At 45.4% G+C, this 286,404-nt stretch overlaps 6 protein-coding genes and 3 pseudogenes across 13 annotated transcripts; 1 reads left to right on the top strand and 8 right to left on the bottom strand.

Moving 5' to 3' along the window:
• Window positions 1-37,226: 37,226 nt before the first annotated feature.
• On the bottom strand, window positions 37,227-67,149 carry MYH3 (myosin heavy chain 3). The gene is made up of 41 exons (XM_030800523.1): window positions 67,135-67,149; window positions 65,899-65,957; window positions 64,669-64,880; window positions 62,169-62,312; window positions 61,245-61,401; window positions 59,784-59,811; window positions 58,985-59,093; window positions 57,622-57,714; window positions 56,434-56,497; window positions 56,254-56,352; window positions 55,005-55,108; window positions 54,783-54,921; window positions 53,661-53,779; window positions 53,428-53,577; window positions 51,919-52,089; window positions 51,510-51,816; window positions 51,333-51,403; window positions 50,356-50,443; window positions 50,155-50,272; window positions 49,634-49,757; window positions 49,403-49,539; window positions 49,066-49,321; window positions 48,635-48,877; window positions 48,373-48,549; window positions 48,119-48,264; window positions 47,948-48,038; window positions 47,123-47,512; window positions 46,890-47,016; window positions 44,424-44,542; window positions 44,057-44,253; window positions 43,530-43,713; window positions 42,708-42,873; window positions 42,284-42,408; window positions 41,158-41,466; window positions 40,502-40,705; window positions 40,300-40,425; window positions 38,980-39,150; window positions 38,785-38,889; window positions 38,535-38,630; window positions 38,290-38,427; window positions 37,227-37,374 (listed from the first exon to the last, which is right to left on the bottom strand). Exons 3-41 carry the CDS (start codon window positions 64,870-64,872, stop codon window positions 37,348-37,350), a joined length of 5,823 nt encoding a protein of 1,940 aa, XP_030656383.1. The 5' UTR covers window positions 64,873-64,880; window positions 65,899-65,957; window positions 67,135-67,149; the 3' UTR covers window positions 37,227-37,347.
• A 22,333-nt stretch (window positions 67,150-89,482) lies between these two features.
• Window positions 89,483-106,370, bottom strand: LOC100601318 (protein SCO1 homolog, mitochondrial). Of its 2 annotated transcripts, none has more exons than XM_003274688.4 (6): window positions 106,046-106,370; window positions 104,543-104,633; window positions 101,613-101,810; window positions 100,721-100,813; window positions 95,888-96,003; window positions 89,483-90,388 (listed from the first exon to the last, which is right to left on the bottom strand). In XM_003274688.4, the coding sequence occupies exons 1-6, from the start codon at window positions 106,316-106,318 to the stop codon at window positions 90,254-90,256; spliced, it is 906 nt and encodes a 301-aa protein (XP_003274736.3). In that variant the 5' UTR covers window positions 106,319-106,370; the 3' UTR covers window positions 89,483-90,253. The 2 variants fall into 2 exon arrangements, with proteins under 2 accessions (XP_003274736.3, XP_030655319.1); XM_030799459.1 differs by having other exon boundaries at window positions 104,543-104,636; window positions 106,046-106,343.
• A 10-nt stretch (window positions 106,371-106,380) lies between these two features.
• ADPRM (ADP-ribose/CDP-alcohol diphosphatase, manganese dependent) lies at window positions 106,381-250,337 on the top strand. 6 transcript variants are annotated; one of them, XR_004026942.1, is made up of 6 exons: window positions 106,381-106,476; window positions 113,916-114,533; window positions 115,439-115,555; window positions 141,284-141,396; window positions 163,368-163,501; window positions 250,122-250,337. XR_004026942.1 is itself a non-coding variant. In XM_030799458.1 (5 exons), the coding sequence occupies exons 2-4, from the start codon at window positions 113,933-113,935 to the stop codon at window positions 141,394-141,396; spliced, it is 831 nt and encodes a 276-aa protein (XP_030655318.1). In that variant the 5' UTR covers window positions 106,381-106,476; window positions 113,916-113,932; the 3' UTR covers window positions 163,368-163,777. The 6 variants fall into 6 exon arrangements, 4 of the variants coding, with proteins under 4 accessions (XP_030655318.1, XP_030655316.1, XP_003274737.1 ...); XR_004026941.1 differs by lacking the exons at window positions 141,284-141,396; window positions 163,368-163,501; window positions 250,122-250,337 and adding exons at window positions 119,811-120,481; window positions 121,047-121,912; XM_030799458.1 differs by lacking the exon at window positions 250,122-250,337 and having other exon boundaries at window positions 163,368-163,777.
• TMEM220 (transmembrane protein 220) lies at window positions 122,513-138,948 on the bottom strand. 2 transcript variants are annotated; one of them, XM_003274690.4, is made up of 6 exons: window positions 138,736-138,929; window positions 137,989-138,018; window positions 135,189-135,249; window positions 133,995-134,118; window positions 132,254-132,313; window positions 122,513-124,531 (listed from the first exon to the last, which is right to left on the bottom strand). In XM_003274690.4, exons 1-6 carry the CDS (start codon window positions 138,805-138,807, stop codon window positions 124,396-124,398), a joined length of 483 nt encoding a protein of 160 aa, XP_003274738.1. In that variant the 5' UTR covers window positions 138,808-138,929; the 3' UTR covers window positions 122,513-124,395. The 2 variants fall into 2 exon arrangements, with proteins under 2 accessions (XP_003274738.1, XP_012356989.1); XM_012501535.2 differs by lacking the exon at window positions 137,989-138,018 and having other exon boundaries at window positions 138,736-138,948.
• Window positions 124,893-126,816, bottom strand: LOC115831455 (annotated as a pseudogene).
• LOC115831494 lies at window positions 154,616-155,570 on the bottom strand (annotated as a pseudogene).
• Window positions 205,353-214,491, bottom strand: LOC100603014. Its single transcript, XM_003274692.4, has 2 exons — window positions 213,998-214,491; window positions 205,353-206,390 (listed from the first exon to the last, which is right to left on the bottom strand). Exons 1-2 carry the CDS (start codon window positions 214,106-214,108, stop codon window positions 206,142-206,144), a joined length of 360 nt encoding a protein of 119 aa, XP_003274740.1. The 5' UTR covers window positions 214,109-214,491; the 3' UTR covers window positions 205,353-206,141.
• On the bottom strand, window positions 232,192-250,622 carry PIRT (phosphoinositide interacting regulator of transient receptor potential channels). The gene is made up of 2 exons (XM_003274693.4): window positions 250,480-250,622; window positions 232,192-236,095 (listed from the first exon to the last, which is right to left on the bottom strand). The coding sequence occupies exon 2, from the start codon at window positions 235,955-235,957 to the stop codon at window positions 235,544-235,546; it is 414 nt and encodes a 137-aa protein (XP_003274741.1). The 5' UTR covers window positions 235,958-236,095; window positions 250,480-250,622; the 3' UTR covers window positions 232,192-235,543.
• A 19,424-nt stretch (window positions 250,623-270,046) lies between these two features.
• LOC100587450 lies at window positions 270,047-271,179 on the bottom strand (annotated as a pseudogene).
• Between the last annotated feature and the right edge of the window lie 15,225 nt (window positions 271,180-286,404).

Here is a 286,404-nt window from a genome sequence, read left to right as displayed (position 1 = left end):
AAACACCCATTTTCTGTTTCCAGGATGCCAACAGATGTCGTTTTGTAAGAAAAGCTCCCCAAAATTCTGTGCATCAGACTCATTTATGCAATCTCTGCCTACTTCGGGACCCCACTGAAGCCACAACCCCTAAGGCAGGGCTGGAATGCCCTGCAGGTCTCTGAAGTCCAAATCTCTCTCAATTGTGATTTGCATTATACATTTATAGGCAGATAATTAGCTACATTGCAATATCTTTCATATATATATATGATATATATTGAGATATATATATTGAGATGGAGTCTCATTCTATTGCCCAGGCTGGAGTGCAGTGGCGTGATCTTGGCTCACTGAAAGCTCCGCCTCCCAGGTTCACGCCATTCTCCTGCCTCAGCCTCCCGAGTAGCTGGGACTACAGGCGCCCGCCACCATGCTGGGTAATTTTTTGTATTTTTAGTAGAGATGGGTTTTCACCGTGTTAGCCAGGATGGTCTCAATCTCCTGACCTTGTGATCTGCCCACCTTGACCTCCCAAAGTGTTGGGATTACAGGTGTGAGCCACCGCACCTGGCATCACATATGTATTTATATAGATATTTCAATGCCCCCCTTCAGAGACTTATGTCCTGAGGTACATGTTTGGCAAATATCAACATTCTGTAGGAAATTTCAACTGGACCTATTTACAGATTAAAAAAGACATTAACCTAAAAACAGAATAACAGTCCCTAATTGCTGACCAGTCACCAATTGACCTTTTCTTTCTTTCTTTCTTTCTTTCTTTCTTTCTTTTTTTTTTTTTTTTGACAGAGTTTCGCTCTTGCTGCCCCAGGCTGGGGTGCAGTGGTGCAATCTCAGCTCACTGCAACGTCCGCCTCCTGAGTTCAAGCAATTCTTCTGCCTCAGCCTCCCAAGTAGCTGGGATTACAGGTGCCTGCTACCACGCCCAGCTAATTTTTGTATTTTCAGTAGAGATGGGGTTTTGCCATGTTGGCCAGGCTGGTCTCGAACTCCTGACTTCAGGTGATCCACCCACCTCGTCCTCCCAAAGTGTCAAGATTACAGGCATGAGCCACCACGCCTAGCCCACCAATTGACTTTTGAAATAATTGTTGGTATTATGAACTATTCGTACATACCAAAGAACATATATAGAATATATGTGTTGTTTAAATCATAATAACATAAACACGTGGTATCCTCCAGCTAGTTTAAGAAACACCCAGCAAAGGTATTTGCCCTCAAAGAGTCCTGTGTGCCCCGTCCTGCTATCTCTTCCAAGTTTTTCTCCCCTTAGAGCTGAGGTCTTTCAGAATGTAGAGGGACCTCATACGCTTCACACTGGGACCTACAGAGGCTACCTGACTCTCCAAGTGACCTAGAGACACAGAATGGTACCTGGTTCTAATTCCTGCTCCAGTGAGTTTTTCACTACATCAAATTTTTGGCATTTGTTTTGAACAAGGAACATTTTTCAGGTCAAAATAGGTACCTAATGGGCCGGGAGCAGCGGCTCACACCTGTAATCCCGCACTTTGGGAGGCTGAGGTGAGCGGCTCACCTGAGGTCAGGGGTTCGAGACCAGCCTGACCAACATGGTGAAACCTTGTCTCTATTTAAAAATACAAAAATTAGCCAGGAGTGGTTGGCGGGCACCTGTAATCCCAGCTACTTGGGAGGCTGAGGCAGGAGAATTGCTTGAACCTGGGAGGTGGAGGTTACAGTGAGCTGAGATCGTACCACTGCACTCCAGCCTGGGTGACAGAGTGAGACTCTGCCTCAAAAAAAATAAAAATAAAAAAAGTAGCTAATGATTATTATCTATAAACATCCTCTATTCCTTTTCAACCCATATAAATGTTTCTTTTTTCTAGATCCTCAAAGGAGCAAAGACTCAAGATTTCTATCTCATCACGTAATGAAAAAAATGAGGGAATGGAAGTGATTTATAAATACCAGAGACTATGACTCTGTGGCTATAAAACAGTAACAAATTCTGACAAAGTGCTACTTAGAATCCTCTACCATCTGGCGGTACTCAGAGGTCCTTGGGCCAGCAGCATCAGCACCATCTGGGAGTTTATTAGAAATGCAGAATTTTTGGCCATGCCGCAGGCTACTGAATCAAAATCTGCATTTAACAAGGTCCCCAGGTGATTCATATCACGACATAGCATGCTTCCTAGTCCAATGTCCAAGGTACATAGTTAAATGTTCACTTAATTCACATTTAAGGCAGAGAAAATTATTTTTAAAACTCTGGGAATTTCTCATAAGAAAATAAGAATAGTGTTTTCTAGAATGGTTTTATCTCCTAATATGTTATTTCTTCTGTAAGCACTAGTAATGCATCCTTTTAAGTAAGTAGTCAATCGTGGTATCTTTATCACTTAGACATTTGACGCTGTCCTAAGGTAAATACTTGTGTGGAAAAAAAAAAAAAGCAGTCTTATCTCTTACTTCTGCTGGTCTAGAGGGGGGATCAGTAGCATGCATGTGAAGTTTCAGATTGCATTAAATGAGCACATGTCAACTTCATTCAGTATCATTGTTAGTGACAGTTTTGAGGACACGGTGATAAAATAAGGAAATCTATTGAGTCAGCAGTGCAAGCCTGAAAAGTGAAATGCAGAAAGTGTACAGAAAGTGTGAATCCGGAAACTTAATTCCTGTGTAAGTGTGTTGTGATTGCCATTCATACGTGAAACCCTGAACTATAAGTCGTGAGTTACATAAATAATGACCTCTCAGCAGGTTTTCTAGAAGTAACAATTGAAATATATTTCAATATATTTTAAATACATTTTGAACAAGAAGCCCTGGAAGAGGAAGATCAAAGCTACTTTGTTTACTCTGCCTCTTCCAGGGCTTCTCAACCTTGGTACTATTGGCAAGTTGTTGTAGGAGGTGGACCTGTGCATTGTAGGATGTTAGTAGCATCCCTGGCCTTTCTTCTCAGTGGCACCCCCCTCCCCTGGGATGTGACAATCAAACATATCTCCAGACATTGCAGAATGTCCCCTGGAGGGGCAGGAGGGTGGAATTGTCCCAAGTTGAGTATTTCTGCCCTATGCAGCGCCCATCATGGCCCCTGCCTCCCATCCTGGCAGTACAGCCACTCTTCCTGGCGACCCAACGGCAGAACCAATGTCATTGTCCTCCTTTCCAGAGCTCTGTGCTTCAAGGGTGGGGTGTGCTCCTACCCATGTCCCTTCACCCTCATCATGCTTATCATCCACCTTTCTTAATCGTAACCTTCATCATTTATGTGAAACTGGGGACAAATGATCGCTTTTGAATGACTGGCATATAGAGTTGATCCTCATCATTTGAGGATTTCATATTTGTGAATTCATCTAGTTGCCAGAATTTATTCATAACCTCCAAATCAATACTCACACACTTCTGTGATCATCTGAGGACATGTGCAAGATGGAGAAGAATTTGAGTGAACAAACTTGCATGTTCTCATCTTAGGTCAAAAAAGGCGGCGTTTGGCCTTATTGTTTTGGCTCTCATGGTATAAACAAGTGTCCTTTTTGTGGTCTATTTAGTACTATTTTTTTTTTTTTTTTTGCATTTTTGTGCATGTTGTTGGTGACTTACAAATGGCTCCCAAGTGTAGTGCTGAAGCTCTGCCCAGTGTTCCTAAGTGCAAGAAGGCTGTGATGTGTCTTGTGGAGGAGATACATATGTTAGACAAGCTTCATTCAGGCATGTGTTACAGTGCTGTTGGCCACGAGTTCAATGTTAATAAATAAACAATATATAACTGTCTTTAAATAATCAGGTGTCTTTAAATAGAAACACACATGAAACAAAGTTATGTATTGGTCAGGTGATGAAAATGTGGCTCACAGGATGAGGCTCACAGGAACCGAACCCTGTATTTCCCCTAGGAGCAATGGCTCTGTATTCACTAATTCAGCATCCACAGTAATTTTATAGAACTACTGCAAATAATGAGAATTGACTGTATTCATGTGGGAAAGCCCACTTGAAGGATGTATAAAAAGCTGGTAACACCAGTGACTCCAAAAAATAGAATTAGGTGGCTGAGGGACAGGGTGGGAGGAGACTCTACTATAATTCCTTTTTTGTTTTGGGCTACACAAGTGTAGCCATCAAAAAATTAAACTTAAAAAACAAATGCAAGTAAAATATAAAAAAACAATTTAATCATGTTTGTCTTTAATCTCAGGAAAACAAAGTAACTCCTATCAAAAATCCAATGTATCAAATGACACCCAAATGCCCTCCCTGGTCTTCTAGACCTTCCACAAGCTGTCCTCATGCTCTATCTGCTCAGCTCTGCTTCTCACCACCCCCTTCATGAGTGTATCTGGTTATCCCTCTGGATTACCCCTTGCCCTGCAAAGTACTCAGTAACTCAGTTACTTTGGTGTTGATTGCTCCACATTTCTCAACAGAACACCTTTCTTCTCTCTACCTAGCAACATTCTGCTTTTTCTTCAAAATCTTTAAATATTTTCCTGACCGTCCCACTCTAAGGGACCTTTCTCTTTGGCTTGCTGGAACTCATTAGAGTTTGTTATATCTTACCATTGTAGCCAACTGATTTTGTCAGTTGTATTTAAGTTGTGAGTCTCCCTGAATTCATTACAAGTTATTGAGGATGGGATTGGTATCCTTCTTGGAACCCCTTCAGAGCCTTGCATGTAATAGAAACTCAATAATGTTGATTAATTATCCTTTATCATTCCATACCACAATTTTTTTTTGAGACAGAGTCTCACTCTGTTGCCCAGGCTGGAGTGCAGTGGCACAATCTCAGCTCACTGCAACCTCCGCCTCCTGGGTTCAGGCGATTCTCCTGCCTCAGCCTCCCGAGTAGCTGGGACTACAGGTGCCCACCACCACACCTGGCTAATTTTTGTATTTTTAGTAGAGACGGGATTTCACCATATTGGCCAGGCTGGTCTTGAACTCCTGACCTTGTGATCTGCCCACTTCGGCCTCCCAAAGTGCCGGGATTACAGGCATGAGCCCATCATTCACAGCCTGCAGCCTGTCTTTCTAAGTGTATTCTTGTCCAGTTAGGTAAAAGTGAAGCTGCCTAGGTAATTATGTTTTAAGAATAGTATGAAGATGTTGGTTGGAGATCTGAAAAAGACTTGCAATTGCTCTTCAAGATGAGCAAAAGTAGAATTGTGCCATTTGTGAGGAGGCGATCCAGAAACCAGATTTTTATCTCAAACAAGTCACAAAATGGTAAGGGATCCAAGTGTCGATTTGTTGAATTCCTGCTGGGCTACACACTGTCTGTAGCACCTAGTATACCTCATTTTATTTACATGAGCCTTTAATGAATTCTATTTTATAGGTGAACAAATGGAAGCTTAGTCACTAGCATATGTGTTATGCAGCTGATAATTTCAGAATCAGGATAAGAGGCCAGGTCTAAAGGCCTATCATATTGGGTTGTCCCCAAACAGAATACACAATAAACATTTTGAACAAATATAAGTTATTTGCTGTAAATTCACAGGATTACACCTCTGGGTAAAATACAGGGCAAGAATGTTTTGAGATGGCCCCAGCCAAGCATTGTACATCTATGATATGCTGCAAGGGAGGAGGAAACAGAACGAAGAAATTTGCCCTCCTTCAAGGCAACTAGTATCAGCTGGTGATAGTTCTCAGTCCTGGCTGAACATTGATTCCACCTGGGGAGCTTAAAAAACTATGGCAGGCTTTGGAAGGCTGAGGCAGGGGGGATTACCTGAGGTCAGGAGTTCGAGACCAGCCTGGCCAACATGGTGAAACCCTGTCTCTACTAAAAATACAAAATTAGCCAGGCATGGTGGTGGACACCTATAATCCTAGCTACTTGGGAAGCTGAGGCAGGAGAATTGCTTGGATCTGCCTGGAGTTTGCAGTGAGCCGAGATTGTGTCATTGCACTCCAGCCTGGGTGACAGTGTGAGACTCCATCTCAAAAACAAACAAACAAACAAACAAACAATGGACGGGAAGGGCATTGGACATAATTAGTTTTGGGTGGGACTCAGGCATCAGTACTATTATAAAGCTTTCCAGGTGATTCTAATGTGCAACCAGGGTTGAGAACCACTGAGCTAAAACCACAAAGAGGTACACGAATCAGGTGGTTTCTTTAGTTCAGTGGTTTTTAAGTCTGGTTCGTGGACCACCAGCATTAGTATCACTCGCAAACACAATAGAAATGAAAACTCATGCACCTCACCCAAGACTCACTGAATCAGAAACCCTAAAAGTGGGGCCCAGAAACTCTGTCTTAAACTCTCTGGATGATTTTGATGTACAGTAAGGTTCGAGAACCACTGCTTTCAGGACAGGCAATTCATTGAAAAGGAAAAACAAATAGCCAATAAACATATGCAAAGATGTTCAACCACTTTTAGGGAAATACAATGGAAAGTAACAATGAGGGCCAGTGCAGTGCTCATGCCTGTAATCCTGGCGCTTTGGGAGGCCGAGGCAGGCAGATTACCTGAGGTCGGGAGTTTGAGACCAGCCTGACCAATATGGTGAAACCCCTTCTCTACTAAAAATAGAAAAAATTAGCCAGGCGTGGTGGCGGGTACCTATATTCTCAGCTACTTGGGAGGCTGAGGCAGGAGAATGGTTTGAACCTGGGAGGCAGAGCTTGCAGTAAGCCGAGATAGCACTACTGCACTCCAGCCTGGGCAACAGAGGGAGACTCCGTCTCAAAAAAAAACAAAAATTAGCCAGGCATGGTGGTGCATGCCTGTAATCCCAGCTACTCAGGAGGCTGAGGCAGGAGAATCGCTTAAACCTGGGAGGAGGAGATTGCAGTGAGCTGAGGTCTTGCCACGGCACTCCATCTTAGGCGACAGAGTGAGACTCTGTCTCAAAAAAAAAAAAGTAACAATGAGATACACTTTTTAATCTTTCAGACTGGCAAAACTTGAAATGATCGATAATATCCAGTGTGACAGTAGGAGACAGGAAAACATTTTATATACGACTAGTGGAGGGGTAAACCACCACCACTGTAACAACCTTAGAGAGAATTTGTCAGTTGAATTACAGATTACACATATGTATATCCCAGGACCAGGCAATTCCCTCCTTGGCCTCCCTGCTAAAGAAACACTTGTACCACCCATAATCCCAAGACTTTGGGAGATTGAGGCGGGCAGATCACTTGAGGTCAGGAGTTCCAGACCAGCCCGGCCAACACGGTGAAACCCTGTCTCTACCAAAAAATACAGAAATTAGCCAAGTGTGGTGGCACGCACCTATAGTCCCAGCTACTTGGGAGGCTGAGGTGGGAGAATTGCTTGAACTTGGCAGGCAGAGGTTGCAGTGAGCCGAGATCGTGCCACCGCACTCCAACCTAGACCACAGAGTGAGATGCTATCTCAAAAACAACAACAACAAAACAAACAAAAACCACACGCACGCATACACTTGTACTAGTGCATAAAATGATGAATAAAAGATATTCATATGCATCATGCTGTATTTGCAATGGGAAACAGCCCAAGTGTCCATCACTAGAGGAATGCCTGAGTACACAGAGGCCAGACTTACTATAGAGTCTAAGCAGCAAGTGACAAGGATGAGGTGGCTCTACATGTGCACATGTAGAACTGCCCCCAAGACATCCTAAATGCAAAGGCAAGTTGCACACACACAGATCAAATACGGTTTATGGTCTACGTGAAATGTGATGGGGAAAACATCCGGAATGGAGGTGTGGACAAAGAGACTTATCTATAATTTAAAAATTTCTTATGTATCCAAGAATTTTTTGAGCAATAAAAAATAATTTTGGGGTGTGAAAAAAATATCTGTGGAAATAATATACTAGATTGATGATATATTATGGTATACTTAATAACTTTTGGTCATGAAGCTCTGAGAATCTGACAAAAGTTTCCCCTCCCCCACAAAGGCACAAACATTTTTGTTCAATTTGAGGGAATTTCCAGATACCCTGAAGCCCACTCATAGACCCCTTAGGGCTTCCTGACCCCAGGTTGAGAGCTTCTGGGCTGCTCAGCCTTTAAGGGTTCTAAGTGGTTTTACTCTTTTGTCCTGGGCTCTATGACCCCTTCGTCGTACGTGTCTCAGAGGAGTCATAACATCTGACAGCTATTTTTATGAGCATCAGCAGCTCTTCTCCTGCAGATTAAATTTCAACAGAAGGTAGATTTTCGCTGACATCTTAATACTTGGAAAGGTGCAGATGATCCTTGAGGAGTGAGTGAATATAGCATATGGTTTGCTGAGCTGCAAACAGAAGCTGATCTATGTCAAGGAAGCTTCAAGTGTTACACATGTGCTCTTAAGCATCATCACGTTCTGTTTTTAAGTTCTGCAGTGTCATTCTCCCCATGCACACAGACCCTTTTCAGTGTTTTCCACTTGGCTTATATATTAAAAGAAGAAGAAAATAGCAAGAAAAGATTATGTTTCCACTGCTAGATTTTTAGTTGATATTCTGTTATTCCAAAATGGTGGCAGAACAAAGGTTTTTATTTGCCTTATTTTCATCTACTTTAAACTGTCTTAATGGCAAAGCCAGTTCTCATAAAAGTGAAACTCCTTGGTAATCTACTTTTTATTAAGTCCCAGAGCTGCCAATAGATTTATGGTTCTTAGGTAGTAAGTCTGATTAAATGTGATGTGCCTGCCATTTCCATGGATGCCTTGCACACACTGTCTCTCTGTGCCCACCCAGGACCTCATTGCTGCTCACCCTGAAGCAGGTTTGAGAGAGCTCTGGACAAGTTGACTACAGGTGGATTTATTTCTCCTTTCTCTAGCCTCCCATGGATGCACTTACATTCTAAGTAGGAAAAGACAGGTCTAAATATTATGTGATGTTATCTAAGAAATACGGATGGTCATTCCTTTAAAAAAAAACACTATGGATTTTATTCAGTAGGGATGCAACTGGATATTCTTGAGTCTTTTCCCATCTGGAATAATAATTTCTGCAGCTAGCATTGAAGCCTGCCCCTTCATGAGCTGGTCCAACCTCTCTTTGCAGGTTCATTTCTCATTGCTTTCTCCCATGAACTATTGCTCCCAGCCACATTGGTATCCTTTCCCTTATTAAAATCCCTTTCTTCTTCTGAGTCTTTACTCATGCTCTGCTAACTTGCCCTCATATGGCCCCTACCAGTTCATTTATTTTCTTCACTATCATCCAGATCCAAATCTAGATTTTTCAGAAAATTCAGAAATTTCTGAAAAATCTAGATTTTCATTCGCCAATCAACCCCATCAACAGTGCCAAGTCTCCTTTGCGTGTTTGCACAACCTTGTCTCTTGTGCTCATAAGGTACTTCTCTATGAAAGGTGGTATTGTACCTGCCCTCAGTAAATGTATGTTGAGCACTTACTATATTCCAGGCACTCTTCAGGTTCTGGTGATATGAACAAGTTTTGTTCTCGTGGAGCTTGTCTTCAAATACGTAAGACAGGATAAATAAGTACTGTACACAAATTCAATGATTCCAAAGAGTGAAGAAAATGAAGCAAGATGATGTGATAAAGTGACTAAGGGAGAGAGAGGCTGCTCAGTGAAGATCTTTTGAGAAGAACACATTTGACTTGAAATGTGTATGATAGAATGTGCTAGTCATGCAAAAATGAGGGGAAAGAGCCTTCCAGGCAGAAGGAACAGCAAGTGCAAAGGCCCTGGGGTAGGAAGGATCTTGGCATGTGGGTGATCATAGGTTTCCTAGATGGCAGAGGATTTTTTTAAAAGATGTCTGTATTTCTCCTACATCATCTAGCACATAATAAAGCAATCAGCTGCAAGACTCTTAGCTCCCTAAGGATAGCTTTCATGCCTGTCTTCCTTCCGTGACCCGGCCCAGTAATGGCACTTATAGGCACTCAAATTGATGAATGTGTGGATGGATTTTCATTGAGTAACTGAATGCCTTATCTCTGATCTGACAGCAGTTTTTCAGCAGAACCAGAATGGACAAAATAACTCCATCATCTCCTAGATGCTAGTCTGTGCTGAGCCAGCTTCTGTCAAATCTCTGTCTCCATGGTTTGGCGTCACCATTCGTTGAATGAAGTAAGAACAGGGCACTTCCTTTCCGGAGGAACGTCGTACAGTTAAGTGCAGTCGCATATAGGAAATGTTTGGAACTTTTGGAAGCAGCTCAGTAAATTCAGACAATTCCTACAGCATGGCTCAGCAGGCAGGAAGCCAGAAGTCACTGTATGTTAAACTTTACCCATGCAACAGTGGGAATGCAGTGTGACCAGTCCCTGTCCTCACCACTGTGGGATTTCCAAGGCTGGCACCTCTTTTAAGCTTTTGGAATGTAGATAAAGCATTCCATCATGTTAGCGGGCCCTCTTTTACCTCCCCTGCTGCCGAGTTTATTGTTGTACTAATTCCAGGGCTCCCATCTGGCTCTTCTCTTGCATTCTCCCATGGAGAAGCCTGTGTTAAACTCATTCAAAGTAATCCCTACTGGCACAGTGTTTTTAGCGTATGGAAGAGACTGTCCATTCATAGAAGCAGTAATGTGGTAAGATCACTTTTCAAAAGCATCAGGTTTAATAAAGAATAGAATCAAAAGGTTTCTTAAAGTCATGAACCTCCACAAAACCTCCCCGCCCCCTCAAAACAACAATAAGAGTTGAAACTGCAGGCCTACTTTGGTTTTCAGTGGCAATGAAAGAAGCTTAAAACTACTGTAGGCCAAGCGTGGTGGCTCATGCCTGTAATCCCAGTACTTTGGAAGGCCAAGGCAGGTGGATCACCTGAGGTCAGGAGTTTGAGGCCAGCTTGGCCAACATGGCGAAATCCCGTCTCTACTAAAAATTCAAAAATTAGCTGGGCGTGGTGGCAGGTGCCTGTAATCCCAGCTACTCAGGAGGATGAGGCAGGAGAATCGCTTGAACCCAAGAGGCAGAGGTTGCAGTGAGCCAAGATCCTGCCATTGCACTCCAGCCTGGGCAACAAGAGCAAAACTCCGTCTCAAAACAAAAAACAAAAAAAACTATACATTTTTGAAATGTTCAACTTCTTCTTTCAGTGCTATGGCAGTGGATTAGAATATGGAATTATAAAATAGTAAAGACAGGGACCATTTTGTTCAAATAGAGAAACTGAGGCCAATATGGAAAAAGCACTGCGATGCTCTCCTTCCAACGAAACCAAGACAAACGAGTTCACCCTACGAAGAGGCCAAATTTTTCCTAAACAGCAAAAAGTAGATGCTTTACAAGTGATAGTTCCTAAAAAGGATCCTCATTCTCAGCACTCTGCTGCTGTTAGCACTGCTGATGGCAGTCCAGAGCTGAATACATGTGCAGAGAACTTCCATTTGTTAACAACCAGTCAGGGAACTCAGGAGCCATCCTAACTTCAGAGCTAAGTTTTATTTTTGCCCAACAGCATTTATTAACACAACCCTGTTGTTTTTACCAATTGAATTTAAGTGTCAGGTCCATCCATGACCTCGTGGTGGCCAGAGTTTCATATTGTGTGTACAATAATATGTAGCTGATGAAGGTGGGAAGAAGAGTTGGGATGAAATGGTAGGGTCCACACCTTCTGGCTTATCCTGTTACCACCTCACAATTACTATCTGAGTGGGCAATGCTTCAGATAGAGTTTGAGCTTACACAGACACGTTAGTGATGGACCTAATCATTTGACACACCTGTTTGCCAACTGAATTGGAGTCCAGTTTGGGGGCTAAATTCCCCAAACATTTCCTGCTTCACAAGTCACACCCCCAAAGCACTGGCCAGTCGGTAACAACAGAGGGTCTCCTACATCCCAGGACCCATGGTCCAGATGGCTTCTATGCCAGGCAACCAGTGGACCGTTGTGCAAACACAGTCTGTGGTTTCTCTGGCTGGTGTAGAATCCAGTCTGGAATGAACTGGGAAGTCTCACAGAGCTACCTGGGGGCACATTAGGAAGGAGTATTATTTGCCAAGCAGTTAAAATAGAACTCATTGCTATTTGGTTTCTACTAATTTCCAGAATAAGCGATATCCTATCTTTTTCACGTGGTCCCAAAAAGAAATATTTGACTATTGGAAGTCAATAGATGGGGCAAGTCTCTTTAAATCCTTCTGAATAAAAATCTTCCTATTAAACCCTACGTGTCACCATAGCCAGTTTTCACGACAAACCTTCCATCTTGGACCACATAAAAATTCACAATTAGGAGGTTCCAATCTAATGCTAAATGTTTGTTCAATGCACTGACACTGGTTTTAATTTAGCTTTCCCCGTTTATTATTTCATGCTTTGGGTAGTGTGACTCTGAGCCAATTGCTGTGAGCCATAGACTCTGCAAATGCAAACTAAATCCTATGCTACCATTCATCTCGAAAGTCCTAATTATACTTCCTAATTAAAGCTCATTTTACACATTCGCTCATACAATAGATAGGACAATAGATATTTTGAGCCTCCAAGATGCATTTAGTATGATAGGACTGGTACTTACTCACTATGAAAGTGAGTAAGATAAGGTAGACAGCTGTCGCCCCCACAGAGTCTAGTGGGACGGACTCACGAATAAAAAAAGCAGCAAACGGCAATATGTTAGGAGCTAGATTTGAGAGTGTCTCACAGTGTGGCAAGAACACAGTGGGGACACGAAAAGTAATTCTTGCAGGGGTAGGAAAGGCTTTCCTGAAGAGGAGACAACATTGCAATTTATTCTTGAAAGAGGGATTTGTGGACAGGGAATGGAGAAAGAGCATTCCTAGAAGGTAGAACCACATGAGCACCAGATACCACATGGAGTGGTAGGAAAGCTTGATAAGTCTGGAGAAGAGTCAGTGGTCCAGGGTGGCTGCTGTATAGGGTAGGGCAGGGAGAGTGAACCCAGAAGAATCTGGAGAGATAGGTAGAGGTGGGAGTCAAAGGGTCTTTGGCTAATCCAGTTGTGGACACTATGAAACAGATGCAACTGACTAGTAAAACCCAAATGGCTCTCCCTCCCACTCATTGTTACGGCTATAACAACATTGAAACCCCAAGAGAGGGATGTAGGAAGGAAGAGTGTGGACCTTGGTGCATGGAAGACTTGAGTGGCTTTGTGAGCTCCAAACCTTAATATTTGTGGTTTTAGCAAATTATTTACTCTCTCCAAACCTCAGTCCTCACTCAGGCTCATTATCTGTTAAATAGGGATAAGTATGGCACCTGTGTCTTAAGTAGGAGCAAAAGGAGCAAGTAAAAGAATGTATGTGAAGGACTCAGTATTGTGACTGGCCCACGGTAAGTAATCAACAGATGCTGAGTTTGTAATAATACATGATTGATAATATCTGATGAATAACGTATGATTGATAATAACATTACCTTTGTCAGGGTCAGTAGAGAAACCCGGCATATCAGGTAGATCAGCTGAGGTCAGGTTTCCTCATCACTTGGTTTCTGAGAATAGCCCCGGAGGGATTTGCAAGTTCAGCCCCATCCCTCGGCCAGATTTACAATGTCAGGAGGACATGGCTGGCAGGCTCGTTCTGTCCTCAGATTTCTTACCCCATGGGGATCAAGGAGGGGGAGCCCAAGCCTTGGATTATAAAGACATTCTTGCATCTCCCTGTGTAAAATGATAATGCCAAAGGATCCTGGCACCAGGCAAGGGCATGTGGCCCCCAGCCAAGGCTCCTTGTCCCCACATCGATTACTAGGTGCCTACTGATATTAGACCCTGGAGACTGTCTTGAAAGTCCTTGTTTCTTTCCCCCTTAATGTCTTTGTTTATTTAATAGCTGCATTGTACAAGTGGGAACGGTGTGTATTTCTGTCTCCTGGCAGTGGTTGTTGACTTTAAAAAAAATGTTTTAATCCCAGCACTCTGGGAGGCCAAGGTGGGAGGATCGCTTGAGGCCAGGAGTCCAAGAGCAACCTAGGCAACATGGTGAGATCCCATCTCTACAAAAAATTTTTTTGAAATTTAAAAATATTTTAATGCACTTTATTTTTTAGAGCAACTTTAGATTTATAGCAAAACTTAGTGGAAAGCACAGAGATTTCCCATATACTCCCTGCCTTCATGCACAGCATAGCCTCCCCAACTATCAACATCCCACACCAGGTGGTACATTTGTTATAGTCCATTGACGCATCATTATCGCCCTTTGTCCACAGTGTACACTAGGGTTCACTCTTGGTGTTGCACTTTCTATGGGAGTTGTTGACGTTTTACACCAGTAGTTGTCCTGGGGAAGCCTATCCAAATAGCTTGGGGCAAGGCTGGTGATGCTAATTTATTTCCAAATAACCTGTTTTGGAGAAGGGGTTTAAGATTGAGAAGAAGTGCAAAAGAAAGAAATAAAAGCATGGAGGAAAGAAGGAAAGAGAGAGAAGAGAAAAGGCCATCCACTCACCCAGGCCAGTCCCACCCCCAGTCTCTGAAGCTCTTGGCAGGTGAAGGCTAACGCAGTTCTTGCCTAAGATGTTCACACTCTTCTCCTGTTCCCTAAATCTGCCTTACAACCCTCTTTCTGGAGTTAATAGTGCTGCCTTTTCATCTTTTCCTTGCAGCTTTCTCTCTGCTCACCCTCCAGGGCTGCATGGTGAGTGCCCACCCCCACCCCCAAACTGGTATAGGGTGAAGTTTTATTTTGAGATGGAAGTCTCAGGAAGGGACTGAGGCTCCTCTGGACAGATCTTTTTTCATCACCTAAGATAACTTATTTTAATTGCTCTTGCAGTGTTCTTGTAAGGAATTCTAAGTAAGCACCTGCTCTGACAGATGAAGCCTTCTGGGAGGTTGGCTGTCCCGGGAGCCCTGGGTGATGCTGAGATGTCCTTCCAAACAGGGACCCAAACAGCTGAAGGGCTCCAGTTACCCTAGAGGGGAGTGACACAGACACTTCCTTTGCCAGTTGGAGAAAGAGAAGGAGGAGGGGGAGGGAGGTGGTGAAGAGAAGAACAGGACAGTGACAGGAGGGTGGGGGGGAGTAAGGAAAACCGAAGGGGGACATGAAGAGCCACAGCAGTCCCGCAGCCTGCTGGAAGGGAGTGGAACATCCTTTCTCGGCCTGCACCCTCTGCTGTACTCTAGGGGACCAGGACGGCACCCTTCTTTAAACCTCAGAGTATGAGTAGTGATTTACCAACACAAATTACACCCCTCCTAAAGTGGCGCCATTCTGTCTGACTCCCCTGGGGGATCATTAAGCGACTGCTGTAAATGAAGCTAGCCACCTGTATGCTAGCAAGTGGCATTTGTCCTAAGTCTTTGATTCAGAATTTAAATATGTATTTTACCCAAGCCATGAATTAAAAGGCATGCCCATTTACATATTTTTATTTTACCTTGGTTTTACTCACTTGGATTTTCTATATATTTCTATAACAACTATGGATTGCTTTGGTCATGAAAAAATAATGATTTTTAATTATAAAAATTGAATTGGCCAGGTGCAGTGGCTCACGCCTGTAATCTCAGCACTTTGGGAGGCCAAGATGGGAAGATCACTTGAGGCCAGGAGTTGGAGGCCAGCCTGGGCAACATAGCAAGACTCTATCTCTATAAAAAGCAGAAAAAAGTTAGCCAGGCATGGTGCCTCGTGCCTTTAATCCCAACTACTCAGGAGGCCGAGGCAGGAGGATCACTTGATCCCAGGAGGTTGAGACTGCAGGGAACCCTGAATGCACCATCGCACTCCAGCCTGGATGAGAGAGTGAGACCGTGTCTAAAAAATAATAATTAATTAATAATTAATTATTATCAATTAATAATTATTAATAATTAATTATTATCAATTAATAATTATTAATAGTTAATTATTATCAATTAATAATTATTAATAATTAAATATTTAACATCTAATAAAAAATTGAATCGGTTTGAAAAATTTCACAAAACTATTTTAGACGTTTTTATAGAGAAAGGGACAAAAGGATACATGTCCAATTGTTAACCTAGGTTAACTTGGGAGTTGGGGTTGGAATTGAAAAGAGAGATGAGATATAGTCTTCTTTAACTGTCTCTGTATTGCCTGACTTGTTAAATGAATACCTGTTACTTTTTTAACTTTTTAAGCAAATTCAAGAAAGAAAGACAGTTAAAAGAATTATTTTGCCATGTGTTTTTAAAAAGCAAGGCTGTTTCATTAAGTGAAATACTTTTATCTCACTATTTTTTAAATTATATAAAATTTTAGTTTAACTTTAAAAAAAAAAAAAAAGACAAGGTCTCGCTCTGTCACCCAGACTGGAGTGCAGTGGTGAGATCATAGCTCACTGCAGCCTCGAACTCCTGAGCTCAAGCGATCCTCCCAGCTTGGCATCCCAAAGTGCTGGGATTACAGGCATGAGCCATTGTATTTGGCCCTTGGGCTTTATTTTATTAACCCCTTAGCAAATTCCTTCTGCCAATTTTCTTTGTGTCCGCATCCCTAAGAAACATTGAGTTTTGCATTTGTTTCTCAATAGGACAATGCAGGCTTTTCTGTCATAATCAGATATTTCTACCCAAGGAATTCATGTATATATTTTTGACTCAGAGGCTTCAATGGCTTAAATAACTTTTTCAACTATGACGTTTCAAACTGACAGAAAAGTTTGAAAACATAATTTAATAAGTCTCCATGACCCACCATCTAGATTTAACAAATGTCATTTTTTCATATTTGCGTCAGATCTTTAAAATAATTGCAATAATAAAATACTGTACTTATCTCCTGCCTTCATCCAGGAGCAACTGTTTCCCTAAAGTTGGTGTGTATCTTCCTGCCCAATGCTTTACACTTTTATTATATGTGTTTATATCCATAAGCACTAGGCACTATTGTTTTATATTTTAAAACTATACCAAAATAGTATGGCACTATATATATATATATTTTTTTGCTGTTTTTCATCAACTTTTGAGACATATGTAACTCTTATTCGTTCATTTTCATGGCTGTATAACATTTCATATATGACTCTACCACAATGTATCTATCCTGTTTATCCAGTTGATGGACATTCAACGTACTTCTAATTTTCCTCTATTATAAAAAATTAAGCATTGAACATCTGTCTTTATGTCTTCTTGTGCACTTGAATCAGAATCCATCCAAGGGACTTTCCTAGGAGTGGAATTGCTAGGAAATTAGTTGGCTGAACAGTCTTTTTAAATATAAAAGTGAGAGAGAAAAAGAGAAATGAACAAAGTCTTAGGTTTTCTTTAGATTGGTTGGTTTAGATAAGGATTCCAGGTCATCTCATTTTACCTGAGTATAAATTCTCCAATTCCTTTCATCGCTCTTCTCCCAAATTTAAAAACTGGGAAACCTCTTAATTAAAGCCCTGATTATGGAGAATTTGTTCAAACTCATAGAACTAACTTATCTTGAAGCTGAACTGAGACAGGTGAATACGTTGTTTTTTTCTCTCCTTTCTCTCAGAATATTGAGTATCACTTTAGAATATATTAAACAACCTATCAAGATTAATGAGCTTATTCAGAAAAGAAAATAAGTCCTGGTAAGTAGAATAATAAATTTAAAATTCTAAATCTTTAAACCCAGGCTGAAAGATGGCCTGTAGTGTAAGCTGCATCCCTGCGCTGTGACTTTATGAGCCTTCTGTAATGGTATTTTTCCCCTCCTGCTAGATCAATTTCAGCGTGTTTGTACCAGCAGATTCCAGATGATGGATAGGCAGCTTCATTTTAATAGTCTGTTGGTACAGGGTGACCTGTAGCCTTTCCAGAAGAGGTAAAATGAATCCTCCAGTTGTCACCCCCTCCTTCCTCGCTCCAATTCCATCATTAAACCCCCCTGTTCGAGGATGTGAGTGCTGCCGAGGACTGACAGACTCCATGAGGGTCAGCTGCTGCCTGGTACCTGTGGTCACCTGCAGCTTCTTCAGCCCCACATGCGAGTAACTCAGGACAAAGGTCTACAACACCTGCCCTAAACCTTCCCAAGTCTTCCCAGAACTCCCAGTACCTCAGTCTTCTGTGTTTCAAAGTGTGATACATGCACAAGGCGTGATGTACAGCAGGAGCTAAGGTGGTCAACTGTGAAGTCCATCGCATCTTAATTGTTCTTAATTTTAAGGTGTATTTTACAGATTTTATTGCTGAAGACGAGGCCAAACAGCATTACATTTTAAAAATCATTTTTTAAAAAAAGTACATAGAGGCCGGGCATGGTGGCTCACACTTGTAATCCCAGCACTTTGGGAGGCCAAGGTGGGTAGATCACTTGAGGTCAGGAATTCAAGAACAGCCTGGCCGACATGGTGAAACCCCATCTCCACTAAAAATACAAAAATTAGCCGGGCGTGGTGGCGCATGCCTGTAATGCCAGCTACTCAGGAGGCTGAGGCAGGAGAATCACTTGAACCCCAGAGGTGGAGGTTGCAGTGAGCTGAGATCACGCCACTGCACTCCAGCCTGGGTGACAGAGTGAGACTCTGTCTCAAAATAAGTAAATAAATAAATTAATTAAAAAGTACATAGAGATGCATGTGGCTGTGACAGTGTTGTGAAGATTGTATTCAAATGACTAGATCTGGGACACATTGACTGAAGCAAAGCACGCTCTGACTTAGGGTCCTAGATAAGTCCCTGAATGTATGTGAGTGAATGTTGTCTGGGCACATTCTTTCAGTTCCTTGGGTCTCAGTTTAGCCCCTGGAAAATGCAGGCGTTGGACTAGATCAGGGATTCTCAGCCCTGCCTTCACCTTTGAATCACCTGGACAAATAATGAAAAATGCTGGCATCTGGGGGCCCTCTTCAAATCAATTTCATTAACAACTTGGGGTAGGGACAGGGTTAGGCCAGGCATCAGTATTTATTTATTTATTTATTTTTTGAGACAGCGTTTCGCTCTTGTTGCCCAGGCTGAAGTGCAATGGTGTGGTCTTGGCTCACCACAGCCTCCACCTCCCGGGTTCAAGTGATTCTCCTGTCTCAGCCTCTAGAGTAGCTGGGATTACAGGCATGCGCCACTACACCCAGCTAATTTTGTATTTTTAGTAGAGACAGGGTTTCTCCATGTTCGTCAGGCTGGTCTTGAACTCCCGACCTCAGGTGATCCACCCTCCTCGGCCTCCCAAAGTGCTGGGATTACAGGCGTGAACCACCGTGCCCGGCCAGCATCCGTATTTTTTAAAAGCTCTTCCAGTGATTGTCATGTGTAGGTAGCATTGAGAGTCACTAAGTAAGGTGATGTCTGAGGTTCCTTTCAGATCTAAGGTTGACTGATTTTCTGATCCCATGGATAGACTGTAAATGCAAAGTAAGTTCTGATTCAGTAACAGTGGAGGAGGCTCATTGTCCCTTTCAGGCTCAGCCATAACAAGCATGATGTTTACTCACACTCCAGGATTGGGTCAACACTGGTCTGGAAGCTCCCTGAGGGCAGAGGCTGTGTCCTTTATCTGGCTTTTACCAGTTCCTACCACAGTGCTTGGTAGACAGTAGCTGCTCAATAAATGTTAGATGAAAGAATGACAGGTTGGAGTTCAGGAATGTGATTTATTAGGGCATCTGGAACTAATCAAGTGGTCAGAAATTGGTCCATACTAACCAAACTCACAAGGCACTGAGTTTTCTACCAGAATTCCAGTTGATTATTAGCTTATTAAGGGAAATATTCTGGGTCCAGGAAGTGAAACCAAACTCTGTTCCAGAACATTCTCTTTGTTCTCTTTGTGGTAAACAATATCAGAAGGTCACTTGGTGAGCACAGAACAAAAGTTGGATTTTTTTTTTTTGAGATGGAGTCTCGCTCTGTCACCCAGGCTGGAGTGCAGTGGCTCGGCTCACAGCAACCTCCGCCTCCCGGGTTCGTGCAATTCTCTTGCCTCAGCCTCCCCAGTAGCTAGGATTACAGGCACCCGCCATCATGCCCAGCTAATTTTTGTATTTTTGTAGAGATGGGGTTTCACCATGTTGGCTAGGCTGGTCTCGAACTCCTGACCTCAGATGATCCTCCCACCTTGGTCTCCCAACGTGCTGGGATTACAGGCATGAGCCACCGCGCCCAGCCAAAAGTTGGAGCTCCTTATATGCAATTTCTATCAAGCTCTGAAGGTCTGATGGCTGGACCTCCTTCTCTGTAAGCCTGTTTTTATGTAAAGTGTCAGGATCGGTCATCCAGAATCGTAATGGGTGTTGGACCTCCTGGTGACACGCTGATAGATTTTCATTTTCCAACTTCCCCTTTGCAAATATTCATACGACCACTACCTTGCAGTCTGCACTCTTGTTACCACAACACAGAGTTTCCTAAGTGTTGGATTGTTTCACCTCTTGCTAATGACATACTCAAGAGAAACACTTTAATCTTCTCTGCAAGGTCACTCCAAATCACTCTGCAAGACAGGTTACTTCTGGAAAGCTGCCCTGTAGACAGCTAATCCCATCCTTCTTGCAGGCTTGACTTACAGAGATGGCATTTGCTGACCTTACATTTTTAAAAGCCATCTTATTTTGAGGGCTGTAGCACTTTGCCCACCATCTACAATTACCACGACTAAAAATACCTCGGAGGGTGAAGAATCTTCAAGGGGACTTTGCAAGTTGGAGACCGTATTCCATCTATTTCGGTACCATATTTCAAGGCAATAGCCTTGTTTTTGCGTTGAGCTACACATTACCTGCCAGACGAATATTTCACTTTATAGTTGATTGGAAGCAAATCTTGAAGCGGAACCTTGTGATGATGTCACCCCTGCCCCCTCGAATGTACCCAACAGTGATTTTCTTGACAGTGCCTTTACTGCTTAGCCACCGTACGCAGATTGAGCCACCTTCCCTGTGCACCTTGCCAGGGCTGCATTTTCCCCCATGAAAATGGAAGCTTCCATCCGTGCATGTTGGCTGCAATCCTCCACATACCATCTCTGTCTTCCATCTCCCCATGGTACAACTTGAGGGCTTCCACATAAACCTAGGATAGAAGAACCAGAGATGTATTTTGTTGCCTAGAAGCTGGTGTTTGTCTGGAGAAAAGTGTGGAAGGTGCCGCTGCAGGTTCAAACAGAGCTGTGCGCATGGCACATCTTTTTAGGCCATTGACTCGAGCAGTGGTATGTCACTCAGAGTCATTCATGTGCAAATAGGTTGCCAACCTCTGATTGCAGGCATAAACATGTGAGGCTCCACCACTCCCTGCCCATTTCTGAGTGTGTTTAAATAAAAGGAAGTGCTTCTACCATGTAAAAATGTTGGAGTATTGGGAGGCCGAGGCAGGCGGATCACGAGGTCAGGAGATCGAGACCATCCTGGCTAACACGATGAAAGCCCGTCTCTACTAAAAATTTAAAAATTAGCCGGGCGTGGTGGCGGGCACCTGTAGTCCCAGCTGCCCGGGAGGCTGAGGCAGCAGAATGGCGTGAACCTGGGAGGTGGAGCTTGCAGTGAGCCGAGATCGTGCCACTGCACTCTAGCCTGGGTAACAGAGCGAGACTCCGTCTCAAAAAAAAAAAAAAAAAAAAAAAAAAATGTTAGAGTAACTCTGAGGACTTGCTCATGTATTCAGGAAGCTCTTCTTTGAAATTAATTTATATTTTTTTCTCCTACACCTTCAGTCTGACTGGACTGTAGGGGAAGTGTGTGTGTGTGTGTGTGTGTGTGTGTGTGTGTGTGTAGGTACCTGTATGTGAATAGAACATTCATGGAAGGGCATACAAGAAACTGTAAACAGTGCTTACTTTAGGGATGGGCATGGATGAACTGGGATACAAAAGAGACTGTTTTTATTTTCAGATATTTTGTGCTGTTTTAGACTGCTCTTTCTTCTGTTAAATAACAGATTAGATCTGAAGGGCCGTATCATTCTTCTGAGTCCCATCTGTAAGAATCTGCATTTCCACGGAATCGGGGGTACGTTTTATATTTTCTTTCTCTAATCTTTTTATTTTACTGAATTCAACTCTGATGATTATATAGAAACACCTAATTTTTCTAGCATTACCTGACAATGAAATTTCCCACGTTGGGAATTCTCCAGGTAAATGAATCTAATCCCTTTATGTTGTTGAGGTTTGAAGTAATTTCTAATGGGATATTTAGAAGCTGTATTACATACCCCACTCTCCTCTTTATTTTACAGCTTGAGGAGACACGTTTCACATGCTATTAACACTCACCTATTAAAAGTTCAGTGGTTTTTAGCACAGTATATTCACTGAGATGTGCAATCATCACCATAAGCTAATTTTAGGGCATTTCAACACCCCCAAAAGAAACTCCATACTCATTAAGCACTCACTCCCCATTCTCCCCATCTCTCACCTTCTGGAAACCACTCATCTATTTCTTTCTCTGTGGATTTGCCTGTTCTGAGCATTTCACATAGACTCATACAATGCAGGGTCTTTTGTGTTTCCTACCCTCTTAAACAGAGTGCAGTTAGTAGCATGTTACTTTTTCTTTACGACTTACGATTATTATGTTTGGCATTGTGCCAAGCTCATGGCAACCTCAAGAAATATTTAGATAGGGCCCCTGTTTGCCTCTTATAGATTCCATGGCCCATTAATGTGCACGTGGCTCCCTCTGGGCTCTGTGGCTGGGCCACCAGGTGACTGCTGGACACTTTGTCTTCTGATTCTGAACTCTCATGTTAACCATTATTTCCTTTCCAGTCCCCCCATTTCTGCAAAGTTGGTCATAGGTACATAAATGAGATCAGGCCTCAGCCCTCACGCCTTGGCTTGACCCAGCCTCATAAGGTCACTCCACTGCGAGCCTCTCTGGTGTGTTTCTGCCTTTCTCCTGGAGTGATGAAACAGGCTGAAATCTTTTCTTCTTGCATTGCTATCTTCAGCATCTTATATCATTCAGTCAGCTAAATTCCATCTTCGTGATAAATCCCCCACAAATATTTTGTGATCTCTCTGATCTAAGCAGTGTTAAACCTTCTGATTCCTTGTATCCTTCCTCTCCCCTTTCTTAAAATAGTCTGTAGCGCTCATGTCAGGGACCTGCTCAGCTTCCCTTTCTCTAAAATTGCATAATCCTACAAGAATATTTTCCCTTCTTTTCCTTGAGGAGCAAACATTCTCAAAACATTCTTAAATGCAAACCCGCAGGCACAGCATGTGTCTGTCAACTCCAAAAGCATTTGGATGTTCGAAGGGAGAGGATGTTTGACATCTAACCCATCGTGGGAAGAGGAGTCTCTGTGAGTATTTCTTTACTTCTTGGTAGGAATAGGGTGAAGGAAGAAGAGTCTGATTTAGGGTATTGTCACAGCTCTGGGTCAGACTCTTATGGGGGTTATTTGAGGTTAGATGAGTCAACTTGGCAGGGAAGGAGTGGTTACTGTGCTGAATTTGGCTAAGGGAGCGTGGCAGGGTCCAACTACAGTATAGTATGGGAATTTCAGGTTGGGGGACTTCTCATCTTATGCCTGTTGTCAGGGTAAGCCCATAAGTGTGGGGGCACCCTTGCAGAGAGTAGCCCAGGTTCATTCTGAATTTGGAGAGACCAAGAAATTTCAGTCTGTGTCAGAGAAACCGACCCTTGGTTGGGCCTGACTTGGGCTGGGGAAGGGATGTCAAGTAGAACAGTGCTTGGCACATAGAGGTACCAGAAATATCTGCTGAATGACGGTGCCTCTGATGTCACTGAGTGGTCGGTAGCCAAGGTCTGGCATGAGACGCTGAGTAAGATTCTCTGGCCAGGCTTGGCGGGAAATGCTGTAATTTACGAATGCTCTGCCACAGGTGCAGGTGAGTGAGTGGAAGGGGCGCGATGCAGGTGCAGGACCTGTGGTGGGACGTCAGAACTGGAGTCTGAAGATGTTGCAGTGACACTCCATTGCAGATGGGAACCAGGGAAGAGTCTGGGCACATCCACTTTTGGATAACCTGACACTAAGGGACTCTGCTGAGCTCAGACCTGGGCAGATTAGCAGACAGGACACCCCCAGGTTCAACCCAAGGTGTTTAGAATTGAGGCAGCCTCCACCGCAGCTACCCTGGTGGGCCTGCATTTGACAGACCATGAAGTGATTCCGCTCATAAGTGACCCGGCCCCGCCCTCTGGTGGTCATTCCCATCAACTGCACCTCGGTTTAAAAGGACTGGTGTTGGGAGCTCCTTTTCCTCACCACTTAGTGGATCTCCTCAGCATTGGGGCTTCAGGACTAATTTTACTAACCCACATGAACCCAGTTCTGCTGTGATGTGAGTGTAATAAGCAGGAAAAGTCAATGTACTTCAAGACTCCATCTGGTTCCACCCATTGTCTGAGACAATTCAGTTATAGTTATAACATGTGACAGGCATCATGCAGGGCCTTGTATTTGCTTCATAGCAGAAATCTTTTAGGGCAGGTACTATAATTATGCACATGTTACAGAGGATGAAACTGAGGCTCAGAGAGGAACTCTCACTCCTGCTGCAAGAATATGACATTCAGCTGGGCACGATGGCTCACACCTGTAATCCCAGCACTTTGGGAAGCTGACAGGGCAGGATTTCTGGAGCCCAGGAGTTTGAGACCAGCCTGGGCAACATAGTGATACCCTGTCCATACAAAAAATTTTTTTAATTATCCAGATGTGGTGGTGAGTGCCTGTGGTCCCAGCTACTGGGGAGGCCGAAGCAGGAGGAACGCTTGAGCCAGGAAGGTCTAGGCTGCAGTGAGCTGAGATGGCGCCACTGCACCACTGCACTCCAGCCTGGGTGAGAGAGTGAGACCTTGTCTCAGATAGATGGATAGGTAGGTAGATGATAGATAGATAGAATAGGACATTCAGTTCTGGGTGCCACCAACCTGTTAACAGTGGTACCTCCTCACCTTACTCCAGCCCATCCTTCAGACAGTGGAATTGAGGAGAATGGACAGGGAGGGGCACTTTCTATTTTATGTTTTACAAATGTATTTTTGTTATGAGCATATATTATCTCTATAATTCTTTTTTAAATTGTAGACTAAATTCTGGGTGTCATCCCTGGTGAAGGGATCTTGCCAGCCAGGGAAAGAGGAGGCAGGATACAGGAACTGGAGCTCCTTCACCTTGAGAGAACAGGGGTTCATAGGAACATGGTGGCTGTCTAACGACCCTGGAAGATCCAAGAGAGCAGATTTATTCTGTGTGTGTCTCCAGTGCCCAGCCCCAGCGCCAGGAGGTGTTCTCAAAACGGGAGTTCAGCTGTGTGACAAAGCATCTTGGTAGCCAGGAGGGGCTGCCCTCTGCTGGAAAAAGTGGGATAACTTTGAAAGAGCTTGGGCTGGAAGTTACTGGGATGTTTACACAGGAGAGTCAGTGGTGGGGAGAAGATTGGGTTTTAAAGTATTAAAGCTATGGCAGGGTGCTGTGGCTCACACCTGTAATCCCAGCACTTTGGGAGGCTTGAGGCTGGAGTGATCGTTTGGGCCCAGGAGTTCAAGACCAGCCTGGGCAACGCAGTGAAACTCTGACTCTACAAAAAAATTTTAAAAAGCATAGTGGTGTGCGGCCGAGGGCAGTGGCTCACGCCTGTAATCCCAGCACTTTGGGAGGCCAAGGCGGGCGGATCACGAGGTCAGGAGATCGAGACCATCCTGGCTAACACGGTGAAACCCCATCTCTACTAAAAATACAAAAAAATATTAACCAGGCGTGGTTGCGAGCGCCTGTAGTCCCAGTTACTTGGGAGGCTGAGGCAAGAGAATGGCGTGAACCCGGGAGGCGGAGCTTGCAGTGAGCCGAGATCGCACCACTGCACTCCAGCCTGGGCAGCAGAGAGAGACTCGGTCTCAAAAAAAAAAAAAAAAAACACACACACACAAAGCAGAACAAACAAACAAACAACAAAAGCATGGTGGCGTGCGCCTGTAGTCCCAGAGGCTGAGGCAGGAGGATAGTTTGAACCTGGGAGGTTGAGGCTGCTGCGGGTCGTAATTGCGACCTACACTCCAGCAAAGCCTTTGATGTTCGGGTCCCCCAGTCTGTGATTTTACCAGTGGGATGCAGTACCCACTCCTGCCTCTAGGTGACAGCCTTGGCTCTGTAAAACCCAGACCTGTTTTTGGTGCCCTCGTTCCCACCCTTGGCTGGGTATTGTTTTCATCTGGAGATTTAGGGTGTGGCAATCTACTGATGCCTGGGGCTGCACCTCCGGATATTCTGATTTAATTGGTTTTGGGTGGGACCTGGGAATTGGGAATTTTGAAAGCTCCTCAGGTGGCTCTAAGCCAAGGTTCGGAGTGACTGAGTGCTTAGACCTTGCCATTTCTGTGGGTTCAGTGGGCAGATTGTTTCATTTTATTTTCTTTCACTGTACTCTGCAGGGCGAGACTGGACCCATGGAGAGAAAGTAGGAGCATTAAAAGAGATGTCACCAGAAGCTACAAAACATACCAGCTCATTAAGATAGAGACAATAAAATAGGTCCCTCTAAAAACAAGAGGGAGAGAAGAAACAGGAACTTAAACAGTACCCATGAAGGAGTTACAGGCCTTTAACTCCCCCAGGAAGTGAATTTACTCCAGCCATGCAGAGGGCAGGGGAATGTTCCAGAAGGCAGGGTGACATGCTGGCTGGGGGCCAGAGACCTCTCTCTTTCAATAGCAGTGGCTTTAGCATGCAGCCAGGCAGTGGCAGTTCTGGAATTCAGGACTCTCTGGGGACCTGCGGGTATAGGCTGGCAGAAGGGGCTTCACAGGGAGAATAAGGGGCCTGCGGGGAATTGGCTCCAGCCAGTGACAGTGAACTGACCCAGCCCAACGCCTCTGTCCCTAGGCATGGTGGCTGCCCTCATATCTGCCCCAGCCCAGCACTGGGATCTCACAGAGAAAAAGGGCCTTCTGTAAGGGCAGAAAATAGCTATTGCCATAACTCTTCAAGATACTGGGCCACAAACCACATTGCTGCGGCCCGAGCCAGGACTAGAGGGAGGCAAGTGAGGCACCCTCTTCGGTCACAAAATCTAAGGGGACTGCAAAAAACCCTCAGTAATCAAGGCCAGGTGCGGTGGCCCATGCTGTAATCCTAGCACTTTGTGAGGTCGAGGCGGGTGGATCAGCTGAGGTCAGGAGTTCAAGACCAGCCTGCCCAAAATGGTGAAACCCAGTCTCTACTAAAAATACAAAAATTAGCCGGGCGTGGTGCTGCGCGCCTGTAATCCCAGCTACTAGGGAGGCTGAGGCAGGAGAATTGCTTGAACCCGGGAGGCGGAGCTTGCAGTGAGCCGAGATCGTGCCACTGCACTCCAGCCTGGGCGACAAAGAGAGACTCTGTCTCAAAAAAAAAAAAAAAAACTCAGTAATCAAAATTAATCATATTGTATTGCAATATTTTTAAAATCAAGGTTAGTGCAAAAAACAACCCATGATGAACAAAATTTTAAATGAAGATGGGATGGGTGTTCTTGCCTTTATGAGCCTCAGTGGCTTCTCTTGCCTTTACTCCGCTGTGGCATAGCATGGCTCTGGACTTCTGTAAGGGAGTCTTCTATTTTTCACCCACACCTTGCAGGAGCCACCAGTCAGCTTTGGCACCTCAAGAACTTTAGCACTCAGGGTGAGGCCGGGCTAGAGACCCTGATGCCTGGCAGAGCAGCAGTGCCACCTAGTGGCTCACGCCTATAATCCCAGCACTTTGGGAGGCTCCAGTGCCAAGGCATGAAGGGCGATGCCAGACAGAGCAACAGAGACGGCCAGGAGCTGTCCTGTCCGGAAGAGAGGGTTTTACAGAGCACAGGAGCACGGGAGCCTCTGCATGGGCAGCTGCGTGGGCGGAGCTGAGGTGGGGCAGCAGGGAGGCTGCATGAACAGATGAGGCAGGAGCAGGGAAGTGAGAGTCAGTGTTGCTGAGACTGATTTTTCCTGCAGGCAGAAAATTCCCATGCACAGTCTTAGCACTGCCACAGGCAGATGGGGTGACCTGGAAGCAGTCGCCCCTCCTTGTCCTCATCTATGAAACAGGAGGGTCAGCACCGTCTGTCTCTGTGGCTTGCCTACTCTTCAGAACTTGTGCCCAAGTTTCCAGTTCCAGGGACGGGTGTGAGAAATCAGCTTCCGAGCGACAAAACAGCCTCAGGCCACCTTTTTTTTTTTTTTTTTTATTGAGACAGAGTCTCGCTCTGGCGCCCAGGCTGGAGTGCAGTGGCGCGATCTCGGCTCACTGCAAGCTCCGCCTCCCAGGTTCACGCCATTCTCCTGCCTCAGCCTCCCGGTAGCTGGGACTACAGGCGCCCGCCACCGCGCCCGGCTAACTTTTTCTATTTTTAGTAGAGATGGGGTTTCACCATGTTAGCCAGGATGGTCTCGATCTCCTGACCTCGTGATCTGCCCTCCTCGGCCTCCCAAAGTGCTGGGATTACAGGCATGAGCCACCACACCCGGCCCAGGTCACTTTTTTTTTTTTTTTGAGGCAGAGTCTTGCTCTGTCACGAGGCAGGAGTGCAGTGGCACCATCTGGGCTCACTGCAACCTCCGCCTCCTGGGTTCAAGCGATTTTCCTGCCTTGGCCTCCTGAGTAGCTGGAACTACAGGCTCATACCACCATGCCCAGCTAATTTTTGTATTTTTAGTAGAGATGGGGTTTCACCATGTTGGTCAAGATGGTCTCGGTCTCTTGACCTCGTGATCTGCCCACCTCAGCCTCCCAAAGTGCTGGGATTACAGGCATGAGCCACCGACCCCTGCCAAGATTGGGTTTTAAAGTCTTAAATCTATGGCAGGGTGCCGCGGATCACCTTCCTTCTTTCATTTTCTCTCTCTCTCCTTACTTCCCTCCCTCCCTGCCTTCTTTTCTTTCTTCTTTCTTTCCTTTCTCAGACAGAGTCTCACTCTGTCACCCAGGCTGGAGTGCAATGGCATGATCTTGGCTCAGTGCAACTTTCTCCTCCCGGGTTCGAGTGATTCTCCTGCCTCAGCCTCCCTAGTAGCTGGGATTACAGGCACGCAGCACCATGCCCAGCTAATTTTTGTATTTTTAGTAGAGACTGGGTTTCACCATGTTGACCAGGCTGGTCTCGAGCTCCTGATCTTACGTGATCCACCCACCTCGGCCTCCCAAAGTGCTGGGATTACAGGCGTGAGCTGCTGCGCCTGGCCTCCAGGCCAATTTTGACATGACAGTTCCAGGAGCAGCATCACCAGCCACCACATATCCAATCCAAGGGAGAGGAAGAAGGAAAGGACTTCTCCATGTGGATGTCCTCACCCAGCCTCGAGATTGTGACTTTCTGGAAACTTTAATAACAAGTGCTGTCTGTGCCAACAGCTTAGCACTTGGTTTACTGTTAATTAATTCCCAGAATCTTAGACACTAGGGTGGCGAATAGGATTTTATGAGTGCCTGAGTGCCAGAGTAGATTAGCAAGAGAAAAAAAAAAAAAAAAAAACAGAATGGAGAGGTTTCACTCTTGGACATGGAGTTTTGAGAAATCCTCCAGGGCCTGGTTCTCAAAGGGTGGTCCCTGGACCACCAGCATCAGTATCATCAGGGAACTTGCTAGAACCGTAAAACCTTGAGTCCCACTCCAGACCTGAGAATCAGAACCTGGAAGGTGGGGTCTGGTGAGGTGGGTTTCAGCCAACAAGCCATGCAGAGCATTCCGAGGCATGTTCAAGTTTGAGAATCACTGATTTAGAGCCATGCTTCTCAAACCCCGCTGTGCCTGCCGGTCATGCAGGGATCTCGTTAGAATGCAGATTCTGATCCAGTCGCCTAGGGAGGGTTCTAAGACTCCATGGTTCTGACAAGCTCCCAGGTGACACGGTACTGCTGGTCTTTGGAAAACTTTGTGTAGCAGAGATCTAGGCCTGCATTTCCCAGACAAGCCTTATGATGAAAGTCACCTGGGTGCTTATTAACTATACAAGTTACCAGGTCTCTCCCCTGGAAATTCCTGTTTTGTGGACCTGGCTTCGGGCCCAGGAATCTGCTTTTTAAAACAACCGCTCTAAGAGTTTACCCTTAGGCAGATCATTAGAATCAGCAGGGAGCGTTTAATGCAGATTCCCAAGCTCCAACCCAACCTACTGACTCAGAATCTCTGATGGTGCAGCCCTAAATTCTGAATTTTTTTTTTAAAAAGTAAACCAGGCGGCCAGGCATGGTGGCTCACGCCTATAATCCCAGCACTTTGGGAGGCCGAAGCAAGTGGATAACAAGGTCAGGAATTTGAGATCAGCCTGGCCAATATGGTGAAACCCTGTCTCTGCTAAAAACACAAAAATTAGCTGGGTATGGTGGTGGCGCCTGTAGTCCCAGCTACTTAGGAGGCTGAGGCAGGAGAATCGCTTGAATCCGGGAGGCGGAGGTTGCAGTGAGCCGAGATTACGCCACTGCACTCCAGCCTGGGCGACAGGGTGAGACTCTATCTCAAAAAAAAAAAAAAAAAAAAAAAAAACCAGGCAATGCTGATGCCCAGCTAGGTTTAGAAACCCTTGGATAGTTCAGACCTCTCGTTTCTCAAGTAAGGAACCGGAAACCTGGAGAGTGAGATGCCAAAGATTATGAAAGAAACTGGAAGGAAAGTGAAGACTGGAACAGAGACTTTCTCATTCCTACTTGAGTGTTCTTCCAGTGACTGTGTGTGTGTAGCTTTGAAAATACAAAGTATTGGGAATAGGAACTGTGATACAAACAAAGGTAAGTAGGACAGTGTAAGTCATGACTGCTACTCAGGGAGAGCAGAGGGAGTTTTAAAAAATGCCCCTAAAAAGGTGCACAAAGGATAGGGGTGTAGCCACTGGTGGGTGGGGAGGACCAAGACAGCCTGAGGTGTGTTAAGATTTCAAGGGGAGGTGGCCGGGCGGGAGTAGCGAAGGGGAGCCATGTCTGCGGGCACACATGGAAGGACAGGTTGAGAATCCATCTGAGGCGGCCGGGCTTGGTGGCTCACGCCTGTATTCCCAGCACTTTGGGAGGCTGAGGCGGGCAGATCACAAGGTCAGGAGTTCAAGACCAGCCTGGCCAATATGGTGAAACTCCATCTCCACTAAAAATACAAAAATTAGCTGGATGTGGCGGTGGGCCCCTGCAGTCCCGGCTACTTGGGAGGCTGAGGCAGGAGAATCGCTTGAACCCGGGAGGCGGAGGTTGCACTGAGCGGAGATAGCACCACTGCACTCCAGACTGGGTGACAAAGCGAGACTCTATCACACACACACAAAAAAAGTATCCATCTGAGGCAAGTGTACTAAACTGATGGGCCGGGTGGGGGCATTCACAGTGTCTGGGCAGAGCATTGATAGGTCAGAGTTGTGTTTCAAATAGGCCTAAGGAGGACTAAGTTGTATTAACTAACTTGAACGGACTCAGCTGTAACATTGTCTGTCTTGAACACTACACACTTTGGGGTCAAATGGCTAGTGAACCATGTGTACCCCAGATCACCAGCTCTTCATATCACCAGCCTTTAAAAGCCAAAAAGTGATTTGAATTGAGCCATGACATGCAGGAAGAGACTGCCCAAAATTGCTTCTTCCTTTTTCTGTAACACTTAATATTCAAACTGTCTTTTTAACTCAGCAACACAGGATGATTTAGACTATAGACCTAGTATTAATATTACCTTACAGAGGTGGCAACAGCCACCGAAACAAACAAACAAAAAAGCTCATGTTCCTCTCCACCCCCATATTTCAGACAGTGACATGAAGGCAATGGATTCTCAGCATTACAAGGCAAGACAGAACTTGAAGGAAGAAGGCTGAGAGGACACCAAGGTTGAATGAACACTGTGCTCAGCCCTGAGGAAGCGGTGGAAATGCCCCTGGGCTTTGAGCCAGGAATTCAAATCCCAGCTTGTAGAGCTGTTCTGGGGATTAGAAGTTTGGGGTCCCTCGTTGCTGCACTCATTCCAGGTTTGGGGCTGGCGCTGCCCTTCTGACCCCTCCCTAAGGTGGACACAGGAGAAGGAGCGGGGAGAAGAAACAGGTGGCCAGAAGACACCCCGTTGAGGGCTCCCTCTGCTTGCAACAGGACCTGCTGAGGTTGCAGCTGAAGTGCTGGTCTTCCCAGAGAAAATAACCCCTCATTCTCAAAGGATGAGAGTGAGCCCCACGGGGCTGCGTGCTCTTGGCCATGGGAGCTCAACTGTGGTCACATCGAGTGTAATCAGTGTGTATTTATGGATCACTCACTACATGCAAGACCGGGACACGGCCAGGATTTACTGTGGGGCTGAAAGCAAGTCACTTAAAAAGGTAAAAATTCATGTCCTTTTAATCTACTTTTCAACAGGGAACATCACGTGTGAATGCTCGCGGCCTCTGCCTGCCTCGTGGGACGGTGCTGGAAATTATACTCGTGTTTAGATAGCATTCTCTGCAAGTGGCTGCTGTTGTCCTTCTGTCATCAGCACAGACAAGTGCTGGGAGTACCCACCTTGGGGTGGGGTGGCAAGAGAGGGCCAGCTTGTATCCGCCCTGTTGTCTTCCTTCCTTCCTGACTTGACTCTCTCCTCTGTGGCCTTCTCAGGAGGGGAATGTGATTGTGAGGAGAATGTGTACTTTACCCCTCACCAGTCCAGAGGGGCACATAGCCCAAACCTCTCCCCTTCCCAGAAACCTACAAGTCCCCCTGGGTGCGCCTGTGTGATGAGGCAGGCTCCGAGAGCCACAGGCTGGTGGGCCACTAGGGAAGCAGTAAAGGAAGACAGTTTATGATTCTAACTGGAGATAATGAATTGAAAAGCTGGTCTTTGTTTCTGGAAATGATGCCAGGAGGCCCTCAAAATAAACGCCCACCTGTCCTTCAGGTCTCAACACCTGTTGCTCTTGGGACAAAGACCCCAGGCCCAAAATAGGCACAGCTGCTGTGGATGCTCGTCTTGCCCTCCTGGAGCTGAGACTGGACCATGTTTGGAAATATGTCTCCCTCCATCCCCTCCTCCCATCCTCATTCAGAGCCTTAGGGCTTTAAGATGTGAGCTCTTTCCTCACTCCCTCTCCCCAGTCTTTCTTGGGTATCTCTGCTTCTCCCATCCCCTGTTCCTGGGCATGTCATAGGCAGTTGGTAAATGACAGATGAATGAATACATGTATAAGGAAACACAGACCTGAAATTTCTAGCAGCAAAGTTTGGAGCAGGAAGCTCTGGCTGGCCCTGGGCTTTTTGCTAAGGGTGTCCTGGCTTTGCATGGCAGCACCCCTCCCTGCTGGGCCTTTGCCAGGACGCTCGATCCTCCCTTCGGGCTTTTGAGCAAGGTGAATTGCCAACAGCCATGCCCACTCCCCAGGCCAAGAAAACCAAGTTCATGGCCAGGATTGCTCACAAAAAAAAAGAACCACTTCTGCCTTATTATTCTCTCTTTATTACCGAAATGCGGAGGCAGTAAGTCAACAGAGAAAGAATTTGTTTTCCCCAAGGCCACACAGATTGCCCCAACACTTGACTTTTCCTGCTAGGAGCTCAATCCAAGAGATGGGCTTTCTTTTGTTCTCTGACTATAAAAGCGTGTCACCCTGTCACCGTCTTCTATCACACAAGACCCCTGTGGGCTTGGTTTGGTTTTGTTCTTTCATCATGATTATTTGGAAAGTTATATTTCCTTTACTGTCCTTGAGGTGTGAGGCTTCACCTTATCTTGTCTCCGTATCCCTGAGTCACTGAGGAGTCCTATGTCAATGACACCTCTCCATATGCTTTACCTAAGCTGTCCCTTCTCTCAGCAAGTTCGCGCCAGGCTTCCCCATGAAGGCCACCTAAGGGTGTCTATCATCCCCCTCCTAAATCTCCCCAGGACTTTTGAACAAGGGCCATGTCCCGTTTAATGTCATACGAAGAAGACTCATCAAAGCTCAGGAGTTGGGAGTTCTTGCTTCTCACTGCCATGGAAAGCATGAAACATCTTAGATAAAAATAATCTCTGCCATCCCCTGGCTCCAGATGGCCAGCAGCTGGGGCATGAGCACCTCCAGAATGTCTCGGCATTGCTGAGGTAACCGGATCGCTGCTCAGATCCAGCAAGCAGCCTCAGAACCTCCCAGCCGCTGTTGTTTTTAGCACTGGGATTATTGTCAGGGGTGTAAATAGGCATCTGTGTTCTGTGTGGCTCGCTCACCCCACATTCCTAGGCACACTTGTTTTATTAAAGCTCTCAGCTGTCGGGTGATCCAGGCGTGGAGAAATGAAAGGCCGCCCTCACCAGCTGGTGGTGGACTGTAAACTGCAACCAGTTTTTCCCCATGAGGACATGTTACTCCTGTTAGAAACTGTGTCCCTCACATGTCCTTAAGAAGGGGGCCATCTGCCAATCATAAATCAAGATCTCAGCCGTTCCAAATAAAGAAAGAGTCTCCCCTCCTTGCTGGCAGTCCTTTTATAGTTGACAGGTTTTTTTTTTTTTTTTTTAAATCTTGTGCTTGGCCATGTATTTCTTGTGTAATTAAAAAATTATAGAAGGTAATAAAAAATACAAATCCACTGCTAAGAGATTTAAGACTCAATAAAAATTTCAGAAAGCCAAAGGTTTCTGGATAGTATGAGGATTACAGGGAGAAGGTTAATAAATTCCATGCCCCAACACCAGAAAAAAAGAATACAAGAGAAAAAACAAGGCTATTTATGAAAACGAAAAGTAATTAGAAATGGCCCTTAATGGCTGAGTGCAGTGGCTCATACCTGTAATCCCAGCACCTTGGGAGGCCGAGGCGGGTGGATCACCTGAGGTCAGAAGTTCGAGACCATTCTGGCCAACATGGCAAAACCCCATCTCTACTAAAAATACAAAACAATTAGCCGGGCATGGTGGCGCGTGCCTGTAGTCCCAACTACCTGGGAGGCTGAGGCATGAGAATTGCTTGAAACTGGGTGGCGGAAGTTGCAGTGAGCCAAGATTGCACCACTGCGCTCCAGCCTGGGTGACAGAGTGAGACTCCTTCTCAAGAAAAATAAAAAATACAATAAGAAATGGCCCTTAATTTGGAGAGGCTCACCCCAAAAAGTGAGTCTGAAGAGAAGGCGCCCTTCATTCTTTTGCCACCCTGTTCTGGAGCCCATATACCAAAGAGCCAGTGGATATTGCAAATGAGCTAAAGTCATCCACGTTCCTACTGAATGGTCAAAGGTCCTGTCTTAAGAGAGGCTCTCTGAGGATGGAGTGGGCCGAGGTGGTGGACAAGAGGAGGGTTATAGAGAAACACCTGGAGGACGCTAATGGAAACAGTCAATCATCATAAAGAAAACACGAAGTACGCTTTGGGTTCTATCAGCCCAGTTTCAACACAGCTTTACCCCGTGCTCCAGCTCCTTGAGGGATTTCGCCGTCCATGTGGCCAGCTGCCCCGGTAGAAGATTAGTACTTTGTAGGGTAAAGGAGTCTTAGGATCTAGAGAGAATCCAGCTCTGCCATTTTGACCTTGAACAAATCACTCAGTGTTTCATCTCTTCATCTGTAAAGTGGGGGATAAGGTCCATCTCCTCATCGCCGAGTCTGTGTGCTGAGGGCACGAGAGAGTGCATGCCAAGTGCACATGGGTGGAGTTCAGTAAATAGTGGCTGATCTCATCCTCCTCCTCTCCATGGTCGGAGGAGACCCCCTCCCTGGCTCATGTGGCACGGCAGCTCCTGATTTGGAATGGAATTGGTGCTTTCATTTTCCACTTCTTAATAACACAGCTTACATTTTCTATAGTCGTGGGCATCCTTTTTTTATGGAATAAATGAACATTGGTGACTTTGGTCATAATATTCACTCTTAGAAGATGAATCTTTTTATTTATATCCTTCACAAAATCAGAGCCTAATAGAAATAGTCATAGGTCACTTCCAGCACCAAACTCTGCACCTTCTCCTTTGTGGGAAATGTCACACTTTGCCAATAAGTGGACACAGGGGGTCCCACGGCCCCAGGTATTTTCAAGTGCAGAGGCACTCCAGTTCTGCATAAAATGCATCAGGGGCCTCTTTTATTAACTGTTTAAGTCTTAAGTTCTGTAAAATAAGTTTACTTCAAAGATTTCTCGCTTACTCTTCCTTTCTGGTCTGTACGTATTTTACTTTTTTTTTTTTTTTTGACAGAGTCTCACTCTTTTGCCAGGCTGGAGTGCAGTGGCATGATCTCGGCTCACTGCAACCTCTGCCTCCCAGGTTCAAGTGATTCTCCTGCCTCAGCCTCCCGAGTAGCTGGAACTACAGGCGGGCACCACCATGCCTGGCTAATTTTTGTATTTTTAGTAGAGATGGGGTTTCACCATGTTGGCCAGGATGGTCTCGATCTCTTGACCTTGTGATCCGCCCGCCTTGGCCTCCCAAAGTGCTGGCGTGAGCCACCGCATCTGGCCTTTACCATGTATTTTTAAAAGATAAGGAGTATCTTAGAAAGCATAATCACAAAATCACATTATACCTTAAAATGAACAATAATCTCATGTCACCATCAATATCCAGTCAAGATTCAGATTTACCAATTGGAGCGTGTGTGTGTGTGTGTGTGTGTGTGTGTGTGTGTCTATTTTTTAACAGCGTGTTTGTACAAAGCAGTATCCTAACAAGGTCCACACAGTGCAATTGGTGGATAGGTCCACTAAGTATCTTTTAATCTACAGGTCTCCCTTCTATTTGTTTTATATTTTTTCCTTGCAATTTATTTATTGAAAAAGCTAAATGATTTGTTGAGTTCCCCCACATCTGGAGAGAACACCCCTTGGCCTTTCATTCTCACCTGAGTCAAACTAGGTCCCCTAATCTTCTGGAATCAGACAAAGAAGGGAACTTGGCAGCTGTTGCTAATAAATTTACTGATGACAATAAACAAAGGATCCCAGGCTAGAAGATGCTCTTTCTAGTAACAAGTCAACCAGATAGTTATCTTGGGTCAGGGGTGGGATTTTCTGTTGTGCAGCTTTGAAATCGTGCACACTGAGCTAAGATAACAGTAGTAGATTTAGACTGAGTGCTTGAAGGGGCCAGCCTCTTTTTTATTCATTTGTGTATTTTTGATAGCACAGTGCTTACATGAACAGCTGCCCAAAAAATATTTACTAGATTTCAGATGTATTTCCCCAGTAGAATGTAAAGAAGGGGAATGTAGGGCTTTGCTTTATAACCCTATTCAACTCAAGACAAGGGCTTTTCATGAGCCTACCTTTGTGTTTCCTTCATGTCATATTAAGAGATGACTCTTTTGAAAAGCTCTCCCTCCCATTCCCCACCAAAGCAAAGGTTAACCCGGAAGTTTTTTTTTTCCTTTTTGATTTAAGCCAAAAGCCATCTCTCCCTCCGCACACGCACACACCAATTGAATTTACCGAGCCCTCTGCTTACAAAGTTTTCACCTCTGAGCATATAAACCATCAAACTAGGAACCATTTCTGCATGGGGAAGAGGAAAACAAACACAGCGAAGCAGCCCCAGATTGAAACAAAGCAAAGTTTATTGCATGTGAAAAAGAGTCACATGGACATTAAGTATCAATGGTCAGGAACCAAGAAAATACACATTTTGCATATCTTCTGTCCTGCTCCAGAAGGCCTGGCTCACTCTTCGCTCTCGTGGACCACCATCTGGGAAGAAAGGGCACCTGGAGTCAAGTCGGGTGGCAGAGACACATTCCCACCCACCACTTCTGCCGGCTGGCATCAGAGAGTTGCTTGCCTACTTCAGTGGGACACAGGATATTTTTTGGACCTTGGGAAAATGCACGATTGCACACATGAAGTCACCCCATAGCCTTAGAAACTGGCCCTCCGAAAGAGCAAGCCCCAAACGCTGGAGAGCCAGCAACCTACTGTCGGATGCTGTGTGTTCAGCGGGCTCTGGAGGGGGATCCTGCAGCAGCCTTTTGTTACCAGCAGGGGGCGCATGAAAGAGCTCAGTGGGACCCGCTCGCTCCTTTTCAGGATGGCGGTTTGTTTTGTTTTGTTGGGATACATGTGCAGAAGGTGCAGGTTTGTTACACAGGTATACATGTGCCATGGTGGTTTGCTGCACCTATCAACCTGTCATCTAGGTTTTAAGCCCCACGTGCATTAGCTGTTTGTCCTAATGCTCTCCCTCCCCTTGCTGCCCCCACCCCCCGACAGGCCCCGGTGTGTGATGTTCCCCTCCCTGTGTCCATGTGTTCTCACTGTTCAACTCCCACTTATGAGTGAGAACATGTGGTGTTTGGTTTTCTGTTTCTGTGTTAGTTTGCTGAGAATGATGGCTTCCAGCTTCATCCACATCCTTGCAAAGGACATGATATCATTCTGTTTTATGGCTGTATAGTATTCCATGGTGTATATCTGCAGGATGACGGTTTTTATTGTGACTCACAGACCTGGATTCTAGCGAGGGTCCAGTCAGCTAAGTGACTTTAAGCACTTTCTCTTCCTGAGCCTGAGACTCCCCAGCTCTAAAGTAAAGGGTTCTCTGAGGTTCCTTCCAGCTAAGAAGTTTCTACAGTCCCTGGGAGGGCTCCTCCCAGCTCAGCGACTGACCCTGCTGGAGGTGAAGTCTCGAGTCTTAGCGCGGAGCTTGTTGACTTGAGATTCTGCGATATCCGCACGTTCCTCGGCTTCCTCCAGCTCATGCTGAGCCTTTCGGAATTTGGTGAGATGAGCATTGGCTTGTTCATCCTAAAACCAAGGCGCCCAGGCAGGTTAGATCAGCACGCGCCTCTCTCAGAACTCACCATGGGAAACAGCCCCGTCTGCCTGCCGCAGTCAGCACCTATCTCACTTACAGCCTCCTCCGCCTGCCTCTTGTAGGACTTGACTTTCACTTGCAGTTTATCCACCAGATCCTGCAGTCTCAGCACATTCTTCCTGTCTTCTTCACTCTAAGAATGAGAAAGTGGGAATGTCACTGGAGAGGAGGGGGCAGATTTGCACACAGCATGGGCAGCTTTCTGGGCCAAAGTGTTTCTTCCCGTAGTTTGGTGGAGAATCTGCACGTCACAGAGGACACGGTCATGGCGTTTGCTTTCCACTTACCTGATACGTCAGCTCCTTGACCCTCCGCTCATACTTCCTCAGGCCCTTAACAGACTCTGTGTTCTTCTTCTGCTCCCCCTCAAGCTCCAACTCCAGCTCTCGGATCTGGGGGAGAGGTGGGGAAATTAGTCTGGGGCTGGAGCGTGATTGGGAGGCTGGAAAGCTCGGCGCAGGCGGGGTTCCTCCTGCACACACCCTGGTCTCCAGTTTCTGGATCTGCTTCTTCCCGCCCTTCAGGGCCAGCTGCTCAGCCTCATCTAGACGGTGCTGCAGGTCCTTCACCGTCTGTTCCAGGTTCTTCTTCATCCGCTCCAGATGGGCGCTAGTGTCCTGCTCCTTCTTCAGCTCCTCCGCCATCATGGCAGCCTGAAAAGCACATGGGACTCGCTAGGATGCAGAGGAAGCTCCAGTGCCTCGGAACTGTCAAAACCTGGGGACCTCAGAGGACCAGAGACCATGCTAAAGAAAAAGGACAGGCCAGGCGCGGTGGCTCACGCCTGTAAATCCCAGCACTTTGGGAGGCCAAGGCGGGTGGATCACCTGAGGTCAGGAGTTCAAGACCAGCCTGCTCAACATGGTGAAACCCCATCGCTACTAAAAATACAAAAAATTAGCTGGGCGTGGTGGCAGGTGCCCGTATTCCCAGCTACTCCGGAGGCTGAGGCAGGAGAGTTGCTTGAACCCAGAAGGAGGAGGTTGCAGTGAGCCGAGATCTCACCATTGCACTCCAGCCTGGTCAGTAAGAGTGAAACTCCGTCTCGGGGGGTGGGGAAAACAGAAAGAAAGTAAAAGGACAACAGGTGAGACTGTGATGAAGCACACTCTGCCACCCTGGAAGAGGGCCAGAGCTACACCCAGTAGATAAAATAACCTAATCAATGAGGCAATGAGAACTAGGGACAGACTGGGAAACAGTTTCTTCCCTTTCTTAAGCTGGCCTCCTTTGAAACCCTCCCCTGCCCCAGGGAAATTCTTTTTTTCATTATCACCAATATATATTTTCAAAGGAGCTTGAGACTTAAGAGTAGTCTGACTTGATGCCCAGCCTCATAGATTTGGGGATAGTGAGATTAAGGGAAGGCCTCTGGAGAATTAAGGCTGCACAGCAACAGCAAAATCATTTCGAGGTAAAGTTCTCCCGCCGGGCAGCAGGTGGCGCCATGAGCGCGGTGGGCCGCCGGGAGAAAGCCTCGGAGACCCAGGGAGAAATGTGTGGGATATTGACACCTCAGGTTCTTGTTTTCTTATTTGGAATAAGTCAGATGTTGAAGGAAAGACGTGCATACCTCTCCACAGGCAGAACGACTAGGATATAATCCCTTCCTGTCTTTTTTTCTTATGCCCTTCTTCTAAAGTGCAGGAGGGAACAGGGGAGTTTGAGCGGAGATGGGAGCGCTCGGCGAGCAGAATGTGCACCAGGTGTGGCTGGGGGAGACCGCACCTGTCTAACTACGTGAGGGCTTTAATGCAATGCAATCCTGGCAGCCCGAGGGCAGCAGGAAGGAGACGCCTTACGTCCGTGATGGCCTTCTTGGCCTTCTCCTCAGCGTTCCTTGCATCCCTGCTGGCATCTTCTACCTCACTCTGGAGCTGCATGAGGTCTGTCTCCAGCTTCTTCTTGGTGTGGATGAGGCTGGTGTTCTAGGGCAAGAGGAGACCTGTTAACCAGGTGCGTCTGAGGCTGGAACCTCGCCTCTCTTCCTCTCTCTTCCCTCACCTGGGTGTGCAGCAGCTGCACCCTCTCGTTGGAGTCCAGGAGCTCCTGTTCCGCCAGTTTCCGGGCCCTCTCCGTCTGCTCCAGAGTGGCCCGCAGCTCCTCCACCTCGGCCTGCAGCAGGTTGGCTCTGCGCTCCACGATCGCCAGCTGCTCCTTCAGGTCCTCCTGGCCCCGGAGGGCATCATCCAGGTGGAGCTGCGTATCCTAGCCAGAGAAAAAGGAACATTCTATTTGAAGTTGAGGTGTTAGGACCACGAGCCTCATCTACATCTCTGAGTTTTTGTTTGTTTTTTTGTTGTTGTTTGTTTTGTTTTTGTTTGGAGACAAGGTCTTGTTCTGTCACCCAAGCTGGTGTGCAGTTGCATGATCTCAGCTCACTGTAACCTCTGCCTCCTGGAAAGCAATCCTCCCATCTCAGCCTCCCAAGTAGCTGAGACCACAGGCTTGTGCCACCATGCCTAGCTAATTTTTAGTTTTTTTGTAGAGACAAGGTTTCGCTATATTGCCCAGGCTGGTCTCAAACTCCCAGGCTCAAGTGAGCCTCTTGCCTCAGTCTCCCAGAGCACTGGGACTACAGGCGTGCACCACTGTGCCCAGCCTACATTTCTGAGTATGTGAGGACGAGAGAGGCTTTTCTCCGATGGGTTCTCTCAAACCTTCAGCTGCCCCTGGACACTCCTGAGGTGTTTGAGGGTCTCTGCCGCCTGGCGGTTGGCGTGGCTCAGCTGGATCTCGATTTCATTCAGGTCCCCCTCCATCTTCTTCTTGAGCCGGATGGCTTCATTCCTGCTCCGCACCTCGGCGTCCAGGGCGCCCTGCATGGTTTCCACTGTTCTCTGGTAGTTCCTCTTCAGCTGCTCGATCTCTTCATCCTTCTCGGCGATCTTTCTATCAATTTCTGATTTCACTTGTGTCAATTCAAGCTGGATTCGGAGGATCTTGGCTTCTTCATGCTCAAGAGCAGCCTTTAAGAAACAAAAGTAAATCAAATAGTGTCCGTGATGGGATGGAGCCAGCTCCACTTCCCTGCAAGGTAACAAAGCTTCAGTGGAATAGTCCTAAATCTAATCCTACGATATTCACGATTCACTTTTTAAAAGTCCCAAATTTGGCCGGGCGCTGTGGCTCACGCCAGTAATCCCAGCACTTTGGGAGGCCGAGGCGGGCAGATCACCTGAGGTCAGGAGTTCGAGACCAGCCTGACCAACATAGTGAAACCCTGTCTCTACTAAAAATACAAAAATTAGCCAGGCATGGTGGTGCCTGCCTGTAATCCCAGCTACTCGGGAGGGTGAGGCAGGAAAATCACTTGAACCCGGGAGGCAGAGGTTGCAGTGAGCCAAGATTGCGCCACTGCACTCCAGCCTGGGCAACAAGAACGAAATTCCGTCTCAAAAAAAAAAAAAAAAAGTCCCAGATGTATATTCAGTGCAGAAATAAAACTATGTTTCATTGCTTTTTGGTTTTGATTATACTATCAATCAATAATAATGTTTAAATCATATTTCTTAGGAGAATAAAGGACTTTCTAGATATTTTTAATTCATCTAATATTTTGTAAAATCTCGTCTTTAGGCCTATTTAATATGACAGTCTTCTCCAATAAATTTAAGATAATTCACAGGTATTATTCAGCCTCACAGTTTTGCTGTGTGACAGGAAAGCAGCAGGCATTAGGACTGTGATTTGACAAAGGCAAAAATGAAGACACAGCGCAGAGCAGCTAGCCTCCCTGGCCGCGGCTCACCATGGCTGCGCCTGCGCCTGCACCCCAGGACTCACCTCTGCTTCCTCGAGAGCCAGCTGGATATCAGCCTTTTCCAGCTCAATCTGCTTTCTTGATTTCTCCAGTTCATGGATGGTTTTACCATTTTCAGCAATTTGTTCTGTGAGATCTGCTATCTCCTCTGTAAAGAAATAAGTTTCAATTGCATATGAGCGCCTCTGCATGGGTTTCCAGACATGCAAAGCATTGACTCAATGCTTTTCACCTGGTTTATTATAATCCTAAGGTTTCCTGTTTCCTAGAGATAAGATATTGTACAGAGAGAGGCTAAAACGTAACCTGTCAGATGGTGAACACTTTCTCCGTGTGCATTAACACACGTGTGTAGGAAACTGAATGATGAAGCCACACCCACGCCAGCATGCTCTAGAGCAATAGAGCATGAAAGGAGGAGGTTTCAGAGGGTTTCGAATAGCTTACGCTCTAAGTTCTTATTTTCCCGTTTCACAGTTTCAAGTTGATCTAAGGCTTCCTCATAGGCATTTTTCAGTTTGAAGAGCTCAGTGCTCAAGGAGCGGGACTCCTTCAGGGATGCCTCCAGCTCTGCTTGGCTCTCCTCACACTTTGTCTTCCACTCTGCCAACACCTGGAACACCGGACGGAAGGTCTCTTCATTTCTGAGCTCTCCTCTAGGTTTCTAACTAAATACTAAATAACTAAATTCAATGCAAAGTTAGGGCTACGCTTGGCATCACTTTCCTGGCTCCTTGTTATCGATTACTGGGCTAATCAAGATTCTGTTCCATAAATGTACTCAAGGTAATGAGTCAGGAACAATTGCCATCTTGAAAAAGAAAATAGATCCTTCGAGAAGGAATTAGCTGGGCATAATTGTCCTTTTCCTAATAAAAAAATGGCCCTGTACTTCTAAATATTTCATTAAAGCATTGGTTCCTATCAACTTTATCTGTCATCTTGAAAGAAGGGCTTCCAGAAAGCCTCCCAATAGGATCTCAGCTTAGACAGACCAGCAGTACAGACAGGAAAAATGCTTAGGGCTGCACGACATTGTAGAAATTGGTTTGTTTCCATGGACGACATTTGAAAGGGACCTCTACCCCCAGCCCATTCCCATTCTGTTTTGCAGATGAGGAAACTACAGCCCGGTGAAGTTCAGGGACTCGCCCAAGGCCACACTGCTGGTAAGGGCAGAGTCAGGCCTGGGATGCATTCTCCTCCTTCCACGGCTGCTAGAAATCCCCTACATTATGGCATTCACCCAGCACACAGCGGACCCCACACCTTGTCAAAGTTCCTCTGCTTCTTGTCCAGAGCGGCGGCCAAGGAATTGGCCCTTTCAACATCAACCATCAGATCCTCCACCTCTCCTTGCAGCCTCTGCTTGGTTTTCTCCAGTGAAGCACATTTAGCATTCACTGCCTCAACCTGTTCCTCGGAATCTTGAAGGCGCTGAGCAAGTTTTTTCCTTAAAGAATATGAAAGAGAAGCAGCTGTTATTTAAGTTTCCATCCACTCGAACATCACTATTCATCAAGTTGGAATCACTAATCTATGTGATTCAGACACCCATGTGTTTTTATAGGCCCAAGAGAATTTCCTGTCTACTCACAATCCGGGATCAATAACTTGCCTTGTATCTAACCAAGATCAAAGTTGTTTGTTTTAATAAAACATGCTAACGCCAGGTCCCTCTAATGGCCCAGCACTGCATTTAAAGACACATGAGATGGTGAAACGTCTAGTAATAAAAATAAATTCATCGAATTCATTCCCAAGTAGTTCTTCTAAAAGCAAACAGAGCTGCACACTTGGCCTCCTCCAGCTCCTCTGTGCGCTGGATGGCGTCCGTCTCGTATTTGGTCCTCCACTGGGCAACCTCACTATTGGCCTTGGACAGCGCCCTCTGCAGCTCAGCTTTGCCTTCCTGCTCCTCCTCATACTGTTCCCGCAGCAGGTCACAGTCGTGGCGGGAGGACTGCAGGGCGTGTGCCAGGGCGTTCTTGGCCTGCAGAAGTCAAAAAGAGAAGAGCACCTGATATATTTAGTGCCAGGTGCATGATACAATCCAAGTGTGTCCCTTCTATCACCACCTACTGAATGAAGTTGCCTTTTATTTTTCCTCCTGCAGGTGATATTTAAAAATAAGAGCAAAGAAGCCTTCCTTCAATGGTGTACCTTGTTCTCTTCCTCCAGCTGCCTCTTGAGCTCTTCTATTTGCTGGGTAAATGCTTGCTTGCTCCTGGAAAGTTGGGATACTATGCTTTCCTTTTCTTCCAGCTGACGACTCAGCTCACCTGTGTTCAGAAGGAAATAGTTTCATTTCATTTATTCACTCATTCACTCACCAACTTTCTATTATGTGTAAGGCACTGTGCTAAGATCTGGGGAGGGAGAAAATGATAAGATATGGTTTCTTTTTGAGGGAGAAGGTATATTGTTCATGAAAAGGAAACTGAAAGCAGAACTGATAAGGTATTGTTGTAGGCCAGGTGCAGTGGCTCATGCCTGTAATCCCAGCACTTTGGGAGGCTGAGGCAGGCAGATCACAAGGTCAGGAGTTTGAGACCAGCCTGGCCAATATGGTGAAACCCCATCTCTACTAAAAACACAAAAATTAGCCAGGCATGGTGGTGGGCACCTCTAGTCCCAGCTACTTGGGAGGCTGAGGCAGGAGAATCACTTGAACCCAGGAGGCGGAGGTTGCAGTGAGCCGAGGTCGTGCCACTGTACTCCAGCCTGGGCAACAGAGCGAGACTCCATCTCAAAAAAAAAAAAAAAAAAGATATTGTTGTAAACTACTGGAAGGTGGGACTGATGTCTGTCAAAAAAAAAAATCCATTGAGAAGAACTGTAAATGTAAACGTTACCAGGAGCACCTAATAACTCCCATCAGACCTCCCCAGTGGCAGGTGTTTCCAGCTGTTTGTTGATTTGTTATCAACAAATACGTAGAGAAATACTTAGAGCTTTATATCTCTAGTTAGACTCTTGGGTGAATAGGGTAAGTTCAAGTTTATATGCTTACACAGAGGTAAGAGAAAAACATGGAATGGGGCTTTATGACTCCAGATGTGAATCCCCCAACATGAGTGTATGTAAAAGTGGCCACCATAGGCCGGTTGCGGTGGCTCATGCCTGTAATCCCAGCACTTTGGGAGGCCGAGGCAGGTGGATCACAAGGTCAGGAGTTTGAGACCAGCCTGGCCAACACAGTGAAACCCTGTCTCTACTAAAAATACAAAAATTAGCCGTGTGTGGTGGCATGCGTCTGTAGTCCCAGCTACTCGGGAGACTGAGGCAAGAGAATCGCTTGAACCCGGGAGGCGGAGTTTGCAGTGAGCCGGGATCACGCCATTGCACTCCAGCCTGGGTGACAGAGAGTGAGTCTCCATCTAAAAAAAAAAAAAAAGTGGCTACCAAATTTCTTTTCTTCATTGTCTTGGCTGTGACTGCCAGCCAAGGATGGATTCACCTGTGAGGATGCACCAGGGCTGGGTGAAGCCACATTTTCTAGGCGAAAAGCCCATATAACATTCCCTTAAACATTTTTTTTTTTTTTGAGACGGAGTTTCATTCTTGTTGCCCAGGCTGGAGTGCAATGGCACAGTCTCGGCTCACTGCAACCTCCGCCTCCTGGGTTCAAGTGATTCTCCTGCCTCAGCCTCCCAAGTAGCTGGGATTACAGGCACCCACCACCATGCCTCGCTAATTTTTGTATTTTTAGTTGAGATGGGGTTTCACCATGTCGGCCAGGCTGGTCTCAAACTCCTGACCTCAGGTGATCCACCCACCTCGGCCTCCCAAAGTGCTGGGTTGACAGGCATGAGCTACCACACCCGGCCTCCTTTGCATGTTTATTATACACCAGGATCTTTAAACACTGGTCGTGTTTCTCTCTTTATTCTCAAAAACTTGGATGCAGACAATGAATATCTGAGTTAATGTGCAGAAAGAAGTAGCAAGGCCCTGGCTCTTAGTTTCTGGTCTCATTTCTGCCCATCAGAGTCTGTTTGATGCAAGTGTATATTAACTGTGAAAGAGTTTGACTGAGATGTATTTTGCTTTGTTTTGTTTTGTTTTTTTTGAGATGGAGTCTCGCTCTGTCGCCCAGGCTGGAGTGTAGTAGCGCAATCTCGGCTCACTGCAAGCTCTGCCTCCCGGGTTCACGCCATTTTCCTGCCTCGGCCTCCCGAGTGGCGGGGACTACAGGCACCTGTCACCACACCTGGCTAATTTTTTGTATTTTTAGTAGAGACAGGGTTTCACCGTGTTAGCCAGGATGGTTTCGATCTCCTGACCTCGTGATCCACCCGCCTCAGCCTCCCAAAGTGCTGGGATTACAGGCGTGAGCCACCGCGCCCGGCCCCTGAGATGATATTTTGATATCTCAGTTTGAATGAGATGATATTTCTCATTGTGGTCTACTTCTTTTTCTCTCTTATTCTTACTGAACTCCCAATGTTCTCTCCCTTCAGGCTATTTCAAATGGCTCTTTCTATGAGTTATTTCAATTTCTTCTCTCCTGAAAAGATGCTTCCCTAGAGATTCTCCCCCAAACACACCCTGCCCTTGGTTTTGGCCAGCTGCGCCCATTGGGTACCAGGAGGTTTTGGCCCCACGGGTTTTCTGCACGTGGCTCACCAGCCTCAGTCTGCAAACGAGACTTCTGTGTGGTCAGCTCGCTCAGGCTCCTCTGAATTTCCTCATTCTTGCCCCTGGCCTCACTTAACTGATCCTCCAGGGTTCGGCAGATTTTTTCCAGATTTGCCTGAAGGATTCAGAAAGGGGAGCAAAGTCAGTCGGCAAAGTCAGGTTTGAATGACCACGGAGTCTGTCTGATGGAAAGCCTTGAGCCGCCCCACCCCCCGCAGCACCTTGGATTTCGACACACTCTCCATGCTGCTGGAGAGGTCATCAATCTCCAGCTTGAACTCGCTCTTCTCCTTCTCCAGCTTCTGCTTGACCCGCTGCAGGTTGTCAATCTGCTCCCCAAGCTCGGCCACACTATCCGCGTGCTTCTTCCTCAGTGTGGCCACCATGGCTTCGTGCTGCAGGGTGGCCTCCTCCAGGTCCCTGCGCAGCTTCAGGAACTCCGCCTCCCGCTTCTTGTTGAGCTCTATCTGCGTGGAGGTGACGCCTCCCGCCTCCTCCAGCCGCTCGCTCAGCTCCTCCAGCTCCCGGGCATAGTCGCTGCGCTGTTTCTCTGTCTTCGCGCGGGTCGCCCTCTCCGCCTCTATCTCCTCTTCCAGCTCCTCAATTCGAGCCTGTGGAGGGCAGCCGTTCACCCCGTGGGCAGTCGGTTCCCCACCGGGACTCTGATTGTCAAGAACAGGCTGGTTTCCCTTCCCATTAGACAAACTGAGTCTTAGACTCCCTCCACCAATGAATATTGCAAATTTCCTTTCACATGAATTTTTTCTGCCCCAACATGGTAATTACTCCTGCAGTGACCAAACCTGAACATTTTCCACTCAACTAAATGTTAACTTTTAGTTGTTAACTTAAATACTTTAATTATGGATTTTGTCAGATGTTTCGGGAAAACGGTTCATCATGGCCGGGCCAGCCTAGCAGAAAGGGAACCATAAGGCAGGTGGCCCCACAGTCTTGCCCACTTGCTCTGAATGGCTTATAGCAGACAGCACCCAGCTCACTGTAAGTGACCTCACATGGAAGAGAGAAATGCAGAGGGCTCCTACCTGCAACTCTTTGATTTTCTTCTGAAACTGGAGGCCCAGTGTCTGCTCATCTTCCACTTTGCTTTGAAGTTGACAATATTCAAAATCTTTCCTGTGAAGAGAAATGTAGAATGCATGAAGACAAAATACACAGTAACTTGAAAAATGGAAGCCAGTGGTTGAAGGGCATACTTCTTGAGCCTTTCGTCCAGCTGTTGCTTGTCATTCTCCAGATCTAATATGGACTCTTGGGCAAGCTTCAAGTCTCCTTCCAATTTCCTTTTGTTCCTTTCCAGGTCTACACGGAGCTTCTTTTCTTGTTCTAGGGAGCTTTCCAGCTGAAAAAGGCACCATTTCCTTTTGGGAACAAATGCTTTGCAAGAGGACCCTTGAGGGCTCTTCCAACCCTGGAGTTCTACGACTCCCGATGAGCATTATTTACTTACGTCTTCCACTTGCTGTTCCAGTTTGCTCTTGGTTTTGTTCAAAGAATTGACTTTGTCTTCTTCAGCTTGGAGGTCATCCAAGGCCTGCTGGTGGGCCTCTTGGAGGGCCTTCTTCTCCCTGGTTAACTTTGCAATTGTTTCATCTAACCCAGAGAGTTCCTCAGTAAGGTTTTTAACCTAAGAAGAATCCGCAAGCAATTATAAGCTTGAAGTTTAGTTTGCAATGACTATATCAAGCTAGACACACCTACAATAAGAATACCTTGTTCTCTGTGGCATGCTTCTCCTTCTCAACCTTGGCCAGGGTCAGCTCAAGATCATCAATGTCTTTCTTGAGTTCTGAACATTCATCCTCCAGTTTCCTCTTCTTGGCCGTCAGCTCAGCATTGATCTCTTCTTCATCTTCAGCTCTCTCTGTCACCTCCTTGATCTTGGCCTCGAGCTGGAATTTGGCTTTGATCAGCTGATCGCATCTTTCCTCAGCATCCAACAAATTTTCGCTTTCCTTAAAAAAAAAGAATAATAATTTCGTTGAGTGACATAAGGTTCGCGACATTCCAGTATTTTGCTATATATGAAGTTCTTTATGAAGCATTTCAACTAAAAAGCAAAAATCCCCACCAATAACCAATTTTTCTAAATAAATATTCAAATCTGGAAGAGTTAAAAAAAAAAAGGTTGCTAAACACATACAGCTTGTACTTGGAGCTGCAGGTCATTCTTCTCTTGGACCAGCGTCACCAGTTTTTCCTCTAACTCCTTCCTTTTTGCCTCTGACTTGGCGAGTTCATCTTTGGTTTTCTGGAATTCTTCCTTCATGGTGGCCATCTCTTTCTCGGTCTCCGCGCTCTTGAGGAGGGGCTTGATCTTGAAGAAGAGTTTCATCCAGGGCCAGTGCTTGACGTTCATGAATGAGCGAATGTTGTACTGGATGCAGAAGATGGACTCCCTAAAAATAAGACATTGCTTATTTCTGAGAGAGACTCCCCTTCCCCAAAGAGCTCATGTTTGAACAAAGACCCTGCTGGACCTCCTCTGCACCATCTTCTGGAATTCCACACGCATGAGGAACCCTCTGCACACAGCTTGTGTCCGGGTGATCAGTTTGGCCAGGCGGTCATCCCGCATCTCTTCCAGGGTTCCCAGCAAGCCAGCCTTGAAGAACACCTTATGGGGCAGAAGGGTGACATGAGTCAGTTTCCTGGAGAAGCTGTGTCAAGAAGACGAAAAGGCCAGCATGTGTCAAGAACTGATGCATTACCTTGGTATGTCCAAATTTGTACTGAGTGTGGTCAATATCGATGGATGCCAGAAGCTTTTCACAGGCTTTCTTGCTGTCAATGAATTGTCCCTCAGGGATTGCACTGGCATTGAGCACTCGGTATCTGCATTGTAGACATGGAAATCATTGCAGACTGTTGGCAAAGACACAAACCTTGGAGAGCACGCATTTCAGGCCTCTCTTCCTATAGACAGAAGGCCAAGGTCCCAGGAGATGAAGGAATTAGCTCGGAGTCACATTGCTAGACAGCAGTCTAAAATCTAGGTCTCTTGACTCTTCGGCTGGAGCTTTCCCTGCCATTTTGTATATCAGATAAATTCCAGAGAAAAACATGGAAGAAACAAATATATATAAGTTGGCCAAATGGTAGGTTGTTCAGTTTACATGGAGGTCCATAACTGTTCTTTTGAAATGGGTCTTTTCATACCAATCTTTCTCCCTCTCAATTCCAGTGTTCGTACATCCCATCCCCAAGCATATAGATCATGTTTATTACACACCTTTGTTTAAAATCCCCATAGAGAATCCTGTTTGGGAACCCCTTCCTGCAGATGCGGATGCCCTCCAGGACACCATTACACCGCAGCTGGTGCAGGACAAGGCTGTGTTCCATAGCCCCTGGGAACAGAAGCGAGATATCAGACTTAACACAGAATTTCTTAAAAACTGAGCACCACCTAGGGAGCTAGCAGGTGTCTCACCTGGAGTTTTGGTTTCATTGGGAATTATACAGCGCACAAAGTGAGGGTGAGTAGTTCTTAAATTTGACATCAACTTGTTCAGGTTTTCCTAAAAGAAAAAAAAAGTGACATTTGCCAGCCTACTGTAGGTTTTTATGAAGACAGAGATCCATTGTAATGAAAATAAGATCTACGTTTAAAATTTATCATAAGTCCTTTAGAACTTATGATAACTTAGATTTAACTCTGCCTTTTTTTTTTTTTTTTTTTTTTTTTGAGACATAGTCTCGCTCTGTTGCCCATGCTGGAGTTCAGTGGCTCGATCTCGGCTCACTGCAACCTCCACCTCCTGTGTTCAAGCAATTCTCCTGCCTCAGCCCCCTGAGTAGCTGGGACTACAAGCTCTGTAAAATTAGCCACCACCAAGCCCGGCTAATTTTTTGTATTTTTAATGGAGATGGGGTTTCATCGTGTTAGCCAGGATGGTCGCGATCTTCTGACCTCGTGATCTGCCCGCCTCGGCCTCCCAAAGTGCTGGGATTACAGGAGTGAGCCACTGTGGCCGGCCTAACTCAGGCTTTTAATGGTCCTATGGCTGGAGGTGTAGGCTAGTAACTGATAGAATTGTCTTTTGTCTCCCAGTGAGCCGGAGGCTTGCCAAGTACAAAATGCTTTCTGAAATCAACTCAGATGATGGGTCCACTGGGAGCGTGAGGTCTATTGCTGGTGTCCTTTAGGAAAATTGGAGAGTTTGTGCTGGAAACTCAGATCAGCCAACTCAGCTATCTTTGGTATAAGATAATAGTGATATTCTCATCCCACATTGGTTAGACCATATTTATTATATTTTATCATCTGTCACTTCACCTCAGTAAGTGACAGTAATCAGATTAAGACAACACTACTACTCTCAAATAAATCAAGCTTAGAATCTCAACATTGCTCATTTTGATATGACTTAAACCAATCATAAGCAAATAAACTTGTATTTTTCTTACCCTAAAAAGGGCAGAGACAGTTTGGAAGGAAGAACCCTTCTTCTTGGCAACTTTCTTCTTTCCACTGTCAGCTGAAAGCAGTAAAGGAGGGCACGTGCTGTAGGTGCATCTAAAAGGTTTTTTGTTACGGTGGAACAAATGGAGGGAGATCACATGAACACAAAGCACTCCTCTTACCATCTGCCGTGGCAAATGTGGCATAGAGGTGTGCCAGGAGCCTGTTGGAGGACTTCTGGTACAGCCCGACCACGGTCTCGTTCAGAGGGTCCTTGTTCTTCTCCAGCCAGCCTGAGACACTGTAGTCCACGGTACCTGCATAGTGGATCAATGAGAAGTGGGCCTCGGCCCTGCCTTTGACCACCTTGGGCTTCTGGAAGTTGTTGGACTTTCCAAGATGCTGGTCATACAGCTTGTTCTTGAAGGAGGTGTCTGTTGCCTTGGGGAACATGCACTCCTCTTCCAGGATGGAGAAGATGCCCATAGGCTGGATTGAAGGCAAGGCAAAGTGCAGAGGGGTAAATATAAGCTGCAGTAATGAGCAGAAGAGTCTATGAGAAGAGCTTAGGGTGGGGATGGAACTGGATACCTTCTCGATGAGCTCGATGCAGGCAGCCAGGTCCATCCCGAAGTCGATGAATGTCCACTCGATGCCTTCCTTCTTGTACTCCTCCTGCTCCAGCACGAACATGTGGTGGTTGAAAAACTGTTGCAGTTTCTCGTTGGTGAAGTTGATGCACAGCTGCTCCAGGCTGTTATACTAATAAAGAAATACAACATTCATGTGAAAAGTTAGACTTCTTTCAAAATCAAAGATGGTCAACGTTCCTTCTCATTGCCCCAGGTTCTTGTCAAACGCATTAATGCTTTCAGATACAGTCACAATCTTCAAGGCCTGCCTCAGACCACATCTCCTCCTTGGAGTCTTCCGCAAACTTCCAGTTAGAAGGTGTTTCTCCCTCTCCTGAGTTCCCAAAGTCTGGGCATCTCTTGTGTACTTTATTTTGTAGTTACTCTTCAATGTGCCGTATTCTATTTCTTCTCTACTAGACTATAACTCATCTATTTTTTTCACCTGTATGTCTTGTACCTGGGAAACACTAAATATACACTTTGATGAGTGGCTATGCACTTCTTTTTTTTTTTTTTTGAGACAGAGTCTTGCTCTGCCACTAGGCTGCAGTGCAGTGACACCATCTCAGCTCACTGCAACCTCTGCCTCCCAGGTTCAAATGATTCTCCTGCCTCAGCCTCCAGAGTGGCTGGAACTACAGGTGCATGCCACCACCCCCATCTAATTTTTGTATTTTTAGTAGAGATGGGGTTTCACCATGTTGGCCAGGATGGTCTTGATCTCTTGACCTTATGATCTGCCTGCCTCGGCCTCCCAAAGTGCTGGGATTACAGGCATAAGCCACCATGCCCGGCCATGGCTATGCACAGTCTAGCACAGAACCAGTGGGATATTTATAGAAAATACTATGTGATTAACTTATCAAATTCTCTGTATCTCTTTTATGGCAGTCCCTAAATCAGTGATTACATTTAATTTTTTTTCTTTTATCCATTTGAAAATGTGCTTTAAAGTTCCACTTAATAGACATCTTCTCCTCTTTTAAAATAACACAAACCCAGCCAGGCACGGTGGCTCACGCCTGTAATCCCAACACTTTGGGAGGCCGAGGCGGGTGGATCACTTGAGGTCAGGAGTTCGAGACCAGCCTAGCCAACATGGTGAAACCCCGTCTCTACTAAAAATACAAAAATTAGCCAGGAGTGATGGCACACACCTGTAATCCCAGCTACTCAGGAGACTGAAGCAGGAGGATCACTTGAACTCAGGAGGTGGAGGTGGCAGTGAGCCGAGATTGCGCCACTGCACTCCGGCCTGAGTGACAGGGTGAAACACAGTCTAAAAAAAAAAAAAACCCTAATACAAATCCTTCCAATAAGTACTGCTCCTCTATTCCATCCACTCTCCATCTAGTTTCTTACAGAAAACTACAAGACAGCCACCCTGCTATTTTCCCTTTAGGATCATGAAACCAATTTCCCTCATATGAAGCCATATGAAAATATGAATATAAGTAACACAAACCTCAAAGATTTCAAAGCCTGCAATGTCCAAAACACCAATGAAGTGTTGTCTTGGAAGCTTCGTATCCAGTTGCTGGTTAATGCGAGTGACCATCCACAAGAACAACTTTTCATAAACTGATTTTGAAAGAGCATTCACAGCATGGTGAACCTATCAGGGGAAAGATCAGCTAATGGGTATGAAGGCAGTGGCCAGCAGGGTCCTGCACCCTTTCCCGGCCTGGAAGCAGTTACCTGATCCACAGTTTGACCTTTGGTAACGTACTCATTCCCAACTTTCACTCTAGGAAAGCACAAAGCTTTCAGGAGGTCCGAAGAGTTCAGGCCCATCAGATAGGCTGTTTTGTCAGCCACTGGCAAGAAAACAAGGACAGTGCTTAGAAAAGTAGAAGAGCTGCTCTGAAAATCATCCAGAAGTTTCAAAGTTTGGCTAAGTTCATCTTGATACATTGTGCATTCCCTGTGGCTAAAATGCATATACGTGGCCAACGGAAGCTAAGTCACTCAGAGAACATGATGGACTTTATGAAGAGGCAGGGCTGGGTTTCAGAAAGCCCTGGTCATCCCTCACTGCATCTGAAACAAGACTATTCGAGTGATTCAGCAAAAGCGAGTGGTAACAGTAGCTATGGGCATCTGAGGCCCAGAAAGGGTCATTCACTTCTCCAGATGGAAGGATTAATCGCTTTCAATTTTTTTTTTTTTTTTTTGAGACAGTCTCACTGTGTCGCCCAGGCTGGAGTGCAGTGGCGCGATCTCAGTGCATTGCAACCTCTGCCTCCTGGGTTCAAGAAACTCTCATGCCAGCAGGGCACAGTGGCTCACACCCGTAATCCCAACACTTTGGGATGCCAAGGCAGGCAAATCATTTGAGGTCAGGAGTTTGAATCTGGCCAGCATGGTGAAACCCCGTCTCTACTAAAAATACAAAAAAGTTAGCCAGGTGCGGTGATGTGTGCCTGTAATCCCAGGGAGGCTGAGGCAGGCGAATCACTTGAACCAAGGCGGCAGAGATTGCAGTGAGCCGAGATCATGCCACTGCACTCTAGCCTGGGCGACAGAACAAAACTCTGTCTGACTCTCGTACCTCAGCCTCCTGAGTAGCTGGGATTACAGGCGTGCCCCACCACGCCCAGCTAATTTTTTTTAGTAGAGATGGGGTTTCACCATGTTGGCCATGCTGGTCTCGAACTCCTGACCTCAGGTGAGCTGGCCCCCTCAGCCTCCCAAAGTGCTGGGATTACAGGTGTGAGCAACTGTGCCTGGCTGGATTAACTGCTTTCAAAAGCAGCACCAAGTGACGTCAGCAGATCAGCCACCCGCTCTGGTTTGTGGCCTGTCACACTGATTTTGTACCTTCTGTGCCGTCTGGTTCGGCCTGCTCCTCTCGCTGCTTCTGTTTGAACTTCATGTTCCCGTAGTGCATCACAGCTCCCGTCAGCTTGTAGAGCCCAGATTTCTCTTCTGGGGTGAAGCCCAGGATGTCAATGGCGCTCTGGCATGGAAAGGGCAGCACGTCAGTCAGTTGGCCCCGGTGATGGAGGAGGAACACCCACACCTTCTGTTGGTTCCACTTACATCTGTAGCCAGCAGCTCCTCCGCATCATCTATGCTGGCCACCAAGATCTCCCCCTGGCTAATGAATGGGTAGTCGTAAGGGTTGGTCGTAATAAGCAGCAGCTCTGAAATGACAAATAGTTCCAGGAGGTCATGCAGATGCAAAGAAAAAACCCACCCAGTGGACTTGAGCTCCTGCACCCTGGGCTGGAACTTTTACCGCTGGATCCTAAATTGAACTTCGAATTAAAAATCTTTTAGACAGCTCCACAATACTCAGGCTGTCATGGAAAATATAGAGACTGTTCAGTCTTCCACACAATGGAGATGAAGGATCCTAGAAAGAACCTTTAAATTCCCTTGCCTAGCACGCTAATGGTGCATATCAGTGTCAGCTGGGAGAAGTTAATAGGGAAAACTGGCTGAGTGTGGGTCAGGACAAGAGCCAACCCAGGTGGTTTGGTATAATCATAGCCTTTTTTAACATCTGTTGAAAAGCTGCAGCCTGTTTCCAAGCTGGAGACCAGAAGGCTGAGCAAATACAGCCAAAGAGCAAAGAAGCAGTGTGCATGGAAACGTCTGTGAGGGGCAGACAAGGGGCAGTGTGCAGTGCCTCCGTGGGCTTGATTATTCTGTTTGCTTTGGCGTCGCGCATTTGGCCGCAGGTTGTTTCTGTGCCAGAACACAAGAGGGCGCCAAAGGACAGTTAGGTGTTCAGTTGCTCAGGTTTTTATAAACCAGAGCTGGTTGCCCAGCTGTTGCCCTCCATTTGATTAGGTTTTCAAATTGGCATGTCACTGCCCAGATAGCCACATCCCATTTCTAAAAGAAACTCTTCCTGGCCAGGTGCAGTGGGTCACGCCTGTAATCCCAGCACTTTGGGAGGCCAAGTTGGGCAAATTGCTTGAGCCCAGGAGTTCAAGACCAGCCTGGGCAACATGGTGAAACCTCATCTCTACAAGAAACACAAAAAGTAGCCTGGTGCGGGGGCATGTTCCTGTAGTCGCAGCCACTCGGGAGGCCGGGGTTGGAGGATTGCTTGAACCCAGCAAGGTCAAGATTGCAAGTCAGCTGTGATTGTGCCACTGCTCTCCAGCCTGGGCATCAGAGTGAGACCTTATCTCAAAATAAAATAAAATAAAATAAAATAAAATAAAATAAAAACTTTCCCTGTTGACTGTAGAGTCACTATATGTAGATACAACTCTCCTCGGTCTAGTGATCAGAGTCAAACTGCCTAAAAAACCAGCCGCACTGGTGACTTCCTCACCTATGAGCTCAGGCTTCTTGTTAGAAAGAATCTGGTAGAAGATGTGGTAGCTTCTTTCAGCCTTCAGCTGGAAAGTGACTCTTGATTTTTCCAGCAGATCTGGAACACAAACACAGGACTCTCCTTCAAACTGTTCCCAGTTACTCTGAGACGCCATCAAATCCCCATGGATCTACTTACAAGTTTCAATATCTGCAGAGGCCAGCTTCCCAGTGGTTCCAAAATGGATTCGGATGAACTTGCCCTGTATGGGGCGGGATTCAGGACGAGACCAGATTCTACCATGGCCCAATAGTTCCTATTCATCTCATGCGTAATGTGAATAGGAGCCTATTCCCTCTAAAATTTTTGTTTTGTTTTGTTTTGTTATGATTTTGAGACGGAGTCTTGCTCTGTCGCCAGGCTGGAGTGCAGTGGCATGATCTCGGCTCACTGCAACCTCTGCCTCCCGAGTTCAAGCGATTCTCCTGCCTCAGCCTCCCGAGTAGCTGGTACTACAGGCACGTGCCACCACACCTGGCTAATTTCTGTATTTTTAGTAAAGACAGAGTTTCACCATGTTGGCCAGGATGATCTCGATCTCTTGACCTTGTGATCCGCCCGCCTCGGCCTCCCCAAGTGCTGGGATTACAGGCGTGAGCCTCTGTGCCCGCCCCTCCCGAACAGTTTCAAATTAGGTATGTCCTTCCTCTTCTCCCTTCTTCCCCTTCCAGTTTGGGGTTTCTCCTTATTTCCTTTTATTTATCCCTTTTATTCTATGCTCATCCCCTACCTCAACATATCCAGTCAACAAAGCAACTAGAGTGATTGTTTCAAGGTATAAATCAAACCATATCACTCCCTGGCTTATAGAATCCCTCAGTAGCTTCCTGTTACACTTCGAAAGGAATCCAAACTCCTTCTCATGGCCTATGGCTCCCACATGACCAGGTCTCTTTCTCTCTTCCACCTCATCTCATGGAACTGGCCCCTCTGCCCTCCTCCCTGCAACCACACAGACCCCCTGTAGGTGCCCTAACTGCACCAGGCCCTTCCCCACATCAGGGACTTGCCCTTCCTTCATCCCCCCTCCTTCCTGTCATTTCAAATTGGGCTCCTTCTCATGCTGCGGCTCTCAGCTCCCGTGCCAGCCCCTCAGAGAGACCTTCCCTGCCCACCCTGCCTAAAGCAAGCCTGACGCACAGTTCCTCTCTTACACACGCTGTTCATTGAACTTGGCCTGAATTTATCTTTATCTGAAATGGTCTCGTTGGGCTGTTTTGTTTTTCATCATCTGTCGCCTCTGATCACTACACTCTTTGAGGACAGGGCTCTTGCCTATTTTGTGAAGCACAAAGCAAATTCCATCTTAACCAAACTCAGACTCACAAAACGGGAGGAGTTGTCATTCCTCACAGTCTTGGCATTCCCGAAGGCCTCCAGCAGGGGGTTGGCACTGATGATTTGATCTTCCAGAGTCCCCTAATGCAAGAAATTGAGGGAAGAAGAGGAAATTTTTTTTTTTTTTTTTTTTTTGAGCTGGAGTTACACTCTTGTTGCCCAGGCTGCAGTGCAATGGCACGATCTTGGCTCACCGCAACCTCTGCCTCCCGGGTTCGAGCAATTTTCCTGCCTCAGCCTCCCACGTAGCTAGGAGGCATGCGCTACCATGCCCGGCTAATTTTGTATTTTTAGTAGAGATGGGGTTTCTCCATGTTGGTCAGGCTGGTCTCGAACTCCTGACCTCAAGTGACCTGCCTTCCTCGGCCTCCCAAAGTGCTGGGATTACAGGCATAAGCCACTGTGCTCAGCCTGAGGAAACATATATATATATATATATATATATATATATATATTTTTTTTTTTTTTTTTCTGAGACGGAGTTTCACTCTTGTTGCCCAGGCTGGAGTGCAATGGCTCAATCTTGGCTCACCGCAGCCTCCGCCTCCTGAGTTCAAGTGATTCTCCTGCCTCAGCCTCCCGAGTACCTGGGACTACAGGCATGTGCTACCATGCCCGGCTAATTTTGTATTTTTAGTAGAGACGGGGTTTCGCCATGTTGGTCAGGCTGGTCTCGAACTCCCTCCTGACCTCAGGTGATCCACCCGCCTCGGCCTCCCAAAGTGCTGGGATATCAGGTGTGAGCCACTGAGCCCAGCTTGAGGAAACGTGTTTTTAAGCCACAAAATGACAGTAAAAAATGCTCACCCACTCTGTGACTCTGGCTTGCCCTGATAAAGCTCCACCCTCCTTGACTTTCCAATCCAAGGACCAATCAAATCAGCAGTATGTCTTACTCAAAACACTTCTGCCATTTTGTTATATTTGGCACTACAGTTCTTGACTGAACATTCTTTTAATACTTCAATCCTTGATTCTCCAGTCAGTTGACCGTGTTCATTTCATGCTGCTGTAATACATTTATTTCAAAAGGCTGGGATATGCTGTGAGTCACTCACATTGGTATATGTGATTCTGCCATAAAAGAACAAGCTCTCTGAGCCGTCTGCAGATTGACCTTTAAAGTTTAGCCCTAGAGCCTCATCTTCTAAGAATCCCGGGATCCAGTCCTACAATATCAACTCCACACTGCGTTGTCTAAGATAACTGGCTGTCCTTCAAGATAGTAAATCCCAGCCTGCTCTCCATTCCCTGAAGAGGGAGGAATGTGAGGACATTTGGCCCCCTCATTCTGAGGTTAAGACCACGGTTAAAAGTGGAAGCAAAGCAAGCCTTTCTCTCCCATCCATACCTTCATTTTGGAGTCCTTCTTCTTGGCCAGGTCCCCAGTAGCTGCAATTGTTGCAAAGTACTGGATGACCCGTTTGGTGTTCACAGTCTTTCCTGCCCCGGATTCTCCGCTGTGCAGAGTGATCAAAAGAGAGAGAAAGAAACAAGTCTGTTAGTATAAACAGGCTTTCCAGGATGTCATACTGAGGCCTGTGCATGGTCTGAGCCACCTGTGACACACGTTCACCACACTAATGTGATAGACCACTTGAGAAGGCAGAGGCCCAGGGCACAGGTGCCACAGCCACTTGCTCAGTTGACCCAAGTATGGGTCATTCCATTTTTCTGAGGCCTTATGCAGACCTTCCTGCCCATCCCCAAATTGATCTTTTTATTTTATTTTATTTTTTATTTATTTATTTTTTATTTTGAGACAGAGTCTCACTCTGTTGCCCAGGCTGGAGTGCAGTGGCGTGATCTTGGCTCACTGCAAGCTCTGGCTCCTGGGTTCATGCCATTCTCCTGCCTCAGCCTCCCAAGTAGCTGTGAATACAGGTGCCTGCCACCACACTCGGCTAAATTTTTTGTACTTTTTTAGTAGAGATGGTGTTTCAATGTGTTAGCCAGGATGGTCTTGATCTCCTGACCTCGTGATCCACCCGTCTTGGCCTTCCAAAGTGCTGGGATTACAGGCGTGAGCCACCGTGCCCAGCCTGGTCTTTTTATTATAGACTGTGCTCCAAACACTTTCTAATGAACAGAATAGAGCCAGTGGACACTTGGTCACAGCTATGAAACCACTCTATGCCATGGATACTTACGTGATCAGAATGGACTGGTTTTCACGATCTGCCAGGGGAAAAAATAAAATAGAGTTGATGGCAATAGAAAAAGAGCTTCCCGATTCTGCTCAACTCTCAAGCAGCCAGAGTTAAATTGCACAATTCCTCTTTCTTTACATTTTTTGTTTAGCCTTAGGTGGGAATCTGAAGAGCCTCCATCTGCTTTTTATTTTATTTTTAACTGACAAATAATAATTGTATATATTTATAGGGCATAACGTGATGATTTGATATATGTTTATATGGCAGAATGATTAAATCAAGCTAACTAACCAATCCATCACCTCACATACTTATTTTTTTGTAGAGAAAACATTTAAAATATACTATTTTAGCCATTTTGAAATATACAATGTATTATTACTTATTGGAGTCACCATTCTGTGGGACAGATCACCAGCACTGATTTCTCCTGTCCAGCTGTACCCTTTGGTCAATATCGAAAGCCTCCTTCTTGAGACTGAGACTCAGAGAGGTCAAGTCTCTACTCAGAATCAGCCAGTGGTGGCCAGGCATGGTGGCTTAAGCCTGTAATCCCAGCATTTTGGGAGGCCGAGGCGGGCAGACCATGAGGTCAGGAGTTTGAGACCAGCCTGGCCAACACAGTGACCTGTCTCTATTAAAAATACAAAAAATTGGGCCGGGCGCAGTGGCTCACGCCTGTAATTCCAGCACTTTAGGAGGCCAAGGCGGGCAGATCATGAGGTCAGGAGATCGAGACCATCCTAGCTAACACAGTGAAATCTCGTCTCTACTAAAAATACAAAAAAATTTACCAGGTGTGGTGGCGGGCGCCTGTGGTCCCAGCTACTCGGGAGGCTGAGGCAGGAGAATGGCGTGAACCCAGGAGGCGGAGCTTGCAGTGAGCTGGGATCGCACCACTGCACTCTAGCCTGGGCGACAGAGCAAGACTCCATCTCAAACAAAAAACAAAAAACAAAAAACGAAAAACAAACAAAAAAAATAGCCAGATATGGATGGTGGTGCACACCTGTAGTCCCAGCTACTTGGGAGGCTGAGGCAGGAGTATCACTTGAACCCAGGAGGTGGAGGTTTTGGTGAGATCACGCCACTGCACTCCAGCCTGGGCAACATAGCAAGACTCCATCTCAAAAAACAAACGAACAAAAAAACCAGCCAGCGGCTTCTCGTTGTTCTTGTCGTATTAGGGTGAACTATATAAAATGGTCAGTCTTTAGTTTTGACCCATGAAAACATCCATTTCCGTTTTGCTGTTCTAACTTGCATTAAATCCAAACTCGTCACCTTGGCATGTGGGGCCCTACATGATGCGGCCCCTTTCTGCCTCTTTTGGCTCCTTCTTCCTCCATTCCCTGTGCTAAACACCAGATGGGGTCCAGCCTGGGACTAAGGGGCAGCTGCCGTGCGCCTCATGCAGTGCCTGCTCCAGCAGCCCATGCTTCCTCCTGGGAGACTCACCAGTCAGCATGAACTGATAGGCGTTGTCAGAGATGGAGAAGATGTGGGGCGGGGCCTCCTGGCGCTTTTTGCCTCGGTAGCCTTCCACCACCTCGGGGTTGTACACCGGCAGCCACTTGTAGGGGTTGACGGTGACACAGAAAAGGCCCGAGTAGGTCTGTGGGAGGAAAAACATATACGTGTGTATATGTATGTATGTGCGTATGGAAAACCCCTTGCCTTTATTATTATTATTATTATTATTATTATTATTTTATTTATTTATTTTGAGACGGAGTCTCGCTCTGTCACCAGGCTGGAGTGCAGTGGTGCAATCTTGGCTCACTGCAACCTCCACCTCCCAGGTCCAAGTGATTCTCCTGCCTCAGCCTCCCGAGTAGCTGGGACTACAGGCACACGCCATCACACCCGGCTAATTTTTGTATTTTAGTAGAGACGGGGCTTCACCATGTTAGCCAGAATGATCTCGATCTCTTGACCTCATGATCCACCCGCCTCGGCCTCCCTAAGTGCTGGGATTATAGGCGTAAGCCATCATGCCCGGCCGCCTTTATTATTATCTCATGTTTCTTTGGGATAAACTTATAAAGGGGGGAAGCTACCATTCCTGTTTATAGTGAGGCACTGCGACTCAAAAAGGGGAGTAGCAACCCTCCCACAGTTGGTAAGTCACAGCGCCCCGTGACCAAGCCTGGCCCCAGCTTCCCCGCTCTCCGGCTCCTGGTCCTCCTTCCCACCTTCCTTCTTCCTGCCCCATCCACCTCTTGCTTTCTTGTTTTCTTTCTCCTCCCTCTTTGTCTTTTGTTCATCGGCTAGGCAAGCACTCATCTTCCAGAATCCCACGGCCCACACACATACTCTGCCTCCTTCCCCCGCCCGCATATCTAATGCCCCAGGGAAACCACGGCGGAAGCCCTCGCTGACATAGATCATCCAGGATGTGTAACGGTCCTTCAGGTTGTACAGCACGGCTGGCTCATTCAGGTGCGTCAGCATGGCCATGTCTTCGATCCTGTCGAACTTGGGGGGGTTCATGGCATACACATCCTCTGGTTTGACCACCAGGGTCTAAAAGGGAAGAGGCACAGTGCTTCACTAAGATTGTCTGCACGTTTTTTGTTTTTTTTTTTTTTTTTTTGAGACGGAGTCTCGCTCTGTCGCCCAGGCTGGAGTGCAGTGGCGCTATCTTGGCTCACTGCAAGCTCCGCCTCCCGGGTTCAAGCAATTATCCTGCCTCAGCTTCCCAAGTAGCTGGGCTACAGGTGCCCGCCACCACGCCCGGCTAATTTTTTGTATTTTTAGTAGCTACAGGATTTCACTGTGTTAGCCAGGATGGTCTCGATCTCCTGACCTCATGATCCACCCAGCTCGGCCTCCCAAAGTGCTGGGATTACAGGCGTGAGCCACCGCGCCCGGCCTGTCTGCACGTCTTGTCTGCTGCCCCCACCAAGAGACCAAGAGACTCTCAAGCCGAGATGGAAGGGCCAAGCCCTAGGGCAAGCCCAGCTTACAGCGAGAGGAGGAAAGGCTATAGGGCGGCTTGTGTTGGTGCTGATGGAATGGGGTTTGTTTCTGTTATTCAGGGTGTCTTTTTCCTCCCCAGTGGGCCTGAGGTGAGAGACAGATGTCAGAAATGAGAAAAGAGGATCTCTGTGGGTGGATATGGGTGATGGTGGCTGGGAATGGGGCCAGCAGGAACCTTTCAGCTCAGTCAGTAACACTGCCTGGACCAAAATCCAGCTCCAGCAGCTGACTCCAGCAGCTGGCTCTTTCCTGTCTACTGAGAGAAAATGATACGTATGTCCCCTGCAGTCGTGAGGCAGGGACCGAGGAGAATGAGGGAGGGGCACTGGATTGCCAGGCTGGTGCCCACAGATCGCCAACATTCTGAGCTCTCTGAAAGCAGCTGTCCAGCCCCCGGCCCACCTCTTCCCCCTTCACTGCCCAGCCCCAGCATGCTTCGGAAAGGGCCCCTTAGCTGCCCTCCCCACCCCTTTCCTGCCCTTTCTGGGGTCAGCGTGTTGTTATAAGCCAGGCAAAAGGCACCGTGAGGCAGAGCAGTGGTTCAGAGCACCTGCACTTCTCTCAGCAGGAGGAACCCCCACGCCCTCGGGAAGCTGGAGGACCTCAGGCACAGGGGATGGGGAACTTGTCTTCCTCTCCCCTGCCCTGTCCTCACCTCCTTTTTCTCTGTGACCTCCTCTGAAATGGTCAGTTTTCCTGGTTCTGTCTCTGGGCAGTGTGGATGGGAAACCTGCCTTTTCCCTGCCTTCAAGCAGGGATTCATTCAAACCATCCCGGCCAATGGGCCCTGGTTGTCTATGATGGTCTCTTAGGTTCATCTTAGATTATCATTCACTGTATCTAGCTTCCTCCTTCCCTGCCGTGTTAGGAGTCCATTCTTAGCTCCTTATCTGAAATACACAGAGAGCCACCTTCTCGGAGCTCCAATGCGTGGTAGCACTGCAGGGCGGTTTTTTTTTTTTTTTTTTGAGACCGAGTCTTGCTGTGTCACCCAGGCTGGAGTGCAGTGGCACGATCTAGGCTTACTGCAAGCTCTGCCTCCCGGGTTCACGTGCAGGGCAGTTTTTAATGCCTTTTTCCTTCATGCCCAACCCAATGATACTATTTCCTTTACTTGTCTCTTTTATTTTCCTTCTTTCTTTCTTTCTCTTTCTTTCTTTTCTTCTTTCTCTTTCTTCCTTTCCTTCCTTCCTTTCTTTCTTTTTCCTTCCTTCCTTCCTTCCTTCCTTCCTTCCCTCCCTCCCTCCATCCCTCCATCCCTCTGTCTCTCTTTCTTTCTTTGTTCTTTCCTTTTTTTGCTTTTTACTTTTCTTGGGACATTTCCAGATTCTCTTCCTCTAGATTTTAGAAGCTAGTGAGGTCCAGAATTCCTTGCAGCACCCCCACAATGACTTGGGCCAGAATGTAGTGGGCTGCAGTGCTCATCCCCTTCATGATACAAGGAGGCCGCTATTTCATTGAGCTTGTGGTCCCCTAGGATCCCTGACACATTTTCCTTACTTCCTTGGTCAGATGGCCATTGCTAGAAGAATTTGGGACAAATCTAGGCTACCAAAGGAGGGTATTCTGAAACAGCTCTCCTTCATATTGAACTCCCAATCCACACCCTTGGGACGCGTGGAGCTGGGCCCCTCTGGCCTACAGTGAACATGGACACAAATACCTGAAAACTAATTGTTTTAATCAGCCACAGCCAGACTCTATTCCCACCCTGGAACCTGAGGCCAGTATTCACTCTGCTTTCTCCGAGGACACCTGGGAAGCCCCAGGCTATGTCGTATGTGGCATTCCAGTGCTGGAGCCACATCTGGAAGTGGCTGGAGTTGGGCAGATGCATACCCCAGACAAGCACAAGGACCAGGTGGAGGGCCAGAGACCTGTGGAGGGTGCAGAGTCTTACCCTGTTGTCCTCAGTTTCCACGGTGACCTTCCCATCCTGAGAACTCTTGATTTTCCCCTTGGCATATTCTTCCTTTGAGTCCACCACAAAGCAATATGTCTTGGCATCAAAGGGCTGATTCTGAGCCTCGATCCTCTCCTTTTCTGACTTCCGGAGGAAAGGAGCGGCTATGCCGAACACTTCCATTTCAGTGTCACTACTCATGGTGTCAGCTGGAAGGCAAACCCACCCAGTGAGCTCAGCTGCCCCCTTGCCAGGCACCCAGCAGCTCCAGGCCTGTCTCAGCCTCCGCCCTGCCCTCCTTCAGCTGCAGGAGCCCTCAGAGTCAGGGCCCCAGGAACCAGGTTGTCCTCATGCCTCGAGGAGCTCCACCCAAAGGGCTTCAGTGCTGGGAAATCACACGGGTGCATATTTACTGAGGGGCTACTCTGTGTGACAGGCTTACAGCCTATTTAACCCAAGCTCCTCAAGCATCTGAGGCTTGAACTGGTGATAAGGGGTTTGGAAGTGAGCACCACTCTTGGAACCACCTTTTCCGCTTCTGTGACACCCAGGTGTTGCTGAAGGAACGTTTAAAAATAAACACCATTAAAAAAATAAACACCTTCTTCAAAGAGAGTGTGCTAGCGGCAAAGAGCAAAGATATTTTTGAACCATTTTAATCAAGGTGGCTACATGCTCGCATGCGGGAACCTGCCTTTTGCTTCCTTGGGTTGCTAAGAACAAAAGCAAGTATCTGACATCAGCATCTGTTTGACAGTCCCCCAAATGCCACCTCCTCTCCCGCCTGACCTGTCCTTGTCTTTTGTTTTGAGACAGAGTCTCACTCTGTCACAGGCTGGAGTGCGGTGGCGCGATCTCTGCTCACTGCAACTTCTGCCTCCCGGGTTCAAGTGATTCTCCTGCCTCAGTCTCTTGAGTAGCTGGGATTACAGGCACTTGCCACCACGTCCTGCTAATTTTTGTATTTTTAGTAGAGACGGGGTTTCACCATGTTGGTCAGGCTGGTCTCGAACTCTTGACCATGTGATCTGCCTGCCTCAGCCTCCCAAAGTGCTAGGATTACAGGTGTGAGCCACTGCACCCGGCCATGACCTGTCCTTGTCTAAACATGCTAGTTCCCCTGTCCCTCTGTGCCCTTATGGCTGGTGAGAGGAGGGAGGAAGGAACTGGCAAGCTTGGAATGCCTGGAGACCTCCAACAGCTGAGGGACAGGGCCCAACTTCTCACCTGAGAGTCCCACCTGCAGGGTGAGAGCAGAAGACAGCAGCAGCCAGGAGATCGCAGACCTGGAATAATATGCACAAACGCAACTTAGCGGCACTTGGGGTGGCTGCATCCATGCAGAATCGGCTTCTGATGAGTTCACTAAAAAGGATAAAGGGGCCCGGCACCATGGCTCACACCTGTAATCCCAACACTTTGGGAAGCCGAGGCGGGCAGATGGCCTGAGGTCAGGAGTTTGAGACCAGTCTGGCCAACATGGTGAAACCCCGTCTCTACTAAAAATAAAAAATAAATTAAAAAAAATAGCTGGGCGTGGTGGCAGGTGCCTGTGATCCCAGCTGCTCTGGAGGCTTAGGCAGGAGAATTGCTTGAACCTGGGAGGTGGAGGCTGCAGTGAGCCGAGGTTGTGCCATTGCACTCCAGCCTGGGCGACAAGAGCAAAACTCCGTCTCAAAAAAAACAACGAAAAAAAACTAATACTTTAAAGAGGCAGGCTGGAAGAACAGATGGGACATGACCCACAGGAAGCCAGGCAGGGAGGAAAAACCCTCAGCTGTGCGAAATCTGGTTTCTCCCAGCCTGCACTGGCACCTTCTTCAGTATTCCTGACTCCCGTTTAGAATCGGACAGCAGGGACCGCATCCCAGCTTAAAGCCAACAGTTCGAGGGCAGGGTCAGGTCTCCTTGTCTGTGAACAGGCGATATCTCTGAGATTAATTTACATGCAATGCCCACAGCCAGTGTGGTCTTGAGAGGACAAGACAAGACACCTGGCAAATGTACAGCCCAGGTGGGGAAGGTGAGGGCAGGGTGAGGCCCCCAGTCCTGTTGACCCTTCATGAGTCACAGAGGCAATGGGAGAAGGACAAACCGTGGCAGCTGGGCTCACGGGGCATCCAAAAGGATCCTGCCCAAGAGGACACTTGGAGAGGAGGACAGGGGAGAGTGAGTGGAGGAGAGAGAACCTGCAGGGCTCCCGCTTGGGGGAGGTGCTGGAGCCAGAGGGTGCTGGGTGTTTGGGCCCAGGGAAACCTCGCTCTCTATACCTCGCTTATCCTAAGAAAACTCAGAGAGGCATGAGGCGCCACCTCACCAGAGCCAGGCAGGGCCAGGGAGCCATGCACGGGACTCCTCACCAGAGCCAAGCTGGGCTGGGGCGCCACGCACGGGGTGTGGATGTGCTCACCGGGTGGGTGTGCTCCAAGCAGCTGAGACCTAGAAGAGGAGCCTGTGACTTACCTCCGCCCACAAGCGAGCCACAGAGGCCTGGCCGCTACCAGGGGCTTTTATAGGCCATTGGTAACCCCCATGGCTCATTCCTTCTCTATATTTGGAAAGAGGATGAGCTGCCCCCCAAGCCGAGAACCAGCTTCTTCCACACGTATTTTTGTAGTTGCCAAGGGAAAGGTATAATTAGAAATGAGCAGGATCCATCACCATTTTCCGACTGCAGAATGTCAGGAGCTTGGGATGCCTTTCTTTGAACTTGGGGCTGGTGCTCCCTCACCTGATGGAATGGCATGGCCTCACTCTGGGGGGAGGTGGGGGGGGCAGCCGCCTCGGTTCTCAGGCGCTCATCACATCCTGAAGGCCTCGTGAGCCCCCAGCTCATGGGGACCCAGGACTGAAGTCGGGGGCTTGCTTAGAAACCCCATCATGTGGAAAAATGAATAAGATTGAGGGTGAAAAGTTGAAATCCTTTTGGAATTTCGAGCAAGATTGTGTCACAACCTTGGGTTGTGATTGCAAAACCTGTGCCAGGAATAATTAATAATAATAATAATAATAATTAATAGTAATAATTCCCCTCCCCGCCTTGCCCTCTTCTCCCTTTTCCTCCTTCTACTACCCTCCTTCTTTCTCTTCTCTTCTCCTGTGCAACATTCTCTCATTAGTATCATTATTAACTTAATTATTTCTTAAGCTCTAATAGGACCAGCAAGTAAGTTAGTGACGTGGAGCTATGCCGCCAGCTCGTATTCCCAGCGACAGCTGCCTGAGGACCCATGGCTATTAAGATAGATTACCAATTAGGAAAGACCAGCTGCTGGCTGGGATGGGGCAGGGGGAACGGTGGTGGCCTGCAGAGAAAGGGCGGACAAGTGGGGGCTGTCTAACAAATGTGGTCATCTCTAAATCAGGAGTGGAAAAATAAAGCTTCAAGAGAAGAGTAAAGTATGTCGGACGCTTTTGCCCATTCTTGTTCTGCTTTTTTTTTCTTGACAAATCTTCGGGAGGATGGCTGGGTGGGCATCCTGTGGTTGCTTATTCTAAATAGAACTGTTTGTCCATATTTCCCATAGAAACCGCCCCTTCCGTACACAGCGGTATCAAGCCCTGATGTGGAGGCCACTCCATGAGGTGTGCGTGGGACCAGGGAGGCAGGGCTGCAGTCTCAGGGCGAAGGCACGTGTATGAAACATTCACTGTGCTCTGGCCTGTACACACAGTGCTTCGAGAAGATGCAGAGGAAACAGAAGACGCAGCCTTTACCCTCAAGGGCTTGTATTCTAAATGATGAGTCCCGCGGATGCTACAGATGCATTTACAAAATTGAGGTGATTTCACATCGAAGCAGCATATGTTTATGAAGCGCCTGTTCCGTGAATGCCAGGCAAGGCCAGTGGCCGCCAACGGAGTCAGTTGGGCAGGGCTCACTTACCCCTTGGCTGCCCACCAGCCACTGAGCATTGCTCCTGCCCACTGCACCTCTCCCTCCAGGTGAGACTGACATGTCCATCTTTGGAGCCCCTCGTCATCCAAGGAGAGGGTAACTGTCACTCCTAAAGTGTCCATCCATGTCGTGAAGGGAGTGGTCCCCTGGGGCTCTGCCCTGTTGGCCCAGTGATGCACTGGCAGAGGCTGCTGTGTGATTGGCGGGCTGTCTCCTTGGGAGTCCTGGTCAGGACAGCCACGGACAGGTAAATATCACCGAGGGGAGCAGTGGTGTTAACAAGCTCCGTGCAGGGGACAGGGTGAGCGGTCCTGGCTACATCTCCAGCAGTGGCATATGCAGGGCAGGCTGTGAGTGGGGCAGGGGTGGGCGTGGCAGCTTGCAGTTTCTATGTCAACACCCAGACCTGTTCACAGGAGGAACTGTGTGGAAATGAAATAGGGGGCAATTTTGCTTTTACCCTTTTGCAGTGACCAATGTACTCATCTATCTATATAGCTACATCCATACTCACCTCCAGGAGACAGAAAAGAAATATTTCATTCAACATTTCTTTCATTTCCCTTAAGAGAGCACCCATATCACATTAGGACCTAACACAAGCTCTAAAATGCTGATGGTTTCTTGCCTGGCTTTCCGCACTGTCCTTCCTTCCTTCTCTTCATCAGAATTCTTCATCTTCAGCAAACAAATAGAAGTGAATCTAGGAGAAAATGTCATAGACTCCTAGAGTGTTCAGCTGTGAGATCTTGGCAGTTTCTTTTAGTCTGGATCATTCCTCCTATCTTATGTATTTATTTTTCAGTAATATAGACATCACTGGACACTTTTTATGTGTCAGGCACAGAACCCAGAACTTCCAGGGTGACCCACATGGAGATGGCCTGGTCCCTGCCTTCAAAGAGGCGTTGGTCTCTAGGGGTGAGAAGAGGGGGACACATTCCCCCAGATGAACTGTGTGGTACAAGATCAAAGGTGTTGAGTGGACCAGAAAGGCACCCATTGCTGATGGCGTTCGAAGGAGGGAGAAAGAACATCCTGCTGAACCGTCTCCTTGGCTGAACTGTCTCCTTTTCAGATGAGGAAACTGAAGGCAGGAGCCACAGGAAGCTTGCTGGAGGCCGTGAGAAGAGGGCCAGCATCAGGGATGGAGGTCAGCTCTCCAGGAGATATCCCGCAGTGGCTGAAGGTATGGCACCCACGGCAGTCTGGAGAGCAGTTGAAAAGCTGGATACCAGGAATCACAAAGTCTGGTCATTTGGAAACGTATCTTTAGGAGAGGTGAGAACTGCATGTGCTTCCACAGCAGCGGGTCGGAGCAGGAGGAGCATGGAGCTGAGAGTCCTACAGGCCTGGGTGTGGATCCTGGCTTGCCTGCTTGCACACCACGTGATGGCAGGCAGTGTGCTTCTTTGAGCCTTCGTCTTCTCCTCTGTAAAAAGGGGGTGACATACCTACCTCCCAGACTAGTTATGTGCATTCAGCGGGATATCCCAACATCGCACACACCATGCCTCGTGCTGTTTGGTACGTTGCAGGTGTTTGCCAGGTATAAGTTTTCTTCTCTACCTGCAGTTTATGGCACAGTATGACTGGTCTTCTTAATGAGAGCCCTGAGTAAATTACACTGAATATATATCTTATTGAGATGGGGAGGGAGAAAGAGACATATGTAATGCTAAGAAAAAGTTTCTGGCCAGGCGCGGTGGCTCACGCCTGTAATCCCAGCACTTTGGGAGGCCGAGGCGGGTGGATCATGAGGTCAGGAGCTCGAGACCATCCTGGCTAACACAGTGAAACCCCGTCTCTACTAAAAATACAAAAAAAAATTAGCTGGGCGTGGTGGCGGGCGCCTGTAGTCCAGCTACTCAGGAGGCTGAGGCAGGAGAATGGCGTGAACCCGGGAGGCGGCGCTTGCAGTGAGCCGAGATTGCGCCACTGCACTCCAGCCTGGGTGACAGAGTGAGACTCTGTCTCAAAAAGAAAAAAAAATTTCTATCCAGCCAGGCGTGGTGGCTCACGCCTGTAATCCCAGCACTTTGGGAGGCCGAGGTGGGTGGATCACTTGAGGTCAGGAGTTTGAGACCAGCCTAGCTAACAGGGTGAAACCCTGTCTCTACTAAAAAAAAATACAAAAATTAGCTGAGTGTGGTGGTGGGTGCCTGTAATCCCAGCTATTCGAGAGGCTGAGGCAGGAGAATTGCTTGAACCCAGGAGGCAGACGTTGCAGTAAGCCAATATTGTGCCACTGCACTCCAGCCTGGGCAACAGAGTGAGACTCCTTATTTTATTTATTTATTTTTTTTGAGACAGAGTTTTGCTCTTGTTGCCCAGGCTGGAGTGCGATGGTGCTATCTTGGCTCACCGCAACCTCCACCTCCCAGGTTCAAGCAATTCTCCTGCCTCAGCCTCCCGAGTAGCTGGGACTACAGGCATATGCCACCACGCCCGGCTAATTTTTGTATTTTTGGTAAAGATGGGTTTTCACCATGTTAGTCAGGCTGGTCTTGAACTCCTGACCTCAGGTGATCCACCTGCCTCAGCCTGCCAAGGTGCTAGGACTACAGGTGTGAGCCACTGTACCCAGCATGAGACTCCATCTAAAAAAAAAAAAAAAAAAATTCCATCCAAAGAGAAAAATCTTAAAGAAGAGAGTCTCTTGCTGCTTCAAGAGATAGCTTCAGGAGTGAACTGGATCCTCTCTTGAAATTCCTCCTCTGATGAACAGGGGACAGATGACTTAGTGGTATATTATTAGCCAGCTTTTGAGAACAGAAGGAGCCCTTACTCTTTCAGCCATCACACAGCCAGGGATAATCCCCATAGCCAGGGCAGAGAGCTGCATTTATCCCTTGATGGGCCGGAAAATATATGTATCGTGTCTCAAGAATGCAGGCCGGCTCAGCAGGCGATGAATCAGGCAGCTGCCCCCTCCTTCACGATGCTCAGTCACTTCCTGCCCAGCTATTTTCTCTACCGCTGCCGTTTGATGTTCAGTCCTGAGAACGGACACTGGGGCTCCCAGCTTCGCAGCAGCATTCCCAGTACCGCTCTCTGCCAGAGCATGAAGTCAGCCTTGGAGAGCACATGGCTCCTGGATCAAGAGCCTTCTCCATGCCCCACTGTGATGGGGATTAGGTGTCACTAGAAATGAGGAACTCGGTTATCCTGAGCCAAGGCCATTCCCTGGCATTGAGATGAAGGGTAGGGGTACTAAGCCAAAATGCCCAGAGTCCCAAGAAGAAATTCAAGAAGAGAGAGGCCATTAACTCTCCTTTTAGTTCAATTCAACTATATGCACCTTCCCCAGCTTTCTTTCTTTCTTTCTTTCTTTTTCGAGACAGGGTCTCACTCTGTCACCCAGGCTGGAGTGCAGTGGCGCGAACTTGGTTCACTACGACCTCGGCCTCCCAGGTTCAAGTGATTCTTGTGCCTCAGCCTCCCAAGTAGCTGGGATTACAGGGAGGCGCCACCATGCCAGGATAATTTTTGTATTTTTAGTAGGGACAGGGTTTTGCTATGTTGGTCAGGCTGGTCTCAAACTCCTGTCCTCAAGTGATCCACCGGCCTTGGCCTCCGAAAGTGCTGGGATTACAGGCAGGTGCCACCACGCCTGGCCCCCAACTTTCTATCATGAAAAATGTCAAGCATATAGGTAAGTACAAAGCATAATAAATGAACACCCATATCTAAATGCGACCACTGTTAACACTTTGCCAGTTTGCTTTCTCCCTCTCTCCCTTCTCTTTCTTTCTCTGTAGCTAAGTCTTACTTTGCTGTGCCATTTGAAAGTAGTAGACATTATGCAAATTCACCGTTAAATATTCAGTGTGTATCTCCTAAGAAAAAGGACAATCTCCAAAATGCCATTGTTTTACCCAATAAAATTAGCAATAATTCTGTATCATGTCTTATGCAGTTCACATGTAAATTTTTCCAGTTCTTCCAACAATGGTTCTGCCCAACTCCCAAGTAAAGACGGAATCTTTTTTTAGGCATTACACTTGATGGTTATGTCTCTTTAGTTTCTTCTAGTCTGGATCATTCCTCCTACCTTATTTATTTTTCGGTAATATAAACATTATCGGGGCCGGGTGCAGTGGCTCACGCCTGTAATCCCAGCACTTTGGGAGACTGAGGTGGGTGGATCACCAGAGGTAAGGAATTCAAGACCAGCCTGGATAACATGTTGAAACCCCGTATCTGCTAAAAACACAAAAATTAGCCGGGTGTGGTCGTGGGCACCTGTAATCCCAGCTACTCAGGAGGCTGAGGCAGGAGAATCACTTGAACCTGGGAGGCAGAGGTTGCAGTGAGCCGAGATCACACCACTGCACTCCAGCCTGGGTGACAGAGTGAGACTCCATCTTAAAAAAAAAAAAAAAAGGTCTAGTATGAAAAATGCTTCCCATCTTGCTAATACAATAAAAATGAATATTATGCCTGCTTTCAAGAAGGTTCTGTAGCGTCTTATAAATCCTGTTAATGCAGGAGTAAAAATTGCTAGCACATTTTCATCTCTGCTCTGCTAAAGATATTGTGAGCATTGGTTCATCTAACGCTCAGGTAAACTCTGCGAGGGAGGCACTATGATTAGCTACGAATCCCAGAAGAGGAAACCAAGGCGCGAGACAGGTAGAGAAACTTGCTTGGGGTATGTAGCTAGTGAGTGACTGGCCAGGATTATAATGGAGTCCGGTTTGATGTCAGAGCCTTGCAGTGAACCACCTCCCTAACTATTAATACATGAGAAGAGATTAGGAGATGGACAGTTCAGGAATTATGACATAAGCTGGAAAGTTTGCAAAGTTAATCAGAGTAAATTTCCTGAAAATGTCAAACCTCAGTCTGTGAGTGAAAGGGAGAGCTGGTGCTGAAAGATGAACAAGTAAGGAGTTGACAGGGAAACCTAAGCCACGGGGAAACCTAAGGAGAGGACTCAAGACGAGAGTCAGGTCCAAGACACTTGGCTAGCAAAAAGGAGATGACCCCATATCTATGGTGGGGCAGGTGGTGGCTACCGTCGCAGGCTGCATTGAACTCAGATGATTGACGGGACCCTTGTGGCAGGCAGCACAGAGCAACATGATTGAAGCCGAGAAGAATGATTTGAGCAGAACAGGTGAAGACAGATTCCAAGGGCAAAAAAGGAGGCAGGCATGGCCCAGGACCCTGCCAGGGGATTTGGAGAAAGGAATTAAAAGTAATGGATGGGCCTGAACAATGACATAGACAAGGAAGCAGATAAATTAGTCTGCCAGCTATATATCAGGCATGGAAGGGAAAGATCAAAGATCACTGTGAGGTTACCAAAGGGATGAAATCGGGAACAAATGGCACCATGATAATAGAAAATATGGAAGAAAGGTGGCCAATTTGGGAGGTAGGGGTTGGTTAAAATGTAAGCCGTAACCTTTATTCATTTATTTTTATTTTTTATTTTTTTATTTTTGAGATGGAGTCCTGCTGTGTCATCCAGGCTGGAGTGCAGTGGCACGATCTTGGCTCACTGGAACCTCCGCCTCCCGGGTTCAAGCGATTCTCCTGCCTCGGCCTCCTGAGTAGCTGGAATTACAGGCACCTGCCACCATGCCCAGCTAGTTTTTGTATTTTTAGTAGAGATGAGGTTTCACCATGTTGGTCAGGCTGGTCTTGAACTCCCGACCTCCAGTAATCCACCTGCCTCAGCCTCTCAAAGTGCTGGGATTACAGGTGTGAGCCACCACGCCCAGCCTATAACCTTTAATTTAACACTGAATTTTCATTTAAAGCAGTGATTTCAAACCTGGCTATCCCTTAGAATCACCTGAGGAGCTGCTTATATAATCAATTGATTCTGGAAGAAAAGACTCTACAGCAACAGATAGGATAAAGTACTTAAGAATAAACTTAACAGGAGATGTGCAAAACTTTAAACTGCTGAAGGACACAAAAGATGTTCCCTGCTTTGCATAGGGTGATTCACCATCCTAAAGATGTTGATTATCCCCAAGCTAATATATAAATGTAATGCAGTCCCAATAAAAATATCAACACTTCCTTTTTCTGGAGCTAGAAACTTGATTTTAAATTTCGTGGATGTATGGTAAAGAAAATACTGAAAAAAGAAAAGCCACAGGAGGACATTCTGCCAGATACTAAAACATACACTACGAGGTCTACATAATGAAGAGGGCCATGCGGTGCAGAGACAGACTGACCAGCGGCACAGCACAGAGAGTCCAGAAGGAGGCCCTGATACTTATGGAAATGTGATACCTGAAACGGCATCTCAAGTCAGTGGGCCAAAGACTCTTTAATAAGTGGTGATGACACAACCAGACGGCTATTTGGAAAAAAAATGAATCTGGATCCATACCTCACACATATACCAGATTAAATAACAAATAGATCAAATCAAAATGCAAAGCAAGGAAACAGGCACTAAAATAGATCATGGTAGATTCTTTTACAATCTGGAAATGGGGAAGGCCCACCAGGACTCAAAAGCAGTAAAATAAAAAACAGTAGATAAATCCAACATCATAACAATTAAAAATCTTTACAGGGAAATTAAAATAGAGCCAAAAGACATGACAGGCTAGGCACAGCGGCTCATGCCTGTAATCACAACACTTCGGCCAGCTGAGGTGGGAGAATTGTTTGAGCCCAGGAATTCTGGACCACCGTGGGCAACAAAGTGAGACCTTGTCTCTACAAAAAAAAAACTTAAAAAACTAACAGGCATGGTGGTGCATGCCTGCAGTCCCAGCTACTTGGGAGTGGCTCATGCCTGTAATCCCAACACTTTGGCCAGCTGAGGTGGGAGAATTGCTTAAGCCCAGGAGTTCTGGACCAGCGTGGGCAACAGAGTGAGACCTTGCCTCTACAAAAAAAAAAAAGAAAAAAAAACTTAAAAAACTAGCCGGGCATGGTGGTGCCTGCCTGCAGTCTCAGCTACTTGGGAGGCTGAGGTGGCAGGATTGCTTGAGCCCACGAGGCTGAGGCTACAGTGAGCTACAATCACGCCACTGCAGTCTAGCCCTGGCAACAGAGGAAGACAAAAACAAAAACAAAACAAAACAAAAAGACGTGATAAAATGGAAGAAAACATTTGTAATTTACATCACAAAGGGCCAACTTCCTCAACGCATAAATAATTCTTAGAAGTTACAAAGAAAAAGACAAGCAAAACAACAAAACCCCGCAGATAGCAACAAATGGCAAATAAACAAGCAGACGGTTTATAGAAAATGATACACAGAAGGGCTTTAAACATATGAAAAATGCTTACCTTTCCCTATTTAAGAAAAAACACATATTGAAAACACACTTTCTAACCAATCACATTGGAGAAAATCCAAATGCTGGGCAGGACATTCTGTTGGCAAAGCTGTAATAACACACACACTCACACTTTTCCGGTGGGTGGAAAATTGTGCAACTGCTATGGAAGAGAATTTAGAAAAAAAACTAGCAAAATCTATGTGCAATTTCCCTTCTATTTTCCCAATAGGAAAACCACTTCTAGGAACCTACCGTAAGAGATATTTTCACAAATACTAAAATACTGTGACCATAACGTTATTTATTGTGGCACTGTTTATAATAATAAAAGATTGGAAACAGCCTATGTTTATTGACAGGAGGCTAATTGAATAAATTATGTTACATCCACATGAGACAATGCTACACACCCTTAAAAAAGAATTAGAGGCCAGGTGCAGTGGCTCAAACCTGTAATCCCAGCACTTTGGAAGGCCGAGACAGATGGATCACTTGAGGACAGGAGTTTGAGACCAGCCTGGCCAACGTGGTAAAACCTCGTCTATACTAAAATACAAAAATCAGCCGAGTGTTGTGACCAGCGCCTGTGGTCCCAGCTACTCGGGAGGCTGAGGCAGGGGAATCGCTTGAACCCAGGAGGCAGAGGTTGCGGTGAGCCGAGATCGTGCCACCGCACTCCAGCCTGGGTGACAGAGCAAGACTCTGTCCAAAAAAATAATAATAATAATTAGAAAGGTCTCTATGAGCTGAAATAGCTTAATTTCCAAGATATAGTGTTAAAAAAAAGATGTTCTGGGATGTAATATTTTGTGTAAGAAAGGCGACAAGAACATCTAAAATAGGAAGGATAAATCGCACTATTGAAAATGATGACTTATAGAGGGTGAATGGGACCAGGGAGAGGAGTGCCTTCTTACATGATTTTGACTTTTGAACCGTGTAAATGGTTTATAGATTGAAAAATAAATGTAAATATAAAGGAAGGAAAAAGCAAATCCTGAAATTGAATATGAACAGAACGTTAATAAATCTAACTTATATCAAACTAATAACATAACTACACTTACAAAAGACTTAATTCCTATCAATTTTGAAAAGTACTCTGTACATTCTTAGTGAGATATATTCAAAGTATAAAAAGAACTGCAGTGGCTGGGTGCCGTGGCTCACGCCTATAATCCTAGCACTTTGGGAGGCCAAGGTGAGTGGATCACCTGAGGTCAGGAGTTTGAGACCAGCCTGACAAACATGGCGAAATTCCGTCTCTACTAGAAATACAAAAATTAGCTGGGCGTGGTGGCGCGTACCTGTAATCCCAACTACTGAGGAGGCTGAGGCAGGAGAATCGCTTGAACACGGGAGGCAGAAGTTGCAGTGGGCCGAGATCACACCACTGTACTCCAGACTGGTGGACAGAGGCAGACTCTTCTATCTGTCTACCTACCTATCTTTCTATCTATTCAAATCTACAGCCTATTTTAGGTTGAAAGAGATCAAAGAGATAGAACAAAATGCAATACTACATGAACCTTGGTGAGGTTGTAGATTGAAAAGAAATAAGGAAAAAAGGAAAGGAAAAAAAGAACAATCTGATGAGACATTTGGGGGACAAACTGAAGAAATTTGAACATAAACTGGATATGAAATGATACTCATGGAATTTAATTTTCTTAGGTGTGTAAATAGCGTTACAGTTACGTAGGAAACTGTTGCTAACTTATAGGAGTTTTAGACTGAAATATTTGGAGAAAGATAACCAATACAACACACTTAAAACCAAAAGAAAATAAAGGAGTTTACATCAGTAATTTTCTGATGCTTTAGTTTGCTTTTTTTTTTTTTATCACAAGTGAGGTTGAACCTCAGCTTACACACTTGCTGGTCATTTGTACTTCTGTGAATAGTCTTCATATCCTTTGCCCTTTTTCTGTTAAGATGTTAATGTTTTTCTATTTTAAGAACTTTCACATAGCAAAGATTTTAGTAATGACTCTGTATATTGCAAATATTTTCCCCATTTGTTTCTTATCTCCTCTGAACCTCTCAACAGTCCCAGGGGTTAGGCAGAGCAGGTGGAATTATCCCCACTTGATTGATGGGGAACCTATGACTCAGTGGGGAACGTTTGCCCAGGGCAACGGGGCTGTGGGAAGACCTCATGTCCCAGGATGTCCTGCTGCCCCGCAGGGATGTGAGCCCTAATAGCATCTTTCAGGATTACGGGACAAATAATTTTCCCTATAGAAATTAAAATTTCTTAAACATTTGGGCCTCAATTTCCTCCTCTCTTACCAAAAAAGAGGAGTTGAGGCCGGGTGCGGTGGCTCACACCTGTAATCCCAGAACTTTGGGAGGCCGAGGCAGGCGGATCACTTGAGGTCAGGAGTTCGAGACCAGCCTGGCCAACATGGTGAAACCCCATCTCTACTAAAAATACAAAAATTAGCCAGGCGTGGTGGCTAGCGCCTGTAATCCCAGCTACTTAGGAGGCTGAGGCAGGAAGGCTGAGGCAGGAGAATTGCTTGAACCTGGGAGGTGGAGGCTGTACTGAGCTGAGACCACGCCATTGCACTCCAATCTGGGTGACAGAGTGAGACTCCATCTCAAAAAAAAAAAAAAAAAAAAAAGAGGAGTTGAACTAAATGTCCTCTTAAGTCGTCTTCAGGTTGGGCACGGTGGCTCACTCCTGTAATCCCAACACTTTGGGAGGCCGAGATGGGAGGGTCTCTTGAGCCCAGCAATTTAAGACCAGCCCCGGCAACATAGCCTGATCCCATCTCTACAAAAAATAAAAAGCAAAAAAATCAGCGGGGTGTGGTGGTACGTGCCTGTAGTCCCAGCTACTCCAGACCCTGAGGTGAGAGGATCGCTTGAGCCTGGGAATTTGAGGCTGCAGTGAGCCACAATTGCACCAATGCACTCCAGCCTGGGTGACAGACTGAGACCTTGTCTCAAAAGGAATAAAGAAAATAAAATAAAAAGTCATTTTCAGCTCTGCTGTCTTCTGATTCTGTGATTTAAGGCACAAGGGAGGTTTACTTGGACCAAAGCACTGTCTTTATGTCAAAGCGTGTATGTATGTTGAAGGTGGGGAGGGAGAGGCAGCTGGGTTATCAGTCCCACGTATGACATTCTCCAGGGGAAACGCCCATGACGGTACGTTACCAACAACATTTCCTTCATAGGCTTGAGTCCTGAAATGCCTCTCTCCAACCAAAAGCAAGCAAGCACACACTGCAACAATAAACTCCAGCATTTCTGTTTCATGGCCAAAGAGTAGTAGATCAAGGGAGATACTACTTTTACCCACAACCCCTGCAGGCATCATCAGTGGATCACAGCACACAACATTTGAGCCTGGCCACAGCTTCATAATCCTACTTAGTGCTGTATTGTAGGAAGCAAATTACTTGACTGAAATTGATCCAGGGATAAACTATCTTACTGACACTAGACTGTTTTTCCTAATGATCTTTTTTTTTTTCACTTTCAGTTTCTCCAAGTGAAATTTACAGTTTTTTGTTTGTTTGTTTGAGATGGGGGTCTCACTGTGTTGCCCAGGCTTGTTTTGAACTCTGGGGCTCAAGCAGTACTCCTAGTTCCGCCTCCCTAGTAGCTGGGATTACAAGCACATGCCACAGTGCCCAATTAATAATGACTCTTTCTTACTGCAAAGTTAATATATGTTCATTTAGGAAGGTGTGGAAAATAAAATGCCATCCACAAACACACCACCATTATTAATGCCTGTTAAGGTTTGGGTATTTTTTGTGCTTATGCAAACAATTGGATCAAACTTTTACGACTTACTTGCTTACTCAAAGTACATATTGGATACCTTTTCAGATCATTAAATATTAATCAATAGCTCTATTTTAATGGTTCTATGGTACTCCACTTATGAATGTACCATTGTTTTATCTGCTGTAGCTGTTTTTCTTTGCTTGTTTTTTGAGACGGAGTCTTCCTCTGTCACCCAGGCTGGAGTGCAGTGGTGCGATCGTGGCTCACTGCAACCTCCACCCCCTGGATTCAAGTGATTCTCCTGCCTCAGCCTCTCTGAGTAGCTGGGACTACAGGCACACACCACCATGCCCAGTTAATTTCTTTTTTCTATTTTTAGTAGAGACGGAGTTTCACCATGTTGGCCAAACTGATCTCAAAATCCTGACCTCAGGTGATCCGCCCGCCTTGGCTCCCAAAGTGCTGGGATTACAGGGGTGAGGCACCGCGCCCGGCCTCTGCTGTATCTTATGGATGCCCTAGAGTTGGGCATCTAGGTTGTTTTCCATTATTTACTATTTCCATGATTATTACAAAAATACTGCCGTGAACAAATTCTTGTGCGTATCTATGATTCTGTTAATAAATGCATAAAGATGGAATAGCTGGCTTGCTGTATATCAACAAATTGCTATCCAGAAAGACTGCAACCCTTCACATTCCACCGCTTTCCATGTGAGAGTCCATTTCACCCCCATCCTCAATGGGTAACATCGTTCTTTTAGTGTTTTGTCAAACCGAGACAAAAATTCCACTGTTTGAATTAAATTATTAACTATTTGTATTCCTCTTTTCTGAAGCTGTTTGTGTCCTTTGCCCTGCTTTTTCTCAGGGTCTTCATTTTTTTTTTTTTTTTTTTTTGAGATGGAGTCTCGCTCTGTCGCTCAGGCTGGAGTGCAGTGGCGCGATCTCGGCTCACTGCAAGCTCCGCCTCCCGGCTTCACGCCATTCTCCTGCTTCAGCTTCCCGAGTAGCTGGGACTACAGGCACCCGCCACCACGCCCGGCTAATTTTTTTGTATTTTTAGTAGAGACGAGGTTTCACTGTGTTAGCCAGGATGGTCTCGATCTCCTGACCTCGTGATCCGCCTGCCTCGGCCTCCCAAAGTGCTGGGATTACAGGCGTGAGCCACCGCGCCCGGCCAGGGTGTTCATCTTTTATTTCCTTTTGAATTTGTAAACATTGCTTATATATTGGTGATAGTAACTCTTTGTTATATATTTTTGATCAAGCCTAGTAATGGTTTACTTTATGCTTTCTGCCTTTGCTGTCATGCTTACAAAGACCATCCCTACGATTTTAGTCTGACTTTGGTGGTTACAAAAACAGGCTCATTCTGAACCTCCAGAGAAAGAAGGGGAGGAGGCAGTGGGTATTGTAAAACTCAAGTTCATTTTAAAGGAGGACACAGACTAAGAACCTAACTCGTTTCATTTCATTAATCATTGTTCCAATATTTTTAATAATCTTGATCAGTATACTATCTTTGTTACATAGTAACATTTTACATAACATGGATCTATTCCATACTTTTATTTCCAACTGGATCTTTCTGTTAAATGCTACATAAGTACTACACTTTAAAAAAAGTATTATGGCTCAGCGATATAGATTACTATTGATAAGGCAGGTCCTTCCTCCTTGGTCTTATTTTTCACATTTATTTTTCCAAATTTCAGAATCTTTCTGTTGAGCTACACACAAAAAAAGACACTGTAATTTTTAAGTAAGGTTTATTGAGGTATGTATATTACAATTCACCCTTTTAAAGTGCACAGTTCAGTGAGTTTTCACAAATGTATGCAGTTGTGTAGCCAAACCACTACCAAGACACAGATCATTTTCACCACTTCCCTGAATCCCCTCCTGCCCCTGGCAATCATTTGCCACTGCAATATTATTAAGCCTGTGTTGAAGACTTAGGAGAAAACGACATATTTACACTGAGTCTTCTCACCAAGGAACAAACTATTTTCTTAATTAATATCTCAACATTTTTTTCCAAAATTTTATAATTTTCTTCCCCTGAATCTGAGTTATTATTACATTGATTATATTTATTACAGATTCTGTGTGGTTATTGTAAATTTAATAATTTTTAAATACAGTAGGCATTGATTTTTGCATATTTACAACTGGATGCTGAGTAGATACAAAAAACACTCAAGAGAGAGTTGAAGTTTAGGTGCACTAGTTGGCACTTTGGTTGGGGCCTCATGTCTAAAAGCTGCCCTAATTTTTCTTTTTTTTTTTCTTTTTTTTTTTTTGAGACGGAGTCTCACTCTGTCACCAGGCTGGAGTGCAGTGGCACGACCTCAGCTCACTGCAGCCTCCACCTCCCGGGTTCAAGCGATTCTCCTGCCCCAGCCTCCTGAGTAGCTGGGACTGTAGGCGCGTGCCACCATGCCCAGCCAATTTTTGTATTTTTAGTACAGACGGGGTTTCACCATGTTGGCCAGGATGATCTCGATCTCTTGATCTCGTAATCTGCCTTTTCTTTATCTTGTCTGCTTATTTGCATCCCAGAGGCACTCTCCAGGGCCTACTTTTTATATGCCTGGTACTCAGCCTAACACAGGTATTCCGCCATGTTGACGTCGTCAATCAGTCAATGACCGTCTTGTGCTGTGATCCCGCACATTCCCGACAGGGCTTTCTGAATGTACGGGGCTGAGGCTGGTAGAGGGAAAAGTGAGCCATCCAAAGGCCTGCCTTTCTTCAGGCACCAAACACTTGCCTGTCTCCATTAGGAGTGGAATTTAATCCTTGCAGGGCTCTCTGGCCCCACTTTCTGCTTTAACTAAGAGCACCTTAGCACAGCCTGAGCTGACAGGGAGGCAGGCAGTTAGTCTCTCTCAGTCTATTACCCGGATGGTTCTCAGCAGCCTGCTGCACTAGGGCCGACAGAGATCAAATGATCCTCAATGAGGTTTCAATTGAGTATTTGAGAATGCCTACATGGAAAGACTGCACTGAGCCCCGATAAGGCCCCACAAGGTAACCAAGCAGCATCTCTCCCTGCTTTTTGATCATATTACATCAACTCAATGGAGAAACGCTTGGTATACTGTGCTGAATAGAAGTTCTGACAGGGAGTGACAGTCGTCTTTGATGAAAATTTAAAAAGTGGGGCAATTAAAATAATTATCAGAAAGTGGAATTTGTTTACTTGAGAGACTCTTCAAATTGTGTTTCATGGGAGCGAAATTAAATAAAGAGCTTCCTGGAGGGGGAAAGATTACTTAATTCATTATACTTTCTTGACTTTTTCCCCTTCCCTATTGGGTAAAAATTAATAGATTCTGTGGTATTGGGGGTTGGGGAGAATCCATGTGCGTAAGACTGAGGTGGGGATCTTGTTAAAATACAGACTGTGGGCCAGGCGTGGTGGCTCACGCCTGTAATCCCCAGTACTTTGGGAGGCCAAGGTGGGTGGATCACCTGAGGTCAGGAGTTCAAGACCAGCCTGGCCAACATGGCGAGATCCCGTCTCTACTAAAAATACAAAAATTAGCCGGGCATGGTGGCGGGCGCCTGTAATCCCAGCTACTTGGGAGGCTGAGGCAGGAGAATCGCTTGAACCAGGGAGGCGGAGGTTGCAGTGAGCCAAGATCACACCACTGCACTCCAGCCTAGGCAACAAAAGCGAAACTCCATCTCAAAAAACAAAACAAAACAAAATAAACAAACAAAAACAGACTGTGATTGAGGAGAGCTGGAGTGGAACCTGAGACGCTGCATTTCTGTAAGTTCCCCAGTGGGTGACACTGCCGGACCACAGACTACACTGAGTAGCAAGGCTGTAGAGGGAGTTTGAGTATTAGCTTTGCTACAGACTTGTGGATAATTCACTTGGGCCCTTCTTCCTCTATACAGTGAGGACATGCCAGATGGTGTGTGACGCGTCTGACATTGTGATGGCGAAACCACCTCAAGGTCCTCATGAAACTTTGGTGGCCAAGGTTCTCGGTATGACCTCAAGACCAGGAGGCTCTCACAGGCATCTACAGAGCTCAGCCTTGGCCTCTTACCTTTGCGTCATCCTTGAATGGAAAAAGGATCATGGGCTGCCAACTGCAGACCCACCCAGGAATACTTCAGATGGCTCAAGCTCAGTGGTAATATCCCTGGCTTACTCCATCAAAATGCAGTGAGCATCACAGGAGCAGTCCGGAGCTTGACTGACAACAACCAGCTGCTCCTCACCACAGCAGCTAACAAGGAATGTGCCCACTCTCTCCTTCAGTTTGCTCCTCCTCAGTGTCGGGGTCCCAGGGCCCTAGAAGCCTCTAAAAGCCTCTGAGCAAACTTCTTTGCCTCTCAAAGCGGTGGCAACTTTAGGTCCCGTCCTCCAGCTTGGGGCTCACTAGAGCTATGGATTTCCTGCCCCTTCAAGTGAGGATGAGAAGACACTGTCTCCAGGGCCTAAGTGTGGCTACCCTGCTCCGTCCACACCACACCCCAGGCCCACTGTCCTACCATCTGCCCCCTGGTTTTGCTGAAGCTTGCTGACACTTCCTCCATGCTGTCTTCTGTCAGGCCTTCTCCCACCTGGGCATTCTGATGCTGGCATTAGCTTTTATCACTCTGCCCAAGCTACAGCAAGTTGCTCAGAGCTGTCCAGCGCATTCTCCACATCACAGACTTGCTTTCTTTCAAGGCTGCCTTTTGCAGGGACTTTTTTACCCCTCCACTTTTCTTTTGGAGTTATAGGATGCAAATAGTAAAAGGCATAAATCTTAAGTTCAAAGTTTAATACGTTGTTACGTATGTAAGTCATCACCCAGATCAAGCTACTGAACATTTCAATCGCTCTGGAAGCTCTCCTGGCACCCCCTTCTGAATTACTAACCATCCCAACTCCTGCCAGAGGCTAGCACTATTCTGACTTCTATCACGATGGGTTAGTTTTCTCTGTTCTCGTAGCATCATACTTCATCCTAACACAATTATTCCTGTTTTACAAATGTAAAGAAAAAAGAAAAACATCCAACAACGAGGACAAGTGGGTTAGTCTTTCCAATCTGGTCCAATCTGAATACCACCACCCTATGTTTGAGAATGGGAAGAGAGGCTTGGCGGGGAGAGTTTTCTTTCCCTAGGGTTGTGTCTTCCTTGAACGGGGTGCAAACATGGACAAAGTCACATGTATGGCATGGAGACAACACATCTCCACAACGAACCATGTCGTAGCTCCTTGAAATCAAAGGACCAAATTATAAACGAGTTTACACTGACTGGATATTTGATGATATTAAGCAAAAACCAAACAACAAAATCCAAGAGCAAAAACAAAAACCTTTTTGCTGTGCTGATGAAACTGGTTTTCTTTCTTTCTTTTTTGTTTTTTTGAGACGGCTCTTGTTGCCCAGGCTGGAGTGCAGTGGTGTGATCTCGGCTCACTGCAACCTCCGCCTCCCAGGTTCATGAAATTCTCCTGCCTCAGCCTCCTGAGTAGCTGGGATTACAGGCGCCCGCCACCACACCCGGCTAACTTTTGTATTTTTAATAGAGACAGGTTTCTCCATGTTGGTCAGGCTGGTCTTGAACTCTCAACCTCAGGTGATCCGCTCACCTTGGCCTCCCAAAGTACTGGGATTACAGGCATGAGCCACCGTGCCCGGCCAACTGTGATTGTTTTTAGAGGACAGAGTTGGTCTCTTTCAGAGGCACATGCTAGGACTGGGCTGGGGTGGCAGTGGGTGGGGGGTGGAGACAAAATTAAATGTTGGTAATTACTGAAGTTGCTGATGGGTACATCAAGTTAATTAGTTAACTATTCTACTTTTTGAATAAGTTTCAAAATTTCCACAATAAAAAGAAAAACAGAAAACTCAAGTTTTCTTTCAGTTAAATACCCACATAAATGTTCTCATGAAATAGTACACAGAGTGAGTGACTTTAAGGCCCCTTATGAGGGGGGACATTAGCATCCTCATGTTGAAGACTGAAAGGAAATACCTCCAAGTATTATTTCTTGGTAGTGGAACAACAGTGATTTAAAATTTTCTTCCTTCAACTTTTCTGTATACCAAATTTTCTTTACTGAGGATATAGTATAATTATGGAAGAAGAGCCAACAAACTTTCAAATACATTGGAAAAGTGCATAGAAAATAATTACCCCCATAAGGTCTAAAGGTGTTATTAAGGAATATGTGGCTAAAGAGGCTATTACTTGCATCTTGCTAATGAACAGAAATAACCGTCCATTTTGTTACAGAGTAATATAACCCCGAACTGGTAAGTAAAAAGCACAAACTAGGCAGGGCACAGTGGCTCACGCCTGTAATCCAGCACTTTGGGAGGCCAAGGCAGGCGGATCACGAGGTCAGGAGATCAAGATCATCCTGGCTAACATGGTGAAATCCCATCTCTACTAAAAATACAAAAAATTAGCCGGGCATGGAAGCACACGCCTGTAGTCCCAGCTACTCAGGAGACTGAGGCTGGAGAATCGCTTGAACCTGGGAGGCGGAGGTTGCAGTGAGCTGAGATTATGCCATTACTGCATTCCAGCCTGGGTGAGAAGAGCGAGACTCCACCTCAGAAACAAACAAACAAACAACAACAACAACAAAAAAACAAAAAAAGTACAAACTAATTGGGTAAAAAATGCTCGCATGGGTGACTGCTCTTTTAAAGGTAGCTCATATACACATACACAAAGATTTAAATTGTACTAAATAGAAAACCAAGGAAGGTTTGGGAGATTATGGATGATTTGAAAATATTGTTAATTTCTTTTAAACATAAATTTAAGAACAATAAAAGCTATTTTAAAGGATTTTATGCAGACGCATTTACAATTTAAAATCATTAGCCTCCCAACTCGCATATTTTACTGGTAGTCAGTAAATCTCACCTCTTACACTGAAGATATCAGCTGCTTCACGAACAGCCAGACACATGAAGTACATTCATGCCTATTACATTGATAGGATTCTTGTAATTTTCAAATACACAAGTGGCATTTCTTAAAATATTAATTCTATTGAAGAGTCTAGTGAAAACACTGTAACCCACCCAGGTAAAGATTTGCAAGTGATATTTCACTGAAACACAGCCTTGCAGCCAGCATGGTGGCTCACGCCTGTAATCCCAGCCCTTTGGGAGGCCGAGGCGGTGGATCACCTGAGGTCGGGAGTTTGAGACCAGCCTGACCAACATAGAGAAACCCAGTCTCTACTAAAAATACAAAATTGGCCGGGCGTGGTGGCACATGCCTGTAATCCCAGCTACTTGGGAGGCTGAGGCAGGAGAATCACTTGAATCTGGGAGGTGGAGGTTGCGGTGAGCTGAGATTGCACCATTGCACTCCAGCCTGGGCAACAAGAGCGAAACTCTGTCTCAAAAAAGAAAAGAAAAGAAAAGAAAAAAAAAAGACATCCTTGCTTTTGATTTCCCAAGATTTGCAGTTGAAAAAGGTTGCCCCACTGGCATATGGCACCTCCGTTTTTGTTGCATTCACGTAGTCACCATAAGCGCATGATAGCAGCAGAACAACAGGACCTACCTAGAAATTGAGACCTGAGTTTTGCACCTTAATTCTCTGAGATTGTCCCCTTGTGCATAAACAGGAACATCTGGAAGACATCACCTCTAAGGTCCCCTTCCCCACTTCTAACATTCTGACTTCAAGCCTTTAAACTTGATGCTAGAATGAAGAATAAAAATTTTCTCCAAAAGCTGCTGTTCCCTTTTTGGATCATTGCACAAGCCTTAACCTGCGACAGCTGAGAATGAAGACTGCATTTTATCTAAGAGCAAACTTGCTGCAAAGGGATCCACACAAATGTTTTGTGGCTTAAAACAGATAATCTTTTTAAAGATTTGGCCTTTGAGATACTTAATATCTCTCTTGTTAAATGAGAATAGTCTTTTAGTAAGTTCCCTTCTTGACCAGATTCCTAGGACAGTCATTCCAAACCAACTGCTTCCGAGTTGGTTTCTATAAACTAAATCTTGCAGTTGTTTATTAAGGAACAGGCTATTGTATTAGCTTGCTAGGACTGCCTTACCAGGTTTGGTGGCTAAAACAACAGACATTTATTTCCTCACAGTTATGGAGCTTGGAAGGCAAAAATCAAGGAGACTGCAGGGTTGTTTTTTTTCTCGCATCCTCTCTTGGCCTATAAGATGGCTGTTTTCTCTCTGGCTTCTCATGGTTGTCTCACTGTGTTTCCTATTCTTTTTGAGACGGAGTCTCGCTCTGTCGCCCAGGCTGGAGTACAATGGCGCAATCTTGGCTCACTGCAACCTCTGCCTCCTGGGTTCAAGCGATTCTCCTGCCTCAGCCTCCCAAGTAGCTGAGATTACAGGTACCTGCCACCATATCTGGCTAATTTTTGTATTTTTTAGTAGAGACGGGGTTTGACCATGTTGGTCAGGCTGTCTCAAACCCCTGACCTCAGGTGATCCACCTGTCTTGGCCTCCCAAAGTGCTGGCATTACAGGAGTGAGCCACCACACCCGGCAATTTTTTTTGAGACGGAGACTCACTCTTGTCACCCAGGCTGGAGTGCAATGGCACCATCTTGGCTCACGGCAACCTCTGCCTCCCGGGTTCAAGCGATTCTCCTGCCTCAGCCTCCCAACCAACTGGGATTACAAGCAGCCGCTACCACGTCCAGCTAATTTTTGTATTTTTAGGAGACGAGGTTTCACCATGTTGGCCAGGCTGGTCTCGAACTCCTGACCTTAGGTGATCTGCCCACCTCGGCCTCCCAAAGTGCTGGGATTACAGGCGTGAGCCACTGTGCCCGGCTAATCTATTATTTTAAGAATACCAGTCATATAGAATTAGGGCCAACCTAGCAGCCTCATTTTAATTTAACTATCTCTTTAAAAGACTCTATCTCCAATTACAGCCACATTCTGAAGTACTGCGATTAGGGCTTCAATGTATAAATTTTGGGAGACATTATTCAACCTATAACTTAGCAGTTTTTTCTTTTTCACATACTTCTACTTTGATATAAATACTTAGGTTTAAGTATTGATAATTTAAAAACCAAAAGACCTCTATCATGTGTGTGTAGAAACGTATCATGTAAAAAGAATCTGTTGTCTATCTAGGCATTATATTTGTTGCATCTGAGGATTTACTGAAAAACTTTCGGAGAACTTTGCCCCTAGGGCAGCAGCTTCTGGCGGAAAAAGGCCAAACCTGGGAATCTAGGGTAGTTAAATTTAGAAACAAAAGCCAAGATTCATTCTATCACTCAATAATCATTTTCTTTAATGGCTGACATACCAAAAGAAGGGTCAAATTTATTTATTTTTAAATTTGTTTTAATTATGTATCTCTACATAGACACATATAGAGAGGGTCTCACTCTGTTGCCCAGGCTGCAATGCAGTGGCATGATTATAGCTCACTGAAGCCTTGAATTCCTGGGCTCAAGTGATCCTCCATTTCAGTCTCCTGAGTAGCTGGGACTACAGGCATGTGCCACCATGCCAAAAAAATCTTTTGTAGAGATGCGGTGGGGGAGGGGGGGGTCTCACTATGCTGCCCAGGCTTGTCTTGAACACCTAACCTCAAGCAATCCTCAGGCCCTGGCCTCCCAAAGTGTTGAGATTATAGGCATTAGTCATTGTGCCAGGCAAGCTATTTCCCCAAAAAACACTTTCTTACGGGATGGTCCCGGTCCGCCAGCATCTGAGTCACCTGGGATATGTTATGGAAGCAGGTCTCTGCATCATACTGCAGATTCAGTGAATTCAGCTCTGGGTCTGGGAACCTGCACTTCAGCAAGCGTCCCACCCACCTGCTCGGGGAGCCTGTGGGTCTCTTCCCTGAGAACTGTCTGCAGCCATCTATGCACCCATTCATCACCCATGAAAAAGATCATGCTTGTCCGAACAGCAAAACTGAGTATGTTTATTTTACACAAAGTACAATCCAGTATATGCAGAAAGGTACTCAGCATCAGTCGTGATCAATATCCTCTTATTTCCATTTGGTATGTCACTGAAAATCTGGCACACCACTTAGCTAAAAATCACATAAAAGACCCCCTAGAGAAATCAAACTGTTTTTTTTTTCCCCAAACAATAGATTTCCTCTTCATTAGTCAAATCTGATAGTGATATTCATTAATAAAGAAAACTGGTTTTCAAGCATCAACTCTGAATGGCAGAGACCCGACTGTTATTAGCCACCAAGAACTCAGAAGAGCAAAGAACTCAAGAAGAGGCAAGCAAGAGCACTATGGAAATTATATTCTTTTCCGTGAAATTTAGTCCCACAGCTATTTGATCAAGGGTCCAAGACAACGGAGTGGCAGCAAAGCTGCTGGGAGGGCCTGTTCACAGGCAGAAATGCACTGGCTGTGCCTCGCCCCACCGTGTCCTTCCGCAGGTGGGTTCTTCACTGGCTTCACTTTAACTTGGTCCTCTGGTCTCCCCACAGCTTCCTGGGAGACTTTGGGTTGTAATCTTTACAGTTCCAAGAATCAATTTTGGTTGAACGCAAGGGTAACATCCCCATCCAAAACAGAAATGTTCTCATGGTATGAAGGCTATTCTGTACATTGCATATATATATGTTTATATTTATATAGGCTCCTATGTGAGACAAAGTTTCCTTCCTCTTAGCAAGAGAATACTGCACCCAGCAACACTGCTTTGGCTAGCTCTTTTTCCTGTATGGCCTCATGTGTGCGGCAATTGAAGCAGCTATTTCTCCCTTCCTCTTGTTCTGGCCATAATAATCTAGAAACTCACCATCTGGTCCAATCAAGTACATTATTATTGTGTGATCCACCTGCAGAGAAAAGGGGCGAGAGTGTGACAAAGATTACCAAAATAAGCTGCTTATTTCACTGAATGTATGCTGCAAGATAAGAGAACTTTACATTAATGCCTAAATAACCTTTGTAGCATCTACTATTTATGGAACAGGCTTAAACCTATTATAGCAAATTCCTAACAAAAATTGTCTAAAATCTTTTGTGTCCTAAACATCTGTACTGGTTATTGCTTGTCACATCAGCTAGAACCTGAAATTCTTTTGGTTTAATCCCTAACATATTTACCCACACACTCTCTGAGAAAAGAATTCACCTTCTAAGAAATAGCTGCTGCAGGCTTTCAAAAAGCAGTCAACGTTTGTGGAATAGCAATGCTTGTTGAAAAATACCTTCGTTTTTGAGTAAGATATCTCCTCAGACCCTAAACATGTTACAAAGAGACATCACATGGAATTCAGTGTTGGTGAAAAACTGCTTTCTTTAGTAAGTTCTTGGGTTTATTCCTTTATGTTTTAGAAAGAACTGGTTGTCATTCATTACTGCCAAAATTCTGCTTACCATGCTTTATGAGAAGAAATCAGAAAACTAATCACTAGTTTAAATAATCTGTAAATTTGAACAATATTTAGTTTTAGTATTAGTAATTCAAACAGAAACAGGAAAAGAAACATTTTTCTCCCCAAGGAAATTTTTGTCTCCTCCACTGAATAATCCTATCTGAAACCAATCCATCACCTGGAAAGCAAATCCTCAGGAGCCATAAATGCTGCCCTCCCCACTGCCCCCCAACTCACGGAGTCATCTTAAAAATCACCTGGAAAGCAAATCCTCAGGAGCATAAAGGCTGCCCGCCCCCAACCACAGAGTCATCGTAAACTCAGCATCCATTTTCCCAGCAAAATCCTAAAGTGGTCCCAGCTCTAACTTTAACTCAGTCATCAGTTTTTTTAGTTAGACACTTCCATAAAATCCAATTTTAAGTGAGATTTGGCACTCAGAGTCCTTGGAATTTATTGCAGGCTTGACTGCTATTTGGCAAGACAAAGAAAGACAGGAATGTGACTACAAATACCAAACTGGAGACACCTCCCAAACATACCCCAGCACGCATTATATGTCTGTGAGGGCATTAATTTTTATACACACATTCTTAAGATTAAGATAGCAAATGGAAAGAGCACTTGCCTACCCACACAAGGGAAGAATGTACACCAAAAGACCACCAACAATTGGATTCCAAGTGCTGTGGGATAGTTCACTGTAGGAGCAAGACGGGGGGCTATGTTTCCCCACACATTTGATACAGAAATCAGAATTAAGTCTCCAGTTCTCTCTTCAAGCCTTACTCTGTAGCTTACATCACTCTTTCTCCCTATTTCTTCCTTTTCTCTATTCTCTGTTAAAAAAACAAATTACAGTATGTGGGACTTATTTTCTGAGTGTTCTTAATATAAATTACCTTGTAGTACACAACAAAAATATTGTTTTATCTGTATCTGCCGAACTTGTCAGAGGTCACTCCTCAATATTCCTTTGGGTTGTGACAGAGCAAACTGACATTTATTCTAATATAGAGGTCTTCCAAGTTCTAGTACTTCCTTTATAGAAAAAGGACACTAGCATTAACTGACAAATTCTTTCCCATGTCATCTTAAGCCATGAAACAGGTATTCCCCTCCTCTACAAATGATATCACAGGCTGCAGAGAGTAAATTATATAATTGGTAAGTGGCAGGCCTAACTTTAAAACCTAGCATCTGTCCAGCTTCAAAGTCCAAAAACTTTTATCACCATGTTGCCTCTAGCTCCAGTTCTACTGGAGAGCAGCAACTCAGTTTTTTTTTAGTGTGCAAGTTACATTTTAGTGTGAGTTATTTTTTTTGAAAAGGTAATATATGCACGTAGAAAAGGAATATCCAGTAAATTTATACAATGAAAATGTCCCTCCCCCTCTTCACACCCAGAGTGCCCCAGTTTCCCTTACAGGGAACCAATGCCACCAGTTCCTTCTGTATCCTTCCAGAGAAATTCTCTGCATCTACTACGTGTATATATCCACTACCACTTATTTTTTTTATACACAAGTAACAATATATTATACAGTACTTGCTTTCTCATTTAACAATATATTGGACATTGTTCTACATTAGATTATACACAGTAGTTAAAAAATGGTTACTGGATTTTCAGTCTTTTCGCTTTACAAACAATGCCATAGGGTATATTTGTAGGATAAAGTCCAAAAAGTAGAATCTCTGGCCTAAAATGTTTATCACTTTAAATGTGAGAGATACTGTTAAACTGCTCTCTGAAGACGGTGTATGAGTTTAATTCCCATCAACAATGCATGAGATTGCCTGCTGTTCCAATTTTGACAATATATTTTCAAATTTTCTGACCACTGCTGAGCTAATAGAAAAATGTTACCTCATTATACAATTCACATTTCTTTTATTATGAAACTGAACATTTAGGTTTGAAAGCTATTTGTATTCTTTTTTCAAAATTATTTTCTAACTAATACCTATATAATAATATAATATTATATATATAAAATACAATAATGTGCAGATCCAGCTTTCTATGGAATCCCAAATATTTGGTATACCCAGTTCGATCAGTCTGAAGAGTCCACTCAAAAGCCAGAAGCTTACCTTTTGTTGCTGTTGTTTGAGATTAAGAAAACTTCATTCCATTACCTCTCAACGTTAACCTTAAAGGTACCCCCTTACTTCCCGCAGGTCCTTAAATGTTAACAAAAGTTTCCCAAACCATCCTATGGATGAAAATCTGTGACCTCAAGTCATACTAATGAAAAACCTAAGAAGCTGGAGAGTGTCTCCCCCTATTGGATGATTTAGCAAATGTACAACAATGAATTCCTCATTGAATCTCATCAAAAGTCAAATTCTTATGGCAGTAGGCCAGTATTTCTCAAAATGGGGCCAAAGATACATTCTACAAGGTCCAAGAAGTCTCCATAAAACTTACATATTTTCATTTTCATTTGTAATTTAAAAAATTAATATCCATATTCTGTTGTGAGTATAAATTTCAGTGCCCAGGCTTGTTTGCTCTGTGATCTCACTGGCACCTAGCTGTCCACTGCTGTTACAGGCAGACATGAATATGATACATTCTTGCCAAATCAACACTAACCAGGCAAGGCAGGCTACACAATTAAAGGTTTCAAAGTATTTTAAATAGAAAACGCAGAAGGGCAGTTGAGTAGAGTTGGGTATGTGAAAGCAGTCTGACCAAAACCCCCTTCTTGCCGTGAGCAGCACTTTGGTTTCAGCAAAATCTCTTGTCAATGTAACTGAATGTTTTCGATTTAAGTTTTGCAGGCTGTTTGGGTTCATTTGTACAACTGCTTTCTGATTTACGACTTTCTGACTCTGAGTTATGAGTTCTAAGCATAAGACTATGGAGTGTTACCTAGTTTAGGACTGTATACATTTAAACAATTTAATATAACTCATTTAATGCTGGAAATCAGACTGATGAGCTCATCTATTCCTGCTGTCATCATCAGATAAACTCAAAACCAGTTAATACAACTCTCTATAAAGAAAGAAGTCCGGAAAGTCCTTTTCCTATGGTTTCCTCTTTTGGCCACTGTGGCTCTCTGCTCTTCTCTCATTCTGCTAGAGCAGCAAGAGGAAAACAGAGGAGGGTCCCTCTACTTTCCTTACAATTAAGGCTTAAGGAAAAATGCTCATTTTTCTCATCTTTTACTCCAAGGAATCCAAGTTTCCCTAATTCTACGAGGCAGCACACCTGGAAGACAAGATTACTGTGTAGGGTTAATTAAGGCAAACAGGCCAGAAGCTTGCTTTTAATTTAGGCTGTAGGCTCCAGAGGCACACGTGTTCCAGGTTCAAAGGGACAGAGAAACCATAGTTGGCTGTCCAGACAAAGCACTGCAGTGAGACATCCCATCCCCTCTGCACCTCAACTCCTGGGATGGGCCACGGGGAGCTGCTGGATCAGTGACCCAGGGTCTTGGCTATCTTCCTTTCTACAAAGACAGCTTCACAGCTAGAAAGGCTCTTACGATTACTTTGCCCAAACAATATTATAGAAAAAACAGAGTATGACAACTAAGAAAAAAACTGAAATAATGCTAAAATACAATGCTGACTCTTCATGTGATAGGAGAAAAATGTCCAAATTGAGAAGAAAATTGGTGGAGAGTGGTGGTGCTAATGCCCTTTTTTGGTGCTTCGCTGTGAAACCACTGACAACAAAACAAAAACAGTAACTTGGGCATGACCCTAAGGCTTCTGGGGCAGTGCTGATGAATATGAAGATACTTAATGTAAGAGCTACACAAGTACAACAGAAATTCTGTTCCTTATCATTAAAAAGCACATATTTAACACCTAACTGTCCAAGGCATATAGTCAATGGGCAAATAAATCTTTTATCTTTTGCTTTTCAGAATTCTCATTCAACCTAAAAATGCAGTTCTCCATGGCCTAAAACTGGTTCTCCAAAAGAGCAATTTCTGATACCTCGATACTGGGGACACAGTGAGAACCAATACAATCTCTTTAAAATAAGTGTTGTTCCAAATGACGGCTTCTCTTTATTTCCAACATGGCACGCAAGTATCTGGTTTTAAATTGCCCTAAAATCCTGTATGCCACTATAAGAGAAAAACAGGCAATTGAATTATGAGAACATTGAATATAAATCAAACAATCATCTTTTAAAAAACATGCTTCTGGCCGGGCGCAGTGGCTCAGGCCTGTAATCCCAGCACTTTGGGAGGCTGAGGTGGGCAGGGCAGACCACCTGAGGTCAGGAATTCGAGACCTTCTGGCCTCACCTGGCAAACATGGCAAAACTCCTTCTCTACTAAAAATACAAAAACTAGCCGGGCGTGGGGGCGCATGCCTGTAATCCTAGCTACGCGAGAGGCTGAGGGAGAAGAATTGCTTGAATCCAGGAGGTGGAGGTTGAAGTGAGCCGAGATGGCACCACTGCACTCCAGCCTGGGTGACAGAGTGAGACTCTGTCTCAAAAATAAATAGAAAGTAAAAAACATGCTTCTATTATCCTTTCAAATACTCAAAATTCCTAAGGAGGCTGGGTGCGGTGGCTTACACCTGTAATCCCAGCACTTTGGGAGGCCGAGGCGGGTAACGTCAGGAGTTCGAGACCAGCCTGGCCAACATGGTGAAACCCCGTCTCTACCAAAAAATATAAAAAAGTAGCCAGGTGTGGTGGCACACACCTGTAATCCCAGCTACTTGGGAGGCTGAGGTAGGAGAATTGCTTGAATCCGGGAGGCAGAGGTTGCAGTGAGCCAAGACTGTGCCACTGCACTCCAGCCTGGACAACAGAGTGAGACTCCGTCTCAAAAAAAAAAAAAAAAAAAATTCCTAAGGACTTTGCAATAATCTTAGGGTTTCTCTCTTCTCAGAAGCCAGTCAGTCATTGAAAGCCTTATGACTATTTGGGATCTGGGAGCTGGTCCATGGGTTAAAACTGGAGCATTTACTCACTATGTAGTCTTCATCTTCGTCCTTGGGGCCAGGGCTGTAATACACTCTGTATGCTCTGGCCACTTCATCGACCTCTTCTCTCGTGCCAGTCAAGCCAACCAGTTTGGGAGAAAATTCTAAATAAAAAAATGAGAGAGACAGTGAAAAATGAGAAGCTAGTAAAACAACCATCTCTACTTAAAAAAATGTATCAGTTGTAAAGCAGCTCTACTGCCAATTTCTTCCTGAGTCTCCAAACATTTCTTCACGATTCAAAGGAAAAGGAGAAGAAATTCACAAAGAACAAATGAAAATTCTCCTTTGTAATATATAAGTCAAATCCTTTTATGACTATCTAGTAAAGACCTGGAGGGAATATTTTCTAATCACTTAAATCACATTTTAAATTGATTTTTAAAAAGTAGTCACATGTAGTTCTGAGATACACTAAAGCTTAAAAATATTATCATAAATTAAATACTATAACTTTTCATGGCATCATATGAGGAAAAAAATTTGTTTCACAACTAAGTTCATACCAGGTCAAAATACCTGTATCTTATTTTCCTGCAAATAATTTCAACACTGGTATCAAGTTCTACTCTTTACTTCTGATAAAAAAAACTGGTCAATTAATTAATACTAGTCATCTCCAAATCGCAATCATAACAAAGTTCTGAAATAAGGGCAAATCATTCACAGCGTGTATCTGCTATTAAGTTTTTGGAATTTATGTAAGTGAACTGGTAGAGGTCACTTAAAACAACTGGATTCATCAAACTACTGAAATGACAGCCCAACATTTAATAGCAGTTCCTTTTTCTAAAGGTACAGAAGCCAATTTTTGTTCCTTGGATGAACTCATCATTCTAAATGAGAAATTGTTCAGATTCTGAAGAGACAGGCTTTTTTTTTTCCACTCTGAGCAAATAAAGAGAAAGGTGAATGAAGCCTTAGTCAGCTGCACAAACTTTTTTAAAAACTAAATTGCTGAAACTGCATTTTTTTCTAAATGCCAAGTCAAAGTTTTAAAAATCTCCCCAAAATGCAACTAGTAATGACTACATCATCAATCGCTATGTTCTGTTGAAAATTACCATAAAGTTTGGTGTTTTGGTTAGGTACAGCAACTCAAATGTCTACTCATTTGGGGATATTATGGTTTGGTTAGTAATATGTGATTTTTGCCAATATAACACATGTTTAAATTGAAGACTGTGCATAACTCAGTGAGTTCATAAATATCTGGTTTTTATTGCTTCATGAAATGACTATACTATTGCCCAAATTTCTGATAAACCTATAAACTGTAGATATAAATTATGCTTAAGTATACGTAATAAAAACTCTAAACTTCAAGAAGAAAACATAAACCTTTGTAACCTTAGGTTAGGCAAAGATTTCTTACATACCAAACCAAAATCACTATATTAAAAGGACAAACTGATAAATTTGGACTTCATTAAAACTGAAAACTGCTGCTGTTTGAAAGGCACTGTTAAGACACTGAAATGACATGCCACAGACTGGCAGAAAATATTTGCAAATCACATATCTAACTTGTATCCAGAATATAAATAATACCTATACACATAATGTGAAAACAAAGAACTCCATAAAAAGCAGTCAAAAGATATGAACAGACACTTCACTAAAGGTAATACAGATGGCAAATAAGAGCATAAAAAGAAGCTTAACAGTCATTAAGAAAATGTATGCTAAAACCACAATGAGATATCACTAAGCACCTACTAGAGTGGCTAAAATTAAAAAGACTGGCCACACCAAGAGTGGTGACGCTGTGGAGGAGCTGGGACTCTCATATACTGCTGGCAGGAATGCAGAAATACACCATTTTGGAAAACAGGTTCTCAGTGTCTTAGAAAGTTAAAATACACCTACCATATGATCCAACCATTCCTATACTATTTACTCAAAAGAAGTGAAAGCATGTGTCCACACAAAAACACGTACATAAATGTTCTTAGCAGCTTTATTTGTAACAGCCAATAAATGCAAAAAAACTCAAATATCCACCGGTGAACTATTAGTCAGCAACAAAAAGGAATGAACTATGATACACAGAAAGTGCAGACTAATCTTTATCAATAGAAAGCAGTTCTGCAGACAGGAGATTGGGGAGGGAAAAAGGGAGGGGTTAACAAGGGCAAAGGAAAACTTTTGAGGGTAACAAAAATTTCTTGACTGTGGGATGGTTTCAGTTACAAAAGGCAACAAATTATATACTTCAAATATCTATACTTTATTGCATGTCAATTATACCTTAATAAATGTGTTAAAAGTAATTATACATACAGCAGATCCTTCATAAAACATATTTTAAATAACCTCAAAGTTTAGAAGATATGTATTTGAATGTGTCATATAATAAACATAAATATAAAACTATTCTTTAGTGCTTTTAACCAGTTATTAAATCAATGTTAACATAATTCAAATTCAGATTCCTGATTTTTAAGCACATATGCTGAAGAAACTTGAGTCTAGAGAAATTAAACTTGCCCACTCTCACAGCTGAATTAGAACCTAAGCATCCACTCTCAATTCTACTATAATCTGTAGTCTATAAAAGTGCCTAACAGCTTTTAACCAGCATACAGAGATGTTTGATTGAAATTCCTCCATTGAAAGTAATGCCTTCCTTAGAAGCAGAAAAAACAATCCTAAAATTCCTATGAAACCACAATAGACCCCTAATAGCCAAGGCAATCTTAAGCAAAAAGAACAAAGCTGGTAGGATCACACTACCTGACTTCAAAACATAGTACAAAGCCATAGTAACCAAAACAGCATGGTACTGGCATAAAAACAGACACACAGATCAATGGAACAGAATAGAGGACCGAGAAATTAAGCCAACTGATTTCTGACAAAGACACCAAAAACATACACTGGGAAAGGACAGTCTCTTCAAGAAACAGTGCTGGGAAAACAGGATATCCCAATGCAGTAGAATGAAACTAGATCCCTATCTTTATCATATACAAAAATCAAATATAAAGGTAGGAAAGACAAATGGAAGACCTGTAACTATAAAATTAGTAGAAGAAAACATAAGGGAAACACTTCAGGACATTAGCCTGGGAAAAAATTTTATAGATAAGGCCTCAAGAGCACAGGCAACAAAAGCAAAAATAGGCAAATGGGGTTATATCAAAATAAAAAGCTTCTGCACGGCAAAGGAAACAATAAACAGAATGAAGAGACAATCTGAAGAATGGGAGAAAATATGTGCAAACTGTTTATCTGACTAGGGAGTAATATCCAGAATGTACAAGGAACTCAACCATCTCAACAGCAAAAAGACAAACAACATTTTTAAAAAGGGCAAATGATCTAGACATTTCTCAAAAGAAGGCATACAAATGGCCAACAAGTATATGAAAAAATGCTCAACATCACTAATCACCAGAGAAATGCACATCAAAACCACAATTAGGTATCTCATCCCAATTTGAATGACTATCACCAAAAATACAAAAAAATAAATGCTGACAATGATTCAGAACAAAGATACCTCATACACACTGCTGATGGAAATGTAAATTAGTATAACCATTGTGGATAGCAGTATGGAGGTTCCTCAAAAAACTAAAAACAGAACTGCAATACAATGCAGGAATCTCACTACTGGGCATATATCCAAAGGAGACGAAAACAGTATATTGAAGAGACGTCTGCATTCCCATGTTTACTACAGCACTAATCACAATAGCCAAGATATGAAATCCAACAGTACTCATCAACAGGTGACTGGATAAAGAAAATGCAGTATACATACGTCATGGAATACTACCCAGCCATATAAAAGAATGAAATCCTGTCATTTGTGGCAATGGAGATGAGCCTGGAGGATACTATTAATATGTTAAATGAAAAAGGTCAGGCACAGAAAGATAAATACTGCATATTCATATTCATAGGTAGAAGCTAAAAAAATTGATCTCATAGAAGTAGAGAGAAGAACTGTGGATACTAGAGGCTGGAAAGGGTAGGGGAGGATAGGAACTCTGTACCCCATAAATACGTACATCTGTTATGTGTCAATTAAACAACAGTTATGTGTTTGTCATAGTAAATGTTTTATTTATTTTTAAGATGGAGTCTAGCTCTGCTGCCTAGGCTTAAGTTCAGTGGCATGATGTCAGCTCACTGCTACCTACACCTCCCGGGTTCACACGATTCTCCTGCCTCGGCCTCCCGAATATTTGGGATTACAGGTGCGTACCACCACACCTGGCTAATTTTTGTATTTTTAGTAGAGATGGGGTTTCACCATGTTGGCCAGGCTGGTCTCAAACTCCTGACCTCAGGTGATCCGCCCACCTTGGTCTCCCAAAGTGGTGGGATTACAGGCCCACCGTGCCCGGCCTGTCACAGTAAATGTTTTAAATTTATAAAACATGTGCTGAGTTCAAAATATGTTTTTATTTAATTATTCATCTTTAATCTCCCAATGAACATACTTCCAGAATATATGTTTGTTCTAATTTTACAAAGGAGAGAATGAGTTATAGCACTGGAATTAGAAGCAATGTGTCCTTACTCTCAATTCAAGGCTCGATTAACTTAGTTGATACATGAAGGCCAAGTTCAAATCCTTTCTCTGTGACAAAATATAAAGAGCACTGCATCAGGAATTGAGAAACCCATTTCTTACTTATGCGCTGACTATCCACAATAACAATTCCTAGCTTCACCTTTTTATTCACCCATAAAATTGGTGATAATACCATCTGTCCTATTTCACAAGGCACTGTAAGGTTCAAATGAACTGATATTTCAAAAACTTTAAAGCTAACTAAATGTAAAGTATTATTAAAAAAAACGTACCTTTCACGTAATTTGCGATGGCTTCTTTTGTGTCCCTCTCTGGGTCAATGCTGATGAAAAGTGGAGTTAGATCTGGCAGAGTTGTAATGCTATCTGAAAGAGAGTTCCAATTAGTCCGTATTCACACCCTAAGGGAAAAGACAAAGAAAACCAGCAATAACAGGAGAGTATAGGACGTGCTGGACAGCTAGGTGTTTTGGAAACAGATGGACATCTTAACATTCAGGTGAAGAGGAAGAGGACAGGGAAGGGGATGGGGATGGGATGGCCTTTAGGAAGAGGAGACCCATATACAGTAGTATTATCTGTGGTGGATAATACAAGGTTACATATCCTATCAAATGCCTGCACCAGCGCATAAATGTTCTTCCCCTGGATAATGTCATGTGGCTATCTTATCTCTTAACCCACTCCAGTATCTGTAGTTTTTTTCACTCCCACCATATCTCAAGGGTAAGAAGGTAAATTGTTAATAAGAACTGAATATCCTGAAATAATTCACTGTATGGAGGAGGCACCCTTCCTTCTTACTGGTACTAGTAAAATGCCACAGACTGCAGGCCATTGCAAATATTTCCTAATTTAATTGTCACAATCGGTGAGGAAGAGGCAATGGCGGCATCAGTGATGCAAAGGAAGGGACACAATAACAGAGTTAAGGGAGACCACACTGACATTTTTAAGTGACCTAATATTTAACATCAAAACAAGCTTCCTTCAGTGGAGAATAAGGTCACAAGATTCAAAGCAACAAACAAGCCAAATGCTGAGATTTTATGTTCTTACAAATCACATAATTGCAAAACCCCACCTAACAATAATACAAGGCTGTGAAAAACCTGGTAACATTAAGTAAACATATACTTTGTGTAGTTAGTGATGGCTTTCTTACCTATTTCATCCACGACTTGAATCATCTTTTCTAGTTCTTCTGGACAGACATCAGGGCAATGAGTAAAGCCAAAATAAATCAATAACCACTGACCCAAGTAGTCCTTGTCAGTTTTACGCTCCCCAGTATGAGTTGTGAGGGAAAATGGTCCCCCAAGTAAAGGCTTGCCGATGTGTCGCTGCCGTTCCTTCTCTAACTCTTAAGGAGACACAAACATACACGCCAAAAATGAGTCAATTTACCCAGAGGTGCTCAAATACCTGACATACGGCCAGTACTATGCTACTCATGGTGGGGGCACAAAATGTGTAAAAAACAGTTTCAGTTTTCAAGAAGCTAAAAAAATCTTTTCAGAAAAATAGGCACAAAACATTAAAACAAAATCAAATGAAATGCTACGGTATGTTGTAAAAAAGGAAAAAATATTTCTTCTTTTTCAGGAACAATTCAGTCCTAAGCCATTAGGTGTGTCCATGCTGAGGGAAGGGAGGGGCCACAGTGGCCTAGAGCTGAATGTCTGAACAAGTGGGGTGCGGTGGGTGGCCTGGCATAGGGAGTCTGATCCTGAGGGTGCTGAGGAGGGCAGCTGCGTGGGGAGGTGATAGTGGTGATGGGACCTTAGTTACACACAGGAAATTGATGAAATAAATGAATATATTAAAGACAAGAGAGTTACAATTGGAAACGGAGTCAACTATGGAGAGACAGAGAGCTAGGCTGAACCCTGTAGTACTGGAAATACACTGGAGGTACTAGTGTGAACTTCTATCTATATAGATATAAAATAAATATAGATGTACATAAATACATCTATTTTCTTCTCACCACGTCCACTGAGAGGCCCAGGGAGCAGACACACTCCAGGAACCATGAGCCCAGAACCTGACTTCTAAATATCATTCTTCACTAAAAGGAAACAGCTTTTTGGAGAAATGGCTGATATCAAGGTTGCGGCAAAGAAAGTGTAAAATGAGGCTGGAATTTCTTGTTGTGGCAGAAGGAAAGCAGAACTCAGAGAATATGGGAGACGTGTCAAAGACACAGAAGCCTGCTCCAAGGGGGCTCCCGCTGATCAATATGGGACAACTTGGGCATCAAAATAAAGAGAATATGGATTAAAACTGAATGAATATATAGCAAACAAGTCCACAGATATAAATGAATACATTGATAGTGTGATGGGGAACAGAATATGTAAGTATACGTATGTCAATACAAATCACGAAAGACCATTACATGAGTAACTTTTCAGTAGAAAACCTGTTAGACACACATTAATCAAGAGATCAAACTGGACATTATCAGTAATGCGACAACTGGTACTATGTGGTATCTGACCAGATGCAAGGAGAATACAGCATCACTTTTGTGATATTCCTGCCAAAGGTACACAACCCGAATGACCTGAATGAGGAAACATCAGACAAATCCAAGCTAAGGGGCATTCTACAAAATAACTCTCCTGTAACTGTCAAAGCTGTCAAGGGCATGGGAGTCAGTCAAAGCTTAGGAAATTGTTTCAGATGAAGGAGGCTAAGGTGAACAATTAGGTACAAGGTGGTGTGGTTCTGAAACAGATCCTTTTGCTATGAAAGACATCAAGTAGCAAAACTTGGAAGACTGAACTGTAATCCAGCCTGGGCAACAGGAGCGAAACTCTGTCTCAAAAAACAAATAAACAAAACCCTGAAGATTGTGTGAAGACTGAACAGTAGGAAAATTATCAGTGTTAATTTTCTAATTTTGATGGTTGTATTGTGGTTATGTTGGAGAAGGTCCTTGTTCGTAGGAAATACACCAAAAAGTGTTTGGAGCTAATGAGGCAACAAGTCAGCAAATAAATACTCTCAAATTATTTAGGAAGACTTTCAGATTATTTCATAATACACTTTTTAAATAAAACAAATGTTAGAATTGCACTTGAAATTCCAAACTAAAGTCAGAAAAAGCTTCCATATTCTAGAATTTTCCCGCCACAACTTTCCTAGCTTTTGTTTCCTTGTGAAACTAAAGGAATTTACTGCTTATTAGACTATGAAAGTCTTACCAATACCACTTATTATGCCAAAGAGTCTCTCATATATACATATGTCAGTACAAAACTTACACTGCTAAGTTCCTAAAGCCTATGAATTCCCAGATTTAATCATTAACCTTTGTATATAATGTTAGCAAAAGAGCCTCCAAAGAACGGAAAGATTTAAGCAATACTTAAAACTTCTAGGATATTCACTAAAATATAAAGTTCTTATAAACAATTTCTAAATATTTCAAGATGCTAATCCAGAGCAGTTCCTGGCATTTCCTGACCAGGCTCTTTTCACCTCCCCCTCATCCACAGAGAGCATGCAATATCTACTTGCACTATGCTCCTTGCCTGATCTCTAGGAAGCCTTCTCAAATCTCAAGGCTGGGCCTTGCTTTTGATCTCAGAACATGGTAAGCTTCCTTCTGGCCTGGAAGAATCGCATCTAGTAAAATCCTTTACTTCAGTGTCTGTTTCCCTGCCGTGTGCACCTCAAAGGCTGGACTGCATCTTAGTCATCTTAGTACCCTCCAGATTTCATCTTGCCCAGTCAAATCTATCCACAGTATATCTTTTAACATTGTTATGCAGTGGTATCCTAGCTTGGATCCTGGAACAGATGAAAGACATTGATAGAAAAACAAGTGAAATCCAAATATAATCTGTAATTTAATAGTTGTGTGCCATTTTAAATTTCTTAGTTATGAAAAATGTGCCATGGTTATACAAGATGTTAATATTAGGGGAAGCTGGGTGAAAGGTATATAGAACTTATGCTATCTTTGCAATTTTTTTGGTAAATCTAAAGTGGTTTCAAAACAAAAAGCTAAAAAACAACAAAACAGGTGCTAGTCCACAGCCAGGAAGAACTTTATACGGGGCTGAGCAGATGATATCTACTTACTCTCTGCCTTTTCTTTCTTGATGTGCTTCATTCCGGCCAGTAAAGCTCCTCCAATAGCAAATGTGATTGCTAAAGACTTCCAGGAAACAGGCTACTGGGGCAGGGATTTCAAACATAAAAATTCTAGTAAGATGCAAACATTTAACCATATAAACTTATGACAGTAGTTTTTAATATACATACACACAGGCCATGACGTTGTTAAATATGCAAAATGTTTCAGGGATGAGAAAATGCTCAAAGTTTCTGTGGATGCAGTTAGGTCTGGGAACAAAGGCATTCATCTCCAGGGGAAAGTTCCCTAAGTCAGTTTTCTTCATTTAAATGAAAAAAAAAAAAAAAAAAAAAAAAAAAAAAACAAAACAAAAAAAAACCTCAAGCACCATGATTGTTACAGTATGACCCTGGCTCCAGTCGTGACTTAAAAACCAATTATGGCCCGGCGCGGTGGGTCACGCCTGTAATCCCAGCACTTTGGGAGGCCGAAGCAGGTGGATCACCTGAGGTCGGGAGTTAGAGACCATCCTGGCCAACATGGTGAAACCCCATCTCCACTAAAAATACAAAAATTAGCCGGGCGTGGTAGCGGGCCCCTCTAAATCCAGCTACACCGGAGGCTGAGGCAGGAGAATCGCTTGCACCCGGGAGGCGGAGGTTGCAGTGGGCCGAGATCGGGCCACCGCACTCCAGCCTGGGCAAAAGAGCAAAACTCTGTCTCAAAACAAAACAAAAACCAAAAATCCAAACACACACACAAAAAAGCAATTATCTGCTTATGCTGATACTGAGACAAACAGACCAAACGAAATTTGGGAGGTTAACCTAACTCTGGCTTCCAGAAGTAACAAAGCCAAAGCAGAGAGGCATCTAAAAGTGGAGCTTCCTGCAAACTACACCCATTATTTCTTTGTACCCTTATTCAACTCCGCAAATGAAGATGATGTTGGCCAACTAGGCCTAACTCATTAACCTTCCCGTAGCTCCGAAAACCCACTTCTCTTACCACAGGGTAGTGGCTCTCAAGCTATTTCTGGGTCAGAACTAGAACTTGAGAGAACCCCAAGAAAAAGGCATATCCACACATAACTAAGTTCCACTTTTTCTTTCAATTTCAACGTATACATGGAACTCTGCATGGGGCTCAAGTGACAAATTATAGAAGTCCTCTGACTTCTCAATCACAGTAAACTTTAGGTTCACACCCTTAAGAAAACCTGAAACTTAATTTTTTTTTTTTTGGTGGAAACGCTAACATAAAATCCAAGTCGGGGCATCCAGCCACGTGGAGAGGGTGTAAGGTCTCAAGTTCTCTGTGGAGAACTGGGACTACCCGCAAGGCACGGGAAATGCAGGATGAAATTCCATGAGCAGGTAAGGCGCGCAAGCTGAGGACAACTTTAGGGGAGGCGGAGTAGTGTCTGAGGTTACGACCAAGTGGGATGTGGCCGCTGGGCTGGCCGACAGCCGCGACGAGCACCAGAAGGGTTCCAGGTGTGGACTCACCCCGGGCTTCGAGGGGCGCGTGGAGTCTCTGGGGCCCTTCTGCGACCACGGGGGTGGCGGCCTCGCCGTGCTGAGGGGCCGGGTTCCCAGACAGTAGCCAGGGCGCCCCGAGGCACGCCACGCCTCCGCTTGCCGCGCGCAGAACTGCCTCAGCAAGACTCTCGCAGTCCGCTCGGCTGGGCCCCAAAGCTCGAGTCCGCGAGGCAAGAAGCGCCAAAGTTGGCCACCCAGAGGCCGCATAACTCGTCCGGGTACTAGGACCAGCATCGCCATGAACCTCGGATACCGGGTCTCCTTTGACCCTCCCCGCGATTTCCGGTAGTTCCGCTTCCTCCGGAAGTCCGAAGGAGCCGCTCTGTCGGTCTCGCTCGTTGGTGGCGCGGTTACATAGCCCGTAGTCAGGAGCCTTTCAGCCCGGGGGCCGGCGCACGGTAGGTAGTTCCTTGTGGCTGGAGGCGGGTCCGGCGCGGGCTGGGCGGTGCTGCGGGGCCGCGGGACATCGGGACAGCGGGACATTGGGACAGCGGAGCCCGGGGAAGGGGGTTGCCTTAGGGGTCCAGGTGCGCGGCTGGGCCGAGGCCAGGCGGCCCCAAGCGCTGGGGGCGCCCCGCCTTGGTCGTGGGCTTCGGTGACCCCAGCTAGCTCCTCTCCCCGGGGACACCCCCACCTCGGAGGAGAGAACACACTGCCTAGAGACCCACGGGACTGGGCAGCCCCCATAACCCTACCTTGTCTGGCCGACTTTGTCAACCTCGTCCTGCCGGCCAAGAGGAAGTGCAAGAATGTTGACTCCTTTACATCTTTGAAATAGAAACCGACCCATTGCGATTGAAATAATCTTTAACTTAAAAAAATGGCTAATTAGGATAATTTGAGTGGTTAGGGTGGTCTGGAAGAACTTTAAATGCCCAGCGCTTCTAGTTATTTAATATTATAATGTAACCTAATTAATAAAGCATAGCAGTGTATAAAGAAGTATAGACGACATGATATTCCATCCCTTAAGTTAGTCTTCCTGGGCCCCAGTTTCTTAAAATACTCTCACGGACCCCCTTGCTCCCTAAGTTTCGTTATTTGAAGTTTGTTATGAGTTCCTCATCTGGAACTGCTTATGTTCCTTGTTAATGAGGCCAAGAGCATTCGTAGATTTTTCGTTCTTTGTGAAAGTTTAACTTCATTCCATCTGCCTGTATTTATATCTTAATATCCGCAATTTTAACCACTCCCTCCCCGCCCCTACCTCGGTGGTTGCTTTGCAAAATGCAGAAAAATAAAAAAAGGAAAAATCGTCCTGTAATTATCTTCCTTAAACTACAGATCCCGCTCTTGTGTGGCTTTTTTTTTCCCCCATGGGACCGACACTGAGTAGGAGAAACTCGTGCTCTGATGATTGTTGGACCAGATCATGGTTGGTTTGCTTGCTTTCTATGAGTTGGCCAAACTAGCCAGCTGTTCTGTTCTCTAACCCAGTATCGGAGCATAGTGTTACCTGTGTTTCTTGATTTGCGGTTGGACTAGAATTTTCAGAAATTTCTGCCAAAGTTCTTAAATGTTTGTTCAGCACTTCAAGTCGTTAATCAAACTATTTTTTTCCATCTTATAGTTGCCTGTGGGTAAGATTTTTACTTTTTTTTTTTTTTTTTTTTTGAGACAGAGTCTCGCTTTGTTGCCCAGGCTGGAGTGCAGTGGTGCGATCTCGGCTCACTACAAGCTCTGCCTCCCAGGTTCACGCCATTCTCCTGCCTCAGCCTCCCGAGTAGCTGGGACTACAGGCGCCTGCCACTGTGCTCGGCTAATTTTTTGTATTTTTAGTAGAGACGGGGTTTCACCGTGTTAGCCAGGTTGGTCTCCATCTCCTGACCTTGTGATCCACCCGCCTCGGACTCCCAAAGTGCTGGGATTACAGGCGTGAGCCATGGCGCCCGGCGATTTTTACTCTTTTATCTTTGTGTATTTGTTTGCCCAGGGATAATTTTTTCCTCTAATTGACAAAAAGACATAAAAGTACCTTGTGTAGTCAGGCAAGTAGCATATAAAAATTATTGTTCATCTCTAATTGCCCAATTGTAGGTTACTTGATCAGACACCCAAATTAAGATTGAAGTCAGTGTTTCTAGCTGATCTATTAAATTGTATTTGCAAAAGTGCTTCTTTTAGTAGCAACTTCTTCATGTTAATTTTGTAATATTAAATAAAATACTATCATTGAAAACAGTTCTTGGGGCCAAATGTGGTGGCTCACGCCTGTAATCCCATCACTTTGGGAGGCTGAGATGAGTGGATCACTGGAGCCTAGGAGTTTGAAGCTGCAGTGAGCTGTGATGGGGCCACTGCCTTCCAGTCTGAGCAACAAAGCAAGACTCTGCCTCTAAAAAATAAATAAAATAAAAATAAAATAGTTCCTGGCTCAAAGTAGGTGTTTTATAACTGCATTTTGGATGAATTGCTAGTAACACCTGAGCCTGATGGCAAGGACCCATGAAACTTTAGTGCCAGAAGGCGCCTACAGTGTTATCCCGTATAAACCTTATCACTTTTATTACTGCTGTGAAACCACCAAAGTCACCAAATGAGGTTTATGTTTTGTTTTCCAAGTTAGATATTTTTCTTTTTTCTTTTTTTTTTTTGAGACGAAGTCTCCCTCTGTCGCCCAGGCTGGAGTGTGCGGTGGTGCGATCTCAGCTCACTGCAACCTCCGCCTCCTGGATTCAAGGGATTCTCTTGCCTCATCCTCCCGAGTAGCTGGGACTACAGGGGCGTGCCACTACGCCTGGCTAATTTTAAAAAATATATATTTTTAGTAGAGACGGTGTTTCACCGTGTTAGCCAGGACGGTCTCGATTTCCTGACATCGTGATCTGCCCACCTCGGCCTTCCAAAGTGCTAGGATTACAGGCTTGAGCCACCGCACCCGGCCCCAATTTAGATATTTTTCTTGAGAGAAGCAGGGCATGGATTAGTATCATCTGATATTGCTTCTATCAATAGTGATCAGATTTTGTTCTTGACATAACTTTAGGTTGGTTTGACTGGGACAGCTAGGCCCTAACTTTCTGTGAACTTCCCAGCACCCTAATGTGTTTACTTCATTTTTGTTCCAGACCCCTGCCCCTTGTGCCTAACTCCTAACCACAAACATTTCCTGCCCCAACTTAACTTTCCTTTTGGTATGGTCTCTGCGTAGAAAGAAAACATTTGCTGCACCCTTAGGCTAGGAGCCTCTGTTACAATAGTTTCTCTTAATAAAGTCTCTTTATTAATCTCTAGACTTTCCCTGCTGCCCCCTTCACCTTTGACAATAGAGTGAAGGAAACATACTTCTTTCAGGGTAGAGCTACTTCTTTTACAAGTTCATTATTGATGCTTGAAGGCTTTCCACAAGGAACTTCAGCCTTCTGCCAATCTTAAATATTGGAAAAGTTTTATTAGTAAGATCTTGTAGCAACTTTTCAGTAATTAAGCATCCTTGGGTATGGGAGGCCTGAGGCAGGTGGATCACTTGAGCTTAGGAGCTTGAGACCAGCCTGCCTGGGCAACATGGCAAAATCCTATCTCTACAAAAGAAAAAAAAAAAAAAGCCAAAAAAAGTCAGGTGTGGTGGTACATGCCTGTAGTCCTAGTTACCAGAGAGGCTGAATTAGGAGGATCACTTGAGCCTAGGAAGTCAAGGCTACAGTGAGCCATAATTGCACCACTGCACTCCAGCCTGGGCAACAGAGCCAGACCCTGTCTCAGAAAAAAAAAAAAAAAAAATCTCTTATGCCTAAGGTGGTTTTCTCAAAATGCTGGTTGCTTATCCTGTACCATGACTTGATAGGAATTTTGAGAGCAACTCTTATAAACTTTTCTACATTATTCTCTTCTATTAAAATGTTGCAGTAGTTTCAGTTATCTGAGGCTCATTGGACAGATTTTCAGATATATGATTTTAAAATTATTTTCTTAACATGCATATGGTACTTTATGGTTTACAGAGATTTACAGAGTAATAGTTTAATGTGATCATAACTCAGTTGAAGCTCACAATAACCTGTTGAGGGTTATTTTGCTCCAGGAAACATGAGGACTGTAATTTAGTTCTGGGTCTTCCATTTCAAAGCTTTCAGCACTTCGTAATACCTCTTTAAAACTTAACGTAGCATATAATAAATGGTGCAGGCAGACTTTGAAAACAAAGTTCACTAAAAACTTGCCATTCTCCTTTCTATTCAAAAGCAAATTATTTCCTTAGGTCTTCTAATTTTTCCAGATTTGATTTTCTCTAAATTTTTGAATTTTTCTTTTTTAAAACTTCATACATACTTTTTTTTTTTTTTTTTTTTGAGATGGAAGTCTCGCTTTGTTGCCCAGGCTGGAGTGCAGTGGCATGATCTCTGCCCACTGCAAGCTCCGCCTCCCAGGTTCATACCATTCTCCAGCCTCAGCCTCCTGAGTAGCTGGGACTACAGGCGCCTGCCACCACACTCGACTAATTTTTGTATTTTTAGTAGAGACGGGGTTTCACCATGTTAGCCAGGATGGTCTCGATCTCCTGACCTCATGATCCGCCTGCCTTGGCCTCCCAAAGTGCTGGGATTACAGGCGTGAGCCACCACGCCTGGCCTATATATACATTTTTAAACATACATAAAAGTAGTTAGAATAAACCTCATGCACCCATTCCTAGCTTCAACAATTATCCTCTACTCACTGATTTTTTTTGTATCTGTATTTGATGGAGGGAGGGAGCTATTTTGAAAAAATTTTCTGACATTAGAATGCTTATTAATTCTAAGTTTCCTCACTGGAGGTGGCTTTGAGTTTTTGATCTCGCTGTTCACCAGGACCAATTTTTCTGAGCTCCCCCAACATCTCCCTGAACCAAGAAAGGAAAGGCTAAACTCACTAGGAGAGTCAATTCTCTGACCACCTGGTTCTTTTTGCGCTGCCGTACTCACTTCTGATCCTGTCTGTCTTTCCCTGAATATGTTTCTGAAATCTGAAATGCCCGCAAATCAGAAACTTGAGCACCAACATGAAGCTCAAAGGAAATGTTCATTGGAGCATTTTGGATTTTGGATTTTCAGATTAGGAATGCTCAACTGTTAAGTATATTCCAAAATCTGAAAAGTCCGAAATCTAAAACACTTCTGGTCCCAAGCATTTTGGATAAGGGGATACTAACCTTATTTTCAAAAGCCGTGTGTATTCAACACTTTGGATCTCTCTTTTTACCCCAGAACACGTTGCTATTTTGAAGTGTGTGCCCCTTGGTGCTTCTCTCCACATTAACTTTCCTTAAAAATGGCCAGTTCTTAGGATAGCCTTGAGTTTTTCTAAACTGAACTGTGTTCCAGTGGAAGGTGTATTTGAGAGGATTTTGGTATCAAATGACAGAAAATCAATTTGATTTAGCTTTAAGCCCAGGAGAATTTATGTGCTGATATGTGTAACTAAATGACCAGAGATAGTTCTAGCAGGGACAGGTGAATTTAGGTATTCAACTAATGTTTTCAGAAATTTCCGTCTTTCCATCATTCAGAATTGTTTCCTTCTGTGTTGGATTTCTTATCAGTTCATTTTTTCTCCAAAAATTGAAGCCTCAGTTTAGCAGCGTAGGAGACATAGCGACTACTTTTGCTAGAAGTGCCAGTGCCTGTCCCAGGGCTGATGCTTATTGTGACCTTGCTTGAGTTACATGCCTACCCGTAACTGGCCAGAGAAAACTGGGCTTTTATGGGCCAGGTTTGGGATATGTGTCTGCTATTTCACTTCCCCAGCCAGTGAATGGGGATGGAGGTCAGACCACAAGAACTGAGAGTGGGGAACTGGATAAATGCGTAGAGAAAAATTGGGGTGCTGTCACCTTAAGAACAGGAAATGAATGCTGGGTAGGCAAAAGTAAGAGCTGTCTACTGGAGAGAAGATCCAATTCATTGGGCCTAAATCCCCTCTAGGAGATCCACAATACATATTATCACCATAAAGGCTCTGAGTTCAAAGATAAAAACAAGCTCACTTGGTAGGGGATAAGATCACCCCCAGAAATAGTTTTCTCTTAACCTTGGTGATAATATTCATGTCATATACTTGCTAAGTTATCTTCTGATTTGATTCTTCTATTAATCTGAACTTGGAATCGCAAATATTTGAAACCTAACATAAGACTAGAGATTTTTAAACTGACTTAGATGGAGTTTTGTCCTGTAATTGTATTGAAGTTACCCGCTTTTCAAATCAGATTACCTCTCATTTATACACCCTCATACATACTTACTAACTTGATATCTAATGAGATTTTCAGGTGGGGGCTGCAGGAAGAAACGGGCAAATAAAAAAAAGTATGAGAACACCATGTTTAAGGATTTCCATCTCTTTCTGGTGCTATTACCTATTTTAGGGCTAGTTATACCCAACCAGATTAAGGAAGAAAGTATCTGAAACTCATAATTAGGTGGATTAAAGAGTGTATCATTAGCAACAACAGTTTTAGGATGAAAAGAGGCCCCTAATTCTCAAATAAGTCAAATTGAAGTCTTATCCTTGTTCCAATTGTGGAGTAGTTGTTTTCATCTCTTACAGGAGTACTCTTAGAGTTGGGATTTTACATGTCCATAGAGGATTAAGTAGGCACTCTGTAGATATATTTGTCAAATGACTAGAGATGAGGAGTCTGAAAGTAATTTTAGAAAGTCAAATGAATTTTTAGGTTTTAAATAATTCAGATACCACAGCAACAGTTTATCACTATAGTCTTTATGACAAAAATCATTGACAATTTAGGATCTTGGCCTTTGATTTTTGTTTGAATCATTAGCGTTCTGGGCTCTTTTAAGAGATTATAATTTACAGTTTAAACAATTGAATAATAGTTTTTTTCAAGTTTAAATCTTCCTCTTTTTGGCCACTGAGGCAGGGCAGAAGAAAAGATTTCATATTTTCGGTTTTGATTGTGGGGTAGGTTAGTATTCAAGTTAAAAAGGAAAAAAAAACCCTGGTTCAAATTAGGATCCAGGGCTGGGTGTGGTGTCTCATACCTGTAATCCCAGCTATTTGGGAGGCTGAGGTGGAAGGATTGCTTGAGCCCAGGAGTCCAAGACCAGCCTGGGCAACATAGTGAGACCCTGTCAAAAACAACAAAAACAAAAAAAAACCACAAACAAAAAAAGCAAATTTTAATCCCAGCTATTGAAGAACCAGGAACCACTGCTCCCAGAAATGATAATAGTCACATCAGTTAGTTTTTGTGCTGGATTTTTGTTGTTGTTGTTTAAAATTCCTCTCCTTTCATATCTGCATTGCCTCCCCCTCACCTATTACTTCAGATATAAAGTATGAGAAACTTTTTGAGTGACCTCCCCACCAAGGAAGAGAAAAGATTCAGCCTGACACAAAATAACCCATAATAGGAACCTTTTACAAAGTACATACAGTGAATGAATGTAATACACAGCTTTCCAAAAAAAAAAAAAAAAAAAAAATCTTAAAGTTTTGATAGAATTATTTGGTGTTTGTGGGACAGGGGTGTGTGTGTGTGTATGTGTGTGTGTGCGTGTGCATGTGTGTTTAAAATGAGTATTTCTTAAAAATCAGCAATTATTCCAGATTTAAATTGGGCTTTATTAGCATTAGAATGTCTATTTATTGATAAGATAGTACCCTTTCATAAATTGTTACTCTTCTGAAAGAGATTATCATCTATTTTACAGAAGAGAAAGTGTTTTAGAGGGTTAGTAGTTCAGACCTAAGACTGTTAGTAGTTCAGACCTAAGACTTCCTGTACCAAGCTGCCTAATGAATTAACCTTTAACATTCCCTTTATCATTTTCTTCAGTGAAATTGGGAAATTAAAACGTTTATAATTTAGTTATCTTTTTTTTACTTTATTTAGAAACCTGTTTGGAGGTTATGGATGATAAACCCAATCCTGAAGCCCTAAGTGACAGTTCAGAGCGTCTTTTCTCCTTTGGCGTTATCGCAGATGTTCAATATGCTGACTTAGAAGATGGCTTTAATTTCCAGGGAACCAGGCAGCGATACTACAGACATAGTCTTCTTCACTTACAGGGCGCCATTGAAGACTGGAATAATGAAAGCAGCATGCCCTGTTGTGTCCTTCAGCTTGGAGATATCATCGATGGATATAATGCACAGTATAATGCATCCGAAAAGTCCCTAGAACTTGTTATGGACACATTCAAGAGGCTTAAAGTTCCAGTTCATCATACATGGGGAAACCATGAATTCTATAACTTCAGTAGAGAGTATTTAACACACTCTAAACTTAACACTAAGTTTCTAGAAGATCAGATTGTACATCATCCTGAGACCATGCCTTCAGAGGATTATTATGCTTATCATTTTGTACCATTCCCTAAATTCCGGTTCATTTTACTTGATGCATATGACTTGAGTGTCTTGGGCGTGGATCAGTCTTCTCCAAAATACGAGCAGTGTATGAAGATATTGAGGGAGCACAATCCAAATACGGAACTGAATAGTCCTCAAGGTGAATTATTCCTTTGAGCTGAGAATCTAATAGATTGTCTTTAAATTCTTCAGCTACCTTTTATTCAGCAGGAAGATGGACAATTAAGGTAAAAGTATATTGTCACTTGTTCAGGGTCAGGATTTCTCACAAGCCTGCTCTCACATGGATTGGTTACAGTTGATTCAAGATTGAGTTAACAGATATTTTAAATGCCTATTTTAGGGCGGGCACTTTTTCTAGGGGTAGATATTCCGAGCTATAAACAATACTAACAATATTACTTTTTTGATGGATGGAATGGAGGGAACAAACACAGTAAGTGGGCAAGACAGATGATAAATGAAACAGAAACAAGATTATTTCTATGGTCATAAGTGCTGCCAAGGAAATAGAGTATGATGTTACAGAGTGTTATGGAAAAGGATTAGGGTTCCTATTTTAGATTAGGTGATTAGCGAAAGCCTCTCCAAGGAGAAAGATACTTAAGCTGAGACCTAAATGACAAGGAGGAGTCTCCCTTGGAAAGAATGGGCATAGGGAGTTAGCAGACTGAGGGAAAAACATGTAAAGGCACTAAATGGAATGAGACTTAAGCATTGTTGAAGAGCACAGCAAAGGGCCAGTGGAGTACAAGGTGATTTTGGAGTGTAAACGGGGCCAAGAATATGTAGCGGCTCAGTGGACTTAAGAAGTTTGCATTTTTAATATAATGGAAAGCCAGCGAAGTAAGCAGGGGACTGTCAAGAGTGAGATGTAGTGTGATTTATTTATATATTTCTCTAAATGCTTGTGATTTCCTATTTTGATTGTTGCTAATCGGATATTCCTAAAGAAAAAACAGGTGTCCCTACATTAGTAAATTTGAATGTCTAAATGAGGGGAAAATGACTTTTGATGGGGCTAACACACTAAATTCATTTCAGGACTTTCTGAGCCCCAGTTTGTCCAGTTTAATGGAGGATTCAGCCAAGAACAGCTAAACTGGTTGAATGAAGTGCTTACATTCTCTGACACAAACCAAGAAAAGGTGGTGATTGTGAGTAAGTATTTAAATTATCTGATTACACTAACATTTTAGAGATTGGGAAAAGTTAGGCGTTAAAGCATACTAACAATATTTGTGTTTTGATATCCTCTTTCTATTAAATGAACACTTAGTTTAAAAATTTCTATTGAGAAACCACTTGAATATAAGATTAACATTTAAGGATGAACCAGGAAAACATAAATAACAGAAACATCTTGCCCTATATTGGAGCCTGTGAGTTGGCCTTTTAGGTTCAAAGTAGAATTTCCTCAAATGAGATCAGTTTATGAAGTAATTTCTTTTTTAAACATTAATATTATTATTGAAATCATTGTAGATTCACATGCATTTGTAAGAAGTAATTCAGAGCAATCACTTACATGCTTTGCCGTTTTCCCCAACGTTAACATTTTGTAAAATTTTAGTATAATATCACAAGCAGAATATTGACATTAATACAAAAATAAAAACTCCAGAAGTTTGGCTTTTTCTAAGTTTTTTTTTTTAAACCTTCTCTCCATAAGAGAAGCAAGAACCCAAAGGTGAGATGACTTCACCATGATAACTAAGATGTAAAAATTACCAAGAAACTTGACTTAAAATTAAGAACAAGCTGAATTCAGCCTGGCCAGCATGGTGAAACCCTCTCTCTACTAAAAATACAAAAAAGAAAGTAGCAGGGCATGGTGGCGTGCGCCTGTAGTTCCAGCTACTTGGGAGGGTGAGACAGGAGAATTGCGTGAACCGGGAGGTGGAGGTTGCAGTGAGCCAAGGTTGTGCCACTGCACTCCAGCCTGGGTGACAAAGCAAGACCCTATCTCAATAAATAAATAAATACATAAGTAAATAAAACCAAGCACAAACAAAAAACACCAAGCTGAATTCTAAAGTGTGGAATCCAGGTTGCAATCAGCTTATAAAGGAGCTTGACGCCACACTAAACAATTTCTTAGTGGAAGTCAGTACCAGGGCTTGGATCCTTTCCTCAAGGTAGGAAGCCCTGAGTTTCTTAAACCCTAATGAAGTAATTTCTAAGTGAGAAATTCAGTTCGGGGACCATACCAAATCTCAGCCTTACAGACCTGCCTATCAGCAAAGTGGCCACCAGACAGAGGCCACCGCTGCCTAGATGCAGCAAAACTGGTATCACAGGGCATGCGCGCTACAGGCTTGGCTGGCAGTGAGCACTGCATTCTCTAGCTGTGCCTCCCACACAATAACAAGGAAGTTAGATTTGTATTATTTTCATTTAGAATTGTTTTTGATGGGTACACTGCCATCAGAGATTGTAGGAATCCAGGGGTGCTTAAAACATACGTGTGTGTGTGTGCATGCGCACGTGAAAACACACATATATGGAACTCAATTTGGATTTGCAGCATGGCTGGGAGACTTGGTTTGGAGGTTGAGATTAGAGCCCTTGGTTTAGAATTAGAATTGATGTGGGATAACAGGTGAGAAGGCCAGGCTGAGAGCCGGAAGGACGGGATGCCATTCTGGCTCTGGTTTATATGAACTGTGTGGTCCTGGGCAAATAGCAAACCTACAAACTGCTAGTGTATCTAATGAAATTATGAATATGAAACCCCTGGCCAAGCATGGTGGCTCACGCCTGTAATCCCAGCACTTTGGGAGGCTGAGGCACGTGGATCATGAGGTCAGGAGTTCGAGACCAGCCTGGCCAACATGGTGAAACCCCATCTCTACTAAAAATACAAAAATTAGCCGGGCGTGGTGGCGGGCGCCTGTAATCCCAGCTACTTGGGAGGCTGAGGCAGGACAATCGCCTGAAACCAGAAGGCGGAGGTTGCAGTGAGCCAAGATCACCCCACTGCACTCCAGCCTGGGCAACAAGAGTGAAACTCCGTCTCAAAAAAAAAAAAAAAAAAAAAACCCTTTGAAAATGATAGGCTATTCAGATAGTTGATTATATAAAACTCTATTTCTATCTGTAAAGGTAGTTTTTACTTATTAATCTTCCACTGATGTGGTAAAAACACGTAGAAGGAGCAGAAGTGTTTCTGCTCCCACTGGAATACCAAGTGTCATTCAAGGGTTGGAAGAGATGAGTGCCCTTGGGTTCCTGGAATGATGTGACACCTTTTGGCTCTATAATAAGTGGTCTCAGAAACTAGGATACTTCTTGACTTGTGTCTGCTTTTAAATTTTCCACTGCCAGCCTGTTCTGGAGCAGAAAGGAAGCTAGAGATCATATAGCCAAACCTTTGAATTTTAAAGATAAGGAAACTGAAGCCCAAAGAGACTGAATTGCATAGCAGAATCATGGAGCTGCTGACAGCACTGAGACTAGAATCCATGCTTTATGTCTCCATCCCCTTTCCCATGTGATCCTGTGTTCTTCCCTTTTCTTTTTGCTCATGGCGGTACACCTATCTAATTTAGCAGTCTCTTACATTTCTTCTAGCATTTGATGTAAGCCTAGAAACGGGAAAAGCAAACTTTTAAAAATGGAATGATTGAAGTTTCCTTTAGTAAAGTTTAAAAGTTAAAGTGTAATAGACATTTTCTTTTGCTTTTTAACTTTCATTATGGCTACTCCGAGGTCATCCTATACTTTTTGAATTTTGGCCATGCAGTTGGAAGGATAGAATTGCCATTAGCTGAGATAGGGGACACTGCAGGATGAGGGGTGTGAGTGGAGAGGGCAGGGGTTCAGGTTTGGAAATAGAAGTTTCAGATGCCTACTAGACATCTCGTTTGGACATTAGAAGTCTGAAATTCAGAATAGAGATTTGGGCTAGATAATAAATGTGGAAGTTGAAAGAGTATAGATGACATTTAAGGCATGTAAATCACTAAGAGATCACCAATGCAGCCGGTATAAATAGAGAAGTCCGAGGACCAAGCATTCAGACACTCCTGGTAAGACGCTGGGGAAATGAGGGGAAACCAGCATAGGAGACTGGAAATTAGTGGCCATTGAAGTTGGGGAAAAACTAGAAAGACACCACTGGGAGAAACAGTGGTGTCCTGGAATCCAAGTGTTTCAGTGAGAAGGGAACAACTAATGGCGTCGAATGCTGCAGGGACTTGATAGATGAGTCAATATGGCTTCGAGGTGCTGGAAAGCAGCACATGCCTTTGGACGCTTAGCCCTTAGGTGGTAATCAGCACGTGTATGCACTTTAAAAAAAAAAACAAAACAAAACCTTGTATTACAAACAGATATTAAATAGAAGCATGTTTAAATTTTAGAATAAAAATGAACGGTAATAGAAAAAAAGTGATTTAATGGGAAGATGCAATGTGAGCTGTACTTCAGAGTGAGAACTGTGGCTTGATCATAGATGTGTTGCTGTCAGAAATTCGAACTTCTCCTAACTCTACTTCTACATATCTCCTGTGGATGCCAGTATAAATCTTCCCTGTTTTAACTCAGTTTTTCATCTGAAAAGTGGGTATGGCTACCTTGATCTCATGGGTGTTTAAAGTCCCATAAATCAGTTCGGAGGCATTGTTTATGTCAATGACACATAATCCATGGCCCATGCCTAAACTGTTTATTTATTTATTTATATTTACGTTTTTATTTTTTGAGACGGAGTCTCGCTTTGTCATCCGGGCTGAAGTGTGGTGGTGTGATCTTGGCTCACTGCAACCTCCACCTCCCGGGTTCAAGCAGTTCTTCTGCTTCAGCCTCCTGAGTAGCTGGAACTACAGGCACACGCCAGCACGCCTGGCTAATTTTTGTATTTTTAGTAGAGACAGGGTTTCACCATGTTGTCCAGACTGGTCTTGAACTCCTGACCTCAGCTGATTCAGCTGCCTTGGCTTCCCAAAGTGTTGGGATTACAGGCATGAGCCACCACACCCGACCTGTTCTTTTATTTAGTGTTACATCATTCTGTGTGTATAACATTCATATTTAAGGAAATCAATGGGATTGGATTCCAGCACAGCATCTGCCCAATTTCAGGCTGCTTTTGCAGACTGCCCTGCATAGGACACCCTCGATCCTCCTCGGTGTTTGGGCAACTTGAGATGACGTAGGCCTCAGAGATTCAGGGTTTTGCCTCTACAGCAGCCTGTTGCGCCTCATGTGAACTGTCTTACCCTTCTATGCTCCAGAGATGTGGCTGTAGATGGCCTAGTTTTCTCATGTGTGTGAATTCTCTCTGGTCTCAGTTCATTTGCATAATGAGATAGCAATTTTTTTTCTTTTTCTGAGTACTAGCTTTTACCCATTTATTTTTATAGAAGAGCTATTTCGTAATTGGCTCATAACTCTTCGTTTCTTTAACTAACAGGCCATCTTCCCATTTACCCGGACGCCTCTGACAATGTGTGCCTGGCCTGGAACTACAGAGATGCCCTGGCAGTCATTTGGTCTCATGAGTGTGTGGTGTGTTTCTTTGCTGGTCACACCCATGATGGTGGCTACTCTGAGGATCCTTTTGGTGTATACCACGTCAACCTAGAAGGAGTTATTGAAACAGCTCCAGACAGCCAAGCCTTTGGCACAGTTCATGTCTATCCTGACAAAATGATGTTGAAAGGGAGAGGCAGAGTTCCAGACAGAATTATGAATTACAAGAAAGAAAGAGCCTTCCATTGTTAGTCTAATTTATTTTAACTTGATAGAAAATGAGCTTTGTGTTTGTCCCTCCTAAACGAAAAAATAAAAATCCTCCGTCTCATTGTTTAGTATTCAGCTTGCATAACAAAATGTATTTATAGTTTCAGTGTGTGATGGTTGATAAAATACTCAGAAATGTTATTTTGGATCATGTATCCATTGTAAGTTAGAAACAAAATAAACAGGGAGGAAACTGAGGCAGGGGCGTATAGTCCTCATAAGGGGCGTATAGTCCTCATGAAGGATTTTATTTGGCCTTACCTGATTTTTTTTAACTTTTTACGAGGAGAATGTATTCACATGTGTTAACTATGTAACTTCAAGTTCAGCATATAAGCTCAGGTAAGCTTCTTCTATTCACCCTGCTGTGTAAATGAGCTTTGGACAATTTTTGCTCAGAACACCTATACTTGGATTTTTATAGGCTTGTATTCCCATTTTGTAAACAAAATTACCAATAGTTATTTCACGGGTAAGTGTGTGGCGCTCCCATCCCTGTAAGAAGGGCCTCCAGAAAAGTCATGTAGTCCTCTTGGGATTTGTAGGACCAAGTGGCAGTGCAGCCATGTGCCACCCGGCCTGGTCTGTTTGGGCCACCAGCCATTGCTGTGTGAAGCTACAGCAGGTAAATAAATTTACACTGACTCCCTTTATACACTAATGGGACATGTTTAACACTGTTTTCATATATGCTAAGGCTTATGTGCAGAAACATTAGATGGCAAATGGGGACTATTCAGGTGTAGAGAAAGTTTGATTCAGGGCCTAAACAACTATAAGAAATAAGCATGCCTGTTGAATACATGGGCACTATAGGGATATAAAGGAGTGTTAGCTTTCTATGGCTTCTGTAACAAATTCCAACAAACCTGGTGGCTTAAACCAACATATACTTGTTCTCTTGCAGTTCTAGAGGTCAGAAGTCTGGAATCATTTCCACTTGGCTGAAACCAAGGTGTTGGCATGGCCATGCTCCCTGAGGAGGGTCTAGGAGGAATCCTTTTCCAGCCTCCAGAGCTGTACTTCTTGCATTCTGTGGCTCATGGCCCCTTCTTGTGTCTTCAAAGCCAGCAGTGTATCTTTCTTTACTGTCATATCATATTCTCTGCTGTCTGTAGTCAGATCTACTTCAGACTTCGTCTTGCAAGGACACTTGTAGTAACATTTAGGGCCCAACCAGATAATCCAGGTAACCCCCATCTCAGGGTGGCTTAATCACATCTGCAAAATTTATTTTGTGATATAAGGTAACACATATCCAGGGATTAGGACATGTATCTCTCTGAGGGCCACTGTTCAGCTGACCACAGAGGTGACTATAATGTACTCTTGCACTCATAGACCTTACCATGAATTAGACAGACGTCCATGATTCAAGTGTGTGAAATTTGCTGTCACACAAAGAAATGACTGAGAACATGGAAGATGAATTTAATTTTGTTCGAAGGGATTGGGGATGACATGCAAAATGAAGAAAAATGGCTTGAATAAGTGGGGAAGAGTATATTAAGTAGAAAAGCAAAAGCAGAGGCATCGAAGGATATGCCAAAGTCAGACATGGCAAGTCATGCTGTGACGATTCACCAGGAAGGTGCCGGGCTAGGACCTGGGGGATATGGCAAGAAATACGGCAGAAGAGGACAGGCTGGGGCCATATTATGGAGAGCCTTGACTGATGAGCCAAGAGTTAGAATTTAACTTGCCAGATAGTGTGGAGCCCTTAGAGCTTTCTGAACTGGGGAATACATGATTAGATTTGTGTGAAATAGAGAACAATGGAAGAAAAATGTGAAGGTGTGAAAGATTTTAATAATAGAGGCTGGGCATGGTGGCTCACACCTATAATCCCGGCACTTTGGGAGGCCGAGGTGGGTGGATCACCTTAGGTCAGGAGTTCCAGACCAGCCTGGCCAACATGGTGAAACCCATCTCTACTAAAAATACAAAAATTACCTGGGCATGGTGGCAGGTGCCTGTAGTCCCAGCTACTCGGGAGGCTGAGGCAGGAGAATCGCTTGAACCCAGGAGGTGGAGATTGTAGTGAACTGAGATCGTGCCATTGCACTCCAGACTGGGGGACAGAGCAAGACTCCCATCTCAAAAAAAGATTTTAATAATAGAAATATTAAATTTAATAATACTTAAATTCAATTTCATTAATACTCTTCAAAAGATTCCACCAAAAGTGCCTTTTATATGCTTAACTCGAGATGCAAAAGAGACTGAATATTCACATAATTTCGTAGTCTGATGTGGGAGAGGCATACATGATGAAAGCACATCTTGAACATTACTGTCTTTAAGCACAGAAGTAAACATGACTTGGTCAATGGGTAGAGCCCATAGGGAATTTGCAAATGAGTCTGTTTCTTGGCATGTGACTTCAGTAGTTAATTAATACTAAAGGAGGTATAAAAGCCACAAATATGTAAGCAAAATGTACACTGGAAAACTCAAATCCTTTACCTGTATTTTACTGACCCTTAAGTTTCACTTTGACTTTTAATATCAACTAGATTTGTTTTCTCCCTTTTTACTCAATTCAAGTCTTAATTTTAGAGAATTTCCCACCATTCAGTGGCCACTGTGCCAATAATAAAAACAAAATACACATACCTCCTTTAACAGATATTTATAGAATACTTACTATAGTAATAAAGACAATAAAAATAGACAAACTACCAGACTCATTTACACTCTCCTAACCTGTGGAAGGTACTACTCGTTCTTTTTGAGCGAAGTATTTCCCAGATCTCTCTTTCCCACATCAGACAAAACAGTATCTGACCAGAATTTGATGCTTGCGTATGTAAAAAGTTGCCATCTAGATACTTAAATACAGGACTGTCCAACAGAAATGCAATGTAAGCCACGTAAATAAAAGTAAACAGAAACAGATAAAATCAACTTTAATAGTATATTTAACCCAATATAGCCAAAATATTGTTTCAACATGTAATCAATACAAAAAAATTTTACATTCTTTTTCTACCATGTCTTTAAAATCCAGTGTATTTTACATTTATAGCCCCACTCATTTGGACACTAAATTTTCATTGGAAATACTTTATCTGTATTTAGGTAACATAAAATCTGCAATTGGAAAATTAGATTCAAATACTCAAGTTGTTCCAAACACAATTATAAGTTTTCTAATAATCAAGTATCCATTTTTAAATGAAAATGGAAATAAAAAAAAAAAGCTCTCCTCCCTTGGGTTATTTTGGACATCCATTTATAAAGGATGTGTATAGATTTTGACCTTATTTCTCATTTAGAATGTAGTTATATTCCCTATTTCCTTCTTGTTTGGTCCCTAATTCCTTTATTCTATCCAGCTTCCCTCTCTTTCCAAGACATGCCTGCTCATTTGATTCACCTAGAGTTCTCCTTTAGTTCACTGCACTATGCCAGCTCTGGATAAGATTAATTTGGGCTGGACTGGGCATGGTGGCTCACACCTGTAATCCCAGCACTTTGGGAGGCCGAGGTGGACAGATCACTTGAACTCAGGAATTCAAGACCAGCCTGGACAACATGGCGAAACCCTGTCTCTACAAAAAATTAAAAAAAAATTAGCCGGGCATGGTGGTGCACACTTGTAGTCCTAGCTTCTTGGGAGGCTGAGGTAGGAGGATCACCTGAGCCCTGGGCGGTCAGGACTGCAGTGAGCTATGATCATGCCACTGCACTCCAGCCTGGGCGACAGAGTGAGACTGTCTTAAAAAAAAAAGATCGGGGTATAGCCCTCTCTTGAACCTCTATTTCAGTGTATTACCCAATCCCTGCTCCCCTCTATTTTAATCTTGGGCAGCCCTCTGTAATCTTTCTGAACACTTTATATCTTCAGTGTTCTTACATTATCTAGATTGATCCTTGCTACTGTATAAGTAAGTAGATCTGGCATTAATCCTATTTTATAGATAAATATCCACCAGGAGGTTTATATATTTGCCCAAATTACATAGTTACAAAGTTGAGTTAGAACTTGTATTTTTAAACTTCTATTCTCTAGCCTTTTCCACTACATTATGACACAAGACCCTGCAGAAAGTCTTCCAGAAAATATCAGACCATCTCTTACTTATCCCATCCAATCTTATATTGAATTATATGCACCCTTAAAAAGTTGTATGGAGTTTTAAAAAACTCTTATTAGCCCAAATTATCTGAAATAAACTCCTGGCTTTTTCCCCTAATGTTTATAAAAAATTGATTGAAAATATTCATTTTAAAAACGAAGTTCTTGAATTTATTTAAATTACTGTCTTGCAATGAGTTGGCCAGGAGGACCGCATTTCCTTGTTAATATATATGTAGACCCATGAGATAAATGGGAAAAGTGTGATTACAATGGCAATAGCCAACTGAATTCTTCCACCAACTGGATTCCTATAAAGACACAAAAATTATTATAAATAAAAATCCCATAAAAATTATGGATTGCTTTGGAAACAAGTATAAAGACTGAATTGATAAAACACATAATTACATTTTAGTATGTTCTCATCTCAGTTGTTTTATTGCAATAACTCATTGATTTGTAGAAATTCATTATATATATGCTAAATATAAATCCTTGTTTATATGTATTACAAATACCTTGTCCCACTTGATGTCTTTTGTGGAAGAGAAGTCATTGATTAATTTGACAATGTTAAAGTTGATCTTTTCCTAATGATTTTTGTGTTCTGTTTAAGAATTTCCCTCACCAAGGTTTTGAAGCTATTGTCTAGAAGTTTTATTGTTTTGCTTTTTTTTTTTGGATTTTATCACATATTTATTAAAGATAATCATTTATAGTTTATAAAAATATACTGCCCTGATAGACACAAAATGTTCTTGATAATGGTAATTAAAAACTACCCACCCCCCCATGTCCACATCAATATTCAGTTTAGATGGGTTTAATCTTGAAGTGTAATCCAATAAGACTGAAGACCAAACACTTTAGGGTCCTGGACAGGATAATAAAATACTTGTAAGCCTTCTGGATCCTTGGATTGACTGACCTCAATAAGGGAACCAATTTTTGATGTTGTAAAAGAAATGTGTTCATCTCCAATAATGATTTCAAGCTCCTGCCAGCCCACTCGGTTGGGAGGAGGCCATAACGCATCATCCTCTTTGGTAATTTCACTGTCATCAATTATACTCTTCAGTTCCTCCATCATGCTTTTATGTACATAAACCTCTTTTCTGAACATAAGCCTCTTTTCTGATCATGACAACATTCTTGTAATTGCTGTGTTGGCTTATCTTAATTTCCTGTCCGGTCAGAACTCAAACTCCAGAAACTCGTGGCTGAACTTGCCCTTGTGCCCTACGTAGTAGCGCAGATAAAAGTCATTCTCCATGGCTTGCAAAAGACAACTGAGACTGAACTTCTAAAAGAAAGCCGCACCACCGCGGTCTGCACCCAACACTCTGTTTTGCTTTTTTATAATAGATCTGTGATCCCCTTGGAATTGATTTTTATGAAAGTTGTAAAGTAGGGGTTGTTTCACTTTTTTCCAAATGGACATTGAATTTATCTTAGCCTATTTATTGAAAAGACTGCCTTCTTAGCTACCCTGAAGTACCATCTTTGTCATAAGTCAAAACCCTACATATGTATAGATCCGTTTCTAAATTCTATTGTTCTATCATTTTATTTATTCATCCTTTTGTCATATGTTTAGCCCTCCAATTATTTAGATCTTCTTCAATTTCTCCCATAATGTGTTATAGTTTTATGTGTAGAGATTTTGCATATCTCTGCTAGATTTATTCCTACGGAGTTGATTTTTTGAATGTTTTTATAAATGTTAAACTTTTTGTATTATCACTTTGTTACTTCCTGATAGAAAAGCAGTTAATTCTTGTATCCTGATCCAGTGATCATACAAAACTCACTTATTCTAGTAATTGTTTAGATTCTTTTTTATTTTCTACACATGTATTCATATCACCCACAAATCATGAAAATTTTATTTCTTCTTGTCCAATCCTTGGACATTTTCTTTCTCTTGCCTTATTTTACCGGCTGGGACAATAGCTAGCATGGCATTGAGTACAAGTGGCAATATGGCCAACCTCATCTCATTCCTGGTCTCAGAGGGAAAGTTTTCAACTGTTCACCATTAAGTCTCAGGCTTCAGTGTAGATATCTTCTATCAGGTTAAGTTCTCTCCTACGCCCATTTTCTAAGAGCTTTTAACATAAATGGATGCTGAATTTTATGAAATGCTGTTTCTGTATGGCTCTAGAAAATAGTTTATTCTCTTATTTCATTCCATTAATGTGGTGGAAAACATTGGTTGGTTTTTTTAATGTGAAACTAACTTTGCATTCCTAGAATAAACCCAACTTGGTGGTTGGGTTATATATTGCAGGATTTGATTTGCTAACGTGTTGTTTAGGAGTTTTCCATCTGTGGTCATGAGTGAGACTGCCATGTAATTTCATTTTTTTGTCATGTTCTTGTCAAGTTTTGGTTACCTGTCCTCATAAAATTAGTTGGAAAGTGTTTCTCCTTTTTCTGTTCTCTGGAAATATTGAAAGCTGGTATTTTTTTTTCCCTTAAATATTATGTAGACATCTCCAGGTATGCCATCTAGGTGTAGAGTTTTCCTTTAGGAAAAATTTAAATTATGAACTCAATTTTTTTTTTTTTTTTTGAGACGGATTTTCGTTCTTGTCACCCAGGTTGGAGTGCAGTGGCGCGATGTCGGCTCATTGCAACCTCTGCCTCTGGGGTTCAAGCGATTATCCTGCCTCAGCCTCCCAAGTAGCTGGGATTACAGGCGCCCGCCACCACGCCCAGCTAATTTTTTGTATTTTTAGTAGAGACGGGGTTTCACCGTGCTAGCCAGGGTGGTCTCGAACTCCTGACCTCAGGTGATCCGCCCACCTCAGCCTCCCAAAGTGCTGAGATTACAGGCGTGAGCCACCATGCCCAGCCCTATGAACTCAATTTCTTTAATAGTTATGGGACTGTTCTATTTCTTCTTGTGTAAATGTTGGTAAACTGTATTTTTTCAAGAAATTTGTCTAATTTATATTTTCAAATTTATTGGTGTAAAGTTCTTCATAATATCCACTTATAGTTTTTACAATACTTACTAGATATATAGTAGTATTCTCTTTTTTATTCCTGATATTTGTTATTTGTACTTCCTCATGCTCTTTTTTCCTTTTTGTCTTGTCAGGGCTTATCAATGTTATAAATCATTTTAGAGAATCAGTGTTTGACCTTGTTAATTCTCTATTTTTATGTTGATTTTTTATTTCACTGACTTCTGCTTTGATGTTTATTTTCTTCTTGTTTCTTTGGGGTTTAACTTGCTGTTCTTTTCCTAACTTCTTGAAATGAAAAATTGCTAACTTCCTGGAAGCTTAAAAAAAAATGTACTTATGGCTATATGTTTCCCGCTAAGCATGATTTTTAGCTGCATCTCACACATTTTGATATGTAGTATTCACCTTATTCAGTTCAAAATATTTTCTAATTTCCACTGTGATTTCTTCTTTGACCCAAGTGTTATTTGAAAGTGTATTTCCTAACTTCCAAATATACAGGAATTGCCTAATTATCTTTTTTGTTAATGATTTCTAGCTTAATTGCACCGTGGTCAAATAACATAGTCTGTAGGATTTCAGTCCTTTGAAATTTGTTGGTACTTATTTCATGGCCAAACATATAGTCTTTTTGTAAAATACTCAATGTGCACTTGAAAATAATGTGTATCCTGCCATTCTTGGTTTATTGTGTGGTTAACATCTTTTATATCATTATTTTTCTTTTCTGTGTTTGTTTGTTAGTAACTGAGAGAAGTGTGTTAGTCTCCCAAGATGATTGTGGCTTTTTCCATTTTTCTTCTTTAGCTCTGTCAATTTTTGTTCTATTTGGAAGCTATGTTATTAGGTCCATACAAATTTAGCATTGTTATATCTTCTTGATGAATTGAATCTTTTGTCATTAAAAAGTGTCTTCCGTTGGCATCATGAATCTACTTTCTAATAAGTGGTGTTGAGATAACCAGATAGCCACATAGAAAAATATAAAATTAGACATGTTCTTCATACCATTACACCAGGATAAATTCTATCTATTTATTTATTTATTCACTTATTTATTTGAGACGGAGTCTCTCTCTGTCTCCCAGGTTGGAGTGCAGTGGCGTGATCTCGGCTCACTGCAACCTCTGCCTCCTGGGTTCAAGCGATTCTCCTGCCTCAGCATCCCAAGTAGCTGGGACAACAGGCATGCGCCACCATGCCCGGCTAATTTTTGTATTTTCAGTAGAGACAGGGTTTCACCATTTGGCTAGGCTAGTCTCGAACTCCTAGCCTTGTGATCCGCCCACCTTGGCCTCCCAAAGTGCTGGGATTATAGGTGTAAGCCACCGCGTCTGGCCTACACCAGGATAAATTCTAAACACATCAAATATTTAAATGTACAAATGGAACCATACAGGTATTAGAAGAAAACTTGGGTAAGTTACTTTACAACCTGAGAGAGAGAAGGTTTTCCTAACTATGACTCCAAATCCAGAAGCAATAAGGAAAAGGACTGATAAATACAATTACATGAAAAAAACAACAAAAGACTTTTTCATGGCAAAGTATACTTTGCATAAGCAAAGTTAAAGGAAAATAACAAACTGCAAAGAAATGCCTTCAGCTTACATCACAGATACAGCTTCTAAAAATAGAGAAGACCAGCAACCTTAGAATCAGGTTAAACCTACACTGCTCAGAGATAGACCAAGATTTTTATAGAAAAAGAAATATAAATGGCTCTGAACCATATGAAAATGTGCTCACTTTTGCTCTTAATAAGAGAAATGCAAGCTAAAACTACCCCTTTCTCAACTATCCGATTAGTAAAAATTCAAGATTTTGTAACATAGCTGTTGGCAAGGCTATGGGGAAACAGACACTGTTAGCCATGGCTGGTGGGGATGCAAAATGGAAGAGCTACCTGGAGGGGGAATTTGGGAGTATATAGAAATATGAACTGTGCAATTACACTTTGACCCAGCAGTCTCACTTCCAGGAATTCATCTCAAAGACACACTGGTAAAAATATGTTAGATATATGCATATCACTATTAACTGCAGCACTATTTTTAATAGCAAAAGCCTGGATACTATCTAAATAGTAGAGGACTGGTTGATTAAGCTATGGAGCCATCAGCAGAGTAAGAAAAGTTTTTCTATACTATAGAATGATCTCCAGGATGTAGTAAGTTGTAAAGCAAGTGGAATACAACTGTGTACAATACACTGCCAGTTACCTTACATAAGCAGGAATACAACTAAGTCACACATTTGCTCCACTGAAAAATCGTGGAAGGATAAACTATAAAACTGAAAAAATTTTCCCCCATAGGGAAAGGGAAGCTATAGGGTCAGGGGGCTGGAGAAGCCGGGTTTCTTTCAATGTATCTTATTTTATACATTTGACTTTTGAGCCATGTAGATATTTTACATGATTATAAAATAATATCAATACATTTTCAATACAATTAGCCCTAGAAATAAATGAATCTGTGTATTTATTTGGTGGGATTAGCATACAGAACAACTATGCCCAGTAATTTGAGTGTACATCCCTTAGTAGGTTATATCCTAATAACAAAAACAAACAAAAGAACCTGTTTTCAGTAGTCATATTATTATTTGGAGATTGCATTTGTATTGTAGAATAAATCAAATGGGTGATTATTGAGGTGATTATTGAGGTCACTGAGACTAGAAATTTTGCCATGATTAAAAGGAGATAGAGATATAAAATGTCCAATAAGGTTAATGAGAACTGGTACCTCTGAATTTGAGTAGTTAGTATAAACTCGTAAGACATTTTAACTTTAAATGTATATGTGTACATGTATATATTTATGTATGCATATACATTTATGATATATATATAAATTCACAAACATTGCAAACACTGTTGATTCCAGGTCTGTGGCCTAAAACATGATCCTGGGTATAACATGCACCTGGAACATCTTGTCATACCAGAAAACAAGGAAGCTATCAAAGGTTTACTAGGGTCATGTCAGAAAGAATTCAGGAGCAGACCTGAATAAGTGCCACTGGACAAAAATGGGACAGTCTGAGCATCAATAAAGACAATAACTGTCATGGACTGAAACACACTAAATATGTTTAAACTGGCCGGGTGCAGTGGCTCACGCCTGTAATCCCAGCACTTTGGGAGGCTGAGGCAGGCAGATCAATTGAGGTCAGGAGTTTGAGACCATCCTGGCCAACATGGTGAAACCCCATCTCTACTAAAAACACAAAAATTAGATGGACGTGGTGTCACCTGCCTGTAATCCCAGCTACTTGGGAGGCTGACGCAGGAGAACTGCTTGAACCTGGGAGGTGGAGGTTGCAGCAAGCCGAGATCGCGCCACTGCACTCCAGCCTGAGCAACAGAGCGAGACTCTGTCTCAAAAAAAAAAAAAAAAAGAAAGAAAAAAGAAAAAAAAATAGTTTGGCAGTGTGGTGCGGATAAGGTTTAGATAAAACAAGATTGGACATACCAATTAATTGTTGAAGCTGGGTGATGAGTATATCTGATTCACGATATTAGTCTCTCTGCTTTTATATATGTTTGAAAATTCAAAATAAAAGTTAAAACAAAAAAAATTCACAAAAAGTTGTTTTTCTCCAATAATTGCCTTAAATTCTACTTTATTGTTAAAATTGCAATACTGTATTTCATTTGGCTGGTGTTTGTAGTTTTTTTTCATCTTTTGACTTTAAATCTTTCTATATCAGTACAGTTAAGGGTTGTCTTTTGTAAGCAGTGTAGAGCTGGGTTTTTCTTTTTTTTTTTTTTTTGAGATGGAGTCCTGCTCTGTCACGCAGGCTGGAGTGCAATAGTGCTACCTCAGCTCACTGCAACCTCCGACTTCCGGGTTCAAGCAATTCTCTTGCCTCAGCCTCCCGAGTAGCTGGGATTACAGGTGACTGCCACCATGCCTGGCTAATTTTTTTGTATTTTTAGTAGAGACGGGGTTCCGCCATGTTGGCCAGGCTGGTCTCAAACTCCTGACCTCAGGTGATCCACCTGCCTCGGCCTCCCAAAGTGCTGAGATTACAGGTGTGAGCCACCTCGCCTGGCCTAGAGTTGGGTTTTTAATCTTTTTATATACTTTGAAATTCTTTGACTCTTAACTGAAATCTTTACCTTTACATTTAATGTAATTTCTGATATATTTGGGTTTAAATCTATATCTTAACACATGCTTCCTATTTGTCCCATTGTTTCTGTTTCCCCTTCCCTTTCTCCTGCCTTCTATACTCATTTTAATGCTATCGGTGGTTACCCTAACGATTACAACATTAATCCTTGACTTATCAAAGTCTAATATAAATGGATACTTTTATCTCTTCTCACACAATTAAAGGACCTTAGAACGCTTAACTTCCATTTACTCTTTTCCAGCTTTTATGCCACTGTTGTCATGTATTTCTATCCTGTATATGTTTAATTAGTTAATATTCATTGATATGTACACATGCATTTATATTGTCTTTGCTCTTCATTCTTTCCTGAATCTCTAAGTTTCCTCCTGAGATCATTTTCCTTCACCCTGAAGAACACCCTTTAGGCTGACAACTGCCCATGACTATAATGGGCCTTGTAGAAAACTACGGTTTTTGTGGACAAGGGTGACCATGACACTTTAAATCAACTATTATTAACTTCCCTGAAGAAAAGGGAAGATTTCTTTCAAAAGATTCCTGTTTTTACTTGTATGGCAGTTTTTTCACTTACTACCTGATTTTGTCAGCCTTGAAGATGTGATTTTTTTTTTTTTTTTTTTTTTTTGAGACAGAGTGTCGCTCTGTCGCCCAGGCTGGAGTGCAATGGCACAATCTTGGCTCACTGCAACCTCTGTCTCCCGGGTTCAAGTGATTCCCCTGCCTCAGCCTCCCGAGTAGCTGGGACTACAGGTGCGTGCCACCGCACCGGGCTAATTTTCTGTATTTTAGTAGAGACAGGGTTTGACCATATTGGCCAGGATGGTCTCGATCTTCTGACCTCGTGATCTGCCCGCCTCAGCCTCCCAAAGTGAAGATGTGATTTTAACTAATGAGTTGAATACTTACTTTGAGGAACTGTGGCACAGGATAATCCATGCTGTAATAATCACCAGACCAGACAGCTCCCTATAAAAGGGTGTATATTTCAGATTTTGGAAGTGGCTACAAGTGAGATGCATATCATCACATTCTCTCCATGACCACTTGATAGCGCATTCTGACTGAGTGACTGACTCTCCCTCAAGATCTATGGCATCGATGGAATATTTTCAAATCTGACCATGATTCATAAATTACTTTTTTCAGAGAATTTAAAGCCTTGTATGAAAATACATTTCATCTTAAAAGGCAGGTATGAGATCCCTGACTAAGCCTTGATTTATAAGTGGATCCCCCCAAAATGAAATGAATATTTTTAAAAATCCACAGATATATCACTTTTTTCAGGTCGCTGGAAGAAACAGTGCAACTAAGAAAATCCCAGATTTGATCAGTCACTACTTTTACATTTTTAAAGAGGCTTCAGTGTGAGGCAGAATGAGCCCAAACCAATACATGAGCGGTGTATATACTACAAGAGATTGGGTCACTTCCTAGGGGAGAGGAATGATTTGTAGTACAAATCAGACTAATAATTTGGGGGTGGGTATATGCTTCTATAAATATGTATTATACGCACATATCTTTTACATAGAATAAAAAACAATCACGTCAGCCATAATACCACTAGAAGCCCCAGGCTGAGTTCACTATAACCCATGGGCTTCACGCTGGAAGCGATTCAACCCATTTGGTCTACATTCTCATCTACAGACCCAACCTATAGATTGGCTCTCCAGTGTTCTAAAGATTGGGGGTTATAACAAAGAAACACCTTTTCAGTGATGTTTAACTTACAAGTCTATGAATTTTGTTGTTGGCAGATGTCAGTAGGAGTAGAAAGGAAACGAAAGGACCTATTAATAAGTCCTTGGAGACAAGGGTGGGAGTAAGCAAAGGAAGAGGTGATAAAATAGGAGCAAGTGGTCAGGACAAGGAAATGACGCAAGACATACCAGGGCAAGTCTAACAGGTTGACTTAAAGTACTGATCTCTCGGCTGGGCGCGGTGGCTCATGCCTGTGATCCTAGCACTTTGGGAGGCCGAGGAGGGCGGAACACGAGGTCAGGAGTTCAAGACCAGCCTGACCAACATGATGAAACCCTGTATCTACTAAAAATACAAAAATTAGCTGGCTGTGGTGGCGTGCACCTGTAATCCCAGCTACTCATGACGCGGAGGCAGAGGCAGAAGAATAGCTTGAACCTGGGAGACGGAGGTTGCAGGGAGCAGAGATCACGCCACTGTACTCCAGCCTGGGCGACAGAACAAGACTCCGTTTCAAAAAAAAAAAGTACTGACCTCTGAGATGGCTGATCATACTTGTAGATAAGATTCTGGCTTAAACCAGAACTGAATCAGAGACTGACAGAGTTATCACCATATTAGATCGGACTGAGTATTACTGTATCATACCGTTGCTAGTTACAAGGGGGCAAAGTCCAATGGCCTGACAGTAATATAATGTAATATGTAGTGACTGCCACTAGCAGTGATAATGAAGTCTGATAGATGGGGTTGGGTTTGAATCCTGGCTCCATTATTTCCTCAGTTTCATCAGCTTATAAAGAAGATAGTACCTTCCCTGCCCTGCAGGGTACCTTGGGGGAATTCAGTTATCATTGTGCACAGATGAGGTGTTGCAAACACGATTCCTTAGTTCTATCCCACAGTTCTATCCCTCCACAGGGCAAACATCACCGCTCACCTGCCTTCTTCCTCATGTAAGATGTTCTGTTGTGTATGACGCGAGAGGTAGGATGCCAAGCCAACAGCCCACACCATACAAAAGAGTATGTGTATTGCAGAGATACTTTTCCAAATAACATTACCTAAAAATAGATGTTCTGATGTTGTTAATCATGGAAAAACAGCCCCACAGAAAAAAAAATGATCTTTTTGTATGTTTTGCCATAGTCTGCTTTCAGAAAAGACATTCAGACTCCCTCACCCCCATCGCCCCTTTTTGTTTTAGGACAACACAGAGGTCACAGCACTAATTATAAACTTCAGTGGCCATTTCTTGTTTGGGTTGTTCAGCAGCTCCCCTTCCTAGGACGATTACCCTTATTTTCTTTGGGGATCCACCATGTCCACACTCACAGTCCATGTTTCCCAGCAAACTGGACTTTGGCTAGGTCAATCAATACATGTTATCTCCTCAGCCACAGTGATTTGCATCAGCACAAACAGATAAGCAATCAGAGCCATTCTGAGCATTCTGAGACTTTGGTAGAGTGAACAAACACAGTCCATATTCCACTGGACGTGGCATCGTGAAGACGTGAACGGGGGGGCTGCAGGGCCACTGTGTGGAGCCCAAGAGTGAAGTTAGCATGACAGATGGTGGAACTGAGAGGTGGAGAGAAGTTAAAGTTCCGAGTCCACCAGCCTGAAGCCAGCACCACCCCTCACCTTTTCACTAAACTGTACCAATACCTTTTCTTCCTAGCTCATAGCACATTTGAGTTATTTTCTATCTTGTATCTAAAGGCGCCCTAACTGATCTACCTTAAAGATGCAGACGGAGTTCTAGCTGCCTATACAGGGAGCCCAGGCATCTAGGGAACCAGAATTTTCCCCACCAAGGTGGGACTCATTAGTTTTTATTCTAAGGCCCCTGAGAACATTTGAGCCCCACTAGGAGAAACTATTTTACAGAAAGTGAAGAACAATCTGTCCTGTCACTTCTATAAAACAGAAGATGCTGTTTTACAGCAGATCCTTCTGACGTTTTCCTGAAGACGGATAAGGATGATTAGAATTAGCCCCTCTTATTAACAGAAATGAGAAGAAAGGCCTAGAAAGCCGCGTTTTACTCCTGGGAGTTGGGCAGATAGACCCTCGTTATTATGAGGAAATCCGATTTGCTGTCTCTCCATTCAGAATGCAAGGCTTATACCTGTGACTTGAGGGTTAAGTCCAACAAGCAGGGTCAGTACTGCAGGGATTGTGTACACCACCTGTTAGCAAAAAGAGAGGAAATTACATGAGTTAAGATGTATGCCCAATATATGAGATGTTCAGAGATATAGGAAGTAAAGAAAGATGAGATCGGTGGCTGTTGTGCCCCATGATTTCCCTGTAAGATTCAATGGTGATTGAGAAAGTGGCAGATTCTCCTTTTGTGGCACTTACCATGTCTGCCTGCAATTTTATCTACCGTCCTCCTAGACCATAGGCTATTCCAGAAGCTCATTCATCTTCCAGCTCTAGCACTGAGCATAGGGTTGGGTCTTAAGACACACTAACTTTCCAGTCTCTCCCAAGCAACTTTCATGCCCAAATGGCCTTTCTCCACTTGCATAAAAGAAAATGTTCTTTGAAAAGTAGGGCAGGAGCAGCCACGATGCTAGATGGCCCTGCTGGCTTTGGACCCAATGGACCATGCAGGCCAGTACTGCATCTGTGTGAGACCACAGAAAGTTTTCTAATAATGCATACACAATCAGCTGTGCCCAGTAATAAGGTCAGGCTCTTCATTTTGGAAACTGCTGGTAAGTTGTTTGGAAATGAGAAGACTGGCCCTAAAGAGGCCCTAGTCCTAAGCCTTGTTCATAACAAGCAGGCTCTAGCCAAACTTACTATTGTGTGTGTTGTTGGCAGGGAGTAAGTAGGGAGGGTGGGTTTATAAGAAGGATGGGGACTTTCCAAGCAATGTAGCTGTCTAATCACATCAATTTCTGTGCTTATGTCAGAAGAAGATGTTAAGGCAGGTGCCAGGGGTCCATGTGGGAGGCAGTGGAGGGCTGAACTGTGAATGAGGGAGGATGTCTATGGGGACATGGGGTCTATTCCTCCTATTATATCATCTGAGCATGAATGAAAGGTAAAATGTGCAGGTACTATACAGATCAGCAATTAGACCTAGATTGTTTAATTTTTTGGAGAGGGGGCGTCTCGCTATGTTGCACAGGCTGGCCTCGAACTCCTGGGCTCAAGTGAGCCTCCTGCCTCAGCCTCTTGAGTAACTGGGACTACAGATGCCTGCCACCATGCCCGACTCAAATTTATTTTGTGTTTTGAGGGGCTCTCCAAGGCAGTGGTAAGGGACAGAGGGATGATAAAGATGATTGAGATTCTGAACAAGGACGACTCAGAGAATGATTCTGCTGTTAACAGAAATGGGTGAGTCAGGAGAAGTAGATTTTGGAGGGAAAGATGCTAGGGAGGTCCTTGGGCATATATGAGGAGCAGTGTGACATGCAGGTGAATATACACAGCAGTTTTTTGGAAATTCACCATTAAGCTGGACGTCTGAGACTTGTCTGCAGGGAAATAATATTTGGAATTCAAGATATGGACCAGGGTACCAAGGCAAAGGCAGTTTGATTCGATTCAGAGGCATAGTGATCTGGATAGTAAATATCAGAATGTGGTTTTACTGCATTAAAAAAACAAAACCTGGATAGAATTTCATGTTATAATTCCAAATACCATCATCCTTGTTGCTCCTCTGTCAATATTATTCTAAAGCCTAAGAATAGTCTCCTTGGTGATACTGTACAGTCTTGTGTATCTGTATTGAGAGAAACTGGGCAAAATTCAGATATTTTAGAAGATAAAACATATTTAGAGCCGGGCGCAGTGGCTCATGCCTGTAATCCCAGCACTTTGGGAGGCTGAGACAGGTGGATCACCTGAGGTCGAGTTCAAGACCAGCCTGACCAACACGGAGAAACCCTGTCTCTACTAAAAATACAAAATTAGCCGGGCATGGTGGCGCATGCCTGTAATCCCAGTTACTTGGGACACTGAGGCAGGAGAATCGCTTGAACCCAGGAGGTAGAGGTTGCCGTGAGCCGAGATTGCGCCATTGCACTCCAGCCTGGGCAACAAGAGCAAAACTCCATCTCAAAAAAAAAAAAAAAAAAAGATATTTGGAAGATGTATGGAACAACGGCCCCCTCCTCCAAATAGTTCAAATCAGAGCATTGCTTATATGAAGACTGTAGGTTTTACAGGATTTAATACCTTTTTTTCCTTCTTTTTTTTTTTTTTTTTTGAGATGGAGTCTCACTCTGTCGCCCAGACTGGAGTGCAGTGGCACGATCTCAGCACACTGCAACCTCTGCCTCCTGGGTTTAAGCGATTCTCCTGCTTCAGCCTCCTAAGTAGCTGGGGACTACAGGCGCAGGCCACCAGGCCTGGTTAATTTTTGTATTTTTTGGTGGAGATGGGGTTTCACCATATTGCCCAGGCTGATCTCGAACTCCTGACCTCAAGTGATCCACCCGCCTTGGCCTCCCAGAGTGCTGAGACTGCAGACGTGAGCCACCTTGCCCAGCCAGGAGTTAATACTTTCTAGAAATATAAGTCACTGAATTAGCAGAACCTCAGAACTGCTATTTTCCGGTCAAAGGTTTGCATTGAGTGTCTGGCTAGAAACTCATAAGGAATTGTTCAACTGGTCTTGAGAGGCCTACTCTAGGTCCTCAAGAAAGTCCTCAGTTGGGCCATCTAACCAAAAGGAATACTGCAGAAAGACCTGTTTCTAGAATGTTCGAAATTCACACACACATTACATTAGAACTCTGATCCTGCCTACTAATATTTTAGGAAAAAGAGCTTCCCAAGGGTTTGATTTTTAAGTTTCTAAGAAAATTAAGCAGGGAGGAGGGGTAAAGACATAAAACCGTGTGTTTTGTGCCGTTCCCCAATTCCTCCAAACGGAGGAAAGCCTGGAAGCAGCTCATACTCACCACCCACAGCTCTGCATCTGGGTCATTTACCTGGAACGCCAGAATACCAAGGTGTTAGCAGACATCCTGTGCTGTTCCATTCCTTTTAAATTCATTTGTTAAGTACTTTTTAAAATTAATTGGTAAGTGCCAGACACTGCAATAGGCATCGAGGATATAAAATCTGAACAGGATATAGTCCAGCAGATGAGGGTGGGTGAAGGGGTTTCTGGCTGACACAACAGATGTTTTTAACAGGCAGCCACACATTTTTGAAAAGCCTTCAAAGGAGCTCTGGAGAGGACTCGCCAAAAATGGGTATTTTAAGGGCTCTCCACCCCCACCCCCCACCAGTCTCAAGAAATGAGGGAAATTATTATGAAGGGGGTCCCCAAGCCGACTAGAAAGTTTAATGATGCTATAAAGGGTTTGGTCTCCTAGGCCCTGAGATATGTTCAGTGTCGTCCGCGGGCTGGACGTTAAGGCAGGGGCCAGGGCCGCTTCTTCTGAGGTCCCCTGGGAAGTTCCACAAGCGGAACCAGCCCGTTCCAGGGTGTGAGCCCTGGTACGGGACTCGCTTCCACGAACACATCCGCGTCTCTTAGACGGGGGAGAAACTGGGGGCTCCCCAAGCAGAAAGCCCAAGTCCCCTCCTCCCCATAAACTGTGCGCCCCTGCGGCTCTGCCCGCTAGTCAGTTACACGGCCCGCTAAGCCAGGGGCGGAGCTGGGAGCCGGGCGGGTCCCCCTCCCACCGCGGCCGCCTGACCTGCACGAAGGCCGCCAGCGCGAAGAAGGCGGCCATGAGCCCGTTACAGGCCCGCCACAGGGCCGGCGCCATGGCTCGGAGAGCGCGGCGAGGGGCGGTGAGTCTGCCTCGTACGGACCAGCTCCCTCCTTCCGCGGAGGGACCGAGACCCCGCCCTGGTTTCGGTCCCCTGGGGACACTGCGGTGGCCGTAGCTCCGCGCTGGGGGCGGGGAGCGAAGGGCGTGGCTGGAGCCCGTACTCAGCGTCCCGTTCAGCCCGCCCCGAACGCCGCGGGGTGTAGGCGGCGCCGTCCCGGTTTCGCGGATGGGAAAGCGAGTCCCACAGGGAAAGCAGGTCTCGGTGGTGGACGGAAGTCGAATTTGAACCCATTATAGGTTCAACTCCAAACCCTGTTTTCACTAAAGCTACCTTCCTCATATTAAAAAGAAAAAAAAGAGTGGGGGGAAAGAAGGAAAAAAGGAAGGCAGGCAGGCGGGAGGGAGGGGAGAGAGGAAGAAAGAGAAAGAAAGAAAGGGCCGGGCGCAGTGACTCACGCGAAAGAAAGAAAAGGCCGGTCGCAGTGGCTCACGCTTGAAATCCCAGCACTGGGAGGTCGAGGTGGGCGGATCACCTGAGGTCAGGAGTTCGAAACCAGCCTGGCCAACATGGTGAAACCCCCGTCTGTCTACTAAAAATACAAAAAAATTAGGCGGGCGTGGTGGCGGGAGCCTGTAATCCCAGCTACTCGGGAAGCTGAGGCAGGAGAATTGCTTGAACCCGGGAGGCGGAGGTTGCAGTGAGCCCAGATTGTGCCACTTCACTCCAGCCTGGGCGACAGAGCGAGACTCCTCAAAAAAAAAAAAAGAAAAAAAAATTGTTTTTACAAAAATAAGAAAGAGAAAAAGAGGTGTGTGTGTGTGTGTGTGTGTGTGTGTGTGTGTGTGTGTGTTTCTGTTTAGTATTTATGCATTTCCTTCCAAAGCTCAGGAACTTTCAAATCCCTGTAAGCATTATGGTAATTTCTAGAGTGATGACAGTTATATTAACATCTTACACAGCTCACAGCTTTTCGGCAGACAGGCTCATTTATCTTCATGGACTTTTATTATAAAAGATATTTACATATTATACATATTTACAATTCTCTCCCACCACCAAAACCAACAAAATTTCCAAAATTGCTCATGAATTTCTTATGAACCGAAGACACTGAAATATTCACTGTTCTCCCCTAGTCTGTCTTGTCTTTTTCTGTTTTGTAATTCGCCCTTCTGCTTAGTTCCTCCTCGGGCTCATTTACACATCCATAGGCCTCATTTCTGCTGTTCTAAAGAGTCTTTATCGCTTCAGATCACGAGCTTCTGTGCCTGTCCTCCTTTCCTTTGAGCTAAATCTCCTAAAACTGTCTAGTTTTTTTTTTCTTTCCCTCTCAGTTTCATTCTTTTCACGAAACACTTATTTCAAGAATGTTGTCTGCTCTGTGCCTGGTGCTGGGACCATGAAGGTCGGGTGCCGGGACCAGGCAGGGAGCCTAGCGGCTGGTGGGGGGTGGGCACCTGTGTTTGCAGAGGTGGGGTGGGGACATCGGGGACCAGCACTGGGTGGAGTTCCACCACTAAATCAGCCCTGGGATTGGAAACAAGCCAAGACTATTCTCACTGTCCTTTTCCTTACATAAAAGAAAAAAATGAGAGCGGGAGTGCTAGGGGCTGACTTGCATTCCCCTGCACCCCCAATTCATACGCTGAAGCCCTAACCCCCAGTGCCTCAAAATGGGACTGTATTCGGAGACAGGGACTTGACGGAGATGATTAAGTTAAAATGAGGTTATTAGAGTGGGCCCTAATCCAATATGAGTAGTGTCCTGATATGAAGAGGGGACAGTTACAGAGGGAAGACTACATGGGCACACAGGGAGAAGACGGCCGTCTGCAAGCCAAGGGGAGAGGCCTCATGAGAAACCAACCCTACTGACATCCTGAATTAGGACTTCCAGCCTCCAGAACTGTGAGAAAATAAATTTCCGTTGTCCCTAAGCCACCTAGTCTGTGGTACTTTGTTGGGGCAGTCCTAGCAAATTAATACAGGGAATGATTATAATACCCACAAGGAAACAATGGCATGGAAGTCCCTTTAAGCTCTTGAATGCTGTACAACCACCATGAAGTTTTACAGTTTTCACTGTTGTCTGGGACTTTCTTTTTTTATTTCTTTTCTTTTTTCTTTTTTTTTTTTTGAGACAAAGTCTTGCTCTGTTGCCCAGGCTGGAGTGCAGTGGCATGATCGCAGCTCACTGCAACCTCCACCTCCCAGGTTCAAGTGATTCTTCTCTCTCAGCCTCCAGAGTAGTTGGGACTACAGGTGCCCACCACCATGCCAGGCTAATTTTTGTATTTTTTTAGTAAAGATAGGGTTTTACCATATTGGCCAGGCTGGTCTCTAATTCCTGACCTCATGATCTGCCTGTCTCGGCCTCCCACAGTGCTGGGATTACAGGCATGAGCCACTGCGCCCGGCTGGGACTTTCAAAGTCACCTTAGTGAGCGTCTGTTGGTTTTGCCTTTGCAGGGTTCAGTCCCCTTTCTTCTAGGATCAGTGTCTTTAGTACTGTGGGTTACCACACGCACTATGGATGGATGTGGACTACAGGGCTGACCATGCTCCCCTCCTTCTGGGGATAGGTAAGTGACTTTGGCTTGCCAGCTGACATATCCCATTCTGCTGACCACTGTGATTGGGTCTAGGGTGGGTATAGGATCCAGATTGCCAAGATCAATCCTAGGACCTATATGGGACGTAGGGTTGTCAGTAAAGGACAACCTCAGTTGAACTGAATTTTGGATCATCAATGATGTGTTCCAAATATTTGCTAAATCTGGCAACCCTACTCACACTATTAAAGAGCTTTCTTTGTGATGAATGTGTAGAGCTGGTAGAATGTGAGTCTGGAGCTGTCAGGAGAAAGCCTCACAGGGAGAAAGGCTTTCCGCAGGTGAAGTTGCTGTAGAGGAAGTGGACCTGAGATAAAAGCCTGGATCCGGCCATGCCTGAAGCCGGAACAATCTCACAACCAACAGAGTGTCTTCTTTACATAAGCCCGTGTGAGTTGGGTTTTTGTCATTTGCAACAAAGAATGATGACTTGTAAAGTCACGATTCAATAGTTAAGGCAATGTGTGAAATCCTCTCAAACCTCCTGCTATAGGTTTGTCCAGGCTTTGCAGAGACACGGAAGAGAAGGCTTAGTCTGAAAAGTAATGAAAAATATGTTTAAATGAATCCAATATCTCAGACAGCTCTGCTTGAAGAGTAATTTCGTTTTCCTTTTTAACAAAAGGCTGTGATACAATACTGCAGAGAAGATGAGGTTTTAAAGGCAGTAGGGTCTTGTCAAAGCTGGCTTCCCTCTGCAGAAAGGGCAGCACAAAGGACCCTTCATCCTGCTGGACACTCCCTGGCTACCCAGTCAGTGACAGCATCATAAAAGCAATTCAGCCACAGGAGCGAGGTGAGCTGGACTCACTTCCCCGCTGGAATCCGAGAATGGCTGGACATCTGTCCTCTGAGAACTTGGAGATAGAGGTGCTTGCTTGGTCCCTGAGAGTAGGGTTATTAATCCAATGCTAAGAGATGGAGCAGAGACAGGAAGCTCATATAAAGACACAAATGGCCTCCCAGGGTCACAGGATTGAGAGAGGGAAAATGAATGCATGAAAGTATGTAAAAGAAGAATGTCAGCAAAGGAGGATTGATGGGCTTGGAGGCTCCAAGTTAGGTCATCTGAAAGGCAAGCGTAGACCAAGTCCATCCTCACACAGACTGGAGAGAGTGCTTTGCTCCACCAGATGTGGATACTCACATTTCTTGGTCAGGCCAACCTCTTGGGGGCTTATGTGGGTTGAAAATTTCACAGGCTCAACCCTCCCCTTGCTGTGATTCCAGAAGGCCAATTTTGGAGACTTTGGCTTCCCGCCTAGCTGGCCTACAGAGTGGAGGACATGTGGCTCTCTGAGCCAGGTGCATTTCAAAGTGTGTATCAGTGGAATGCCCATGCCATTCTCTTTTATAGACTTGTTTTCCTTTTAGTAGTCTCCATTATCTATCCTGCCAGGTGTGGTCAGCTACTCTGGAATGTGGCAGGGTGGAGGCCGGACAAAGTCTGAAACAGGGTCATCACCAATGAGTGGCTCCTGCCTGTGCTGGATGTCCAGAGTGTGTGTGCTGGTGATGCTCCCAAGGTGACATATTGGGAACAAGGATTACAAGGATCAGAAATTGCTGCCCATGCCATCTACCTTCCTCTGTCCAGCACACCAGATCAGCAAAGGCCAAGCCATGCTGTCTCCAGGCTCTGCTGATTCCATGTGAATGTAGTGTTGGGGCAGGAAAGGGTTGGAATAGGACAGTGGAGGAATTCTACTAGGAGCAGTGGACGAATTCTACTAGGAGCTAGACAGCCTTCTGCTAAAATATTTGAAATCAGAAAAGCACCTCGCCATGGCAAGGATTGATTTGCTTCTACAAAACCCACCTAGTCTCTATGAAGGACTCGGGTTTCTACTGTTAGCAAAATATAGCCCGTGTTATGAAAGTCTTAAAGCTTACACATATTGATGGACAATGAAAAACACTTGGCTTGAATAATGTTCCTCAAATATCCCCTTATGCCACTGGAAGGAGAATATGGTTAAATGAACCCTCTGTGTGTATTTATATCCACCCTATTCATCAGCATGAAACACTCAGTGAGCCGTTTATTCCATCCATTTATTCTGTCCATTTATTCAAGACTTCCTACGTGTCAGGCACTATGCTAATAACTGAGGATGTGACTGTGACCTCACGGGACACGTGTTTGCCCTTATAGAGCTTACAGGCCAAACAATAATTACACGAATAGGTAGGGGTTCCAGCCAGCAATGGTGGTGATGCTGAGAAGGAGAAGTGAGGCTGCTATGGGAATGTGTGAAACCAGAGAATCTGACCTCTTCCCAGGGGTTCCAGAAACCTCCTGAGGAGGTGATTTTCAGGTGTGCCCTGAAAGATGAATGGGTGAGGACAGGTGAAAACTTTATGGACCGGTGCTTAAGGCCGAGAGAGAAGTGCTTACGAGAAGACCAAATCCCAAAGGTCTTCAGGGCCTGGCAGGGAATGAGAGTACAAGTAGACATAGATGAGGCTGGCACCATGCAGGTAAAGAGTTTGGTTTTATCCCGGCCGGGTGTGGTGGCTCACGCTTGTAATCCCAGCACTTTGGGAGGCCGAGGCGGGTGGATCATCTGAGGTCCGGAGTTCAGGACTAGCCTGACCAACGTGGTGAAACCCCATCTCTGCTAAAAATACAAAATTAGCCAGGCATGGTAGCGCAAGCCTGTAGTCCCAGCTACTCAGGAGGCTGAGGCAGGAGAATCACCTGAACCCAAGAGGCGGAGGTTGCAGTGAGCCGAGATCATGCCATTGCACTCCAGCCTGGGCAACAGAGTGAAACTCCATCTCAAGAAAAAAAAAAAAAGTTTGGTTTTATCCCAAGTGTGCTGAAGAGCCCCTGGAGCACTGAGTGGGGAGTGCATGATGGGAGGTGTGCTTGGGCTGCCCCGTGGAGGAGGATGCACTGGGGAGAGCCCAGAGAAGAAGCAGAGACTGGCCATGAGGTGCTTGCAGTAGGCTGGGAGAGATGATGCTGGCCAGGGCTAACAGGGTAGCAGTGGCCATGGAGAGAAAGAAGCATGAATGAGTGACGTTGGGGAGCTAAAGTTAATCAGACTGTATGCAGGGAATAAAAAAATGCCTCAATTCCTTATGACAAAGTTAAGTTTTCAAGGCTGGGCGTGGTGGCTCACACCTGTAATCCCAGTACTTTGGGAGGTCAAAGTGAGAGGATCACTTAAGCCCAGGAGTTCAAGACATCCTGGGCAACAGAGCAAGACTCTCTCTACAAAAAATTTTAAAAAATTAGCTGGGTATGGTGGCATGTGCCTGTGGTCCTAGCTTCTTGGGAGGCTGAGGCAGGAGGATTGCTTGAGTCCAGGAGCTCAAGGATGCAGTGAGCTGTGATTTGCACCATTGCATTCCAGCCTGGGTGACAGAGCAAGACCTCATTAAAAAAAAAAAACAAAAACAAGGATTTTCAAAATCATACATGGCAGATTACACAATAAATAAAAATAATTGATAGAAAGTACTTAAAAAAACAAGTTTTTGATCCTGCATGGCTGAGAACAGACTGCAGAAGGTAGGTGAGCTCTTTAAGGGAATGGCAAAGTCTTTCCCAGTGTTGCCTTTGCTCCATCCAGAATCGCTGAGTGTCAGCCTGTGCTAGCACCTACCTGGCCTCGATTAGAGTCGCCTGATCTCCTTAGGTGGGAATGTGGATGCTCTTCTCCTTATACTTTCACTTTTTTTTTTTCCTTTTATGGAAATTCTTAGGTTTTTTTTTGTTTTTTTTTTTGAGACAGAGTTTTGCTCTTGCTGTCCAGCCTGGAGTGCAATGGCGGGATCTTGGCTCACCGCAACCTCTGCCTCCTGGGTTCAAGCGATTCTGCTGCCTCAGCCTCCCGAGAAGCTGGGATTACAGGCATGCGCCACCACACCCAGCCAATTTTTTGTATTTTTAATAGAGACGGGGTTTCTCCATGTTGGTCAAGCTGTTCTTGAACTCCCAATCTTAGGTGATCCGCCCACCTTGGCCTCCCAAAGTGCTGGGATTACAGGCGTGAGCCACTGCGTCCGGCTGGAAATTCTTAGTTTTAATCTCGCAATAATTGTTCTGTGTGTATGTGTGTTGTTCATGCTCCTAGACTATGCTGCAAATGTCAGAAGGTAAGGACTATAACCTGTTAATTTTTTCTTCTCTCCAGTAGCACCTGACATACCTGGATATAAACAATATCCAAAGTGAGTGGGGATACATTGAAATGTTGTAGGAATATTGGGTTTGGTGGTGGGGGATGTAATAGGTAGCATCTTGAATTTACTGAGTTAGGCAGTATTCTAATCACTTCATATATATTAACTCATCTTGTGCCTACAACAGATCTATTAGGTAGATAGTACTATCATTCCCATTTTATGGATAGAGAAACAAAGGCATACACTAGCTTTTAAGTACCCTGGTTAAGAAATAAGTGAGTCAGAAATTAGACTTCTTCAAGCTCATGGTGAGGCCTTCTGCAGGTTTACGAAGGGAGTTATGAAGTGGGCTCTCTCTCCCATAAGAGTGGAGCATTTAACTCAACAGCTGCCCTGTTTCCGTGAACTGGAGAGGGTGGAAGGGGTCATCTGTAGACCAGGGGCTCAATTCTCCAAAGGCTGAAGGGGTGATGTTTGAGGTCCTCCTTTGATGCCATTCTTCTTATGTCTTAGCCATTTTAAAGACCAGGAAGATTCTCCACTCATGCCCTTGACTTTTAGAGCCAATTAGATGAAGCTGTATTTGGAGGTAGGAAGAGAAGTTGAGTGACTAGAAGCCATCTTCTCTCTGATCTTGGCTTTCTGATTTTGGCCTGGGCTGTTGGAATTGTATGTGTCCACAAGATGGCGGACTTCTGCTGGGAATGGAGTCGTGCGGGCGTGGAACGAAGGAGGGGAGGAGGGAAGAGTGGGCTGTGCCTCCCCTTGGCTCTCCCAGAAAGCCTGTGATGTAGACTTCTGGGTGGGTACGAGGTTGGTATCAGCTGGAGGTGAAGAAGTGCAAACAGAGCTTTACACTTGATCTTAACCAATTGGCAGAGAAGTGATTCAAATAGAACTTTGTACCAGGAAATATTCATGCCCAAACAAGGGCGTTGCGAGAAAAGAGCTAAGCTTTGCTGTGGTGCTGGCAGAGCTTGAAACTGTTTGCCACCCCAGTACTCCAGGAAATTCAGATATGCTTGAGAGGAGCAATCACTTCTAATGCAGACGTACTCTAAAAGTAAATGATGATAACAACTATGAATTGATGAGTATTTACTGTAAGCCCGGCTACGGCCCTTTCACCTCCTGACATCTGAAAGCCACCACAATTTCTGAATTTCTACATGTAAACTCATACCCACCCTCCTATCCCACAAGACCTGAGCCCCTCCGGTTTCCCTCTCCCACCCATTCAAGTGCTTCTTGTTATCGGTTGCTTAGGGCTGCCTTAGCAAATTATCACCAACTTGCCTTAGAAGTAGGGGAATTTATTCTTTCACAGTTCTGGAGGCCAGGCACCCAAAGTCAAAGTGTCAGCAGGACTGCACTCCCTCTGAGGGCTCTGGGGTAAAGTCCTTTCTTGCTTTGACAGCTTCCAGTGGCTCCTTGTGGCCACATGACTCCAATCTCTTCACATTACCTTCTCTGTGTCTGTCCTTCTGCTCTTCTTTTATAAGGCGATGTATCATCAGATTCAGGACCCACCTGGACAATCCAGTATGTCTCATCTTGAGATCCTCAATGTAATGTTTGCAAAGACCCTCTTGCCAAATAAGGTCCCATTCACAGGTCCCAGGGGTTAGGATGTAGACATCTCTTTATGGGGGCCACCATGCTCATTGTAGAAACCTGGAAGCTATTCCTGACGCCTCGTCCTTCCTCCTCTCTCAGTCCACCACTGATTCTGGTGAACTTCTCTGCTCAGTAGTCCCCCATTTTTATTGCTGACACCTGGTCCCAGCGATCAGCATTTCCCCCCTTTGAACACATTAACCTCCTAACTGGCTTCCCACCCTATTATGGACTGATTTGTGCTCCCCCTGCACTCCCTAGTTCATAAGTTGAGTATTTGGAGATAGGGCCTTGAAGGAGATAATGAAGGCTAACGAGGTAGTAAGGGTGGGCCCTAACCCCACAGGGCTGGTATCCTTAAAAGAAGAGGAAGAGGCTCCAGAGCTGGTTCTCTCTTGGCCCACACAGAGGAAAGGCCATGTGAGAACACAGCGAGAAGAGGGCATCTACAAGCTGGGAAAGGAGGCCTCACTGGACACCAACCCTGATGGAACCTTGATCTTGGACTTACAACCAGCAGAGCTGTGAGGAAATCAATGTTTAAGCATCATCCTAGTCTGTAGTGCTCTGGCAGCCTGAGCAGAATACTTACTCTGTGCTCCCTCCCATCCAGTCTCCACACTGCAGCCAGTGACTGTATGAGACACAAATCTCCAACTTCTGCTTAAGACCCTCCCTCCCTCCCTCCCTCCCCTCCCCTCCCTCCCTCCCTTCCTCTCCTGCCTCCCTCCTTCCCTCCTTTCCTCCCTTCCTCTTCTCCCTTCCACTCTTCTCTTCCATTCTCCCACCCTTTCTCCCTTCCTCCTCTTCCTTCCTCCCTCCCTCCCTTCCTCTCTCCCCTCCCTGTCTCTCACCCTCCCTTCATCTCTTCCTCCCTTCCTCCCTTCCTTCCTCTCCTCCCTCCCTCCCTTCCTCCTTCCCTCCCTTCCTCTCCCTCCCTTTTTCTCCTCCTTCACTCCCTTCCTTTCCTCCCTTCCTCCTTCCTCTCCTCTCCTCTCTTCCTCCCCCCTCCCTTCCTCCCTTCCTCCCTTTTTCTCCTGTCCTCTCCCCTCTCCTCCCCTCCCCTCCCTCCCTCCCTCCCTTGCTCTCTGCTTACCTACCTTCCTTCCTTCCTTCCTTCCTTCCTTTCTCCCTCACTTCCTCCCACAAATGGATCCAAGGCACTCATCTAAGCACTAGGGATATAGCAGTGAACGAAACAGACAATTCCCACCTGATGTTCTTGTGTGAAGCTTACAGTCCAGCACCCCTCGCTGCCTATGGCTCTGGGGTTAAAAACCAACATTTGAACCTGGTCTGCAAAGCCCTGCATACTCAGAGCACTGCCCAGCCTGGTCAGCCTCCACTTGTTCCAGCTCACCTTCCTTCTCCACCACTTCACACCACGCACGCGCGCGCGCACGCACACACACACACACACCCACCCCCCCTGGCCCTATGGTTACACAGCCCCTTCAATCCTTCCAAAGAGCAGTGCTCCTTCCCTCCAGAGAGCTTTCAGACACTGCATTTCCTTCTGTCACGAAGGGTCCCCCTTTGCCTACTTTGTCCTCTTTCTACTCTTAACCTCCTTACGTAAGCCTGTCACAGGCTCTTAGCAGCTGTCACATCTCCCTTGCAGCACGGATCACAATGGCCATTAAATAATTAACTGTACAATTAGTTGTTTAGTGTCTGTGTAGCCCACAGAATGACAGGCCCATGAGAACAATGTGTCTCTCTTTGCTTTCGGTTCCTGCTACCTTCCCAGGCTTAGCGGGGTTGAACCCAGGGGGTTCTTATTAACTATTGCTACAAGAAAGAGCCAAGGAGTAAATGAACTATTTAAATCCTAATAAGCCTCTCCTATCCTTTAGATACGTTTGTGCCCAGTTTATAGATGTAAAAGTAAGGTGCAGGTGCAGGGTGGTTAGGTAACTGGCCCAAGGTCACCCAGTTAGTAACAGTGGAGACGCAGTAGAAATCCAGAGCTTTCTGATTTCAAAGATCAGGCTCTAAACAGCCATGACTCAAGCCCAGTTTGCTTTAGATGATGATGAAATAATTCTTAACAGAAAGTCAGAAGTAACTAGAAATTCATGAAATAATAATTTTATTTTATTAAAATAATTATCACAACCAACAGGAGGCTGGATAAACAAAATGTGATATAATTACATAATGGAATACCACTAGAAAAAAGAGAAACAAACTACTAACATGCTATCGCATCCATGAATTGCAAAAACATGCTGAACCAAAGAAGCCAGACACAGAAGACTACATGCTGTATGACTCTGTGAAATTCCAGAAGAGGCAAAAACCATGGATGGTGAGAGCCATTAGGTCAGTAGTTGCCTCTGGGGTGAGACAGGGAGTGTCTGGGAAAGAGCATGAGGGAATTTTCTGGGGTGATGATAATGTTCTGTATCTTGATGGAGGTTTTGGTAACCTATTTGTGTATGCATTTGTCCAAACTCAGCATCCACACTCATGAGATATGTTAATTTCTCTGTTTGCAAAGTGTATCTAGAAAACCAAACAAACTCTTAAACCAATATTGAACTCTAGTTCGTGACATGCATGCTGAAGTGTTTAGGTGTGACACGTACTGATGTCTGCAGCTTGCTTAGAAAATAAGATGGATGCTGGTGGACGGAGGGAGGAATGCATGGACAGACCTGGGGTAAAGTGAGGAGAGTAAAATGTTACATGTAGTGGGGGCGGGGGGTGTATGTGTGTTCACTGCTCAAAACTTTCCAACTTTGCTGTATGTTTGAAAATTTTCATTATAAAATGTCAAAAAAAGTTCATGACCAGCCTAGCCAACATGGTGAAATCCCGTCTCTAGTAAACATACAAAAATTAGCTGGGCGTGGTGGCAGATGCCTGTAGTCCCAGCTACTTGGGAGGCTGAAGCAGGAGAATCGCTTGAACCCGGGGGGCAGAGGTTGCAGTGAGCCAACATCAAGCCACTGCACTCCAGCCTGGGTGACAGAGTGAGACTTCATCTCAAAAAAAAAAAAAAAAAAAAAAAACGCGGTAAGCTGAAAAAATGCATTTCAGAAGCAGCTAATGTTTATGGTAATCAGTAAACAATCCAAAGATGCATGATAGAAAATTATTCACCGTTTTTTATTAGTTTAAAGGGGATGATTGGCAGGGAGAACGTGGAGAAGGGGCCTGGGAGTGGGGTTGGGAGATGCCTAATTCTTGGGATGATCTGGAAGAAGAGGCAGCTGGTGGCATCCTCTTCAGGGTAGAGAGGTTACAGAATACAAGACTGAGCCTTTGAGGGCAGCCACCTCCTCCCTGAGGCCTCTGGGGTGGCAGTTAGCTCTCAAAGCTTGTTTCATTTATGGTCCAGCACCATGAGTGCTGTTGCTGACATTATCAGCTTGGCAGTGAAATCAAGCCTGCACTCTTGGGGGCGGTTCGGGGGTCTTGACCAGATGGTCAATGTGATGGTGTCAATGGTAGAAGGAAGCTGGAGACGTGGGCACTGTAATCTGATCCCTAACATTCACTGGTTGTGTGGCCCTGGGTGCGTCACTGAACCTCCTCTGGCCTCCATTGCCTTATCTGTAAAATGAAGACAATAATATTTAGCTTGCAGGGCTGGTATCAGAATTACATATTCTGACATTATCAAGGTCAGCTGTGTGTTGCCAAGTCTGAGGTCAAGCCTCAGTCCCCTGTTTTCCCTTTATCAGTGGCTTGTGACACAGTTGATCAGGCCCTCTGCCTTGAAACACCTGGTGCTCTCTGCCAGGGGACATCACTCTCTCTTAGGTCTCTCTTAACCTCCCAGGCTACTCTTCCTCAGCTTCCTTTGCTGAATCGTTCTCTGGTGAATCCTCCTCTTCACCCAAATCACAAGTTGGGCTAACCCCGGGGCCCAGTCCTCAGCCCTCTTTTGGGCTCTCCTTACACCCTGCCCCAGCTCCTGTGCGATTTCTGTTCAAACAGGTCCAAAGCCAAATCTTGGATACCCTCCCCACAACCAGCTCCTTTCTTTGTAAGTCTTCTTCTCTTTCTAAATGGCACCATTAATTCCCCCGGTTGCTCCAGCCAAAATCTTGGAAGCATCTTTGACCTATTTTTCTCTTCCATGCTTAATTCAACAACAAATGTCATTGCTTCCACTTTGGAAACATATCTGTAGTCAGGTGACTCCTGTCCACCCTCACGGTTAGGAGCCTAACCCAAACCCTAACACCTCGTACCTGGACTGTGGTATCTGCTGCCTAACCAGTCTCTCTGCTTCCACTCTTGTCTGCCTAAACCCTGTTTTCCTCACAGTAACTAGAATTGTCCTTAATGCATAGATATCATGACTCTCCTTCATCTCAAAGCTCTCCAACAGCTTCAGAATAAAATCCATGTCCCCAGGATGCTCCCAGGGCCTGTGACCCTTCTGGACTCATGCCCTCCTTCTGCTCATTCTGCTCCATCACCGCTCACTTCCCAGCTGCCCCTCCAACACACCAATGCGCCCCCACCTCACGGCCTCTCCCTGCGCCGTGCCCTCCACTGGATTGCCTTTCCCTTGATATCTAGAAGGCTGAATCTCCCACCGCTTTTAGATTCCTGCTCAAATTGCACCTCATCTTTTTTTTTTCCTTTATAAATTACCCTGTCTTGGGTATGTCTTTATTAGCAGCCTGAAAACGGACTAATACACCTGTCCAGGCTACCTTCACAGTGGGTTCACTTATGAAACCCATTTTCTTACATCCATAATAATGGTTTACTCTGTTTAGTATATATGAGGAAGCTATGTGATAATAGCTGGAATCTGCTGTCTAAGAGGAATAAAAGAAAACAAAGTAACCATAGCTTATACAGAAGAAATGACAGCACTTAAGAGATGATGTCCGGAACAGAGTCTGGGTATTAAGCCATAGAACATCTTTATAGGAACTTGGATCTGTCACCTGCAGCAATTTGGTCACAACTCTGCATATGTAATGAGCATGTAAATAAATTCTCCTTTACTCCTGGAGAAGATGTTACTGATCTGCTACCAGCTGAACACATGTTTGTAATAGGGATGACAGGTTCACCAGATCCATCTCTCCCTGATCTGGTTTCCCTTGTGACCGGTCGCTTGTCTTTCTTTGCAAGGCAGCTGGCCAGGGTTGTAGAAATTGCACCTCATCTTAGAGTCTCTCTCGACTCCTCTATCTGAAATTGCATGCTATTTCAATCTCCTCATTCTGCTTCTTTTTTTTTTTTCTTTCCTTGTTGCTTGGCATGGTGTATTTATTTTCTCATTAAAAAGATTATGTGTCTTCCTACTTGAACGTGAGCCACATGACAAAAGGGGCTTCAAATATATTCCTTATTGCTGTATCCCCAACACCTAGGACAGAGCCTGGTGCCTGGTAGTTTGCCAATAAAGGTTTGTAGGATGGATGAGTAAGTAAAAAAAAAGGCTCGCTTAGTGCCTAGCCTAGAAAATGCACCCAGAAAATGATTATTGTATCATAATACTGGTCCTTTATGGAGAAAATGGGCCAAATTAGAGGGGAAGGACTTGATTCCAATCTTAAAGTTAGATCCTGAGTGGAAAAATACTTAATCTCTTGGGCAGTTTCATCATTAGTGTGAATCAGAGGTTCCTTTTCTGGCATGGAAGATAGGTTGTCATACGATACAGAAATTACTGCCCAGAACTATCCTGGCCAATAGTTCTGTTCTCCTGCCTAAATTCCTTCTTCATCTGACTCCAGATTCCCTGTTTCTGCCTAGGGTGCATTCATTTTTCCTTTCCTTCCTTCCTTCCTTCCTCCCCTCCTTCCTTCCTTCCTTCCTTCCTTCCTTCCTTCCTTCCTTCCTTCCGTCCTTCCTTCCGTCCTTCTTTCCTTCCCTCCCTCCCTCCCTCTTCCTTCCTTCCTCGCCTCCTTCCTTCCTTCCTTCTTTCCTTCCTTTCTTCCTTCTTTCCTTCCTCCCTTCCTTCCTTCCTTCTCCTCTTTCTCTCTCTTTCTTTCTCTCTCTCTCTTTCTTTTTTGGAATCGGGGTCACACTCTGTCATTCAGGTTTGAGTGCCAGAGTTGCTTTCCTATCATCAACTCCTCAACTCCTGGCAGCCTCGACCTCTCCTGGGGCTCCAAGTAAGTGGATTCCCTTCCTGGCCTGATCCGCGCCTCTCAAAGGTAGCTGGGAGCTTTATCTATACCAGGGCCATACCTCACCTCACCCATATACCCAGCTAATTTTTAAATTTTTTGTAGAGATGAGATCTTGCTATGGGGCCTGCGTGCATTTCTTTGAAATGACCCTGAGCATGCTACCACCCAGTGATTCCATCCATAAGGCATAAAGCTTTCTAGTGGCTGCAAGACCATGTCTCAAAAAAAAAAAAAAAAAGACAGCACTGTTACACATTGCAACAGAGCCGGTTAAAAGACATTTATCAGAAGTCTGCTGAGCAGGCTTTGAAATTAGTCCTGCTCAGATATTGGACCTTCTTATCTCCGCAGACAAATAGATACAGTCCCGTGTACTGTGGGCAGGAAGTGGGCCTTTGATCTCTGTGGGGAGACCTGCTTTATAGCACTTTAAAAAATCGAATTATGTTCTGTGTAAGTTTATTTTGAGGACGTCATACTCTATGGAAACAAGTAGGATTCCTTTATCAGAAAGGAGATTGTAGGTTCTACAATCACAGAACAAATATACGGTGCCTGCTCTGCTAGTCATACAGTGACTGATGAAGTTCAAATACTTGATGGAAAGGAGCAAAACAGAGGAGGATATTGATACACACACACACACACACACACACACGCACACACACACGCACACACAGGCATAGATTGTGGGGAGAGGGAAAGAGAGAAAGGGAGAGAGACAGGGAGGAGGGGAGAGAGGGAAAGAGGGGGAGAAGGCGAGGAAAAGGGTGGGAGGGAGAGGGAGAGAGACAAAATAACTCTTCAAATTTGAGAGAGATGGAAAGGATTCCAGCTGATGACGGCTACGGGCGTTACTGTATTTTACTTCTGCACCTAGTTGGTGAGCTAGGAGCTAGGGGCAGAGTAAGAGTTGTTATTTCCTTCTTTTTATTTTTCTCTTTTTAGCTTCTAGCCTATCTGGGCAGAAAATAATCTGTCACCAGCCTGGCCCAACCAACAAGCCGAGCCCTGAGATGGGCAGGGAGCATTTGGTCCTCTGTGAGTTGCAGGAGGTTACCCTGAAATCTGGGAGGTGACATGGCTTACCAGGATCCCAGAGCGAGTGGAGTGGGGACCCCCCCTGGAATCTTACAGTTCAGACTCTCAGCCCCCCTGCTTCTGTCCCCACATACACAGGAGATTTTCAAACCATGATCCCTGAGAGGGAGGAGGGAGGTGCCGAGGCAGCTGTGACTCTCGCGCCCATCTTTAATCAGAGCAGCTCCGCTCAGACTTTTTAAAAAAATGTTAGTTCGTGTCTTTTATTAACTCATACACAATTACTTGTCTTCTGGTTTGTTGAAGCAATCAGTCAGACAACAATTTGCCACGGTAATTTCGCTCCAAGTGGCTGGCCATAAACACTCCAGTGCCACAATCATCTGAAGGGCATTTCCAAAGAAGGCAAGTAATTTGGCCATTCTCATCCATTTTCTAGTATTTCAAGTCAGCCAGTTAACCTTCTTTCTCTCCTGCTTATTCTTCGTGGGAGTGGTGTAAGATTTCTTCATTTTCTTAGCACCACCATGAAGTCTTACCACGGGATGAAGAGTCGACTTTTTTTGAAAGTTGTAGTCAGCCGGGCGCAGTGGCTCACGCCTGTAATCCCAGCACTTTGGGAGGCCAAGGCGGGCGGATCATGAAGTCAGGAGTTCGAGACCAGCCTGGCCAAGATGGTGAAACCCAGTCTCTACTACAAATAAAAAAAATTAGCCGGGTGCGGTGGCTCATGCCTGTAATCCCAGCACTTTGGGAGGCCGAGGTGGGGGATTGCTTGAGCTCAGGAATTCAAGACAAGCCTGGGCAACATGGTGAAACCCTGTCTCTACTAAAAAGACAAAAATCAGCCAGGCATGGTGGTGTGTGCCTGTAGTCCCAGCTACTTGGGAGGCTGAGGTGGGAGGATCACTTGAGCCTAGAAGTTGGAGGTTTCAGTGAGCCAAGATTGTGCCACTGCATTCCAACCTGGGAACCTGGGTGACACAGCAAGACTCTCTCTGAAGAAAGAAAGGGAGGGAGGGAGGGGAAAGAGAGAAAGAAAAGAAAAGAAAGAAAGAAAAAAGAAAGAAAGAAAGAAAGAAAGAGTCAAAGTACATCCATCTTTTTCTTCCAGTTGTTTTCCAGCAAAAATCCGCCTTTGCTGATCAAGAGAATTCCTTTCTTATTCTAGGTCTTGGCCTTTACATTTTCTGTCATATCCAAGGGTTCAACCTTGAGGATGATGGTCTTGCCCATAAATATTTTTATTAAAAAATCTGTATTTTGGTGGCGGTTCCACTGCAGATGGCAGATTGAAAAGCCAGAATATTTTCTGCATTCAGGATCTTGTAATAGGTTGACAGAAAAAAGAGGTTTGAAAATATAACAAAGGTAGGGTACATTAGAAAGGGTAGTCCACACTGAAAGACTGGGAAACCCTAGTAACTAAGAACACAGATTCTAGAACTGGACTCCATGGGTTCAAATCCCAGCTATGCCTCATACAATTTGCATTTCTTTATCTGTAAAATGGATAGATGGAAGCAGTTGTACCTCCTAGGGTTGAGTGTTACATGAGTGGATATAAGTGACGCACTTATAAAATGCACTCAGTAACTGCCTTAGCTTTTAACTCGGGGATGGGAAGCCCAGGTTAGATTAAGCAGCTGTTGCTAATTGCTAATCAAAGGAGAAGTCAAAATTCCCTTCAATAACTAGTTCTATCACTCCAATCACTTCATTCTTTAATATTGATGCTTGGTCAAATTAATGAAGACATTTTATTTGGTTAGCCCCTTTGGTTGGAATGAAGAAAAAATTACTCTGGATAGCTCAAGACACAAATTAAATAGGATAGGGAACATAGTGATTATTATAAGCATAATAATGGGCAAAAAGAGGAGACAAAAATCTCAGAACAGGATGAGAATGGGTTCTTGAATGCAGGATCCCATGTGATATGGCTTCTGCAGGTGGAACAGCCACGTCCCCTTCGGTCTTCAGAAGCAGGAGCTGGTGGCTTCTTGCTGGAACAGCACATCGTCCACTCATTCTCATGCCCCTGTTTTGGGACGGGGGGTGACCACTTTGTTTTAATTGCTTATGTAATTGTCTGCCTTTCCCTATGAGGTGCAGTCTCAGCGTGGGCAGCACCCAGCCAGGCTCACTACTGCTTGTTGGCAGAGCACCTAGCACATGGCAGTCACTCCACAAATGGTAGCTGGCTAGATGGTGTATCAGGTAGGATATGGGGCGGCTTCCTCACTCACCCTGCTGCTTCTTCTCTTCTGTACCCTTCTGCCCATCTCCTGCCCACAGCCTCTCTGCCTCTTCCACCGCACTCCCATACTGCTAGTCATGGTCACATTCCCAAGAGAAAGAACATTGCACTGATCCAGCTCCTCTTGCTGCTCTCCTCAGTCACTGATTCATTCTTCCATCCACCTGCCTACATGTCCACCCATCTCTTCGTCTTTCGTTGCTACTGAGTATCTGTTTTCCTTTCCCTTCTCCAGTTCCTCCCATGGGGCTTTGGTGGGATGGACCCCACCCCAGATCTAGCCATTGCATTGGCCACTGGAATGGCTTCAGAGAAAGTCGTGTGCCCCAATTTAGGCTAATGAGAGAACAGCTGGTTCTTATCTGGACCATGTGGTGTAAGAACAAGGTCTTGTCTGCCTGGGTGTTCTGGGCCAACCCAAGGAGCCACACAAGATAGGATGGAGTGGGAGACAGGTACAGAGAGAGAGGGAAAGGTTGATGAGGTACTGGATGACATGGTTTGAGTTACTGGATCAAGTCTCATTTGAAGCTAGAACTATTCCTGAACATCCAAAATTTTTTAACTATTACATTCCTTTAGCCAGTTTTAATTGGGTGCTTTAATTGGGTTGCTTGCAACCCAAAGGATCCTACCTGACATGCCATCTAGCCAGCTATCATTTATGGGGTGACTGCCATGTGCTAGGTACTCTACCAACAAGCAGTAGTGAGCCTGGCTGGGTGCTGCCCACGCTGAGACTACATCTCATAGGGAAAGGCAGACAATTACATAAGCAATTAAAACAGTGGTCACCCCACTGTCCCAAAGCAGAGAGTGGATGATTGGATTGGCTCCATTTTTTTAAAGCCAGTCTTTACATATGTTTATGTGCACCTATGCACAGGAAAACATTAGAGATGTGATCTGTTGGCTTATTTTACACTTTGCTTTATTTTTGCAGTGAACCTTAATTACTCTAAAATCAAGGTGGGAAATGCTATTAGAATCAAAATGATAAGTATGGTGAGCATTGTGCTGGGAGAGGTACCGGATGCTGTTAGGAGCACTTAGCAGGGACTGGCTTTAGGCAGCTGCATAACTGCAGGGAGCAGTAGAGAAGGTTCAGTGAGGCTCCCCTGTGCATAGAGACCTTCCTGCCTCTGCCTGTATGGGCCCACCCTTAGCGAGGCCCTGGTGGTATCAGCTGGTCAGAGAAGCCAGGCACAGGAGCCTGGAGTCCCTGGCCCCTTCTCCAGACTGTCTGGGGTGTTGGCTCCCTGATCTGGCCAGGAGCATTTCCCCAGCTCATTCCTCTGCCTTACGGTGGAGAGCTGGTTACTGGAAGCGCAAAGCCCTTTCCTTTCAGGGCTCCAGAAGCTGAGCATTAAGAAACCATTGCAAATACAGTAATTGCCTAGAATGAGCATTAATGTCCTATTAAAAAGAGGTGGCCGCTGTGGCTGGAATATCTAATTCAGCAGCCATTTCCTGAGAACCATGTTAATGTGATTTGAGCTAATTACCTCCTCTCTGCCCAGGCTCAGTCCAGAAATTTCTGAGGCCTCTGCCCTTCAGTCTTTGGAGAAGCACAAGAATCCCTCACTCCCTTTCCCGGCAGGGGAGTTCCAGAGGTTCAGGCAGTAAGCAATCATCAATCAATCAGCGACTGGCCACTCTGTACTTGACATTGGACTAGGTGCTGAGGAGGTGGGAACACTCATTAAATCTCATTCTGTGCCTTCGAGGCATTTGACGTTTGTCTAAGAAGTCAGGACAACCGTGGCTAAGAAATGAAAGAATTGGAGAACATACAAGACAGCATGGACTCTTCATTAGTTCGGTCATTCTTGGTGGTAGAGGGCACACTGGTGGCTAACTCAGCTCTGGTCCCACAGTCATGGGAGCTTATGTTCTAATGAGACAGACATTGACTAAGCAATTGCACAGTGGTTGATTAACCACAACAGTGATATGCATGATGGATCATTACAGGATGTCGTGAGAGAATAAAATGAGGAGTGGGGTGGAAACTGACCTAGCCTTTGGGGAAGGGGGTCCAAAAAAGCCTCCAAGGGAACAGGAGACCCGAGAGTGAACAGGAATGAGCAGAGCACAGGAGCGAAGGGGATCTCTTCACCTCCGCACTGTTTGAGGAGTACGGGGGTGCTGGGCACAGAGAGGAAAGGGCAGGGTGGTGCCCGGTAAAGCAATACTGTCTCTCTGTCTTGCTGCCTGCAGCTGTGTGTCATGGTGCCCGTTGCCAGGACCTTGGAGTTGGGAGACGTGGGTTCCAGTGGCACCTCTAGCTTTGTGTCCCCAGAGGAGTTACTCACGTGTTATTGAGAACACACAGTGCACACCTGGGTTTCAACTCCTCAGGGGAAAACACTGGAGATTACTAACTTCCAGTGTGAAAATCCCATGATTATGTAAATTCTAGGTTCTGAGTCCTGCAGCAATGAGATGGAACCATCCTGCAGGGGTCTGTAGGGGTTGGAAGGGGAGAGAGTGCAGGGGGCCAAGTCAGACTGTGGGGTCTGAGGGTATAAAGGGTGGTTCCATCCTGTGACCAGGAGCGAGTTGTCTTCCTTCCTGGGCCCTGCAGCTGCACTGTCCCAAGCTCTACAATTGGGCTTCTCTTGCCCAGCCCTCACTCTTGCAGCTGAGTTCTAGTCCAGCTAGAACTCCAGTCATGGAGACTACTTGAGTTCTTTTCCTGGGGCCTCTTCGTCCCCTTGTGAATCAGAGACTGAGGAGAGAGACTTCATGGCAAAGGGAAGGGGGTGAGCAGAGGATCTGGACACAATTCCACCTGTGGCCTTATTAGTGAGGTGACAGGTAGATGCTGTGAAATGCACCCAGACCCCTCTTCAGGAATGAAGGACTTACTTGCCCAGCTCCTGGGAGTGCCGCCAGAGATGGCTTTCAGCCGTCAGCCTTGGATTGCCTCACCTGAAAAAAAAATAGCCTGTCCCAAAGTCATGCCTCTTTCCAGAGGCAGCCTGTGATTAGGGACTGATCCAAGCCAGGGCATAAAGGCCTGGTTCCCTCTACCCAACTTGAGATAACTCCAAAGGGTCAGCTCAGCTCCAAAACTCCTCAGGGTTGACTGAGTCCTTCGTTAAGACGGCATCGCAGCTCAACATTTCCCGTCTCTTCCTGGCAGTCCTGCACACGGAGCTTTGTCTCAGGTTCTGCTTCTCCGGGAACCCAACTGCAACTGTGCTCTTCAACAAGGCCCTTCAGCATTTTGTGCCTCAGTTTCCTCATTTGTAAAATGTGGATAATAATGACCACACTTCAGGCTGTCGAAAGGATTTAAAAAACAAATTCCTGGTGGTGGGATCATTTATAAGGAAATTTGTGTTTCGTCATGACTTGGAGAATCTTACCAGCATTAAGCGGCAATCAAAAATGTTCCAGATGTGACCAAATGACCCTGGGGAGGAGGGGGAGTCAGAATCACCCCTGGTGGAGAATTAGTGCTTTTAAAAAGGGAGAGGGGGGTGGCCATGGTGGCTCACTTCTGCAGTCCTAACACTTTGTGAGGCAGAGGCAGGAGGATCACTTGAGGCCAGGAGTTCAAGACCACTAGCCTGGGCAACACAGTGAGACCCCATCTCTACAAAAAAGTTAAAAAATTAGCTGGACGTGGTGGCTCATGCCTATAGTCCCAGCTACTAGGGAGGCCGAGGTGGGAGGACTGCTTGAACCCAGGAGGTTAAGGCTACTGTGAATCATGATCATCATGCCACTGCACTGCAGCCTGGGCAACAGAGCAAGACTCTCTCTTAAAAAAATATTTAAAGAAGAAAAGGGAGCAGGAAAAATCATTTATCTATTTCCCTTGGTGATTACACATCAAGGCACAAACACCACTCAACACTTCCCAGCCTCCCTGAGGCTGCGGCCTGGCCATCACTTTCTTCATTAGACAAGACTGAGCACCCACTGCTCTCTCTCCCTGGAGGGGAGGGACTGGCAGCCATTGTTTCTTTCCAGGAGAACCTGGGCTTCTAATTTCATCCTGTGCATAAACTGTATTGGGCACTGGACAAAGCTATCAGTTAGTACAAGGGATGGTCCAGGTGAGGGCTCATTTGGTCCCATCACAAATCCCCGCAGGGTCCTCTCAGCAGCAGGGAGCAGGACTGGGCCTCTGACCCCCAGTGACTGTAGGTCCTCCTTTCCTGGATGCTCAGTGAGGTGGTTCCCTAGCAACGGCACAGGCTTCTAGCAGCCCCAGGGCACATGAACACAGACAGAGGGCAGATGAGACAAAAGAGTCTTCCGGGGCTCACTGTGGGCATTGTGTTAGCGTTTACCCTGGGAAACTCCTGGATGTGCTGTTGACCCTTCTCTCTGGAGGACAGTAGCCTGGCCCCTGCCCACCCCACTGGAGCCATTACTCAGAACTCTGGGCTACAAAGGCCCAAAGAAAGGATCCTGGGGAGGAGGCTACATGGAAGCTACATTCATTCGTTCATTCATTCACTGATTCATTCAATAGGTATACTTTGTATCTCTACTGTGTCTATCGAGCCACTAATATGTGTCCATCTCTGGGAATATTAAGTTGGTTGAGATATGGGTTGAATATGCTGTGCAATAGTGGGGAATTTAAAACACAGTCCTTGACCTCCAGTAGTTTTTGTTTTGAGACAGAGTCTCGCTCTGTCACCCAGGTTGGAGTGCAGTGGCACAATCTCGGCTCACTGCAACCTCCACCTCCCGGGTTCAAGTGATTCTCCTGCTTCAGCCTCCGGAGTAGCTAGGATTACAGATGCCCGCTACCAAGCCCAGCTAATTTTTGTATTTTTGTAGAGATAGGGTTTCACCATGTTGGCCAGGCTGGTCTTGAACTCCTGAGCTCAGGTGATCCGCCCACTTCAGCCTCCCAAAGTGTTGGGATTACAGGCATGAGCCACTGTGCCTGGCCTCCAGTAGTTTTTTATTGGGTTGGGAGAGCCATCCACTCCCAGGAAAGCTAAGGACTAATATGAATTTTCTGTAAAGCAGAAGCACGTGGGAGAAATTACCAGGCACCTGTGATGGAGGAGGATGAAGTAAGGGAGGAGCAGCCTTTATTGTGTGCTCTGGTGTGGGAGCCCCTTAGCACCTGTACAGCTTGGGAAGAACTGTAACTGGCCCATTCCACAGATGAGGAATGTGGAGCTTCGAGAAGTGAAGAACATGCGCCAATATATTGCCTGTGCTGAAGACAAAGAGGGCTTGATGACACGAGGATTTGCCCCCCTTTTCTGTTAGGACCCACCTGGCTGCCTCCAAACACTGACTTGCCTCCTAGTTGCTGGCCTCACGTTTCCTCCTCCTCCGCTTTTCTAGAAAATATGCTCTTTTAAGAACCAAGTCTGAAGTGAAGGCCGTACTTGAACTTGGGGCTGGCTGGACCACTCAGGCTGCTCGAGGTGCTCTATCTCTCTAACACCTGCACTCTAAGAACCAAATAAAGGACTCGCTGGTTTGCGGCTGGGTGGGGTTGGGTGGGGCTGGGTGAGGGCGTGTGAGTCAGCTTAGATAAAGAAAATCATCCAGGAGGGATGTGTTTTGGGACACTGACTACTGACCTCCTTTCTCACCCTCTTTGTACCAGGCAACTGTACAGATCCCAGCACTTTGGCTGTTTCCAGCAGTCTGCTTTTTTCCCCAAGGGGCTGGCCAGGAAGGGCTGCCTGGGGGACAGTGGCTGCTCTCTCTTTCCATTTTTCTCTCCCATGATCTCAAAGCCATCCGTTAAGGGAACCATCCGCTGCTTGGGCAATTTCCTTCTGTGTAGAGAGCAAATGACATTTGCACTGTTTGCTCATCTAATGCACCCAGCATGTCCTCCTTTCTGGTTAATTTGGGTCCCAACTAGGGAGTCCTGTACTGACATCATTCAGGCAGTTGGGGGCTCTGGCCACTGCATTTCTGGCAGCACAGGTCCCCCGCTCCCTTGGATAACTGCCCAGCCCAGTTATCCATTGAGGGGATGCTTCAAACAGCTGGGAAAGTGCACAGAAAAAGGTGTGAGCAGTGGTGACGCTTGTCTTTATTAACCAGTGAGCAAATACATTTTAATTAAATTGCAAAGATACACATCTTTGGTTCCCTCTTGAAATCTAGCAGAAAGTATGCCAGGGAAGAAAATTTACACAGGGAGAATATTCAAATCAGAAGTATTTTCCGGTTTCAAATATCAGCAGGGGGAGGCAAGGGCTGGGGAGAAGAACAGGAGTGGTTGTCTTGGAGTCCCCTGTGAAGTCCCTCACGAAGAAAAGACTTATACAAGAATTCTCGGCTGGGCGCGGTGGCTCACGCCTGTAATCTCAGCACTTTGGGAGGCCAAGGCGGGCGGATCACGAGATCAGGAGATCGAGACCATCCTGGCTAACATGGTGAAACCCCGTCTCTGCTAAACAAAATACAAAAAATTAGCTGGGCATGATGGCGGGCGCCTGTAGTCCCAGCTACTTGGGAGGCTGAGGCAGGAGAATGGCATGAACCCAGGAGGCAGAGCTTGCAGTGAGCCGAGATCGCGCCACTGCACTACAGCCTGAGTGATAGAGTGAGACTCCGTCTCAAAAAAACAAAAAAACAACAACAAAAAAAAAAGAATTCTCACCTCCCAAGGTTATGTCTATTTGAAACTTAGAATAATTGCCTCAGTTGGCTGATTTTCCTCTGAAGGAGAAATTATAAAATTTAAGATGGGGAAGGGAGGTGTGGAGAGGGATGCTGGAGATATTCTGGCTACTGCAGTAACTGGATGGCTATCTGCTTTTCTGCAGGCCCCTGAAGTAAAAGCCATGCTTGAAGTCCCCTCCTGACTTCTAGTCACTTCCATGCTGCCAGCAGAGGGCATGGGATTCTTCCTGAGGAGCCTGAGTCTCAGCTTTGCTCGGTCCTTGCTGTGTGACCTTGGGTAAGTTATATAACCTCTCTGAGCCTCAGTTTTCTCAGCCATAAAACAGAGACAATAGTCAGCCCTACATTTCAGGATTGTTGTGAGAAGTAAATAAGACTATGCAAAAGGCCTTTCTTCCCGTTCCTCCTCTTCCATCTGGGGGCCCTGTTCTTCCTTTCTCAAGCTGTCCCTCCTCCCAGCAGCTTTCTGAGTCTGCGTGCACTCCTGAGGGCTCCTCTTCCTCATCTACCTGTACCCTTTGGAACACGTGGGGCTGCCCTTGGTCGCATTGTTATCTCATTACATTCCCATCTCTTACACTGGAAAACTGACCACCTGTATAATCCACATCTGAGCCCAGAGCCAGCACACGGGAGGCCTCTTAATGTTGAATGAAATCGCTCTGCAAACTGCAAAGAGCTTCCAACAGCCTCTTAGCTGTCAGCACCCAGGGTAGTATTTGTCTTAGCAAAACTGAACCAACCTCACCAAAAAGTGAAGCGTGTCTGGGTCCAGCCTGTAGAGAGAGGCCTGGGGGAAGGAGTGGATGCAGAGCCCATTTTGTGCCACTGGGGAGAGGAGTCCCGAAAGGCCACTGACTGGGAAGCCCAGGCCTCCGCAAGCCCATGCTGTTCACTCCGTGGTTGGATAGAAGTCAAGATCCTCTGAGCCTTCCTCCATCGTCTTTCTGCAGTCCAACACCGCAGTGTCACTAAGCCCGCTCCCCCAGCTGGATAAAGGAGCTCTGCTGGGCTCTTCCTGCCTGCCCTGGGATCTTTGTGTCTCACGTCTCTGAGATCTTGGTCCCATCACCAACTTGCTCTGTGACTTTGCAAAAGTCACTTAGTTTCTCTGAGCCTTGATTTTCTTATTTATAAAATGGAGTGCCTCAGGAATCAAAGGAAATAGAGCGAATGTCTCCCCTCTTCTCTCAGCTACAGCTCAGGCGCTCTCCACCCTGGCAGCCCAGAAGAATTATCTGGGAGCTTTAAGAACGTCTTAATGCTGCCCTGAGGGTCTCCCAGTCGCCTTTCTGACTCAGCGGATCTTCAATGAGACTAGGGCGTTGGCTACTTTTTTTAAAGCTCCCCAGGTGATTCCTGGGTTGCGTAGGGGCTGAGAACCACTGTGGGCTGCTTGGCCAACAACAGGGCCCCTCTGTCCTGGCTGTTGTCACTCCATCTGGCTTCACTCCACCTCCCACCCCGCAACCCTGCCTCTTAGACGCTGCTGAACATCTTACGGTTTCCCAGAGGGATCTCTCTCTCTCCCCCCACTCTCCCTCCCTCCCTCTCTCCCTTTTTCTCTCTCCCTCTCTACTCCTTTTCCTCTCTCCCTCCCCCTGTCTCTTTCTCTTCCTTCTTCTCTTTTTCCCCCTCTTCCTTTCCCTCCCTCTCTCCCTTTCTCTCTTCCTCTCTATCCTCTCCCCTCTCCCTCTCTTTCTCCCTCCCTCTCTTTCTTCTTCTCACCCTCTCTCTTTTTTCCTTTCTCCCTCCCTCTCTCTTTCCCTTTCTCCCTCCCTCTCTCTTTCTTCTTCTCGCCCTCTCTCTTTTTTTTCCTTTCTCCCTCCCTCTCTCTTTCCCTTTCTCCCTCCCTCTCTCTTACCCTTCCTCCTCTTCTCTCTCCCTCTCCCCTTTCTCCCTCTCTCTCTCCCTTTCTCTCTCTTCCTCTCTACCCCTCTTCTCTCTCTCTCCCTTTCTCTGTCCGCCTCCCCCCTCTTTTTCCTTTCCTCCCCGTCTTTCCCTTTCTCTCTCTGTCTCTCTGTCTGTCTCTCTCTCAGGTTTCCCTGCCTTTCTATATCACCCTGTTCTCCCCACCCAGACTGCTGTCCTCTAGGCTTAGCTGAGCCCCTCTCATCCTGGGAGCCTCACCTGGGCCCTGTGTCTGGGGTTGGCCCCCTCCATGCTCCTCCACCCCACCTGCTGCCACCTGGAGGCTTCTCTCTGTGTCTCCTAATTGTCAATGTCTCACTGCCCTGGAGGCCCCTCCCTGGCTCAGAGCCTGGCATATGGTGGGGGTTCTGAGTTTGCCCGTCCTGCCTTCCTTCCCTCCCTCTCCTTCGGGCCCCCTTGGTGTCTTTCAGCAGTGTTCTCAAGCTTTAGCAAGCATCAGAGTCACCTGGAAGGCCTGTCAAAACACACATTGCTGGGCCCCACCCCCAGGGTTTCCTATTCAGTGCAGGGGAGGAGTAGATGATTTGCAATTCTAACAATTTCCCAGGTGATAATGACCCCACTCTGAGAGCCACTGCTTTAGGGAAGGGTGTTTCAACCCAGGCACTATGGACGTGCTGGGCTGGATGATTCCTTGTTGTGTGCCCTGTCCTGTGCACTGTAGGATGTTGGGCAGCATCCCTGGCCTCTACCCACCAGATGCCAGTAGTAACCCTCCTCCAGATGCGACAACCAGAAATGTCTCCAAACCTGGCCAGATATCTCCTATGGGGGCAAAATCACCCCAACATTGAGAACCGCTGCTCTAGAACTCTTTGTCCTGGGGGTGGAGTGGACTCTGTGGGGACTTGGCAAGGCCAAGTTCTAAATTACTGTCCTCAAGCCAAATCAGGCCAGCCACCTGTTTTTATAAATAAGGGCTCACTGGAACACACAGCCCCGCCCATTCATTGTCATCTTCTTTCTGCTGCTTTCTTGCTACAAGGGTGGAACTGAGTAGCCATCTGGTCTGCAAAGTCTGAGACATTCATTATGTGGCTCTTTTCAGAAAAAGTCTGTCGACCCCTTTTCAGACCCTGAAGGAGTCTGGTAGTATGTGATGTGGTAGAAGGACGGGGGCAGGTGGGCCCGCCCACTCTCTTCCATCCAAAGGAAGGGTAGTCCCCCAGGCTGAAGCTAAATAAAGGGGGTCTTCTATCCCCAGGAATTTCCTATGTGTGCTGGGAAGGGGGTTGGGGTGGCATTGGGCCCGGCAGCCTGGGGCCAGGCTGGGATTTTCCACCACTGCCTGGTTCACGGCCATGTGGTCACCTCGCTTTGACCAGACCTGGGCTCTGCTTATCTACAGGGTAAACAAGAGCTCTGCACACAGCCCCAAGGAGAAGGAACCACAGGGGTAGATTCTGAGGTGGAGTGGAAGTGTATATAGCATTTAGGTCTGATATGTCAAGGGGAGGACTGGGGAAGAGGGACGTTGGGCTGGTTCATTCATTCATTTGACATTTATGGAGCATCTGCTGAATCCAAGGCACCATATAAAAGGCACAGTGAAGAAGATACTGTTTTTGTCCTCTTGGATTTTCAGAGTTTGGGGAAAACAAGCAAGGAAGGGATGATTACCCTTGGGGGAGCACAGGGGTGAAGCACAGAGGAGGCTCTAACCCAGCCCTGCTGGTGTGGTTCGAGGGGGCTTTGAAGACAAGACACTCAATATCTATTTTTGACCACAAGTCTACTCTGTTCCCCTCCCTTTAATGGGACAGCTTTTAAGCCCCCCAGATTCCTTCCTAAGTGCTCCAGCTATGTATCAGCTCAAGTCTGTGCCCTGATTTTCATAGCTCCTTGAGCTAAGCCCTCTGCCCTCATCAAGGAGGCCTCAGCTGGCCCCACCCCATTTCTCTTGTCCAGAGCATGAGGAATGCATGGCAGCCTGTTTGCAGCAATTGAGTAGTCTAGCAGGGGTGCCCCTTCTGGGACATTGCTCATGCCTGTCCCCTCTGCCTGGTCACTGTCCTCCTCCTGTCTCCTGGCCCATCTCAATCCAAATCCCACCTTGACTTTTTCACATCCACACAAATGCTCCCTCATCTGTGAAGGGGGATCATAGATTGCGGTTGACTGTGGATCGCAATTGTGCGTGTGCGTGGTTTCAGAACCATGCAGTATTCATCTCTGTACTCTTTATAGCCAAATTTAGCACCACAGTGCCTCTCTGGAAGTTCACAGTAAGTATTTTCTGAGTGAACCAATGAATAAATGGCATCCTAGGGAGTTAAGGGAGATGGCAGTGTTGTCTGGTTCTAATTCTTTACACCTGTCCAGCACTAAATAGTTGCAGGGCACTTCGAAACTTGAGCTCATTAATCACCACCCAGAGGCACAAGGTTAACAGAGTGGGCGTTGCTTATCAATCAGGGTTTTTCACTAGTCTGGGCAATAAGCAAATGGGTTTTTTTTTTTTTTTTTTTTTTTTTGGTGGTAAGAAAATGGCTTTGGCTAAATTAATCAAAAAGGACAGGTATGGGAAGGGCACAGAGAAGCTCACAGATTTGTGACCTTGACCCACTGAAGAAATTTATTTTACATTGCAACTGATTTTACAATACACTTATTTATATAACAGAAGTAACATTTAGAAGAATCAATACTGACCTGAGGCCAAGTGTGGTGGCTCATGCCTGTAATCTAAGCACTTTGGGAGGCTGAAGTGGGAGGATTGCTTGAGCCCAGGAGTTCAAGACCAGCCTGGGTAATATGGCGAAACTCCATCTCTACAAAAAATACAAAAATTAGCTGAGTGTGATGGTGTCTACCTGTAATACCAGCTACTGGGAAGGCTGAGGTGGGAGGATCGCTTGAGCTTGGGAGGTCCAGGCTACAGTCAGCTGTGATGGTGACATTGCACAGCCTGGGTGACGGAGTGAGACCATCTCAAAACAAACAAATAAACAAAAACTGACCTGAGTTTAAGTTTATATTCTGTATCACTTTTAAAAACTGATGGCCAAGGACCCAGTACACTGATTTCATGTGACCCATAGAGGGTCACAATCTGTGTGTAAAATATTGGTTTAAAGGATAAAGCCAAACTCCTTTGGAATGGTATCAAAGGCTCCTTGGTAACCTAGCCCCTACCCACCTCCCAGACCTTACCCATTCTTGCCGTTTTAGTTTCTTATAAGTTTCTGTTTCTTTGAATTCCTTTATGTACCCTATGCTGGGCCTCATGCCGGTGCCCCATTCCATCTGCCCAAATTGTCCTCTTCCTCTTCACCACCATCCCCCGCCCCCCACTTTCTTCTTCAAGACTCAGCTTATCTCCTTGGAATAGGTTAGAGCCTCCTCTGTACTCTCAGAGGACCCTGAGTTGGGAACCACCTGTCTCAGAGTCATTTATATTCCCAGACCCTGCCATAGGCCTATTGAGATGGGGCAGTGAATCTGGACATCTACTGAACTAGCCCAGGTGATCTCTCTCTTTTTTTTTTTTTTTTTTTTTTTTTGAGACAGCGTCTTGCTCTGTCACCCAGGCTGGAGTGCAATGGCACAGTCTAGGCTCACTACAGCCTCCGCCTCCCAGGCTCAAGCAATTCTCCTGCCTCAGTCTCCTGAGTTGCTGGGATTACAGGTGCCCACCACCACACCCGGCTAATTTTTGTATTTTTAGTAGAGACCGGGTTTCACCATGTTGGTCAGGCTGGTCTCAAACTCCTGACCTTGTGATCTGCCTGCCTCGGCTTCCCAAAGTGCTGGGATTACAGGTGTGAGCCACCTCTCCCAGCAGCCCAGGCGATCTTATCCACATGCACATTAACATTGGAGACTTACTGGTCTGGAGTGTCAGTTCCTTCACGCTACTGACTGTACTATTTATCCACGTATATGCTGTTGTAATGGCTCTCCAGCACCTCACCCCTGTCCTATGTTAGAGGAATTCCCTGCCATATCATCTTTTTTTTTTTTACTTTTTAATTTTAAAATTATTACTTATTTATGGTGTTTTTTTTTTTTTTTTTTTTTTTTTGACGTAGTCTTGCTCTGTCGCCCAGGCTGGAGTGCAGTGGCGAGATCTCAGCTCACTGCAACCTCTGCCTCCTGGGTTCAAGCAATTCTTTTGCCTCAGCCTCCTGAGTAGCTGGGATTACAGGCGCCCACCACCATGCCTGGCTAGTTTTTGTATTTTTAGTAGAGACGGGATTTCACCATGTTGGCCAGGCTGGTATCAAACTCCTGACCTCAGATGATCCACCTGCCTCAGCCTCCCAAAGTGCTGGGATTACAGGCATGAGCCACCACACCAGGCCTATTTATTTTTTTTAGAGACAGAGTCTTGCTGTGTCACCCAGCCTGGAATGCAGTGGCACGGTCATAGCTCACTGCAGCCTTGCACTCTTGAGCCCAAGCGATCCTCCTGCCTCAGCCTCCTGAGTAGCTGGGACCACAGGTGTGTGCCACCATGCGCATCTAACCCTGCCATAGCATCTGGATGGGAAACAAAACCCATTTCTCCATAGCATCTGAAAAATTCTGCTTGCCCAGTTCCCTGGCACAGGGGACACGGACATGTGGCCTTGTCTCAGTCAAGCAGTCTCACTAACCCAAGACTTTGAATCAGGAGCTGGTGACCCAAAGCAGCAGAGAGCATGGAGAATGCTTTGGTGGTGGCATCTGCAAGGGTCCAGTTCCCAGAAGCAACTGCGGTGCAGTGAGCTGGGGACCCTGGCACTCACACGGCGGGGGAGGGTGGCTGGCTCTTTGGCATGAGCTTGGCTTAGCCTCCCTATCAGCTTCCCATTCTCAGAATCTGGCTCTCCAGTGTTTGTGGCCATTTGGGGACCCACTCGATAGCCTTTCAATTAACTACCTTTCTCCTTAAATTTACCAGAGTGGACTTTCTTTGACACTTACAAGTATGAAAACCCCACAGATACACCAGCACCTACAAATGGTAAATATTTGCTGCTACAGGAGTAAGTCAGCCCAAGGCTCAGGGCTGCCATTCCAGCTTTCATCTCAATCTCATTTAAGTGCACCCTTGGCCCCACCCCGAGCACCTGGCAACCCAACCCTTAACCTTGGCCATTGGCTTTGTCATTCCAGCCAATGAGGCCTAATGGCAGAGTCACAGCTTGTGTATCTTCTTTAGGGAGACATAGTTAATCGCGTCTGTCCTCAGGATGGCTCTGGGTAAGAGTGTGACAGGTAGGCAGGCTTGTGGAGGGGGTAGAGACATGCTTTCACTGGAGAAGAGGAAATGGATAAATGGATTTAGGCTTTCAGTATCCCCATGGAAAACTCAGAAATGTAGCAATTAGAATGTTCTGTGGCTTTGGCTGGCTAACTAAGTGCATCCAACTGTCCTCTGGGGATAGGGATTCTTGTGGAGAAAACACATTTTCTTCTCACTGATGATCATCTCCCACGTCTAACGGTCCCCAGCCAACCAGCTGAGATCAGTGAATAAGACTTGAAGGTGCATCGGAAAGAGAAAACCAACAAGTGCTGGGGACACCTCTAAGGCCCCTGCACACTCACTGGCTGCCCTGCTGTTTGAGGGGTGGTGAAATGATAACAGTGGCAGAACAATAACTGCACGTCAGGTCTGGCAGAAAGTGAAGAGCACCCTCAAATGGAGCCATTGCAGAGAGTCCAGTCAAGGAACTCTTTACCAGGGTGTGGACAGGATGAAGAGAAGGCAGTTAAGAGCTTTGAGGAAGCACCAGGACTGACGATAACCAGGAGCCAATCCCTACCACTTCTAGGCTCCAGGGGCGAGGAGATGGAGCTGGAACTGGAATCCGGAGAGGATTGTTGGAGGAGAGGGCTGCCTGGCTGGGGCTGTGGCCTTGAGTGGAGAGGTACACCACTGGGACCCAGCAGAGAGGGAACGGGGAGCAAATACCCTGACTTCTTTCTCCTCCCTCCTGCCTTCAGTTTCCTGTCAGTGCTTCTTACTGGTTCTGGCCAGTCCAAGGGAATGGGCGCCATTGATGTGGTCCATAAAGGCTAACCTACTGGCGCACGGAGCAGAGAGGAGTGGAGAGTGGTTCAGGAGGGGCAAATGGAGAAAATCCACACAACAGCATAGAGAAGGCTTCCTACGAGCTGTTACGAGCACAGTGTGTATGGAAACTCATGTGATTCTGCGAAGAAGACTAGGGACTAGTATTATTCCCATTTTAGGATTGGGAAAACTGAGGCACAGAGAGGTTAAATAAATTACCCAAAGTAAGTGTGAGCGTAGCTGCCATTCAGACGCAGGCAATCTGGATCCAGAAAGTGTTCTTAACCACTATGTTCAGCTGCCCAATAAGGTAGTCACGAGCTACATACAGCTACTTAAATATATATCATTAACATGAAAAATAGCAAAAAATTCATCAAGTTCCATGAGCTACATTCAAGTGCTCACTGGCTGCATGTGGTTAGTGGCTGCCCTGTGGGATAGCACAGATATAGAACATGTCCCCATCCCAGAGAGTTCTGTTGGACAGTTCTGCACCAGGCCTGGACACCTGACCTGGATCCTTTCAACCCTTGAATTCTCTGCAAAACGCACTCATCCATATTCCTATCAGTAGTTGTGGTGTTCCTGGCATGGAAAGGACAGGGGTCAGTCTGATTTGAAGATTCTTAGGACATTTCCTGATGGCTGCCAGATAATGTAGCCTCATATAAAACTGACATCGCTTTTTGTTTTTGTTTTTGTTTGAGATGGAGTCTCGCTCTGTCGTCCAGGCTGGAGTGCAGTGACATGATCTCTGCTCACTGCAACCTCTGCCTCCCAGGTTCAAGCGATTCTCCTGCCTCAGCCTCCTGAGTAGCTGGGATTACAGGCACCTGCCACCACACCAGCTTTTTTTTTTTTGTATTTTTAGTAGAGATGGGGTTTTGCCATGTTGGCCAGGCTGGTCTTGAACTCCTGGCCTCAAGTGATCTGCCCACCTCGGCTTCCCAAAGTGCTAGGATTACAGGCGTGAGCCACCGCACTGAGATCGTTTTATATGGGCCATGCCTTTTCTCATATTCTAAAATTCCTTTCCTATTCTGTCCTTTCCTATCATAATATCAAGGACATCCCATAATAAGCAAAAGCATTTCTATCAGAGGAGACAGAAAAAGTGACTGGCACATTTGGCCATCTTGTCCCCTCCCCATTTTGGAGATATTTGTCCTCAGGGCTTAGGGGACGCTGGCATCCTGTGATGTACAGCATCGTTCCATCAGCTCCCATGAGAAATTCTCTGTTGGGTTTAAGCAATCCCCAAATGTATCATATTGACATGAATATATCATCTCCTCAATGTCCAGCATTAGCAGACAAGATGAGTGCTGAAGATGATATAAATCCTACCTCTTATGTAGGCTAGAGGTAAAGTCTGGCTCTGTCTGACTGTGGGGACATAGTGAAAAGGAATGTGGGTTAATATCAGATGACCTCCCCTGCAGATATAGAGATGCAGGGTCTGTACTTTCTGGGAGAGGAAGCAAAAAGTTATCTCTGAACCACTGATAAGTCAACCTCCCAGCAAAAATGAATGCTAGCTTTTATATATACATTCTCTCTCATGCACGATCCGTGTATACCTTTCCACACATATTATTATGCTGTGTATAATCCCTGTTAAGTGTCTCTGTGAACATTTTTGCATTTCGTTTTATTGCAAATAATTATCACAAATAACCTTCACTGTTGCTTTTTGTGCAAAAAACTCTGTGCACTTATTATATTATCTCAATTCTCACAACAGTAATGATAAGATAGAAACCATTGCTATTCCTATTTCACAGAGGGAGAGAGTATACTGCTTAGGATCACACAGCCAATTTAGTGGCAGAACTAGGATGATAGCTGGATCTATTTGACTCCAAACTCATGCTCTTCTCACAATTACACTATGCTATAACAGAGTTTTGCAAGCCGTTTTTGGCTCTGGAATGCATTCAGGGAGCTTTTCCAGAAGACTAATAGGTGAAATAGACAAAAGTTGAGCTGGATTGGTTGAAATGCAAGTGCAAAGCTGCCAGTCTCATGTGCTCTTGTCCCCTGGCACCCTCCCACCAGACATAACCACTGAAACACCTCAGGGAGCCACCTGGACTCAGAAAAGGCCAGTTAGCAAAACACTGTCTACACATCCCTTTAACAGGCTGCATAGGATTTACCTTTTTTTTTGAGATGGAGTTTTGCTCTTGTTGCCCAGGCTGAAGTGCAATGGAGTGATCTCGGCTCACCGCAACCTCTGCCTCCCAGGGTCAAGGGATTCTCCTGCCTCAGCCTCCCGAGTAGCTGGGATTACAGGCATGCGCCACCATGCAAAATTTTGTATTTTTAGTAGAGACGGGGTTTTTCCATTTTGGTCAGGCTGGTCTTGAACTCCCGATCTCAGGTGATCCGCCCGCCTCAGCCTCCCAAAGTGCTGGGATTACAGGCCTGAGCAACCGCGTCTGGCCAAGATTTACCTTTATGGATGTAGCATCATTAATGCACCAGGTGGCCTCCTGCTGTAATAAGCTGTCTTGATGATACATTTTGAACACTTTCTTTTTTCGAGACGGAGTCCCACTCTGTCGCCCAGCCTGGAGTGCAGTGGCGCGATCTCGGCTCACTGCAAGCTCTGCCTCCCGGGTTCACGCCATTCTCCTGCCTCAACCTCCCTAGTAGCTGGGACTACAGGCGCCCGCCACCATGCCCGGCTATATTTTTGTATTTTTAGTAGAGACGGGGTTTCACCGTGTTAGCCAGGATGGTCTTGATCTCCTGACCTCGTGATCCACCTGTCTCGGCCTCCCAAAGTTCTGGGATTACAGGCGTGAGCCACCGCGCCCGGCCCATTTTGAGCAATTTCATGATTTTTTTCTGATAAATTTATGGAAGTGAAATGTTTTTGTTAAAATATGTGCCCATTTTAACCCCAAACTCTCCTTTGCAAAGGTGAGACTGCATAAATTCACATCTGCAGTGCCAGATTCTGCACATTTTTCCCGCATCGGGATATTACTATTTAAAACCAATTTTTTCCAATTGCCTATGCAGGGGTACATTGCAATTGTTTTAATTTGCATTTTTTTGTTTATTAAAAAATCAGACAAAATGTCTACTTGCTTTTCTTCTTTTACACATAACCAGTTCATACTCTTTGCATTTTATTTTTCCCCTATTAGAGCAGTGGTTTTTATTATCTATTTGTAAAAGTTATTTATAATGTAGGATTATTAATCCTATATGAATGTAGACTGTCAGATATTCATATATGTTATGTGCCATATAGAATGTCATATTGAATTTTATTTTTTATTTATGGTGTTTTTGATTTACAGATGTTCTAATTTTTAAGACCATGGAGCCAGATAAACACTCACCTATATATTTTACATTTTTGATTATTTTTATACCTTAAATATTTATTTAGTTAGTTAGTTGTTTAAAAATGAATATATTACAAATAGAGATGGGGTCTCACATTGTTGCCCTGGCTGATCTCAAACCCCTGGGGCTAAACAATCCTCGTGCCTTGGCCTCCCAAAGTGTTGGGATCACAGGTGTGAGCCACCACACCCAGCCAAAGCCTTAAATTCTTTAATTCATCTGAAATTCAATTTGATATGTCATATAAGGAAGTGAACTAATTTTATTTCATTTTCTTTCTTTTTTTTTTTTTTTTGAGACAGAGTCTCGCTGTGTTGCCCAGGCTGGAGTGCAGTGGCGTGATCTCGGCTCACTGCAACCTCCGCCTCCCAGGTTCATGCAATTCTCCTCCCTCAGCCTCCTGAGTAGCTGGGATTACAGGCATGTGCTACCATGCCCAGCTAATTTTTGTATTTTTAGTAGAGAAGGGGTTTCACCATGTTGGCCAGGCTGGTCTCGAACTCCCAAACACTGGTGATCCACCCACCTCAGCCTCCCAAATTGTTGGGATTACAGGCGTGAGCCACCTCTCCTGGCTTTATATATATATATATATTTCATTTTCTTATCTGATTGCAATGGCTCGTACTTATATTGTTAAAATTTAGCACAGTGGCTCTCAACAACCATTGCCCCTAAGGGGATGTTGGGCAATGTGTAGAGACATTTTTGGTTGTCATAACTAGTAGTGAGGAGGGAGGGGTGTGTGTTACTGGCATCCAGTAGCTACAGACCAGGGGTGCTGCTACATATCCTATAATGCATAGTCACCCACAACAATTAATTATCTGGCCTAGAATGTCAGTAGAGCTGAGATCAAGAACACTTGCATTAACTATTAGTGGAATCAGCAAGTCCCTTTTGCTTTTTGTGCTTTTCTTATTGCAAACCAGGTCTTCATTTATTAAAGACACCTTGCCCTAATATATCAGATCCTCCTGGAAATTTATTGTCTACCACAGACAGAGTGATGCAGACAGTGCTATGAGGAATATGCAGACTCCTGGGTCAATGCTGAATAAGAAATAAAGCAAATCAATGCCGACATAAATTACAAGTTAATAGTATATACTGTTCTTCCTTTCTTAAGGTACCTGTGCTCCCTTGACAAAGAGGAATAAAACCTCTTTAGACTACTCTCCTAACAATTCTGTCCTGGAACATGTGATCACCATCAATTATAGGCAAGAACACGAACATAGGAGTCCCAAAGACCTGGGTTCAAATGCCAGCCCCTTCACTTGCTGGCTGTAGGTGTGAGGCCCTGGGTAAGGTCCTTACCTCCCCAAGTGTCTGAGCCTGTTCCCGTATAACGTTCACTTGACTTGAATGTCATGAAATGTACATTAGACTTTGTAAGTAAACACCTAGCTCAGTATCTGGAGCATAGTAAGTGCTTATCACACGTTCCATGGAGTCCCAGACACGAGCAACTAATGCTCCTGCTGTCTGCTCAGTTCTGAGAAAGGGATGACGTGCAACCTGGATTCTTGTGGATCTTTGCAATGGCAAAGCTTCTGGGAATCCAGGAACCAAGAGAGGAGTCCAGTAGCAAACACCTGGCCGGGGCTTTGTGTCAATTACTTTTTAAATGTTTACCACAAACCTATGAGATAAGTAATTTTATTCTCCTCATTTTATAGATGAGGGAGCTGAGGCACAGCAGTTACTACTTGCCCAATGTCACTGAGCTAGTAAATGGCAGAGTTTGGATTCTAGAGTCCTGCGCTTTACCACCTAGTGATGCTGCCTCCCCACCCTTCTTGCCCGTGCTCCCCAGCAGCTCAGCTGAGGCACCCTCCCCAGGCCACTCCCACCTCCAGGTTTATTCCTATAGCCCCTGTCAGTGAGGACACCAAGTCCTGCACTTTGAGCTTGAGGCCTCTGCTATGGACGGCACTGGGTGATGCTGGGGAGAAGGGGCTGAGGTTTCATCTGTGGTTTATGCTCAAAGCAGCTGCTGGGTGGGCCACCAATTGGCAGAAGTAGCTTTCTAATCAAGCACACTTTCAAAGCGTCTCATACTTCCCAGTATCTGGGAACTGTCCCCAAGGAGCTCAGATGGCAGCCTGGATGGCTTCGTGATCTTGGGAAATGTAGTTAACCTCTCCATGCCTTAGCTGGCCGTTGGGTGGAGATTCAATTACATGGGAAGGAATGAACCTGCACCCTGCAGGGCCTGCCTCTTAATCACCGGCTGAAAAAAGCAAGCACCTAAGAAACAGGAAGACCACCCTGGCCAGGACCTCATTAACCTAATCCTGTTGGTCTCCTCAGCTCCTGTGGGCTACTGCAGAGGAGAAACTTCTGGAGCAGAGAGCTCCTTGTCCAGGGATGCTGCATCTGGGTGAGCTGCTCCTTGGATATGGTGCAAGTGTGGCCAGGGTGTGGTGTGAAAGGAGCAGAAGTTTTCAGGACTGAATCTGGACGGACCAGTGTGACAGCTGTATACTCAGGTGGTACCAGTTTCCCTCTCTGCAGAAGTCCCCCCAACAGCACCATTCTCAATGCCTATAGTTGGCATACTTGGCCATACTTGGCCTCATCAGGGGTCTGATGCAAGACACTGTATATGCAGAATATATTATTTCATCCTCACAACAGTTCTGTATCTTCCACATTTTATAGGCTAAGGAAATAGGCTCAGGGTAGTCAAGTAGCTTTCCCAAAGGCACACAGCAGCAGAAGGGGATTTGAACCCAATTTGGGCTATCTCCAAACCCCACTCTTTTGGAATAACTGTGGCGGTATCAGGATGCATCTATTATACATCAGGGGACTGCTAGAGACTCAAAGCCATCCCCTCCTGTCCATAGGAAAGGAGAGACCCCTTAGTACTGATTGCTTTGGTGGGGCTCTGGCACCCCACAGTGATCACCTATAGGAAAAAATGAAGTATCAGAATATTGAACTCTCAGGAACCTGGCTTTGAGGGGTGGTTTGAGGCAGTAGCTGCCCCTTCATATGTGCACCCAGGCTCCTGCCAGACAGGTAATCACATCGCTCCCTCCTTGTGGCAGATTGTATTTCCCAGAAAGTGCCTGCAACAATACTTCTAGTCCCATATGTGCTTCTAGAGCCTGGTCACCCTCTCAGTTTAAAGGTGGAGTCTATTTCCCTTCCCCTTAAGACTGCCTCAATGATTAGACTATGGCAAGAAAGATATGTGACTTCCAAGACAAATCCTAAAAGGCAACACAGCTTCCACATGGCTCTTTCTATTTTGAGCCACTTACCTTTGGAACACCAGCCGCCATGTTGGAAGGAAGCCCAGGTGACATGGAGAAGCATCTGTGAGTGCTCTGGCAGGCACGCCAGCTTGAATCTCAGCCATCAGCCAGCATCAACCACCAGATGCGTGAGAGAGAAAGCCTTCACATGACTTCAGGCCTCAGCCTGCAAGCTGTCCCAGCTGATGCTGAGTGAGCACAGACAACCTATCCCTGCTGAGTCCTGTCTAATCTGCAGATTTCTGAGCAGAATAAATGATGTTATTGTTTTAAGCCACTGAGTTTTGGCATAGTTTGTTATGCGGCTATAGTAACTGGAATATCCTGAACTCATTGTTTCCAGTACAGCCCATTATGCTCACACACAGGGCTGCCCACCCAGGTTGTGGCTCAGCACAGGACCAAGTGAGCCCAGAGCTAAGGGCTGTGTTAGCCTGAAGGGGTGCCTTTTTGTAAGTGGTCTTGCCCGGAGAGCACCATTTTATTTTTCCTACAGGGGCACTGCATGGGCTAGCTGCCTCCCTGCTCACAGATATTAAGATTCTACAACATGTTTGTTGTTGTTTTGTTTTGTTTTTGTTTTTAGAGCCAGGATCTTGCTTTGTTGCCCAGGCTGGAGTGTGGTGGCGCTATCATAACCCACTGTAACCTCACACTCCTGGTCTCAAGTGATCCTCCTGCCCCAGTCTCTCGAGTAGCTAGGACTACAGGGATGCGCCTCCACACTTGGCTAATTTATTTTTTATTTGTTGTAGAGATGGGGTCTTGCTGTGTTACCCAGGCTGGTCTTGAACTCCGGGTCTCAGGTGCTGCTCCCACCTCGGCCTCCCAAAGTGTTGGGATTACAGGTGTGAGTCCCTGCACCCACCCAGAGTGTTTTTCTTAGTGTTGAGTAAAACCTCCACTCTTTAATTTCTATTCACTTGTCCTAATTCTATTGTCTGGGGGTCATGTGGAATTAATCTGGTTTCTTTCTGGTGTCTTGATGGTCGAAGATGTCACTCATGATCTCCCTGAGCTTTCACCTTGTCTAGCTAAGACCTCACTGTTCTTCTGGACTTTCCTCTTAGAAAGAAAGCTTCTTAGGCTCGTCACCATCCTGGTTTTCCTTCCTCCTTCAGTACCTTCAGTATCTTCCTTTGATCTCTGGCAAAGCCTGGCTCCCAAGTGGGCCCTGTCCCTAGAGAGAATCTGGCCTGCATTTGACACCAGTACTCAGCAGGCTGGTGTTTTCCTACTTGTCTTGAAAGGTCAGTTTAATCAGGCATTGGAACAGGAGAGGAACAGCCTGGGGCCTGTGGCTGGAGACTCCTTGCTGCCCAAAAGACACAGTCCCACTCCTTGTCCCTGGGAGGCCAGGCCAACCAGTCACCACTGCTGCTCTCGGCCACCCCTGCCCACTGCTCACTGTCCGAGGGTGCAGAGTTGGGCCTGTATTTTCCCACAAGGCCACAACTCTGCATCATTGGCAGCAACCATCAGCTCTATCTGGTTTCAAGACAATTTTATCACCTCTAATGGAGACTCCACACCCCTTAAGCAATTACTCTCCATTCCTCCCATCCCCCAATCCTTGCAACCATGAATCTGTGTTCTGTCTCTATAGATTTGCCTATTCCGGACATTTCATACACTACGTGGCCTTTTGTGTCTGGCTTCTTTCACTACGAGGTTCTTCTACCTCAAAGCATCTGTCTCTACCCCAGGCCTAGTTAGTCATGCTGGTCCTGGCCAGCGGTTGGTCCCTTCCTCTATGTTCTGGCCAGGGTGACCTTAAAAATTGTCACTGGGTCTGGATGTTGGGGATCAGCAAACGTGGGTGACTGCCAGGAGAACCAGGCCCTGAATCCATCTTTCCATTCTGGGTGAGGAAGATGGATTTTCTGAGCTTGGATTCTTTCTTCAACCCTTGGCCACTCAGAGCTGGGGTATGGGTGAGGCCCTCTAAGAGAGTGGTGTGGGGTGAAGCCCTCCCTCGCCTCCTGACTCAACCTCCCAGCAGCTGGAACCCACCCTTGGGCACTCCAGCTGGGACAGCAAAGACCCCTCGGCCCCTCTACTCCCCACACTCTTCCTTGCTTTCCAACAGCCAGGAGGAACTGGCCCATCAGAAAAGGGGTCAGGGGCCCGGGGTCCACATCCAGCTCTGGAGGTGGCTGGGAACCTCCTGGGCAGTGCTGAGGGCTGCACAGGAAGGAGATGTCTGGAGCCTGCTCAGGCTTTCTGCAGTCTCTGGGTGAACAGAGAGGATGCAGAGGGAGGGAGAGTGGGAAGCAGGAGAGAAAAGCTGGCACCACTGTCTCCCCTTTGCCTTCCTCTCAGACATGGACCTCTGCAGGGTTTTTTCCACCCTTTGTTTTTCTCTCCTCATTTCTCCCTTTGTCTCTGCTTGTCTCCCCCAAGTGGCCCCATCTCACTCAAAGTAAAAGCCAAAGGGCTTGAGAAGCTGAAAAAGCTCGACTCTTCTGCTTCTTCTCCGTCTTCTGTCTGACTTAATCTTCTTACTCTTTCTTGAACACTGCAGGCCGGCTGCCACCTCAGGATCTTTGCATCTCCTGTCCCCATTCTTTGCTCAGATGTTGGCATCCTCCTAACCACCTTTACTCAGACAACACCTCCTCTGCCACGTGGCCTTAAATTCCAACTCTTCATCTTGCTTTTTCTTAGCATTAATCACTAGCTGGAGTGTGTGTATGTGTGTGTGTGTGTACTGTTATTTATCTTGTTTTCTGCCTTTCCATTCAACCAGAATGGAAGTCCCATAATTGTGTCTTTGGTCTGCTACTATGCACCCAGTGTCTGGCACATAGTGAGTGCTTGATGAATATTTATTGAATGGATGCATGGATGCCCGACATTCATGCCCAGGGGACCTGCAGCCTTGATGCTGGTGTCATCCTAGCCTCGAGTGTGGAGGTAAGCCTGAATTTGGACATACGGCTACCTTCCTTAACCCCAGCATCACTGGCTTCAGTGCAGGTATGGCGAGAGCCTGTTCTAGCTTGGCCAGGGGTCTGGCCAGACAGGTCTGGGGAGGAAGGCAGGTGTCTGACTGTAGACTTGAATTTAACCCAGTCTTTGCCAAATACAGAAAACGTTGTGTGACTTGCACAAGTGAAACTCGAAGTTCTGTAAATCCAGTTGCTCCAGTTTTCTGTGTGGACAACTCAGGGGGAGCATTTTCCAGGGCGACATGTGCTGGTTGACCTGAGATCATTCTGGGTGTTTCATTCCTCTGATCAGAGACAGCAGGGAATAGACTGAGGTTTGGGAGATTTTCCTGAATTCTGATATCTGACAAGTGTGATGAATAGTGTTCAGCAAACATGAAGGAGATCCTTAATCCTGGAGTGGGAGAGTAGGAACTCAGGGCACTCCCGTTTAGATTTGGGTGTGGATTATAGAAGGGAGAGTCCTAGTCCAGGAAAACAGGCTGTGTCCCTCGTATATTATGAAGTTGTAGGCTGTGTGTGTCTATGGCTGTGTGTGTCTATGGCTGTGTGTGTTTCTGTGTGTGTCTCTGTGTATCTGTGTGTTTGTGTGTCCTTGTGTGTGTCTTTGTGTGCGTATCTTCGTGTCTCTGTGTGTTGAATAAATGGGGATCTGAGGGGCAGTTCTGGGTTCTTTGTCCATGGCACTCGAGATGATCTCTGGTGTGCATGGTGTTTTAGTGGCAATATAGCTCTCTGAGATGTAAGCATAATTGCTTTCTGTCCTTCTGTTTTATTTCTCTAACAGTGGTTTTCAACCCTGGATGCACATTAGTCCCATCTGGAGAGCTTTATAAAATACTGGTGTGTGGATATCACACCACACCAGTTAAATCAGAGTCTCCAGATGTGGGACCAGGGCACTGGTATGTTTCTGAAGCTTGACAGGTGACTCTAATTGCAACCACTGTAAGGTGTGTTCTGAAACCCTTTAGTGAGGATTAGGGGGAACCACACTAAACTCGAGGCCTGGAGATTTTGGTACTGGCTCCATCATTAAGTTGCCTTTGACCTTGAACAGGTCACTTTGTCTTTCTGGTCCCTTAATTTTTTTTTCTTTGGTAAGATGCAGATAATTGCATTATCCACATGGATATGCCTCTTGGCCATGGTTGTGAGGTCAAATGTGTGAAAGGGCTTTATGCATTCTGAAAGGATACAAGAATGCAAGAAAATATTATTAGCATTATTTGTGTTAGCCCCTTGTAGAGACCAAAAAAATGGGGTCAGAGGTGGGCGTACAATTACAGCAAGATCGTAGTGAAAGAAAAGCCGAGGGGCACGTCCTGCTACTCTGATTTAGTTCTCCCAAGACCAGCCAAAGCCAAGAACGCCTATGCTTGTAATTCCAGAAGCTGACACTAGGGGGTTCCCGATTCATGGCATGGATGGCAAGCAAAGATCTCATTTGAGGACGATTTCCTGTTCCCTTTGGTTAAAATAGTTTGGCGGGGCTCAGTGGCTCGCTCTTGTTTGTCCCCAGCTGTATACAAGGGGATCTCTTGAGCCCTGGAGTTTGAAGCTGCAGTGAGCTATGATCATGCCACTGCATTCCAGCTTGGGCAGCAGAGTGAGACGTGGTATTTAAAAAAAAAAGTAAAATAATTTATTAAAATAACCATTTAGATATGAAGGTGAGAGTGTAAATGCCCTTCTCACACTATCTCTGTGCAGTCAGATGGTGGTTTTCATTCTGCCCAAGGTCCCTTCCTATGTTCCACCTCTCTTGATTCTTCTGGCCTTTGTAGTAAAAATCCCTCCTGGGCCTGAAGTTGGGCCTGCCCACTCAGATTTCAGAGAAACATCAAAAAGCTTTGGTTGCCGGCAGTGAACCAGGGAGGAGGCCTATCTGGCTCCTCTGCAAACTTAATTAGCTCTTGAGCTGCTCTTTCTGTCAATCTGGCCTTCTCTGCTCCTCCCTCCCCCTTGCTTTTAAGGAGAGAATCTCATTTTCTGCTCCCAGGGGCCCATTCTTTGCAAGCCACTTTAGCTTTCTTTCCTTTCTGTGATCAGGAAAGCCGGATGTAGATGTCAAGGAGGGTAATTGTAAAGGCTGACTGACACTTTTTCTTTCTGCAATTAGGGAAGTGTGACTTTGGCAACTAAGCCAAATCATTCATTTCCCTGCCTTTGAAACTCACCCCTGGGTACAAGTTATTTTGCATAAAATTACTCAATATTTTCATAGAACCAACCCGGGGATTGCTACCCAGTTTTCTTCTAAGAGTCTAGGTTGTTTGTTTGTTTGTTTTTCTTCTCTTTTTCTAAGTGTTTGAAAACACATCTGAAATACACAGTTGCCGATGTTATGGGTCAGTTGGTATAAATACAAACAAACTTTTTGGAACAATGCACATGAAACGATGAACAGTGCGTGCCTCTGGGGACAAGACTGGATGTTTGAGCTGGTTCATGTTCTCGTATAAAATCTTTTAAAAGCAGGGAGCTTAGGGTACCTTAGCTGACTCAATACCATCTTATCTTCACTCCCTCAGGCCTTAGAGAAAAGGATTAGAAGGAGGGGACTTCTCTCACCCTACGGTCACGCAAGCAGACCAGGTTCCCAGTTATCCTTTCTTGTAGCTTTATGGGAATATAGAGAGTGGGTTTTCTAGGTGAGGTGCTCAGAAACCAAGGAAGGAGGACCTTGGGCAACTTGCTAAATGCCAGATGCTGTCAAAGCAAAGTCCTCATGGGCCCCAGTGGAAGGAAGAGCTTGTGTGGTGACCCAGTGTAGACAGGACCCCATGTAGCGTCTGGACTCTGGAACAAGATCCTTGACTGCCATCTTTTCTCAGGTCCTCTTCGCCCTTTCCCTCTACCCTCACTTCTTCCCAACTGCATACCCTTCCCCTTCTTGAGCAAATTCTGTGGGATCTTGACCCAGCTCCCTGTCAATCCATTCTCATATCACCTGCCTTTCTGTCTTTCCTTCTTTCTGGAGTCTCCTTTTCCATTTCTGAGAAATTCTTCCTTTCTCCAGAGGCAAGTCTTTCTACTTCTCTCCTTCTTTCTTTCTTTTTCTTTCTCTCTCTCTCTCTTTTTTTTTTTTTTTTTGAGACGGAGTCTTGCTCTGTTGCCCAGACTGGAGTGCGGTGGCACAATATCGGCTCATGGCAACCTCTGCCTCCTGGGTTCAAATGATTCTCCTGCCTCAGCCTCCTGATTCTCCTGCCTCAGCCTCCTGAGTAGCTGGGACTACAGGCATGTGCCACCATGCCTGGCTAATTTTTGTGTGTGCGTGTGTGTTTTTAGTAGAGACGGAGTTTCACCGTGTTAGCCAGGATGGTCTCGATTTCCTGACCTCGTGATCCACCAGCCTCAGCCTCCCAAAGCGCTGGGATTACAGGTGTGAGCCACCGCGCCCGGCCTCTTTCTTTTTCTTGAGACAGGGTCTCGCTGTGTCACCCAGGCTGGAATGCAGTGGTACAATCACGGTTCACTGCAACCTCGAACGCCTGGGCTCAAGAACCTCTCCTGCTTCAGCCTCCTGAATAGCTGAGAATACAGGCGCGCGCTATCACGCCTGGCTTTGTCCTTTCACTGTAGACCATGATGGCCCCTTAGACCTGACCTGAAATCACCAAAGACCAGATCTTCCTTTTTTTAAGACAGGCAGGTCTTAATCTCACAACCTTTTAAGTTTCATATTGCAATGGTCTGGCCACTGATGGTCTACTTCTTTGTGTTTAAATAAAAGCAAATCTGAATAAAACTGAAGTTTTGGCTGGGTGTGGTGGCTCATGCCTGTAATCCCAGCACTTTGGGAGGCCGAGGCAGGTGGATCACCTGAGGTCAGGAGTTTGAGACCAGCCTGGCCAACATGGTGAAGCCCTGTTTCTACTAAAAAAATACAAAAAAATTAGCTGGGTGTGGTGGCGGGTGCCTGTAATCCCAGCTACTCGGGAGGCTGAGTCAGGAGAATCGCTTGAACCCAAGAGGTGGAGGTTGCAGTGAGCCGAGATTGCGCCACTGCACTCCAGGCTGGGTGACAAGAGTGAAACTCCGTATCAAAAAAAAACCACAAAAAACAAAAAACAAAAACCCAAGTTTTAAATCAAGGTGTATTTGCTTTTCTTTTTGTTCCAGCCATAGTGAGCAGCTTTCTGGAGCAGGCGTGGCCCACCCCATTGCTAGGACTTTGCACTTGCTATTCCTGCTGCTGGGAACACCCTTCCCTTCACTGTCCCTTCATTTTCCCCACTCCTGTCTTTTTATAGGGTTCCTTTTGGTCATCTCTTCATCCTGTAAATGTGTAATTCTCAAAGTATTTTGTTAGCACACACCAGACTTTTATTCAACTCATGAGTGAGGTGTGGTGAGCTGTTACAGTAATGGTCCTCAGTTTATCCACACCTCCCTGTGTCTACACCTTCCCACCCTGCTTGCCCATATGACTTGCCTTGACCCATGGGACATGACAAATAAAATATGGGCTGACACTCAAAAAGTACTTGCATGTTGTTGCCTACTCTTGTTCTTGTTCTTGGAACCCAGCAAGTAGCAGATAAAAACCACAGGCCTGCCTGCCAGATGGTGAGAGACACAGGGACTCGTCCCTTATATAGGTGAGGGCATTTTAGACCACCGAGTTTCCAGGTGTCCTGCCAGCTAATGATAGATGTGTAAGCAGACCAGCAGACATTAACCATCCCAACCACAAGAACTTCCCAGCACACAAAATCATCAATAAAGAAAGGCTTCTTGTTTTAAGCCACTCAGTTTTGGAATACTTTGTTACACAGCTGAGGCTGACTGATACATGAGAGAATCAGCAGAAAAAAAACAAAACGAGTTCATTGAAGACATGAGGAACTGGGATTATACAGTGAAAGGAAAAAAGAATGCTGAAATAAGACTGCAAAATTCAGTGTAAAACTGGTTAATACCTAACCAGGCAATAAAAAGTAACCTTTGGAGTTATCTCAAAGACTCATAGATGGTGGCATTTAGGAAATGAAAGAAAACTTTTATCTTTAACGAGTGTCAAGGAGTCAGCCTTTTCAGAAGGGCTGGCTTGCCAAATACAAAACACAATGAGCATTTAAAGAAAAAAAAAACTGCAAAATGACCAACTCGTAAAGTTTACATTAACCTTTTCATGGTGAAAAACATATTTCTCATATCATCCTCATAATCCCAAAGGTCACAGCAAATCTTCAGATATCAGCATAGCAAAATTCAAGGAAAAGATGATTTTGTTAAAGAGTCTAGGTTTGTGGGAAATAGCCAAGGTTTTGTGATGCAGGTGACCTGAGCCAGGCAGGGAGATCTTGTTATTTTTGCTTAGTTTTTTTTTTTTTTTTCTAGCTGTGGTAGATAAAGAATGCAATGATAGCAGTGAGCCAAGATCATGCCACTGCACTCCGGCCTGGGTGACAGTGAGACTCTGTCTCAAAAAAAAAAAAAAAAAAAAAAGAATGCAATGATACTGGAATTAGGAAGTCTCAGTGTCAGTTTTTATCTTTACACTTCTTTCTTGGACAGAAAAAAAAAAGGGCTTTATCAATTTTATACAAGTTAACTTTTTATTTTGTGTCTAGGCCCTTACCAAGAATGTATCAAATAAAGGTACATTGCATAAAAGATAGTCAGATGACCCTCAGGTGGGATTTTTAGAAAATGCTCGCCGGGCATGGTGGCTCATGCCTGTAACCCCAGCACACTGGGAGGCCAAGGTGGGCAGATCACCTGAGGTCAGGAGTTTGAGCCCAGCCTGGCCAACATGGTGAAACCCCGTCTCCACTAAAAATAGGAAAATTAGCCTGCATTGGTGGTGGGTGACTGTAATCCCAGCTACTTTGGAGGCTGAGGCAGGAGAGTTGCTTGAACCTGGGAGGTGGAGACTGCAGTGAGCCAAGACCGCACCATTGCACTCCAGCCTGAGCAACAAGAGTGAAACTCCGTCTCAAAATGATAATAATAATAATAATAATAATAATAAAAGAGAAGGCTCTAGCATGGATGGTTGGTCACACAATCTTTTTTCTTTTTCTTATTTCTAAGTCGTGTCATTTCCCTAAACAAATCTTTCCCTGACCACAAGCCCAAGGTAAGTGCTGCTCCTTCTGGCTGCCATAGTGCCTGAACCTATTTGTCACAGTCTCTTTTAATCCTGTGGATGCCTGTTTGTTTGTGAAATCTCCTCCTTTAGACTATGCCCTCCTTGAGGTTGGCGACGTATGTTATACACCTTTGGATCCCCAAAGTTTAACACAGTGCCTTGTACAAACATTTGTTGAATGATTCTATCAATTTATTTTTTCCTCATGCAACCAAGGACAATGTTTCCCCTGCTTGGCAGCATCAGAATTTCCAGGGGTGTATGGTTAATCAGCTTCCCAGGTGATTCCAATACAGTGACGTGCTGGAGGCGGCTGGCACTGGCTGGTGAGAGCTGTTTCTGAGCGTTTTCTGCCAACTCTGTGTCCAATAACAACACATTGGTAGTTTGAAATTGAGCACGGTGGGAGTATTTACACCACGATATCAGTAAATGTTACAAATCAGGGCTTTTTTTTTTTTTTTAAATGGAATCTCGCTTTGTTGCCCAGGCTGGAGTGTAGTGGTGTAATTTCAGCTCAGCACAACCTCCACCTCCCAGGTTCAAGCGATTCTCGGGCCTCAGCCTCCTGAGCAGCTGGGACTACAGGCCCGTGCCACCATGCCCAGCTAATCTTTTTGTATTTTTAGTAGAGACAGGTTTCACTATGTTGGCCAGGCTGGTCTGGAACTCCTGACCTCGTGATCTGCCCACCTTGGCCTCCTAAAGTGCTGGGATTACAGGTGTGAGCCACTGCACCCGGCCAGGGCTTTTGTTTTTGAGAGCCTGTTTACCTGCTCTCCACCAAGTCTGCTCATCTCTGGTCCAAAGACTAATGTCAGAGAATTGTTGACTGAGGGTGAGGTTGGCAAATTATGCCTGCTTTTGTACTGCCCATGGGATAAGAATAGATTTTAACATTTTTTAAAAGATTGTGAAAGAGGAAGGAGGAGAAGGAGAAAAGGAGAGCAAGGAGAAGAAAGATGGGGAGGAGGAGGAGAAGAAGAGGAGGATGAGGAAGAGGACAAGGAAAAAAAAGAAGTAGTGATAGAGACTGTATGTGGCTTGCAAGGCTTAAAATGTTTAATATGCAGCTTTTTATGGAAAATTTTGCTGATCCCTGACCTAGGGAAGCTCCTTAATTAAATCTGACTGCCTAGTAAAATCACCTTGGAGCTTTTGTTTGTTTGTTTGTTTGTTTTTGAGATGGAGTCTGGCTCTGTCGCCAGGCTGGAATTCAGTGGTGTGACCTCAGCTCACTGCAAGCTCCACCTCCCGGGTTCAAGCGATTCTCCTTCCTCAGCCTCCCAAGTAGCTGGGATTATAGGCGCCCACCACCATGCCTGGCTAGTTTTTGTATTTTTAGTAGAGACAGGGTTTCGCCATGTTGGCCAGGCTGGTCTCGAACTCCTGATCTCAGATGATCCACCCGCTTGGCCTTCCAAAGTGCTAGGATTACAGGCGTGAGCCACTGCGCCCAGCCTCAGTTTGGCTGTTTGAAGGACTCATTTGGATGCATGCATTCCACATTAAGATGGATTTCTAAATCTTGCTATCCCTATGCTGTCTGAAGAGGATGCTGGCTTAGCCCACTGTCCCCCCACACCCACTGCAGGTCTTGTTTCACCAGAAGGATTCTTTTGAACTTGTGCAGACTGAGGATACAGGAGAGAAGGGGAGGCTGGGGACAGTAGCTTGCTCCAAATCTCCATATGGAAAGCATGGGAGGCTGGAAAATTTGACAGTGAGGAACTCCAAACTGCATTTGACATTGGGCATGCCTATTGTCAATACTGAAGAATGAATGAAGGGATGAGATTGTGGGAGGCTCCTAGTCCCCTAATCCCCCTTAGCACCAGATAGAGGGATTTGAAAATGAAGTGTGAGACAGGTTTACAAACAGACTGTGTAAATAGATGGGAGACAAAGCATATTTCAAAGACGTTTTGCTGTGGCCCACATGTAGAGACCCTTTTGCAGAGTTCAGGAAATACAAAATCTAAACAACTTGAGTTTTTAATTTATTTTATTTTAAAAATTAACATCTGATAAAGTTGACATTCTTTCAGAGAATGTATAGTGCTATGACTTGTAATCCATGAGTAGATATGTTTAAACACCACTATAATCGGCATGCAGAGAATTCCATCACCCCAAAAACCTCTCCCCTGCTATTCCTTTGTGACCATATCCCCACCCCAACCCTAAGCCCCAGCAAGCACGGAGAGGTTCTACATCATTATAGATTTGTCTTTTCAAACATGTTCTGTGATCATACGGTATGAAACTGACTTCTTTCACTCATCTCCGTGCCTTTGAGATTCATCCAAGTTATTGCAAGTATCAAGAACTCATTCATTTTCCTTGCTGAGTAGTATTTCGTGGTATGGATGTACTATAGTGTGTTTATTGATTCACAATTGAATTTTCAGTTTTGGGCAATTGTGAGCAGAACTGCTATAAACGTTGGTGTTTTTGTGTGGACATAACTTTTCATTTATCTGGGGTATATGTGCAGGACTGGTATTCCTGGGTCATCTGTCAAGGAATATGTCTGTTTAACTTTATAAGAAGTTGTCAAACTGGTTTCCAGAGTGGCTGTACCATTTTCTGTTTCCACCAACATTGAATGAGAGCTCTGGTTACTCCTTGGATCACACATATTGCTAGTATTTTATATTGTAGTTATTCTAACAAGCACGTAGTGATATATCGGAGTGGCTTTTATTTGCATTTCTCTAATGGTGAATGATGTTATACATATTCACCTTCCATATGGTGTATTTTGTTAAAAGGTCTGTTCAACTCTTTTGCCCATTTTAAAATTCTTTTGTTGTTGTTGTCATTGTTTTCTTATTAATGAATGTTGAGAGTTCTTTATTTTTTTACTTTTTTTTTTTGAGACGGAGTTTTGCTCTTGTTGCCCAGGCTGGAGTGCAATGGTGTAATCTCAGCTCACTGCAACCTTTGCCTCCCCAGTTCAAGTGATTCTCCTGCTTCAGCCTCCTGAATAGCTGGGATTACAGGTGCCCACCACTACATCTGGCTAATTTTTTGTATTTTTAGTAGAGACAGGGTTTCTCCATGTTGGCCAGGCTGGTCTCAAACTTGAGAGTTCTTTATATATGCTGGATGTAAGTCTTCTGTTGAGATATGTGACTTAAAAATCTTCTTCTCCCTGTCTATAACTTGTTTTCTCATGTCTTTGCAGAATCTTTTGCAAAGAAAATGTTTTTAATTTTGATGAAGCCCAATCTATCAAATTTTAAATATGGATCATTCTTTCAGTGCCATGTCTAAGAATTTTTTTCTAACCCAGCTTTGCATTCCTGTGATAAACTCCACCTGGATTATTCTTATGTATGTTGGATTCAATTTGTTAATATTTATATTGAGGATTTTTGCACCTGTGTTCATGAATGCTACTGGTCTGTGGTTTTGTTACTTTTTAATGCTGTTTTTGTCTGGCATTTGTATCAAGGTAAGGATTATTCTTATGTATGTTTGATTCAATTTGTTAATATTTTATTGAGCATTTTTGCATCTGTGCTCATGAATGCTATTGGTCTGTGGTTTTTATTATGCTGTTTTTGTCTGGTATTGGTATAAGGTATGGCATTGGTATCTTTTTATGTTGGTCTCATAAAAAGATTTGGGAGTGTTTTTTCCTTTGTTATTTTCTGGAAGAGGTGTAAAATTTGTAGTATTCTTTAAACGGTTGATAGAATTTGCCTGTAAAAATCTAGGCCTAAGGATTTCCTTTTTTTGTTTGTTTGTTTTGTTTTTTGAGATGGAGTCTCACTCTGTCACCCAGGTTGGAATGCAGTGGCACGATCTTGGCTCACTGCAACCTCCACCTCCTGGGTTCAAGCAATTCTCTTGCTTCAGCCTCCCAAGTAGCTGGGATTACAGGTGCCCGCCACCATGCCCAGCTAATTTTTTGTATTTTTAGTAGAGATGGGGTTTCACCATGTTGGCCAGGGTGGCCTCAATCTCTTGACCTCGTGATCCACCCATCTCGGCCTCCCAAAGTGCTGGGATTACAGGCGTGAGTCACCGCAGCTGACCCAGGATTTCCTTTTAAAGCAGTTTTTAGCCACAATTTTAATCAAAAAAAAAAAAAGATGATTCACATCATCTATTTAAACTTGGATGAGTTGTGGTCACTTTTGGCTTTTAAGGAGTTAGTTCATTTCCTCCAAATTATCAAATTGGTGTCCATAGAGTTCTTCATAGTATTTCATATTATCTTACTACCTTTTTCAGGTCTGCAGGATCTGTAGTGATGTCTCCTCTTTCATTCTTTTTTTGTAGTTTTTTTTTGAGACAGGGTCTTGCTCTGCCACCCATGCTCAAGTGCAGTGGCATGATTATAATCCACTGAAGCCTAGACCTCCTGGGCTCAAGTGATCCTTCTCCCACCTCATCCACCCAAGCAGCTGAGACTACAGGTGCATGCAACCAGGCCTGGATAATTTGTCTATTTTTTTGTAGAGATGGGTTCTTACCATGTTGCCCACGCTGGGCTCAAACTCTTGAGTCTCTTAAGAGAGACTTTTGCAGAGACACTTTAAATGAAATTTTAATTTTGATGAAGTCAAATTCATCATTTTTTTCTCTTGTGGATTATGCTTTGGATGTCATATTCAACCACTTTTTGCCTAACCCCAGTTCACAAAGATTTTCTGCTATTCTTTTAGAAGTTTCATATTTTTGGTTTTACATTTAGGTGTTTGATTCTTTTTGAGTTAATTTTTGTATTTGGTGTTAGGTATAAATCAAAGTTCGTTTTTAAAAATGTAGATATCTGCTTATTTCAATATCAATTATTGAAAGGGCTGTCTTTTTTGACTGAATTACCTTTGTATCTTGGTAAAAAATCAGCTTTCCAAATATGTGTGGATCTATTGTCGGACTGTTATTCTGTTGAATTAATCTAATTTTCTTTCTTAATGCCAATACCATAGGATCCTATTTAATACAGCTTTATAATGAGTCACGAAATCAGGTAGTACTAGTTTTTTGTATTTCCATGTGAATTTTAGAATGAACTTGTCAATTTCTTTAAAAAACCCTGCTGAGATTTTTATTGGAATTGTTTGAATCTGTATATCAATTTGGAGAGCATTACATCTGAAAAGTATTAAATCTTCTGACACATGAATATCATATATCTCCATTTATTTATTTATTTATTTATCCGTTTATTTCTTTAACTTCTCTCAGCAATGTTTTACAGTTTTCAGTGTAAAGAACTTTTCTTTTTCAGAAGGCTTTAAACTGCAAATTCAATTTATTTAATATATAGAGAGCTATTCTGGTATCTATTATCAATAGTTAACTATTGTCAATAGATAACTATCAATAGTTAGTTACTATTATTGATAGTTGCTATTGATAGTTACCTATTTCTTCCTGAATAAGCATTTATAGTTTGTGTTTTCCAGATAATTTATCTATTTCATTTAATTCATCTAATTTATTGGCATGAAATTATTCATAATATTCATTTAGTATCCTTTACTGTTTGCGGAATCTTCAGTATGTCACCTTTCTCATCTTTATTTTTTAATTTTTTCTCATTTTTAATATTGGTAATTTGTGTCTCTCTTTTTTTTCTAATCAGTTTGGCTAGTGGTTTACAAATTTTACTTATCAAAGAACCAGCTTTGGGTTTCATTGATTTCTTCTTTTTTTTTTAATCCACTATTTTATTGGTCTTTGCTCTGATCTGATTTCCATTCTTCTGTTTCATTTGGGTTTCTTTTGCAGTAATTTTGCTGATTTTTTAAAAGATGGAATTCTAGGTTGTTGCTTCAAGAAATTATTTTCTAAATAAGCATTTCAAACTATAAATTCCCTCTAAGTATTGCTTTAGCTGCGTCTCACAACTTTTGATAAGCTGTGTATCATTTTTATTTAATTCAAAATACTTTCCAATTTCTCTAATTTCTTATTTATTTCTTCTTTGACTCATGAATTCATAAAAGTGTGTTATTTAGTTTTCACTTATTTAGGATGTATATATAGATATAGATATAGAAGGGTTTATGCATATATTATAAGTACCACAATATACTATTGTTATTTTTGTTTAATATCTACTTATATTTTAAAGGGATTTCAATAATAAAGAAAAATCTTTTGTATTTACACAAGAGGTTACCCTTTGGCTATTCTTCATTACTTTGTGTAGATCTGTATCTCCATCTGTAACTTTACTTCTGCCAGAGGAAATTCCTTTATTATTTTCTGTAGCGTGGGGCTGCTAGTGATGAATTGTTCTAGGTTTTGAATATCTGAGAAATCTTTATTTTGCCTTTGGTTTTGAAAAATATTTTTGCTGGGTAAAGAAATTTTGGTTGTCATTTTTTTCCCCAGTACTTTAAAGATATTGCCACATTGTCTTCTTGTTTACGTTGTTTTTTATGAGAAATCATTGCCATTCTTATCTGTGTTCCTCTGTAGCATGTCTTTCTTTCTCTGGTGCTTTCAAGTTTCTCTCTTTATTTGTTTTGAACAATTTCATTATGATGTACCTTAGTATAGTTTGCTTCAGGTTCTTGTGGTTGATTTTCCTTCTCATTATGGGTCACATTTTCCTGCTTCTTTGCATGCCTGGTAATCTTTTTTTGGTTGCCGGACATTGTGAATTTTAACTTGTTTGGTGACGCTAGATATTTTTGTGTTTCTGTAAACGTCTTGGAGCTTTGTCCTGGGACACAGTTAAATTACTTGGAAATAGTTTAATCCTTTGGGTGGGGAGTTGTTTTTAGACTTGTTATGCAAGACTAGAGTAGCATTTAGTCTAGGGGTAATTATTCTGCACTACTAAGTACTGAGTACTTCACTTAATGCATGAATCACGTGGGTTTTTATAGTGTTTTTTTGGACTAGGCATCCTTCCTACTCCTGCTGAACACCTTCCACTCTCCCCTCCAGTCGTTTCCGTGGTTCTTTTCCCAGCCTTGGGTAGTTTCCCCACAAACACATGCCAATCAGTACTCTGCTGAATAATCTTTTGGGGTTCTCTGCAGATTTCTGTCTGTGCAGCTCTCTCCTATCTGATACTTTGCCCTTCAGACCATAGCTGATTTCTTCTCTCTGGACTATCATTTCCTTCTTAACTCGGGGAGTCTTCCAGCCTCCATTTATGTTCCCCTTCCTTGTACCATGGTCTGGAAACTCTCTAATGCCGTAAGCTGGGGCAACGGTTGGGCTAATCTCTTTTTTCCCATCTTTCATTTATCACTGTATTTCATTGCCTGATGTCCACACTTTTTTTTTTTTTTTTTGAGACAGAATTTCATTCTTGTTGCCCAGGCTGGAGTGCAATGGCACGATCTCGGCTCACTGCAACCTCTACCTCCTAGGTTCAAGTGATTCTCCTGCCTCAGCCTCCCAAGTAGCTGGGATTACAGGCATGCGCCACCACGCCAGGCTAATTTTGTATTTTTAATAGAGACGGGGTTTCTCCATGTTGGTCAGGCTGGTCTCAAACTCTCAACCTCAGGCGATCTGCCCACCTCAGCCTCCCAAAGTGCTGGGGTTACAGGCGTGAGCCACCATGCCCAGCCTCCACACTTTTGTAAACTACCATTTTATATGTCTTGTTTGTTAATTTATTTTTTGTTATTTCAGGCAGGAGCATAAATCCAGTCTTTGTTATTCCATCTTACCCAGAAGTGAATCTTTAGGGTCTAATCATAATTCAGAAGTTCTAGAGTTGCTCTATATAAGAATCGCTTGATGAGGCTTATTAAAATGCAGATGCTCCCACACAGCAATATGGTGTCTGGAGAGGAAGAAAATAATCTGCATTTCAGTGAGGTACTCTGGCCACAATTTCAGAAGTGCTGACTTCAGACATCCTTCCATCTTTGGCCTACAACTGTAGTCTTCTTTATAGATTTCAAAGTGCTCTGGAGTCAGATTGATTGGTTCCAGTTCCATCTCTACTTGTCACTACTGTAATCTCCTATCTATCATAAAAAGATAACCCAGAGAAGTTAAGAAATTTGTCTGAGATTACAACTGGTGACAAGTAAGGTTATGATAAAGAATAAATTATGTTGGCACATGGCAAGCCCTCAATAGATGTTAGTTATTATTGTATGTATTGTATCTTTTGATAGTTATAAGAGCCCATTTTACAGATGAAATTGGAGCCTTGGAGGAAGGTATAGTGACAAGGTCATTTGGCCTGCAAGTTGCAGAGCTGAAACAGAAACCCGGATCTGACTTCTAGTACAAAGCATTCTCTTTCCTCAGTTGACTCTGATATCAAGGTGGAGGGTTACCAGCAAGGGGAGAGGAACCACAGGTATGTGTGTGTGTGTGTGTGTGTGTTTGCATTAATGAGGGAAACTGCACTACACTTTGCAAGAGGGACAAGTCAGCTATTGTCATTTGACTTTGTGGAGATTTCCTCCAAACTATGGGGCTTTATGTTATGCTAAGTCCTCACTACATTCCAAATTAAATCCCCTGTTGCTAGAGTTCCACTGATGTCTCTTGCGTGCCTCTTATTCTGCCTTCAACATTTAGGAAATTGGAAGTATGTGTATGTATGGAGGGAGGGTAGGACTCTGGATTTATGATCTGGTTCCTTTGCCACGTCCCTCAGTTTGGCCCCCAGTCCCATCTGCTCTAGTACGGCACATTCAGAAGCTCTTCAAGTGTAAAGCTATTTATAATACAGAGTAGGATCTATTTATAGATAAGTTACAGTCACACAACCCTGAGCCACTCAACTTGCTTGTTTGGTTCAGGTTTGAAGCATTTAACTGCCCGTTTCAAACAATCCACCTCTTTAATTACCCTTTCATGCTTTTACCCTTTAATTCCATCTCTAGATCTTCTCTGAGTTGAGTTCTCTTTTTAAGCCTCTTTGGCTTATGGGGAAAACAGTAATTTTTTTTTTTTTATTACTTTAATACAGGGTCTACCAAGCCCATTTCAAAAGTTATGCTTATAAAGCATGAAGACTTTAACCATGTAAGGTAGATCAAGAAGAATTTGGAATGAAGGACAGTACAAACACCAGCCTTATGCCTGGAATGTAGGACTACATTGATTAATAAGTTTCAAACTAATCAGGGCTCTTCCCAGTTTGAACCACTTGTGATACAGTGGGAGGAGTGATCTGTAGGTGTTCCCTCGCTATGGCAGCTGGTCTAAGTTCACCTGCATAATTGACACCTTAGAATTGGCTTTTTTGAACTCTAAGAAATAGACAAGATAAATGATTTCATCTCTGGAGCCAATTTCTTTTCTTTCTTTTTTTTTTTTGTTAAGACAGAGTTTTGCTCTTGTTGCCCAGGCTGGAGTGCAATGGTGTGATCTCGGCTCACTGCAGCCTCCACCTCCTGGGTTCAAGCAATTTTCCTGCCTCAGCCTCCTGAGTAGCTGGGATTACAGGCATGGGCCACCACGCCTGGCTAATTTTGTATTTTTACTAGAGACGGTGTTTCTCCATGTTGGTCAGGCTGGTCTCAAACTCCTGACCTCGGGTGATCCACCTGCCTCGGCCTCCCAGGGCTGGGATTACAGGCATGAGCCACCACGCCCGGCCTCTGGAGCCAATTTCAATGGCCTGGTGGTAGCTTCTGCAGTCATGGATGGAGAACACGCCAGTGCCCAGAAGTACAGTTATAAGATCCTATGTTGATGACTTACGTTGGCATTGGAGTGTGTGGAGGTGGCTCTGGTTCATGGGCCAGGTGTTTGCCCTCCTTGTTACAGAGTTGGCTTCCCTGAGCTCCCCACGCTCCACCCTGTGTGTTTGTTGAAGTGCAGTATACAGGGCAAGAGGAGGGAGAAGGTTAGAATGAGCAAAGCTTCACCCAAGCCTTCCCAGCATGGGAATCAAGAGCCACAACCCACGTTGTTCCATACTTATATGTTTCCAAAGCCTTGTATGGCTGTTACTACCCAGCAGACATCTCACAGCCATCCTCTGGAGTCTATAGTTCTGGCATCAATGTTCCCATTCCATAGAAGAGGTGCACAGAGGCTGCCCAGGCACACACCCTTATTCCCCTGTTACGCTGACCAGGTGCTTTGGCTTAGTGGTAGAGGGGGTCCTTGTTTCACCACCAGACTTTTGCTTTCACTCAGAGAGAGAGAACGGAATGGCAGAAAGAGCAGTAGGTCAGGGGTCAGAAAGTGTGTGTTCCAGTCCAGGCCCTGTGGCCTCGGGTGAGTCATTGTACACCCCAGAGTCATTGTACATCTCAGCTTTCTCACGTGAAGCTTGCATAAGAGTGGTGCCTCGACTGGGCGTGGTGGCTCATGCCTGTAATCCCAGCACTTTGGGAGGCTGAAGCAGGTGGATCACTGGAGGTCAGGAGTTTGAGACCAGCCTGACCAACATGATGAAACCTTGCCTCTACTAAAATTAGAAAAATTAGCAGGGCATGATGGCGGGTGCCTGTAATCCCAGCTACTCGTGAGGCTGAGGCAGGAGAATTGCTTGAATCCGGGAGGTGAAGGTTGCGGTGAGCCGAGATCACGCCACCGCACTCCAGCCTGGGCGACAGAGCGAGACTCCATCTCAAAATAAATAAATAAATAAAATATAAAACAAAATAAAATAAAGAGTAGTGCCTCTTGATCTTGAGCCCTGGCTAATTTGAAACTTGTTAATCAAGAGCCTTCCAGCCTATGACAGAGAATTGCTGCCAGCCATGAGAATTCCTTCTCAGCTGTGCTGTGTGGCTGTCTGGGGGTCCACATCGTTGTGCCAGAGGAAAGTTAAACCCGCAGGTAGAATGATGCCATTATACTTGAAGATCTGAGGACATTTAAAACACAGTGGACAAGCACAAGTGTATGATGGAGTAAAAGGTAACATTCGTACACACTTTAATGATAAAAAGAGGCTTTCAAGATATTCCTTGTTCAAGGCCGGCCTCTTCCAGCTCCATCCCCAGGTCTTGATTCTTCTCTCCTCTGTCATTAAGGTGTGTTGATTGACAAGTGTCCCAAGCAAGGAGAGGGCAGGCCCCTCCAGCCAGAAGCAGGGGCAAAGCCTTTGTCACGGGAGGGGAAGAGGAATCCTGAGCATATGGTCTCCATCGCTCCATCTGCCTCCCAGCTCCATTCTGCCATGAATTCCTGTGTGAGCAGGGCCCTGGGGGTGGACATGGAAAATATAATTTTCTAGCACCTTGCATCATAGTGTGGCCCAAGCAGCATGGCTCTGAGATTGCTGTGACAGAGGGGACTGCTGGGGCACCGGGCCTTGCCTCCCTACTCTGCCACACTGCCATGCAGTCTGGCATTTTCTGGTGGATTTAATGGTGAAAAATGAAGCCTTATGTTGCAGGAGGTGGAGGTGGGGTCTAGTAGGGGCTGCCAGGTTGGGAAAGGCTGAGCAGCTGGGGACAGGCAAAGCAGCAGCCAGCCCACAGACCCCACTGAGTTAGTACTGGGTGTGTTTGTGAGCCCACATGAGAAGCCATTTGGGGATTCCCAGAAAAGGGAAGGGGTGGGGTTTGTGAAAGGGGACAAAGTCCTGAGTAGCTGAGGGTTGGGGGAGAGTGACAAGCGCCAACAGGCATTTAGTTGATTGCGTCTTTTGCTACCTTTGTTCACACAGGCCTTTGAGATCTGGATCTCTGGTTTCATTTGTTCCTCCCAGATCCCCAGGGGTTTATGGAAATTGTAATGGATTGTTTTAAATGTTTCAAAAACTCTAATGGAAATCATAATACATTTGTTTTATGTTTTTGTGTACCCAGTTATGGGGTTATGGATATGTTTGATTAATAAATCATGGGGAAATCAATTAATTATTCTTTAATGATTACAGTCTCTTTGGCAGACAACCTGTGTCAAGACAAGGGAGAGAGGAGATAAAACTATAAAGGAGGGTTTTGATATTGACTAGATTTGGAAATGACACAGCACTAGAGGCAGCCCAGTCTAGAGCTGCCCTAGGCTGGCGGGACCAATGGTATAGCGAGAGCCATGAGGGAAAGGCAGATGTCACAGCCATTTGTCCCCATGTGTGACTCAGGAAGTCTTTAGGCCAGCAGCAAGAGGTGTTATTTGAGAGAGCCACATTAGGAGAATCCCCGTCTCTCTCCTGAGCCACTATAACCAGGCAGAAATTTGAAAACGAGAAAACCTAGCCTCAAGGGGAGTAGGAGCCTTGCTTAAAGAAATACAGTTGCTTTGCCCAGTGGTTCTCAGACCTTAGCTGGCATCAGAATCACTGGGAAGCCTTTTTTTTTTTTTTTTTTTTTGAGATGGAGTCTCCCTCTGTCGCCCAGGCTGGCGTGCAGTGGCACGATCTTGGCTCACTGCAAGCTCCACCTCCTGGGTTCAAGCGATTCTGCTGCCTTAGCCTCCGGAGTAGCTGGGACTACAGGCGCCCGCCACCACGCCCAGCTAATTTTTTGTATTTTTAGTAGAGACGGGGTTTCACCGTGTTAGCCAGGATTGTCTCAATCTCCTGAACTTGTGATCCACCCGCCTTGGCCTCCCAAAGTGCTGGGATTACAGGCAAGAGCCACCATGCCCGGCCGGGAAGACTTTTTAAACTGCAGACACCGGGACCCAATCCCAGAGTTTCTGATTAAGTAGATCTGTGGTGAGACTGAGACTCTGTATGTCCCACAAGGTCCCAGGGGCTACTGCCGCAGCTGGTCCACTGGAACCACACTTTGAGAAACACCTTTTCCCGTTTACTCGTGTCTCACTTTCTCTCTTCCATGGCTTTGCCACCACTGTTCTCCATCCCAGCCTTCTTTTAATCCTCCCTTCATCAACGTCATTCCCTCAATACCTTTCACCCTTCCCCCACCCCACCCAGACCCCTCTCCTGCCTCTTCCCTCCTTTTTTGTACGCCAGGCCCAGCAAACTCCCCCATCCCACATGACTTTTTCCCCAAACAAAAGGAAACTCGACTTCCTTGAAATTTGAAATGTGAAAGAGCTGGGAGGAGAAATGAGTGCACCCCCGTAGCTGGCAAGGACACCTGTTGCAGGTGACTTAAGATGGTATGAGCTGGACAGGAGGTTCTTCACAGCTGATAGAGCTGCTTGGGGCTGGTGCAGTCTGGGAGGACTCCAAGTGACATGGTTTGTTTTCCTGTGCCCAGAGAGAAGATGGACAAGAGGGGTTCACCCAGAGGGCGGCCCTCAGGCAGGCACAAGTTCAGCATAAAAATCCCTTTAAGGTGAAGTTCTAAGACTTGAGCGGACATCAGAATCCCCTGGAGGGCTCGTTGAATACCCATTGCTGACCCCCACCCCCGTAGCTGCTCTGTTAGCAGGTCTAGGATAAAGTTAGGACCACCAGCCAGCCTGGTTTGCCCAGGACTGATCAGGGTTCTCAGGATGTGCAATTTTCAATACTGAAACCAAGAAAGTCCTGGGGAAACTGGGATGAGTTGGTTACTCTACGGAGTGCTAAAGTCTTTGCAATTCTAACAAGCTCCTAGGGGAGGCTGAGGCTGCTGGTCCAGGGACTGCACTTTGAGAATCACTGCTCTACTGTTCCCAGGGAGCTACAGAGGCCTGGCATTGGGTGTTGTAGCCCTGGACTCTCCTTCAGGGTGAGAGGTTCTGGGCAGGGGTCAGAGTTCAGATTCTGAATAGCTGCAGCCAGGAAGGTAGATGTGAACTTGGGAAGGGAGGGCCACAGAGTCCCAGATTGATGAGGGGGTGGAGGGGATTAGTCAGAAAGATGGGGTCAGGGGTGAGAGGACATCCAAGCTGAGGCTGTGCATGTTGGGTATGTGCCCAACAAACAAAAAAGCTTTGGTGGAGGGCCTCTGTCCTTTTCACTGAGGGATAAGCCTGTGGCTTTGGCTGGAAGTGAAGTGAGTGAAATAGGTAAGCGTTGTTCTCGAGGTCTGGGGCTGGTGCAGGAGCAGCCGGTTTGAAGAAAGAGAAACAAGAAAGGAAAGAAAAGAAAGAGATAATAGTAAACTGGGTGCCGAAACTTGGAAAGCAGAGGTTGGCCGAATTAGGCATTTAAGGTTGTTAACTTACAAAATAGTGTGTAGAAATGGCATGCAAATTATTTGCATGCTGACTTGGGGGGTTTGGGTACACACAGACCAGTGCAGTATGGGGTATGGCAGAGATGTCCGATGGCAGGGTGGCCCCAGTGGGAATCTGTACCTTACTTCTCCCTTCCTTTTCTAAAAGTTACCAGCGTCAAATGCTAAGGAACCTTCCATGTTCCGGTTGAGGCAGTCTTTGGGACCCAGGCTGGAATGAGGCCCGAGGTGACCAGCTGTTGAATAAAGGAATGCATGTAAGCCTGAAACCACGTGGCTACTGTAAAGTCAGAGGCACCTGCTTCTGGCCATTCCCTTTGTTTAGTCCTTGGATCTGTGCACAGCACTGGCTCACACAGCAAAGCTGTGGTATTCCCAGATTCATATTCAGCTTCTGGTATTCTGAGCCTTTCTTCCCAATACCCCTGACAAGAAACGGTTTTTTTTGTTATCCTTGCTTTCCTGGCCAGCATCTATTCCCCTTGTGTGACTGCCCTGCCAAGAAACTTCTGGGAGTCTTGGAAGAACTGAGTCAGCTCTTAAATAAGTTCAGTCAGCTATTAGTTGGCATCTATTGTTTTATTTTTCTGCCAGATTATTACTCTGTCTACCAGGAACAGACACAAGTGTATGCTGGATGCCTTCAAGTGCTGAGATGTGTATCCCAGTATCGTAGAGAGTATGTTTCCCCCGCAATTCAATCTATTCCTTCTTGCAGCCCTTTTTCCCTGAGAACAAACGCAGTTGGAAGGTAAAGGAAGCTGAACATACCCGTGTGAAGTTTCTGCTACTAGGCCAAGCCTGTTTGCCTGACTCCCTGAACCCTTAGGGTTTGTTTTTACCCAGGAGGCTCTTCAATCCTTTATGCAAATACATTTCTGAGCCTGCCTCAATGGTGGTGGTCAGCTTGTGATCCAGCCAGGATAAGCTCCCCTTCCTCAATCGTACTGTAATTTCACTGAAAGATGAGTTCAATCTGAGGGACTTAGAGGCTACTGATTGGGGGGTGGGCTGCTCTTCCACCTAGTATGACCGCCTTCCCCTGGTTTTGTGGGTCCTGTTGGTCATCTCTGCAATAAGCCATGGGGATGAGGTTGTGAGAAATGTGGACTTGGTCATTGTGGCAAACCTTACTTTAAATAGCTTTGAAAATAACAGGTTTATAGCCCTAGAATCAGGAGGTGATGGCCTAAGATTTACAGCTCTACGTTTCGATTTTTTTTTTTTTGAGACAGAGTTTTGCTGTTGGAGTGCAATGGTGTGATCTTGGCTCACCGCAACCTCCGCCTCCTGGGTTCAAGCGATTCTCCTGCTTCAACTTCCTGAGTAGCTAGGATTACAGGCATGCACCACTATACCAGGCTAATTTTGTATTTTTAGTAGAGAAGGGGCTTCTCCACGTTGGTCAGGCTGGTCTCGAACTCCCGATCTCAGGTGATCCATCTGCCTTGACCTCCCAAAGTGCTGGGATTACAGACGTGAGGCATGATACCTTCTAAGGTATTTGCCAATTCAGGAGGCTGCAGAAGTCCTGAAGACTGGTGCTGGATCACTTGTGATTGTGATGTCATTATTATTACCTCCTAATAGGAGAGGGCTACCTATAGTCACTCAGCCTGTAAGTGGCGGGGTCGACAGAGTTCAGGTCACTGAAAAGGCCCAATTGCGTCCAGAGGAAATGACCAGAAGGAGGGGCCATGAGGTGGGCCTGGGGAATAGCAGGAGGCTCACCATGCCCAGCCCTTTGGTGGAGAGCTTTCTGGGAGGACAAGTCCAGATCAGACGTAGTCGGGCTCAATGTGGAGCTGCCTGGTGGCATTGTGGCCCCTCCTATTTCCTCCTCCCACCCTGCCCTGCGTGAGGGGCACCCATGGGCTCAGCGCTGTGGCATCTGAAGTGACACAGAGCAGCGTGGAGGCCTGCTCATTCCTGGGCACGCGGCACAGCTGGGGTGAGGCCCGAGGGGGGAAGGTGCATGACTCCTCAGCAGTGTGAGCGTGCCTCACTTCCACAGCTGCTGACCTGCTCGCTTGCTTGTTCTGCCTGAGGCTCAGTAGGGCTCGGGAGAAGTCAGTCAGCCATTTATGGAGAGGAAAGAGGCCTCGACTGGCAACCTGGAGACCTGGGCTCCAGACCTGAATCTGTCACTTTTCAGTTGTTTGAACTTGGTGAAGCCGCTTTACCTGCGGTTTCAGTTTCCGCATCCCTGAAGTGATCGGGTTGCTTGAGAGCCTCTCTCTTCAAAGTGCCTCAGGAACCAGTAGCAGCAGCATGGCCTGTGAGCTTGTTAGAAGTGCGGAGTCTTAGGCCCCTCCCCAGACCTACTGAATCTGAATGTATATATTTTTATTTTATTTTATTTTTTGAGTCGGGATCTTACTCTGTCACCCAGGTGGAGTACAGTGGTGCAATCACGGTTCACTGCAGCCTCAACTACCTGCGGTTCCGGTGATCCTTCTGCCTCAGCTTCCCAAGTAGCTGGGATTATAGGCATGTGCCACCGTGCCCAGTTAATTCTTGTATTTTTTGTAGAGACTCGGTTTCATCATGTTGCCCATGCTGGTCTCAAACTCCTGGACTCAAGAGAACCACCCACACTGGCCTCCCAAAGTGCTGGGATTACAAGCATGAGCTACTGTGAATGTGCATTTAACAAGATCCCCAAGTGATTTGCATACAGTTGGAGAAGCATGGCTCCATGGTTTTCAAGATGTAATCCCAGCACTTTGGGAGGCCGAGGCAGGTGGATCACGAGGTCAGCAGTTCGAGACCAGTCTGGCCAACATGGTGAAACCCTGTCTCTACTAAAAATACAAAAATTAGCCGGGCATGGTGGCAGGCACCTGTAATCCCAGCTACTCGGGAGACTGAGGCAGGAGAATCATTTGAAACCAGAAGGCAGAGGTTGCAGTGAGCCAGGATCGCGCCACTCGACTCCAGCCTGGGTGAAAGAAAGAAACTCCTTCTCAAAAAAACAAAAACAAAAAAAGATGGCTTCAGGGCTCATGTCCTCCAATTCTGTACTGTAAGGACTCTCTCTGAGTGGTGTCCTTGTAGATGCTCAGGTACGGAGCAAGCCTTGCCCTGGAGGAATTGCCCTGCAATTTCCACATGCACTGTCTAGGTGGCCCTCTCAGTTTCAGTTCTTAAATGTGGTTGCTGGGTGGTCAATGATAAACTCCAGGAAATCCTCCTCTGTGGGCCTCCCTTTTCTTCCTGCAGGCTAATCTAAAGACTAGTAAGTAATCAGCGGGGACTGCATTTAATTCACCCCTTACTCCTATTGTCACAGATTTATTCTATAGTCATTCTACCAGGCAGCATGGCCTCTAATTGGGTCGAACAAATGCTCTATATGGAGAACCATCATATATGCATTTAACTTGCAGACTAACAGCCCAAGTGTGAGAGAGGATGATGTAAATAGTGCGGGAAATTCCCTAGAGTGAGTGTGACATGTGAGGTCAGATTCTGTTGTCCAGCCACTCTGAGCTCCTTCAATCTCTCTTAGACGTGAACATGTGCTCTGGCCTAAGTGTGATCCTAGTTTTTTAAGATGTGCATATTTTGAACAGTGTGGCTTCTACTAAGTGAAAGCCAATGATTGCAATTGGTACCCAGCCAAAGAAAACAGAAAATGGTTCCACTTCTAGAATTAAAACAAAACAAAACAACTATGCTGGTCTCATTAAGAGAAGTCATGTGGCCTCCAACACAATGTCTTCCCAAGGAATTTTTCAGAGTGATTTTGATTACATGCAACTTTTCCTTCCCTGTGAACTTTAGAACCCCAAGTAAGAGGCTCTGGTCCCTCACTCTGTATAGTCAGCTCAGGCATAGAAAGAAACTTCCAACTGGGAAGATGGAGAGGATTACAAGTGAAGGTGGTTGGGGGAGATTCTGAGTAGGAAAGAAATCTTTCTTCTTAATTCCAAATGTTCTTTTGTGATAGCTCTTCAGGTTTCTGAGTCCAGCCCAATTCAGGACAGTAGGCTGGTGGCAGAGCACAGAGATGCCAGGAGACTTCATGGTGTCAGGATAACCTGTGGTCTGTCTTTTTTTTGAGACAGAGTCTCACTGTGTCACCAGGCTGGAGTGCAGTAGCACGATCTCGGCTCACTGCAACCTCTGCCTCCCAGGTTCAAGTGATTCTTCTGCCTCAGCCTCCCAAGTAGCTGGGACTACAGGTGTGTGCCACCACCCCCAGCTAATTTTTGTATTTTTAGTAGAGACAGGGTTTCATCATGTTGGTCAGGACCATCTCCATCTCTTGACCTCGTGATCCACCCGCCTCAGCCTCCCAAAGTGCTGGGATTACAAGCGTGAGCCACCGCGCCCATCCTTGCTCTGTCTTTATCACACCATGATCTACGTGTCCCTTCCCTGGAGGCACTGTACTGAGTGTACAATTACAGGATTTGCACCAAGGCAGGTTAAACAAATGGGAAAAGGATATCCTAAAACTGGGAGAACTGTCATGAGATCACGAAGACTTCCAAATCTGTCCTGTTACATGAAAACAGAGGCCAAATCTCCTTCTTTATTTAGGTAACTGCCTCGTACCATGAAAGATTGGAGGCAGCTTATAAAAGACACATACACTTTAAGGGCGAAATATAAATAAAAAGTACAAAACGAGACCAGGGGAAATATAAATTAGTGGGGCAGGTCGGGCTCCGGTGGCTGGCAAAGCAGGGCACATCTATCTGGTTAGCCTATGAGGCTTGACCCTCAGAGTTGTTGTCCTTGGGCTGGACTTGACCAGCTGTAACTTAAGCTAAAAACAGTCCTGCCCTTAAGGTCATCAAATGAAAGACACAAGGACAGCATAGCAGAGGCCTAGCTGGCTTGTCAGAAAAACACACAGGGGGTTTCAGTTGGCTAAAAGCTCGATATGAGCCACTGCATGGCCAGGCTGTGCAAACAAGTGGGGCTGCATTAATAGTGCACGGTGTGGCCCCACTGAGGAGGAGAGAGTCTTCCCGCACACAGCACTGGCTGTACGTTCACATTTGCAATCAACACATTGGAATATGTCACCATGTGCCAACTGGTCAGTATCAAAGGGTAGATATAGTGGAACCCTCCAGGAGCTCACACAGTCTGTCCAAAGAGCCAGTGAGGAGAAATAGCAACAATCCTGCTTGATATGTGCTCGCAGGAGATCCCATTTGGACTTCTGTGCTTGTGGTTGGTTCTAATTGTTTTTCTAAAAGGACATTCACAAGAAGAACTGCAGAGGATGAGACTTCTCTTTTGGTGTCTAAGCCCCCGGCAGGGCTCCTGCCATAAAACCTGTTAGCTACTCAGGCCCTTTATAAACAGCTGGCACAGCAGCAGCGATGTCAGATCTGGTGCAGGGATGCTGGGCTTGTGATGGAGCCTGGAACCTGCCAGAAGCCTGGCATCACAGCTGTTCTCGGGCATCCTTGTGAGTACTTTGAAAGCCTCAGCATTGCAGCCTCTCGTTCCTCCTGGATGCTGTTCAATGGTGTGCTGTAAAGGGAGGGCATCTCCTTGAATTGATTCTCCTCCATCAGATGGGGCCTGTGTTGAACCAAGGAAGATAAAATGGATCAGCCCCCAACCCAAATCCATCAATTTCAAGCCTGTGTGTGGTGAAACCAGCATAGTCTTTGGAGTTGCCAGACATAGGCTTGAATCCTAGAGCAGCCTCTCCACGGCACTGTTACCTTGGGCTAGCCCTGAAACCACATGAGACTCAGCTTCCTTTGCCTGGAAAATGGAAATTTGAATCCCTCACTCACAGAGTTGTAAGCACTGAATGAGATCATGAAAATAAGTGATTGGCTTAATAAATATCAAGATTCTCATCAAATCTTAGTTCCCTCTCCTTACCCTTCCTTGCAGGCAAAGCTGGTGCCTACCCCTCTCTGCTCTCTGGATTCTGCCTCAACCTCCACCTTGGATGTGATCACAGGTTCATCTTCGTCTATCACTTCAGCATCCTCTTTTCCTCTCTGCTGACTTTCTCTCCTCCACTTACTGTCTTGCTCAATGTCCTATATCCCTTCTCTAAAAATTCCCACCTTAGCATGGTTCTGCCAGTGGGTGACTGCCCTACCCTCTTAATTTCATCACCAAATACTTTGAAGATGAATCTGCACTTGCTCCTCACCCATCTTCAGCCACTCGATAAGTAGCATCATCTGATTTCTGTCTCCACAATTTACTGAGAAAGGCACATTGCCGGGTCTGCCTAACTGCCTTTCCTTGGCTTCAGCCCTTTTTTGATGGCTTTGAAGCATTTGATGGTCAGTTCCCCTCACTCTTGATAATTGTCCTTCTTTGTCTTCTTTGCCATTGGCATAACATCTCTTCCATATTATTACTGGGAACTTCCATTTGGGCTCTTCCATCTGCCTTCCTTTTCCCGTTCCCCACATGCAGGCATGGCTCAAGGTTCTGACCTGGCTCCTATAGGAAACATACGTGAATAGGCCAGGGCTGGCAAATGTTTTCTGTAAAGGGCCAGGTAGTAAATGTCATAGGCTCTGCAGGCCACATGGTCTCTGTTACCATTGCTCGACCCTGCCACTATAGCATGAAATAGCCATAGATAATATGAGAGTGAATGAGCCAGGCTGTGCTCCAATAAAACACTATCTACAAGAACAGGAGGTGGGCCCGATTTGGCCCATAGGTTGTAGTTGCCTACCCCTGGTCTTATGGAAAGAGCATAAACCATAGGGTCAGATATACCTGGTTTTACAATCTGGCTCGATCACTGCCTCGTCCCATTATGTTGGACAAGTTACTTAACCTCCATACACCTTATTATCCTTATCTGTAAGAGAGGGGAACAATAATGATGATGATAATAATACTTTTCTCATGGCCTTGTTGATAGGGTGAAATGGGATAATGTGCAACCTTAGGGCCTGGTTCAGTGAATCTTAGTGTTCTTTTCTCCTTTCTTCCTGCCCCCCTTCCCTCCCTTCCTCCCTCCCTCCCTCCCTCCCTTCTTTCTTTCCTTCCTTCCTTCCTTCCTTCCTTCCTTCCTTCCTTCCTTCCTTCCTTCCACACTCTCCCAATCCCTTTTCTCTCTACATCCTCACCCTCTGTAATCTCATCCACATGTCTCTAACCCCTAACCTCTCCCTCCACATCTGATCTTTCTTCTGAGTTTAAAATCTGCACATTCAATGTCAATTAGGTAGTTCTGCTCATACACCATTTACATATCAAACTCTGCATGTTCAAAAGAAAATGAATCATTTTAAACAAACTCATGCCTTCTTCTGACCTCCCTCATTCCATGCCCCGGGGGGTGCTTTCTGAAGTCTTTGACAATGCCACCCCCGACCTGCTGTAGAACGGGACAGGCCGTTCTCCACTCATGCATTATTTGCTCTTCTCCCCCCCTCCCCCCGCCGTGTGGCCATCATTTCAGCTTGAGCTCTTTTATTACCTGCCACCTGAATTTGCTGAATGGCCTTGCTATCTCTCTGCTGCTTCTCTCTCATCCATTCTGCGCACGATGCTTAGTTACTCTTCTACAGGCAAAGCTTGATCATGCTGCTCTCTAGTATCTAACACCATTGAAGGCACCTCCCTCCTCGCCTAGTGTCAGAACCCTCCTCACCTGGTGTTCAAAGTCCTGCACAGCCAACACTGAAGACCCCAACCCCCAGGCAAATGTGTCTGCTCAGCTTTTCCTAGACACCCTAATTCTTTCGTTTCTGCAGTCCTTCCTTTTGCCTGGACTGCCCCCCTACCCACCACCTACTGCTGCTGTCCCTGTGCCATCTCTGCTTGTCACATTCTTACCTGTTCCTTAGCAGCCCAGCCAGAACCACACACAGCACGCTTCCCCCAGCCAGGAGGTTCTGTGCCTCCTCTCAGCTTTCAGAGCCCTGGCAAGACTGTGCTTATCTCCTGCAACGCATTTTCCCTTGGAAACTTTGTGAAGTACTGTGCACATGCTTTATCTCTCCCCTTAGATTAAAAATCCTTGGAGAGATTAGAGAAATGTTTGCTCCTCCACACAGCCCTGGCACTGTGTCTGCATGGGGCACAGACTCGTTGAGCAGGAGAGGAGGGCTTTTTACCAGGCTCACCTTTGAGCTGTCTTGGCAGCTCCACTGACCTCCTCTGTGGGCAGAGGGGAGAGGCTGCCTGTTGGAAAAAGTCAAAGTGGAGGAACAAGTTTCATTTCCCAAGGCTCAAGGCTGTGAGCCTTTTGGCTTTGGTTGGTGTGAGAGTGGGTGTGTTTGTTTCTGTGAGTGTGTGTTTCTGGGTGTGTGTGTGGTAGGTGTGAGTGTGTGGGGGGCGTGTTTGTTCATGAACACATGCGTAGTAGAAGAGGGATGTGTGTGTACGTGTGTGGGGTGTTGGTGTGTGTGTATTGTTTGGGTGTGTAGTCTTGGACACCCTGTTAAAAAAGGACAAGAGTCTTCATCTGACTTTGCTTGGGGACTTATCTTTATCTGCAGGAAATAACCAAGGAGTGGAAAATGGAGCAAAAAAAAAATCTGAAAATACAGCGACCAGCTGATAAAATCAAATGGCAGCCTATCTCTCTTGGAGCACAGTTGATCTATAAAAATCAGCCTCTGGTCCTGAAACTTCCTGGGGGGTGCCTTTGAGGTTCAGCAGCCACCCTGCCCTCTGTCTCTGGAGAACCAAGCAGGCTGTGGGTGGAGGCCTTGCGGGACAGCCAGGCCCCTGCCCTGTCCGGACCGGGCATGGGACCTCCTCATCTCTGGGGCAGGGTGGGGGCAGGTCCTATCAACCTCATTTTTTTTTTATTTTTTTGGGATGGAGTCTTGCTCTGCCGCCCAGGCTGGAGTGCAGTGGCACGATCTTGGCTCACTGCAATCTCCGCCTCCCGGGTTCAAGCTATTCTCCTGCCTCAGACTCCCAAGTAGCTGAGATTACAGGCACATGCCACGATGCCTGGCTATTTTTTGTATTTTTAGTAGAGATGCGGTTTCAGTATGTTGGCCAGGCTGGTCTCCAACTTCTGGCCTCAAGTGACTCTCTGGCCTTGGCCTTCAAAAGCACTGGGATGACAGGCATGAGCCATCATGCCCGGCCTCAACCTCATCTTACAGAGCCTCTGAAGGCTGGGCTAGGAAAGTTGGCGTCAGCTCTGAATGCAGGGAGCCCACATTCTTTCCTTTTACCCTGCTCTGAGAATGAGAGAGCTGGCAAAGCCAGTTACAGTCCACCCATAAATCCTGACTGTGTCTGGTGTTGACATATAGGCCAAAGGTCGTAGGCTGTAGGGGAATTGAGATGAGCTGCTTTTCAAATATTTTTTGGCATCAGAAGCTTGTGTTCATGTCAAGTCTTACGTGCCAGTTTAATGTGCAAAGCTGCTGAGAGCTCCACTGTTCTGGGTGAAATGTGTTGTGGGGTGGGTAGGGCTGCTGGACTCCTGTCCCCTCACTCTGCCCCTCATCCCAGGACCAGTTCCCTTCCAGGGACATTGGCAGAACACAGTTTGAAACCTCCCTTGGAAACCACATCTTTTTTTTTCTGACAGGGAGTCTGGCTCTGTCGCCCAGGCTGGAGTGCAGTGGTGCGATCTTGGCTCACTGCAAGCTCCGCCTCCCGGGTCTGCACCATTCTCCTGCCTCAGCCTCCCGAGTAGCTGGGACTACAGGTGCCCGCCACCACGCCTGGTTAATTTTTGTATATTTTTAGTAGAGACGGGGTTTTAACATGTTAGCCAGGATGGTTTCGATCTCTTGACCTTGTGATCCGCCTGCCTCAGCCTCCCAAAGTGCTGGGATTACAGGCGTGAGCCACCGTGCCCGGCTGGAAACCACATCTTTAACTCTAAAGGGAAGTAAAATGACTTGCCCAAGGCCATGGGGTGGAGGAGGGTTGGGCAATCCCATAAGTGAGCAACGTGCTGACAGCAGGTCTCAGCACACACGAATCTGTCACTCTGGGCCATCCTTGAAATGTGTCAGGGGATGGAGGTTCAGTAACGAATACAATAAAGAGCATATTAAAACTTCCAAAGTTTCTTTGAACCAGGACAAAACCCTGGCATTCTGGAGCAGCATTCAGTCTCATATCTACTGAAAAATCCTAATGTTGTAATTGCCATTAGAATTGATGCTAATGCTTCAGGGCCTCACCCTCTGTAATGTGCTGGCTCCCTGCATCGTGACTGACGCTTTATTTAGTCATCACTTGCATAGTGCTGAACAAATATTAATCCACCTAATCTGGGCAACATCCTTATGACGCAGTGGCTATTATTAGCACCATCTCCATTTTACATATTTGGAGTAATGGGGCATGGAGAGGTGACGTAACTTGCCCCAAGTCACGTTGCTGGAAAGGAATAAAACTTGATTCAAGCCAGAGAGTCTAGGTATGGCCCATGTTCTTCAGCACCGGGCTATTGAATTTCTGTTCAATGAGGGAAGGCTGTTCAGGGCAGGGAGCCTCACACTGGGGACTCTGTGTTGTTTGGGTATTTGTCTTGGCTCCCAAAATGGGTTTCAGCTGGTAATAATCACAACCATAATAATCTATACTGTGGCCGCGGTGGTCTTTTGGAAACACAGGTCCAATTACTTTAAGCCCCTACCTCTGCTTACATCTCTTCAATAGATTCTTTTTTTCTTTTTTGAGACGGAGTCTCGCTCTGTCGCCCAGGCTGGAGTGCAGTGGCGTGATCTCAGCTCACTGCAAGCTCCGCCTCCCAGGTTCACGCCATTCTCCTGCCTCAGCCTCCCAAGTAGCTGGGACTACAGGTGCCTGCCACTGTGCCCAGCTAATTTTTTGTATTTTTAGTAGAGACGGGGTTTCACCGTGGTCTCGATCTCCTGACCTCGTGATCCGCCTGCCTCGGCCTCCCAAACTACTGGGATTACAGGCATGAGCCACTGTGCCTGGCCCTCAATGGATTCTTATTGTTCTTCAAGTAATGAACAAAATCCTTCAGAGCGTCCTCGAGGCCCTGCCAGATCTGGCCTCTGTCTACCACAGAGCCCTAACCCTCTCCGACATTTGCTCTCTGCCCTTCAATCTCCCTGTCGTCTTTTATTTCCAGTTATCCCAAGACCTTTGCCCAAGCCATTGCCTCTCCCTGAAAGACTTTCCATTCACCTCCCACCCTTCCTTTGGCATTCAGCCTAACATCACCTCCTCCAGGAAGCCTTCCCTGACCCCATCTTCTGGGTCAGTTTCTCTATTGAATATTCTTGTGGGAGGATGCTCCTCTCTTTCCTAGGGCAGACCTGACTTTGTTATTTTACTTCTGTAAGTGTGAATCTTTGGTGAGTGTCTGTCTTTCTCACCTGATGGTAAACTCCCTGAGAGGAGAGCCCCCATGTCATGTGTCTTTTTCTTTTTCTTTTTTTTTAATTGAGATGGGTCTTACTCTGCCGCCCAGGTTGGAATGCAGTGGTGCAATCTCTGCTCACTGCAGCCTGTGCCTCCTGGGCTCCAGCAATCCTTCTGCTTCAACCTTCTGAATAGCTGGGATTACAGGTGTGCATCACCATGCATGGCTAATTTTTTGTATTTTTGGTGGAGATGGGGTTTCACCACGTTGCCCAGGCTGGTCTTGAACTCCTGACCTCAAGTGATCTGCCTGCCTCGGCCTCCCAAAATGCTAGGATTACAGGTGCGAGTCACTGTGCCTGGTCCATGTGTCTCATTTCTTATCCCCAGTGTCTTGCACAGTGCCTAACACATTCCAACGTACCAGCACACAAATCAGGGTCCCTTTCTGCTCTGAAGTTTCCTGATGCAAAGTGTGAGTTGACCCCCACCACTACCAATTTGAGAGACACCAAGGTACTTCACATTTGGACTTTGGGTCAGTTAACTCATCCCAGATTATGTGTTTTGTATGCTTGGCATCTGGTGTAAGAACCACATCAATTGTACAGCCTTTCCCTGCCTTATCTCTTCCTCGATTGTTGCAGCAATAAGGGCCGGAAATATTCTCTTCATCTTACAGATGAGAATCCTGAGGCTCAGAGTGTGCAACCTGGCCCACATCACCCAGATAACAAGTGTTGAAGATCGGAGTGGGACTGACTTCTCATCTTTTTCTACATTGTTTCCTAGGTATGGGCTTACCTTACTCTACTGAGACCTCTTCGATTTGCTTCTCTTTTCTCCGAGTTCTGAGAGTCAGGTGTAATCCCCCACAAAAGACACAATTATTATTTCCTTCTTTCAACTCAGCAACGACCTTTGCTCTTACTTCTGGTAAGGGAGTAAGAAACGGGAGTGCCTGGATACACCTGCGTGCAGGTTGGGCCCACCTGGGGGGGAGGGTATGGCTGCCCAATGGACTGTGGCTCTGACTTCAGTTCCCTGGAGAGAGCTGTCCATCTCTAATTCAGGGTTGTAAGGACCAGACCACTCTATCTCTGGGACTCTGTCTTGATGTGAAAAAATCTTACAACTCTCTGCCTCTTTAGTTGTACACAATAGACTGAGATGTGGTGTGCAACTCAGCTGATGAAATCCATGAAGCCAAACTCTCTTGACTTCTGGGTCTTGGAGACTGGCTGGGCACATGTGTTGGCTGCGTGTGAGTGTGAGTGAGGGTGGGGTGGGAACACTGCAGAGAGAGGAGGTGTGTGCACTGAGTGGGCATGGAGGCGAGTAGTCTCTACCCCCCTTCATGTATCCCATCTGGGCAGGTGCAGGGAGGAAGTGAATGAGAGGGGCCGTTCTGGGTGGTTCTGCTCTGTTTGCTTTTACCGTAGCCCAGTTCACACCCCTTCATGCATGCAAGGGCACAAGAGTCATTGGGGAACTTTCCATCCTCTCCCGTGCTAAAGACTTTTCTCCCCAGCAGAGATTCTTCCCAACAGAGAACCCAGATGGGGTCTTTTACTCCCCAAGTTCCAAGCTAAAGGGATAACTTCCCATTGTGCCTGGAAGTCAGGATCGTTCGTGGCATATCAGGGGTGGAAGGGGCTGTCGAGACTCTCTTTCCAGCCTCTGCGAGGAAAAGGGCCCAGAGGAGAAAACACCTGCCCCACGTCCTTTTGGCTGGCCACCCCAGCAGGACCTGAGGCCACAGGATCCTCAGTCAGGGTACAGTGTCGGGCTATTTGCTCATGCAGCCTCAGGAGGCCTGGTCTTGCCCCTACTTGTCCAAGCCTCTCTGGCCACCCTGCCAGGTAGGTCTTGTGTGTACTCACCTGGTCCCGGCGTGGCTTGCTAGGTGGAAGCTGCAATGTGTTGCTGCCCAAGGACCCCAGGTTCACAGACATGTCTGCATACAGCACCTGCATCTCTTCTCCTCTTCCCATGGCCAAACTACAGGTCCAGTTTTTCAGGAGACACCTCGATGTTGAGGGAATACCAGATGATCCAGAACAGTAGGCTGAAAGCCAGGGTCAGGGCACCTGTGTAGACGAAGAAGTCCCAGTAACTCAGGGGGGCCAAGATCCCCAGCAGCAAAAGGACCAGGCCGACTGCGTCCAGCAGGAGGGCGAGGATGAGGAAGAGCGCACAGCGGCCTGGATGGCATCTTCCCCACAGACTCCCCAGAAGCATTGCCCAGGAGGAGCGGGAGGAGCCCGGCTGCACTCCCGGGGGTGATTTGCATGGGAGGGTGGCGGTCCTGCCTGCTGCTGCCTTCTCTGCCTGCTGGGTGTAAGCAAATGAGCGAGCCGGCGTGTCTTGGAGCCACAAGGAAGTACACGTGGGTCTACCTTTATGAGCATGGCAGCCAGTGGGGCAGGATATTTCTTAACTGTTTCATGGCTCAGGAATGATCTGGACCCAAACAGTCTGACATCACTGTTAATTGGGCTGCTCATCGCTGGGACCTACAATCCACGTGGCAGAGGAGTCAGGGTGCCCTTGGATGCATCTGCCAAGTTGGCGGTCCTGTGATTCTGGGGGAGGGGCTGTTCTGTGCCTTGTTCTCTAACCCCTGGGAGCCAGAGAGCCTGAGTGCCCTGTTTCAGAGGCACAGCTGCTTCATCTAGTATAGTGGGGTGGAGTGGTGGAGTTTCCATTCCTCTTCACCTCTCTGCCCTACTCTCTTCCTTGGGGGGCAAGGTTTTAGTAAAGGCCATAGACAAGAGTTTGTAATATCAATCGATTTTGAAGTGTCGCTGTAAGAATTGGTCCATGTTAGCAAAAGAAGTTTTGCCTCCTTGTACAGTCCTCACTCTGCAGACAGAAGGATCTGAGCTCCCTAGGATAATGGACAGGAAGGTTAAGGGCGGGAAAGGGGCAGAGATGGAAAAGACAGAGTGGACAGAGAGGGGACAGAGAGAAGACAACAGGGTGAGAAGAAACTTCTGGCCTCTTCCTGCAGTGGATTCTGTGTGGACCAAAGGGCAATTCCCAGGCAAAAGTCAAGGGATGTTCCCGTGGCCTGTTGCCTCTGTGTTTTCTACATGAACTCATTTTATGTTCATTTTCTTTCTCGTAATACATGACCCTGTAAGCCCTTCCAGACACTGCTTGTGTCCCTTCTGCATGGAATGGAGCGATCTTATCCCCGTGGCCGCTCACAGGGGTTGTAGGCGTGAACATCACATGAGGAAAATGCAGCGGCAGTCCTTGGCAGGGCTACAGACAGCCACCCCTCTGTCCCTGATTCACAGGGAGGCTCGAACAAGGCACCAAACCTCTCTGGGCCTCAGTTTCCCCAGATAAATGAAAATAATTTACACTCTCACTTTTGCCTTCCCCAGAGGGTGAGAATAAGTAGGTGGAGCTGATTTCCTTTTTTTTGAGACAGAGTTTCATTCTTGTCGCCAGGCTGGAGTGCAATGGTGTGATCTTGCCTCACTGCAACCTCTGCCTCCCAAGTTCAAGCAATTCTCCTGCCTCAGCCTCTGGAGTAGCTGGAATTACAGGTGCCCACGACCACGCCTGTCTAATTTTTGTATTTGTAGTAGAGACGGGGTTTCAAACTATACTTGGCAAGGCTGGTCTCGAACTCCTGATCTCAGGTGATCTGCCCACCTCCACCTCCCAAAGTGCTGGGATTACAGGCATGAGCCACCATGCCCAGCCTTCATTTTTCTATGTGTAAAATAAGCCAGGATGAGAAAGAAACTTTCAGAAAATATTTTGGGGAAGGTGGCAGGGGATGACCTAAACCATAGCTCTTAGGATCTGAAATGCCAAGAGACCTGAGCCAAGCCAGGTGAACACGCTGGAGCATCTCAAAGTGGGAAGTAGCTGAGGCCAATCTCCCTCTCAGTACTTGCCACCTGTCCCACTAGGTCCTCGGAAGGGGCCAGGTACCTACAGGAACACCTCGCATTGCTGGGGAAGCCATGACTCTTTCAATGTATTGTTCCCCGCTTTGAGTAGGAGAGAGTCTCTTGGGAAAAACTATTGATGGACAGCAATGGCCTCTCCCCAGTGCTAGGACAAGCACTGCTGCTGTGTCTGCACAGGGCCGGGCTGATGAGTTCTGGTCTAGCCATATACAGGTTCCCAGGTCCCTTTGCAGAGTCCTGTGTGTGTGGCTCTAGTCCACCATGGACAGCACTAAAATTTCTGCATGCTGGAAAATCCTTTGGTTCTGAGTCAACCGGCATGATTGGTCAATGCAGTCCCATCTAACACGCTGGGTCAAAGAGCAGCAGATAACAAAGAAAGCTTCCCCTTCTACCCCACTTCTGGTCAGCAGCAGATAACAAAGAAAGCTTCCCCTTCTACCCCACTTCTAGTCAGCAGCAGATAACAAAGAAAGCTTCCCCTTCTACCCCACTTCTGGTCAGCCTCACTCGACATAGACATCGAACATCCAGGGAAATGCTGATTCCTTAGGTTCTGGATCTACTCAAGATTTTCAGTACAGTTGTCCCTTGTCTGTGGGGGATGGGCTCCAGGACCCCTGGGGATACCAGAATCTGCAGATGCTCAAATTCCTTATATAGAACCTATGCGCAGCTGGGTGCAGTGACTCAAGCCTGTAATCCCAGAGCTTTTGAGAGGCCGAGGCGGGCGGATTGCTTGAGCTCAGGAGTTTGAGACCAGCCTGGGCAACATTGGGATATCCCGTCTCCACAAAAAACACAAAAATTGGCCAGGTGTGGTGATGTATGCCTGTAGTCCTAGCTACTCAGGAGGCTGAGGCAAGAGGATTCCTTGAGCCCAGGAGGTCAAGGCTGCAGCAGTGAGCTGTGATTATGCCACTGCACTCCAGCCTGGGAAACAGAGTGAGGGAGATCCTGTCTCAAAAAAACAACGACAAAAAAACAAAAAAACACTTATGTACATCCTCCTGTATGCTTTAAATCATCTCTAGATGACTTATAATACCTAATACGATGTAAATGCTATGTAAATAGTTGTTATACTATGTTTTTATTCATGCTTTTTATTGTATTATTATTTATATTTGTGGTTTTTCTGAATATTTTAGGTTCATGGTTGGTTGAATCTACAGACATGGAACCCCCAGATACAGAGGGATGACTGTATTACTATTTTTGCACACACAAACACACTCACATACGCGTTTCCGGCTAAAATACTATGTCCTATTTATGAGCAAAAGGAAGAAAATTGAAACCATTTGCTATTTCAGTATCCAGAGCTAATTAGCATGAACTCCTTGGGACGCATCCTGCAGAACCATAAACATCCTTCTTCCTTAGAGAAATGGGCCACATCGTACTCTCAGTTCCATGGTCTGCGTTCCCTCTCATAATACCTGGCCATTCTGGCAAATGGCTAACCATGGCCCCGCTCCAGGTGACTGGCCAGGCTGTGAAGTGCCCCTCCACCTCTGCCCCTGTGTATCTTTCTTACTCTTGTTTCCCAAAGTTACCACTCCTGGGTGTTGAGGCAGCCTCGGTATTTGCACAGCTGGGAGAGACCTACTGTGACGTTTGATGCAAAGCCAGGTGAGTCTGGAGCCCTGGAGGGGGCAGGCTAGAAAGAAAAGAAGGGAGATGAAAGTGAGTGAGGAGGGTGGCTCCAAGTGTGGGAACCAGAAACTGCCTGGGCAGAGGCAGGCGTGGACCAGGGGCAGGTGATCAGAGAGCAGTTTGCTGCACCCCCGTTAGCAAGAAGAACACCACCACCCTCTTCTTCTCACGGAGATCCTTTGTGACTTGCTCATTCGCCAAGGCTGGATCCACAGCTGGAAATAGCTGCAGGCTTTGCCAGGGCTGCCGTAACAAAACACCACAGCGCTGTGGCTCAAACAACAGAAATGTGTCATCTCCCAGTTCTGGAACCTGGAAGTCTTGAGATCAAGGTGTCTCCAGGGTTGGTTCCCTTGAGGGCTGTGAGGGAGAATGGGGTCCAGGCCTCGGCCCTAGCTCTGGGTGGCTTGCTAGCCATCTGTGACGTTCCTTGCCTTGTAGATGCACCACTTCGATCTCCGCCTTTATCTTCACGTGGCGTTCTCCCTGTGAGCATGTCTGTGTGCACATTTCCCCTGTTATAAGAAGCACCATCCTGCTCCAGTATGAACTCATCCTAACTAATTAGGTCTGCAAAGATCTACTTCCAAATAAAGTCCCATTCTGAGTTACTAGGGGTTAGGATTTCAGCATATGAATTGGGAGGACAGAATTCAACCACAGCCCATAGCAATAGCTAAAAGGTTTGTTTGTTTATTTGGACATCCTTTGATTTCTAGCTGTAGTATAGATAGAAAATTTAGACTCTCAAACCAAGTTTTCAGAAAAAAACATAATTGCAAAGTCAGCTCCCGATTGAAGGTGGCCCACCATGCCACCAGGCATGGGGACAAATGCTTCAACCCCTCCCGGTCTCCCCTGGGGACACGGAGATGCTGTTGGCTCTGTCTGTGTCCCTGGGCGAGAGGCTGAGAAGGTGGGGTCTTCTCACCCTGCTTGGGTTCTGGCTGCTGTTCCCTCTGTTCACCAAGCCAAGGTGTTCATTCTCCATGAGCGGGTAACCCTAAGTGACCCCTACACATTTCGAAGTTTGAGCTGAAGTGGGCTTTAAATTGAACCAATATTATTAGCACCTACTATGGGTCAGGCAGCGGGATCAAGATCAAGTGTGATCTTGATCTTGACCTAACATCACAGAGATAACATGCTAAGAACGGAGGCAATAATTAACACATGAATGATATAATTTCAGATTATATTGCGATTTAATAATTTCAGAAAAAATTGCAAAAACAGGGAAGTATAAGACAGTAGGCATCTGTTACACTCCTCTAGACATTTGCTTTCTGAACCATAACACGGTGTGGAAGGCACAGGTGGATGCCTAGGCCCTGGCCTGCAACTTCCAATTTTGTCACTGAGGGCCCCTCTGCCTCTCTCCTGAGATTTTGCTGGGCTGTTGGGGCTGCAGCCACCCCTGTGCCTCTGACAGGTTTGTCTTTCTGCTGCTGCCTCACAGCTCTGCCCCTTCTTGGCAACTGAGACCTTGTCACTCCCTTGGCAAAGTCATCATGATTTGTCATCTGTGATGTCACCAGATGACAGCTTCTCCATGACCTGGATCTTAAAGGGCAGGCGACTGAGACCAGGATGGACTAGTCAGGTGCTCAGCTGACCCAGTGTCACAGATCCCAGACCTGACTCCATGAATGACAAAGGCCCAGTCACCTTCTGGGTGGCAGGTTCAGATGTTGGGCGGGTCTAGCCATGCCGGCCTGTTCATTAGGCCTGCCTGCCTTTTCATGGTGCAGAGCTTAGTAAAGTGCCTGGCTGTGCCACTCACCTGCTGTGTGACCTTGAGCAAGTCACTTACCCTCTCTGTGCTTCAATTTCCTCACAGGGTTACTGTGAGGCTTAAGTGAGTTCATGGGTGTAAAGTGCTTAGAACCCGCACTCTGTAAACAGGGGCAAGTGTTATTGTTGTGGTTGCCACTGGGAATCTTTACATTTCCGCCATGATGCTTATGTAAGGAAAACCCCAGGTTGGAAGGCATCCACCCATGACTCTCTGGCACCATCATTTTCTCCCCTTTGCCAACCTCGGCTTCACTTGGTTGCAGCTGCCCATCCCTTCGCCTCCCCACACTACCCTCGCTAAATCTATTAGGACGTGCAGTGCTGTCTCACCCTTCTTAGATGGGTACAAATCCTTTATTTTCATGAAATCCTCTTCCCAGACCCATTTTATCGTTCAGATCCCTTACCTCTACCAAAGAGGCTCTTTATCTTCATCATCCTCAAATCCCTCAACGCTCCCTACTCTCGTAATCCAGTGTTTATCAAGCCTGACTTACTGCATAAGTGTAACATTCCCTGCAATCTACGTCTCTTATTATAGAATATTATGTTTGTTTGTTAATATTGTATTATTTTGTTAATTTTTAAAAATGAATTTGTTGTCTCTACTAAAAAAATACAAAAAAATTAGCCAGGCGTGGTGGCAGGTGCCTGTAGTCCAAGCTACTCAGGAGGCTGAGGCAGGAGAATGGCATGAACCTGGGAGGCGGAGCTTGTAGTGAGCCGAGATTGCGCCACTGCACTCCAGCCTGGGCGACAGAGCAAGACTCTGTCTCAAAAAAAAAAAAATGTATTTGTTAAAACTACACTTACTGTCACCATCAGTGAAAAACTGGTGTGACTTAGATAGAAAGTACTTGGGAATAAATACACTGAACACAAAACAATTGTAGTTAAATCAGACCAGGGGTACTCAAACGTTTTCTGTATTGGGCCAGATAGTAAACATTTTGGGCTTTGCAGGGAATCCTGTTGATCTCTGTTACAAGCATTTAACACTGCCATTGTAGTGTGATATGGTTTGGCTTTGTGTCCCGACCCAAATCTCATCTCAAATTATAATCCACATAATTCTCATTATCCCCACCTGTCAAGGGAGAGACCAGGTAGAGGTAATTAGATCATTGGGGTGGTTTCCCCCATGCTGTTCTTGTGATAGTGAGTTCTCACGAGATCTAAGGGGTTCATCTACCTTTGCTGGGCACTTCTCCTTCCTGCTGCCTTGTGAAGAAGGTGCCTTACTTTCCCTTCCCCTTCCACCATGATTGTAAGTTTCCTGAGGCCTCCCCAGCCATGCTGAGCTGTGAGTCAATTAAACCTCTTTCCTTTATAAATTACCCAGGCTTGGGTATGTCTTTATAGCAGTATGAAAACGGACTACTGCATGGTGAAAGAGCCAGAGATGATATGTAAATGAATGAGTGTCGCTGCATTCCAGTAAAACTTTACTGTAATCCCAGCACTTTGGGAGGCTGAGGTGGGCAGATCACCTGAGGTCAGGAGTTTGAAACCAGCCTGTCCAACATGGTGAAACCTTGTCTACTAAAAATACAAAAAATAACTGGGTGTGGTTGCCCATGCCTGTAGTCCCAGCTATTCAAGAGGCTGAGGCAGGAGAATCGCTTGAACCAGAGAGGTGGAGGTTGCAGTAAGCCGAGATCACACCACTGCACTCCAGCCTGGATGACAGAGGGAGACTCCATCTCCAACAAAACAAAACAAAACAAAACAAAACAAAACAAAACAAAACACCTTTACTTACAAAACCAGGCAGTAGGCCAGATTTGCTGATTTCCAAACTAGACATTGTTGCCTACTAAAATTGCTCTCTTTCTCAAATAAAGACCCAAGACTCACAAAGTTTAGAGAGGTACATGAAACATAATAGCACCAACCAGTGGCTTTGTCTTGGAAGTCATAGGAAAGATTGAAAGAAAGTTGAAATGGCTATGCCTTTTAATGTGAGCCTGTGTGCCAACTGAAATCCCTTCCAATACTGCCAGGGATATAGTGCCAGAATTTGGAAAAATGTTGACTCTGATCAATGCTCTCCAATCAGTCTTCATTTACTCCTCCTTTTTCTCAGGGTGGGACTTAGGGTCAGTATTTTCAGAAATGTATTCACTCTTATCTTAGTGACCCCTGACAATTTTCAGAGCTCTTCATTCCTCCTCTGTTAGGCTACCATAGGGTCTTATAAGAATTCCCCAAAGTGCGCTGCCTGGACCTCTGTAATCCATGCTCGAGGACCCTCCCTCCAGCTCAGGAAACTCTAGCCCTCTTTTCTGTTTTTCCTATCTTATTCCCCACTGGGCTGACCTAAACCTTCATGACTCCCGTCCAGATCTCAAAAGCATTCTCCCATTACCATCTCCTTGCTGCTCATCACCTTCCTTCTCTGCAGGTTGGTAACCTTGCCCCCTTTCAGCAGATAATAATAATATTTCATGCATTTGTGTTGCACTTTATGTACAATGGACATCAATTTACATCCAGCGTCTCCTTGTCCTCCCTACAGCCCTGTTCCTCTTCCAGAGTTGAAAGCTGTTAAGAGAGTTGCCTAGGTTCAGCCAGAAAGTAGGTAACAGAGCTGCAATTAGAACCTGGTCCTGTTGTCTAATGGGCATTAAATACAAATACCACTCTTCTCCCTTTCCTGTTCCCCACCCTTGTGCCAGTTGTTGCCCAAATCTTCAGAGAATCAAGTTAGTTTCTTTCTTATTCCCATTTAATTAATTTTTTTTTTTTGAGACGGAGTCTCACTCTATCGCCCAGGCCAGGCTGGAATGCAGTAGCACCATCTTGGCTCACTGCAACCTCCGCCTCTTGGGTTCAAGAGATTCTCCTGCCTCGGCCTCCTGAGTAGCTGGGATTACAGGCACATGCCACCACGCCTGGCTAATTTTTGTATTTTTAGTAGAGATGGGATTTCACCATGTTGGTCAGGCTGGTCTCAAACACCCGACTTCAGTTGAGTCGCCTGCCTTGGCGTCCTAAAGTGCTGAGATTAAGGCATGAGCCACTGTGCCTGGCCTTTAATTAATTTTTTAATTAAAAATTATTTATTTTAATTGTAGAAAATGTATGTGACATAACAATTTGCTGCCTTAACCATTTTTAAGTGTACAGTTCAGTGGCATTAAGTACATTCACTTTGTGCCACTATCGCCACCATCCACCTCCAGAACATTTTTATTGTCCTGAAATGAAGCTCTGTGCCCATTACATACTAACCCCCCAGACTCCCTTCCCATAAGCCCCTGCAACCTCCATTCTGCTTTCCGCCTCTATGAGTTTGACTACTCTACCTACCTCATGTAAACGAAATCATACTATACTTGTCCTTTGGTAACTGGCTTCTTTTTCTTAGCATAGAGTCCTCAAGTTTCATCCATGTTATAGCATGTGTCAGAATTTTCTTCCTTTTAAGGCTAAATAATGCTCCATTGCATGTATTTACCACATTTTATGTATCCATTCACCTGTGGATAGACACTGTGGTTGCTTCCACCTCTTGATTATTGTGAATGATGCTGCTATAACCATGAGTATAAAAATATCCATTTGAGTCCATGCTTTTGATTCCTTTGGGTATGAGTGTATATACCCAGAAGTAGAATTGCTGGGTCATATGGTAATTCTATGTTTAATTTTTTATTTTTTTTTTTGAGACGGACTTTCACTCTGTTGCCCAGGCTGGAGTGCACTGGCACTATCTCGGTTCACTGCAACTTCTGCCGCCTGGGTTCAAGTGATTCTCCTGCCTCAGCCTCCTGAGTAGCGGGGATCACAGGTGTGCACCACCAGGCTCAGCTAATTTTTGTATTTTTAGTAGAGACAGGGTTTCACCATGTTAGCCAGGCTGGTCTTGAACTCCTGACCTCAGGTGATCCACCTGCCTCGGCCTCCCAAAGTTCTGGGATTCCAGGCATGAGCCACCATGCCCAGCCTATGTTTAATTTTTGGAGGAACCCATTCTCATTCGAGGATCCCATTCGCTTTCCACAGTGGCTGCACCATTTTACAATCCCATCAGTGGTCTAGGAGGGTTCTAGTCTCTTTATATCCTCACCAAAATTGGTTGTTTTCGGTTTTCTTGATAATAGTTATCTTATCCTAAAGTGAAAACTGCATTCCTATTTACTTTTATAATAGTCCTCGTTACATTGATTCAAGTAGTTTGTTTAGTTCTCTGCCCCCCTCATGAGGCTGGGCATCCCTTTCAGTACAAGCATCCCTGCCTTCTCCTTGGTAGCCCAGCACCTGGTGTTCATTGAGTAGATTCATTCTTTATAATTCTTGGGACATTCCCAGTTTATTGGAAAAGCTGAGGCTGCTTCACCAAATCCCCCCAACTCTACTCAGCTCTACTCAAAGTGCCTCTGTGTTGTTCCTCTCTTCCTTCCTCCCATTTCTGGGGAAGTAGTCTCCCACTACCTCCTATCAAAGCAAATTTCTTCCACAATAATACCTTGAAGTCCTATGATGCAGGGGAATCCAGTGCTTCAGTGGTCTACTGTGAATGTGGGTCCCTTCCACACCCGTTTATTTTTGCTGCCTGTTTCTGCTGACACTCAGCTCCAAGTTCATTGCTGGGCACTTTGTACAAGGTGTTGAGACGGAAATCCTGAAGCATCACCACCACGAGAGTAGCTGGGTTAGGTGCTAAAGCCGATCTTTCTGTCACCATTTTCTGGCATCGCTGGATTGCCCCAGGAGCAATCAGGTGCAAAGCCTGCTTGCAAAGTTCCAGAGTTAAACTGCCAGAGGTCTTAGCTGTCACCCCCTTCCTCCTGCAGCCAGGCCCAGGGCCAAGTTCCAGAGGCCCTGCCCAGGCAGCTCCACCCACAGCTTCAGAGCCAGAGCTTCGGGCCTAACTGCCTCTCCAGCCATGACCTCCTCCTGGAGCTGGGGTCCAGCACTCCTGAGCTGCCGAGACATCTTTAAAGATGTGCAAAGCCACGTATAAGTGAGCAAGAGGAATATGGTGCTTGCCTTCAGGGAGCTTAAAGTGGGGTGAGGGAGGAAAAGAAAGGGCAGTGGAAATGCAGACGTGAACTAATCTTGCAAATTAACATGTAAATATGACAGAGATCAGAGATCAGCAGTCGGAGGTGAAGGACCAGGATCTATGAGAATGTGATAAAGAGGACACTGATGAAAGCTTCCCTGAGGCTCTGCTGTTGGAACTGAGATTCAAAGGATGAGCAGGCGAGGCCAGGGAAAGGGGTGTGAAGAGGCTCCCAGGTAAGGCAGGAGTATATGAAAGCACTGATGGTGGTAGATGGCCCTGCCGTGTGGCTGGGACAGAGAGGAGGAAGGCGTAAAAGTCGTGCTAACATCTTTCTCCTAGGAGTGTTGGGAAGCTGTTGGACAGTTTTAATCAGTAGGGGATGTGATCCACATTTTATTTTTTATATTTTAAATTTAAAAAAATTTTTACTTGGCCTGGCACAGTGGCTCATGTCTGTAATCCCAGCACTTTGGGAGGCCGAGGCAGGTGGATCACGAGGTTAGGAGATCAAGACCAGCCTGACCAACATGGTGAAACCCTGTCTCTACTAAAAATACAAAAACTAGCCAGGCATGTTGGCACATGCCTGTAATCCCAGCTACTTGGGTGGCTGAGGCAGGAGAACCACTTGAACCCGGGAGGCAGAGGTTGTGGTGAGCTGAGATCGCACCACTGCATTCCAGCCTGGGTGACAGAGTGAGACTCTGTCTCAAAAAAAAATTTTTTTTTTTAAATTTTACTTTAGGTTTTGGGATACATTTGACCCAGAAATCCCATTACTGAGTATATACCCAAAGGATTATAAATCATTCTACTATAAAGACACATGTACACGTATGTTTATTGCAGCACTAATAGCAAAGACTTGGAACCCACCCAAGCAATCCATATCTTTTTAAGCAGGCTGCTGTACAGAGAACGGATTGGAAGGGGCTGAGATCAGAGGGGAGTGTGGCAAGCAGCAAGCACAGTTGCAGCTGAGCCAATAGGAGGAAGGTGAGGACAGTGAAGACACCTCTCTTTCCACAGAGGTGGATCAATTTGAGAGCCCGCAGGGGAGTGAAGTCAACAGAACACAGTGGTGGATGCAATGTGGGATGAGGGAAAGGGAATGGGTCATTGTGGACTACTAGCCTTCTGTTTCGCAAAGCTGGGTGCTAATGGTGCCTCCTGAGACATTTTTCATCAGATCTACCCTCTTAACAAAGTTTTAAGTACACAATACACCTTGCTGTAGAGCATATTTGTAGAATTTATTCATTTTGTAGAACTATAACTTCACTGTATTTTGATTTACAAACTTGATTTAAAAGCTACTAGACATTATAAGAAATTAGAAAAAAAAAAAAAAAAAGAACACGCTTCAGCCATGTGAACCAAAGAGATCGGGAAGAACAACCAAGAGAGAGGCATTACCCAACAGGGCTGTGAGTCAGAGCAACATGGTGGACCGACAAGGCTCATCCGGCAGCGTGGAGAGGAGAGAGGGGAGGTAGAAAAAGGTGAGATGTGGTCTCCAACTCACACTGCTTGCCTTCTCTCTGCAGGGAGTCCCTCTGCCCTTGTTTTCCCCTTCCCTCTTCTGGAATGTTCTATCCAAGATCTTCATGTGGCTGCCTCCTCTTCATTCAGGTCTGAGCACAAGTGTTCCCTCTCCAGAGAGGCCTCCTGCAGCCAGATTCCTAAGTAGCCCCCGCTCGTCTCTCTCCTTCACCGGGTTTCTCGGCTGCACAGCCCTCATCAGTCTCCGACAGCATCTTCCTCACTTGATGGTGTCCTTGTTTGTGGCCTGTCTGCTCCTGGCAGGGAGAGGTTCTAGAATGCAGGAACTTTTGTCCGTTTTGTTCACACCCTTCTTCTCCCCAGGGCCCAGCTCAGCACTGAGGCCATGTGCTCCGGTGCTCTGTAGCTACTGACTGAGTGGATGAATGGAACAGTGTTGTCTTTCAGAGGCCTTATGGGAAAAGGCTTTGTAAGCCATCCCATGCCTTTCCCACATCGGCATCAGCCTCAAGCCCTGGCCACCCCTTCCTCCTCCAGACTGAGCAGCCACTCCTCATTCTCCAGCAGCTCACGTGGCCTCCACCCATGCCTACCTTGGCCTGTCTCTTCTCACACACACAGGCTCTCCCAGGGGCCAGCCCCACTCCCTTTCATCTGTTTGTTGGGGTGAACCTGAAAGCAGCTGCTCTGGCCTTGACCATGGGTCATGCCTGGTGCCAGTTGCTAGTCTGGTTTCCCTGCCTGTCCCAGAAAGCAGCCACGCCCTCTCCCCTGGGGGGATGGCAATTCCTGCAGGCACATTCCACTGGCCTCTTCTTCCCTCTTGCCCATGCATAGGCACCAGGGGAGTTTGGGAATTGCTCCCAGAATTATTTACTTGAAGTTCTTACCTGACTTTTGTGAAGTTCTTACTTGGATTCTGAGCAAAATTCTAAGTAAAAGTGTGCATGTGCAAATGAGTCTGGATCTTAAGAGGATCTCTAGTAATTGCAGTAATGTTACGGGTAAGACCCTGCACTTGGTTGCCAAAATGTTGTAGCCTTTGTTTGAAATCAGATATCTATGTCCTACCCGAAAGAGTCTGTATATGGTTTTACATGTTCAAACATAAGCTATTTTTCCCGATGATTTGGGAATTCTTGCATTATGGTTGTAGCCTGAGATTCTCTCTTCTTATGACAAAGATAATAACAACATCTGCATTTTACTGAATACCTACTGTTTTAGTCAGTTCAGGCTACTGTTACAGTTCAGGCTGCTATGGACTGAGTGGCTTATATTATAGGCAACAGTCATTTATTTCTCACATTTCTGGAGGCTGGAAGTTCAAGATCAGGGAGCCAGCTTGGCTGGGGTTTGGTGAGGGCCCTCTTCCAGGGTCAAAGAGCTGGGGATCCCAGAGAGGGTGTGAGACCTGGTAGGCCGCCTCCAGAGTTGACTCTTTTTTTTTTTTTTGAGACAGAGTCTCTCTCTGTTGCTCAGGCTGGAGTGCAGTGGCGTGATCTCAGCTCACTGCAACCTCTGCCTCCCAGGTTCAAGTGATTCTCCTGCCTCAGTCTCCCAAGTAGCTGGGATTACAGGTGCACACCACCACACCCAGCTAATTTTTGTATTTTTAGTAGAGATGGGGTTTCACCATGTTGGCCAGGATGGTGTCGATCTCCTGACCTCGTGATCCACCTGCCTCGGCCTCCCAAAGTGCTGGGATTACAGGTGTGAGCCACTGCGCCCGGCCCAGAGTCAACTCTTAAACATACATGATGCTGTATATTCAGTAAGGTTAGGTAATCTTAATTTGCAGAGATTGAGATCTAGAAGAGACCGAGAGAGCAGTGTTTCCTCCAATACAATTCCTCCCCACCACCCTCTTTCACCCACCCCTGCCTCAGCTCTTAGAAGGGCTGGGCCAGCCTGAGAGGCCACTGAGAAAGCTGGGTGCCCCGTGTGAACCCCACTCTTCCCTGTCTACCGCCTGGATGTTTAGTGTGAGAAAGTTCCTGCAGCCTCAGAGATGGGAGGGGAAGAGGACTGGAACCATCAAATTCATGATGCTTTGACTTTTTTCTCTATTTTCTCTTTCCTTAGAGACTTGAGGAATGCTTTGAAATAGATGACAGCCAAATATAAAATGTCATTGATTCAGAACTTACTTATGAGAGTCTTTGCTCTAAGTATATCAGTTCAGGACCTAATCAAATCATATTCAAAACTCAGAAGAAGAAAATAACTTCTCCATCATGTCACCTAAGTAGGAATTGCAGTTGGCTGCAAGTAACAGACCCAAAATAATGGTGACTTAAATAAGATAAAGTTTTATGTTTATCTTCTGTAAGAGAAGCCTGGGGTTGGGCAGTCCAGTTGCTCCCTGGATGTCATGAAGGTCACAGGCCTCTTATAACTTTCTGCTCTACCCTCCTTGACAATGGCTTTTATTCTCAAGGTCAGTTAGTGGTCCCAGGATGGCAGCTGCAGCTCCAGCCATTGGGTCTGCATCCAAAGAAGCAAGGGTGAAGGGACAGCAGCATCTGGCAGGTGAAGAGCTTGTGGCAGACGGAGAGCTTTTTTGGCCGCCACCTAAGGATTTCCAGACACATCTCATTGGTCAACCGTTGTCATGAGGGAGGCTGGGGAATCCAGGAAGGATCATACTTTAGCCAGGCATATTGCTGCCTTCAAAAAAACTAGAGGTTTTATTACCAAAGAAGATGGGGGAAAAGGATATTGAATAGGCAAGTAGTCGTCTCTGACGTTTCCTCCAGAAAACCAGATTTCTGGCTTGGGCAATTGGCTAAATGGTACTGAATGGTGATGTCGTTTCCTGAGACAGGTGACACAGAAGAAGGAAGAGGAGGAATTCAGTCTGAGGCAGGTTGAGTATACACTGCTGGAGGCATTAAGGTGAAGGTTTTTGTCATAGGCAGAATAATGGCCCCCTAAAGATGTCCAAATCCAGGTCCCTGGAATTTGTGAGTAGGTTACCACACATGGCCAAAGGGACATTGAGTTGTGATTAAGGCGTGTTATGGGCTGAACTGCATTGCCCCCAAATTCATATATTAAAATTTGAATCCCCAGCACCTCAGAATTGGACTGTATTTGGAGAGAGTGTTTAAAGAGGTCATTAAGTTAATGTCATAAGGGTGGGCCCTAATCAAATCTGCCTGGTGTCCCTATAAGATGATGAGATTAGGGAACAGACACATACTGAGAAAGGACCACGTGGACACATAGGGAGAACATGGCCATCTGCAAGGCAAACAGAGAGTCCTCAGAAGAAACCAAACCTGCTGACACCTTGCTCTCAGACTTCCGGCCCCTAGAACTGTGAGAAAACAAATTTCTGGTGTTTAAGCCATCCAGTCATGGCACTTTGTTATGGCAGCCCGAGCAGACTCATAAAAGGATTTTGAGATTGGGGGATTATCCTGGGCTATCCAGGAGGGCCCAATGTAAGGTCTCAATATAAGTGCTCAATATACAGCATCACATAGGGGTCCTTATAAATGAAAGACAGAGGCAGGAGTGTCAGATAAAAGCTATGATGACATAAGAATGCCAGCCGTCTTCTGTGGACGTTGGCTACAAATAGAGGTGTGAATAGAATCAAAAGGGCATTGCTTTTTATAGGCTGGGGTCCTCCTACTAACCCATAGGCAGCTCCCAGTCCCCCTCCCCCCCATCTCCCCATTCCTTTCCTCTCGCCTCCCACCCCTGATGTGAACACCTTTCATAGCTCCATTCTAGAGAGCTGGAAAGGCAGCCTGGGGCCAGGCTGACTTGGGCACACACCCTCTGTGCGTTCTGTCCTCCCTCTGTCTCCATCCTAACTGAGGATCTCCTTGCTTCTCTCCTCTGGGGACTCTCCTGATTGCTTTCTGAGATGAGAGCTCATCTTCCTCACAGCATCCCCAGTTTTGATGTCTGGTGCATGGCAGGTACTCGGGGCCTTGAAATGCTAGGCTAATAGCTACTCCTGAGGGAGGGATCAGAGACCATGTCTGAGAAAGGGATCAGAGGAAGGGAAGGGCCCCAAGCCCCAGGGAATGAGATGGGCAAAAGCTGCCAGAATAGAATCTGCTTCCCTTCTCTTTCAGGTCTTCCTCCCATGCAACCCCACAGGAAAAGGACTGTGATTGATGCTTACATTCCTTTATTGATTGAAAAAGACCCCAAAATGGTCTACATGATTATCAGAGGGGCCATTGGCCATCACTCTCCCTCCTCTCTGCAGTCACTTTGGTGGTTTTGCCAGAGAGCCCTGCTGCGTAGTGGGAGATTGTCTTATTTTGGAGGTGACTTTTACCTAAACTTCTTTCTCTTTGGAATCGGAGACCTGACTTGGAGAAGGCCTGAAATCTCTATTTCTTGCACCTGTAGTCCACAGAAGTGAGCACTGTCCCTTAGCCATAGAGGACCCCCCGCCATGGAGACCAGGGGAAGCTGACTGCACAGAGCCAGGGCCCAGCTGGGCTGGTGGAGTGCCTGGAGCTCGGTGCAGGTCTGGATAGGAGGAAATGGCCAACAGGAACTGGCCCTCCTTGCAGGTGCTAGGAGCACAGGCTCAGGGCTCCGGGGATGGGGATGGAGGTAGGACCTGGGAGAGCAATTGTCTGCCCTGGTTTCTGCACGGGGCTTCTTTCCAGGACCTGGTGTAGTAGGGTCAAGGCCCTTCAGTGACCAAGCTCAAGGCCCTTCAGTGACTCCTGTCTAGTCTTGAGAGATAGAGGGAGGGTCTTTTGAGAATGAAGGAACAGAGCAAGTGGCCTCTAAAGCACCTCTGCCTGCGGGAGGACCTGGGGCTCAGCAGCTCCTCTCTGGAGAAGTGGTATTGGGTCTTTTTTGTTTTTTTGCGATGGAGTCTCTATCTGTTGCCTAGGCTGGAGTGCAGTGGCACGATCTTGGCTCACTGCAGACTCTGCCTCCAGGGGTCAAGCTATTCTTCTGCCTCAGCCTCCCAAGTAGCTGAGATTACAGGTGCTTGCTACCACGCCCTGATAATTTTTGTATTTTTGGTAGACACGGGGTTTCACCATGTTGGCCAGCCTGGTCTTGAACGCCTGACCTCAAGGCATCTGCCCTCCTCGGCATCCCTCAGTGCTGGGATTACAGGTGTGAGCCTCCACGCCCAGCATGGTATTGGATCTTGATTGCCCCTTTGCTTCTAGGCACTCCCTGTGGGAGGTGGTCTTAGCCTTCTGAGGGGTTATGAACTTGGCCTATAATGTGATGCAATGTGAACACATAGCCTGTGTCAGCAGGTCCTGAATCCTCCTGCTGCTCAGTAAGTAAGCCTGGCCCCTGGAACAAAGGCTGTATGTACCAAGGCCACCTTGCTTTGACAACGTGGTGATTGGAGCCCCCGTTCCTGCCCCTGACCATGTCCATAGAATGGGACCTCATGCTTATGGCCGGGAGCTCAGGGTATGAGAGCACATGAGCTCTGGAGGCAGCCGTGGGCTTACGCCTCTGATCCGGTGCTTATAGGCTGAGACCTGGAGCCTGTAACTTACTTTTCTAAGCCCCATTTACTTATCTGGAAAAGGTGCTACAAAGGTTTGAATACAGGGGAGAGAAAAAGAACAAACTAAACTGTGTGAAAGCCCCCAGCATGGGGCACAGAGGAGCTGCTCAGAATGCGGGCTTCCTCCTGGCTGGTGGCTCCTTTTGTCTTCCCTTCTGGGCTCCTGGCCAGGAATTTGACCCCTGTCCTGGGCCCCTGCCTGCTGTGCCCTCTCAGCCTGTCTGGTGACCTCAGCTCCCTTTCCGCTGTCCGCACCTTGTTGATGCTGGTGCCTTCTGCTGCTCCTCAGAGGCCTTTAGAAAGCTGTGTGGAGGTGGAAGGTGTGCCTTCTTGCCAATCACCTCTGATCACCCCTCCTTCTTCTGTCCTCCCCTCCCCAACCCTACCCTCCAAACCCCCATGGCACAGGGTTGTTGCCACCCAGTAGCATCCCCAGGTACACCCCCGGGTAGTTTCCTTGCCCACATTTAATATCAGACATGTTTGGAGCTCTGAGTTTTGGTTTTCCAGTGCCCTCTGATCTTCAAGTGCAGGAGATAGTGAGGAGATGGGTATGAGGGTCAAGAAGGGTGGGGGGTCATGACTCTGGCAATGTTGCAGGAATTGAAGGAGGAATAGGATATCCTTTGCTTTACCCAGACACACCACCAGTTGCTTTCTTTTTTCCTTTATGGATTGAGCCAGCTAGTGCAAGCAGAAAGTCAAGGCCGTAGTGAGTTTCATGGGAAGCCAAGTGTAAGAGAGTCAGGATTAAAAGGCTGGAGGGGCAGAGGAGGCCAGCACAGGAGATGAGGAGAAGAGGCATAGAAGAAAGGAGCTGGGGAGCTGAACTGCACCTGCTCCTTGTGCCTGCTCTTGTCAGTTACTGGGGACATTGATAGGCTGACCCTGGAGCAGCTGCCTGCCTTGCCCCGGAACACTGATTCATTCTGGATGGTTCTTTCTTGATATCTCTTTTTTTGGTCTCAGTACTTGGCTTGTGGGGATGGGAAGAGTTGGAGGCTGCTGGTCTCTGCCCTGTCAGCATCTCAGAGTAGGGTCATCAGCTCCTACAAGATGCCTGAGGAACCATGCACAAAATCCATCCTGTCCATTTTCTGCCAGGCAGCAATCTGGGGAGAAGGATGTGTGGCAATGGAGGGTGGGGTGCATTTTAGGGGAATTAATTGGTGGACATAGTCTTGAAATTCCTGAAGAGAAGAATGAAAACACAGCAGACCCTGTTACATAGAATACAATTCAACATTACGTTGATTCCTTTAGGCTTCGGGTTAGATCAAACTCTCCCAAACAGAATAGCCATGGGGAGCATGATACAATCTAGTGTGCCTAAAACATGGAAGCTTGTTCTGTCCTTTGACTCACTGATATGAAAAGAGTCATTGCAGGTGATGCTTTGTTGCAGAAATGTGGAGTCTGACCTGGGCTGCATTTCCAGATCAGGTGCATCCATACCTCAGCCTTCCATGGGGCAACAGGCATTGGCAAACAATGTCCTGCCTCAGTGTGACCCTGGAACGTTTCCAGCCCACACTCATGTGGAGGATCCCAGTGGGGATGACGATGTTTGGGGACATTTCCTCATGTTCTCTCTGCTGAGAAACTAGCTTGAGTGGGCAGGGAATGGAGGCAGGTACTGCTAGAGTCTGCAAAGTGAGTCCAGAACCTGGACTTCTAGAGTTGTGATTATCCCTAAACTTCCTTCCACTAAGACATCCATGATAGCAAAATCCAAATGGGCCCTCCTCATATAGCTGTGCCCAGGCTACGAGCTCCTGAGCAGAGGAAATGAGGCACCTGGAGTGTGGGTTTCCAGTGAGTGATCTGGAGCCCATCCCATTTGCTCCCATTTAAGAATGCAATGAGGAATGCAAGAGTGATATTATAGGGCCAGTCTCAAATCTGCATTCATGCCAGAAGAAGGGAAATGATCTGCAAGGTTTGTCACTGAGGCACTAAAACTACAGTTAATGACATAGCACTTGCAACACTCCCAAGATTGGTCCTGACCGCCTGTGTGCAGGGCTAGAGGTGAGCTAGAGACATGGCCACACTGGCATGGGTCTGCATGAAGGCTATGGCCATCCTGGGTGAGCCTCAACGGCCATGAGTTCCCCAAACTCTGACTCCTTAGGTGGGTCAGGTAAGGGGTGGTCCCCATGACACAAGTGCTTGCCTCCATGGATTTTCTCACAATGCAGAGGGAACAACAACGGATTCTGGCTCTGCATATGGAACTGCCATGGAGGATGGGGATATCTGGAGGGCCATGGTGACTGGGGAGGCCACAAGGCTGAGGAGTGAAGAGAATTGGCTCAAGACAAGGGTGATTCTGGTGCAGGATGCTGTCCTCTCACACCTCATTACCAAATGCTCTCCAGGGGTCTTTGGCTTGGCCTAGGGCAGCGTGACTGGCTCCCTCAGAGGTACCGCTTCTGTTCTTTCACTTATGGGCCTCTTGGTTGCCACAGGGAGTTACAGAAGCACTTACCTCTCAGGGACTCTCTGCTCACCAGGCCCTCTGGAAACCCACTTCCCGTCTCTACCATAGACCCCGGGAGGCCCTCAATGTGCCTCCAGGAGAAGCTGCACTAGGCACTTGGCGAAGAGGTGGGAAGCCGGGCAAGAGAGGGATGAAGTAAAAACATCTGGAAGGTCAGACAAGTGGCCGTGCAGTTTCCTAATTCCATCATGCTTCTCCTTCCCCAAGCTGCTCCTGCACGTGCATAGCAGCTCCTGCTGCTTCCAATGCCCTTCTTTCCCCTCTTTGTTAACTCTTATCTTTCCTTTTGTTTTTGGGTTGGAGGACATGGCCTCCAGGAATTTCTCTGTCCTCTCTCAAGTCTAGGGTAGACACTGCCTGTGTTCCCACACCCACCCGCATTTCGCCAGTTGGCTTGGCTTCCTCTCTCACCTTGGGAAGCAAGAAGGCAGCAGGGACCGTGTCTTGCCCCCAACCAGGGCTTATCCCAGAGCAGGACACTCAATAAATGCTCAATGAATGTTGGCTTTTTTGGTGGGTGGGGGCAGGGATAATAGAAGTTGGAATTTTCTAACGTGAATTCCATCTCTAGAAACCTACAGATCATTCAGATATGGAACTTGATTCTCTCAATTTTGATCTTGATGGACGTGAAGGGGAAAACAGTCTTACAGGATCCCTCTGTATCTTTCCATTTTGTTGTTCTAGATGCAGAGATAGAGGCAGGGGTAGGAAAGAAATTAGGACAACATGCATTTGTCCTTGGCTAATGACCAAGTTCAGAGAAGTGGTCAATGAGAAGGAGTTATAAGGCCAAGCGGAAACCATGACATCCCCTAGCCTACCCCACTGCCTCTGATGTAAATATTATATAATTAGGAACTAAACTTCTTCAGCTGACTAACCCCTAGAGTCATGTCATCATGTCCAGGGGCATGTGCCATCTTGGAGAGTGTTTTTCCCAGGCCTCCCTTCATTGTTCAGTCTTTGGAATGTTTGATACTTGTGATCTTGAAAGTCTGTTAAGGGAGCTGGGGCTGTCAAACCCAATGGGTCAGAGCTCAGCCATCCCTCCCTCCTCTGTAAAGGACCTCCATGGGTCAGTTTTGGTTCCAGAAGGATGCAAATGAAGAATCCAGCTCTGGCACTCAGATATGTAACCATGAGTTTCTCCCTTGGGCATAGCCCACCCTTGAAGAATTTCCCAGCATGCATTGCACTTGGCAGAGAGTGTTGGATGAATGATGCCTGGATGCAGGGGCAGGGGGTTAGAGTGACGAAAGGGAAGGCCACAGCCAGGATCCAAGGAAGCATCAGTCAGAATAGAGATCAAGTGGATACATCTGACAACATTCCCAGCTACATGGAGGGTGGAGCCCTGAGCTCTATCTTCCCCACAGGGTCAAGAAGAGCATTTTCCTGGATCAGTTTTATGGCACCCCACAGAGGAGATGGGGATGTCAGATGTTGGTCATCAGATCTTTTCCCAGTCAAGGTGGCACGGAGATGCGGAAACCACCATCAGCGAGTCAGGAAGAAGGACTTGAGGCTGCGTAAGAAATTAGACTTCTGTCTGTGCTTCTGTTTCTTTTTGATGATGGGCACCCACACCAGCCCACACACCAGCATCATGAGTCCCAGGGACAGGAAGCCAGGCCCTACCATTTTGAGGATGGAGAGGCTCTTCCCACTCAGCTTCAAGGTGTAGGCCAAGCAGGTGATGACCACGCCAAAAAGCAGGATGGCACCGCCCACCGACATGGTAACGATGGGCTTGCGGTAGATTTCCCAGTTACTCCTGGGGGTGGTGGTCCAGACAGACTCACTCCTGGAGCTGATGCACAGGGAGCTGGCGGTCTGGCTGGGCAGCAGGTCCTTGGCTTCTGGAGACTTCTCATCGACCTCCGGAACCTTGGGGAGAGTCTCCATCGTCATGGTTGCTCAGGACTGGGCGCCTAGGACCAGCAATAGTTGGAAGCAAGAGTGGAGCCAAAGGAATCCTTACACACCCTTCCTGTACTCAGCATCCATCTCTAATCCCGCTCTCAGTGGAGGGTGAACAAGGTCTTTGTGCTGAAGCCAAAAAAGAAAATGAAATGAAATTCACATAAATAAGAAACCACCCAAGCTGATATAATTTTTTTTCTTGTGAGAGATAAATATTATAACATTTTATTCAATAGCTTTTAATATTTAAAACAAGGAACAGTGATGCCATTTTAGAAACAAACAAAAGCTATAGTTTTTTTTTCTTTTTTTCTTTTTGTTTTTTTGTTTTTTTTTTTTTTTTTTTTTTTTTGAGACGGACTCTCCCTCTGTCACCCAGGCTGGAGTGCAGTGGCCGTGACCTCAGCTCACTGCAACCTCTACCTCCCGGATTCAAGTGATTCTTCTGCCTCAGCCTCCTGAGTAGCTGGGATTACAGGCACTCGCCATGAAGCCCAGCTAATTTTTGTATATTTAGTAGAGACGGTTTTCACCATGTTGGCCAGGCTGGTCTCGAACTCCTGACCTCAAGTGATCTGCCTGCCTCAGCCTCCCAAAGTGCTGGGATTACAGGCTTGAGCCACCGAACCTGGCCAGCTATAGTTTGTTGAACGGCATTTTATTTTCAGACCCAACCACTTTCTAGCTGTCTGATCTTGATGGAATTACTCAACCTCTCTTTGTCTCAGGATAATATATAAGATCAGGATAATATTACTTCTTTCATAGAATTTTCAAAATGGTGTGAGTTAAGGGATGTAATGCATTGAAATAATGCCTAGCATATGGCAAGTACTCCATAAATAATATCATTTGTCTATTAGAAGAGTGATGCTTTATAGATAAATTCTGCATGTGTGTCCTGTGCCAGACACTGCATCAAACACTTCCTTTATTAAATTGAAACCTCCCAATAAACCTGTGAATTAGGCATTAGTCCTGTTTTACAGATGAGATAGTGAAGCTTCAGAGAGGTGAAGCAACTCCTTGAAGATCACACGACAAGGAAATGCCCGAGCTCAGATTTGAACTCCATCACTCCTACCAGGCTATGCACAGTCTGGAGAAGACCGCTTCATGCAGCCTGGGCTTTCATGTGCTCTGTCAGCAGAGGACAGTGATGTCTCAGGTTCATGCAACTTTTTTTTTTTTTTTTTTTTTTTTTTGAGATGGAGTTTCACTCTTATTGCCCAGGCTGGGGTGCAATGGCGTGATCTCAGCTCACAGCAACCTCTGCCTCCCGGGTTCAAGCGATCCTCCTACCTCAGCCTCCTGAGTAGCTGGGATTACAGGCATACGCCACCACGCCCAGCTAATTTTGTATTTTTAGTAGAGACGGGGTTTCTCCATATTGGTCAGGCTGGTCTCGAACTCCCGACCTCAGGTGATCTACCCGCCTTGGCCTCCCAAAGTGCTGAGATTACAGGCATGAACCACTGCACCTGGCCCCCACAGTGCAACCTTCTAAGATCTAAATGTCACCCTTCCCCACCCTCCATGTTAATTACATCAAGGCCAATTTCCAGCTTCCTATTCTCAGGCCTGGAAAGGTATGGAGTCTTACTCAATTGCCCACCCCGGGGTCTCATCGACAGCCCATCTGCATAGCTCTCAGCCACTGGGGCTCCCTCATCGCTGACCCCAACTCAGGGGAGGTAGATGGTCACCCGTGTGGAGCAATTTCAGGGCTGGGCTGCAGAGAAGCACTGCTTGTCTGCCAAATACTTCACCAGAACAATGCTTTCTCAAATTCTTTTAATGTCCGATTAAAGCATTTCTTTCTTTTCTTTTCTTTCTTTCTTTTTCTTTTCTTTTCTTTTCTTTTCTTTTCTTTTCTTTTCTTTTTCTTTTTCTTTTTTTTTTTTTGAAGTGGAGTTTTGCTCTTGTTGCCCAGGCTGGAGTGCAGTGGTGCGATCTTGGCTCACTGCAACTTCTGCCTCCCAGGTTCAAGTGATTCTCCTGCCTCAGCCTGCTAAGTAGCTGGAATTACAGGTGCCCACCGCCATGCCCAGCTAATTTTTGTATTTTTAGTAGAGACAGGGTTTCACCATGTTGGTCAGGCTGGTCTTGAACTCCTGACCTCAGGTGATCCACCCTCCTTAGCGTCCCAAAGTGCTGGGATTACAGGTGTGAGCCACCACACCCAGCCTAGATTAAAGCCTTTCATTTCATAATCAGAAATGTGGGTTCAAGGCAAAGGTCTATATATTTACAACAAGATAATAAGATGTAAATGACTGACATTAGATACTTTCCTGAGGATAGGTTCTGTTTGAGAGAGCCCAGGTTCCCTGCCTGGAGGTTTCACAAAGTTACTGCCCTGATTCATCTTTCAGATGTCTCCAAGGTGTCTGTACAGTTCTTTGTACCCCGGAGATTTTATACATCTTTAATTGAATAAGTAAATGAACAACTCTCGCTCCCTTCTTTCCCTTCCTCTTCCTTCCACTGGTTGCTAAGGACAAACACAGGACCTGCTCCACTTATATAGAAACCACTTACACACTTATTTATCTTCTAGCAGGAGCCTGGTGCCTTCCCTGCAGTAAGCTCAGGCGGCTGCTGCTCTCTGGGACAGAGCCCACGGGCTCTCTCCTCCTGTACCCCGAGTCCTCAAGCTCTCCGGCTGTTCTCCGAGGGTCCCCTGCCTGCTTAGGATGACTTTCCTTAAGCAGCTCTCTGAGGCTTCTGCTCTTTCTGCCTCTTCAGATGAAGAGGGAGACCTTGGCCTCTGGACCTTGGCTTCTACCCTCTTTCCTGGCCAAGAATCCTGCGATTCCTCCTCTGGCTTCTTCTTCTGTTTCCTGTTGGGCTACTCACGCCCCACTCACGTCAGCATTTACAAATATCTCTATTTGTGAGTGGGATGTGAGAGATTTCTTTCCATAGCAAAAAATTGTATTGGGGAAGGTGGGCTATTCATCCCGGTCACCATGAAACCACCCTCCCCAGCTTAAATAGGGTGCCTGCTAGGGAAGCTAGAATTAGACTCAGATATGGGGTGGGGTGCACTTTGGGAAACCATGTTACCTGGGATAAAGGAGGTGGTGTCCGGAGCTGGTGGCTCCCAAGCCCTGACACATGTTACATTTATCTGCAACCTGCCCCTTCCTCTTGTCCAAGGCACTTCCACACAGAGAGGAGTCCTTTACTGAATGCGTTCTCCTTCAATCCTTCTGATGACGTCAATTTCAGCTGAGTCCCTCCAACCTGTTCATTCCATCCCTCACTGCTCAGGCCTGAACTTTTCTGAACTAGTGTCCTCCCTAACCCCAAGATAATGATTCCATTCCCTAGAACAAGCAGTTACAGATCCCTCCCCTTTAACAGGGGGAAATAGGAGTCGTAACCAAGGCCTTCAGAATTTGGCCTTGGTAATGTTACAGTTTGGATCTGTGCTTCCTAAGACTCTGAAAATATTACAAGGTGCTTTTGTAACCGTAGGTACCCAGTGCGTGCTTCCCTTTGGAGCCTGTGGTATATTTGCATAAGCAAAGTAGCCATTTAAAAAGTGATTTTTTTTCCCCCTGTGGGCTGGGGGGTAGGGATGGGTTCATAAAGCTGTTGGGAGACCTTGTGCTGGTTATTGCAATCTGGTCTCATATAAGGATGTTTGATCATCTTCAGCAGAATTTCTTTTTCTCACTAGTCATTTCCATCCCTTTTCAGTGAAGACATGGGGCGACATGATTGCTGTTTCCCGAGGTTGGAAAGATTGTGATGAAGGAATTAAAATGCAGTGATTCTCAGTGGTGCCAGAGAAGATAGCTGGGGATGGGCAGGGAAGGGCCTGCTCCTGGGAGCTGCCATCTGGGAGTGAGGGGGTTCAGGAACAGGAAGTGTTCAACTGGAGGCTAGGGCCACTGCAGGGACATTAGACTGTAGATTCTGAGAGAGGAAAATGGGCCTTGCTGGAAGTAACTAAGGCTTTCTTTCTGGCTCTGCAACATGGTCACTAGTTTAGTCTCATTTTCTAGGGGCAGAGACTGAGGCCCAGTGGGGTTTAGGAGCTTGGCGAACTCTACCAGCCACCGCATCAGGCCAGGGTCTTCAGCCTCAGAGCTCCTTGCACTGCACCGCAGCTAGTCTGGATGGGTCCCGAAGGTTCCTCAACTACAAGAATCTTGAGATTTTCACTCTGGGGCTTCATCCTGTAGTAAAATAATCTCTCAATGAATACAGAATGACTTAGATTCATAATCCCCTAACACTGACCCACTGCACGATGTGAGAAAGAAGAATCCTGTTGTAAGTTTTTCATAATGTTACATTTATTCAGTTTGAAGGACTATTTTTTATTCTGAGGTCAGAATGTAATGGAGTGGAGTCCTTCCTTGGCATTAGAATAGTCTTCATTTTATGAAATGATTTTGATGGAAAAGGATCATTGGTTTTGTTAGTAACTGCTCAGAAAAAAATTGGCCACTATGTAGACGTCTCTCTCTCTGTCTATCTATCTATCTATCTATCTATCTATCTATCTATCTATCTATCATCTATCTATCTATCTATCTATCTGCAATGGTCCATGAAATCCCAAAGAAAAGCAATTATTCATTTGTCGGGAGGGAGGATGTGTCTTTGGGAGAGTGAATGGGCAGGAAGGCACTTCTAGGCAATGACTGAAAGAGAAGCAGTTCTCTTCCCCTGAGCAGAGGGAATGCCTACCCTCCTCTCCCTCCCACCCTACTCTCTGTAACTGTGACCAGGCAAAAGGCAAGGAGCAGCTATAAACAGAAGCAGGCAGGCAGGGCGGGGCTGTGAGTGGAACCCTGTACTGGGAAGAATTAAGCCTACTTATTCACAGTTCCAGCAAGTCACTAAACTTACTTGCAGAAGCTGCTTGTGATGGAAAGATCCAGGTCTTTGGCATCAGAGTGATCATGATTTGAACGCGGTTTGCCACTTGCATGCTGTGGGAACTTGGTCAGGTTACTTCAGCCCCTGAGCCTTACGAGCCCCATATAAAACAGGGATAATGGAGTGTCTACCTCATAGGGTTGCGGTGACAGTCAAATTTCAAATAACACTGCTATATTGTCTGACACATTCTACATGTTCAGGAAATGGCCTTGGTTGCCATTGCAATTATTTTCTTTCTGGGTCTCTGTTTTTCCATTTATAAAAAGAAGGAGCTTTCTTAGCTATTTCAGATAAGTCTATAGGTAATGAATCAGCTTGAAATCTGAAAATTGAGGTTTTCAGAAAATCACCAATTCATGGGCTGTAGGAGTTTTAAAATATTTTATTAAAGCCCAATGAGATTCTTTTTTTTTTGCATACCAGGGCTTTTTAACAATGGCACTGTTGGCGTTTTGGATTGGAAAATTGATTGCTGTGGCAGACTATAGGATTGTAGGATGTTTGTATTGTAGGATGGTTAGCAACATTCCTGGCCTCTACCCACTAGATGCCAATAGTACCTTTTCCTCCACGTCCTTATCATGATAATCAAATATATCTCCAGACATTGCAAAGGTCCCCTGGGGTGGGCAAGATCAACGTGGTGCAGAACCACTGCTCTGGCCAGCCTTTCCTCCTGCCTAGCTTGAAAACTGCCTCAGGATAGAGGCTGAGCTTCCTTATCTTCTACCCCATAGCACCTGGCTCACAGCCTGGCACTTGGCAGCTGCTCAGAGGACTTGGCCCAGATGCTGCAGCTCTGTGGGGGACGAGGTAACTAACACTCAGGGGGCTGGCCCAGTGAGAACCGCCCTTTTCCGCTTCAATTAAGTTACTGGTAGTTTGGTTTGTGTGATTCAGGAGATCCTTCACTCACTGTAGGGAGTTGAATTGTGGCCCCCAAAAGATATGTCTACCCAGAACCTCAGAATGTGACCTTATTTGGAATAAGGGTCATTGCAGATACAATTAAGATAAGGATCTTGAGATTAAAACATCCTGAGTTAGAGTGGGTTCTAAATCCAATGATTGGCATCCTCCTTCTAAGAGAAGGGAGAGGGGAATTTGACACACAGAAGGGAAGGCTATGTGCAGAGGAGAGATGGAAGGAATGCTTCTACAAACCAAGGCATGCCAAGGGTTGCTCGAGGCTGGGAGAGAGGCATGGAGTGGATTCTCCCTCTGAGCCTCTGGAAAGACCCAACCCCACCAATACCTTAATTTTAGACTTCTGGCCTCTAGGAATGTGAGACATTCAATTTCTGTTGTTTCAAGTCACCAAGTCTGTGGCAATTGGTCATGGCAAACCTAAAAAATAAGTATACCATTTCCTTTAAGGTCCTGATGCCCCAGACTGGACAAGGACTGAGGCCCCAGAGAGGCTGGGCCAGTGGAGGAGCTGGGGAAGGCTGGAGTTGCAGGGCCTCCCGGACTCACCTCAGATTTGAATGTCAGCTTGCCTGCAGGGCAGCAACTGGAGAAGGGCGGATGGGTCCTCATCCCCTGGAGGCCAGTTTGGAGCTTCAGAAGGCTGAGTTAGTGGGTGGGGACTTAATTATAGTACACAACCAGGCTGAGCAGGCTGCAGGCTGGCACCAAGAAACAGTGCCAGTCTGGGACTATACAGCAACGAGAAGCCAGACAGAAAAAGAATGCATGCAATGTGATCTCATTTCCGTAAAATTCAAATACATGTAAAACAGTCTATGCTATGAGAGGTTAGGATAGTGGCTGCCTTTGGTGGAGGTAGTGACTGGAATGGGGACTTTTGAGGTGCTGGCAATGTTCTGATCGTTTTTTTTTTTGAGTCGGAGTTTCGCTCTTGTTGCCCAAGCTGGAGTGCAATGGCACGATCTTGGCTCACCGCAACCTCTGCCTCCTGGGTTCAGGTGATTCTCCTGCCTCAGCCTCCCCAGTAGCTGGGATTACAGGCATGTGCCGCCTTGCCCAGCTAATTTTGTATTTTTTAGTAGAGATGGGGTTTCTCTATGTTGGTCAGGCTGGTCTTGAACTCCCAACCTCACGTGATCCACCCACCTCAGCTTCCCAAAGTGCTGGGATTATAGGCGTGAGCCATCACGCCCAGCTATGTTCTGATTCCTGACCTGGCAGCTGGCTACAAGAGTGTGTACTAGTGGCATGGTACACTTGAGGTGTGACCGTTTTTGTATGTGTACAATCTATGTCAATAAAATGCTTACACAAAGAGAATTAAAAGATATAACTAAATGCAATACGTTCCTTCCTTTGGATTCTGATTAGAACAAGCCAATTGTACAAAGGCATTGGGGATAATTAGGGAAGTTTGAACATGGACTTTGATACGTCTCAGCCTCAGTGTGAACCATGATTCCTTTCTTTTTTCCATAAGCAGATTTATCCCTAGAGCTCTGTGACCTTCCATCCCCCAGACAGCACTGGTTTTCCCTAGGTAGTTGCTGACCTTTAAGGTCAAATCAACTGCATAGACCCTTAGTGCTAAGAGGATGAGAGGGGGTCTGGAGATCCACCTGACATGCCCAGAACCCTGGAGTGATGATCCCTGCCTGTATAACTCGGGGCCTATTTCCCGGTTTAAAGAAAGAACTTATTCACCTCTTACATGGATATGTGGTAGGGACAGGGATGCCAGACAAGAAAAGGGAAGGGAAGAGGGTGGAAAAAACACAGAGCACAATTGATTTTCAACAAACGCATCAAAGCAATTCAACGTGGAAAGGAAAGTCATTTCAACAAATGGTGCTGGAACAACTGGATATTCACATGGAAAAAAGAATGAAACTTGATCCCACTTCACATCATCAACAAAAACTAGAGCTGGAGCCTGGGTCTAACCTAAATGTAAAAGGTAAAACTATAAAGATTTTTGGGGAAACCACAGGAGAGAAATCTTTGTGACCTGGGGACAGGCATAGATTGTGTAGACAAGATAGAGACAGAAAAAAAATCAATAAAATAGATATCATCAAAATTTAAAATGCCTGCTCATTAGATGACACCATGAAGGAAACGAATAGGCAAACTCTGAACTGTGAGAAAATATTTACAAAATATGTATCTGGGCTGAGCACAGTGGTTCATACCTGTAATCTAATCCTAGCACTTTGAAAGGCCGAGGCAGCAGATCACTTGGGGTCAGAAGTTCGAGACCAGCCTGGCCAACATGGTGAAACTCTGTCTCTGCTAAAAATAGAAAAAATTAGCTGGGCATGGTGGTGCAGGCCTATAATCCCAGCTACTCAGGAGGCTGAGGCACGAGAATCACTTGAAACTGGCAGATGTAAGTTGCAGTGAGCCGAGATCACACCGTTGCACTCCAGCCTGGGCATTGGGGCGAGACTCCATCTCAAAAAAAAAAAAAAAAAGTATCTGTCAATGCTACATATGATTAATAGACAAAGAGCCCAGTTAAAATTGGCCAAATGTTTAAATAGACTCATTACAAGATAACAAGTGAACAAGGAACCCAGGAAAAAGTGCTTGACATTGATGTTTAACAGGAAAATACAAATTAAAGCCACAACGAGACATCACCACACATGCACTACCATAGATAAAATGTGAAAATCTCACAATACGGTAGGTTGGTGTGAACATGGAACAATCCGAGCTGGTGGGAATGTAAAATTGGTTGTTTTTTACAAAGTTAAGTATACATCTACCCTTTGACCCAGCAGTTCCACTTCCAAATGTTTATTTGTCCCAGAGAAATGAAAAGGCATGTCTGCAAAAAGACTTGTTTAAGAATAGTCATAAAAGCTTTATTCATAATAGCAAAAAAAAAAAAAAAAGAAAAAGAAAACAGCCCAAATGTCCCTCAACAGAAGAAAGGATAAATGGTTATGTAATCACACAATAGAATGTTGCTAAGCAGTAGAAAGGAGCTAACTTCTGAGGCGCACAACAGCATGGATGAGCCGCACAGACATGCTGGATGAAAGAGATCATCTCTAAAGGAGTACCTGTATGCCATGTTTCCATCTACCTGGCATTCTCAAGCCAGCTAAGAACTAATTAAGGTGGCAAAGCTCAGAAAATGGTTGTGGGGCTTGAGGAGGAACCAACTGGAAGATACACAAGGAAATTTCCCAGGGTGGATGGACGTGTTCTATGCGGTGACATTCGTAGGGGTTGCATGAGGGACCCATTCGTCAATATGGTGCTGTTAGATCTGTGCATTTCTTTTTCTTTTTCTTTCTTTCTTTTTTTTTTTTTTGAGATAGAGTTTTGCCCTGTCGCCCAGGCTGGAGAGCAATGGTGAGATCTCTGCTCACTGCAACCTCCGCCTCCCAGGTTCAAGTAATTCTTCTGCCTCAGCCTCCTGAGTAACTGGGATTACAGGCACGTGCCACCAAGCCCGGCTACTTGTGTGTGTGTGTGTGTGTGTGTGTGTGTGTGTGTGTGTGTGTGTGTGTCTGTATTTTTAGTAGAGATGAGGTTTCAGCATGTTGGCCAGGCTGGTCGCGAACTCCTGACCTCGGGTGATCCACCTGCCTTGGCCCCCAAAGTGCTGGGATTACAGGCGTGAGCCACCGCGCCCAGCCAGATCTGTGCATTTCAACTGTGTAAATTACTCCCCACACCAAAGAACTGTGAAAGCCTTAATAATAATAATCAGTAGGGCGAGGCGGGGAGCAGGTAGAAATAGAGCTTGACCACGAATGGAAGAATGCTGATGTGGCTGATGCCCTGTGATGGAACCTGGAGACCCAGAGCAGGCTGTGGGCAGGAGACACTGCCCCAGCAAAGGAGAGTAGAGGTGCGGGCATGGAGGAGTGACCCCAGAATAGGGCAGAGACACTAAAGGGAAATCTGTGAGGTGAGGGGTACCTGGCTCTACAGGAGAGATTGTGTAACTGACTCTCAGACGAGATCCTGAGAGGAAGAGAAGGTATTTCTTGGAAACATTTGGAATTGGGAAGAGGTTGTGGGTGGGGAGGACGGAGAGAGAGAATGAGAACAAGAATTTCACCTTGTTTCTGGAAAGATATCATCCCTTGAAGAAAAACACAGACTTGGCCGGGTGCAGTAGTGCACGCCTATAATCCCAGCACTTTGGGAGGCCGAGGCAGGTGGATCACCTGAGGTCAGGAGTTCAAGACCAGCCTGGCTAACATGGTGAAACCCCATCTCTACTAAAAATAAAAAAGTTAGTTGGGCGTGGTGGCAGGCTCCTATAAACCCAGCTACTCAGGAGGCTGAGGCAGGAGAATCACCTGAACCCGGGAGGCAGAGGTTGCAGTGAGCCGAGATCATGCCACTGCACTCCAGCCTGGGCAACAAGAGCAAGACTACAACTCAAAAAAAAAGAAAAAAAAAAAGAAAGAAAGAAAAGAAAAACACAGACTTTCCGGCGCCAGGGAGCCCTGAACAGACAGAAGACTGGATTTAGTTGGCTGAACAAACATACCCAGAAGGGAGGTACCGATAGGGCTGTCTCTTAATCTCGTTAGAACTTGTCTATGCATCTGCCGTGTGTATTTGGAACTATCCCCATATTTGGAGACCTAGCGTACACCTATTTTTCAGCATCTGACTGTTGATTTTATAGTCCCCAGGCAGTTAAACAGTGAACAGTGCTCACCAAACATTGCAGCAAACACTTTTTGAGCAACGCATGCATGCCAGACCCTTTGCTAGACAGGGAGTTACAGACATGAGTAAGACAATGCCCCTTTTCCCAAGAGGAGCTTGCGGTGTGCACATTTGCTTGGTCCATGGCGTCTCTGACAAATGCAATAATGAGATGTCTCAAATGAGAGGGGAGAGAACTGACTGGAAAATTCTTCGCTTTTTCTCATGCGCTTATACTCATTCCCCCAAGATATGGTTTGGTGATGAGAATATGCATTCTGGTGAACAATGCGTGCCCCGAGGAAAGAAAAGGCCAAACCCCTTTCTCTTGAGTAGATTCCTGAGCATCTGAAATGTACAACTTAACAGAATGGTGGATGTCAGTGAAAATAAGTGAATGATTTCCCTGCAGATGACCAGATATGTGTCTGTACTTACAGAAGCTCTTTCTTCCCTCCCATATTCCTTGAGGGGCTGGGGCTGGGGGCTCCCCAATTTCCTACGCCCTGAAACCTATGCCTTCCTTGGCCCCTTGTGGAGGCTGGGGACTCAGTAAACACTTGTTACATGGCTAAGGAAATGGGGGAGTTATGGTAAGAGAGGAAGGAGAGGGCTTTGCATGTTGTTTGCAAAGCTGAAATTACCCTGTAATTTTTTTTTTTGAGACGGAGTCTCGCTCTGTCGCCCAGGCTGGAGTGCAGTGGCACGATCTCGGCTCACTGCAACCTCTGCCTTCTGGGTTCATGCCATTCTCCTGCCTCAGCCTCCCGAGTAGCTGGGACTACAGGCACCGGCCATCACGCCTGGCTAATTTTTTCTATTTTTAGTAGAGACGGGGTTTCACCGTGTTAGCCAGGATGGTCTCAATCTCCAGACCTCATGATCCGCCTGCCTTGGCCTCCCAAAGTGCTGGGATTACAGACGTGAGCCACCGCGCCCAGACTTTTTTTTTTTTTTTTTTTTTTTAACTACAGAAGGTTAGAACCTGACTAGCACTGCTTTACCAAGTCACTGGTCCTGTTCCTTCCCACCCGGTGGTTGTAAAAATCTCCCTTTGATATTACAGCCAGGTGTTAGGATGGAAGCAGCTCACAACGCGGCATGGAGGCAGCTGTGAAGGGGCAAAGGCCAGACACACTGACCAACTCCTCCCTGCCTCCCTTCTTTGGCCTAAGTGACCACTCACCTCACCAAGGCAGGCTTCCTTCTGTTGGCCGAAGTTCCTACAAAAATCTCCAGTGTACCTCAGCTGCTTCTCCAAGGCCAAGGAAGCCATGTGGCTGGGGAGGGCAGGTGCTTTTTATACAGTAATAATAACTACCATTTATCAAATGCTTAGTGTGTGGTGGGAGCCATGCTAAAGGTTTTGTCTGCATTGCCTCATTTCATCCTTCCACCCAGTCACTCCTCAGGGGAAGCTATATTCTTGCCCCACTTTGCAGATGAGGAAACTGAGGATCAGAGAGGTATAAGTGATTTGCCCAAGATGACTCACAGGTGAGGAGAGCATCTGAATTGGAATGTGAGTTTTGCAGCCTGCCTAGCTCCAGACTCTGTGTTCAAGTCTATTCTGCTCCTCTTTGGGGTGGTTTTAACGTTTATTTTCAAATTATGGGAAAAGCAAGTGGGGAGAACGCCGGAGGTGGGACATAGTGAACAGAACTGGAGCCTTGGCTGAGGAGATAGGCTAGGACTGTTGGTTAGAGCTGCCAAGGACTCCGGGGTCCCCGAGCTGGGGCCAGCAAGCAGCAAGAGGCCAGCAAGGGGCCTGTGGGACAGTGGCCTCAAAGTCACCACTGTCACCATGCCACAAATCCAGCATAAAATGCCTGGCATGTGCCACTTTCTTCACCTGGGGAGTGTCTTTTATTCCTCCGCTTTAGGAGGGTAATACAATTATCATTCCCATTTTGCAGCTAGGAACACAGGCTCAGAGCTGCCAGCCTCCAAATCTTGCTTTTTTTTTTTTTTTGAGATGGAGTTTTGCTCTTTTGCCCAGGCTGGAGTGAAGTGGTATGATCTTAGCTCACTGCAACCTCCACCTCCCAGGTTCAAGCTATTCTCCTGCCTCAGCCTCCTGAGTAGCTGGGATTACAGGTGCATGCCACCACGCCTGGCTAATTTTTGAATTTTTAGTAGAGACGGGGTTTTGCCATGTTGGCCAGGCTGGCCTCGAACTCCTGACCTCAGGTGATCCACCTCACTCAGCTTCCCAAAGTGCTAGGATTACAGGCGTGAGCTACTACGCCCGGCCAATCCTGTTCTTTTATTTATGCTTTCTCAATGAGAGGGCTCCGCCTTTTTTTCTTCTTGTTTTCTTCACCGCCTTCCTTGCATTCCACCACCCTGTACCTGTACATCTCCACCTCCGAACTCACTCCCCAGCCTTTCCCTGGTGCTGTCCCCCTTTGAACGTGATGAAATACAGTTGGTATTAATAGGGTTGTCAGATTTAGAGAATAAAACTACAAGGTGTCCAGTTACATTTCAGCCTCAGATCAACAACGGATAGGTTTTTTCATGTAAGAATGTTCCAGTATTGCATGGGACCAACGCATGCAAAAAATTTACTTGTTGTTTGACAAATTCAAATTGAACTGGGCATCTGGCAATACATCTGGCACCCCTAATATTGTAAGAGATCCCGCTGTGCCGCTGTGCTTGGGCCTGGAGTTATCTAGCCCTTCCTGCCCCTCAGGCCCCTCCATCTAGAGAGCTCTGATAGCACCTGGGCTCTCCTGGAAGTTGCAAGAGCTGAAAGCAGAGGAGAGAGGCACACATTACCTCACTGCTGGGAGGCTGGGCCCAGCGAGGGGTGTCTGGGGGAGAAGCGGGGAAGGCAGGATGGAAGTGGTGGGAATAACACCATATATTATTCCTGTGGAAGACCCAGAGTGGTAAGAAGTGGAGGGTCCTCCTGTTTCCCTCACAGAGTCCCCATTAACGCCCCACCCAGCTCCAGCTTGCCAGTGATCATCCCCACGGTCCCTTATCTTCTCTGGTGGTGCTGTCTTCCCCTCACCAGGACATTCAGTTGGTGACTGGCCACCCCTCTGATAAGGTGAGTGGGGGCCAAGTGTCTGGGCTGATAAAATAGAAGCTAGAGGGTTTCTGAGTAAGCCGCCACTGTCACCATGGCCATGGCCACCCATCTGTCACCTGCTCATAGCGCTTCTAGGAAGGGAATTTTCCCAAGGGTCACAGTCAACCTAGAGGGTACCACTCACCTCCCTTGTCGGGCCACCCAGCTGGTGCCCAGACCCCTGCCAGTGACAGGGTAGAAAAATAGCTCAGGCGATCATGTGTGTGATCACGTCTGGCTTTACCCGGATGCAGGGTCCCCAGGGCACACAGTTGCCTGACTGAGCCACGTCTCTGTCCATGTTTGCATGTGCCTGCCTTGTTCCCCCTGTCTGAGATAAAACTCCCGAGGCAGCCAGCACACTCCACCTTGTTTTTCTGGCACCTGCCCCAGACACCTGCCACAGCTGCAGGAGGAAGACATTGGCAGCCGCTGAGCTCTGATACGGGGTGCTCAGGAGGAAGGCCGGGGTCTGAGATTCCACCCATGTACTCTGGGGTCTGGGGGTGGCCTTGCACTTTACTGTCTGGCTTTTTTGCTTCCTCTTCCACCTAGATTTGGGAAGATAGTCCCTGCCCAGCCCTTCCCACAATGGCTGCTAAGAGCGAAGCCTGGATGCTACACCCGCAGGACTGAAGCAGCCCTCTGCCCACAAATTCCCTTCTTCACGGTACACAGCAAGGGGCGGCCCCCTTCCTCTGGCCACTACTGTCTGCCAAGACCCTCAGCAGGCAGTGCCTCCAGGCTGACTTCACCCCCTCCCAGGGCATAGCCGCCTCTTCTCCGCTTGTTGTTCATGCTTGCCTTCCAACCCCAGTTTAAAGGCAACACGCTGCAAAGCAAAGTTAAAACCTGCTCCTTCCTCCAGCAAGATGGAAGGAAGGGCAGAGGGAAACGTTCCCTCCTTACTTACTGTCCTCGATGTCCCAGGGGAGGATGGGGGACCTGGGAATCACTCGGTGCTCGTGCAAGGAGGAAGCCGGCAATGAGTTTCTGCTCAAGTCCATGCCAGCAGGAGAAAGCCACCCTGACCACGTCCAGAAGTCGCTGTGTTGTGAATCCCAGCAACTGAGCAGGCTCCAGCAGGGATGGATGAGCTCACCAGGCGATGGCCTAATGGGTTAACTCTTTGTGAGCTGCTGGCACGGGTCCTCGGAATGTGGCTTTCTCAGCTCTGCTCAGCCACGATTAGATGAATCTTGTGAAAAATTCATGATGCTTCTCTGCACTCCGTCTTCAAGTTTCATGGAGGCGTGCGTTCCGTTGGTGCCTGGGCAGAGCACCTTCTCCTGACCCAGGCTCAGAAATCAGAGGACCTGAAGTTTCTAGGTTGGTGGAGGTGTGTAGTGGCCATGGTGGTGGGGATGAGTTGCCAAAGAGTGGATCAGACTCTCTGGCTGACTCAGGCTACACTGGCTCTGTTCAGCGCAGGCCTTAATAATTTGATCTGGGAACTCTCTGTGTTCTGGATGTTGGAGGGAGCACATGCAGACTTAGAAAACATCCTTGGTTGCAAGATGGCAGGGACACTTCTTGGAACTTTCCAATACATGCATGGGTGGGCACCCTATGTTACAAAATGCCAGGAGCCCACAACAGGACTTACCCCCATCCCAGGCCCGACATCTCAAACAGAGGCAAAAGAGCTTGCTCCCCATCGCTCCTCCAATCATTCCTCACGATGCCCTGTTGCTTTTTATGGGATGCCTGCTGCCACAGTGATGAGAAGAGAATGATGAAAATCAGTGCAAGGAGGGTGAAAAGATTTTCTCCTCTATAAACCTTTACCAGACTGTGCTTGGGGAAGCTGGGTGTGAGCTGTTGAGTGGCCAGTTCTCAAGATGCTGATGGATACACTGAGGTCAGCAAAATTGCCTGTGATTCTGGAAGGCACGCTGGCTCCTGCCCTGGCCCACACTAACCTGGGAATGTGGGCAGCTGTTGCTCCTCAGGATAACTGGTGAGTGGGCACCCTTGCTACTGGGAACAGTACACTGAGGGGCTTCCTCTGTGGTCTGCCGGGAGGGCTTTCCTAGGAGCCATCCAAGGAAGCTGCTGTCAAGGCAGGTATGACACTCTCCCATATTTGGCACCTTGAGTTCCTCGCCTGTGCAATGAGCAGGAGATTCTGAGCCTAGAAGGCTCTGCGGAGGTTGTTGTGTGATTCACGTCTAGAGAAGCAGAGAGCTAGGAGGATGAGCCTGTCCCCTGAGCTGCTGTGAGGGATCAGGCTGAGTACGCCCTCTGTCCTCTGCGAAGATGAGCGTCTCTGCTCAGGGCAATGGGCAGGGAGAGGCCTGCCTTGAGTGTCCAGGGGAACTTGACTTTGAAGGTTTTTGAGGATGTGAGTTGCTTTGCCTTAGGTGCCTCTGACTTTATACTCAAATCAGTTTGTAAAACCAAGTGGCATGGCTCACAGAGGAACCCTGGAGTGAATTATTTTGCAATGCAAATAATCAAATGATTTATTTATTTATTTTTACAAAGTTCAGGCTATTCCCCCACCCTCTGCAGGGGATGGCAGTGTGGCAGAGTAATACCATCCATAAGTTAAACCCTTATTTATCACTCCCTCCATGTCAGACACTCTTCTAAGCACTTTATATATATAGCAATTCAGTTATTCCCCATACAACTCTGTGAGGTAGCTATGTGAGTTATATTGCTATCTCTGTATTTGGCCTTGGACGAATTACTTCTCTGGGCCTTAATTTCCTCATGTATTCATTGAGTGGGATCATTACTACATCACAGAGTTTTTATGAAGATTAAATGAGAAAATGCCCATAGCAAGTGCTTAAAAAATATATACATAATATATATGCATATAATACACATGTGTATAAGTACATATTTAAATATAAATGTAAATTGGAGGGGCAGCAAGCATCAGAGGAGAACATGTCCAGGGTAGAAGCTGTTCTGTCTGCAGACCCCCTTCCGAGCAGGACAGATGAGGAGGTGTGAGGAGCCATCATGGTCCCTGGGCAGCTGACTCCGGTGTCCCAGGATGAAGAGGCCGCTACTGCAGCTGTGGTGTGGAAGGTGGGAGCAGGGATGGTCACTGCCTGGGGATGGCTCTTAGCCTCTTATCCAGAGTGCCCTAACTCCCCACCCTGTAGCTGCTCCTGCTCAGCGCTGTGCCCCCTCACCTGGCCAGTCCAGTGTTGCACAAGACAGTGGTAAGGTAGGGTGACCAGCCATCCAGGCTCACTGGGTACTGATGGATTTCCTGAAATGTGGGTCTTTCAGTACTAAAACCATGAAAGTTCCAAGCAAACCAGATGAACTGGTTTCCTTAGTAAACACTTTTGGGCAGTGGCATGTCATTTGGAACTCCTGTCCCTGTGCACATGGGCTGTCTCCTTCTGGAATGTTCTTTCTGTCAATCTGTATATATGTATGTATTTTTGAGACAAGGTCTCACTCCTGTTTCCCAGGCTGGAGTGCATTGGCGTGATCTCAGCTCACTGCAGCCTTGACTCCCAGGCACAAGTGATTCTCCCTCCTCAGCCTCCGTGCCATTCGGCCAGGGGCTACATTTTCTGTTTGCTTCTCCCTTGTGATGCTAGGACTGGTTACTGAGCCGAAAGACTCTGAATGCCATGGTCATTTCCATCATCCCCTTCTAACCGAGTACTCCCATTTTCTTTTCTGTTTTTTTTTTGTTGTTGTTTTGTTTTTGAGACAGAGTCTCGCTCTGTCTTCCAGGCTGGAGTACAGTGGTGCAATCTCGGCTCACTGCAACCTCCACCTCCCAGGTCAAGCGATTCTCCTGCCTCAGCTTCCCGAGTAGCTGGGACTACAGGTGCCTGTCACCACGCCCGGCTAATTTTTTGTAGTTTTAGCAGAGATGGGGTTTCACCATGTTGACCAGCATGGTCTCGATCTCCTGACCTCATGATCCACCAGCCTCAGGCCTCCCAAAGTGCTGGGATTACAGGCGTGAGCCACCACGCCCAGCCACTACTCTCACTTTCTAAGAGATAATAACTTAATTTTTAAAATTATGTTTTCTCTTTTTTTCTCTTTCTTCCTCTTCTCCTGTGCCCCACTTCCTACTTAGCTCTTTAGAAATGCAGTTATAACCTTTTACCTTCCCTTCAGCAGACACTGTCTATAGGGCAAGCTTATCTAACTGTGTGCATACTTCAAAGCTCCAGAGCGGAAACCTTTCCCACCAGGAGTTTGCCTTGAGAGACAAAAGCCAATTTACAACCAAAAGTATGCCTGTTACAAAACTCTCTCTCATCGGGAGAGCACCTCGAGACAAGGCCACTTTACAACCTAGTTCTGCCTGCGATGGCATCAACTTGACCACTTCTGGTAAGGCAGCCCTGTAGATAAGGCACATATAGATAAGGCACCGAAAGTTACGCAGATCCCTACCTGCTTGTTTCCTCCCCTGCGTACCACGCATGCAAAATCCCCTTCTAAAAACCCCTGCTTTCTCTTCCAAAAGAGAAGCAGTACCCTTAAGGCAGGAAGCCTGTGCTTCTTCCCCTAAGCTAGCTTTGGAATAAAGTCACTTCCTTTATAGCAGATCTCGGGAGCAACTGAACTTGCAACCCAGCTACATTCTCCCTCCTGCTTATGCCAAGGCAGGGGAAGAAGGAGCAAATAGGAACCTTCAGGGTAACTTCAGAGGAGGCGACTGCCCTGAGCAGGAGTTTCTGCGGGACCCTGGATATCTCTTGCTAATGCCAGTGCAGAGGGGGAGTGAGGTTCTAACCATGGGCAGGAGTCCGGGGCAGGCTGTCAGCACTGGCTGTCGGTGACAAGCCTAACAAAGAGGTGCCTATGTTGACATCCTTGTCTTCCACTGTTTGTTTTGGTATCTTTTTATTATAGTCTGATAACCATTAGGTGGCTCATTATCGTAACCAAACACACAGCAAGCTGAAAGAAAACACCACCAACTTTTGGAAACTATTGGAAACTGTGCTCAGAGGGAGTCCCAGCCCCCTCCCAAACTGCACCCAAGAGCAGAGCAAGATGCAAAGCCAGGGGAAGTAAGGGGGGAAGCAGGCTGGGAAGGAGGGGCTCCAGCCCCAGAGTTGGGGTGGAGGAGAGGAGGCCCCCTTTGCCCATAAGACTCTAGGCTCCTTCCAAGGAGGGCAAGAAGCCTTTTTGTTTTCTTTTTTTCTTTTTTCTTTTCTTTTCTTTTTTTTTTTAACCCAGGGCCCAGGAAAGTTATGCAAAGCAATTACTCAACTTAGGCAGCCCAGGGAGGGGCCACCATCTTCCACTTGCTCCACCTCCCACTACCTTTGTCTTTACCTCCTTTCCCTTCTCATTAGGGCTCATGACCAAGGAGATGGAATTCTGTGACCCTAAGTCTCTGCTGGTCTGGTCCTCTTGGCTCTCTTGAGAGACCCAAGTACAGGTGTCTTCCCTGACTCTGGCTAGGCTCGGTAAGCTGTCTTGAGGCTACACAGCGTCTAAGGCGTTATCCTTAACCCCCAGCTCCCTCCGGCTTTGCTTTTCTCTCTCTTCTTGCCTCTTCTGAAGTTTTTCCTTGTTCCTGTCTCTCTTCCTCCTGTCTGCTGCAGGCTCACACACCAGACAAATCTCAAGATGTCCTTCTGGGGAGCCTCCAGGAAGGTCTGTCCCTTCTCTTTCTCGGTGCATATAATTGAGCAGTGACGTGGGAGACAGCAGCCCCCGGGCTCTGCGCGGGGAGCCGAGAGCGCTAAAGCTAGGGCAATTGTGTATGGGGAGGTGGGGACGGGGAGCTGGGGACGTGAAAAATGAAGAGACTGGTGGAGTTTACAAGAAGTAGGAGTGGGAGTGGCAGAGGAAGGAGCATCTTTCTTCGGGGAACTTCCCAGGGCAATCGTTATTTGAGGGCACCTGCCCCTCCTAGGGGAGCGTCAGTCCCAGGAAGGAGCTGGGGCTGGGTGGGACGCGGTGCCCAAGGGCGGGGCTGTGGCCGAGGGCGGAGGTGGCCTCCTCTTGGGGTGCGCCTGCCACTTAGTGGTGAACGTGGAGCAGTGCTGCTATCTGAATTCGACTTCAATTATTCCTTCGCGATCTGTCTCTGGCCTGGTAATTCACGGTGGACTGGAAATTAGAAAATCGAATCTTACACATTGTTGAGAAATACAGAAATCTCACAGTAATATTCATTGCAATTTCAAAAAGTCAAATAATTAAGACCTACTAGCTTTTAAATAATTTAAAAGACTCATGTAGTCATGTATGCATCTCACCATCAAATATTGATTATATAGGTCTCTTATACACCAGACACTGTTTTAGGTTAGGCATTGGAAATAAAGAGAACTATACAATTTATGTGAAAAAAACAGGCAACTGAATCAACAATTCCAATCCAGAAGCAAAAACTCTTCAATACAGCCATGTCTGTGCTGCGCAATTGAGAATACAAAGGAGAGGCTTGGCAAGACGGGGAAACCGTCTCTCTGCAAAAAACAAACAAACAAACAAACAAACATCCCCCCCACAAAAAAAATTAGCCAGGCATGGTGGCATGCATGTGTAGTCCCAGCTACTTGGAGGGCTGAGGTGGGAGAATACTCTGAGCCTAGGAGGTTGAGGCTACAGTGAGAGGAGATGGCACCACTGCACCCCAGCCTGAATGACAGAGCAAGACCTTGTCTAAAAAAGAGAAAATAAAAAGGACGATTGGCATAGGGTGGTGATGGGAGAGGCTTCCTCAAAAAGGTAATGGTAAGTCTCAGCACTTTGGGAGGTCGAGTTGGGTGGATCAATTGAGCTCAGGAGTTCAAGACCAGCCTGGCCAACATGGTGAAATCCCATCTCTCCAAAAAAATCCAAAAATTAGCTGGGTGCAGTGGCACACACCTGTAGTCCCAGCTACTCGGGAAGCTGAGGCAGGAGAATCACTTGAACTCAGGAAGCAAAGGTTGCAGTGAGCAGAGATCCTACCACTGCACTCCAGCCTGAGTAATGAGAGTGAAACCCTGTCTCAAAATAAATAAATAGATAAATAAATAAATAAAACAAATGAAGGTTGATGGTTAGGATGAGCCTTGAAGGACATATAGGAGCCAAAGAAAAGTGATGGAGGTGACAGAGGTGGTGGTGATGGTGGTAGAAGTAGAGGTGATGACGGAGATGAAGGTGGTGGTGGAAATGGAGGTGATGGTGGAGATGGTGGTGCTGGTGGTGGTGGTGGAATTGCAGGTGGTGGTGGAGATGGAAGTGGTAGTGGTGGTGGAAGAGGAGATATTGGTGGAGATGGTGGTGGTAGAAATGGAGATGATGGTGTAAATGCCGGTGGTGATGGCAGTGGAAGAGTGGAAGTGATGGTGAAGAGGGTGGTGGTGGTGGAAATGGAAGTGATGGTGGAGATGGAGGTGGTGATGGTGGTGGTGGAAGTGGAGGCGATAGTGGTGGTGGAAATGAAGATGAGGTGGAGATGGAGGTGGCAGTGGTGGTGGAAGCGGAGGTGATGGTGGTGGTGGAAGTGAAGGTGATGGTGGAGATGGTGATAGTGGTGGTGAAAGTGGAGGTGATGGTGGAGATGGAGGTGGTGGTGGTGGAAGTGGAGGTGATGGTGGTGGAAATGAAGGTGATGTTGGAGACGGTGATGGTGGTGGTGGAAGTGGAGGTGATGGTGGAGATGGAGGCGGTGGTGGTGGAAGTGGAGGTGATGGTGGTGGTGGAAATGAAGGTGATGGTGGAGACCGTGATGGTGGTGGTGGAAGTGGAGGTGATGGTGGAGATGGAGGGGTGGTGGTGGTGGAAATAGAGGTGATGGTGGAGATAGTGGTGGAGGTCTTGGAGGCAGTAAAGTTAAAGGCTGGAGGCCATGCAGGCTCTGGTTGTGAAGGTTGAGCTGATAGTGGTAGAAGTGGTTGCAGTGGTGATGGAGGCGGTGATGATGAGGAGAGTCGTGATTGTGGTGGTGGTTATAGAGTTGGTGAGTGTGCTGATGATAGCACTGTTGTTGTTGGATGTGTTAGCTTTGGTTTTGATGACGGTGATGAATGTGGATGGTATTGGTAGAGGTGGGTGTGGTGGTGGTGGTGATGGTGGTCATGGTGTAGTGGTAGTAGTAGTGAGGGAGCTGCAGACGGAGATGGAGGTGGAGGTCTGATCTTCAAGTCATCCATAGCTGCTGCTACTACACAGGTCACTGCTGAGCCTCCACTGGTTCCCATCTTTATGGCCTTTCCAGGGTTGGAGACTCTCATCTCTACTTCTACCCATTCTTGGTCCTCAGAAATCTTTCTACTGCTTCCATACTGCCTTAGGGCACAAAGAATTGCTGAGCAGCCATCGGAGGTGATACATCTCTAGAGATATAAACAGCTCCCTCTCATTAGGATCTGGTCACTTCCCTGCTTCTTTTCTGGAACTCCACTTGGAGTAAGAAATTTGTTCTTCTTTGCTGTACTTTTTCCAAGATGCAACTGAGTTGTTCATCAGTATGGGCCTCAGGCCAGGCAGTGGGTTGCAGGGCTCCTGTATTGGGAAAACACCAATGTCTGTGTTTTCTTCTTGCTCTTTGTTATGTGTTAAGTATGCCCCCACCCCCAAATTCATATACTGAAGCTGTTGTAACCTCCAATGTGATTGTATTTGTTAAGGAGTAATGGAGTTTAAGTAAGATTATAAGGGCCTTAATCCAGTAGGATTGGTGTCCTTAGACGAAGAAGAGGCACTAGGTGCATGCCTGCATAGAGGAAAGCCGTGTGAGGACACAGTGATAAGATTGCTGACTGCAAGCTAAGGAGAAGAACTTAGGAGAAATCAATCCCACTGGCACCTTGATCTTGGACTTCCAGCCTCCAGAACTGTGAGAAAATAAATTTCTGTTGTTTAAGTCACCCAGTCTATGGTAGTTTGTTATGATGACCCAAGCAGGATAATGCATACCATGATTCTCTTCCGCTCTCTCAACTCAGGACATCCTTTCCCAGTGTTGGGGTGGTGGAGGGGAATGATGTGGATGTTGGTGGATGGAGAGAAGGCCTTCCTGTTGTTAAGACTTTTTTCTTAGCTTCATCATCCATGTGACATGGTCTTTCATTCTTTTTAGTGTCTGGGCCAGTCCACCATGGCTTTTCAGGAGGCAGGGCTCAAGCACATCTTTGGATTCAACAAGGATGAGTTCTAACCAAGAATACCAGCAAACACACCCCGTGGAAGGGGCCTCATCAGTAGAGGTTGTATTCCGATTACTTGTGATCATTTTTGATCTGAGATGAACACAGCATTCCCTCTTTGGAGCACTGTGGGCATTGTATTTGCAAAAGGGAATAATGTTAGGCTCCTTCAAAAAAACAAAGTGGTGGACCAGCATCTCAGCTGTGGAAAGAGCTCAGACCTTGGTAACGTTTCAAAGTACCGTGGATGTGAGGGACAGTCAGTGACCACAGAAGGAACTTGGCCAAGGAAAAAGAGACATGTAGTGTCAGGCAAAGCTCAGAAAATTTCAGAGAATTAGACTGGAAGGCAGACCATCTCAGCCTGGAGCTAGCTTACTTTTGTACTTCTTGCACAAGACAATCCACATTCTTACTGTTTAGGCTGCTTGAAAGGGTGTTTCTGTAACTTGCAGTGGAAAGAAATGTGTCCAGAATCTCTCAAAACCCTGAATACCACAGTGCATTGGCAGGGCAGGCTTTATACCCCCACAAACAAAAATAACACTGGAATATTCTATTCACTCATTCCCTCAGATCATGGTTTCTTACCTGTAGGTACCGTGGATAAGTATCTTTCTGCTGTTTCTCCCCAAAACAAGGATATGCATCATGATTTATTGAAGATTCCACCATTAGTCGTAGACGGACCTGAAAAATTGTACAAATTAGAAATTAGTAAGTCACCTTCACTGAACTCTGCCATATCTCTAAGTACATATTGGGATGGGGAAGGGTGAGTGAATAATTACAATTAATAATAATTAATAAGAACAAGTTCCTTTCAGTCAAAGTGGCATTTAAGAAAGATTATGAATTCTTCTCTGATCAGCCCAGAAAGGCTTCCCAGGAGCCGTGGCTATTGAGTGAACTTGTTATAACATAGTTTTCCTTAAGTCGGATTCATTGAGAAGAGGGCTGCCTTTAGGTCCAATCCAAGGGATAAACAGTTCATCAAATATAACAGTTTATTTGTCTACATGCTTCCTTCCCTTCTAGTCAGTTTAGCTTCTCCAGGGCAAGAGATTCAGCCCCTGCCTCCCTGTCTCTAGCACAAGAATTCATTCAAGAAATGTTTCCCCACTACCAGGCTCCAGGATTCTTCTATTGCATGGGAAATCAGAGACACATAGTGCCTGCTCTTCCCGAGCATTCAGGCTAGTGAGAAAGGTGACCATTAAATAGGCTATTATGCCAGCAATTACTCAATAGTGACCACAAAGAAGAGGTACAGAAGCTATAAGACTATACCATGGGAGGACCTGACCTAGTTCATGGAGTACCATGGAGGCATCCCAGAGCAGGGACCATTTCAACAGAGACCTACAAGCTAAGGTCTTGGTATTTGGTATCCTGTTAGCAGGGGGAGTCTCTGAGCCTGGGTAAGACTGACTTAGAGGGGTACTTGGCAGGAGGTCAGAAAACCAGGCAGGAGTGGCTCAGATAAAACTGGAGTCATAAGCAGGGACCAGAGCTTGCTGCACCTTGTAGGCTGTGATCAGCCGTAATAGAGTCTTTGTAAATGTTAGCTTCCATGCATGAATGAATGAAATATCAGAAAGGTGTCCTTCCTTAGGTGCCCTTAGGTAGCCGTATGTAGGTTTCAGGATAACAATACAGTGGTGAAAATGTTCAAGTGAGTGTGAAGGAGGAAATATTTCTAGGTAAGCCAAGGAGGAGATAAGGATGGACATGGGCAGATTGTACACTTCTTGATGGAGCAGGGAACTCCCAGGGTGGAGATAGCGTGAGTTAGATATCAGTGTTTGGTGCCTATGGGAGTGATAATGAGGTAGGATCAGGCCTGCAATTCACCTCCTTCTCCCCCAAGATCCAATTCCCCTCCTCACTTTCTTAAGATACCAACATGATCTCCTGATCATGGGTCTAAGGACTTTGCCCTCAGGAGATCATGCTGCCCACTTTAGAGTGCCTTAAACAGTCTCAGAGACAGACCTCCCTCTGTGCACCAGCCAGGAGGTGCTGTATATACTTATCCATGGACTATTCCTGAGACTAAGACTTCTAGGGTTCACCTGCAATCTCTCTGTCTTTCTAATAGTTGCAATTTTGGCAGAGGGGAGGGGGGCGGCAGAAATATTTCTATATTTGGTAGAACAGTCTAGGCTGAGATAAGGAAAGGATTCCAGTTCAAGACCAGCCTGGCCAACATGGGAAAACCCCGTCTCTACTAAAAATACAAAAATAAGCTGGGCGTGGTGATGTGTGCCTGTAATCCCAGCTACTCGGGAGGCTGAGGCAGGAGAATCGCTCAAACCTGGGAGGCAGAGGTTGCAGTGAGCTGAGATCATGCCACTGCACTCCAGCCTGGGTGACAGAGCAAGACTCCGTCTCAAAAAAAAAAAAAAAAAAAGGAAAAGAAAAGAAAAGGATTCAAAATTTTAGTGGCTTAACATAATAGAAATTTATTTCATGCTCTCGTACTAACCTTTGGCATGTCTTCACCTTGTCAAGGCAACTCTTTTCTACTTGATTCCTCAGGGACCCAGGCTCCTTCCATTTGTGGCTCTGCTCTCTGGCAAAAACAGAAAAGTCGGGTTGGAAGGGAAAAGGTTTGGAGGAGTATATGCAGGTCTTTTTGGCCAAGCCTACAAGTGGTGTATATCACTTTTTTTCACACTCCATTTGAGAGCACTTAGTCACATGGCCACACCTAGCTGTAAAGAAGGAGGGGAAATATAGTCTAGCTCTGTGCTCAAAGAGTGATAAGTAGATTTTTGTGGAAAACTAGCAGTCTCTGCCACATTGATGACCAAAACTAATATTTCACAGTCTCCTTTTGTTTTAGTTATCTAAAGCTGTGTAACAAAGTATCACCCAAATTAGCAGATTAGCACAATAAACAATTGTTACTTCACATTGTTTCCATGTGTCAAAAATTTGGGAACAGCTTAGCTGATGTTTTCAGCTCAGGGTCACTCATGAAGTCATGGTCAAGACTTTGACCTGGGCTGCAACTCATCTGAAGGCTTGCCTGAGGCTGTGGACTTGCTTCCCAGGTGGCTCATTCCTAGCTTCAATGGGTCAGGGACATTCATGTGGGTTGTTGGCAGGAGGTCTCAATTCCTGCAGGTATGAATGTCTCCACAGGGCTGCTTGCGTGGCCTCACAACATGGCGGCTTGCTTCCCCAGAATGAGTGATCCTAGAAAGAGGTCACAGTATTACTTATCATTTAATCTCGGAAGACACACACCATCATTTCTGCCACATTCTATTTATTAGAAGCAAGTCACTAAGTATAGTGTGCACTCAAGGGGAGAAAAGTTAGGCTCCACTTCTCAGAAGGATGTTTATCCAAGTGGAAACATTTAAAAATTACCACACTCTTAAAGAAGGATGTGGTTTTGAGACATAGTTCAGGAAAATGAAATACCAAGAGAAGATGCAGTTGGGGTTTCCAGGAGCACCTCCTAAATGCCTGGCTTGTTTTCCCTTTACGCCTTCTGCTTTCTTACTGTCTGGACTGTGAGTGCCACTTTTATTGCTGCAGTGGCTCTCTGAGGACAATGAAGAAGTCTTGTGGGTGGAACTGAGCAGTAAAAAGAGTGAAAACAGAAATAAGAGGAACTTGGAGCATGGAGGATATCGTGGAGCCACCAGGACAGCCCAGGACCTCCTACTCTTGAACTAAATGATTGAAAAAAAAAAATCATTATCTGATTTAAGCCACTGCATGCTTTTTTGGGGGGAGGAGAGGATTTCTGTCACTTACAACCAAATTCTACTTACAAACAAATATAACCAATTACTAATTGATGCAACTGCTGTGTATCAGGCAGTCCTAGGCAATGGGGAAAGAAATTTTTATGAAAAAGTCACTATTGGCCAGGCACAGTGGCTCACGCCTGTAATCCCGCACTTTGGGAGGCCGAGGCGGGCGGATCACGAAGTCAGGAGATCGAGACCATCCTGGCGAACACGGTGAAACCCCGTCTCTACGAAAAATACAAAAAAATTTAGCTGGGCTTGGTGACGGGTGCCTGTAGTCCCAGCTACTAGGGAGGCTGAGGCAGGAGAATGGTGTGAAGGTGGGGGGCGGAGCTTGCAGTGAGCCAAGTGCACTGCACTCCAGCCTGGGAGACAGTGAGACTCCGTCTCAAAAAAAAAAAAAAAAAGAAAAAGAAAAAGTCACTATCCTCAAATGCAACACAGATACATGTTGGGTGGCATAAAACAGAAAAGGGACATCTCACACAAAACGAGCAGCACTCAAGGCTGTAGAAGAAACTCACCAAATAGAATGAAAGCCCCATGGAACAGTAATTTTGGCCTATGATGTTTATTCCTTTACCTCTTGTACTTAGCACAGAATCAAAGGCATTCACATAACATGTATTCAATAAATAAACTGGAAGTGGAGCATATCTTCAAATTAAAATAAAATGTCTTCTGTAGGGAGAGAATGATGATGAAGGACTTCCTGGATTTCTAGCTGGGTTGGAGGACAAAGCCAGTTGGGTAGGGCATTTAGGCACTAGGCTCACATGGGGAGCCTCAGCAGATGGAGGCAAGCTGCGGGCACATCTTGTGCGGGTGTCTTTGCAGTCGCTTTCAGAACACACAGGGCTTATTGTGGCATTGATTACTGGAGGCTCTGGGTGTTCAATTTGGCTTGAAAATGCCTCTCCCGAAAGTCAGAATAGCAATTAAGGAAAGCGTGGTGAGAGTACTAACCCATTTAATTAATGAGGTCATTTGTTTTGCTGAGAATCTTACTGAGGTCTATGAGGAGGACTTGCTGCCGTGGATTACAACCCCAAAGGATGGACATTTTTTCTGTTTAGCCCTTAAAGTCCAAATCTTATCCTGCAACGCCAGTCACTGGTTTTAATTGACATTCACTTGTCCTTTCACACTAAATTTCTCTGCGGACCTGTTTGATTTAAGCGGTCCTCCCTGGTGTGAGGTTCTCAAATGGATTAGATAATTTCAGCCAGTGTTTGTAGTGTACTGGACCCCTGTCCAAAGAATAACGATGAAATTAAACAGCTACAATATCCTGCTTTTTTCCCTCTAAAGTAACAGAGGACACAGTCCTGGTACCTGTCTCCAGCATTCGCCAAGCCAGTAACTTTCACACACTCTTATCTATTTACATCCAGTTCATCTAGATGACCTCGGTAATACAGACCCGTGCCAGAGCTCTGCAAGCTTCACTAGGACCTACAAAAGTAATTGAGAGTTTTAAAAAAACTCCAAAACTCAGAAAGAAAATATTAACAAAATCTTTTCCAAGGTAACATTAAGTCATTGAACCCACTAAAATACAGTGCATGGTTATATTATCATATATAAATTATGTCCAATGTGGGCATATTTTGGTTGCTATGTTTAATATGCTGTGAGGTTGAGTGTCTCCAAATATGAAGATAATTCGTGACTTTGAAAGTTCTAAAATGACCTTGAGTCTACTTGCTTCTTGAAATCTAGGTAAGGTTATTATTATTAATCAAAGCCCTCCCTGTGATTTCTGCAATTTGCTGTGTTTCTGCCTGGGCGTGGCTTATAATCACGTGGAGAGGATGTTAAGACAAAAATGGCTGGGCTGGGCCCTCATCAATTCTGATTCAGCAGGTCTGTGGGGAGGCCCAGAATTTGCATTTCTCACAAGCTCTTAGATAATCCTGATGCCACTGGCTGTTAGACCACACTTGTGTAACAAGTGCTGCCTTGGAGCAGTGGTTCTCAAGCTGTCTTGGTCCATTTGTGTTGCTATGAAGGAATATCTGGGGCTAAGTAATTTATAAAGAAAAGAGGCTTATTTGGCTCATGGTGTTGCAGACTGTACAAAAATCATGGTGCCAGCATCTGCATCTGTGGAGGGCCTCAGGCTGCTTCCGCTTATGGTGAAAGGGAAAGGGGAGCCAGCACATGCAGAGATCATATAGTGAGAAAGGAAGCAAGAGAGAGAGGAGGGAGGTGCCAGGTTCTTTTTAACAATCAGCTCTATAGAGTGAAAACTACTCATTTTCACCAAGACTGCACCAAGCCATTCGTGAGGAATCCATCCCCATGACCCAAACACTTCCCATTAGTCCCAATCTCCAATATTGGGTTCAAATTTCAACATGAGGTTTGGAGGGTTCAATATCCAAGCTATATATACCTTAAAACTTAGCACTGGAATCACCTAGAGAGCTTAATAAAACACAGGCTGCTGGCTCTCATTCCAGAGTTTCTGATTCAAGAGGTCTGGGGTGGGGCCCCCAGATTTTCATTTCTAACAAGTTCCCAGTGATGCTGATGCTGCTGGTCCCAGAATCAAACTTTGAGTAATGGTTCTTCAGAGGACCCTCCTTTGATCCTCCTTCAGCTGTGCCCTTCCCTACCGGGGAGTCTTGGGACCAAGGGACCATCTTTTTCCCCACTAGACCCTACTCTGGGTACTTGAGATCCTTGTACAACTAGCCTTGAGCCCACTTCCACGGCGTGCACGGGGACTATTCATAGGAGATGGGAGGGGAGTGGATGGAGTTGGATGTACTGGGATGTCCACATGCCATGTGAGGCCCTTGCAGTTCACACGGAGCCGAGGTTGAGAAGAATGGGGGATGGAACCAGGGCCCAAACATTCCTATGCAGGTAGAATCGTTTCTCCCATTTAGGACCATCCTGGCCAGAGACGAGAAACATGACAATTAGGAACATAGGTTCTCAAATCATGCATACTTCGTTCGATCCGTGACTCTGAATTCTTTCCCGCGTGACCTCAGGTAAGTTATTAAACCTCTATGAACCTAGTCTCTGCATCTGTAAAATGGGAATAATGCCAAATACCTACCTCAATGGTCTTTTGGCAAGAATTATTGCAGTAAGGTATATAAGGCATTTAGCATGAGCCTTGGAATGTAGTAAATGGTTGATACTATTGCTCTTGCTGTTGTTATTATTAGTTGCTGCTTTATTAAGTCCTGTGGTGGGGGGAGCACCTGTTATTCATCACTGTCTTCTTCTTGCCTCATGCCAGGGAAATCCAGGCACCTTCTGAGCAGGATTTAGCCTCTCTTCTGGCTGCTCTTTGCTCCGTCCTGCTCACAGCCCCAAGTCCTGTATTGCAGACCATGAATAAAGGATGTTAGAGTTCAGAACATAACATGTCTTTTTTTGTAAATGGCTAATCTGAATGAGCAACTTCGTAGAAAATAGTATTTTCTTGCTGCTGTAATTAGAAGGTTCATGAATCTATTTGTGGTCTAGATAATGACATTTATGAAAAATAGTGCACTCAATTATTTGACCCTTACTCCCATTTTTCAAAGGTTTAATTTATGTTTTCTTTGCTTTGTGACTGCTTTCGATAGAGTGATGAAATATGAGTGTTTTTGTGAGTGCTTAGGCAGCTCCCATGGATGTTGGAGTGTGGGCCTGTGTGAATGAGTGCCCCTTCTCATGTATATATGAGAAGTCCGACCTCCAGCAGCAGCAATAATAACCTAACTTGTACTTTCACCAGGCTTTCAACAGGGCCATCCAGTCGTACTTTCTACAATGATGAGAGTGTCCTTTCTTTGTGTTGTCCAAAATGCAGCCACTAGGCACACGTGGCTATGAGCACTTGGAAGGTGACCAAAGGGACCTTAGGTGAAAACTGAATTCTAAATTTTGTTTACTTTTCATTAATTTAAATTTAAATAGTCACTTAGCATTAGTAGCTACCATGTCGGGCAATGCGGATTAAGAAGGTGCCTGCTGACTTGATCTTTGCTACTTCTCTGAGAGAGGAATGGAGAAATGTATCATCTTATTGACAATGAAACTTTGGAGTGGAAAGGTGGTGTGACTGATTTAAGATCACAGTGCAGTGATCACACCTGGGTATGAGGCAGGCGGTCATCCACCCCATCACCACAGGTAACCTGCTTCTTCAGAGCCTGAGAAAGTCTAATACCTGAACTACTAAGAAAAAGAACCACTAAGAAAAATTATTTTAGTTATTATAACTTTGTCATGTGTTTCCCTGCCCCTCCAAGACTCTGATTTATATTTTTAAATGTCTATGCTATTCTCTTACATTTTCTACTTCAGGTGCATTTTTTTCTTCAGTTTGAAAAACTCCATGAAACATCCCTAAGGTTCTTAAAGGAATTGCTTTGTATTTATAAATTACTTTGTGTAGAAACACTTCAATAGAAAAAAATGGAGATGATAAAAAAGTAACATTCAAAAATTCAGAAGCATTCTGACATACTAGGAGTAATCAATTAGAAAATATAGGCTTTCGATATGAAGAAAAGTTGTGAAACTGTCCAGAAGGCCACAAAGGAAGATGTGAATAAACAGAGACAAATTGTGTTCCTGGTGGGAAGCCCCAGTAGGTCAGTTCTACACAAAGTAATTTATAAATACAAAGCAATTCCCTTAAGAACCTTAGGGATGTTTCATGGAGTTTTTCAAACTGAAGAAAAAAATGCACCTGGAGTAGAAAATGTGAGAGAATAGCATAGACATTTAAAAATATAAATCAGAGGTTTGGAGGGGCAGGGAAACACATGACAAAGTTATAATAACTAAAACAATATGGGGATGGTGTGTAAATAGCTTGAAGGACAAATGCAACAGAGCAGAGAGTCCAGAACGAACCCATGTATGTGTGGGAACTAGGACGTGATAGCAGCAATGCCTCAGGCCAGTGGGAAAAGATGGCAGTTCTGTCCTGCACTGTGATTTATAGTGAAAAATTCAAAACAAATGTCCCACAATAGAAAATTAATAAAATATATTTTAAGACTATGCATTCACGAGATGACAAAATAAACCATTTTAAAACTATGTTATTACTAAATGACAAAATGATAAAATAAACATCATTTATGGAGATGTATATGATATACTGTACAGTGAGCACAAAAACACACTTTATAAAATAGTAAAAAGGGCTGGGCATGGTGGCTCATGCCTGTAATCCCAGCACGTTGGGAGGCCAAGTGGGGGCAGATCACCTGAGGTCAGGAGCTCGAGGCCAGCCTGGCCAACATGGCAAAACTCCATCTCTACTGAAATAACAAAACAAAACAAAACAAAACAAAACAAAACAAAACAAAACACCGTAATCCCAGCTACTCCAGAGGCTAAGGCAGGAGAATCGCTTGAACCTGGAGGTGGAGGTTGCAGTAAGCCGAGATCGTGCCACTGCACTCCAGCCTGGGTGACAGAATGAGACTCCATCTCAAAAAACAAAACAGTAAAAAGCATCGTGTGATTCATGTTTGCTAAGTACATTCACATACATGGATACTTCTACTTATGAAAGTCACAAATGTAGACGTCTATCCCGACCCAACTTTTTTTTCTTTTTTTTTGGAGATGGAGTCTCACTCTGTTGCCCAGGCTGGAGTGCAGTGGCACGATCTCAGCTTGGCGCAACCTCCACCTCCCGAGTTCAAGCGATTCTCCTGCCTCAGCCTCTTGAGTAGCTGGGATTACAGGTGTCCGCTACCACGCCCAGCTAATTTTTTGTACTTTTAGTAGAGACGGGGTTTCACTATGTTGGCCAGGCTGGTCTTGAACTCCTGATCTCAGGTAATCTACCGGCCTTGGCCTTCCAGAGTGCTGGGATTACAGGCGTGAGCCACCGTGCCCGGCCTCTTATTCACTCTTATATCCTCCCAATAATTTTTGGACTTAATGAGGAAAGTGTGTTGTTTGAACACCACACTTGGCACATTCAGCTTCACATTCACAGCCAGTGCCCATCTGGGCCAGTTCTCCTGTCGCTCGCTCATTTTAGTGTATCCAGATCATGGCAGTTTACCAGGACATATCACTTCTTCTCCTACTCACCCTCCTACCCATTCCTGCCTCTGTTTCAGAGGGACGCATGGTGGTACAGCCCTGATACTGCTGGATATGTCTAGAATGAATTCCTAAAACAAATTGCTTCTGAAGAGTCCCCCAGCCTGGTGGCTGAGCGAGCGAGAATTAAGTGTCAGTGAAGAACTAAATTACCACCTATTGCTTCATCCATATAATTAAGTTAATAATTAAAACATGACTAGCAGGGGCCTCATCCACCAGGAATCATAATATGCTTCTTTTTTAGACCATTGTCACAAAATATGAAAACTACATGGTAATTGTTCTCAGAACTGCTTAGCAACCTCAGCTTTCATTGTCAGCCAGCTTATCAGAACATGCAGTTAATTATCGTGTCTCATATCTAGAATGTTCGGCATGTGAAAGAGCCCCGGAGATGGATCTTCCCTGCGGTGAAATTGAGTCAGATGGATCACCTGCAGGGGGGTTCACCCTGGGAGAATATTTCAGAATCTGCCTGCTTCTTCCTGGAACCAGCCTCTGTTAGAGTGCATGATTCCATGATGAAAACTTACAGATTTTCCATGGAGGAGAAGACCTCTTCCTGATCATATGTCCATTGTTATGGGACTGTCTATCAGTGGTACAGTTGCTGAGCCAGCCCAGGTTTAGTATTCTCATTAGTAACAGGTATTTGGATGCTCATAACCGTTCTAGGGGAAATTTATGAGTGATGACGTAAAATAAAACGCTGGATCTGAGAATGAAGAGATGAGTTCTATGGCCAGTTTTTATGCCACTAGCTGTGGGCCTTTCTTCAAATTTTATCTCACTAAGCCTCGGTTTCTTTCTTTTTTTTTTTTTTTAATTATACTTTAAGTTCTAGGGTACATGTTCACAACGTGCAGGTTTGTTACATATGTATACTTGTGCCATGTTGGTGTGCTTCACCCATTAACTGGTCATTTACATTAGGTATATCTCCTAATACTATCCCTCTCCCCCTCCCCGCACCCCACAACAGACTCCGGTGTGTGATGTTCCCCTTCATGTGTCCAAGCGTTCTCATTGTTCAATTCCCACCTATGAGTGAGAACATGCGGTGTTTGGTTTTTTGTCCTTGAGATAGTTTGCTGAGAATGTTGGTTTCCAGCTCCATCCATGTCCCTACAAAGGACATGAACTCATCCTTTTTTACGGCTGCATAGTATTCCATGGTGTATATGTGCCACATTTTCTTAATCCAGTCTATCATTGATGGACATTTGGGTTGGTTCCAAGTCTTTGCTATTGTGAATAGTGCCACAATAAACATACGTGTGCATATGTCTTTATAGCAGCATGATTTATAATCCTTTGGGTATATACCCAGGAACAGGATGGCTGGGTCAAACATAAACCTCGGTTTCTTAATCTGTTAAATAGGGAGAAGTGTAATAGCCTGAGCTTGTATGCCTTGGGCTGCTGGCACATCAGCAAGTGCAAAGAGGTATGGCCATTGGAGGTTTTTTTTTTTTGACTGTCCTAAATTGTTTCTTAGGTGTGAATTTTACAAACATTATTTATATTAGCGGTAACGGTGGAGCCAGAATATTGCACCTTCTCCAAGCTGCACGGCGAGAACCACTAATAGTGTGGTGGAACTTACAGCCCTTTCCAAGGCCACAGCTCTTTGAGCCTGCAGCTATCAGCCCATTCATCTCCCTGTGCTTGTGGACTGGTGTGGTGATTCACAGGGTGTCAGGATTTCTTCTGACAGCTTTATGGAATGTATCAATGAGGATAACCTCAAAAAATTTGTATGAAGAATCCTTACCAACCCAGTGAGAATTCAGGCCTCTTACAGGCCCACAGTAGCATCCAGCTCACTCTTCTGCAATGAACCGAAGGCTTCGAGCAAACTTTAGCTGGTTAACAACCAGGATGGACAGGCTTGCTGTAAGTTGCACCCGTAGGAACTGGGTGTTTTCCGCCACCATGGCGCACGTGAATCCTATAAATAACGTAACCTGACTTGGCCTCCTATCCCAGTCTGTGCGCCTTGTGTCTGACTTGAGGGATGGGAAAGAACCCAGAAGAGAGAGTCAATGGAAATGTTGTCTTTGACAAACATTCCTAAGAGGCCAGAAGAAATGACTGAAAGGGTTTTACTGAAATGGGTCCAGTTAAACAATCCATTACGGTATTGTATTTTTCTGCTAACATGTCTGTCCACTAGCCTGAAAACTCCTTTAGTCTTCTCGTGTCCTGTAACTTTGCTTGGCCTTGTATCTCTCAGAAGAAAGTGCATTCTTCTCAGTCCACATTGTGGGCTACTCAATCAATTAAAAGTTGGAATCCCCAGGACCTGTCCTTCACCCCTTTTCTTCTGGTGCTCTCGTAACCTTCCTTGGCCTTGTATCCGTTAGAAGAAACTGCATTACATCAGACTGCTTCTTCCTCCATGGCTCCTGGATGTCTTTGTGTGTACCCATCTTGGCTTACCGGATGGCTGCCGCCAGATGGAAAGGCTGTTGGAATTACTAAAATGCAGAAATGCTCTGTACTGACTGGCAAACAGCCATCATCAAAGCCCCTCTTTCTGCATCCCTTGCCCAGTGCCTGCTGATTGCCTTGGCTGCATTGGCTGCAGGTTTCCTCACCCGGACTCCCATCAGCATCAGCTAAAGTTTCACATCTGGTCCAGATGCCTTGTGACATGGTGTCCTTGTTGTCATTATCAAGGTCATTTTTGAGTCCTTAGTACCTTGGCCGTGCCCACGGCTAAATGCCATCGATGCCCTTGGGGAGAAGCATCACCCACCTGACGAGTTAGTGGTTGTTTACACTCTCTAGAAACAAAAAGAAAGGTGATTTTTAGATTTTTCCATCTGACTCTTTGTTTTTGGCCAGCTGGGTGGGGTCAAGGTCAGATTTTGGCTGTGAGTGTCTATTAACACATGCACTTTTGCTTCACAAATGGAGGAAAAACCTGTTAATGGTAGAGTCTTTGGATAATTCAGGCAAGGATTAGACTGAAGATGACCTTGACTTTGGAGATAATGAAATTTAATTATGCAAATACAATTGGAACACTGAAAGCACATAAGCGAAATTGTTTTTGAGCACCCAAGTCACTCTTTAAAGTGGTGACCACTGGCGGGATTGTGATTCAAGCTAGGTAGGCTGTGGGCTATTCACATAAAGAATATCAGTGAGACCAGTTCTTTTCAAAGATCTTGTTGATTTCTCTGTTCATTTATTGCAAATGACTGAAGACTTGTTCCATGTTTTCTATCTCCTCCAGAAGTGATTTTTAAAATCTTTTAATGTCTAGGCCATATTCATTCACTCAATAAACAGTTTTTGAGGCTTTACTCTGTGCCAGACATTTGTGCTAATTGCTGGGAACAAAGGCACAAAACCATATTTACTAAAGGAGTTTTCAGGCTAGTAGCTAGACATGTTAACAAAAAATACATAATACCATAAATGAGTTGTTTTACTGGACATCTTTCAGTCATTTCCCTGGCCTCTTAGGAATGTTTGTCAAAGACAACATTTCCATTCTTTCAGAAACATTTGCTTAGCGTGACTCTCTCTTCTGGATTCCCTTCCATTTCTCAGGTTGTTTCTTCTCAATTGTGGGCTACTTGTATTAGTCAGTTCTCACACTGCTGATAAAGACATACCCAAGACTCGGTTATTAATGAGGAAAAAAGAGGTTTAAAGGATTCACTGTTCCACATGCTCAGGGAGGCCTCACAATCATGGCAGAAGGCAAAAGGCAAGTCTTACATGGTGGCAGACAAGAGAGAATGAGAACAAAGTGAACGGGGTTTTCCCCTATAAAACCATCAGCTCTCGTGAGACTTATTCACTACCATGAATAAGTATGAATAAGTATGGGGGAAACCGCCCCCATGATTCAGTTATCTCCCACCGGGTTCCTCCTACAACATGTGGGAATTATGAGAGCTACAATTCAAGATGAGATTTGGGTAGGGACACAGCCAAACCATATCACTATCCAAACAATTAAAAGTCGGAATTCCCCAGGACCTGTCCTAAGCCTCTTTCTCTTCTCATGCTCTGTGCTCTTCCTAGAACATTTCTTTCACTTCCATTGTTTTAATTACCATTGCTGTGCCAGTCTCTTAAGGGCAACCCTCTCTTCCAGAGCAATGCGTCCAACAGCCCATTGGATGTCTCTCCTTAGACATCTCACAGGCTGCTTGAAACTCAACATGTCCTAGATAGAATAGTTGTTCTCTGGACCACACCCACCCCCTCTTTCTATTCTAATGTCCTAGATGTTTTGTTAATGACATTACTGTCCACCCAGTTGGTCAAGCCAGAAACCCAACAATTACCTGGCATTCCTCTCCCTATACCTCATATCCAACAAATCATCAAGTTTTGTTAGTTCTACCTCCCTCCATATCTCTGGAGTGTTTCTCCAGCACCACAGCCACCATGCCTGTCTAAGTCCTCACAGTCTCGTACCTGGGTGGGTAACGTTCTGGTGTTTCTAGCTCCACTGTTGCTCCCCTGCAGGCCTTCTTCCACATGGAAGATATGGTGATCTGCTTCAATTGTAGATCTGATTATGTCTACAGCAGTTGCCACTGGAGGTATGCCGAACTTATAAGCCTCTCCTTCACAGAGACGTGTGCTGATTCCTGAAGCCATATTTGCATCATGACAGTTGGAGTTCCCTTGCCTTGCTCATAGCTCATTGAGTTAGGGATGAATACGCTGACCCAAGCTGGCTTAATTGAATTCTTTCTCCACGAAGTTTGAATTGGGGTCAATAACCACTGTTGTGTGTGTCTCTCTGTATGGCCAGACCCTTTGTTTTGTTTTGTTTTGTTTTGTTTTTCTTTCTTCCTTTCTTTTCATTTCCTTTCCTTCCTTCATCTTTCTTTTTCCCTTTCTCTTTTCTTTCTTTTTCATCCAGTTTTATTGAAGTATAATTGATGAATATTGTATATATTTAAGGTGTAAAACAATGCTTTGATATACATGTACTATACATTGAGAAATAATGACTACTATCAAACTAATTAGCATATTCATCACCTCACACAGTTACTGTGTGTATGGGGTGAGAACATTTACTATGTACTGCCTTTGCAAATTTCAAGTATACAAGAAAGTATTACTGGCTATTGTCACCATGCTGTACATTAGATCTCTGGAACTTCATCCTGTGTAACTGACAGTTTGTACCCTTTGACCAATATCTCTGGAACCATTATCCCTACACCCCAGCTTCTGGCCACTGCCATTTTACTCCCTGCTTCTATGAGTTTGATTGTTTTGGATTCCACATATAAGTGAGATCATGCAGTATTTGTCTTTCTGTACATGGCTTATTCCATTTAGCATAATGTCTGATATAGTTTGGCTGTGTCCCCATCCAAATCTCAACTTGAATTGTATCTCCCAGAATTCTCACATGTTGTGGGAGGGACTCAGGGGGAGGTAATTGAATCATGGGGGTCGGTCTTTCCTGTGCTATCCTCGTGATAGTGAATAAGTCTCATGAGATCTGATGGGTTTACCGGGGTTTCTGCTTTTGCTTCTTCCTCATTTTTCTCTTACCACTGCCATGTAAGAAGTGTGTTTCACCTCCTGCTATGATTCTGAGGCCTGCCCAGTGATGTGGAACTATAAGTTCAATTAAACCTCTTTTTGTTCCCAGTTTCGAGTATGTTTTTATCAGCAGTGTGAAAACGAACTAATACAATGTCCTACAGATAGAATCATAAATTATAATCTGAGGGTTGCAGGGTGACTGACATTCACCCTGTTTTTGGAAAAGCAAGGAAAATAACTGCAAACAGGGGAAGAGAAAATAGTGAAGCAGAAACACCGAGTGGCAACAGCACAGATGGAGAGACACCAACTCTAGGCTTTCCCAAGAGTTTCCAGATCATGACTCCAGGCTCTTTTCTGTCTTAAGTTTCATCAAATTTCTATGAATCCTTATAATAAATTTCCACATTTCACTTAAGCTACTTTGAGCTGATTTCTTTTCCTTGCAGCCAAATAATTTTCACTCACACACTGGCATTATCATGTTAAAAAAAAAAAGTCAAAATTCCCTTGACCTTAGGACACAGCCCCAAATTCCGAAGCTGGACCCAAAGCCCTGATCAACTTGGCTTCTCACTGCTTTGTGTTGTGCACTCCAGTCACCCTGGAATACTTCCAGTTCCTGGACATGCTGCCCTCTCTTTTGTCCCTGCCCCTGTCATCCTCCTGCCTAGAGTATACTTTGATTCCCTTCTCCACCTACTTGTGCCATGTTCTTCCTTCACATTGCAACATAAATGCCAGTTCCTAGGAAGCCAGCATCTTGGCTTTCCAAGCAAGGCTGCTGCCCTCAAGGAGGACTCCCTTGGCACTCGATATTTCCTCCCTACATTCACCTCCCCATCATACCTTAGCTCCATGAAGGTAGCAGCTGTGGTCTGGTTCATTCTCAGCTGTATGCTCAGCCCTTGGTGTTCTGCCTGCCACAGAGACAGCCCTCAATAACCATCTGTGCATGAATTGGTTGCTGGGAGAACCTTGGAGAAGGAGCAGCCATGTTTGCAAGGAGAGCTAGGGAAGATTTTGCAGAGGAGGCGGTGTCTGAGCAGAGCCTTAAAGGACAGATAAGAAGATCCCATCGAAGACACTTTCAAGAATTCAGGGACACAGGTGGGGCACTTTGGGCGGGTGGGGAGTCTGGGCTTTCAAGTCAGGTACTCCTGCTAACTGTGGGACTTAGGGAAAAGTCCTGGCTAGAAGGGCTAGTGTGAAGTTCAGAAACGGCAATTACAGAGTACCAGCCATTACTTTTAATAAGAGAAAACAATTATTATTTTCTGTAGATCTGAGCATCACCAAACGCCTTACATTGTTGTAAGGACTGCATTTTCTGAACAATAATGAAAACCCTAAATAAAGTTGTTATTAATAATACTGACAATCAGAACTTGAAGCCTGCAGTGAAGTGCTCCTTCTCTCAACAACTGGGCAATCATTCTTTTCCTTTGGGAGTTCAAGTGAAACATGCAGTCACCAGAAATATGTAGAATAATTCTCAGACCAGCACCATTTAAATGTAACTTGGTCAAATATATTTACATATTAAAAAAGTATGTTAATCAAAGAATTAAGGGACGGGAAAAGCAGTCACAGAGGCAAACAGGCTTGATTTGGCCTGTGCAGGAAGGAGGAGGAGGGCAGTTCAGCCAGCAGAAGTGATGGCTTTCTGTTTCTGAGGCCAGCCCTAGGATGCAGAGATGTTCTGAGGATGCCAGTAATTTCCTCTCTGCTCCCTGATGTCATCTTAAAGGGCCTGCCTAAGCCACAGCACCCAATGAGACAGATTTTTATCACAAAAGCCCCAGCTCCTGGCTCCTCCATCCTGACCATAACTGATAGAGTTAAGAGTGAACATCAGACTGGAGCTGAGCTTGTCAGTTTCAATGTGTTCAGACCTTTCCTTCAGGGATAGGAAGACTGACACAGTTGGCTGTGGGGGGAACAAGGCTGGAATGTTGGAACATCATGGAACAGAAGCCATCATCTTGGGATGGCCTTGTTGAGGCCTTGTACACACAGATGTGAGCAAAGTCATGTCTGCAAGAAGAGAACAATAAATAAGATGTTTATAGAAAAGAAGAGATAAGAGGAGGAGAGGAGAGAGAGAGTGAGAGAGAAAAGAAGGAAGAGAGTGAGAATGCCATCTACTAAATTTCTGGTTCCATGAAGATTCACTCTGCTTCTGAATAGCTTTCCTTTTTCACGTGAGCCTTGATGAGTAGAGCTATGTTCCACACAACCGAACCATTTCTAACTAAGATGGGGTTTTAGGTGACAGCCTCAACTATTTCAAGTTTTCCTGGCAAGATCTTCCCAGCATGAGTTAAATGGATGGATCATGCTGCGTCAGCCAGGCATGGTCAGGCTAGGACTTGAACCGTGTCTGCTTCTTAGATTCGTGGCCTACCATTATGAAAGCTGGGACCTTGTTGTATAATAATCTGGCTTCCACACATGGGTGGCATAAAACAATGTCAACTTATTATCTTGCCATTCTTCAGTTTGGAAGTTCAACATTGGTCTCACTGGGATGAAATGAAGTCATCATCAGGGCCAATTCCTTGGGTGGCTCTCAGGAAGAATCCATTTCCTTGTGCATTTCCAGCTTCTGGAGGCTGCCCACATTCCTTGTCTTGTGGCCCCTTCTTCCACCTTCAGAGTGAATGATGTGGCATCTTTCTGACTCTGCTTCCAGTGTCACAGCTTTCTCCAACTCACTCTTTTTACTCCCTCTGCCCCATGTGAATACACTGAGCCCACTTGGATAAATCAGGATGATTTTCTCATCTCAAAGTTATTGTTTGGCCGTGTTCCCACCCAAATCTCATCTTGAATTCCCACGTGTGGTGGAGGGGACCTGGTGGGAGGTAATTGAATCATGGGGTCAGATCTTTTCCATGCTGTTCTCATGATAGTGAATAAGTCTCATGAGACCTGATGGTTTTTCAAGGGGGAGTTTCCTTGCACAAGCTCTCTCTTTGCCTGCTGCCATCCATGTAAGAGGTGACTTGCCCCTCCTTGCCTTCTGCCCTGATTGTGACGCCTCCCCAGCCACGTGCAACTGTGAGTCCACTAAATCTCTTTTTCTTCCCAGTCTCAGATGTGTCTTTATCAGCAGCATGAAAATGGACTAATACAGCAACATTAATTCCCCTTTTTCATATAACCTAACAATTCATGGGGCCCAGGGATGACGGCATGGACATCTTGGTGGGGAGGGAGCATTATTCTACCTACTCCATGTGGGGAGAAAACAACAAATACCGATGTAGAGCGTTCTTTAAAAATACTCATTTTGGCTTAGGAAACTTTGGTGCTCAACTAGTGATCTTCTGAACCCATGCTTTAATGAAAAATAGCATGGACTTTCAACTCCTTTAGGCCTGAGTTCGATCCTTCCAAGTCTATGACTTGAGTGTGTGTGTTTAACTTCTCTGTACTTCAGCCTCCTCCTCCATAAAATGCAGATAATGATGTTACTGTTTGGGAAACTAGATGAAATCAAATATGCTTTTAAGAAAACATTATAAATGCCTATTTTTTTTTTTTTTTTGCTTTCCTTACTTTCCTTTTCCTTTCCTTCCAGATCTTGACAGCCTGGAACCATGAACTGAATATACCAAGAATGCTCTTGAGTGAGAGAGGACCCATGCTGTCTTGGTCATGCTATGTCTCAGCTGCAGAAGTGACCTGGTGCTAGAAATCTGAAACTAGCATTCCGTCGGGATGACAATCCATAATCTCCTCATGTTCCTTCTGCCCCATATTTCAGGTCTTGTTATCTCTGGGAGTGAGAGCCATCCAAGGCCTTCTTTTTGTCTTTCTTTTCTCACAGCATAAAATGACAAGGGCCAGGAAGCCAAGGAGAGGATATTTTGGGGGTTGCTAAGTAGGAGCTGCCAGGACAGTGATCTTGGGGGCCAGTCTGAGTGATGGGAGGTATTGAAGAATCCCCAGTAGACTGCATCCAGATCATGGCTACAGCAAGCTTTTCCCCATCCCTTTGAGCAACTTATATTCCTTTTTTTGTCTTTTTTTTAAAAATAAATTTACTTTAAGTTCTGGGATACATGTGAAGAATGTGCAGGTTTGTTACATAGGTATACATATGCCATGGTGGTTTGCTGTACCTATCAACCCATCATCTGGGCTTTAAGCCCTGCATGCATTAGGTATTTGTCCTAACGCTACCTCTCCTCTTGCCCCTCACCCCCTGACAGGCCCTGGTGTGTGATGTTGCCCTCCCTGTGTCCATGTGTTCTCATTGTTCAACTCCCACTTCTTAGTGAGAACATGTGGTGTTTGGTTTTCTGTTCTGTATTAGTTTGCTGAGAATGATGGTTTCCAGCTTCATGCATGTCCCTACAAAGGACATGAACTCATTCTTTTTCATGGCTGCATAGTATTCCACGGTGTATATGTGACACATTTTCTTTATCCAGTCTATCACTGATGGGCATTTGGTTTGGTTCCAAGTCTTTGTTATTGTAAATGAGCAACTTATATTTCTTTAAAGGATTCACTGCCTGCAAGTGTTGGTGAGCTCTGCACATCTGTAACCACAGCCATGGGCTTCTGATGAGAACTTCTTATTTTACTTTATGTTTGAAGGAGCTTGGCTAACTTTGACCTCACCACCCTAGGAATTGGAATGGAATGAGTGAAGGAGTTCCTATGTTGGTTTGTGGCAGGAAGATAGTCCAGTTGGATTTAAATGGTGTCATTATGGAAATGCAACCAGTTCAGGTATCAAAGCCTTTGCAAAATATTCTAGAAGGTTACTCATGTTTTAGCTGAAAAAGCAGTCTGCTGATTAGAAAATATGGCTCCTCAGCTTTCCTTTCAGTTTTAGACACAGTTACCATACCTCGTTGGCAGCTCACAATGCATCTTCACAGACATGAGCACTTTTCTTGGTGCTTGGGTTCCCAGTAGAGTCTCAGAGTCAGACAGGCCAGTGTTGAAATCCCAGTTCTCCTGAAACTAGCAGTCACTTAATCCTTCTGAGTTTCAGTTCTCCTAACTGTAAAATGGTGGCACTAATAACTATTTCCTTGAATTGCTGTGCTTATTAATTGCCCCTAGCATGGCACCAAGCCCTCATTAAGCACTTGGAAGCTAATATCCATTTCTTCTTTTCTGGGTTCTCTGCATATAATGTTTATATACATCTTAATTAAAACTGCTTCTTTCCTTAAAAAATCTAATATTCACATATAGAAGGGTATTCACTTTTAGAAAAGGATGCACCTACCTTTCCTTCTCTGGGCACAGTAGACATTTGCCTTTCCAGATCTGGAAATGAAGGAAGCAAGATTGCCTTTTGGGGAATTAGGCACAGTGCATCACAGTGCAGATATGTGAACTCAGCTGAAGGAGAAGGCACAGCTCTCAGGTGGACAAGCCCCCATGGCCACCAGATTGAATATATTTCCATCAAGAAAGGATGTGTCCATCAGAGGAAGGACATGCCAACTCTGGAATAAAAAAGAAATGTGAGTACCAGAGGCAAATATCAGCAGGATCCATCTTAGGATATTCCACTTAACCAGTGACTGGAAGAGTTCTGGTTTTGTCAGGGCAGAGAATGGAGCCCACATATTTTAAGCGACTATGGTCTCACTGGCAAGACCATCCTCCTTGTGGAATGAAAACACTGAGGTATCTCAGCTGGATGCCTGAAGCACTGGATTATTACATTTCCCTCATTCTGACTTCAGGCTCACCAGAAACTTTCAGTCTGTGATTTGGCTTCTCCTTGGAGTCTGTCTGTGGGGAGAGATTGGGCTAATTCTATAGAATCTGTTTTTAGGTCTCTGTGCCAGGGATTTCTCACAGTAAATGAAGGCATTGGCATTCTGGTTTTATCTGCCAGTGTTCTGTGCTTGGTTAAAGTGTCTCTATTGAGAGATGGATGCCTTTTCAGATTCTGTAGCATCCAAGTAGCAGATGTAGGATGATGGAAAATTCCCCAAAGTAAGCCATATTAGTTTGTGAGACATCTTGGAAGATAGTCTGCTGGCCTTTCCTCTTGGTGACAACCATCTGGCATTTCAGAAGAAGAACATTTCCAACTTTGACACTAACCATACACCCCCCTCCCCACTCCATCTCACTCAATAACAGCCCATGGTGTTGGTGTCACATGCTAGAAAGATTCTGGAATTTGGAACCAAACAGACCTGGGCTTGATTCTGTCTCTGCTGCCTTCTGTCTATATAATACTGGGCATGTAATGTAATGTTTCTGAACATCAGTTTCTCCATCTATAAAATGAGATTCCTCACAGGGATGTTGAAAGGATGAAAGTGATGTGGCTCAACAAATGCAGCTATGATTATCATGTACATCGGCGAGGACTCATTGATGTAGAATGATGGTCAAGTGTGGATCTTTCATTCTAATACGTACAGTGAATCTGTTATGTGCAGTGGCGCCTGACTAGTTTTCAATGATGTGCCATCCTCATGGCCTTTCCTGGGGTGGACTTCTCCTTAAGGAAGGCTAATGGATTTCTGCATCTAAGAGCTCAGGGACCTTGCTGAGTTTTTAGTTTCCCCACAAACAAAGTTGCAATACCTCAGTCTGGCTTCACTGTTCCAGGCATTGGTAAAATTAGGTTGTCTCTCCTCTCTGGGCAAAACTATGCTTTGATTCTTTTGATTATAAGGGGAGAACATTTTAGCACACCCAGAGGTGAAAACAATCACAGTTTCCCTCTCAGCAAAGTTCTGGCTGCATTGCCGAGCAATAGCCAGGTGGCCTGCTTTGCTTCCATCCTTCTGTACATTCTTTTTGCAAGCTCTGAACAGGCTGGAGCTTCCCCGAATGCTTTGTGATGGGAATGGGTGTGGAGGGCCTTCACCTATGGCCTCAAGTTGAGCCCCTGAAAGTATAAAGAGGCAACAATTTTGGTGAAGCAAGTTTATTTTAAGAGTATAAGCACATATATGTCAATGTTTTGATCTTCCTTAAAGTAGAAATTATTGCTTCATGGTACCTTTCGATCAAAACTTCGGCCACTGGTTCGTTAAATGAGAACATTCTTTTTTGCATCTGCCCATTTCTACCTGATCTCTGTACCTGGAAAACATTTTGGGTGAATGCAGTCCCTTTTGTGGTCACTCTTAGACAATAACGACAAATTTGATATAATAATGTTACATGGCTACTTCTAGGTAAGAGAAAATCTAGTCCAGTCTAATATACAAACTCCAGACTCTCCTTCCACCACTTGGCCGATTTCAGGCTTGGAAGTCATAGTGGGGGAAATAGTTGTGACCGCTTCCCCGCCCATTCCCATCTTACCTACCCTAACACCCCAGCAGACATTTTAGGACCCTCCTGTTTTGGGGCCATAGGTGGGGAGGAGAGAAGAGAGGAAGGACAGAAGAGGCCTCCTGCACCCGCCTGTAACCTGTATGTGGCAGTAAGCACATGTCTCTCTCTCTCTATGTGGCACTTTGTGAATTCCTCCATGAGCCCTCTGACTGCAGCCCCTAAAGCTGAGGAAGCCACCACACGTTGGCTGCTTTTGACTTTTTTCTCTTGACAGCTGTGCACCCAATGGCACGCCCACGGCTCCTTCTGCTGAGATTGCCTCACTCCTGGCAGGAAGCCCACATGGGCAAGCTTCTTTTCTTCCTCTTCATTAAAAAAAAACAAAAAAAAACACTTGAGTGGTAACCTGAATAAAAGCAACACACGTGACAACAGAATATTTCTAAAAATAAGAGAGCAGAAGATAATTAGTCAAATTCCTGCCACCTACATCCCAAATGCCCATCAGCAGATGAATGAAGAAACAAATCGCTGTACATTCCCACGCTGGAGCACCACTCAGCGAGAAAAAGGAGTGAACTATTGATACAACAACATGGTTGCATCTAAAAATAATTACGCTGAGTGAAAGAAGGCGGGCAAAAAAAGCGTGTATACTGTCTGATTCCATTTCTATAAAATGCTCAAAAATACGCACTGATTTACAGTGACAGAGAGCAGAGTGGTGATTGCTTTTTAGTGAGGCGAAGGGAAGGGTGGGAGGGATAGATTCTAAAGGAGTAGAAGGTCATTTCTGGGGGTGATGGATGAGTTCCTTATCTTGATTATGGAGATAGTTTTGTGCATGTATCAAATTGCATCCTTTAAGAATGTGCAGTTCTTTGTAAGTCCATTATGTCTCAATAAAACTATTTAAACATTTTTACTGTTGGGCATATTCAGACAGGGTCTTTTTCTTTCTTTCTTTTTATTTTTTATTTTACTTTAAGTTCCAGGACACATGTGCAGAACGTGCAGGCTTGTTACATAGGTATACGTGTGCCATGGTGGTTTGCTGCCTTTATTGACCCATCCTCTACATTCCCTCTCCTTGCCCCTCACCCCCCAACAGGCCCTGGTGTGTGTTGTTCCCCTCCCTGTGTCCATGTGTTCTCATTGTTCAACCCCCACTTATGAGTGAGAACATATGGTGTTTGGTTTCCTGTTCCTGTGTTAGTTTGCTGAGAATGATGGCTTCCAGCCTCATCCATGTCCCTGCAAAGGACATGGTCTCATTCCTTTTTATGGCTGCATAGTATTCCATGGTGTATATGTCAGACAGGGTTTTTTTCTAGAAGGGTCATGGCTGGTTCTTTCCTGAACCACCCATCACAGGCTCCTTCCCCCATGCTCAGTGTAAGTGCAGCTTGCATCTTTGGCAGCCTCTATATTCAGCTGTTGCCTATTACCTGTAGACTCTTTAGGAATGAGCCTGGCTGCCACCCAGGCTTCAGGGAGCCTCAGTAGTTCTCCTTAAGTCCTGTCCTGTCTCTGACCTGAGGTGTTGGACCCAAAGCTTGCTCTCACCCATGTGTGGAGAGCAACCCATACACAACACCAATCTCTCTCTTCAAAGATCTAATCCTTTGCATCTCTTCAACCTCCTGTGAGTCTCTGCTTTTTCCTCCATAGCCTGGAGACGGGTACACATCTATTGAGAGCAGAAGTAGCTTTTGGCAATGCCCTTTGCCAAGCCTACACATGTGGTTCAGCATTTCAGTGGAGGTCTACTTGGCACTCATTGTTTTTAGCTTTGGGGTCACAGCTGAAACTCTGAGATGACAAAGAGTCTCATTTTAATGACCTGTTTCACTTCCCTTTGCTTCACTGGGATACAAAGAAATGAATTTTTCCCAATATATTTTTAGAGGCATATTTATCATAAGAGCAGGCCAGCAGCCTCGCTGAGTGCTGAGACCCTAATAGGGACTTGCAGTTATTGTATACCTACACCCCTCCCAAGGCCCCCAAAGATGCAGAGTGGACCTTTTGGTCCCTCTCCTCCCTTTGTCTAAGGACATCAGATAGTGATCATAAATATTCATCCCATCTATTTCCTGATGCTGGGAAGGGAAAATATTGCGAACACCACAAGCATTTGTTGAAGACACACATACTCCAGGCACTGTACCCAGAACCGACTCTACAGTGGTGATGGACAGGTCCTGCCCACTTGGATCCCCCAGTCTAGCAGACTGGACAACAGGATGGTGGCCTGGAGAAGAGGGTGAACATAAACTGGTGGACAAAGGGCCACATGGTTCACCTCCAGAGATCTTCTTTAGAAAACAGTCAAGGGGCCCGGTGCGGCGGCTCATGCCTGTAATCCCAGTACTTTGGGAGGCCGAGGTGGGTGGATCATGAGGTCAGGAGTTCGAGACCAGCCTGACCAACATGGTGAAACCCCGTCTCTGCTAAAAATACAAAAATTAGCCGGGTGTGGTGGTGCGCACCTGTAATCCTGGCTACTCAGGAGACTGAGGCAAGAGAATCACTTGAACCTGGGAGGTGGAGGTTGCAGTGCAGTGAGCCGAGATCATGCCACTGCACTCTAGCCTGGGCAACAGAGTGAGACTGTCTCAAAAAAAAAAAGAAAGAAAGAAAGAAAAAAAGAAGAGTCAAGAGTGGGCAGTGCAAGGCTGAACAGATTTCCATAGAAGCCAAATACACCTCCGTCAGGATCCTCCCTCATAGAGGTCGCCAGCACAGGAATGAGTCAGAACATTGTCACGTGAGCAATGGGAGAAGAATCTTCCTTCCTCATGTCCTTGCTGCTGGGCCACAGGCCAGTGGTAGGCCTCTAAAGGGTCTAGAGTCACACAGGATGATGAAGGGGACAAATCAAGGAGAAAAGAAAAAAGGGAGCTTGCCAGCCACCTTCTTCTGCACCTCCAGTTCCAAATGCCCTCAGTGGATGCGTGGGGAGTGCTGAATCACATATGAAAGCAAAGCTTTAAACAGGATAGACCAAGCTTTAACAACAACAACACAAAAGCTTGAATGTCTACAAAGTTGAATCTGCATCTCATGGAGAGTCCAGGAGGTTTTTGCAGAGTACAGCTGGTAATAAAAATATGGAGGATCTAGGCCAGGTGCAGTGGCTCACGCCTGTAATCCCAGCAATTTGGGAAGCCAAGGCAGGCTGATTGCTTGAGCTCAGGAGTTAGAGACTAGCCGGAGCAACATGGGGAAAACCTGTCTCTACAAAATACAAAAAAAGTAGCCAAGCGTGGTGGTGAGCACCTGTAGACCCAGCTACTTGGGAGGCTACTTGCTTGAGGCCAAGAAGATGAGGCTGCAGTGAGCCACGATTGCGCCATGCATTTCAGCCTGGGTGACAGAAGACAGAAAAAGAGCATGTCTTAAAAAAAAAAAAAAGGAAGATTTACCATGCCACAGAGACTAAGTGCCTTATATTGTAATATAAAGTCTTTGAATCCTCACAATGACCCCAGGAGGTAGGTGCTGTTATTAACATTGTCCTTTCCACCATGAGGCTAATAAGACACAGAGAGGTTAAGTGCCTTGTCCAAGGTCATAGAGCTAGAACCTTGACTCCAGAAACAGCATCTGCAACCCCCAACCCCCCACCCCCGCGGCCTTTTGCCTATTCTGCAATCTCATGAAGTTTCCTTTCCTTCTTTGAGGCCAGGAGCTCTCCAAGGTTCTGGAGAGAGGCCCAGAAGCAGCGTAGAGAGGCAGCCCCGCCAGACCCTGCAAGACCATAGTAAGGACTAGGATTTTATTTTCAGAGTTAAAGGAAACCACAGGCGTCTAAATGAATCACTGGTGCTTCCGCGCTGTCGTAGCTAGCACTCCGGCTGTGTCTCTATTTAGCACTTGAGAGCTGGCTGTTTACGTGCCTACTTCTCCTTCTGGACTGGAAATGTCTTACAGCAGGGACTGCATCTTAGCCATTTTTATATCTTCTTCACGCTGTCCCAGTTACACAGCACAGTGCTGGCATATATTAAACATTTAGTACCTATTTATTGAATGAAATTAAAGTAGAAATGGATTCTTAATTATCTCTGAAAAATCTCATTTTCCGGTAGCCCAATTAATTTCAAAGAGACTCAGGAATTTCTACAGTATCATGGCAATAATAATGGTAATGTTAATAATTGCGGTTACTAAGCTCTGAGTGTTACATGCTGGGATTTGGGCAAAACACTTTATGTCACCCTTAATATATTGAGAGAGAGGAACTCTAGGTCCTGCCAGTCACTGGTAGTCCTTTCCCAAGCAGAAGACTCACCTGGGCGAGCTTGTAAATCCCAGAGATTAAGGAGAATACGATTTCACAGGAGTGGCCACTAGGTGGTGGTGTGACACCATCATCACCTCGCCATGGGCTAGTGGGCAACTTGGACCAATTGCGCGGGGCCGGTGGAGTGGCTGGGGGCCTCTTGGGAATCATGATGGCCAAGATGGCGATCTGTGCACCAAACTCTGTAGCTGGAGTTGAGGGCTTTCCAGTTTATGCTGCCCATGAGCAGATGAATGGAGAGGATTCTTACTAAGCCAGGGTGCATTTTCTTCTTGTTGAAATCTGAAACTTATTCACTTCATTTCAGCTCAGTTGAACAAGACCCTATTGAGTCTCAGCTCTCACTAACACCCCCTCTGTCTTCACACTCTCTATTTTAGACTGGATTGGGGTGTGGGGACAGGAAGGCCACCAGTCCCAGCTCTCGCAATTATGAAGAACATGATTAGGCATTTAACGTTGCATTCAAATAAGGCCACACATACGATCATTATGTTCCTCCCAATGTTAAAACAGTTTATTCGTTCCATGAAAAATACTTCAGTTGTACCATTATTTTTGTGCTCTTTTTTTAACATACCTTCGTTTTAAAAATATATCAGCATCTTTAGATATTGGAGGTATTTAGGACTCCTTTCTCAATTTTTGAAGAGCTACCTGTTTGAAGAGCAACTAAAATGCTTGCAGTCCCATCAAAATAACTAACAGACCATGCTTTCTCTGATTTTATTGTTTTGGCGCTTGCTAATTTCCAC

Source organism: Nomascus leucogenys, chromosome 19, assembly GCF_006542625.1.
Source record: "Nomascus leucogenys isolate Asia chromosome 19, Asia_NLE_v1, whole genome shotgun sequence".
Classification (NCBI taxonomy): domain Eukaryota; kingdom Metazoa; phylum Chordata; class Mammalia; order Primates; family Hylobatidae; genus Nomascus; species Nomascus leucogenys.
The sequence above is the reverse complement of the archived record's forward strand: the minus strand, read 5'-3'. Positions and strand labels throughout refer to the sequence as shown.

What these genes read in the sequence shown, in the direction of transcription:
- PIRT (XM_003274693.4), bottom strand. Translation starts at nt 235,957, where the DNA reads ATGACGATGGAGACTCTCCCCAAGGTTCCGGAGGTCGATGAGAAGTCT.
- LOC100603014 (XM_003274692.4), bottom strand. Translation starts at nt 214,108, where the DNA reads ATGGGAAGAGGAGAAGAGATGCAGGTGCTGTATGCAGACATGTCTGTG. An exon ending in GCAAGCCACGCCGGGACCAG is followed by an intron (nt 206,391 to 213,997) that starts GTGAGTACACAC and finishes GGTTCAACACAG; the next exon opens with GCCCCATCTGATGGAGGAGA.
- MYH3 (XM_030800523.1), bottom strand. Translation starts at nt 64,872, where the DNA reads ATGAGTAGTGACACTGAAATGGAAGTGTTCGGCATAGCCGCTCCTTTC. An exon ending in ATGACAACTCCTCCCGTTTT is followed by an intron (nt 56,498 to 57,621) that starts GTGAGTCTGAGT and finishes CGCCCCATACAG; the next exon opens with GGCAAGTTCATCCGAATCCA. An exon ending in AGGAGCTGCTGGCTACAGAT is followed by an intron (nt 54,922 to 55,004) that starts GTAAGTGGAACC and finishes TTTCCATGCCAG; the next exon opens with AGCGCCATTGACATCCTGGG.
- TMEM220 (XM_003274690.4), bottom strand. Translation starts at nt 138,807, where the DNA reads ATGGCGCCGGCCCTGTGGCGGGCCTGTAACGGGCTCATGGCCGCCTTC. An exon ending in ACTTAACCCTCAAGTCACAG is followed by an intron (nt 134,119 to 135,188) that starts GTATAAGCCTTG and finishes ATCTATTTTTAG; the next exon opens with GTAATGTTATTTGGAAAAGT. An exon ending in TTACATGAGGAAGAAGGCAG is followed by an intron (nt 132,314 to 133,994) that starts GTGAGCGGTGAT and finishes ACCCTTTTATAG; the next exon opens with GGAGCTGTCTGGTCTGGTGA.
- LOC100601318 (XM_003274688.4), bottom strand. Translation starts at nt 106,318, where the DNA reads ATGGCGATGCTGGTCCTAGTACCCGGACGAGTTATGCGGCCTCTGGGT. An exon ending in CATCGCAAATTACGTGAAAG is followed by an intron (nt 96,004 to 100,720) that starts GTACGTTTTTTT and finishes TTTTTTATTTAG; the next exon opens with AATTTTCTCCCAAACTGGTT. An exon ending in ACGAAGATGAAGACTACATA is followed by an intron (nt 90,389 to 95,887) that starts GTGAGTAAATGC and finishes TTTTCTCTGCAG; the next exon opens with GTGGATCACACAATAATAAT.
- ADPRM (XM_003274689.4), top strand. Translation starts at nt 113,933, where the DNA reads ATGGATGATAAACCCAATCCTGAAGCCCTAAGTGACAGTTCAGAGCGT. An exon ending in GGAACTGAATAGTCCTCAAG is followed by an intron (nt 114,534 to 115,438) that starts GTGAATTATTCC and finishes AATTCATTTCAG; the next exon opens with GACTTTCTGAGCCCCAGTTT. An exon ending in AGAAAAGGTGGTGATTGTGA is followed by an intron (nt 115,556 to 119,810) that starts GTAAGTATTTAA and finishes TTTAACTAACAG; the next exon opens with GCCATCTTCCCATTTACCCG.